General features: G+C 44.4%; 1 protein-coding gene and 2 pseudogenes across 1 annotated transcript; 1 reads left to right on the top strand and 2 right to left on the bottom strand.

Moving 5' to 3' along the window:
* Positions 1-70,924: 70,924 nt before the first annotated feature.
* On the bottom strand, positions 70,925-263,062 carry LOC124760964 (cadherin-89D). Its single transcript, XM_047249109.1, has 26 exons — positions 263,032-263,062; positions 238,164-238,294; positions 234,046-234,201; positions 229,587-229,695; positions 227,121-227,329; positions 217,867-217,995; positions 199,768-200,148; positions 185,861-186,172; positions 179,512-179,782; positions 167,938-168,099; positions 163,500-163,677; positions 160,652-160,910; positions 150,927-151,221; positions 141,906-142,540; positions 128,755-129,144; positions 123,646-123,870; positions 123,460-123,588; positions 118,942-119,275; positions 111,406-111,542; positions 105,420-105,641; positions 99,937-100,025; positions 96,385-96,468; positions 96,203-96,271; positions 84,937-85,167; positions 81,027-81,380; positions 70,925-71,162 (listed from the first exon to the last, which is right to left on the bottom strand). The coding sequence occupies exons 1-26, from the start codon at positions 263,060-263,062 to the stop codon at positions 70,925-70,927; spliced, it is 5,760 nt and encodes a 1,919-aa protein (XP_047105065.1).
* On the top strand, positions 182,757-182,874 carry LOC124719719 (annotated as a pseudogene).
* LOC124723354 lies at positions 224,188-224,305 on the bottom strand (annotated as a pseudogene).
* Positions 263,063-288,358: the final 25,296 nt, after the last annotated feature.

The raw sequence follows: 288,358 nt of genomic DNA, 5'->3' as shown, positions 1-288,358 counted from the left end.
ACGTCCGCTTGTACCTTGTCAATGTGTGTTCTCAATTGATTGTAACCTGTTATTAAGTTTCCTATCACTTCTCGAGATTCTTTTGCCTCGTCTTCAATATGACTTAGGTGTAACTGAATTTTTTTGTTTTGTTCTTTAATCGCACGCATTTCTCTCGTGGTTTCTGCATTTTGTTTCGTCATTTCTGCATTCTGAATTTTAATTTGGTTCGCAATTTCTTTATTTTGTCTTGTCATGGTTTCCGTCATTACTTGTAATAATTCTGCCAGGTTGGTGGGTCCTATTGCGTTTTCTTCCGACGTCCTACGCTCTGTGTTTTCGCCCATTGTTGGTTTGCAACCGATTGCATTGAACTGTGCTGTGACACGTTTCTGCTCGCATTCCTTGTACTCTGTGGTGAGGGAGCTCTGATTACTTGTACTATGGGTTCTACGTATTCAAGACGCAAGTTAGACTCCTCACCGACTGTCTCTCTACTTTCCTGCTCCTCTGTCGTATGCTGACTTACGTTTTCTATGCCTTTACGTACATTATCCTCGTTATGGTGCGTTATATGTCCTATTTCTCGCGATACTGCATCGTCTGTTGTACTGTCCTCTATTCTCTGTCCATCTTCATGCTGGGTCTCTACCTCATTTCGGTCAAGGTCTCGATCTGCCATTGCTAATCTTTCCGAATCCCTTATTATCTATTTTAAAAACAATTCACGCGCCCTACTTCGAGTCAACATGCGCTCATACGATCTCATGCATTTTATAAACTTTTTGTTCACACGACTTGACAAACCATTCACTTACTTGATGGGTCAGAACCAACTTGTCAACGATGTCTCCGCCACAGGGTGGCTTGCATTGAGGAGAAAACTTAATTCTAACAATATTAAAATTCATAACTTAATTATGATATTGTCTCTGCCAGACTCACTTTCTATTGAATACTTTTACTATCTGTCGCTGCAGCTACTGTTTTCCACTATGTATAACTTTTTTTAAAAAAATTTTTACTACGAAAATTTTTCAACAGGATATTTTTCTGACTTAATTACGCATGTGGTCGCCCTTCAATCATGGTATTTTACCATCCTGGCAGGGTCGCCATTTTCTAACATTCTGTGTGGTGTCTGTTTGTTCTATATTGTGTCTCCCTGCCACTTTCGCGCAACGATGCTCTGAGCGTGTTTTTTAGGGAATTGACTAGTTTGAATCTGGGACCTGTTGCTGGTAAGGAGACGCCAGACCACACATGACATGTAGAATTCAGAAGAGTTCAGTGAGACTAGCGATGATATAACCAAATACGTAATGATTTCAGCGTCAGCTCCACTGCACTCCCTGTAAAAGAATCTTAATACTAACTAAATTTAGTGGAAGGGGTTCAAGGCTTTCCTATTTTTAGTTAGCTGGTAAAATAACGTCGAAAAAGCAGTTAAGTTTACCATTGGAAATTTTATTCTACTCACAAAACATCGTTTATAAATTGCACTATTGATAAAAGGAAATGTTTTAATACAGGATGGTAAAAACCAACTGCGTTCAACAAAAATGTGAACGAATATTCCCTGAATGGGTTTCCAAGTTCTACAATGGATCGAAGGGTGACCTATGCCATATCACATCTATAATCTAGGTTTAAATTAAGTTTCACAAAAGAGCAAACTATCAAAATGGTCTACAGTGACCCTCAATTATTTTTAATTACTTATCTGACTTGTCGTAAATTACAGGAGCTGATGTGGCTTCTCAGTAACTATATAACATAAAAATCATCGCGTTTCAGATTTTTACTTCAAGTGGCAAATGTGAACACCATGAGCTTTAATTGACGATCGACACTAGTATTACGCAAAAAGGGGGTGTAACAGATGAGACTTCTGCAGTTCTGAGTGAAGCTTTATGCGCTGTTATGCGGCATCACGTGCGTTCATTACCTTGTCGGTGTTCGTCAGGGGGCGGCGAGCAGCACAGCTCCGTTTAAAAAAAACTATCTCGCTGTGTTTTCATCTGACCAATCAGGGTCTCAATGTTAACCTTAGCTCCGCCTACAAAAATTCTGTCTGTCCAATGAGAAACGTTATACTTTTCGTGGTGGGGCAATGTTTTTAAAGTTTGCAACATAACAGAGCTAAAACTTGCAGCTGGTGTGGTCCTTTTAGCGTTATCGTAAGATCTATACTGTTCTTCTGGAGGGCTCTATCTTTTAACATGGGCTGGAGGGTGGTCCTGACGTAACAGAGACGCCAAAAAGTCTCACGCTAAAACTTGCGGGTGGTGTGGCCCTTTTTGTGTTATCGTAAGATCTATACTGTTCTTCTGGAGGGCTCTAGCATTTAACATGGGCTGGGGGGTGGTCCTGACGTAACAGGGACGCCAAAAACTCTCACGCTAAAACTTGTGGCTGGGGTGTGGTCCTAGCGGTTAGCTGGCGACGTGGGTGTCCGTCCCTTATCGTAGGGCCTTCAGCTTAACACGGTTCTGCTCTCGGATTCCGTTCTCGTTTCTCCCCTCGGAACTGCGTCTGTCTCATGGTGGGAAGGTATGACATGCATTTAGGCATTCTTGTGTTAGTCTGTGGTATACCATTTGCTCACTCATTACTCGTATTACTTTGGTTAATTCAATGTCACGATTTATTCGGAGCTATGTGACATACTACTGGATTTGCTTATCATGTCAGGGTTTTCATGGAAGATGTTGGATTTGCCTGACACCTTACAACCCTACTAGAAATACCCTTCCCCCACTTCCTTTCATTGTGTTTTTGTGGGTTGGCGCACACACGTTAACCCCATATAGTATAATTTCTTCACATTTTAGATGGGGGGGGGGGGGGGGGGGAGAAGGTTACGTATAGTTAGGATGCCAACGCCTGAAGAGGTAAGAGTTCACTTTTGTTTGGCAGGGACAGAAGTTGCGGTGCCCCATCGGAATGGCTATAATATAAAAATATAATATAAACCAGCAAAAAGAAAAGTCCCAGCCGCAGCACAAATGTTAATTGATTTAACGATCAAGCCCCGTAACCGCTGGATCGAGTCCCGTTCGTAAGTCTTTTTTGTTTTATTTCTAACACAGTCATTTTCTTTACTATTTATATTACAATTGATATAATGGAAAAAATACGTGTAATCGGATGAACTTTTATTAAATTTACAATGTTATTTGGCAGTCTACAAATGTTTATTATCGCAAATAATATAATATTCATATCTATCGACTAGTATACGACCAAACGCATGAAGTGATACTGAAAATGTATGCTTGTCCGTGATTTGAGAAATCCCTTGTATCTGGAAGGAGCCCGAAACGACTTCTTACCTGCAAGTTTTGACTGGCACAGACGGCTTTCGAAAGATGTACAATTAGTCGTCGCTTTCGACATTACGAGTACAAGTTGTAGGATGGTATTTTTCGTAGAAACATGGAAAATATGAAGTTAAACGGCACCAGCTGCATTGAATAAATGCTATGTTTCCGCATACGCAAGGTCTTTTGAGGTTTTCCGTGGGAAAACAAAACCTCGTTAACATTTTCAAAAATCTCTCTTTCAGCCGATAATTTGGAAGCAAACCATGCATAACGAAGCATTTCCTTAAATATCGGCGCTGATAATTGGTCATGCAGTATCGAGTGTATTTTAATAGCGTCTTCAGGAGAAGCAATTTCTCGTTCTCTTTCGATTAAATACGAAAAGTTTTGAAGACACGGACAAGCATACATTTTCAGTACCACTTTATGCGTTTGGTCGTTTACTTGTTTTGTGTGTTTATGAGAAGTTCAAGTGGCGTTACCAGGCATTTAATGCCTAGTGTTGGTAGAAATAGTGTGGTATCGGATCTGTCATTAAACCAGTTTGCTTCGACTTATTGCAAATTGTAGACGTATTTTCATTTGTGAAGCGTTTAACCAGCGACAATGCTTGAAATTGAACAGATTAGTGTTTTAGAGGTTATTTTGATGTCACAACTCGCCATACCGTTTCATTCCGAAGACGATGTACTAACTTGGCGAATACCGGTAACAGATTCAGTCCAAATTAATGTTCTCAGTCCAAGTTCATGTTTCCCTTCCCTTTTAATAATTTGGTCACACTGCTTTAATTGAAAAAAATCATGTTTTTATTAGAAATTTTTTACATGAAAACCATTATATCTAGGTAAAAAGACGAGGGCTAGTAGAAATTCTTGGGTTAAAAAGAAATATTGAATTTCAATGATCAAAGGAGAAAATATATAAATGCAGTAAATGAAGCAAGCAAAAAGGAATACAAACGTCTCAAAAATGAGATCGACAGGAAGTGCAAAATGGCTAAGCAGGAATGGCTAGAGGACAAATGTAAGGATATTGAGACTTATCTCATTGGGGGTAAGATAGATACTGCCTACAGGAAAATTAAAGAGACCCTTGGAGAAAAGAGAACCACTTGTATGAATATCAAGAGCTCAGATGGAAACTCAGTTCTAAGCAAAGAAGGGAAAGCAGAAAGGTGGAAGGAGTGTATAGAGGGTCTATACAAGGGCGATTTACTTGAGGACAATATTATGGAAATGGAAGACGATGTAGATGAAGATGAAATGGGAGATATGATACTGCGTGAAGAGTTTGACAGAGCACTGAAAGACCTGAGTCGAAATAAGGCCCCTGGAGTAGACAACATTCCATTTGTACTACTAACAGCCTTGGGAGAGCCAGTTCTGACAAAACTCTACCATCTGATGAGCAAGATGTATCAGACTTCAAGAAGAATATAATAAAGCAGGTGCTGACAGATGTGAAAATCACCGAACTATCAGTTTAATAAGCTGATAAATACTACACGAATTCTATACAGACGAATGGAAAAACTGGTAGTAGCCGAACTCGAGGAAGATCGGTTTGGATTCCGTAGAAATATTGGAACACGTGAGGCAATACTGAACCTACGACTTATCTTAGAAGATAGATTAAGGAAAGGCAAACATAAGTTTTTAGCATTTTTAGACTTACAGAAACGTTTTGACAATGTTGACTGGAATACTCTCTTTCCAAATCTAAAGGTGGCAGGGGTAAAATACAGGGAGCGAAAGGTTATTTGCAATTTGTACAGAAACCAGATGGCAGTTATGAGTCGAGGGACATGAAAGAGAAGCTGTGGTTGGGAAGGGAGTGAGACAGGGGTGTAGCCTTTCCCCGATGTTATTCAATCTGTATATTGAGCAAGCAGTAAAGGAAACAAAATAATAATTCCGAGTAGGTATTAAAATCCATGGAGGAGAAATAAAAACTTTGAGATTCGCCGATGACATTGTAATTCTGTCAGAAGCAGCAAAGGACTTGGAAGAGCAGTTGAAAGGAATGGACAGTGTCTTGAAAGAAGGATATAAGATGAACATCAACAAAAGCAAAACGAGGACAATGGAATGTAGTCGAATTAAGTCGGGTGATGTTGAGGGTATTAGATTAGGAAATGAGACACTTAAAGTAGTAAAGGAGTTTTGCTATCTGGGAAGCAAAATAACTGATGATGGTCGAAGTAGAGAGCATATAAAATGTAGACTGGCAATGGCAAGGAAAGTCTTTCTGAATAAGAGAAATTTGTTAACATCGAGTATAGATTTAAGTATCGGGAAGTCGTTTCTGAAAGTATTTGTATGGAAGTGAAACATGGAGTATAAATAGTTTGGACAAGAAGAGAACAGAAGCTTTCGAAATGTGGTACTACAGAAGAATGCTGAAGATAAGATGGGTAGATCACATAACTAATGAGGAGGTATTGAATAGAATTGGGGAGAAGAGGAGTTTGTGGACAACCTGACTAGAAGAAGGGACCGGTTGGTAGGACATGTTCTGAGGCATCAAGGGATCTCCAATTTAGTATTTGAGGGCAGCGTGGAGGGTAAAAATCGTAGAGGGAGACCAAGGGATGAATACACTAAGCAGATTCAGAAGGATGTAGGTTGCAGTAGGTACTGGGAGTTGAAGAAGCTTGCACACGATAGAGTAGCATCGAGAACTGCATCAAATCAATCACAGGACTGAAGACCACAACAGCAACAACCATCATATCTTGCAAATATACTACAAACCCTCACATAACGCTCCCGCAGGCATCACGAAGACAATATTAGACTAATTATAGTGGGAAGAGAAGTTTTTAAGTGGTTATTCGAGCAAGACTCCATGCATGTGTGAATGGAACGGGGGGAAGACGTGAGAACTGGTACAATCAGAAGTATCCTCCGCCATATACTTCCCAGTGGTGCGAATATAGATGTAGAGAGTAAAATTATGGAGTGTCCTGTTTCGTTACTAGTCGTACGCTAAAACAGATTTATCGGAAATATTTACTAAATCTTAAGGGCGAGAGTGGTGGGAGTTGGTCTCCCTCGGGGTGAAGCAGCCGGGCGGAGACTCGTCCCAGCGCGACGCTGAAACGCGTGTCCGGCGCGCAGACTTCTAGGGACGGCGGCGCAAGCAATCTGGGGAAATGCACGGGCGCCAGGCAACCCGCCCAGCGGCCGCCAATAAAGCGTATCGAGCGCGTCGAGTTCCCAACTCGCGGCAGTCGGACACAAACTTTATTCGTTCTCCGTCACGACCTGAACAGAGCGGGATCGCCCCGATGGAGCGGAATAACATTGGCGGGTCTGGCCGCGACCTCGTTCCGAACCGATTTCCACGCGATCCGGCAAAAAGTTGTCTCGCCGGCGACGGCGGCAGCGCCAGCGGCGGACTGTTTCCCGCGATTAGACTGCGCCCAGGCCCGGCCGGCTTCTGCCACGCGCACTCTGCGTCGACTCCATAAGTAAAGAGGACACGGCCGAACGAATTACTCGCCGACTGCTGCTCGGCAATTGTAAGGCACGTGTTGCTGCAAATTGCACTGGAAGGGAGAGTGCATACGCGAAGGGTCATTTATCTGCTGCGTGCACATCCGGGAGAAAAAGCAGACGCGTTTCTTCTCTTTCATTTTCATTTGTTTGCGTCTACCTTCCCAAATAACCATGTTCCTGGAGATGGCGGTCTTCCCAGGATAATTAATTAATGTTGAAGTAGGTATATACTGGGTGATCATAAAGTAAGTATAAATTTGAAAACTGAATAAATCACGGAATAATGTAGATATAAATGTACAAATTGACACACATGCTTGGAATGACATGGGCGTTTATTGGAACCACAAAAATACAAAAGTTCAAAAAATGTTCGACAGATTGTAACCTCCCCCTCACTTATCGACCTTAATGACAGTGAAAAATTAAACCGCGTGCACCTAATGGAAATTTGGGAAAAGCAATCGTCACCGAAGTCAATTTGTCGGTAAAGAGGGAGGAAAGGGTTACATCTAAACGAAAGGAAAAATGCAAATGAAACTTGTGGAAATTAATTTTGAAAAGTGGTAAAGTTAATAAAGAAAGTAAATGTGCGGCCGTTACGTTAACAATTAACTAGCGGTAATTAGATATTTGAGATTTGGGGGAAATTACGGTCGCCAGTCCTAAGGACAATTACTATAGTAACTGAAAAAGAAAGGTTATTACACATAGAATTAGCACTAGAAGCGTGGCAACTGAAGGTTGACACATGTAGTGTGAAAACTGAAAGTTTGTCAGAAGTAATAAATTTCGCTACACTCTGACTTAATTTAGCAAAAGAATTAATAAAACCGGAAAATCGAAAGTTAATTTAGTGACTGAAGTTAATAGTGAGCTTTCTTTCTGAAGCACATCGAAATTCAGTAAAATACGGTTAGTCTTGGACTACCTCAACAATCATTTCAAAAGCTACTTGAATCTACGCAGTTTAGAAATAAGAGATTTAACTTTGAACTTGAATTAAATGATTCTGAACAATTAACAATAGTAAAATTTAGTATGTACCAAGCTGAGCTGCAGTCACAGGTAAGCTAAAATACGGTAACAAAACTCGCACTCTTAATTTGTGCTTGTGTAATCTAAATATTGTAGCCAGCTATGAATACCTTAACCCTTTGTTTCCTGACATAAGAAAATATTTACTTTTTAACATTTTCTATGCAGAATTTATGCTATTGTGGCCTCAAATGACGGTAGGACTTTTTGTAAAATTTTATTTTATTTTTTGCAACTTTTTTCTCTCCTGGTACTCAGAAGTACCGTCAGACTCCACGGACAGAATCACAACATGCGCAGAAAAATGCTCCAATTTTTATAACTTGTACTTTATTCCACAAAAATATTAAATATTTTTACATTAGAAAATTAATTAACAGAAATACGATATTTCTGACTTTTTTTTAAATTTCGCATAAATTTATTCTAGAGCAACTTCACAATACATAGTATCTTAGCTATACATTTTTGACAGTATATACGTATCACATATTTAGTGATACCTCATGAAATTTTAGGAAACAGTTCTTTTTCTCATTGCAGCACAAATACACTTTACATATACTACATTGTGAATGTGGTCTCGACTGAATTTTATTTTTCGCACACATTTCGCATCGTCCTCTTTTACAACTGAACACTACAAAATGGCTTCCTCGGTTGCCAAGACGTACATCCTTCGGAACAGAAAAGCTATCCTTCTTTCTCTTTGGGAGAGTTATTTCATCTTTACTAGTTTCTCTTTTTGAGATTTGGCACTTGCTGTTCATTCATTAGCCCTAGTGCCACAGCACGCCTGAATTCCAGCAGTCGCAGTGCCCCATGTAGGTCACTGAAAATGACGTAAGCATTGACAAAAGCAATTTCTATTGCTCCCCAGAAGAGACGGTGCCACCATTTCCTTGATCGCTTGTCAAGACCATAAGTGAACGTAATCTGATCCACACCACCTGTGTTTTTATTGTAATCACATACAATAACTGTACATGGTATAGTCATACTAGTTCCATCTTTCTAAGTTTGACGCAAAATACACTACTTTATTTTCCTTCCATTGAAATACTGTTAGGTCTAAAGATGACTCTCTGTGATTTGATTTAGAGATTTTTCTTTAGGTAAATTTCCTGGCAAACTTTTCCTGTTTGTTCTAATTGTTCCACAGGCAGATGTATTTACGGATTTCTGTGTGAGAAAAGTGGACAGAACAACTAGCGAGAGGTAATGCGTTGTTGCTACAGTAAAGTGTTCGCACAACCTCACGGTACTAATAAGTCCGCCTTATATTTTCCACTTTATCTCATTCATTTGTAACGTAATGCTTCAAACTGTTATAAAAAAACAAAGAAGGTAAGTACGTGCAATGGAAAACTCAACGGAAGTTTCAATAAATTGGGCACAAATTCAGGCAACACCATGGAAACAAGCACATACAATCTTCTGTTTTCACAGCAGCGCGCGAAATACAATTTCAAGCTCTGACCGCCAGAGAGGTCTATGTATTGCACAATAACATCTATGAAATAGTAGAGCAGAGTTACTGTTACGTACCGACAGGCTCTCAGATCACGAAACTGCACCACGAGAAAATAGAGTCAAAACTTACTGGTACTTTTAAGTACCGTCAGGCAACAAAGGGTTAACTGAACTTTGAAATTAAAGCAGTGAAATCGAATGATGCTGGCGTTTGAATTTCAACGACACTCGGGCTCATTTCGGAAAAGGAAGGGACCCTGCTTGGCAATGCAATTGGACAATGAGCAACAAAGGTTCATGCTAAGTTGCTGTAATTTTGTGATGCAACAATTTTAAAAGTTTGAAAAGCTGAGGTCTGCCATACAGTTCTGAAACTTTACGTGCTTCCAGTCTTCCTTGTTGGTTGATTGAAGGTTTGAAGCCGTCGATCGAGGAGGTGGCGACAGTCACTCATTGTCGGCCGTCGCTGTTGCAGAAGCTGGATGTTGCCGCGCCTTCTTCTCGACACGGTCACCAGACGAAACGGGCTCTTGATGTGCGCCAGCTAATGCTTCCCACCCGCGACACCGTGTCAGAAACTATCATCGCAAGTTGAGCGCAATTACATGCTGCCAAACCCCGAAAGCGCGGCAACTCGCGGGAGCTTCACACAACACACCTGCTCCACTGCACCACCCCAGCCAGAGCCCCCCCCCCCCCTCTGCCCGCGCTCCACGGGACAGAGTTAACACTACCAAAGATCCTAAACACTTTGGTTCTCCACACGAGCTATCGATGTATTCGTTCGATAGCATAGTTTTCCCTAGGCCAGACCCATCGTATAAATACAAATAATATTCACAAAACAAACCAACATAAATGCATAAATGCATATATATACAAATAGTAAAACAATTACAATATACAAAGACACAGAAATGTTATATCTTCAGGTGACAAAATAAGGAAAAAAATTTGCAGTGCAATAGATGGAAATAGGAGGATATGCATTTCCGGCGTTACACGTGCCCCACATTGTCTGAGGATGTTCGTGTAACCTAAACAGACTCAGAAAATGTCCCAAAAAAGAAACAGCGGAAATGCATATGCTCAAAACATCAACAAAATTTAGCATTCGTCTTATTAACCATGAATCAATTTTTAGACCATAATAATTGAGTGGAGAGACTCCTAACCTTATTCCACTCTGTCATCTTACACAAAAGAAAACAGGTTGACAGTATATTAAAATTCATAGAAAACATAGAAAGGGGTTTAGCTATTCTAAAATGAGAAAAATTCATATTAGTATCAAGAAATGGAATACTTTTTACAAAATTAATCAGTGTACATGGTCACAAAAACAGGTAGATCAAAATACGCAAATTAATAATTAATTACATAGAACACACATTTTATATAACCTTTTCATAATTAATACTCTCGCCATGAGAGTCCACTTAACGCTAAACAAGAAAATAATATACAGCAGATCGACAAAAACATAAATATTGACAGCAGAATTCTTTCACATCAGCTGTCCGGGAAGAAAAACAACTCCGCCTTCCGTACTCGCAAGTACAAAGAATGCCGAGAGCGGCACAAGAACCGACAGCGGCTCCGCCTCGACAGTATTGTTGCGCCCGCCTGTGCGGCACGCTTCATCAAACTCGCCTGTGTAACGGCATTTCCAGAACGTCTGTTTCACTGAATTCTTTCGGAAAAACTCACTCCCGAGTAATCTCAAGGAGTCCATTAACACTGTCACAGTGGATAACTCAACACTATCCATCATCATACGCATGTACTAGCCTGAAACTTAAAACTGCGTGTAAGTACATCGGCAATGACTAGTAAAACGCACATTCATGAAATCTTGCAGCTAGTTACAAAATCATATTTACATTCCTTATCTACAGTGACTCACCTGAAAACTTAAACTAGCAGCTTGGATTTTTCAAATGATTATTAATCAATTCCTCTTAAATCATTCAGTCAAAATCAATTACTTATTAATTACAACTTCTTTAATGTCCTCTTGGTCAGGCAAAAGCATGGCAATCTAGCAAACCTTAAATCTTACACTCTATATTTACATACTGTACAAATCACCCATTCTGTGGTATTAATCAACCCTAGGTTGGTACAATGTCAAGTCTACAATGTTCCGTATACCTAATAGTTTTCCACAGCTTGGATACTATAAGCAATAAGCATTTGTGTGAGGTATACCAATGAATTTATATGGTCCATTATAAACAAACTTAAATTTCGAGATTTCATTGTCTATCTCGCTCGATTTCTCATGAGCTTTTACAAGTACTAAGTCTCCGATTGCAAACTTAGCAAAACGCGCTTTAGCGTCATGACGACGTATGCGAGCATCGGATTTTAGCTTCATTACTTCTCGCTAACGATCTTTTTTCACACCAATACTAATGTCAATCCGTGGAGGGAATTTGATTATCTCTTCCAATTCACTTTCTACACTTTTGTCAATGCCGAGATTCCTCACGTTACGGCGGTTCAAATTCATTCCTACGTCAATGTCATCCGGCCAGTTAACAATGTGTATAGGCTGGTATTGCCTACGCACACCGTCTCCTGCCTCGTCAAAACTAACTACTATTGCTTTATCTTGTGACTTACATGTCAAAGTTTTGCTTTCGGAATTAATCACTGCACGGTACTTTAATAGCCAATCTAACCCGATAATTACTTCCGTAGTTAAGTCTGGCACAACGACAAATTCTTGTTCAAATCGTGCCCCACATATCTCGAAGTTGACAAAAATCTGTTTTGTGACCGGTTTACTGGCCTTCCCAGTAGCACCGATAATTTTCACTCCTGTTACTGGCATAACTACGATGCCAGGTCTGTCTTTCAATAACTCAAATATTTCCCCAGATACAGCACTCAATTCTGCACTGGTGTCAATCAACACGTTTAGTTGTAGGTCGTGCATATTAACAGACACTACTATCTGTCTACACTTGTCCTCGACTGTTTCTTTATTTTCCCACAGTAAATCCTCGTCTACATCCAGGTCATTCTAGAAAAAACCATCCGGCTTTGATCCTAAATCTGGCTTATCTGGCGGCCTTTTCAGCCTCTGTTCACCTACAGTTTGAATTTCAACACGTTTGTCCTGAGGCTTAGTCTGTAGCTTCGCCTCCAATACCGAAACCTTTTCCTGTAACTCGTCAACTAGTGAGTGTCGCTTTGCTATCAGTTCATTAATTGTCACCTTCGTTGATTCCTCTTTGGTTAGACTGATCTCATCTGCCAATCTACCTGGATGAATGCGCCCAGTAGTATCTGCAATTACTTCCTCTAGATCTGCGCAATCCACACTGCTATCGTCTGACCGTATAATGTCAGCTCTAACCCTGTACACGCTGTAATCTATGTGCTTTTCTACCAATCGTGTCTGGCTATCACTAAAATTTTCGTAATCTTTCTCCTTAATACTCTCGCAATGTTTAAACTGGAGGTTTGCGTCGGATGGGTCGGCTACTTCTACCACTATAACTTTCGGTAAAGTCTGCCGGTTAGGGCCAGAACTTTCCGTTACTACTTCAACATCCAACTCCTGCGGGACGAAACACGACAAATCTTGCTCGTGCTCCCCATTAACATCAACTATTTCTAGTAACGTCTGCCGGTTAGGGCCAGAACTTTCTATCACTTCACAAATACTATCTTCCTGTGGGACGAGACGCTGCAAATCCTGCCCGCGCTCCCCATAAACACTTCTCCCGTACAGGCCCCTATAATCTCTTAGTTCGTCGTATAAGCGACCGAACTGCCTTAACCAGACCTCATCCCTCTCTGCATCCCCTCGCCCAATGACGAACGTGTTATCTGTCATCTGATCTTCTCCCAACACTTGCGAATCATTCTTAAACTCAATCTCCAGTTCCGCTGTGGGTATTACAGCTGCCACTTTATAATCGATTTCCGGAACACTACTTAAATTGTTCTCACTGACTGTGAATGTATTTTCTACTGCCGTGTCTACAGCTGATCTACTACTCGTGGGCGCACTCCTTTCTCCTAACACTGGCACACTCTCCCGCCGTTGAATATTCCATACGGAATTTTCATAACGACGACACCTGGGTTTTCTCCTGTTATTGGGCCGCCAAAATTTCTCCACGCCCGGTCGGCCCCTCACCGGCGCGGCTAATGGTTTCCCTGTCTCGTCCCAGCAGATACGCTCCCCAGATACTGCTGAGGCGGCTGGTCACAACCTCTGGCGTTATTACTATTCTGTGAAGCCCGTATCATTTTAGTATGATACTGGTTTCCGTCATTCCTGTTATTATTTGCATTGTACCGATTGTTATTACGGTTCGAACCATTATTGTTATTGCTGCCATGGTTGCGGAATGCATTATTCCCATATTTATCATTGTTGTGGTTGCTGTGGTACCCGTTGTTGTTACCACGGCCTCTACCACTGTCGCGATTATTGCGCCAATTGTCCTCGTCCTCAACTCTTTCCAGGAAATCATTGATTGTCTTGTAATTGCTTCCTACGTAGCGTTTTGTATCATCTGGAAGCTTCTTGTAGAGTTCCCAGACTATTTTGGATTCCGTGCGGCGATCACGCAAATATTCCAACTTGCGGATCCAGCCCTCACAAAACTCCTTCATCGAGCCGCGCGAATTCGCATCGAAAGGCCTCGATACGACAAAATCGCGCCAGACACTTTGCTGCATTTGCTCTGACCAGTATTCAGCCAGAAACAAATTTTTAAACTCGTCAAAAGTCAGGTTCGTAATGTTGAGGTTTAAGCCCCAACGCTTGGCATCAGCAGCCAACACATCAATAACCGCATTAATTTTTCTCTCATTAGTCCATTATCTGGGTAAAACTCTTTCACAATTTTTAGTGAAATCCGTCGCATGTATACCGCCTTTTTTTCAAGGGGTCGAACCGCTCCTCTTTCGTCAACAATTCCGAACTATGTGCACAGATTGGCACATAGCTCTGTTTTTCGTCAAGTTTCTTTTCTAATTCCGACACTCTCGTAATTACTTGGCAAGTGGTTCTCGCAAGCGTTTCTACACTCCTGGAAATTGAAATAAGAACACCGTGAATTCATTGTCCCAGGAAGGGGAAACTTTATTGACACATTCCTGGGGTCAGATACATCACATGATCACACTGACAGAACCACAGGCACAAAGACACAGGCAACAGAGCATGCACAATGTCGGCACTAGTACAGTGTATATCCACCTTTCGCAGCAATGCAGGCTGCTATTCTCCCATGGAGACGATCGTAGAGATGCTGGATGTAGTCCTGTGGAACGGCTTGCCATGCCATTTCCACCTGGCGCCTCAGTTGGACCAGCGTTCGTGCTGGACGTGCAGACCGCGTGAGGCGACGCTTCATCCAGTCCCAAACATGCTCAATGGGGGACGGATCCGGAGATCTTGCTGGCCAGGGTAGTTGACTTACACCTTCTAGAGCACGTTGGGTGGCACGGGATACATGCGGACGTGCATTGTCCTGTTGGAACAGCAAGTTCCCTTGCCGGTCTAGGAATGGTAGAACGATGGGTTCGATGACGGTTTGGATGTACCGTGCACTATTCAGTGTCCCCTCGACGATCACCAGTGGTGTACGGCCAGTGTAGGAGATCGCTCCCCACACCATGATGCCGGGTGTTGGCCCTGTGTGCCTCGGTCGTATGCAGTCCTGATTGTCGCGCTCACCTGCACGGCGCCAAACACGCATACGACCATCATTGGCACCAAGGCAGAAGCGACTCTCATCGCTGAAGACGACACGTCTCCATTCACGCCTGTCGCGACACCACTGGAGGCGGGCTGCACGATGTTGGGGCGTGAGCGGAAGACGGCCTAACGGTGTGCGGGACCGTAGCCCAGCTTCATGGAGACGGTTGCGAATGGTCCTCGCCGATACCCCAGGAGCAACAGTGTCCCTAATTTGCTGGGAAGTGGCGGTGCGGTCCCCTACGGCACTGCGTTGGATCCTACGGTCTTGGCGTGCATCCGTGCGTCGCTGCGGTCCGGTCCCAGGTCGACGGGCACGTGCACCTTCCGCCGACCACTGGCGACAACATCGATGTACTGTGGAGACCTCACGCCCCACGTGTTGAGCAATTCGGCGGTGCGTCCACCCGGCCTCCCGCATGCCCACTATACGCCCTCGCTCAAAGTCCGTCAACTGCACATACGGTTCACGTCCACGCTGTCGCGGCATGCTACCAGTGTTAAAGACTGCGATGGAGCTCCGTATGCCACGGCAAACTGGCTGACACTGACGGCGGCGGTGCACAAATGCTGCGCAGCTAGCGCCATTCGACGGCCAACACCGCGGTTCCTGGTGTGTCCGCTGTGCCGTGCGTGTGATCATTGCTTGTACAGCCCTCTCGCAGTGTCCGGAGCAAGTATGGTAGGTCTGACACACCGGTGTCAATGTGTTCTTTTTTCCATTTCCAGGAGTGTACTTCCCTTTTTTTCTCTTCGCAGGTATTAGCCTGCTTCGTCACTTTATCTACTTCGGATACTAAAGCCTTTAAGGTTTCCACCTTCTTTTGATCCTCTTTTTTCACTAATTGAATTTGTTCCGTCACCTTATTCTCGATGATCGGAGCAACTGCTTCTCCTACACTTTTCTCGATTCTGCTAATTTCGGAATAAAAACGAGTATTTATGCTCGTAATTTCCGCCTGAACGCCTATCATTTCCTGTTTAAGATTACCGATTTCAGTATTAATCACAACAATATCTTCTTTGATTTTATCAACTTTTGTGTTAACAACTCCAACATTGTTGTTAACAACATTAATAGCTTTGTTCTGATTGTCTAGCATCCGTTCAATTTTTTCAGACTGAGCTTCTTGCTTGGCAGCCTGAGCTTCTTGCTTGGCAGCCTGATCTTCTTGCTTGGCAGACAGAGCTTTAATTTCTGCCGATTGACTCTTGATTTCGTTAATCAATACATTCAATAAATCAGTTAAATTCCCGGAAACTACCGGTTTTACTTCCGTAGCGGCTTCCTCTTTAATTGTCCCCCCGTATTCGTCATCAAGGGATTCAGATTTGATTTTCACTTCCGATTCCGAAACATTTTCTAAAGTTTGAAATTCCATTTCTGCTCTTTGTTGCGTTTCGGCGGTCGCGTCTTTCATTCTAGCCGCCCGCCCCTGAACAATGGGTACCGCGGTGCGCGTTTCCCACTGTTCGACCGATTGTTCCGTATCCAAGTCTACCAAATTTTGGCAATTGTTGCCTTCACTCATTTTAATAATTTTCAATATAAATGCCAAATCTCAAATCTAATTAGGATTCCTCACACTAATATTCGCGCTGACGTATCAACCATTTCGTAACCAGTACTTTGTTAAGAGATTTGCACAATGCAAAATTCGTGTCCAGAACAACCTCAAATCCGAAGATAGTCCTGTCACCAGGTCGCCACGTGTAACCTCCCCCTCACTTATCGACCTTAATGAGAGTGAAAAATTAAACCGCATATACCTAATGGAAATTTGGGAAAAGCAATCGTCACCGAAGTCAATTTGTCGGTAAAGAGGGAGGAAAGGGTTACATCTAAACGTAAGGAAAAATGCAAATGAAACTGGTGGAAATTAATTTTGAAAAGGGGTAAAGTTAATAAAGAAAGTAAATGTGCAGCCGTTACGTCAACAATTAACTAGCGGTAATTAGATATTTGAGATTTGGGGGAAATTACGGTCGCCAGTCCTAAGGACAATTACTATAGTAACTGAAAAAGGAAAGTTATTACACATAGAATTAGCACTAGAAGCGTGGCAACTGAAGGTTGACACGTGTAGTGTGAAAACTGAAAGTTTGTCAGAAGTAATAAATTTCGCTACACTCTGACTTAATTTAGCAAAAGAATTAATAAAACCAGAAAACCGAAAGTTAATTTAGTGACTGAATTTAATAGTGAGCTTTCTTTCTGAAGCACATCGAAATTCAGTAAAATACGGTTAGTCTTGGACTACCTCAACAATCATTCCAAAAGCTACTTGAATCTACGCAATTTAGAAATAAGAGATTTAACTTTGAACTTGAATTAAATGATTCTGAACAATTAACAATAGTAAAATTTAGTACGTACCAAGCTGAGCTGCAGTCACAGGTAAGCTAAAATACGGTAACAAAACTCGCACTCTTAATTTGTGCTTGTGTAATCTAAATATTGTAGCCAGCTATGAATACCTTAACAGAACTTTGAAATTAAAGCAGTGAAATCGAATGATGCTGGCGTTTGAATTTCAACGACACGCGGGCTCATTTCGGAAAAGGAAGGGACCCTGCTTGGCAATGCAATTGGGACAATGAGCAACAAAGGTTCATGCTAAGTTGCTGTAATTTTGTGATGCAACAATTTTAAAAGTTTGAAAAGCTGAGGTCTGCCATACAGTTCTGAAACTTTACGTGCTTCCAGTCTTCCTTGTTGGTTGATTGAAGGTTTGAAGCCGTCGATCGAGGAGGTGGCGACAGTCACTCATTGTCGGCCGTCGCTGTTGCAGAAGCTGGATGTTGCCGCGCCTTCTTCTCGACACGGTCACCATACGAAACGGGCTCTTGATGTGCGCCAGCTAATGCTTGCCGTCCGCGACACCGTGTCAGAAACTATCATCGCAAGTCGAGCGCAATTACATGCTGCCAAACCCCGAAAGCGCGGCAACTCGCGGGAGCTTCACACAACACACCTGCTCCACTGCACCACCCCAGCCAGAGCCCCCCCCCCCCCTCTGCCCGCGCTCCACAGGACAGAGTTAACACTACCAAAGATCCTAAACACTTTGGTTCTCCACACGAGCTATCGATGTATTCGTTCGATAGCATAGTTTTCCCTAGGCCAGACCCATCGTATAAATACAAATAATATTCACAAAACAAACCAACATAAATGCATAAATGCATATATATACAAATAGTAAAACAATTACAATATATAAAGACACAGAAATGTTATATCTTCAGGTGACAAAATAAGGAAAAAAATTTGCAGTGCAATAGATGGAAATAGGAGGATATGCATTTCCGGCGTTGCAAGATGGCGCTTCTTATGATCAGAATAGCAATAATTACCATAACAAAGTAAGACAAAGCAAAGATGATGTTCTTTACAGGAAATGCTCAATATGTCCACCATCATTCCTTAACAATAGCTGTAGTCGAGGAATAATGTTGTGAACAGCACTGTAAAGCATGTCCGGAGTTACTGCTGAGGCATTGGCGTCGGATGTTGTCTTTCAGCATCCCTAGAGATGTCGGTCGATCACGATACACTTGCGACTTCAGGTAACCCCCAAAGCCAATAATCGCACGGACTGAGGTCTGGGGACCTGGGAGGCCAAGCATGACGAAAGTGGCGGCTGAGCACACGATCATCACCAAACGACGCGCGCAATAGATCTTTTAAGCGTCTAGCAATATGGGGTGGAGCGCCATCCTGCATAAACATCGTACGTTCCAGCAGGTGTTTATCAGCCAGGCTGGGGATGATGCGATTCTGTAACAAATGGCTCTGAGCACTAAGTGCTTCTGAGGTCATCAGTCTCGTAGAATTTAGAACTACATAAACCTAACTAACCTAAGGACATCACACACATCTATGCCCGAGGCAGGATTCGAACCTGCGACCGTGGCGGTAGCGCGGTTCCAGACCGTAGCGCCTAGAGCCGTTCGGCCACTCCGGCCGGCGATTTTGTAACATATCGGCATACCTCTCACCAGTCACGGTAGCAGTTACAAAACCAGAATCACCCATTTCCTCGAAGAAAAAAGGCCCGATAACGGTAGATGTGGTAAATTCAAACCATACCGTGACTTTCTCGTCGTGCAATGAAGTTTCCACGACAGTTCTAGGATTTTCGGTAGCCCAAATTCTGCAGTTGTGGGCGTTGACAGACCCTCGGAGCGTGAAATGAGCTTCGTCGGTCCACAACATGTTAATCAACCAATCGTCATCTTCCGCCATCTTTTGAAACGCCCACACCGCAAATGCCGCTTCGCTTCACTAAATCGCCAGGTAACAGTTCATGATGCCGATGGATTTTGTACGGATAGCATCGGAGGGTACGCCTAAGTGCCAACGAAACAGTAGTGTATGGAATGCCAGTTCGACGTGTGACTGCACGAGCGCTGACTTCCCCGTGCATAGACGAACCCGCTACAGTCTGCACTTCTTCCTGAACTGTCTCAGCAGCATTACGCCTTGTGCTTGGTCGGCCACTACGGGGTCTCTCGTCTAAACAATCCGTGGCTTCGAACTGCGAAATCATTCTCGCCACAGCTGCATGTGTCAACGGACCTTTACCTGTTCTAATCCCCTTCCTATGGCGATCGGATCGTAACACTGAACTAGCACATTCCCCATTCTGACAATACAGCTTCACTAAATGCGCCTTGAAGGTAACGTCAACGTGCTGCGACTGCTGGCGCATCTGATTCTCTCTCTCTCTCTCGTTAGAGCTCCTTTTATACATGATTGTCATGCGCAGTCACTGACGTTTTGCTGTCCAACACCATCTGTCGGACATTTTGTGAACTTCGTTTTTTTTGTTCTAATAAAACCCCATGTCATTCCAAGCATGTATGTCAATTTTTACCTCTCTATCTACATTATTCCGTGGTTTATTAAGTTTTCAAATTTATACTGACTTTTTGATCACCCGGTATAATGAATACTGTAAATTTTAATGTATTATCCAAGAGAATAAGCGATTTATCGATTACAAAGATGTAAGTGTGAAAGGACGCTGTGAGGTAGCTACCGCTGAGGCGGAGTATGTGAAGCAAAGAGCTTGTATTAGGTCGCGCGGTAGTCGGCAGTTGCTGCTCGGGAATAACAGGGGTAGGACTCCAGAGTCTGCTGTGATACTCTGGAGTGGGCAGTCGCTTAGTATTAAATATTCACTGTAATAATTTCAGTGTTGTGTATTAATGATTTATGGAAGAAATAAGATTTGAAGTAAAATTAATTAAAAATGCTACAAATATTATTATGAAAAAAGGTGATTGAAGAAAAACCTTCCCACATTTACGTCGATCTGCAGTAGGGTACTCAATATTCATGTATTTATGCACTTTTGCTGTAGAACGAACTTGAATGAGACTAGCTTTGTATGTAACCCAAAGTTTTTTATTCCAATTTTCGCAAAGATTATTTGTTTGCGTAAGTGTAATTTTTATGATATGGCTTAACAATTGTTAGTCAGTTTCACATATAGGCCAATTTTCAAGTAAGATATTACAGTCATTCTCACCAGTCATGTTCTGCCTCCCAATTTCAAGTCGTTTTTATTTAAAGAAATTGTATATGTGTCTCAGTCAAGTATCTTGCATTGTGACTTTTGCAGCTGTATTTTGTTTAGTAGTGCTGAGGGCAAAAAAGGTTCAAATGGCTCTCAGCACTATGCGATTTAAAATCTAAAGTCATCAGTCCTCTAGACTTAGAACTGCTGAAACCTAACTAACCTAAGGACATCACACACATCCATGCCCGAGGCAGGATTCGAACCTGCGACCGTAGCAGCCTCGTAGTTCCGGACTGAAGCGCCTAGAACCGCTCGACCACACCGGCTGGATTGCTGAGAGCAGAACAACGTGTTATCCAAGGCGACATCAGGATTTTCGCACAGGGACCACTTCTGTAATTACTAAGATTTTCAGGGCCGTAGTAAGATCGATTAGATCTGAATGTACTTACCTCTAATTTGTCACTGTCGCGCACAGGCTTCAATTATTTTGGGTTTACTGGTATTGCTTTTATGCTAGTAGACAGATTGTTCAAAACAGGGTCAGGTAAATATACAGATACACGTAATCAGATACGCAGTTAGCACACCACTTGGTATAACTGTTCTTTGTTAGACATAAACATCACGCTTTACTTTAGACATATCCGTTACAATGATTAATAGGAAATCAAACTACAGTTAAGATAAAGGGCCAAAGCCAGCGGTACCATATAAAAAGCAAAAGCGCAGACTTACTTTTAAGATCAGAACGTATAGTTACCAATCAAATTCGTATTTCTACAACATGAAGTCGATGCACATGATGACAGAAATGTCGAGACACATATTGTTAGGGGCTAAGAGAAGAACTGGATATTTTGTTTCTCAAAAACACATGCATCCCGTGTGTGCAGCTGCTATCAATCAAATTTTCATCACTATGTCATCTAATTACACTGACGGAAAGGAAAGCAACATCAAAAAAATTAAAGTAGAATAACGAAATTTCGAGAATACATTTCCCTAGGTACCATATTTAAGTGATTAAAATTGCAAGATCATAGGTTAATGTAAGCGCCATATAAGCCATTGCAAATGTGACGTTCTGGTACTTTCATAATCGGTGTAACCGCCAGAATGTTGAATGCATGCATGCAAAGGTACATGCGTTGTGTTGTACAGGTGCAGGATGTCAGTTTGAGGGACGCAGTTCCATGCCTGTTCCACTTGGTCGGCCAATATAGGGACGATAAATGCATGTTATGAATGATGCTGGGGTTGTCGTCCAATGATATCCCATATGTACTCGATCGGAGACGGATCTAGTGATCGAGAAGGCCCAAGGCAACACGTCAACACTCTCCAGAGCTCGTTGTGTTACAAAAGCGGTATGCGGGTGAGCATTATCGTTTTGGAAAACACCAACATGTCGAATCACCAGACTTACATACAAATTTGCAGTCGGTCTGCGTGTTATAACTATGAGAATGGTGCTCCTGCCGTAAAAAGTCGTGCCCCAGACCATAACTCCAGCTGTGGGTGCAGTGTGTCCAGCACGCAGACAGGTTGTTTGCAGGCCCTCAACTTGCCTCCTTCTAACTAACACACGGTCACCTGTGACACCGAGGCAGAACCACCTTTCATCAGAAAACACAGCAAAGCTCCACCATGCCCGCCAATGAACTCTCGCTTGACACCGCTGAAGTCGCAGATGACGGTGGTGTGGGATCAGGGGAGGGCACGCTGCAGGGTTTCTGGGTCAGAGCTGTCCTTAAGTAACCAATTTGTTACAATTCGTTGTGTCACTGGGATGAACGTTCAGCTGGGATCGCTGCGTATGCTGTCGTTAGCTGTGATACCAGCCAACACAAGAGCAATGTTGGAAAACAAGGCTAGTAGTAAGCTACACGCAATAAAATGGTGCAACCAAAACAGATTATCCATAGCAGTACAGGAAACAGCGGACATAGTGCTTAAGGCATCACTACGAAGACACCTAGCAATTAAGATAAACAACACAAACTTAAAACGCGAAGCTGTAACAAGCTACCTTGGGGTACGCATTGACGAACGACGTAGCTTCAACGAACACATACGACTAGTCAGCAACAAAGCGGAATGTATACTTTACAAACTAGCGCCATTAAATTCGATACGACACAGACCACCATAAGAATGTACCACAGTGCACTTTTCGAGTCGGCACTAAGTTTCGCAGGTAGTACATGGGCACATAGATTCGCTTTCGTCATGAACAGGATCACTGTTTGGCGAGGGGCACAGGATTGTGCTATTTGGACATCAGTCGATTCGCTGTATGTGGTGCTTGGAATATACCTGATCAGTATAACCATCAGATATGAGGCTGCAACGTACTGACTGAAGATGTGTAGGCCTGAGAGTGTTGCAGCACATAGAAGATAGGCGCCAACTAAAAAATTGGAGGGGGTCGATACTTGGCAAAAAGAGTGGGACGGGAGTGATAAGGACCGTCGACTGTATTTATTTTTTCCCAATACCAGGAAGCGGTTATTGTTGCGCTATGTCGACCCCAGCCGAGGCATGGTTCTTTTTGTGACTGGACGCGGCCCTTACTCCATGCTCTTGCAGCACATGTCGCTTTCAGGAAGCAATCGCTGCAGATAAGGGGAAATTGGTTTCCCAGAACACTTACTTTTGAAATGCATTAGATACAGCCAATTACGTAATAACATAGAACACACAACGGAAACAACACTATATGATTCACTGAGGAACCCAAATATATCGACACAGTTGAACATAATGGCGAACAACACATCAAAAGCGGAACATGACGTATACAAACAGACTCATCACTACAGAAGCCCAGAAGACGAAGATAGACATAGATAGCTCGGGTAGCTCCAGTACTGATGATGATACAAGTGATAGTGACAACACTGAAATAACATTTACACAAAATAAAAATAGTGTGAAACTCGTGAAACACGCACAATTACTCATGTGAACATTAATCACAGATTGCGATTTTTATCTTATTATGAATAAATCTAATTAAAAGCAGGAGTAATTAGAACAGACCGTGGAAAGATATTGTTCTAGAATCCACGTTAAACCTAGACCGCCGGCCGCTGTGGCCGAGCGGTTCTAGGCATTTCAGTCCGGAACCGCGCTGCTGCTACGCTCGCAGGCTCGAATCCTGCCTCGGGCATGGATTTGTGTGATGTCCTTAGGTTAGTTAGGTTTAAGTAATTCTAAGTCTAGGGGACTGATGACCTCAGATGTTTAGTCCCATTGTGCTTAGAGCCATCTGAACCATTTAAGCCTAGACCCAACATGTTAATTACTTACATTAATGAACAAATCAGGGTAAATGTAATAATTTGAATGTAATATAAATTTAATATAAAGTAAGCAAGCAAAATCAAAGAGTATAAATACACAACAGAAACAGAGCATACATATTACGCAATTATACAAAATTAATGAGTCCATTACTCGAAAAAGTCTAGTTTTATTCTACAAAAATGTATTTACAAGATTAATAATAGGTTAGTTGTGGCTTGTTATACTTCCTACAGCTATGTAGGAATTATATATAACTTAATTAGGTTACACTAAGGCAGGATAGTGTTCCAAAGCCATGCAAAATTTGTTTGCTAACTGATCTAGTGGTAATGGTTAGTATGTAATCTAAAAAACATAACTCACACAGCACTCTAACAAACAACGCCGGCCTAGATTAGACTCTCATGGACTGGACAAATGGAGTTTTCCTGAAGAGGAATGTTCATGTGAATAATGCTAACGCGCGCAGCAGTACATGTGGACGCTGGACGTGAAGTTCAATACAAAGTCCCCTTCCCCAAGTGGTGTTGGTGAAGGGATATCTACATCTACTCTTTCCTGTGTTCTTTTATCCTGTTCTTAAATTATAGCATAAATTTACAATTTCTTACTTCCAAATTTCCGTACTTTTCTTTAAAAAATGAGTGTAATTGCCGTAAGTAAATAAAGGATAACACCAAAGTGCAGACAAAAGAATTCCACGCAGCTCCCCTTCACGTAGTGGTGCACGGGTAGCACTGCCCGACGCCCCAACTGCGCAGCACAATTTTGCTGCACGGTGGTGGCCGTGGGTACTGGGCGAGAAGTCCGGGTGGGGCACTACGGCCTGCATAATGTAATAAAATGGCAAGTCCGAGTAGTCACATAATGCAGATTCAAAAAAATGCAACTTGTCACTGTGGTGCCAATAACTGCTCAAATTGCTGCTGCAGATGCAGTACGATGCGCCAGAGCCATAGGATGGTCTTTCCTCTCGAAACTGCCCCGACCTTATATTCTCATGACTACCATTGCTTGCAATCATGTACAGACACTAAATTTCAGCCAAATTTCTCCGTAGTATCTCAGAAGGAACATGAAGGTGTCGTAGCCGTATTACACGACGTCGTTCAAACTCACTGACGTGTTGAGAATGGCGTATTTGTCGCCTTAAAGGGATTCTTGACTAACATCAATTAACCACTTCCAGTCTCAAAGATAACAAACAATCATGACTGTTACATGGTGTACTCAAAGCAAACCTGTTAGTATCCTCATAGTGGCGCTACTTGCAATACTCTTCTGTGACTGGCACGAAATTTGAACAAGCAATCTTTCAGATGAAGAAACACGCCTTATCAACTTTCGTTTACGTCGCACAACTCTTTCTTGGTGTCACGATTCTGTTTTTCCGTCAGTGTATTTTACTGGTTTTCGTTTCTTGCTATTGAAGTGACCCTTTTCTCTCGTAGCAAACACAGGCGATTTTCTGTGGTCTTGAACAAAGTTCACGCAGCCTCATGTGTAGAACTAAGGAGCTGCTTATATTAACTGACAGCGTCGTTGACATGTTAGTTATAGAAATAATCTTAAATGTATATACGAGAGTAAATATACTCATCGATCACCAAAATCTCTATTAACAACAGACGCATTACTGAACAGACTGTTGTATTTTCCCGAGTCAATTCTAATGTGTAACCAATAAAAGAGAAAGCAGAGATGGATGAAGTGAGTATGTTTTCTGAGTAGAATCAAGCCAATTATCAACCAAAGAATGTTTCGCGTCATTAAATATTGTCGTAATATCAACTATAGTAACCTGACTAAACTAAACACTGCGTTTAATATTTTACCATTTTTCATTTTCTTAAGTCGTAACCATTTTTTAAATTTATTATAAACGTTATTCGAAAGAAAATTTCATTTCGTCTTTGTAGTTCGGAGTGCATGAACATCAATGAAAATTACAGATAACAATTTGCAGCTCCATTGTTCTCAAACACTAGGTCGGCTCAGAGAACGCATTTTAGGTGCATACATAACAGTCACATAGAAAGAAAAGAACATTCATTTAGAGTCGATATGCACAACACTCACTAAGCTCTATGAACTTGCGGAGCTGTACAGTGCTTTTGCAATTGTCGGCACTTTTGATGTGTAAGTTATGGAATTACAGATCTGAAGATCAGGAACTGCTAATGAAATTCCAGAATGAAATTTCCCCTCTGAAGCGGAGTGTGCGCTTCCAGAAAGTTGTTAATGACATTAAATGTTATTGTCATCATGAGGCTACGGAATTTATTTAAATGAAATACAAAATCCAAGGGTACACAAAGCATTAACGCCCCCTCCATCAGTGGAAGATTAATCCTCCAATATGTTGCTACGAAAGTGATGTTAAGGAAATATAGAACACTATACGTTAAGCTAACGTCACTGATTACAAGTAACACTTACATATATCTTTTTTTTTATTTTACTACATTTGCGTTAACCAAGGGAGCAGGAACAGAGGGTTAAGATAGTGGACGCATAGTAAGTTGGAGTGAAGCTTAGATTCCCCTCCGGATTTCTAACTTTCCTTCCAACAGATGGCACTCAAGCAAATGGTACTGTAACTGAACCAACAAGGGGACATCCATCTTTGCCTCATCCTTCACTAGCAACATCAGTAAGTTTCACCCGTGATATCGATGTCACGTTGAATTCTAAGTCATTCCTTTTTTCTATCCGTCTTAGGATGTGATTAAACACATTTCTTTTCATGTCCTTTTAGATCAGTCACCTGACCCTAAATGTTTTCAGAAAACCAGCAGTTTCACATATTTCGAAAATCGAAAGCTTTTGGAAAATCTCAGCTGGTCGTGAATTTCCTTTTCTACGGTCAGTTCTATTGGCAGGTACGGCGGCAAAAGACATGTTTTTCTTGGATGCAAACGAACTAAATGTTTCACAATCCAAAAATAATATTTCGATAGACCAATGAATGAGCTTTATTGCCAGTGGCAGCTGCTGCGTAAGAGCACAAGAGGACGTGAACACCCTAACTTTTGACACCTTGTGGCTTTATTGGTTGTTTTTCTTGGAATGCTGTTAAACGTCACACCGATGCTGCAATCTGAAAGATACAGCACTTAAATCTACCGCGCTACTGCTCCTCTAGACTCCTTGCGGGCACACCTTCAGTCGTGCAAGTTTTAAGGAGCTTTTACGCTTGCGCAGCTCGCGTGACGTAATTTCCTTACCGTCCAAATACACACAGCTCTGATAAACAATGTGGACGGTTCACAATATGCACAGCTAGCCCTTGCCACTCGCTTATAAGTTTGCGTCAGTGCCACCAGGTGGTAGCACACTGCCGTTCGCTCGGCATAAATCCTGTTAGATGACAGCACACTCTTCAGATGTGCTAGTTCACTCATATATTGGATGACAGTATATTAAGTTATGAGGTTTAGCATACAGTAATACAGATGAGGCATCAAGAATCAGAAGGACCTAAAGCACATCACCGTCGAGTGAGACGTTGTAGCATTTACTCATATTTCTGAAATCTGTAGGCACACATTATGACACGAAATTTCACGAAAAGCTATATGACTGGTTTCTCTGATATTCACTTAAATGTGGGATCGACGGCGGTGTGCTTTAGGCCCTTACGCATTTCTGCGCCACCTTTGTCTTCTGCTCAAGTGACCATGTGCGTAGGCATTATTGTTTCAGTTTAATCTTTTCCACAAACGGCGCTTTGTGTTTGGAGTTGGTTGTTTATTGTGCGGGAATCGGCTTTCGTGTGCAGTGTAAACATTAAGTATGTTGAACCTGTTTTATATGCTAACAGAACAGGAAAGCTGTGAGGACAGGTCGTAAGTCGAGCTTGGATAGCTCAGTTAGGAGAGCACTTACCCACGAAAGGCAAAGATCCCGTGTTCGAGTCTCGGTCCGGCACAGATTTAATCTGACAGGAAGTTTCATATCAGCGCACACTCCGCTGCAGAGTGGAAATCTCATTCTGGAAACAGAACGGTAAGTTACCAGGAGAAGTCAGCAGCAAAGGAACTACGTCCCCCAATAAGAGATCATAAAAAAGTGGAAAAGCACGGAAACTCTCACTTACACAAAAATGCGAAATGGAGAGTTGCGAAAGCTTACAAGGTACTTTGTTCTTTCCCTAAACTGTACTTAATTATGTAGATAACAACAAAATTCCACAAAGCAGTTCTCTCTTTCGTCAGACAACTTATGCATCTGATTGATTATTATTATTATTATCACACTGTTGTTATTGTTGCTGGCAGTGGCTGAGGTTGTACAAACGTATTGAATAAGGATAACTGTAATACAGCAGTTGCTATTAATTTCACTCTCTCAAATTTATGTGAATCTAAAAATTTGCTCCTTCAGTTACGATTTATAATGTTGACAATGTTTTTCTATCTATATCATAAAGCGTAAATTAATGTACTTAATAGCTTCCGAATACCTCAAATGATCTTAAAGAACGTAATCAGCAAATAGTTATTAAACAGTAGTCTCGGAAAATAGCTTCAGAATTCCTATTAAAGCAGTACAGAAGAAATAGGGAACCTAATTCAGGAAAGGAATGAACTCATCAAAAAAAAAAAAACAATGTAGATGATTACAAAAGAACAAAAAATCACATCATAATCAAACGCAGAGAATAAAAAGAAGAGATGACCAGAAGCTGTGCTGAAGAGACACTGAAATATCAGAAAAAGGGTAAACAGTATCAGGTTTATAAGAAAGTAAGAGTCCTTCAGCACAAACCTAGAGCAAAAACTGTGGTAATAAGGAATAAAGAGCAAATTTCACTGATAGACAATATTGGGGTATGTGACCGTTGGAACGAACACATAAAAGAGCTGTACGATGGAACAGGACTTCAAGAAATAAAATCATCTAATTGAAAATATTAAGAAATGTGGAAGAGAAATGCAAGATCCCCTAATCACGAGAACTGAATTTAAAAATGATCCTTGGAGTCTCAGCAACAGGTGTTGATGGCATCTCTGCAGAATCGCTGAAAAATTTAGGTAACATCATGACCACCAATTTTTCAGCGTAATAAATGACTGCTACGAAAGAGAAATCATACCAGAAGACTTTGAACAATACAGTACCACTACAATACCTAAGAAGAAAGGCAGCTAACTGCAACAGTTGTAGAAAATTATCAATGACGTGAAGAAAATAGGACTGCATGCATAAAAAAATGACTAATCAACTTTATTAGAAGTAAAACACAAAAATAACGATAAGTAAGGAAGGTGGAAGAAGAGGCCAGTATTAGAAAAAGAGTATCACAATTACGTCCTCTACCACAGTATGTATTCAGCCTATTCATTGCGGACGCTATTCAGATCATGAAGAAGAAGAAGAAAAGAGAGTAAAAGTCAATGTTGAAAGAATACATTGAATCAGATTTGCTGATGACATCGAAAAAGAAATGAACAGAATGCTGCAACCACTATGACACACTATTAAAATAGGGTAATTAAAAGTGAATAGATTGGAAACAAAAGGAATTGCACTACGGAAAAAGTGAAAGAAATTAAAACCAATATAAAATTTATGACTTCAGAAGTGTACAGATGAAACAATTTTTATATGTCTGTAGTATAATCACAGAGATTGGGCATGTGGAAGCACACCTCTCTTCCGGTCGTCGTCGGGATTTTGACGTTGGAGCAACTACTATCGGTCGAGTAGCTCCTCCGTTGACCTCAAGAGGCTGAGTCTATCCCGTCCCGGTTCTCCCATCAAGAAAAAGTTCCTGGCAGTACCGGGAATCAAATCCTGGCCCCCACATTGCAGTCCGCCGCTCTGACTACTCAGCTACGGAGACGGAGAGAAAAAAATTATGACACAAATTATAAAATCAATATTTTATTAAGAGCCAGTCCAAGAACTAACTGGTCATAAGCGCCAATAATGAAGTTTCTACAAGCTGATCCTTGCAAAGAAGCAAACAACAACTTACCACTGTTTTAATGTTGTTTGTTTACGCAAGTAGCACCGTTATCCGTTCCGAACTGACAGATTCGACCCTAGACGGCTGTTCACTTTTAGTACATTTGTTGTTGTTTACATTAGATGTTGACTGTTTTTTTTTTCAGTAACTAATGTAAACAACGACAGATGAAATATGAACGTGTGCAGCCGCCTGAGGACGAATGTGTCGCTTCTAAACCGCATTATCAACAGTGGTTGGATACTGTTTCTTCTTTGCAACAATCAGCTTGTATTTAGTACACAGCCGCTGTCTCAAAAACGTCAGTTACCGAAAAATTAACACGCAGAAACTTCTTGTTCTAACTACTATTATTTCTGGGACACTACGTATTATTTGTGAGAATACATGTGCGGAGATACAGAATTAGGCTTTTAGCAAGTAGAACTGTAGTGAACGAAACCTTATGTCTTTCAAATTTCAGAATTCCAGATGGAAGCACAGCCAGACTAAACGCCGTGAATTGACGCTTGTTTGAAATACTTGTACCATGGTTTGGTACCTGGATCGAGTACAGCAACGTGCAAAAGACTAAAATAGCACAATAGCACTGAACGTGCGTTTTTTTTTTTTTGGAAAAATGGCACTTAGAACATTTTCCGATGGCAAAAAAGTCAGACAACCAGGCTACCTTCTGCAGAACACATCAGCGTATGAGAACTATTCCGAAGATCGCAGTGAAGTTCTCCTATATTTTCAAGTGAAAAGCAATTTATAGTACGGAATTAGTGATCGAAACCGACTCTACAATCGCTCTCTGACGTCTCGCCATCTAGTGGGCACACGATATTTCTGGTTAGAGAACTCGCTGGGTCATGTCTGACTCGTTACTCACGTTCTAATGACGAGTTAGCTCCTTTACTGCCCTTTGAATAGACTTTTGATCTCTGGATGTTGGTCACACAGTTCGCACCTAAGTTACTGCAAGAATCGCTTTGCAGAAGTATTGCGTACGAAAAAAATTAAATCGATTGAATGTTCAAGAAGTTACATATTTTTTGCGTGATTGTAATTATCACGAAGTATCTTTGAAAATTAAACAAAAGGTGAACTGCTCATATCCGCCACAATTGTAATTGTAGGTCTTCTATAAAACTTCTACGACCTTCGTCGCACTATTTTTCAAAATATACTCTCTTAGTAAGTAGTTAAGTCAACGACTATCGGCTGACATATTGTTACTACAGTATTGTATACTTTCTCTTTCAGAATACAGATGCGTCCTTTTCGTGGATATGACCTATTTCTGTCTATGTGTTTTGCACTGAGAATTAATCCCTGCACACACAACTCGATATTAACTTTATATGGAAGGTAACTCGTTAAGACGTTCCAGAAGGTAGCACCTTAGTACCATCATTGTCCTCACAACACATAAATAACTTTAAAGCTGTATGAGGCATGTGCAAAAAATTCTCTTCTCGTATGTAGCCAACACTGTGATTACAGGTAACACACCATACCTCCAGACATAGAAAACAAAGTTTACAGGAGACACAAAAAACCGCTTCATACAAAAATTCTAAAACAAAACTTTCCGATAATTTTTCCTAAAAAATGTGATTGTATGTGGTTGTGGCTGCTACATATTATGGAATTTGTATCCAACTTTGTGTTACCGGTAACTTATTTTTTTCTTTTATTTCATCTGAATATGTTTCCTTTTTGCAGTAAACAATGTGGGATGTAAGGTTCAAACGTTCAAATGTGTGTGAATTCCTAAGGGACACACTACTCAAACTAACTTATGCTGAGAACAACACCCACACCCATGCCCGAAGGAGGACTCGAACCTCCTGCGGGAGGGGCCGCGCGGCCACTCCGCGCTGCGAATATAAATCAAAACCCTTATGTTCTAAGAATAAAAATTTATGTTACTTATTTTTCTCATACTAAATACATTTTAAACATTATTACGTCAAAAGATGTTCATGGACTTCAACATTCTCTTCAGCTTAATCTCTCTTTCTTGTCGGATATGTGAAAATTTCATTCCGGAATTCATCTTTTCTTCCAGAATGTAAGTTCAGCTTTTTTAAATGTCTTCCATTTTTATGATGTTTATGGGTATTTTGGCTTTGTAGACAGGTTTCTTTGGAAGTTCTAGATTCACCTAAGTATTCATTAAATGAAAGCTACACTTTAAATGAAAGATATCAGCCCGCAGGCAATTGCCGTGAGTTACACCTGTTGCTGGAGGCCTTTTATTGACTGTATACAAGTTATCTGCAGTAAACGATGCGCAAAACGATTTCTGAAAAGTGTGGGCACGTTCCCTTTCTACAGTTAACGATTATATCGTTTAGCAAGCAATAACAACATGAATTCAGTTTGACATAAAAAATAATGTCATTTTAAATGTAGATAATTCCGTAGATTGTGTAACAAGCATAAAATTTTTAGGGATAAATATTGACTGTCAGTTGAAGTGGAATGAGCACACAAATATACTAGCAAAAATAATGTTACCTATAAGTTTCGTGCTGCCATCAGTATGTAACAGTAAATGCCTCATAGTTCCACGCTATTCCCATATATATTCAGTCCAACTATGGTGTCAGTTTTTGGAGATAAGTGCAAAAATATAACCAAAATATCGAACTAAAGAAGAAGGTCGTAATAAAAACTCTAGAAAACAATGAGGCTCAATATAAAAATCTGTTTGTGGAATTCCCATTCCAAACGCACCAGGTGAGTTTAGCTACCATTGCATTAAGCAGAGTATGAAAAAATTTATAATTATTACATTGAGGTATCTGTTAATGATCATGGAACTAGGGCCAGGGGCAACACGTTGAGGGCGTAGTCGATTTTAATTGGCTTTCCGTTGATGTGGCAGTCCCTCGTGCCGGCGAGCACCTCACGTGTTCTGAATTGGAGTACAAGCGAACAAGTGACGGTGCGCCTGTTGCGCGGCAACCCTTCCAACGACCGCGTAGAGCTTGTCACATAGCACACAGGGGTCACCGTCGAAGAAATTCGTTCGGCAGCTGCAGCCGAGCTGGGTATGTACACAAAGTTCACCCCTTGACGGTTGTTGAGTTGGAGTACAAACGGAAGTGCTATGGTAGGAAGGCCAGTCAAAGAACTCCACAGTTGTGTAGTGAGGGAATAGTTTCACACTGATTATTTTCAAAAAGTTTTGTAGCCTATAGTGGCAAAAATATCTCGAGAAAAGACAGTGATTCTTAAGTGCTTTATTTGTGCCACTTAAACGTCGCCGTGAAATGCGGTTGCCATCATCCAAAAGTGCTAATTCGTCTAATGGCTCAATAGGTGACTGAAGTACGAGGTTTGATCCTCCAGTGCTGTAGAGCCAAACTAAATGATGAAAATGTGCAAAAATGTGACAAAATATAATATTTTTGTGGACCCGTTGTCACACATGAAGTATTTGAACACGTCAGTGAAAAAAGAAATATTTATGACACACAGACGACAATGGTTTCCAAATGTTTGAATGAATGGACGCCAACAAATAGGATGAAATGAAGAAGTTGTTTGGATTGATTTTGTGGATAGAATCTCTGAAACATCCGTGCATCCATTTTATTAGTCGTAGAATCCATTTTATATTCAAATATTACTGCAAAAGGTAATGAGTAATAATATTTTTGAAATTTTTTCGAGAATGTTGCATTTTGCTGACAATACAAAAGTTTACGCTTTAGACTGTCTGTCAAAAGTGCAGTTCCTCATCGTCGAAATACAATGTATCTACGTGTGTAAATTATAAGGGTCTGAGGACGAATTATATTCAGGCAATATTTGATACGCAAGAGATCCAAGTATGGTATTGAAATGTTTAAAATACGGTGCGATGATGTAAACTTTTACAGTTTGCGAATTTACACCGACAAATTACCTACAAAGGAAATATCACACCAACAAATGTTGTGATGGATTTTGTCATGCTGCATTCAGTAAAGGCCATATATTATGTACCGGTAATTCGTATACCAGTGCAGAGTTGGCAACAAAACTCATAACGAGGAATAAGCATTTGATTGGTACTTTCAAATAAATATCAAAGGATTTTCCAAAAAAACTGTAGCGACCAAACTGGAACGCGGGGTAGCAATTGCAAAAGAGAGGTCAAGGAATTACACTCGTGAAATGGAAAGACAAAAGAAACGTTTTGGTTCTTTCCACCAAATATTCGAGTCAAATGAAAAGAGAATTTATCGCAAATTAAAAATTGTTACTGAGTATATGAAGGGAAAAACTGCTGAGACCTTTCTCATCAGTTGACTGCATATACCAGCGGCAGACAGTAAATTGGTATGCAAAGTTAGCATGCGATCTCTTTTGGAACACCGCTGTTGTGAATGCGTTATATGTATTCCAAGATGTGACGAGACGGGAAATGTCAATTACAATATTTCGGAAATAGTTCACAGATGCTCTCACATGGCATTCACATAAAGGAACTACAGTCGGTTTCTACACATGAAGAAGCAAACACCAGCTGGAAACAAAGGAAGATAAGGGAAATAAAGTGCGTAGATGTTGTCCTGAATGTTACAATACAAACAGAAAAACATTCGCGCACAATTCAGCTAGAAAATTAGCTTTAACAGTTGGCTACCTTTTGCGATTATTCATATCCAGACCCTATCTTTTTACTGAATGTTTTAATAAATTTCATGAAAATTACTTTTTTTTATCCTTGATACTGCCGCTTTCGTACACTGATGTCGTCCAAACGAGACATGCACTGTCAGGCAAAAGGGACTGACGGCTCGCGTAAGGTGAATGGTTGAAATGGCTCTGAGCACTATGGGACTCAACATCTGAGGTCATCAGTCCCCTAGAACTTAGAACTACTTAAACCTAACTAATCTAAGGACATCACACACATCCATGCCCGAGGCAGGATTCGAACCTGCGACCGTAGCGGTCACGCGGTTCCAAACTAAAGCGCATAGAACCGCACGGCCACACCGGCCGGCGCGTAAGGTGAGCTTATGAGAAAATACATGGGTACATACAGGCTAATGTAACCTTTACCGTTTGAGGATAATTGAACCAAATTTGCGCGTGTTCTCATTATGTTACGGGCTATAGTCTCGATTTTTTTCAATTTTTGGTCAAATAATATGATTATTTCATTGCTGGGTACTTTTAGAACACATATTGTGACATGAAGAGCATTTTCTCAAAGGTTATTTTGCCTATCACTTTCAAAATGTGGTAAGTTACCCTTAGTAATTAGATAAAGAAATATTTGCATCAGTGTCTTAATATCAGTCTTAGAGCTCTCGCAATATTTTTTTTAAATTTATGTCACGATACATAGCAATTTTTATTTAGCAAAAATTTAAATAAATTTGACAGTAATGAACTTTGAAGAATTTTGCACCACATGATGTTGTGTTACAGTATGCACAAGGTCTCTAGAATATTTCACCTTTTTATCTGCTGTGGTTCAGCAGAAAACGTTCCTTATAAACTGAAAATGAACGTTGTAGGAAGTGCAGAAAAAAGATTTTATTAGCATTTACGTCAGAAACAAATGTCTTAATGTTGGACACAACCATATATTTCGCCTTTTTGGTCCTCGTGTAGCTCTCTTCTTCTAGTCTTCTTCTTTTGGCTGCCCTTTAGGCAATGTTCTTCACTAACATTCCAGAACTAGCAATACGCACATCAATCTTCTTCAGTAGGTTTTCAGTGAAGCAACCTGCATCAAATCCTAATCTCGTAAGGGCCCTGATTCTTCCGCTATTACCGTCATGAACACCAAATCAGCGTCATATGACGAAATTCTGTCAATAGTACTTGAGCAAATGCTATCTTCGGTTATCTCTTCTAAATGAGGTTCTTAAAGCTTTAGTTCGGGTTTTATATTCCACCATGTATGCATTTCTTTACTAAATCGTAATTAATAGCACCGTGAATTGGTTCACAGCCTTCTCTATCCAAAGAAATAACAAAATATCACAAAAAAGTACAGAATCGTATAGAAAACGAAGCGTAGCACTGCGAATTGGTTGAAACAAGGTGGCTTTTACATCATTTGTAGCACGAATTGACCTCTGAAAATTGGAGACAATACTTCTAACTTACTACAGAACTATCTGATGGCAAAAAAATAAGACAAAAATTTTAAAAAAATTCTGCATTTTTGAACAAGTTTGCATAGCCCCCTCTCCCCCTTAACGTGTTGATTAATAGGTACTCAGAAAAGTTAACCAGGGAAAGCAAAACAGTACTACTTGTAGCGCAAACGGTTCAAAGAAATGGAAAAGATAACTGTAATCAAAATGTTGTATGATACAGGATTACTTAAACAACACAAAATTCGGTTTGGTGAAACTTCTTAAGCTTGATGAAAACTTTTAGGATTGGTAAAATTTACAGTCATGAAACGTCTCTTTTGTTGCACAATACACGTTAATGTACACAACTGGAAAATTTTAAGCTCAAGATCTGTGATGAAAAAGGACAATTTTCTTTCATCTTCTTGAATATAATGCCACTTTGGCGACCCATTTTTTCACACAGACGAAGAGAAAGTGACCCGTAACGAGATGTGATAAAAACAGTGCTGCGAAAGTTCCAGAAATAACTACAACTGTTAGTATTTATATGCCCACCATGTTTGTTAACATTTAGTTGTTTATTCTTGCATTAAGCTAATATGTATAATATAATAAAATTATCTGTGGCTTCACAATTCTGACTGAATGTCCTTCATAGTTTGCATTGTATACATGGCCTGTTTACAAAATCTATAGAGCAAAGCGGTTTGTTTCTTTTCCATTTCGAGTTTCGATGTTCTGCGTTTGGATGGAGTCTAGCAATCTTTCTCTGTCACAGACGACCTGGTTGAATGCGTTGCAGTTATTTAAGGCTATTTTTGTCAGTTTTAAGACCGTAAGATGTCTTTAATCGATGACAAAAGTGAAAATATATAGTGGGCCAACTTCAAAGGACAGGTTTTTGACGTCCAGAGGCGGGAACGAAACGTAGGACCGCAAGCGCTACACATCGGCGGTTGGCTGCACTACTACCGCTTGCCAGAGCAGCAAGTACGAGTTTCCGCCGCTTGGTGCGCTGCCTCGTTGACCATCGAGTCCGGGATATTTGATTACTGCCCCGCCTAGTTCAAATGCCTTACACTAATTCTCTCGTTTGGACAAAGTGCGACGATTGCAGTTTACCAGTCCTCAACCGTGATTCGCCAACAGTCCGTTTGAGTCCATGTTTACTAAAAACAACAGCTCATCGTCTGAGCTTTTCGCTTGCCAGCAGTTTTACTTGAGAAGTCGTAAAGTATTTCTTGCAATAAAAACTGGATGATAACTGAACCTTCTTGTCAACTATCTGTTAAGTTGCTCTCTCAACAGTAGCTTCACTTTATTGCGAACTTTGATCCGATCATTTTTTGACTTTGACAGTATCAGTGTTGCCCAATATGATTTACGTAGACACGACAAAATGCACTTTCGGAAATTTTGTCTGTGCTCAGCGTAATTTATTCCTACCCGCTAACATCACTCCCATGGAAGCGATATACATGCTTCTTTACATCTGGCGGAGATTATTGGCTGACAAATATATGTTTCGCAAATGCACAACTCTATATTCACAGAAATTAGTAAATCGACAATTGCATTAGATTTGAGGAAGGAAAAATTACTTCCTCGAGTACTACAATTGAACCGAATCCACCCTGATTTACGTTACACTAAATGATTCATTGTACGAAACTATAATCCCCCAGAAAATGAAAATGACTCAATTTTTTTCAGGCAGCTGTCAACAGCATCGATATACCTGGAGAAATGCATGCATGATACACACTGAGCTGTCTTACAACACATTTGTTCATTTCCGGTTTCGATGAGGGATGATCTTCACAGTAGAAAAATATCTTCTGTAATAACTTCGCATTGCATACACGCTATTTAACTAGGAAAGTATACCCCATTCTTGACTTGAAAACGTAAGAAAACTGATACTTAGCTGCATAATACAGCACCAATATTGTGCCTATGCAGTGGTGCTGGGCACTTACTGCTCTTGTTTTGATGATTTCAACGTTGTTTTCTGCTTCGTTAATCTGTATTACTGTGCTAAGCAACTATTTTTTTTTTTTTTTTTAAGTTTTCAAGTCGGAAAAGGTGTATACTTCCCTGGTTGAATAGTATGTATGCCATGCGCACTTGCTATAATAGATATTTTTCCACTGCGAAGATGGTCCACGATACCAGTAGTGGATAAATGTACTGTAAGACGGCACAGTGTGTGTCAAGGATTTCTCCAAGTAAAATGACTCAATTACATTGGGAAGAAATCGCATTCAGATGTACCTCTAGTATTACGGTGATGAGTTTCTAACACCTATTTTTGACTTATTCTGTATTTGTTCCAAAATTTCTATGTCATTTTGTAGTATTGCTTACATATAGTGTTGTATCTTTCATGGAAATTCTTTGACTATGTTTCAACTGTTGAAATATGAGCGATATTGTTTAAAATTATGCTCGTGGATTTAAATAACTACTGAAATGATTGTGATGTAATGTTCTATATGTGGTGTCACCGCCAGACACCACACTTGCTAGGTGGTAGCCTTTAAATCGGCCGCGGTCCATTAGTATACGCCGGACCCGCGTGTCGCCACTGTCAGTGATTGCAGACCGAGCGCCACCACACGGCAGGTGTAGAGAGACTTACTGGCACTCGCCCCAGTTGTACAGCCGACTTTGCTAGCGATGCTACACTGACGAAGACTCTCTCATTTGCCGAGAAGATAGTTAGCATAGCCTTCAGCTAAGTCAATTGCTACGACCTAGCAAGGCGCCGTATTCAATTGATATTTATTATATGAAGCATGTATCATCAAGAGCGATGTTATACAATTATGGATTAAAGTTAAGTGTTCCAGAAGCTACGTACTTTTCTTTATAGCATTCATTACGTATCCTGTTTCAGACCTCATGCCAGCCTGCGTGAGTTTAAGCGCGTACCTTTCGGCTTCCTCTCATTGAGTCTAGGCTGTCTTGTCTAGACACAACATTTTTGGCGACGAGGATGGGATATGTAATCAATGCACAAGGCATACATCCGAGTCCAGAGCACCTCCGTGCCATACAGGACTTGCCTTCGCCGCAGAATTTGAAGCAGCTACAGTGTTGGGAAAAATTAATTATTACCATCGTTATGTTCCCCATGCCTCTTCCATTTCAGCTCCGCTTCATCGCTTACGCCGTAAAGGTGATCCGTTCGTCGGGACGACGGAATGCGAACGCGCCTTTCGCCAGTTGAAATCGGCGTTGCTTTCCAATACTTGCCTTACGCCATTCGATCCCCAGAAACCCCTTTTGTTGATGGTCGATGCATCAGATTTCGGGATCGGTGTTGTGCTTGCGCACAAAGATGGATCGCATGATCGCCCTATTGCCTTTGCGTCCAAATTGCTCTCGTCTGCGCAAAGAAATTATTCCCAGATAGAGAAAGAAGCTTTGGCTCTCGTATTTGGTGTTACTAAGTTCCATGATTTCTTGTATGGTCGTCACTTTACCATCATCACAGACCACAAACCTTTGACATCGCTTTTTCATCCGAACAAGCCTGTACCTCCACGTACAGCGCAGAAATTCATTCGCTGGTCTATTTTCCTCTCGCAGTACCGCTACGATATCTTGTATCGGTCCACTGCTACGCACGGAAACGCCGATGCGTTGTCCCGTTTGCCTGTTGCTGAGGATAGAGCATTCGATTCTTCCGAACTTGCTTGCCTGTTCATTGATGCGGAAACCGATGACGTGGTCGAATCGTTTCCGATTGATTTTCGTAGTGTAGCTACAGCCACAGCTGCTGACCCTGTCCTTGCTACCGTTTTGCGTCTTGTTGCTACGCAATGGCCCTTGTCAAAGTCACGGATCGAGGGTCCGTTGGTTCGCCGATTTTTTGCTCACAAGGAGAGACTTTTTGTACGACGTGGTGTTTTGCTGTTGCGTTCTGATAATGATCAGTCCAGGGTCCTGGTCCCACGTTCGTTACAATCCTCTGTCTTACGGCTTCTCCACCAAGGACATTGGGGTATAGTGCGAACGAAACAACTTGCTCGTCAGCACTGTACTTGGTTCGGAATCGATGCTGCGATTACGAAAATGTGCTCTTCTTGCATGGCGTGTGCCGAACAACAATCCGCACCACCGCGGAAATTCTTTGCATGGCCGAAAGCCACTTCCCCTTGGCAACGCTTACACATAGATTTTGCTGGTCCATTCTGGAATCCTCGATGGTTGGTTGTTGTCGATTCATTCAGTAATTTTCCTTTTGTTGTCCGGATGTCTTCCACGACATCATCTGCCACCATCCAAGCGTTATCCGCTATCTTTTGTATTGAAGGTCTTCCACAGACTATTGTTTCCGACAATGGCCCACAATTCATATCCGCAGAACGTCAGTCATTCTGCAAGGCCAATGGTATTCAACATCTGACATCCGCGCCGTTTTCGCCTCAGTCAAACGGTGCCGCTGAACGATTGGTTCGGACTTTCAAGTCACAGATGTTGAAGCTAAAAGAGTCGCATTCTCGGGAGGACGCGTTATTGCTCTTCTTGTCCTAGTATCGCTCTCAGCCCCGCGATGGTCGCTCGCCGGCTGAGCTGCTTCATGGTCGTCCTCATCGAACCTTGATGTCTTTGCTGCATCCGCCGCATCGGGTTCCTCTGCTGCGGCAACCACCTGCTTTTGCTCCAGGCGACGTTGTCTATTATCGCAACTATCGAGGTTCACGACGTTGGCTCGCAGGGCGCATTCTTCGCTGCCTCGGCCGCGCTATGTATCTGGTTTTGAGGGCCTCTGGTGAGGCGCGTCGGCATCTTAATCAGCTGCACCTCTGTCGTCGCACGGGTTCTGCCGCTCCCCGTCTGCTTTCAGCGACGGTGCCGTCCGGTCAGCGCCCTGGGGACCCATCTACTGGCTCGCCTCATCCCCAGGTGTTACCGACGCTGCCTTCCATTTTGCCCCATGGCGACGCGCCGCCGCCGCCGCCGCCGCCGCCGCCGCCGCCTGTTCTCCCGCCGGCGCCGCCTGCAGTGGACGCTTCGCTGCAGCCGCCGGGCGCCTCCCTGGGTCACGCGCCGCCGATCGCTTCCCGTGACCAGCTGTCCTCCGACATGGACCTCTTGCCCGCTCCGGACCAGATGTCGTCTTCGCCCGTCGGGTGCCCCGCCGCAATGGAGGTCGACCCTTCGGCCCCTCCTGACTATCTTAGGGCGCATACACCGTATGTTGACGTGCACCCTGGACTAGGTTTTCAGGCGTTTCCTTGCTCCCCTCGGACCGAATGGCCGGGTGCGGGTGGCACAGCCTCGCCTGTTGTTAGGCTCCCCACCTCGTCACATACGTCAACATGTGGTCCTGCCCACGGCGGGCGAAAGCCTTATAACACAACCGTACGCCGATTTGCGGGGGAGGAATGTGGTGTCACCGCCAGACACCACACTTGCTAGGTGGTAGCCTTTAAATCGGCCGCGGCCCATTAGTATACGCCGGACCCGCGTGTCGCCACTGTCAGTGATTGCAGACCGAGCGCCACCACACGGCAGGTGTAGAGAGACTTACTGGCACTCGCCCCAGTTGTACAGCCGACTTTGCTAGCGATGCTACGCTGACGAAGACTCTCTCATTTGCCGAGAAGACAGTTAGCATAGCCTTCAGCTAAGTCAATTGCTACGACCTAGCAAGGCGCCGTATTCAATTGATATTTATTATATGAAGCATGTATCATCAAGAGCGATGTTATACAATTATGGATTAAAGTTAAGTATTCCAGAAGCTACGTACTTTTCTTTATAGCATTCATTACGTATCCTGTTTCAGACATCACGCCAGCCTGCGTGAGTTTAAGCGCGTGCCTTTCGGCTTCCTCTCATTGTGTCTAGGCTATCTTGTCTAGACACAACACTATAAATGACTTGGTTTATAATTAGGGAACGTAGGGTTAAATGTAAAAGATGTAGAGAAGCCCCGCAGCTACGGAAGTAGCCTGGCGGAGTGGAAAATGTGTGGTTGTCGCGCAAGTGGCAACTCGTCCTTTGTGACGAGTAAGGAGTCTGGGCTGAGCGGTACTGTGGTTAACACCTTCCTAGCAGCAGCGGATCTTAGTGTCTCACATTCCTAGAGTTTTAAGGCCAGAGGAGCTTAAGGGCAGTATTTATGAGCCTCGGATTCTGAATTTGGCGATACCATTATCATGACATTGTTTTTGGCCCTATAAAAATTTTATTTCGACGCCAAGAAGATCAGTAATAGGGCGACGCCAACAGTACTGACATGACAACATCGCCGCCAGTGCCACCAGCCTTCCACTAAATTGTTTTGCATTTGGTGCTCTGTAAATGTACCAGGTGTTTGTGAAAATTTGCTTGATTTAATAATAATCGTTCTATTACTAAAATCTTACACCCGCGATTATCCAAAATCACAAACCTGGACAGGATTCCTATCCTAGTGAATTTAATTCCAAGTGTTCTTATTATAAGAAAGTGGCTGAACTTGAATTTAACGTTGTGTTGTCATTTGCACAGCCAGTTACAATTCTGAGTAGGTCAAAAGACTGCTTATGAAAGCACATTTGTTATTTAAAGAGTTATAGTTTGTTGTGATTTACTTAACTAAAAATTAATGATGAGAATACTTATCTTTTCTTACACATACGGGGGTAGTTTCTTAATTAGCATGGTTCTTCAAGCCATGAAACTTTAAGGGTCCTGATGGACCTATCTAGTTATTTAATGAAGCAATGCAAAGGCTTATTCAGAGCAAGTGTAGTTAGATTTGCATTCTGTTTGGTTGCTTCAATCCGAGTTTAAGAAAGAACTGTTTACTGTACTATCTATTCAAATGCAAGTTGGTTAACGCACAGGCAGAGAGACCCTGTATTAGGCAATGAAGTTGCAGATTAAGATCATTAGTAGACCCCCTGATTTAAATTCAGAATCATTTCAAGATTTTCCCTGTTAAGTATTGCTAGTAGTATCACGTGTGTCGGTATTTGGTTTCATAAACTGTTGCACGTAGTTCATTTAAGATACGTGTTGTTGGTAGGCACATGTTGCTGTTTACTATCCCATTGTCCATTCGCTTATCTGACTTAGTAGCACATTTATCTGCAAGGTTAGGTTACTGTGTTGTAGTGTGAAGATATATAAGGAAAGAGTTAAGTGTGTGCGTCAAGGAAGGTTAGGCTAGCCTTAGCACTTCCTTCTACTTTATCATTTTGCTTGACACAAGAATGCCTAATTAGGCTTGTGACTTGTTTTAGTATGTAATGTTACAACTTGCTTTGTGCTGGGAGAACGTCTGTTCCAGACACACCGTTTACTATTGTTCCTACTCTACTGGAGTATTTCGGGAACCAATCCCAGTTTGATTGCTCTGTTTCCATTAGGTTTTCTCACCGTCACAACTTCCAAAAATTCCTGGGAGAGGTATAACGTTAGCATCGATTGCCGATGATAAAGTTAAAAGTTTCACGCTCTTCAGATAACCCATCCACATCATATGTATACCAATAACTCTATCAAAAGATGGACTAAAATATACATTTCACTTTGACAGTCATTTTTTGAAGACATATGAAGAATATCTAAGTCACTTGGCAACCGTGTTGAAGAAGTACGTTCAGACCGCAGGCCTGCGCCTGAATCAGATAAAATTCCTTTTTGTCCCCCAAGAAATAAAAATCCTGAAGAACCTAGTAAATGAGGATGGAATCCATTCCATTCCAAAGAAAACAAGCGCAGTCACAGACTTTCCAACTACTCATCACATCTGTGATGTGAGAAGCTTTCTCTGAATGTGATTAGATTAGATTAGATTAGTACTTGTTCCATAGATCATGAATACGACACTTCGTAATGATGTGGAATGTGTCAGGTTAATAAAAGGTGTCTATACAAGATATTACATTAGACAAAATATTACATGACACTCAATAATCTTTTTTTTCTTTCTTTTGTGGAGGTTAGGAAATTACCCACTTACTATATCCAAAAATTCATCTAATATGTAGAAGGAGTTGCCATTAAGAAATTCTTTTAATTTCCTTTTGAATGCTATATGGTTATCTGTCAGACTTTTGATGCTATTAGGTAAGTGACCAAAGACTTTTGTGGCAGCATAATTTACCCCCTTCTGAGCCAAAGTTGCATTTAACCTTGAGTAGTGAAGATTTTCTCCTAGTGTTGTAGCCATGTACACTGCTATTACTTTTGAATTCGTTCGGATTGTTAATAAAAAATTTCATAAGTGAATATATATATTGTGAGGCTACAGTGAAGATTTCTAGCACTCTTAATAAGTGTCTGCAGGATGATCCTGGATGAGCTGCAGCAATTATTCTGATTACACGCTTTTGTGCAATGAACACTCTTTTACTCAATGATGAGTTACCCCAGAATATGATGCCATACGAAAGCAGAGAACGAAAATAGGCGTGATAAGCTAATTTACTCAGATGTATATCGCCAAAATTTGCAATGACCCTAATAGCATAAGAAGCTGAACTCAAACATTTCAGCAGATCCTCAGTGTGTTTTTCCAGTTCAACCCCTCATCAATGCATACACCTAGAAATTTTGAATATTCTACCTTAGCTACCGATTTCTGATTGAAGTCTATATTTATTAATTGGGTCATTCCATTTGCCGTGTGGAACTGTATATACTGTGTTTTGTCAAAGTTTAATGAGAGCCAATTTGCAGAGAACCACTTAATGATTTTCTGAAAAACATCGTTTACAATGTAACCAGTTAATTCTTGTCTGTCGGGTGTGATAGCTATACTTGTATCATCGGCAAAAAGTACCAGCTTTGCATCTTCATGAATATAGACTGGCAAGTCATTAATATATATTAAGAACAGCAGAGGACCCAAGGCCGAACCTTGCGGCACCCCATTCTTGATTGTTCCCCAGTTTGAGAAATCACCAGCTTTTTTTTTCATATTGTGTGAACTGTTTATTTCAACTTTCTGCACTCTTCCAGTTAGGTATTATTTAAACCATTTGAGCACTGTCCCATTCATACCACAGTACTTGAGCTTATCTAGAAGTATGTGCTCATGCTACCGACGGTTCATAAAGAAATTCTGGACCAAAGCATGTTCCTTGCAAGGTCTAGTGCAAGGAGACACCAAATTTTCCTGAACGAGGTGTAATAAAGACTTTTCCTTGTCCTTAAGGAGGCGCTAACATCTTCTCCAGTCCTAGCACTGTATGACGAAAATGCCATGTCGGAACGTCACGCCAACAATAACGGTTGGTGAAAATTCAATAAGGTACTAAAAGGGCGATAGCTTATGCTTCCAGTGTACCCCCCAAGAACTACTCTACAACTGAACGAAAGTGCCTTCCAATTGTTTTTTCCATCAACAAGTTCCAGCCTTATTTATTTGGTAAACCATTCACCAAAATTCGTGATGCTGACTGACTAGCTAAATGATCCATCGAATCGACTGGCGAGATGGTCACTGAGGCGTCGGGAGCCCGACGCCACCATGGTATACGGGAGAGGACGCTAACACTAGGACGACGACTGCCTATCAAAGAATTCTTTGGGTGGATACGGCAGACTGGATGAAATCTCAGTCATCGCTGAACTAAACAACATTGCTCCTGAACAGAGGGCAGATACATCACTGATAAAAACCATAGAACCCTCGAAGACGGAGGGACATGGTATAAGAGGGGCTGTGATCCAGTAAGGCGGAAATGGTTGTTCGTCATCCCAGCTCATGTACGACCAGCCATGCTTAAGTTTTCCCACGACGCCCCAACTTCTAATCACAAGGAATTTATGAAAACTCTGGACAGCTACACTGGCCTACCGATCCGTGAGGCACTGTAAGGGATGTCAACAATGGAAACAAGCGGCGCAATTACCTCTGGGGCACCTGGTACCAATCCTGCCTGCAGTAGCGCCACTCGACCGAAATGGGATCGACCTATTGGAGGGGTTCTTAAGATCGGCAATGGGGAATCCATGAATGATACTCTACACTGCCTACCTCCATCGATATGCTGCCGCCAAAGTCGTACCAACTGCCGAAGCCCTGGGAATTGCAAAGTTCCTTGAATAAGACATCATTTTGAAGCACGGAACATCCCACGTGATGATTTCTGATCGTGTAAACGTTTCCCAGTCGAGACTAGTATCAGAGGTGATTTCACGTTACGACGTCACCAACTGGATGACAACTGCCAACCATCCACAGAAGACTGGTATCACAGAACCCTTTAATAAGACGCTGACAGATATTCTCTCCATATACTCGTGCGTTGATGTTGAACAGAGAGACTGGTATGTAATTCTGTCTATCGTGACAGTCGCATACAACACAGCAAAGCAAGACGTTACAAGTTCTTCGCTGTTCTTTCTGCTCGACGGTCGCGAAGTCGAAGTGACAATGGACACACAGTTACCCTTGTCAACCGGATGACTACGTGAAACACCTCACCAAAGGCAGTGAAGAACCAAGGCATCTGCTTCGCATACGGGCTTTTGGCACCCAGAAGAAAGACCGAGAGTGCTACAACTCCTAACACCATCCACTGAGATGCAGCCCGGAAAACCTAGTATGGATTTTTACGTCTATGCAGAAAGTGGGACTATTGGAAAAGTTACTAAATCACTACTTGAAGCTGCATCGTATTCTTCGTTGCTTGTTGGACTTAATATATGAAGTCGAAGATTATGACTCTTTATCAAGAAGACAAAAGTACAGAGGCGTCGTCTATCTCCTTCGTATGAAAACCTACTAAAATACACAGGTGCATATCGACGGTGGGAGGTTCAAGGGAACTGGAGACCCACTCGACGAAGTTTCGATGTTATGGTCTACCTTCGATGCTCATCAGCGCCAGCACCCCCATACGAAGGACCATTGACGATATCTAGATCCTGGGTGCTGTAGTTGGCTCTATTGAGAACTTCTGAAGCAGTTCGTCGCTTTTTCTGCAGGAGAGGGAGCAATGCCGCAAGCTGTGATGCATGCGGTGTAGAGTATTGGTTAGCGTCACTGGCTGGCCAGTTGGAACTTGAGCAACGCCAGTTATTGGGTACTTAGTATTTACCGTTTCTGGAAGGTCCTTCAGAATCTCATTTTTGTAATGTTTCTACATATTCCCATCTCGAGTTGGTTTTATAACCAACTGCTCAAGGTTGTATGTCGAGAGCGCTCCTAGAATTACTTCACACGAGTCTTCGTTTCTGCCCCCCGTGATAAACGTGTAATTTTCCCGGTCAATGGACGCCAGATTCAAGTCTCCACCTATAACTAATGGATAATTTAAATATTTATTTCCTATGTACCCAAGACTGCATCGTTTGTTGCGGACTCTGGTGGTCTATGAAAACATCCTAATGCAATGGTCACTCCTTGTCTGATTGACAGCTTTATCCAGACTCTTTCACAATCCAACCCAGTATCGATCTCAACTGCGTTTAAAAAGCTTTTGACTGCAATTAACACATCACCTCCCATAGCATCAGCCTTATCCTCCCTAAACATTGTGCAATCCGAGTTCAAAATTTCACTGTTATTTACGTCTGGTTTCAACCATCTTTCGGTAACTAATACAATATTGGCATTACTACTGTTTATTTCGGAGAGTAACTCGGGGATATTGCTACAGACACTTCGACAATTTACTAACATGAGATTCAGCATATTTAAATCCTTTGGAATGAAGTGTTTAGGCGAATTAACAATTTTTACAGTTGGAATATACGCATCAGTGACATGAACTGGTAATTTTTCAGGCTAACAGTTTGTTTTGTTTCCCGTGGGGAGGAACCTAATCTAAAAGAACCCCATGCGCACGCCACAAGTACAGTGCTACCTATGTAGCTACTCCTTGTGTGTAGTGCACCCCTGATCCATCGAGGGCCGTCCTACAACCTTCCACCCTATAGCGTAGGTCGAGGAATCTACAACCATTTTCGTCACAGAGTCGACGTCGCCGCTGCTTTAGATTCTCCACTCGACTCCAAACCAGAGGATCCCGGTCTTCCCTGGGTACGATGCTGCAAATCGTCAGCTTGGTTTCCACTCCTTGAGAGCCGTCGAAATGACCCAAGAATTTCCTCGAAACCCCGATGACTGGCATCGTTGGTGCCGACATGTGCAACAATCTGCAGTTAGCTGCACTACGCACACTCGATATTCGCCTGAAGCCTCTTCCACATCCCAGACAAGGTCCGCTGGCAAGCACACCGAGTGAACGTTGGACTTCTTCCCCGCCCTAGCCGCTATGTTCCTGAGGGTCTCCATGACCCGCCTAACATTGGAGTTCCCAATAACTAACAAAAACCTACCCCCATATGCCTGTCCGGACCTTGCTGAAGGAGTAGCCACTATCGTGGGAGAAGGTGCAGTCTGATCCGGCTCAGCCTCCTTCCCCCAGCATCAGATAGTACACTGAACCTATTAGTAAAGTGCGTGGGATATGGTAGGAGCCTGCGTTCCCCATGAAGACTCCGGCTTGAGGCTCGAGACCTCGACACAGTCCGCCACCCACACGGAGGTGAGAGTGGGCTGGCCGGCTCAGTCGCACCTGAGGTCGGCTCAGTGACAGAGAACTGGGACCCCCCCCCCCCCCCTGTACATCTAGTACAGGAGTGGCTGCCCCAGACACACCATCCATCCCCATCGCACCTCCAGGTGGCACTCCAGAGCCTGTTGACTGTGGCCAACGAAGCTTCCAGCTGCGTTGGGACTGTGGCCAACTCCTCCTGCATCCGCACGCAAGAGACACAGTCCCTATCCATCTACCTAATATGTGGTTTACTATAAGAAACTTAATGAAACCTACTGTCGCACAAGGTTAACAGCTACACTCTAGTTGACATATAGGACGCTAAAGAATGAAAAACAATAAAAATGTATGGTAGGAGCTAGATCTGGTGCTTATTTTCCTGCTAGGGGCTATATAGTGAATTAAATAATTAAAAAAACAGTGACCTACAGTAAAGTGCTATGGCTATCTAGTGAATATTATTAAATAATTAAACAATAACCTACGGTAAGCTACACCTACAGATTATCCCGTGTATTTATAATGTAAACAAACGTTTACGTACACGCGAAAATTACCTAATAAAACTATGAAAACTGCTACCTTCAATGTATAGAGTCTAAATGACACTAATAAACGTAAACACTGAGTATTGTACACTGACAGATGCAAAACAAAACCTTTAGCTAACAATAAAATTCCAGAATGTAAAGCACAAATACGAACTTTACTTTATAGGAACCGATGGGCTTACAGTACACGATCACTAAAGCCCACAACAAGCTAAGGAATTTAAGCCAACGGCGAGGTGAGTTTTAGTTTTCTACTAACTAAACCGTATGTAAGAATGTCTCAGAAGTTGTATTATAACACTGACTTACTCAGATATTGTAGTGTAACACTAATTTACCACGTATTTAACGTTTGCTTAGCTGTTAACGCTCGTAGGTTGCGCTAGCCAAAAGTATACAAGTGAGGATAGAATTCCCTGTCAGTATCACTTTTCCTAATAAAACGTGTAAAAACTGCTACCTTCAATGTATCGAGTCTAAATGACACTAATAAACGTGAATACTGAGTATTGTACACTAGCTTAAACTGATGAACCCTCCGATTTATAATGTAAACAAACGTTTACGTACACGCGAAAAATGACCTAATAAAACGTATAAAAACTGCTACCTTCAATGTATAGAGTCTAAATGACACTAATAAACTTAAATACTGAGTATTGTATACGAACGTAATTGTTAATCCCTCATATTTAACGTCAGTCAAGAGTGTAAAGAAATGTTTGCGTACACGCTAAACTGTCCTAAACAGTAACTTCGCTTTTCCTATTCAGACGCAAATAAAAACTGAAACCTTCAATGTATCAAGTCTATCTGAAACTAATGAATGTAAATATTATGGAATACACAGCAAAAACAGTTAATTACCAGCTAAATTACTTATCTCGTAACACAGTAAACGAAAAGCGCTGGTAGCCGGCGTCAGTGCTGCCTGAGCCGTGCGTGGCTCATGTTCCCCCCATTAGGTATTTTACACCCTGTGCGTTAAGTACTTCCACGTCACTCCGTTAATTTAAATTACTACTATCACTGAGTTGCTGCTTTGCCTGACCATGAGCGGCACTAGCAGCGCGTATCGATATATCCCCTTTCGTAGTATCTTTGCTCGACCGCTATTACTTCCCGAAGATCGGTCCTGGGGCCCGTATTGTACAGTTTGTACACTGCGGACACTCCAACGGCCCCCCTGGTGCACACTGCGCAGTACGCGGACGACACAGCCTTCTACACGAGAAATGCAAACAAGGACCTGGTCATTCGTAGGCTACAAAGGGTTTTAGACGACACAGAAACCTGGACCCGTCGCTGGCGCATCACCATCAACTCTAAGAAGACGCAGGCAATGCTGATTACCCGCAGGCTCGGAAGGCGCGAACCTCCTCAACGTCCCCCCTTCCAGCTTCACATAAATGGAACCCAACTCCCCTGGCGCAGAACCGCCAAGTACCTTGGCGTAACCTTGGACTCTCGTCTTACGTGGAAACCCCACATAGACGAGGTCCACAGGAAGGTCTGCGCCAGAATGTCCATCCTATACCCTATCCTGAACACAACCAGCTCCCTTCCCTGCCCAGTAGCAGTAAATGTGTACCAGGCCCTGATCCGGCGAGTAATGGAATATGCGTGCCCTGTCTGGGGATACGCGGCAGAGCAGCACCTGGACAAACTCCAGAAGGTGCAGAACCGCACCCTCAGAAGGGCACTGCATCTACCTCTTGGATTCCCCACAGACGACCTGCACGCCGCAGCCGAAATCCCACTCCTGAGAGAGCGTTCCCAGGATCTGGCAACGGCCTTCTATGAGGGTTCTTCCAGATCCGGAAACGCACTCATCCTCTCCCTAGGTGGGTATGACATGTCCCGCGATAAGCACAAGCGTCCTATGACGATCTACGACGATTAAGTCCAAGAGAAAATCCCAATACCCAATCCCTAATCTTGTTGCTTCCCATGTAACACCAATCATCTCGCCTACCTCAGGCAAGTACCAGACACATTCACAACAATCATCACATATCACAGACACCAAAAAAATATAGGAAAATCATACACACACGTACACAGGGGAGTAAAAGCCGAAGGGCTACAAACTCCCCCACTCACTTCCCCAAAGAGGGGAAAGTAATAGATGAAAGCAGCAGCAGCATTACTTCCCGTTCGTTGTCTGTGGTATGCCAGTTCGGGTCGCGAGTTCAGTTGGAACGCATCTGGAGCGCAGTTCGGACCTGCCCGTCGGGAGTTGCAATGCGCCACTAGTGGAGTCTGGTTGGAGCAGTGAGGTCTGCGTCGACATGGCTCGCCCGACCATTGCAGCCGTGCATCACTTGAGCCGGGCCACGGTGTTGGTGGATCGTCGGTCGATCGTCCTACCGGACGACGCGTTTTGGCTCGCCGATCGTTCAGGAGTCGGCCGTGTGTGTGTGTGTGTGTGTGTGTGTGTGTGTCGCGTCGACTCCCGATTAGTCTTTGTGCATGCTTAGTTACTACAGGGTGTCGTCCAGGTCTTCATGCAAGTGTTTGTCAGGTTGTGTGTGTAGTTGGCGTTGACGACTATTTTAGATGTTGTCGGCATTCTGAGGGAGTCGGTCGGTCGCTGCGGATCAGGGAAGTTATCTCCGCGCGGTACAGTCGGCTGGGTCCGCTGGCAGTCCCTGCACAGTGTCGGAGCGTGTGTGGAGCTGTCCGATCGATACGAGCTTCATGGTTCACCGACCCAGGACGTTGAGTAGTGGTTTCAAGTACCCAAGCCACGTCCATTCATGTTGTGTGGTTCGTTTCGGTGGTTCACTGTTGGGGAGGTTTTCCTGTGAGCAACACAGAGTGGTTGCATTGCTGAAATTTAGCTGAAATGCGGTGGAATTAACTATATTGGTTGGCTAAAATTCAAGTGCCTTGTGGCGGTTGGTGTTCTGGTTACCTGCCCTGGCCACTAACGTTATTTTAGGCAGTGCCCTTTCCTCACCTGTTATCGCTGTCCAGCACGGTGTGTAGTTTTGACAGCTTAATACATATACATATTTGATTGTGGATAATGAAGTCCATAACATTTTGTGTTCGAATTCTCATGACCGATTGGTGGCAAGCAAGTCGTTTGTTGGTCGGTCTGTGACTGTCCCTTGGTTTGGTTCCGACGGATCAAGTGTAGTTGGGCTCACCACCTGTCACACCTAAGTGAACGAGGGCAGATCGACCCCTGGAGGCTTCTGGAGTGCTGTTGTCTTTATTGTCTTTCTCACCTGTGTTTAATTGTCTGTTTATAATCTATCATAGCCAATGATAAAAAAAATTCTGTGTTTCACTGTGATTCATGTAACTGAGATTTGAATTTCGTCAAGTGGATATTTGCTGAAAGGTTATTGTCGTTGTTGTCTTTCCTTTTAGTCCGGTTTCAGCTACTTAAAACTCAGGCCTTATGGTTACGTTTTTTTTTTTAATTTTGTAAAATTAATTGTGGTCCTTCAGCCTTCGAACCTTATTCCTGAAAGGTAATTTTAAGTTTAAACATTGCGGCCTTCTGCCTTTGAAATGTTATGGTAATTTATTTAAAAATCTTGAAAATTTTACTGTGGGTCTTCAGCCGTTTGGATTGCATCTTGTTTATGTTTGTCTATCCACCCTTGCCTTGAGGCTTGCAGCCTAGCTGTGATATATATATATATATATATATATATATATATATATAATATATATATATATATATATATATATATATATATATATATATATTACTTTTATATGTAACTGTGTGTTTTCAGGCACTTGGAATTTACCTTGTTGATTTTTAAGATTTCTTATTAGGAGGCCTTCAGCCGTGAAGGATTTGAAGTTTGAAACTCGTAGTTGTAAAAGTTCGGCTACGTGCCGCTTTGGTTGTAAATGTGTTATTAAATTACATTACATTAAATTACAATTTTAAGGTGAAACTCAACCCAACCTTATTTTTTCCTTTCCACAATCTTAATCACCTGTTCTGTCCAGCGGGTTTAGCGGGCAGTTTCACTGCCAACTCAACTATTGGGACACAAGTGGTCGAATCCGCTCGCAAAGGGAAGAATACAGAACACTTAGGAAACCACTCTAAAACCACGGTAAATTCAATTTCAGTCGTGTGGGAACATTACAAAAAAATCACTGAAGGCAACTGGTTTACTGAATACTCTGAACTTTGCACAACTTTACATGCTTTGAGTCTATGAATCACAGATCACGAATCTCGCTGGGACCCGAATTACGGCAAAATCAATTACTCCGCTAGCTTTACACTTTGCATAATGAGGTACATCAACTATCAAGCTTAGGGGAAACAGTTAAATTTTAAGTAATGGATGTGTTTAAGGCACATGGTCAGATCTGGGGTGGTGGGGTTTCGGTTTACGCTGAATAGGTCAGTTCACTACACTCAGCTGGCGGCTACACGGGTAGCGGAGGCTGTGTGGCGTGGACTGGGCGGTTTTTTAGGTTAGAAGGCCTCTGGAAAGTACGGGGTGGGCTGCAGTCTCAAAGGGTGCATGGCAAATACAGGACGTGCTTGGATCAAGGAACAGTCGGAATTGTAGTTGTAAATTGTTGTAGTTGTGCTGGGAAAGTCCCTGAGCTTCAAACGCTAATAGAAAGCACAGAAGCTGAAATCGTTATAGATACAGAAAGCTCGCTAAAGCCTGAAATAAGTTCTGCAGAAATTTTTACGAAGTCTCGGACGGTGTTCAGGAAAGACAGATTAGGCAGAATTGGTGGTGGAGTGTTTGTGTCTGTCAGTAGTGGTTTATCTTGTAGTGAAGTCGAAGTACAGGGTGTTTCAAAAATGACCGGTATATTTGAAACGGCAATAAAAACTAAACGAGCAGCGATAGAAATACACCGTTTGTTGCAATGTGCTTGGGACAACAGTACATTTTCAAGCAGACAAACTTTCGAAATTACAGTAGTTACAATTGTCAACAACAGATGGCGCTGCGGTCTGGGAAACTCTATAGTACGATATTTTCCACATATCCACCATGCGTAGCAATAATATGGCGTAGTCTTGGAATAAAATTACCCGAAACCTTTGACAACGTGTCTGGCAGAATGGCTTCACATGCAGATGAGATGTACTGCTTCAGCTGTTCAATTGTTTCTGGATTCTGGCGGTACACCTGGTCTTTCAAGTGTCCCCACAGAAAGAAGTCACAGGGGTTCATGTCTGGAGAATAGGGAGGCCAATCCACGCCGCCTCCTGTATGTTTCGGATAGCCCAAAGCAATCACACGATCATCAAAATATTCATTCAGGAAATTAAAGACGTCGGCCGTGCGATGTGGCCGGGCACCATCTTGCATAAACCACGAGGTGTTCGCAGTGTCGTCTAAGGCAGTTTGTACCGCCACAAATTCACGAAGAATGTCCAGATAGCGTGATGCAGTAATCGTTTCGGATCTGAAAAATGGGCCAATGATTCCTTTGGAAGAAATGGCGGCCCAGACCAGTACTTTTTGAGCATGCAGGGACGATGGGACTGCAACATGGGGCTTTTCGGTTCCCCATATGCGCCAGTTCTGTTTATTGACGAAGCCGTCCAGGTAAAAATAAGCTTCGTCAGTAAACCAAATGCTGCCCACATGCATATCGCCGTCATCAATCCTGTGCACTATATCGTTAGCGAATCTCTCTTGTGCAGCAATGGTAGTGGCGCTGAGGGGTTGCCGCGTTTGAATTTTGTATGGATAGAGGTGTAAACTCTGGCGCATGAGACGATACGTGGACGTTGGCGTCATTTGGACCGCAGCTGCAACACGGCGAACGGAAACCCGAGGCCGCTGTTGGATCACCTGCTGCACTAGCTGCGCGTTGCCCTCTGTGGTTGCCGTACGCTGTCGCCCTACCTTTCCAGCACGTTCATCCGTCACGTTCCCAGTCCGTTGAAATTTTTCAAACAGATCCTTTATTGTATCGCTTTTCGGTCCTTTGGTTGCATTAAACCTCCGTTGAAAACTTCGTCTTGTTGCAACAACACTGTGTTCTAGGCGGTGGAATTCCAACACCAGAAAAATCTTCTGTTCTAAGGAATAAACCACGTTGTCTACAGCACACTTGCACGTTGTGAACAGCACACGCTTACAGCAGAAAGACGACGTACAGAATGGCGCACCCACAGACTGCGTTATCTTCTATATCTTTCACATCACTTGCAGCGCCATCTGTTGTTGAAAATTGTAACTACCGTAATTTCGAAAGTTTGTCCGCCTGAAAATGTCTTGTTGTCCCAAGCATATTGCAACAAACGGTGTATTTCTATCGCTGCTCGTTTAGTTTTTATTGCCGTTTCAAATATACCGGTCATTTTTGAAACACCCTGTAGATACTCTGTGCGAATTGGTATGGGTGGAGGTTATACTTAACAGCCGAACTAAGTTAATAATTGGCTCCTTCTACCGACCCCCAGACTCCGATAATATAGTTGCTGAACAGTTCAGAGAAAATCTGAGTCTCGTAACAAATAAATACCCCACTCATACGGTTATAGTTTGTGGAGACTTCAACCTTCCCTCGATATGTTGGCAAAAATACTTGTTCAAAACCGGTGGTAGGCAGAAAACATCTTCCGAGATTGTCCTAAATGCTTTCCCCGAAAATTATTTCGAGCAGTTAGTCCACGAACCCATCCGAATTGTAAATGCTTGCGAAAACACACTTAACCTCTTAGCCACAAACAATCCAGAGCTAATAGAGAGCATCATGACTGATACAGGGATTAGTGATCACAAGGTCGTTGTAGCTAGGCTCAATACCGTTTCTTCCAAATCCACCAGAAACAAACGCAAAATAATTTTATTTAAAAAAGCGGATAAAGTGTCACTAGAAGCCTTCCTAAGAGACAATCTCTATTCCTTCCGAACTGACTATGCAAATGTAGACGAGATGTGGCTCAAATTCAAAGATATAGTAGCAACAGCAATTGAGAGATTCATTCCTCATAAATTGGTAAGAGATGGAACAGATCCCCCCTGGTACACAAAATAGGTCCGAACGCTGTTGCAGAGGCAACGGAAAAAGCATGCGAAGTTCAGAAGAACGCGAAATCCCGAAGATTGGCTAAAATTTACAGACGCGCGAAATTTGGCACGGACTTCAATGCGAGATGCCTTTAATAGGTTCCACAACGAAACATTGTCTCGAAATTTGGTAGAAAATCCGAAGAAATTCTGGTCGTATGTAACGTACACAAGCGGCAAGACGCAGTCAATACCTTCGCTGAGCAGTGCTGATGGTACTGTTACCGACGACTGTGCCGCTAAAGGGGAGTTATTGAACGCAGTCAAGACCACTTAAAACGCGATGTCTGCAACTAATTCCGGATGTTCTAATGTTCGCTCTTGCTTTCCTTTTTCCATTAGAAATTTAACAGTAGTGGGTTTTAAATTGAAAAATCGTTCCGGGCCTGTACTTTGTCTTAACCAATGAACTTTGCAATGAGCACTAATAACGTGTGTCGCTTTGGATCTGAGGAAATTCTCTCTGAATTCGAGCGGCTATCTGATTTGGTGAAGGCTGCCGCTCTTGCTTACGAGATGAAGGCAGAGCTCACAATCTGCAGCAGCGTTGACAGAACCGACTGCGGACCTTTGGTGCAGAGCCGGGTGGAGGGTCTGAATCAGAGGCTCAGACGGTTTTGCGATCGTGTTGGCTGCAGATTCCTTGACTTGCGCCATAGGGTGGTGGGGTTTCGGGTTCCGCTGAATAGGTCAGGAGTTCACTACACTCAGCTGGCGGCTACACGGGTAGAAGGCCTCGGGAAAGTACGGGGTGGGCTGCAATCTCAAAGGGTGAGTGGCAAATACAGCACGTGCTTGGATCAAGGAACAGTCGAAATTGAGTTGTAAATTGTTGTAGTTGTGCTGGGAAAGCCTGAAATTAGTTCTGCAGAAATTTTTACGGAGTCTCGGACGGTGTTCAGGAAAGATAGATTAGGCATAATTGGTGGTGGAGTGTTTGTGTCTGTCAGTAGTGGTTTATCTTGTAGTGAAGTCGAAGTAAATACTCCGTGCGAATTGGTATGGGTGGAGGTTATACTTAACAGCCGAACTAAGTTAATAATTGGCTCCTTCTACCGACCCCCAGACTCCGATAATATAGTTGCTGAACAGTTCAGAGAAAATCTGAGTCTCGTAACAAATAAATACCCCACTCATACGGTTATAGTTTGTGGAGACTTCAACCTTCCCTCGATATGTTGGCAAAAATACTTGTTCAAAACCGGTGGTAGGCAGAAAACATCTTCCGAGATTGTCCTAAATGCTTTCCCCGAAAATTATTTCGAGCAGTTAGTCCACGAACCCATCCGAATTGTAAATGCTTGCGAAAACACACTTAACCTCTTAGCCACAAACAATCCAGAGCTAATAGAGAGCATCATGACTGATACAGGGATTAGTGATCACAAGGTCGTTGTAGCTAGGCTCAATACCGTTTCTTCCAAATCCACCAGAAACAAACGCAAAATAATTTTATTTAAAAAAGCGGATAAAGTGTCACTAGAAGCCTTCCTAAGAGACAATCTCTATTCCTTCCGAACTGACTATGCAAATGTAGACGAGATGTGGCTCAAATTCAAAGATATAGTAGCAACAGCAATTGAGAGATTCATTCCTCATAAATTGGTAAGAGATGGAACAGATCCCCCCTGGTACACAAAATAGGTCCGAACGCTGTTGCAGAGGCAACGGAAAAAGCATGCGAAGTTCAGAAGAACGCGAAATCCCGAAGATTGGCTAAAATTTACAGACGCGCGAAATTTGGCACGGACTTCAATGCGAGATGCCTTTAATAGGTTCCACAACGAAACATTGTCTCGAAATTTGGTAGAAAATCCGAAGAAATTCTGGTCGTATGTAACGTACACAAGCGGCAAGACGCAGTCAATACCTTCGCTGAGCAGTGCTGATGGTACTGTTACCGACGACTGTGCCGCTAAAGGGGAGTTATTGAACGCAGTCAAGACCACTTAAAACGCGATGTCTGCAACTAATTCCGGATGTTCTAATGTTCGCTCTTGCTTTCCTTTTTCCATTAGAAATTTAACAGTAGTGGGTTTTAAATTGAAAAATCGTTCCGGGCCTGTACTTTGTCTTAACCAATGAACTTTGCAATGAGCACTAATAACGTGTGTCGCTTTGGATCTGAGGAAATTCTCTCTGAATTCGAGCGGCTATCTGATTTGGTGAAGGCTGCCGCTCTTGCTTACGAGATGAAGGCAGAGCTCACAATCTGCAGCAGCGTTGACAGAACCGACTGCGGACCTTTGGTGCAGAGCCGGGTGGAGGGTCTGAATCAGAGGCTCAGACGGTTTTGCGATCGTGTTGGCTGCAGATTCCTTGACTTGCGCCATAGGGTGGTGGGGTTTCGGGTTCCGCTGAATAGGTCAGGAGTTCACTACACTCAGCTGGCGGCTACACGGGTAGAAGGCCTCGGGAAAGTACGGGGTGGGCTGCAATCTCAAAGGGTGAGTGGCAAATACAGCACGTGCTTGGATCAAGGAACAGTCGAAATTGAGTTGTAAATTGTTGTAGTTGTGCTGGGAAAGCCTGAAATTAGTTCTGCAGAAATTTTTACGGAGTCTCGGACGGTGTTCAGGAAAGATAGATTAGGCATAATTGGTGGTGGAGTGTTTGTGTCTGTCAGTAGTGGTTTATCTTGTAGTGAAGTCGAAGTAAATACTCCGTGCGAATTGGTATGGGTGGAGGTTATACTTAACAGCCGAACTAAGTTAATAATTGGCTCCTTCTACAGACCCCCAGACTCCGATGATATAGTTGCTGAACAGTTCAGAGAAAATTTGAGTCTCGTAACAAATAAATACCCCACTCATACGGTTATAGTTGGTGGGGACTTCAACCTTCCCTCGATATGTTGGCAAAAATACTTGTTCAAAACCGGTGGTAGGCAGAAAACATCTTCCGAGATTGTCCTAAATGCTTTCTCCGAAAATTATTTCGAGCAGTTAGTCCACGAACCCACCCGAATTGTAAATGCTTGCGAAAACACACTTAACCTCTTAGCCACAAACAATCCAAAGCTGATAGAGAGCATCATACTGATACAGGGATTAGTGATCACAAGGTCGTTGTCTCTAGGCTCAATACCGTTTCTTCCAAATCCACCAGAAACAAACGCAAAATAATTTTATTTAAAAAAGCGGATAAAGTGTCACTAGAAGCCTTCCTAAGAGACAATCTCCATTCCTTCCGAACTGACTATGCAAATGTAGACGAGATGTGGCTCAAATTCAAAGATATAGTAGCAACAGCAATTGAGAGATTCATACCTCATAAATTGGTAAGAGATGCAGCTGATCCTCCGTGGTACACAAAACAGGTCCGAACGCTGTTGCAGAGGCAACGGAAAAAGCATGCGAAGTTCAGAAGAACGCGAAATCCCGAAGATTGGCTAAAATTTACAGACGCGCGAAATTTGGCACGGACTTCAATGCGAGATGCCTTTAATAGGTCCCACAATGAAACATTGTCTCGAAATTTGGTAGAAAATCCGAAGAAATTCTGGTCCTATGTAAAGTTCACAAGCGGCAAGACGCAGTCAATACTTTCGCTGCGCAGTGCCGATGGTACTGTTACCGACGACTGTGCCGCTAAAGCGGAGTTATTGAACGCAGATTTCCGAAATTTCTTCACCAGGGAAGACGAATTGAATATTCCAGAATTTGAAACACAAACAGATGCTAGCATGAGTTTCTTAGAAGTAGATACCTTAGGGGTTGCGAAGCAACTGAAATCGCTTGATACGGGCAAGTCTTCAGGTCCAGATTGTATACCGATTAGGTTCCTTTCAGATTACGCTGATACAATAGCTCCCCACTTAGCGATCATATACAACCGCTCGCTCACCGATAGATCTGTACTTATAGATTGGAAAATTGCGCAGGTCGCACCAGTGTTTAAGAAGGGTAGTAGGAGTAATCCATCTAACTTCAGACCTATATCATTGACGTCGGTTTGCAGTAGGGTTTTGGAGCATATACTGTATTCAAACATTATGAATCACCTCGAAGGGAACGCTCTATTGATACGTGATCAGCATGGTTTCAGAAAACATCGTTCTTGTGCAACGCAGGTAGGTCTTTATTCGCACGAAGTAATGGCCGCTATCGACAGGGGATCTCTAATTGATTCCGTATTTCTAGATTTCCGGAAAGCTTTTGACACCGTTCCTCACAAGCGACTTCTAATCAAGCTGCGGGCCTATGGGGTATCGTCTCAGTTGTGCGACTGGATTCTTGATTTCCTGTCAGGAAGGTCGCAGTTCGTAGTAATGGACGGCAAATCATCGAGTAAAACTGAAGTGATATCAGGTGTTCCCCAGGGAAGCATCCTGGGACCTGGGTGACAATCTGAGGGGTTCTCTTAGGTTGTTCGCAGATGATGCTGTACTTTACCGTCTAGTAAGGTCATCCGAAGACCAATATCAGTTGCAAAGCGATTTAGAAAAGATTGCTGTATGGTGTGGCAGGTGGCAGTTGACGCTAAATAACGAAAAGTGTGAGGTGATTCACATGAGTTCCAAAAGAAATCCGTTGGAATTCGATTACTCGATAAATAGTACAATTCTCAAGGCTGTCAATTCAACTAAGTACCTGGGTGTTAAAATTACGAACAACTTCAGTTGGAAAGGGCACATAGATAACATTGTGGGGAAGGCGACCCAAAGGTTGCGTTTCATTGGCAGGACACTTAGAAGATGCAACAAGTCCACTAAAGAGACAGCTTATACTACACTCGTTCGTCCTCTGCTAGAATATTGCTGCCGGCCGGTGTGGCCAAGCGGTTCTAGGCGCGTCAGTTTGGAACCGTGAGACCGCTACGGTCGCAGGTTCGAATCCTGCCTCGGGCATGGATGTGTGTGATGTCCTTAGGTTAGTTAGGTTTAAGTAGTTCTAAGTTCTAGGGGACTGATGACCTCAGATGTTAAGTCCCATAGTGCTCAGAGCCATTTAGAATATTGCTGCGCGGTGTGGGATCCTTACCAGGTGGGATTGACGGAGGACATCGAAAGGGTACAAAAAAGGGCAGCTCGTTTTGTATTATCACGTAATAGGGGAGAGAGTGTGGCAGATATGATACGCGAATTGGGATGGAAGTCATTACAGCAAAGACGTTTTTCGTCGCGGCGAGATCTATTTACGAAATTTCAGTCACCAACTTTCTTTTCCGAATGCGAAAATATTTTGTTGAGTCCCACCTACATAGGTAGGAATGATCATCAAAATAAAATAAGAGAAATCAGAGCTCGAACAGAAAGGTTTAGGTGTTCGTTTTGCCCGCGCACTGTTCGGGAGTGGAATGGTAGAGAGATAGTATGATTGTGGTTCGATGAACCCTCTGCCAAGCACTTGAATGTGAATTGCAGAGTAGTCATGTAGATGTAGATGTAGATGTAGATGATATATAAATTTCTCCATACTCTTTGCTTAAGTTCCATCAATATTTGTAGCGACTGACAGTGTAATAATGGGTGCGACTTCAGAAAACTTACTGCTCTTACAATCAATTCCATTACATGCCCCATGCCTGCAAAGTTTGCAAAAAATGTTCTTCATGTACTGCAAAATGGTTTCCCTACAAAACGTCTATCGACCGCTGTAATTTTTTGCCATTTTATCAACTAAATCTGTAAATTGTTTCTGCATAGTGTGGTAATATAATTCCATAGTCACTAGAGGTCTCCATCGATTATGCGACTGCATAATAAATATTGACAATTTTCATCCTTCTCTTCTGTGATTTTGGATTCAAATTTAAATGATTGTGACGTAAGATCGCCATACTGCTTCTTTTAGTGCAAACAGCCACTGGACCTGTGAACTGTCTTTATATCATGAACAATTAGCGAAGAATAAAGAGCACTGACACCATGATTCTGCGGAACAGAAGAAAGTCGTGCCGACCGAAAAATGCTGCACCGCACAGCTATAACAAACGTCGTGCTGTACCGAGTAAAGTCGAGACATACCGAGTTTTGCTGGAACAGGTCGAGCCTGAAACCGTATACATGCAGCTCATCGTGCGCGCCCGCAGTTTTGCATATCGTGGCCGACACTGACGCAGCCTATAGTGCTCCCGAAAATAGCGGGAATACTCTGAACGGTCGGTATACTATCTGTCGTAGGGACCCTAGGAAGGTTGGTACAACTTCTAGTATGGAATGACTCTCTCTTACCTCCACCAGTGTATTCAAAATTGTCCACTTACTCATTCACACTTTGCAAAATCACGCAGAATGTGGAAGAGAAAGGAAAGAGGCTGCTGTCTTTATAATAATATGAAATGAGTTGATACAGACCTGTTTCAAAAGCACTCATATGCCATCAGTTATTGTTGCCGTTTTCAGCCACTAGAAGCTTCACACCCATAAAACATAAAAATGGAAAATAAGCAGAAAGACTCGATCTGTCCTCCTCAATTACTAGATTTTTCAGCAACTTAATCTGAAATTATAATTGTCATTTCAGACTAGATTACATTGTTGCCTGTATTTGTAACAAATGTTTATAAGCAACCAATTTTATTTCTTTCAGATTATAGATTTCATTTACTTTTAGTGTGTGTTTTTATTGTTGTCATTTTCACAATAACTTTTCTTTGCACGTAACATGCTGTAATACATTGCAGCCACAACCTTTGGACAATATAATTATATTTACGCCAGACTTGTTATCGTGAGATTTTTCTGAAAGCCACAGGAAATGGATATGTACAGTTGTAAATGTTGTGTGTCTCTCTGAAAAGGGTGTCCCATTAAAAAACTGATTTACAGTCAGGGATGCCGCTGAGGTCTGAGTACCTGAGACACCTAAGTGAGAGCTTGGCGAAACACCTGAAGGAATTCTCAGTCGTTTTCTTGAGAAAATTCGACATGTAACCTACTAGGGAACCAGCCACCAACATTAGCAGGAGCCTCAATAGGAGAAGGGGTAAGAACATAATACGAGTTCTCATATTAAACATTAGCTGCCGTTCAGGGAAAAGGTTGGTATCCCGTACGAAGAATAACAAGGGTGGTTACCCGCCTAAACCATTCATTGGATAAAAGTCCAAATTGAGTCCATAAATGACTAAAAAGGTACAATGGGAATTCCAGCGCCCTAAGGAGCAGAGTAGCGAACTGCTGAGTAAGGGAAACCTGAAGATCATTTGTGGGGGATTCAGGATTTGTCCTTTGGAAATTATTTTGGCTCTTTGAGAGATCATTCAGAGTTCATTCCGTGGGACTCCGATTGGAAGATAATTCAGAGATCTTTGTGAGTTCTCATTAAGAAGTTATTCTGGTTCATTTGGAGATATCTGACTCTAATTCGCAGACGATTTTAAGAGCATGCTGAGACCTTCGGGAGACCATTCTGAGAAGACAGGGAGGGGACATTGGAGATCCTTTCAGGTGATTCTCATGCATTTTACTGAGTGATTCACCTGCTGTTTTGCATAAAGCTTTCTGACTACTTCTTCTGCAGGCAGAACAGCCTATTTTCTACTCAGTTTGTGGAGTAGTCTGATCCCCACCTTCATTGCTATGTCTGTTGTCACTTTGTAGCGTCCTCACATTCTGTTAAATCTCGGATGGTGTTTCTGGAAGTCCGATGCATGAATCTTTAAGTACGCGACTGTGGTACCCTCATCCGACCTCAACTTCCAAAATTACATGGACGCCACCCGTGGTCTAATTACTGCAGACAGTCGAAGCTGGATGTGAGCTGGGAGCCAGCGAATGGCCACTCCGATGATTACAACAGACACTGCTTTGGCCACTGAATTGGTCTCTGGGTAGCAGATTTACTGGAGACTGCCTGCGCAACAAGCGTGGAACGAGCAGATGGTTAAGCTGCACAGAGCTCGCTCCAAAGCCACGATACATGAGGGTGAAAGCTACCAGCTGGAAACCAACGGATACACGGCATTACAAGAGACTCGTAAGGAGAGCAGTATATTGCGCCATCATCTCAGCAACCCAACACGCCTTTAAATGAAACCGATTCTACAAATAAGTGGGATAAACTGATTAATCCCATACAACTATCTGTCTCTTTCCATCCTCAGTCAGATCGAGCCTGGTTTGTGGTATTGATGATTTATGAATGTTTTTAATAAATGCAAACTTTTCCCGGCTCTATTAATTTGAATTTATTCCATTCTTATTCTATTTGCGTCTCATTTCCAATTCGATGAACTTTATTACGTTCCAGCACCCGTTGTGGGTCCATATCATTCCAATATTCGTAATAATGCATCTGAGCCGTGCTGCGGCTCGCGTTGCTGCTGCTTGTAGCTTTCTGTCCTCTGTTGGAGGCCAAACCGTAATGTTTAGTTGACATGGTTGCGGTTGTCTGTCTTCTTCTCGTGTTGACTGGCGCCACTTGGTTTCGCAAGTGTTGTCTGTCCGCTAGTGGCAGCAGCGGCGGTTATCGATATGTAGTAACTGTGGCGCTATCTTTGGGGCGACGTCGTGGTTCTTCCGGGTCGTGACAGTGTGCAGTTCGGCTGGGGACTCTGCAGGAGCCAGGTCCGCGCAGTGCGTGAACACGCCGGGACTTCTGGTGGCGCGCATGGACTGCCGGATAGAAGGCCTGTGGTCACGAGGGAGCACGACCTCGTTGTAAACCGGATCCTGCAATCTTTAAGTTGGGTGCATTTGGATTAAAGTAGAGAAACCTCCACCAATGTGAGATCTTGCGATCCACCAGTGACTTCGATTCGTGTTGCTGCTCGTAGTGTTGGCGAGGCAAAGAGCAGCGAGTGGAGTGCTTGGGGAGGGCGTATCTGATTAGCTTCCCTGGACTTCTAATTACTATTTATTGCGTTCAGTTTGTTACTATTTGTTAAGTTCAACCAGCGGTATTTTTTCTCCCTCGTAGCCGCTAATGCCCCAGTTACCTGCCCTGGGGGTTAGTGTATGTGACGGCAGTGCACATTTCCTCGCCTTGCCACTGCTGTCCGGTGAGGTGGGTAGTTTTGACAGCTTTCTTGATTGTAGGTTGGTTGGCCATTCTTCTACTCTGGTGGTAGTGATTCTTTTCTCGTTCCGGGCACTCTAAGCACAGTATTCTGCGGACAGAGTCCAGACCACCGGTTCTGGTTTTGGCGTATTTTTACATCTTTGCATTTGGTTTATTGCACATCAGGTAGCCTCAGAAAGATCATCATTAGTCATTCGTTGGACTGCCACTAGTCTGAGTTACCATGTTGTGAAGTGAATGCAACTCTTGGCTGCCTTTCTCATCGCTCGCAAAAGTGTTTTTTGCCGGACCTACTCAGAGGACGATCGTCTGTAACTGGTTCTTGTGTTTCATTATTGTATTTGCTGTTTTATTGTATGTTTCTAAAACTTTTTTACATAATTGCCATTCTAGGCGTTACAGCAGGTTTAAATGGCTCAAATGACTCTGAGCACTATGGGACTTAACACCTGAGGTCATCAGTCCCCTAGAACTTAGAACTACTTAAACCCAACTAACCTAAGGACATCACACATATCCATGCCCGAGGCAGGATTCGAACCTGCGACCGTAGCGGTCGCGCGGTTCCAGACTGAAGCTCCTAGAACCGCTCGGGCACACTGGCGGGCCAGGTTTAAATGGTTGTGCTACCAAGTTTACCGTCATTTTGTCTCACCTGTTGGCGATCATTTGCCTGTATTTTTAAATTAACCTTTACTATTGCATAGCTGTTTTACACTGTGCTAAATATTCTTTTTTTTATAAATGCCGTTCTTGGCGTTAAAGGCCTTCAGCCCTGACTGTGGTTACTTGCCTTGAAATTCTAATTGGGATCACATTGGCTTGTTTTTAAAACATTATTTGCTATGTCTGTATTTTATGCTCATTTGGTAAATTGTAACGCACTGAAAGCACTGTTAATGACAGAGTTGTTTATTCCTTCATTAATAACGTGTGACATCTCTATTTTTTGCTGAGTCTGGAATTACCGTTAAAATAAGTGTGTGTAGTTGTAAAAGGGAACCAATAGTAACTGATTACGCCCCGGTCCACAATCGTAACCGAATCCTGCCTTCCTTGACCACCAGGTCTCAGTACTGAATAGCTGTAAATTCCTATGACTCCTCCTTACCACCTTTCCGCTATCTGATTCCACATACAACTTCTTGGTATCACCCCGGACACATTCCGACCATTTTCTTAATGTTATCGCAAACATTCATGGTGACTAACATGCCGGTTTACTTTGTAATCAAGAAAATGCACAATTTCTAGATACAGATTGATCTTAAACAGTGTGAAAAACTTGTATTGGTGTTGCAGAGTAGGTTGAGCTGAGAAATATTTGTTCAGAAAAAAATTCGATACGTTGCGCCGTTTCAATTTAATTATCAATGAAGTTAGCCAAGCAGGTCGCTGCAAGCACAGATTCAAGCAGCCTTCCAGAGACAGTATTGCCAAACGTGATCTTCGTTTGATTTCCTCAAACCGAACAAACATAGCTTCTGATCACCTACCTTAAATTTATGACTCCCGAGAAAGGCACATTTTAACTGGTAATGAGCATTTCCACAAGTGGTAACTGACGGACTTACAGATGTCGGTGGATTACCGCATTTTAAAGCGTGCAAGTTTTCGAAATTGCGCGTCCAACAACCTGACTGGCTAATGTCAATCGGATACGGCGCAACATATCGAATGTTTTTCTTACCAATTATTTCTCATCACAACCTACCCTGCAGCATACTTGGAAGCTTTTCAGACTGTTTCTGACCAAGCTGCATATTTTAAACAGGCCTACATATTTACTGCATAGAAGCACAACTTATCTCTTTCTGTTTATTTTTCTTTTCATGTTTCATAGACCTCAAGACGATCGCTGAAACACTAACGTGGACTGTTACTCGGACATGGCTGGCTCGAATGCTGGTGGTGCAAGAAATAATTGTCAATAGTATGTGGGCGGTAAGGGAAGAAGAGCAGTGTAAAGATGACGATCCCCAGACTTTGCACCAGTGCTCATTATTACATTCCAAACGTCTCTGCATTGTGTCACAGAGTGATACTCTTGATGCGTCCTTAGGATGGGAGTGTTATGTTTATCGGTCCTTCTGGTGCTATTCGAAAGGAATAGTCTATGTTCCGGCACTGGGTCCGACCTCTTCCTTCCATCCATCTGTAATAACATGACACTGCACAAGACTGCCCAACTACTCACACAATCACCCACGAGACACAAACAGATACATAGGCCGCAGAAAGGTGACGGCAAGCCACCTCCCATAGGACATAGCCTAGCATTTCTCTCCAACGTAACTTCCTGAATATGGGACGCAGTTAACTTGTTTAGTTCTTAAGACGTCTCATTCTAGTCATAGTCACCAGCTTCATATACGTCGTATGACTGAAATAAATAATGCACCTATATTTATCTCACTCTTGATAAATCGTAGCTTTACAGTCAGATCAGTTTCATTTCCATTCGTAACTTTGATTTATATGACGGTGCATCATGATAATCTCCGCCAGTTCAAACATTAGGCAATTTACCTACATAACAAAGCTACTGGTAAACGTTATCCATATTGTCCCCAAATCAGTGATTATGATCCATCTGCTTTCACCAGTTAATTTGTGCACTTACAGTTTAAGTAGTCTGTGCATCGCTATGTATTCTGCATCTTTCTACAGAAACGTCCCTGGTTTTTTGAAAACGGGTCCTTCGTTTACGATTGCAGAATACGTGGCATCTATAGCACCGTGCGACAGTGAGACTGTCACCTAGGTGAAAGTTCTGAATGCACGCGCCACACCCTTATTCTTTAACAAAAGAGTGTTTCGATAGAAAAACATGTGAAATTTGTAGCAGACCTCTTGTTTGTTGCAATAGATGGGCAACAATCACATTGCCGTTACAGATTTATGAAGCAATTTAGTTACAAACACAATAATTATTTAGAGAAAAAGTGTTGTCAATATCAACATTGTAATGGCCAAAGCAACACTACAGTAATCTAAAGCTCAAAGATTGGGCCTACTCAGGTCCTTTTAGTCTGAAACATTTAAAATCTCCAGGAGTGCTGTTTGTTTGCACTGATCTATAACCACAAAGCATAATAACTATGATCCAGTTAAATATTCAGCAGAATTATGAAAAATAAGGATCCCGAGTCACTCTTACTACCGTTTATTGCGCTATATCCTGAATTACTGTATTTATTTCCGTCAGATCGTTTACTGTGTTCGTACAATGTATTCACTAATAATATCTGTATTTGTCGGCGTCTTTCAGTTTCACTCCGTGGTTAGATTTAAGAGATTTTACAAGTTAATTGTTTGTTGTTAATGAAAGTGACATAAACAAGTCTTTCGTCCTCCTCCTCTGTCATGTCTGTTCTGTAACAAGGCAACGCAAGGTATTCTTGATGACGAAGATTTTTGGAACGTTCTATATATCACCTGGAGCTAACTGAAACAAAATATTTACTAGAGGCTTGGCGTGAATCAGAACCATTTCAAGCGTAACAGACAACGAATAAAAATAGCAAAAGATTACCAAAAATACTTTTATTTTGAATATTCAAAATAATATATATAAGTAAATACACATATAAAGTAATTAGACATAAATATTGCACTGATTACATCTCGAATGTTCTGGTAACTTATGTTGTACATCGGTTTATAGAGGCTTACCTCAACTGAAAAATCTGTTTGATGATATTTTTAAAAGTTCCATTTGTATTCTGAATTCGTGTCACTTAGGTTTTCATGACATGAAAATACTGAGATGACATTTTTACTTGTGACTCAGATACTAGAGAAATGATATATCGTTTATCTTGAACAATTACGGAAACTAGATTAAGGCTTACAATTGCGTTTCCTTCAGAACCTAACTGCAAATCGCTTCCAAAGCTTCATGCACTCCTGTAAACAAGAAATTATACCTTTACAATAAATAAATGTCTGTGGTACATACTCTTGAGTTAGTTTACAAAGAAATGTGTCCTCCCCAATAACGGGTTGTTCAACCCGAAAAAGATTAACATTGTTATACGGTAAGGAAGATAGTGTGAACATTTTATATCAAAGTGAAGGATAGGAAATGTGCTTTGACAACATAGATTTGGACACTGAATGTTGTGAGGAATCTCGAACAAACTGCAGGTAACTACTCCTATGCAAAGGCTGATTCGTGTGGACCATTAACAAGTTCTCGTCAAAGATAACTCACGGTCTTCTTACAAATAAATATGATATTGTTTATAGTAAATAAAATAAAGCCCTTTTTTCTCAACAGACACATAAAAAGTTCATAAATACAAAATGCTTCACATAAAACACGATTTAGTGATTTAGAAATGTCCTTCAAAAAATTAGTTACATTTGTCGTCATACAGATTGAGATAACAATGCTTGACTCTTTATTTTTAATGGAAAAAAGGAGTCCAAGAAGTAGTGTTACATAGTAAAAGCGAAAAAGAAATCATAGACGAGTAATTATTATTCGGTAACTGTGTTGGGGACCACTATTCACTTCGCAGTAACAGAACTTTTGTTGCACAGTCACTGATCCAGCTTGAAGCATTATGCACATAAAAATACGCTGACGCATGCATGAATTCACACTCACCACGTAGTTTACTGATTATCGTGTCACTTTCACAATTTGATTTTATGTCCTATATCACGCATATTTTCCGTTAGTGCAACTACTCTCGAACACTCTTTTTTTAATTATTAAAGGAGTATCTCCAGTAACCAAGCAATAAATAAAACAAATCAGTCGCACAACAGAAGAAAAACCTGGGAGGAAACATTTGCAGAATCTTTCATAAACTGCATTGGGATAACAAATGAGTTTTATAGCACACGTCAGAGAGAAGGCAATGCGGCATGTTTTTATCTACATGTCACCTTACTTAACGAATGAACTAATATTTAACGAGAGACACTGCTGTCATCGTGGATCAACAGTTTCTAGCGTCGCTTTAGTCTCCCTAACATACGGAGATACATTAAGGTATTAGAGAAAACTGGACGTCATCCGAGAAGAGTGTTGCATTCGTGCAGTACAGTGAGTATAACGAAGGGCAAGGACGAGGCGTTTCCGCCCGTCTCGTGGCTGCTATTGGCTGCACGGCAGAAGAGGTCTGCAGCTATTCGTAACTATTATCAGTCCAAATAAAAGTGTCTGGATAGTGATTCTGTTTTAACACGAACACCGTCTTCTTATTAGATTATTATTACTCTCAAAGGCACATAAAAGTTACAACGGCTTTTAGTGACGAAGGAACAGGGAACGTTCAGAGCTTTTGGTGGGGAATGAATATTCCTCCTTCAACACTCACCGCTTCAATTTCACAGCACAGTGCCTCCTGATAAACATAAACATAAAGAAGTCTTAAGTAGTGAGAACAGGGTGGTGCGGATAACCCTGCGAAACGGCTTTCTTTAGAATGATAAGAATGTTTGAGTAATGCTTACCGTCTAACGTTCCCCACTTGATACTCTGCCTAGTTTACCGGAGGAAAAACAGACCATCGTAGTGTCAAAAAGTAGGCGGTCAGTGCATGAGATGGACTCGGGATGGAAATTCGCCTGAAGTATCAGGTAACTGAGCGCAGACTACAGATAAGTTGCTTAGTACACTCAATTCGACATAAATCTGACAGTACGTAAAACATTTTATACTATCTTGGCACTTCCGTAAGATTCGTACAATAAATAGAATATATATTTGTTCGTAACACCGTGTAGTGCCTACGCATCCAGAACTCATGTGTAACCCTGTCCTCCTCAATCTGAGTTGGCAGTTCTGGCGTCGTTCAACATTCGCCCTGCACTGCAGGCTGCACTCTTGGCTGCGGCACCGGGTCCTGTACAGCGTCGCTCGCTGTGGGTAGTGTACGGTAGAAGCGCGCCGCCGCCGCTAGCGCACGGAGCCCGCGTCGCGGTGGCTGGGCCGGCGGCCTAGCGTGGCGCAAGGCGACGTGCGGCCCGACGCCGGCGGCAGGCCGGGCGGGGGCGGCGCGGGGGCGGCGGGGACGGCGGGGGCGGCGCCCAGGGAGCTGGCCGCCGAGGCGGAGCTGTGCCGCTGGCGCTGGCGCCGCGACGGCGCGTGGCCGCGGCGCAGCTGCGCGCCCTTCAGCGAGTCCTCGTAGCTGCCCCTGCAAAGCCACACGTAGTAGCGTGTCGTGTCACATCGTACGAAAGTGTTTAGCGGTAATGGGGTTGGGGGTTGGGTTGTTTGGGGAAGGAGACCAGACAGCGAGGTCATCGGTCTCATCGGATTAGGGAAGGACGGGGAAGGAAGTCGGCCGTGCCCTTTTAAAGGAACCATCCCGGCATTTGCCTGGAGCGATTTAGGGAAATCACGGAACACCTAAATCAGGATAGCAGGACGCGGTATTGAACCGTCATCCTCCTGAATGCGAGTCCAGTGTCTAACCACTGCGCCACCTCGCTCGGTGTTTAGCGGTAATACTAAGAAGTGATACGAAATGAGATCATTTACAATCAGTAGTAGGGAATGGAAGACTTAGATTTGTTGTAAGGGTCATAGTGAAGTGCAGGTTGTGTGTGCGACTACTTCTAGTCTAGAGTAGTGGTCCAGGAGTTGAAGTTCTTGTCGAGTGAGGACGGCAGCACACATTGGACGAATTCAGAGACGCTCTGCAAGGACCTTACCGGGTCGTACAGCCCATACGAAATAATTTGATAACTCATTTGGAAGTGGTTCATGGTGTGGGTTCCTGTAGTCATGTCCTAGTTCATGAACCACGGGCAACGTATGAGTGGCCAAGTAAGTGGTCCCGACAGTCGGGATACCAGTTACTTTGGAATAAGGCTGGGCATCTCGGACATATTCTGAGTCGTGGTCACCTTTGTGCTCATACGGCAAAGACTACCAAATCCACCGGTTAGTCCCTCAGCCGTTAGGGGTAAAACCCAATGGGACTCGGGGCAAGTAAGGCTAGCAACCTGCTTCCCTGGTACTTTAAATATGATGCTGGCAACAATCAGAGCAAAATGCCTCGGACCTTTGGAGGTGACGGAGTCCCACCTCTAACTGACAAACCAGGGACTCCTAAGATGCGACTTGGCAAACAAATGGTAATGAGATGGGGAGCTATTAATATCAATGGGGGCTACTCTGGGAAGAAGGTAGAGCTGGCAGAGGCTGCAAGTAAGATGGGGCTGGACGTTTTAGCTGTTTGTGACATTCGGGTAAGGGGTGAGAAAGAAGAGGTAGTGGGAGAATACAAGGTCTACCTGTCAGGAGTCAAAGCAGGAATAGCACAATGAGGTGTAGGGCTTTACATCAGGAAAGAAATGGAACCCAGCGTAGTTGCAATAAGATATGTAAACGAACGACTGATGTGGATAGATTTGACAGTGTCTAGCAAGAAAATTAGGATTGTGTCAGTATATTCGCATTGTGAAGGAACAGATCAAGATAAGATGGATAGTTTTTATGAGGCACTCAGTGATGTAGTTGTTAGAGTAAAGGACAAGGACAGTGTTCTGCTCATGGGTGATTTTAACGCCAGGATTGGAAATCGAACAGAAGGGTATGAAAAGGTTATGGGTAAATTTGGAGAGGATATGGAGGCCAACAGGAACGGGAAACAACTCTTGGATTTCTGTGCCAGTATGGGCTTAGTAATCACAAACTCCCTTTTTAAACATAAGAACATTCACCGGTATACTTGGGAAGGCAGGGGAACCAGATCTGTCATTGACTATATAATAACAGATCAGGAATGCAGGAAGGCTGTGAGGGACACACGTGTATTCAGGGGATTCTTTGATGACACTGATCATTATTTAATCTGCAGTGAAATTGGGATTTTGAGGCCGAAAGGAGGTCAGGTCCATATTTCAGGTCCATATGTAGGAGGATAAGAGTAGAGAAACTTCAGGATAAGGAAATCAGGCACAAGTACATAACAGCGATCTCAGAAAGGTACCAGTTAGTTGAGTGTAGTCAATTACAGTCATTGGAAAAGGAATGGACAAGGTACAGGGATACAGTACTAGAAGTGGCTAAAGAATGTCTTGGAACAGTAGTGTGTAAAAGTAGGAGGAAGCAAACAGCTTGGTGGAATGATACAGTCAAGGCAGCCTGTAAAAGGAAAAAGAAGGCGTATCAAAAATGGCTACATACCAGAACCCAGGCAGACAGAGAAAGTTACGTTGAAGAAAGAAACAAAGCCAAACAGATAATTGCAGCATCCAAGAAGAAATCGTGGGAAGACTTTGGAAACAGGTTGGAGACTATGGGTCAAGCTGCTGGAAAACCATTCTGGAGTGTAATTAGCAGTCTTCGAAAGGGAGGTAAGAAGGAAATGACAAGTATTTTAGACAGGTCAGGGAAACTGCTGGTGAATCCTGTGGATGCCTTGGGCAGATGGAGGGAATATTTTGAAGAGTTGCTCAATGTAGGTGAAAATGCGATCAGTAATGTTTCAGATTTCGAGGTAGAGTGGGATAGGAATGATGATGGAAATAGGATCACATTTGAGGAAGTGGAAAAAATGGTCAATAGATTGCAGTGCAATAAAGCGGCTGGGGTGGATGAAATTAAGTTGGAACTCATCAAATACAGTGGAATGTCAGGTCTTAAATGGCTACACAGGATAACTGAAATGGCCTGGGAGTCGGGACAGGTTCCATCAGACTGGACAAAAGCAGTAATCACACCAATCTTTAAACATGGAAACAGAAAAGTTTGTAACAACTACAGAGGTATCTCTTTAATCAGCGTTGTGGGTAAAATCTTTTCAGGTATTGTTGAAAGAAAAGTGCGAGTATTAGTTGAGGACCAATTGGATGAAAATCAGTGTGGGTTTAGGCCTCTTAGAGGCTGTCAGGACCAGATCTTTAGCTTACGGCAAATAATGGAGAAGTGTTATGAGTGGAACAGAGAATTGTATCTATGCTTTATAGATCTAGAAAAGGCATATGACCGGGTTCCTAGGAGGAAGTTATTGTCTGTTCTACAAGATTATGGAATAGGAGGCAAACTTTTGCAAGCAATTAAAGGTCTTTACATGGATAGTCAGGCAGCAGTTAGAGTTGACGGTAAATTGAGTTCATGGTTCAGAGTAGTTTCAGGGGTAAGACAAGGATGCAACCTGTCTCCACTGTTGTTCATATTATTTATGGATCATATGTTGAAAACAATAGACTGGCTGGGTGAGATTAAGATATGTGAACACAAAATAAGCAGTCTTGCATATGCGGATGACTTAGTTGTGATGGCAGATTCGATTGAAAGTTTGCAAAGTAATATTTCAGAGCTAGATCAGAAATGTAAGGACTATGGTATGAAGATTAGCATCTCCAAAACGAAAGTAATGTCAGTGGGAAAGAAATACAAATGGATTGAGTGCCAAATAGGAGGAACAAAGTTAGAACAGGTGGACGGTTTCAAGTACTTAGGATGCATATTCTCACAGGATGGCAACATAGTGAAGGAACTGGAAGCGAGGTGTAGCAAAGCTAATGCAGTGAGCGCTCAGCTACGATCTACTCTCTTCTGCAAGAAGGATGTCAGTATCAAGACTAAGTTATCTGTGCGCCGTTCAATCTTTCGACCAACCTTGTTGTATGGGAGCGAAAGCTGGGTGGATTCGGGTTACCTTATCAACAAGGTTGAGGTTACGGATATGAAAGTAGCTAGGATGATTGCAGGTACTAGTAGATGGGAACAATGGCAGGAGGGTGTCCACAATGAGGAAATCAAAGAAAAACTGGGAATGAACTCTATAGATGTAGCAGTCAGGGCGAACAGGTTTAGATGGTGGGGTCATGTTACACGCATGGGAGAAGCAAGGTTACCCAAGAGACTCATGGATTCAGCAGTAGAGGGTAAGAGGAGTCGGGGCAGACCGAGGAGAAGGTACCTGGATTCGGTTAAGAATGATTTTGAAGTAATAGGTTTAACATCAGAAGAGGCACCAATCCAATATTAGCACTGAATAGGGGATCATGGAGGAACTGTATAAGGGGGGCTATGCTCCAGACTGAACGCTGAAAGGCATAATCAGTCTTAAATGCTGATGATGATGATGATGATGATGACTCATTTGGAAATCTTTGAAACAGAGGCGGCGTTGCTCTTGCGAAACTTTGTTCTGCAAACTTAATAAGAAAATTCTGTACTAGATTTTCAGTAGAACTGCAGTATGGCGGGAGTGGAGGAGTGTCGACTAGGTGCCGTAACTGGAGAAGTTGTCGTGCAAATGAAATTAATTCGCAAGCAATTAATATGATTAAATAATTTATCCGTTACTCAGGCAATGCGGATTTGTTGGCCTACTTGCTGGAGAGGCTCGTGTCCCGCGATTATTTTCCTGACAGTGACCATGTGTTGCAAGGATAAGGTGCTCCTATTACTCAACACAAAGATTAGTTTTTCTTTGGAAAACAAGTATCAGAGTTTATTAAGCAGTTTAGCACAGGGTACATCGTTGGACTACAAGCACCGTGTTCAGTATCTTAAATTAGGACATTATTGTGGCAAATAGGGCTGTGAACTTGACTGAAATAATGTAAAGGAGCGACCGCGCGTGCACACACACACACACACACACACACACACACACACACACACACACAGACACACACACACACGTTGTACAGGGAAAATTGGATGTACAATAATTCCAGCTGCCACGGTACACCCTCAAATTAATTTTATCGAAGACCAAACCGAACTGGAAATGCTGGAGTACGCCGCGCAAGGAAGAGTAAGTGACAGTACGACTCGTTGACGCGCTGGCGGCTGAAGAGACAGACCACGGCGACGTAACTCAAGTTAGCACTGAGAAAAACTGAGACAGAACAGCGGGAAGTTAGTGCTTTTATAGACTCGCGGTTCGTATTTTTCTCTTTAGTTAGAACCTCCTCAACCTGGCTCCAGATACTTTCTTAAGTGGGAGCAACCTGAAGGAACTGCCCCCAGTTCTTCCCTAATGTAATGGCGGACGTTCTGTGCGATTGGCAAATGTGGCTATGTCGCGCCGAAGTCACTGCCCGACTACTGTCGGGGCCCTCGGCGCCAGGCTGTGCCGACTGTAGAGTAGCCCTTTGCCCAACGGCCAAAATTAGCGCCCTTTTTACCAGCCAAGGCTTCCGAGAAAGCCATTCCGTCGTTACTTGCAACATTACGGTTTACTGAAATACATCCACTATCAATGTCGCACTTGACACACTTCATGGAGGACAGTTTAGTAAGGTGACTTGCTGCTCTGGCAAATTTACAGTCAATACATTTTATTTCGATAATTAATTTCGATACTTCAGCCATCATTTTTCAAAGGAGGACGGCAACAGCTCTTTCCCATCAGTGTAATGAACGAAGGGCTACACATTTTAACTATGACAATGTACGTTTCGAAGCCACAGCTTAATCATCATAGCTTAAGTTCTAATATGAGGAGCACGGTTGTGATGCTATCACGCCAGAAATTTGCATCTGCGGGAGCTATAGCCGTTCCTAACTGCAGTTTGTGAAATTGTGGTGGAATGTATACAGAATTGCAGAAGAATACGCGAAAATTTTGTTGAAATTTATGGTATATCTGTAAATGTTCTGATATCTTCACCTTTTTGTTATAAAATATTCAACCAAGAGCTATTGTTTCTTCAGGAAGGCGAGCCCAACGGCTACTGGCTGTCTGGAAAACCACAGTGTTAGAAGATTTCGGTGGGAGAATCTGAGTTCTTGGTACGAGTGAGATCAATCCAAATAGATGCCTTTTTTTGTTTTCTATCTAATTGAAAGACTCGCAAAACAACCTCCATTGCACTGAATTTTGCAGTATGAATCTCATGAGGGTGGAGTACATTTATTTGTTATTGAATTTTAACATTTGTAATGGCTTCAATACAAACTCCACCATGTCAGAGACAATGTGTGTCAAATGCTTACTATTCTTGGCTTAGCTATAACTTGTTAGTGGTGTTATGCAAATTGCTGCAGTTTACGAATTTAGGGCCCTAGTTTTAAAATGAATCCAGCAATAAAACTAATAAATCAATTCGTTGTCCGTGATTTCTGTTATCTTATCAAGCAAGAACAGATTTATGTTGTATTAATATCCTGGAACCGTATGCATGGCGATGTTCGTCACGTGGAAACAAAACGCAACTCGTTTCCGGCACTGCAAGGTGCTACTTCCAAAACGAAATCGTGTGCGAGCCGGCTGGTGAGAAGGTCTTGTAACCTACAGTTTCTTTTTATGAACCGATAATTCCAGCTTTTTGACGTCACTATAGGGTATGTAAGGAGCTTACACTCAACAACTCCTTCGATCACGAAGAGACATTACTTTATATTACCGCCTTCCATCACTGCGCTGTTATCCCGTATGCACCCCTCACACCCATCCCCAAAACGTCATCACTCACATCTTGCGAGCTCCAGGATTCTCAGCCAGAGCAGCTCATGCTGTGATTGCGCAGGCCGTACTTCCTCCATAACAAGGCTATGTGCTCGTGGTGTGAGCAGTCAGTCAGTGTCTCAACCACGCAACTCAGTGCTCTAGGTGCCCCAAGCAGCTCACCTGCGTCGCTCTTCTGGCGTTGTCCCTATAGCAGTTGTAGGCAGCGCAGCTGAAATGTACTACGCGAGGTGGCGCTGTGGCAGCGACCGTCCTGCGTAATCTCGCCGACGGCGCATGTTGAATCTTTAAGTTCCCATTTTTCGCATATCAAATGTTGCTCTTAATTTTTGCCATGTGCCCCTTCCAGTCTTCATTTAATTAGAACTCAAATGCTTGCATCGAAACAATCACCTGACAACCCAACACTCAGAGCTGGCGTCGTACAACAGTCTGTTCACTGAAGACTGATAATTGACTGCCTCTGTTTCACAGCGTAGGAAACATTCGGTTACACCGCTAGTTCACGGAACTAATTTTCATTATTTTGAGCTCGACAGCTGATTGATACCAATATTAATGATAAATGAAACATTAATGTTCCACAATTGTGGATCCGCAAGTTGTTCGTCGTCGAAAATTTCTTCCTTCTCTGTTGTTGGGCTGCCGTCTAAACCCAGAAGCCCACAGCTGATGGACACACAGTTTCATGAATGAATCCACGAATACATTTCAATTCTTTAAGAGGCAACTGGACGCAGAAATGTTTGCTGTGTAGCGTAAAAAGCACAACCTGAATGTGCCTGTAATATTTTTAGTCACGCTATCCACATTCTCCAATCAACGAATTTTTCTGACAGCTTTGGTATGACAGTCATAATTTTCTTGAGCTAACAACCAGTGGTGAGTTGTATATGCTGTTCCTCATTCCACAAACAACATCATTAACAACAGTTGCATAACAGTCCCGGTTTCTTTCAATTTTAATGTTTTGCATAATCAGTTTAGCTCTAACAGTTTAAAAAAAGTATGGTTGTTTATATGCTTATGACCCTTATCCCGTCTGTATTACCAAAGTTACTGTTCCTTGATGCCTCGGGATACATCCTATCGACATATGTCTTCTTTTAATCAGCGTGTGCCTTGAAACTCTTTTCTGCCCAATTCGATGCCGCAGTTCATTATATTCTCGACATACCCTATTGACCCTAAGCATTCTTGTCTAGGTTGAAGTTTCGAATGCTTCTGTTCTCCTCTCCTCTGTGCTGTTTACTGACTATGTTCCATTTCCACATAACCCTAGAGTGAACTGAAAATCTGAAAGCAGAATTCTGGTTTAGCTTGAAGAAAAAAATGTAACAACTCCTCAGCACTCTGCAGTTTAGAGCTGAATCATGAGTTCTATTCAAACAAGGATGAGGGCAAACGAATCAATCGTCGTTTTGCCGATGGAAGCTGTGTGCCTTTCATATGGATTGAGAAGAGGAAACCATAGAGAAATTAACTCAGAATGGATGGTTTTAGCTCACTAGCCTTTAAATGGATGTATTTTCTTATTCTGCAAATCGTTTTGGTGAGTTACAAGTACTTCTAAGCCTCGCAATCGAACTCCTCCGCCACTATATAATGTTACGTTTCACAAATGAAATATATGTCTGGCTAATAACTATGAACAAGTCTTGGTTGTTGGCAGAACCTTTTTTTCTATATTATTAAGTTGCTCGTCCTAATCTGCAGCAATGACGACTGTGTGATCCGTAAACATTTCACCTTTAGAGTTACAAGCTACCTTGAAAGGCAAGTCACTAATGTATGCATCTCACCAGAAAGAACAGTCCGAAATATGAAACCCTAGGGAACACTCGACAGTGCCTTATCCTGACCAAACACTAGTTTATTTTTAGGTAAGTGAGAAATTAAAGTAATGTTCTACTTCTTACTGTTTAGCTAATGCTGCAATTAAATGAATATCCAGCCACTAAGTCTATAATGAACTTTGTCTGTCTTGAATGTATAAAATGAGCAGTAGTCGCCGTAAAATAGCTCCCTGCAGAAAAAGTAAGTTTTATGCCTGTACCGGGTAACGTGATACATTCTACACTCATGCTTATAAATTAAGGATAATGCTGATCGTCGCACGGTGGCACCGGCAGAAGTCCACATACGCAGAGGTGTGTTGGTGCATGTCAGAGTACGGTGCAGCGAGTAAGTGTGCAGACGTATTCAAGCGTGCTAATGGTGACTGTGTGTTGAAAATGGCTCAAAGAACACATATTGATGACGTTATGAGGGGTAGAATACTAGAGCGACTGGAGGCTGGTCAAACACAGCAGGTCGTAGCACGGCCCCTCCATGTGCCACAAAGTGCGATCTCAAGATTATGGCAACGATTCCAGCAGACAGGAAACGTGTCCAGGCGCTACAGTACGGAGCGCCCACAGTGTACAACACCACAATAAGACCGATATCTCACCATCAGTGCTCGCAGACGGCCACGGGGTACTGCAGGTAGCCTTGCGAGCGACCTTACCGCAGCCAGTGGAACAGTTGTCTCCAGACACACAGTCTACAGACGACTGAACAGACATGGTTTATTCAGCCGGAGACCTGCAAGGTGCATTCCATTGACCCCTGGTCACGGGAGAGCCCGTAAAGCTTGGTGTCAAGAACGCAGTACATGGTCATTGGAACAGAGGTCCCAGATTATGTTCGCGGACGAGTCCAGGTATAGTGAACAGTGATTCTCGCCGGGTTTTCATCTGGCGTGAACCAGGAACCAGATACCAACCCCTTAATGTCCTTGAAAGGGATCGGTATGGAGGTCGTTGGTTGATGGTGTGGGGCAGGAGTATGACTGGTGCACGTACACCCATGCATGTCTTCGGAAGAAGAACTGTAACAGGTCAGGTGTATCGGGACGTCATTTTGCACCAGTATGTCCGCCTTTTCGGGGGTGCAGTGGGTCCCACCTTCCTCCTGATCGATGATCACGTACGACCCCACCGAGCTGCAATCGTGGAGGAGTACCTTGGAACAGAAGATATCAGGCGAATGGAGTGGCCTGCCTGTTCTGCAGACATAAACCCATCGAGCACGTCTGGGATGCTCTCGGTCGACGTATCGCTCACTGCACGTTTTCAAACTCCTACGAAACTTCAGGAGCTCCGACAGGCACTGGTGCAGGAATGGGAGGCTACACCCCAGCAGCTACTCGACCACCTGACCAGAGTACGCCAACCCGTTGTGCGGCCTGTGTACGTGTGCATGGTGATCACATCCGATATTGATGTCGGGGTATATGCGCAGGAAACAGTGGCGTTTTGTAGCACATGTGTTTCGGGACGGTTTTCTCAACTTACCACGAATACCATGGACTTACAGATCTGTGTCGTGTGTGTTCCCTATATGCCTATGCTATTAGCGCCAGTTTTGTGTAGTGCCACGTTGTGTGGCACCACATTCTGCAATTATCCTTAATTTATGAGCATAAGTGTAGTTGTTGCGATTTCTCCATCCAGCTGAAAAACTATATACGTAGATTTTCTAGCGTTCATAAACAAATGCTCGACCTCAGTCGTAATCGGAGAGAGACAGCTGGCAGTGGTCGCCACTTGCCGGGTGGCGGCGGTGAGAGCGACTCACCCGCTGCTGTCCGAGGAGTGGCTGGTGGAGTGGCCGCAGATGCAGCGGCCGCCCGCCCCCGCAGGCCTGTGGGAGCCGCCCACGCCGGAGTCCCTGGAGTGCAGCGAGGCGAGGCTGGCCTGCAGCCCCTGGTGCGCCCTGGCGCAGCCCGGCCCGTGCCGGTGGTGGCGGTGGTGCTGGTGGCGGTGGTGCTGGTGCCGCAGCGGCCCGCCCCCGCCGCCCCCGCTTTCGCCGGAGCGGCGCGAGTGCATGTCCACGTACGTGTCCGTCGTGTCGCCGTTGTACGCGGGCCCCGACGGTGCCGCCGACAGCGTGAACGGCGACGTCAGAGCCTTGCCCAGCTCCTCCTGCCGCCTGGACAACAGAAAACAGGGGGCGCTTCTTTCTCTGCACGCGGTCTTGCGACTGTGTTCATTCATTCTATACACTCAACGAGCACAGTAATTTGTGGGACACTGATTTTCCTTCGCCTGTAGTTTCTCATCTCCACTACCCGTGTAACAGTTCGAGAAAACCAAGAGTGAGATTTATGGAAGAGCATGGCACCTAACACAGCGACACAGTGTACACGATGCTTTAAGAAGACCCACGAGAGAGCTGATGCTTGCTCAGTTCAATTTTTTGGATAACTGACAGTGACAAGTGTTGATCTCATCGGCCAGGGACGTAAAATGGGTGTTTCTGTAAAACGAAAGCCGTAAATGTTTATGATAGTCACGGCAAACTACGGAAATAAGCTCTGACTCTACGGAGCAGCAATGTTTGATATCAGCGGAATGATATTGAATAAAACGTGTTTAGACATGTAAGTTAATACTCTCCTCTTCATGGCAATGGAAACTGCTTTGTATAACGATATTATGTAACAGCAAAGAGGCAATCAAAGAGATAATAAGGACGGCTATGTTGCGAAACAATGGGAAACAGAAGAATACCAGAAACATTACAATATAGTAAACTCGTATAGCCTTGCTGACAGAGAGAGGCCTCGAGGTACCTGACAAGCAAAATAACACGATTATTGTAGTGTTAATGTGAAAGCCCATGTTGTGAGGGAACTGAACTTGTTCAAAGTAGTCTTAATATCGTTTGAAATATACTGAACATATACTGTATTTTACGATGGCTCCAGGTTTGGAAAGGAAATTTGCACCTACCTCAGCTATTCAGTGTTACCCTGGAGTGGGACCTGAAATACACTAAGGCGCCAAAGAAACTGCTATAAGCATGCGTATTCAAATACACAGGTATGTAAACAGGCAAAATAAGGCACTGATTCTGCAACGCCTATATAAGACAACAAGTGTCTGGCGAAGTTGTTAGAGTCCGCAGCTCGTGGTCGTGCGATAGCGTTCTCGCTTCCCACGCCCGGGTTCCCGGGTTCGATTCCCGGCAGGGTCAGGGATTTTCTCTGCCTCGTGATGACTTGGTGTTGTGTGATGTCCTTAGGTTAGTTAGGTTTAAGTAGTTCTAAGTTCTAGGGGACTGATGACCATAGATGTTAAGTCCCATAGTGCTCAGAGCCATTTTTTTGAAGTTGTTAGATCGTTTACTGCTGCTACAATGGGGGGTGGGGGTGATCAAGATTTAAGTGAGTTTGAACGTGGTGCTACAGTTGGCGCACGAGGGATGAGACAGAGCATCTCTGAGATAGCGATGAAGTCGGTAATTTCCCGTACGACCATTTCAAGACTGTACCGTGAACATGAGGAATCTGGTGAAACATCAAATCTCCGACATCACTGCGGCCGGAAAAAGACCCTGCAAGAACGGGACCAACGACGACTAAAGAGAATTGCTCAACATGACAAAAGTGCAACCATTCTGCAAATTGCTACAGATTTCATTGCTGGGCCATCAACAAATTTCACCGAGCGAACCATTCAACGAAACATCATCGATATGGGCTTTCGGGGCCGAAGGCACACTCGTGTAAACTTGATGCACGACACAGAGCTTCACGCCTCGTCTGGGCCCGTCAACACCGACATTGGACTGTTGAGAACTGGAAACATGTTGCCTGGTCGGACGAGCCTCGTTTCAAATTTTATCGAGTGGATGGACTTGTAGCGGTGTGGAGGCAACCTCTTGAATCCGTGCACGCTACATGTCAGCACGGGACTGTTCAAGCTGGTGGAGGCTCTGTAATGGTGTGACGCGTGTGCAGTTGGAATGATATGGGACCCCTGATCGTCTAGATACGATTCTGACAGGTAACACGTAAACAACCTGTCTGATCATCTGCATCCATTCATGTCTATTGTGCATTCCGACAGACTTGGGCAATTCCAGAAGGACACGGCGACACGCCACACGTTTAGACTTGCAACAGAGTGGCTCCAGGAACACTTCCTCTGGCCACCAAACTCCCCAGACATGAACATTATTGAGAATATCGGGGATGCCTTGCAACGTGCTCTTCAGAAGAGGTCTCCACTCCCTCGTACTGTTATGGGTTTTGTGGACAGCCCTGCAGGATTCATGTTGTTAGTTCCCTCCAGCACTACTTCAGATATTAGTCGAGTCGTGTTGCGGCACTTCTGCATGCTAGCGGGGGCCCTACACGACATTAGGCAGGTGTACCAGTTTCTTTGGCTCTTCAGTGTATAAGCTGCGCTGTCCCAGCGTAAAAAATGGAAGTGAGTGGCAGATATTATATCCTCCAGAAAACTGTTGGCTCAAATTGGAGTACTAAACCACAAGTGCGAAAAACAGTAGCAGTGGCAGTATTCTACTCCGCCGGTGAATGTGCATCTATCGTCTGGTGCAAACGCGGCCAACCTGGAAAAGTTGAGGTCGACTCAGCAAAAGGTGCAATCTGATGAATGACTATCTTAAACCTACCCCTACAGGTAAGTTCTACTGCCTGGCTGGAATCGCTCGAGCGACAATCCGACACAAGATAACGGTGCTATAAAGAGAGACTGAAGTCCTTCACATCCGTTCAACAAACACTGTATGGTATTCAGTCACCTACCCAAGGGGTGAAATCGGAAAATAGCTTCTACACAGCGACCGAGGACTAGAAACACTGATCTCACTGTGGATAGGAACAACATGATTGAAAGGAAATCTAAAATCTGTGGGATTGTGGTAAGATCCAGACAACCCAATACATGTATTTCTGTCCTAATGCAAATCACGCATGGTTCTGGGCTAAACTAGCATAGCTAATTTGTTCCGTTGTTTAATATATAACTTGTACTGTAACTTGAAACAGTTTTTTGCCCTCGTAGACTAAGGGTTAGTGTTATTAACTAATGGCACGAAGGTCCGGGGTTCGATGTCCAGTGAGCACACCAGATATTTCTATGGTGGAAAAGTCTGAAACGGGTTACATTCATCCTCGTGAGGCCAAATAAAAGCTGCAAGATTTACAGAAAAAAAACAGCGAAACTGACACGCAAGCCGCTGAAGTGGCGTCAATTCGAAAGGCTTCCACCAGGATAGGAAAGACGCGAAATGTATTTATTGTTTGTTACAAGAGCTTTTACTTTTTTAAAAATAATCAAGTTGATGCCTCTGAAACGAATAAAAATTTATATTAACTTTCTGTGGGTACCTGAAGGTATAAGGTATTGTAATTAAATACCGGAAGTTTTACTGTTTTAGTCCTTATTTAAGGATTTCCCGGCGTAATCAGGGTTGCTAAACCTGCTCGCCAATTTCAGATGAAATTCATGGGTGGACGAACACTTCAGTGGGGTGAATTCGGCATCCAAACGACAGTGTTATTCAAGTGCCGCACCTGCGCACTCATGATTTCACACAACAATCATCTGCATTTGTAGATTCAGCATCGACTCTAATTACTAAGTGCAGAGAGGGGAAGCCAAAAGTCACGGACATTTAGCGTAGGAAGCTGGTGAGTATGGAGCGACCGCAGGTACGACGAGCTGCGCCTACGAACCTGAGCCTGTTCTTGCGGCGGGCGCAGCCGATGCAGACGGCGGTGGCGAAGGCGCCGACGAAGACGATGAGCCCGAGGGCGAGCACGACGGCCTCCAGCGACGACAGCCAGCGGCCGGCGGCGGCGGGAGGCGGGGGGCGGGAGGCGGGCGCCGGGGGCGGCGCCGACACGTGCAGCACGCGGAACCGCTCCAGCCGCCGCCGCACGTCCGCCTGGCGCGCCGTCAGCACGCTGCCAACACCGCGACACGTACAAACCTGGCCGCCACTTGGAGAGACTATCAGTACATGGAAATCAATACACACCTGTCCGAGGAATTAGTAAAAGTTAGCACCATTTACCTACGTGGGTACAAAGCTAGTTCACAGTTTCGTCTCTGTCCCACTCAAACAAGCCCACTAAACAGCGGGCTGTAAAACAATCTGTCTGAAAAAAATACATATAGATTGTGTAAGTAGGTGGCAGGAATCCTACGTAATGAACCAGCCAGGGTAGCCGAGAGTGCTAACGCGCTGCTTCCTGGACTCGGGTAAGCGCGCCGGCCCCCGGATGGAATCCGCCCGGTGGATTAACGACGAGGGCCGGTGCTCCGGCCAGCCTTGATGTGGTTTTTAGGCGGTTTTCCACATCCCACTAGGTGAATACCGGGCTGGTCCCCACGTTCCCCCTCAGTTACACGCGTCGCAGACATTTGAAACACGTCCGCACTATTTCACGATTTACACTAGACGCAAACAGTTGGGGTACACTGATTTCGTCCTGGGGGATACAGGATGGTGGCAGGAAGGGCATCCGGCCATCCCTAAAACTAACGTTGCCAAATCCGTTGTAACCACGCCGAACCTGCGATATCTGCGGGACTATGGCGTAAGCGAAAGAAAGAAAGAAAGAAAGGAGATCCCTACGTAGCTCCTAACTTTAGGGTGGTCGTGGCGCCACGTGTCGTGACTCCAGTCTGGGCACTGACAAGGGAACCTCCCCATCGCAACCCCCTCAGATTTAGTTATAAGGTGGCACAGGGATAGGCCATGAAGAACTGAACACAGATCAATCGAGAAAACAGGAAGATGTTGTGTGGAACTATGAAAAAATAAGCAAAATATACAAACTGAGTAGTCCATGCGCAACGTAGGCAACATCAAGGAGAGTGCCAGCCTACGAGCGCCGTGGTCCAGTGGTTAGCGTGAGCAGCTGCGGAACGAGAGGTCCTCAGTTCAAATCTTCTCTCGAGAGAAAAGTTTAATTTCTTATTTTCAGACAATTATCAAAGTTCAGACTCTCACACATAATCAACTTCGCTCTCCAAAATTCCAGGGCATGTTCAGATTTGCTTGGACATATGCACAATTTTACGGTCTACACACGGAAACATTTGAAAAAGTAAAAAACATATCTTTTGACAGAGCACAGGGAAAACTGTGCGACTGTGAAACTGTTGCATTCATTTGTTGCAGTTTATGTGACAAACTCTTGTGTTTTCATCACTATTTTGGGAGTGATTATCACATCCACAAGAAAACCTAAATCGGGCAAGGTAGAAGAATCTTTTTACCCATTCGCCTAGTGTGCAAGTTAGGTGGGTCGACAACATATTCCTGTCATGTGACGCACATGCCGTCACCAGTGTTGTATAGAATATATCAGACGTGTTTTCCTGTGGAGGAATCGGTTGACCTATGAACTTGCGATCAAATGTTTTCGGTTCCCATTGGACAGGCACGTCCTTTCGTCTACTAATCGCACGGTTTTGCGGTGCGGTCGCAAAACACAGACACTAAACTTATTACAGTGAACAGAGACGTCAATGAATGAACGGTCGGATCGTAACTTTGCAAAAATAAAGAAAGTAAAATTTTCGCTTGAGGGAGGACTCGAACCAAAGGCCTCTCGTTCCGCAGTCGCTCACTCTAACCACGGGACTATTTTTTTTTTTTTTGGCGAAGCAACAATCTTTTGGAACAAAAAAAAAATTTTTTTTTCAAAGCCAAACTCAAATTTCTTTTTCCTTTAAGAGCAAATTGTGAGGAATAAATAAGGAAAAGTTTTTTTTTTCAAAAGAAAACAAAGACTCCGATTATACTAGTTTCTCCTTCCAGTAAACAAAAATGAGTCTCCTTCGTCTTGTTGGCGAAGAAGCAATCTTTTGGAACAAAAAAATGTTTCTCAAAGCCAAAATCAAATTTCTTTTTCCTTTAAGAACAAACTATGAGGAAGAAATAAGGAAAAGCTTTTTAAGTCGTTGTGCGACTTGTAGTTAAAGTCCAGTTCTTACAGGAGCTCCTGAAGTGTATCCGCCTACAGCATGCCAGCTCGTCCAAACGTGTCTTCTCATGGCGTAGGCGTGGGTTCTGGGTAGCAGATCTATTCAGTTCGGTTCGTTTTATACAAATTTCAGCTTCTCAGGGCTTGGACGTTCCAGCTACTAGGTGGGTCATCGAAAGTGCTCCGTAAGAAATTGGAAAAATATTGTTTATAGCGGGGGTTGCGTATCAGGACGCAGTGTCGTTCGTTGAGATAAGTCCAATATCCTAGCGTAGACTTGTCGCCAGAAGTAAAAAGGTAGCGGATCGTGTGGCCACAGATCCAATTCACAGAGTTAGTTTTGGCGGAGGGGTAGAAAGTCTTATCGGGGTACAAAAGCATGTGGACGTCGATCTGAGCCGGTGACTGGCGAGTAAGAAACGCCAAAATTCGCCGCACAAGTGTCCAGACGTCTAGCGCTGTGCCACAGTGGAACCGGTGGACATCCGTGTCATCCACGCCACAGTGGGTGCAGAGGGATGAATCGGCGAGATGGATGCGGTGCAGACGATCTCGGTTAAATTGTTTGCCATTCACGGTGATGTACCACGCTGATTGAACGTCTGATTCGAGAAAACGCGCATGGATCGCCTTCCATATGTGTCGCCACACGTACTGTGGATACTTACGTTCGATGGGGTTGGACGGGTGGCACTGTTGTAACAATCTGGAGACTGTTTTCGTGAGGTACAAACGTGTAAGTGGTAAGGACCGGTAGATATAACTGAACTCCAGGAAAAATCGTTGGATGTAATAAAAGGGGGTTGGAATGGTCGATACCAGTACTGGGGCGGACAAGGAGGCCGGTGCAAAGTTGTGAAGCAGGAGGCTAGTAAGGCTCTGCGGGCAACGATGCCAAAGTTTTAGTTGGGAGCTGACGTATAGTGCCTTGACACGAGTCGGCACGTGGATGAGTCCCACCCCGCCACGATCTCGTGGCAGTGCAAGGGATTCATACTGCACTTTGAATAACATCCCCGAGCTGACGAAGGAGCCGAAAGCCATCAACAGTCGTCGCGCCAGGAGATTTGGGACTGGTAGCACTTGAGCCACGTGTGGTATACGGGAAGCATGATACATGTTCACGTAGTGCGCGCGTTGGATAACGTCGAGAGCTCGTAGCCGGTGATCTGCGAGATTTGCTCTGATTGTCTGTAGCAAACGTCTACCATTGATAGTCGCTGAGCGGCGCAGGTCTGCTGTGAAATCAAGTCCAAGACACCGTATGGTGGTGGCGACACTAAGGGGGGCAGCGCATCTCTCCGGCAAGCCCTGACCAATGAGCAGGACCTTGGATTTTGACACGTTGAGGCAGCTCCCCGACGCTTCGCCGTAAGTCGCCACCCATGTCAGTGCTGCTCGTACTTCATCTTCACTGCGCAGATATAGTACCATGTCGTCTGCGTAGGCTGTACAACAAAAAAGGTGGCCTTGCACAGCCATGCCTTCCAAACGTTGGCGCATGCCCTGGAGCAGGGGTTCCAAGGCGAAAGCATACAAAATCGTGGAAAGAGGGCATCCTTGTCGTACAGATCGTGCGATGACCAGGGACGGTGTAAGACGACCATTGTACATGATTTTAGAGGTTGCACTACTCAACAGGCGCATAACCACTGTTACAATACCGCCAAGAAAACCCATATGCTGAAGAACTGTCCGTAAATAGAAGTGGTCAACACGGTCGAAAGCCTGGCTAAAGTCCAGTGAAGCCAAGGCGCCAGGGAGACGCTGATGATGCGCTAATGCTATCATGTCTCTGTAACGGCAAAGGGCCGTACGGATGTTGTTGTCGCCTCCTAGGGAAGTCTGGTCGCAGGAGGTGACGTAACGTGCGACCTTCTTGAGTCGCGATGCCAGTAGCCGTGTGATTATTTTCATGTCGCTGTTGAGCAAAGTAATTGGTCGATAGTCCTGGACCCTCGATAACCCGCGCGGTTTATGTACGGGGATAATAATTGCTTCTAGAAAGGTGCTCGGGACCACTGTCATCGGTGACATCAGCTCTTGTGCGATTGCCGTCCACGTGGAAGCCAACAAATAGTGAAAACTTTTATAAAATTCGATGGGTATACCGTCAGGTCCAGGAGATCTGTTATCGGAACCCGCCTTGATAGCATCTACCACTTCATCTGTGGTTACGTCGTCTTGGAGGTCATGCACTGCATCCTCCGGAAGAATGTTCGTAGTAAGCTGAGCGACTTCTGTGATCAGCGCTGCAGAATGCGGTACGGCTGCGTATAGCCCGGCAAAATGGGCATGGAGAGCACGACCGATGCTTTGTTGGGTGTCGTGCCGGCGCCCTTCCACATCAGTGAGGACTTGGATCAGAGCTCGTCGTCGTCGTTGTCTTTCCTGAAGGAGGTGGTACAACGACGGACGTTCTTGAGGGATTCGATTAGAAGCTCGAGAACGGACTACAGTGCCTTCCAAGTTACGCCGCATGATCAAGGAGAACTGCGCCTTCGTGCGATGGACCATCGACTGCCGGGCTGGCGAGAAAGGCATCGTCGTACAGTCACGTAGAATGGTGTAGTAGAAGTGCAGGGTATTAGTTTTCCACGCCTTTAATTCCTTCCCAAAACTCATCAGAGTCTTCCTGAGGGTCGGCTTTGCACAGGAGAGCCACCATGATAAGGTGGAGTCATAGGCTTCTCGACGATGGTGGCAGCGTGCCCACGCTTCTTCGACCATACGGCGACAGTCTGAGGAGGTCGGGTGAGCGACATTGAGTTTCCACAGACCACGACTATGGCACACTTGCTGTCGGGCGAGAGTGACGTCACAGAGGTACGCATCATGGTCTGAAAAGGCCAAGGGCCAGACTTCCGCATGACGTGTGCCATCAGCAAGGGAGCGGGTAACGTAGATGCGATCTATGCGGCTTGACGAGTGAGAGGTGTAGGATGTATAGCCCGGTTGAATTCCGTGGAGCTTCTTCCATGTGTCAACAAGTCGGAGACGGTCGATGACCACTGAGAGAGATGCACAAGGGGAATGTCGCGGGAGTTGGTCCGCGGGCTCTTGTGTCGAGTTAAAATCCCCACCGAGTACCAAATCGTCCTGCGGACCGGTGAAGAGGGGTGTGACGCTTTCGGCAAAGAAAGTTTGTCGGTCATGACGGCGGCCAGTGCCGGACGGAGCGTAGATATTAATAATACGCACGCCGAACAGTGTGAGGGCCATACCTCGCGCAGTGTGGAGGTAGATGACGTCCTCTGCAGGGAGTCCGTCGCGTAGCAGGATGGCGACGCCGCTACCGGTATCGGATGCGGGGGAAACATGGGCGTTGTATCCGGTGGGAACTAGGAAGTCAGCCACAAACACCTCTTGTAAGAGTGCTATATCCACATCCGCAGAGTAAATAGTGTCTCTGAACATGGCCAGTTTATGGGGGGCACGAATGGTGGCAAGATTCATCGTGGCGATACGATATTGCTGTGTGCGGCCATCCTCAGTATTTGCAGAACGTGCGGTAGAAGTAGCCGGCAGGTGGAGACCCGCCGGTGGTCCCGCAGTGGTGATAATTACTGGCTGGGCGCCAGCCCCAGTGTCGCCGAGGTGGACTCCTGTGCAGACACGCTGGCAGTCTCTTCCGCTTCTTCTTCAACGTCATCGGCCCAGGAAGCTGACGACGTGGACATGTGACGGTCACGTACTTCCGGAACGGGTGTTGTGGATTCCGCAACATGAATGGCAGGGGGACCGCCGTCATCATTCGTTGACAACGGCGAGGACACGTCCCTGGCTGGGAGAGTAGGCGTCACAGGAGGGGCGCCTGTTGCTGCCACATCGCGTGACTGGACGCAATGTGAGAGATCACCGTCAGACATCAGGTCGACATCTCGTGGGGCCGTCTGAGAAAGGGCGTCATCGGAAGGCGTTCGTCGTCGTTTCCTGTGTTTGCGAGGCGACCGCTGTTTTCTGATGTGGCCTTCTGAATCAGAATGTGGTCGCCCATCGTCTGACGCCGAACCCGTCTGGACAAAGGCAGACGTCGGCACGACACCGAGGTCGACGTCCATGGTTCCAACAGGAACATCGGTTTCGGTCTGCAAACCGGACGGTCCTGAAGCGAGCACTGGAGGTGACGCCGTGCTTGTGTCCTCGGCGCGTTGTGCTGCGGCGGGTGGCGTTGACGATGCTGCTGGCGCAATCGAGATTGGTACGACGGGGTCCTGTGCAACCTTGGCGTAGGTGATGGGTAAGGACGTGACCGTCGAAGCCTGGGTCTCTTCACGTAACGGCGTCTGTATTAAACGGCGGTGTAAGCATTCGGAACGTACATGTCCTTCCTGGCCACATCCTGCGCACGTTCGTGGCTGTCCATCATACATGACGATGGCCCTCACACCGCCAATCAGCAGGTACGATGGGACATGTTTCGTCAGCTCAATTTTTATTTGCCGGACGCCATTTAATACGGGGTAGGTCGTAAATGTTTGCCACTTCTCCGCGACGTGACCCAAGACGGTGCCATATGGTTGGAAAGCGGCAATGACCACATCCTGAGGCACCTCGAACGGGAGCTCAAACACCCGCAATGTCCGGAGACCGAATCCAGCATGTGCGACTGTCACAGCACCCATATGTCCATCAGAGTGTTTAGATTTCAGTCCAGTGGCATGACGGTGAATTATGTCATTGCAAATTACCTCCGTCGACGTCTTGATGTAGACAACACTTCCAGTGATGGAAAAATGTATGCCGATTACGACCTGGGGGTTCAAACGTAGATCCTCACGTATGAACTGTTCGACTTCGAAAGCTCTGGGTCGTGGATGTTCGGCCTGAAACGTTACTTTGATCGTTGCACGGCGGTACGAGTGCGCCATGGTGTACGTTAGTACTGGACTCGATAGACTCAAACACCGCGACGCGAAAGTAAACATCGCCGAGAGCGGAGCGTCGGACGGCGCGCGGAGCAGCTCCGCACGCTAGCACGGCTGCGAGCCGACTGTGCCTACGGCGCTCCTCGGCTTACATTGTCCCTAATGTTGCATATCTTGCACATGGACTACTCAGTTTGTATATTTTGCTTATTTTTTCATAGTTCCACACAACTTCTTCCTGTTTTCTCGATTGATCTGTGTTCAGTTTTTCATGGTCTATCCACTGTGTCAATTTATTACTAAATCTGAGGGGGGTGCGATGGGGAGGTTCCCTTGTGAGGAGCAACAGACCTCCCATGCAGCGGCTGGCGTGGCGAGTGGCGTACTGATGTGGCGCGTGGCGAAGGGGAAACTCCAGCCCTCGGTGTGTGTGTGTGTGTGTGTGTGTGTGTGTGTGTGTGTGTGTTCATGCGTGGTACATACGCGCACGCCAGGTGGCTGACAATCACCCTTTGGAGGTTCGCTCAGGTGGGGGATGACGGGTTTAGTACCCTGAACATGTATTGCTTTGTTCTCGCAGGTACACTTCGAAAGCATATAGTGGGATATTTGAGTTGGAAGGCCTACATAGCTGACACATATAGGGAAGCGGTAAGTGATATTCCTATTTCAGACGCTAACCACCTCGACACTCCACAGAAACCTGGCTGACGGCGTAGTTCGGAGAAGAATCTATCTGAAGGAATCAAGATTATGCGAAATTAAAATATTCTAGTGAAGGGAAACAGAGTGATAAATGAACCAGAGCTGTTTACCGCGTGACCGTTACGGTCGCAGGTTCGAATCCTGCCTCGTGCATGGATGTTTGTGATGTCCTTAGGTTAGTTAGGGTTAAGTAGTTCTAAGTCTAGGGGACTGATGACCTCAGATGTTAAGTCCCATACTGCTTAGAGCCATTTGAACCATTTGTTAACCGGGTGAATACTAAGCGCCGTCAACATATAATCATAACGAAATGACGGGTAGCAGGACATATCGGTGGTTCAAATCAGTGTTAGCGGTGTGGAGACACCTAACTGCGAGCGTCTTTTCTCCCACAGTTATTCGGAGTGGGTGCTCACCAAATGACGTGTGTTCCATGTATGTAAGATTTCTGAACTGATTTCCAGCGTATGCCATTGTTTTGCTGGCACAGTCAGTACCGGATATTATCCAGTTAACGGTGCTGGACGGATAACAAATGTGTGTGAATTCCTAAGGGACCAAACAGCTGAGGTCATCGATCCCTAGACTTACACACTACTTAAACTAACTTATACTACGAACAACTCACACATCCATGCCGAGGGAGGACTCGAACCTCCGGCGGGGAGGGGCCGCGCAGTCCGTGACATGGAGCCCTAAAACGCGCGGCAACTCCACGCGGCAACGGCGAACATGAAGGCACGGAATGTTGTTTTGAGAATGTCAATGTTCTCCACTAAAACTTGCGTCCACAAATCTTCAGTCCAACAGTTTGTGACGCTGCATTTCTACAAGTCCGATGTTCCTGTTACGTACGTTGGGTTTCCTAAAACTTTGAGATGCGAGTGTGCAGTTCAAGTTCTAAAATAAGTTTTAGGTCCAAGTTTAATATAATTTTCCAAAATTTATACCCTTTGACATAGTATTTACGCAGCAAAATACATTAATAACCTACTAATGGCAGCCTGTAATATGCAGAGACATTTATGGGAGAAGAAAAATGAAAAGTTGAAATGAACGGAGTTCTGCGTAGAACATCCATGCTAAAAATAGCGGAAACTTGTTTCATAGTGTTAAACTGTTAGTATGCACCACCAGAATTTCTGTAAACAGTTGTTAGTGTCCAATTTATGTTTCTGTCAGCTCAAAATTCTTGATAGCCTTACATTAAATAACTGATACGCAATTATTTCCATTCCTGGACTGATGCCCTCGCTTTAAAGTCTCTTTACATCCAGCCAACCAACTAACCACTTCGATTTCTGCATGTTATACAGGGTGCGGGAAATTGTGTCACGAAATTTTAACCCTGGATAGGTGATGCCAGCAGGAACCAAAATTACTAAAGTTGTGTAGGTCCACAAAGCACCACTTTTAAACTACGGAACCTTGGCGCCACGCGCTCCGATTGGTCGTGGGATTGCCCTGTTGCCGTTCGCCTGTTGACGGGCAGCGCTATGATTGCCGGTTCACACATACAAACGTCCCTCACCCAGTCACTGCCCCAACGTGATATGCACACGTGTCGAATATGTCTTGCTTTTGTCTCCACCTCACGTTAGAGGCATTCCACCTAAGCTGCGATTTAGTCATAAAGTAAGCATGGCGGCACAGTATTCGTTTCAAGAACAACGAGATTTGGACTAGCTGACGGTAATGCGCATGAAGCTCGACGTTTTTATGAGGAACGGTACCCAGCAAGACGCCACCCACACCCGCAAACGTTCACAGCAATTCACCGGTGACTTGGCGAAACAGGCTCGTTAGTGATGCTGGAAGACCTCGAACACGACGGGATGCTGCATTTGAAGAGACTGTTCTCGAGCGCTTCGAGGAAGCACCTACGAAAAGTACTGGAGTGGTTAGACACGACTTGGGGGTCACACAATGGTTATTCTGGGAGGTTTTGCGGGATAATGGCCAGCATCCATTTAGTTTCAACCCTACCCAAGTTTTAAATCCTGGGCGGACTTTGAACACAGGATAGGGTTTTGCCGGTGATTTACGCGAAGTTTTGCACGAGAACCCGGCTTCCCTGCCATTGTGTTGTTTACCGACGAGTGCACCTTCCATCGAAACGGCCTTTACAACACTCGAAACGTTCATTGCTGGGCAAGGGGAAATCCTCACGTCACGTTCGTCCACGGACACCAGGGACGATTTTCGCTCAACATTTGGGCTACCATTGTGACTGACAATCTAATTGGTCCAGTCCGTCTAACTCCTCGACTTAGCGGGGAAAATTACCTTCACTTTTTGCATGAAACTCTACCCGAGCTGCTCGAAGATGTTCCGCTGCACATACGGCTAAGCATGTGGTTGCAGCATGATGTGACGCCCGCACATAACAGTCGTGCTGTGCACGGATGCTTAAATGAACTCTTCGAGAGGTTAGACAGAACGTGGGGGTCACTCAATTGTTAGTCTGGGAGGTTCTGAGGGATGACGGCCAGCATCCATTTAGTTTCCGCCCTATCCAAGTTTTAAATCCTGGGCGGACTATGAACATAGGCTCACCACTAGGCTCACGCCACTAGTTTTCTTCCTGTGGGGATTCTTCAAGGTACTAGTTCACCCACCCGGACGCGAACCATCTTGAAACGAAGAGGAATTAATGGATCGCATACAACATGCCACGAATCACGTCAGGGCAATACCAGGAATATCTGAAAGACTTCGGCAAAACTTTGTTCAACGTTACCAAGCTTGTGTCGCGTCAGAGGTTCGCCAGTTCCGGCACCTGCTTTAAGTAAACAAAGTCCTAGCGACAGAAAAGCTACAGAAAAGGCCCTTTTCAGGGCCGACACAATTTACAAAAGATCTTCTGTACGCTAACTAACAGCTGTTGAAGGTTTTGTTCCCTGTACGTCTTCTCATGAAATACAATGGATGTGTCGGAACCCCTGCGGATTCGCCCCCAGGCCGTCAGAGTGGAAGGCTGGCGCGCTACCATCGAGCGTGCGGGCTGCCTTCGATACATCGAGATCTGCGCCAGGCAAAGCATTCGCGATCATGCGTTGTCCAGAGCATCCGGCAACAGGGCAATCCCGCGGCTAATCGTAGCGCGTGGCACCAAGTTTAAAAAACGTGCGTTGTTGACCTACACAAAATTAGTAATTTGAGTTCCTACTGGCATCAGCTATCCAGGGTTAAAATTTCGTGATACAATTTTTCTCCACTCTGTATATTTTTTTACATCTGTTTGCTTATCCTTCTACGTCTGTGCTAAGTAGCATATGTATTTAAGTTTCATAGAGCTATCTATAGCTGGACTACAGTTTTCTTGCCGTCAGCTACAACGTCACTTACCATTCTTTGCGTTGGAACATATTTCTGTTGCGCATCTAACTTCTGGTTTTTCTTTACGAGACGATTACAAAGAAATTACTTACTTTTGCAATGTGTCCATATCAATGACGGCGTTCATATGGGGGTCGACAGCATACAAGTACAAATCGGTCCTGCTAACAGAAGAAATATTACATGTACATTGCGCGCGCACACTCTAATGTAAGGGAAGAAACACAATTGTGCGCCAGCAGTCGCTACTGGGACACAGCGCTGCGCTACGCACCCTGAGACGATCTCGCTGTCCCGGCCCATGTGCGGCTCCAGCTTGCGCACTCGCACGTCGAGCCCCGTCGCGTTGTACAGCGCCCTGTGCACAACACAACAACAGTAAACCTCCGCACTGCAGCACCGTCATAAAAACAACAACAACACTCATGTCTGTTTCCTGAAATAAACAATTTGAAAGCACTGGAAGGCAATTCGAAAGTCTCTACATGCGAACGGGTACTAACAGGTACTATTGGATGCTAATGCTACGGTTACTCTCGCGTCGTTCTTCGTTACCCCGACGCGGTGTGGGTGGCTCCTTCTTGCTCTCCAGTACCGCTATAGAAGAGAAAGGCTTCGGAGAAACCTGCTTTACAGAAAAGAGATTCTTATCACGTTACCTGAGACTACACTAGATGCGATAATTCCCAATAGCCCTTGTCCCATCTATCTGACCTGGAATACAGCTTTCGCCGTCAGCTGCTCTTACGCTAAATTCAGTTCTTAGAGGCTCCTTTCAATTTCTGTCATACCATTCCAAGTTCTCCCGTGATGTGATCACTCTGCAATGGAAACGCGTGTTTCGTAACACCTCAGAAGTTGGACATTTACCTACATTCATAATAAACGTCGGCAGTCCATTCTTTGAGACCCAGTGAGTCATTTTATTCGACTAACCTATCTTTGTCACAAACAGAAGCGTTAAGCTATAATGTTACCAGTCGTTGTACAATTTAGAGATGCTTTTGGCACATCAAAGGCCTGTATGTCTACTGTGTAAAAAATGGTTCAAATGGCTCTGAGCACTATGGGACTTAACATCTTAGGTCATCAGTCCCCTAGAACTTAGAACTACTTAAACCTAACTAACCTAAGGACATTACACACATCCATGCCGGAGGCAGGATTCGAACCTAAGACCATAGCAGTCCCGCGTTTCCAGACTGAAGCGCCTAGAACCGCACGGCCACCACGGCCGGCTCTACAGTGTAAATGTAGTGGTTTGTGTGATACAATAGCAGGCCTAAATCCCACGATACACAAGTATAAATAAAAGATAAAAATGAGCATATGAGAAATCTGGGTAAACAGAAGTACATAATCTTATACCTCAGTACCATAGTATCTGATTACAAATATGAACTGAGTATGCTTAATAATAAACGTTTGCCACTTCATAGTTAACATTAAAGTAAGCAGTAAAAGCACTGATTATATCTACGACTATCGAAATAATTATGATAACTTAGGTAGACTAATGTTTCCTCTTACAATAGCTCTCGCTCTCTCTCTCTCTCTCTCTCTCTCTCTCTCTCACTCTCTCTCTCTCTCTCTGTCTCTAATTCAGGCCACACTCTGTGTCTTTTCCTTCATCGACTGTCCATTAGACATTCCGCTCAATCTTGCCAAAATCTGTAACTTTATGTGTACGTTATTTTACAGTGTCACCAAACTAAAGGAAAAAAAAACAGTCGTGGTCTGTTGTTGCGCTCTCCATTGCGGTGGTGGTGGTGGTTAGTGTTTAACGTACCGTCGACAACGAGGTCATTAGAGACGGAGCGCAAGCTCGGGTTAGGGAAGGATTGGGAAGGAAATCGGCCGTGCCCTTTCAAAGGAACCATCCCGGCAGTTGCCTGAAACGATTTAGGGAAATCACGGAAAAACTAAATCAGGATGGCCGGAGACGGGATTGAACCGTCGTCCTCCTGAATGCGAGTCCAGTGTGCTAACCACTGCGCCACCTTCTCCATTGCCTTCTCTTGTATTACGATTCAGTAACATTCAGTGGTTAGCACACTGGACTCGCATTCGGGAGGACGACGGTTCAATCCTGCGTCCGGCCATCCTGATTTAGGTTTTCCGTGATTTCCCTAAATCGCTCCAGGCAAATACCGGGATGGTTCCTTTGAAAGGGCACGGCCGAATTCCTTCCCCGTCCTTCGCTAATCCAATGAGACCGATGACCTAGCTGTTTGCTCTCTTCCCCCAACCAACCCCGATCAGTAACCTTCAACTGAGCCGCGCACCGCCTCATATCGACGCCTGATGAGAGTGGCCAGAGACAGCGTTGTTGCACCGCGGTCTTTGCCGGGGCTTGGTTCAAATTGCTCTGAGCACTATGGGACTTAACATCTGAAGTCATCAGTCCCCTAGAACTTAGAACTATAGAAACCTAACCAACCTAAGGACATCACACATATCTATGCCCGAGGCAGGTTTTGAACCTGCGTCCGTATCAGCAGCGCGGTTCCAGAATGAAGCGCCTAGAACCGCTCGGCCACAGCGGTCGGCTGCCAGGGTTACATTGGAAGTGCATAAACAGGAGAAGTGAGGATTTAATGCCGCAAAGCACAGTTGTGGAAGAGGGCACAGACGCAGCATTACGAAAGGTGTTATCGAGCAGTCTCGTCCGGCAGCGTGTTGCGTCGCTTGCATTGAAGATTTCTGCCAGACAAGGCTTAATCTTGGCTACAGGAGGCCAAGGCATATTCACTCTTGATTTTCGATTTATTACGATAAGCCTATTAAGCATCTGATTTTACATAAACTGATAGTATTTGTAACTCACGACTCTTAGTAATCCGTTCTGTACGTTGTAGTCAAGTGGCCCGTTGGCACTAGTAGTATTCGTAGCTCGTAAGGCACTGACACCACCTGTACGGAGCCGAGCTTATTTGGTGTGTTGTTTGGGTGCCCTTGCTACAGAGGAGCTCATAAAGAGTCGTTCTTTCTTTTCAAACCTTTCTGTCTATCGATATCATTAGTAATCAAGTGTTTAACGCTGTGATGAAAGTGAGTTACTTTATTCTTATATTGATTTTAAACTACTTTGATAATTGAAATGGCTTAGTTTAAGTTGTAACCTTAATGGTCAAGATCTTTAATGTACCTTTTTATTTAATTTTATTTGATAGCTGGGTCAGAGTGCTTTGTTTGAATTGTTTCAAATGAAATCCAATATTTTTTTTTAAATATTGTACCAAATTTCCTATGTGGAGACTTCTGGAAAATAAAACCAATTATTGTATTAATATCTTACTCTAATAGAGCCCAATACCTACCGCTCCCTGCTCCGTGCAGTTGCTACCGTGAAAATATGTTCACCATGTCAAAATGAGCATACAGTGATGCGGTATTTCATTTCCAATCAGATCTTATCATTTACTATAATGTTTTATCTTTATAAACGTCAGCTGACCAATCAAAAACACGATTCCGTGCAAAGAAGATGGGATCGTAAAACATTTTTTTTTCCATACCCTTAACGCAACAAGTACTATAATCGTTCACGTATAGCATTGGGTTGCTACAAATATTTTAGGTATGTCTCGAATGAAATCGTCAAGTATCAGCAGTTGTATCGTATTGTCATACGCTACGCTCCATTCCACTTAAGTTCTCGCAGTCTCTCACCTCCTGTTGAAGTGGGGGATTCATAGCATCGTCCTCGACCCCGTCGCGTACCTAACGCGTAAGCTTTCATAGATAACGCCTTTCACACTGTAGCCGATATTTTGTCTGCGTAAATGAAATGGAAAGTTAGTTGTTCACGCTTATTGGAACTTACGTGGTGATGTTCTCAACGTTCTTCTCTACCATTGTGGGCTTCGTAGCGACGACCATGATTACTTGCTTGTCATCTTCCAAGACGTATACCTGAAACAAACCGATAAACGGCTCTAAAACAATAGAATTTGCATATTTTCTTTACTGTCAAACTTTCTCTCACACGACTTGTAATCAGGCATCAACAATCGTTTTATGACTCAGTGATACAAGTAACAATGAAATTGTATGTAATACAAATAATGACATTTAAAATTTAAAAAAAAATAAAAACAGGAGAATACAGTTAAATATCACTGTGAACTGGCATAGGTTACTGTTGATATGTTTCAGGAAGTTACCAAGCGGTTCCTCGCCATGACCCAATCCAGAAAAGTTCCTGCTTTTGACCTGCGAAGGACTGATAGAAATCCTTGGATAACACAAAAGATATTGAGTTTAATGGATGAAAGGAGAAAATATAAAAATGCAGTATATGAAACAGACTACCAACGTTTAAAAAATGAGATTGACAGGAAGTGCAAAATGGCTAAGCAGGAATGTCTAGAGGGAAAATGTAAGGGTTTAAAAACATATTTCGCTGGCGGAAAAACAGATACCGCCTATAGGAAGATTAAAGCAGTCTTTGGAGAAGACAGAAGCGGTTGAATTAACATCAAGAGCTCTAATGGAAAACCATTTCTAAGCAAGGAAGAGAAAGCTGAAAGGTGGAAGGCGTGTATAGAGGGACTATGTAAGGGAGTCAAACTTGAAGGCAGTATTGTAGAAAGAGAAGTTGGAGGTAGATGAAGACTAAATGGAAGATATGATCCTGCGAGTATAATCTGACAGAACTCCGAAAGACCTGAGTCGGAACAAGACCCCGGGAGTGGACGATACTCCGTCAGAACTACTGATGGCCTTGGGAGAGCCACCTGGTGCACAAGATGCCTGAGGCAGGGGAAATACCCTCAGGCTTCAAGATGAATATTATAATTCCAATCGAAAGAAAACAGCTGGTGACAAATGTGAAAATTATCGAACGATCAGTTTAATAAGCCACGATTTCAAAATACTAACACGAACTCTTTACAGAATAATGGGAAAACTGGTATAATCCGACCTCCTGGAAGATTGAATTCCGGGGAATTGTAGGAACATGCAAAACAATACAGATCCTACGGCGTATCTTCGAAGAAAGGTTAAGGAAAGGTAATGATGATGTTATTTGGTTTGTGGGGCACTCAACTGCGCGGTTATAAGGCCCGTACAAATTTCCCTTTCTTTGATAATCACTTTTCCCGAATGATAAGGACAATACAAACACCCAGTCCCCGGGCGGAGAAAATCCCCGGCAGGGAATCGAACTTAGGACACCGTGATCCAGAAGCAGCAAAGATAGACCACGAGCTGCGGACCTAAAGGAAAGGCAAACCTATGATTGCAGCATATGTAGACTTATAGAATGGTTTTGACAATGTTGATTGAAATACTCTCTTTGAAATTATGAAGGTTACAGGGGTAAAAATACAGGACGCGAAAGGTTATTTACAACTTGAACAGAAACCAGACGGCAGTTGTAAGAGGAGAGTGGCATGAAAGGGAAGCAGTGGTTGAGGAGGAAGAGAAACAGACAGGGTTGTAGCCTATCCCCGATGTTATTCAGTCTGTACATTGAACACGCAGTATAGGAAACCAAAGACAAATTTGGAGTAGGAGTTAAAATTCAGGGAAAAGAAATAAAAACTTTGAGATTGGCCAATGACATTGTAATTCTGTCAGAGACATCGAAGGACTTGAAAGAGCAGCTTAATGGAAATGACATTCTCTTTAAAGGAGCGTATAAGATCAAATTCAGGAAAAGTAAAACAAGGAAAATGAAATGTAGTCGAAGTAAATCAGGTGATGCTAAGGGTATCAACGTAGGAAACTAGACGCTTAAGGTGGTAGTAAAGTTTTCATATTTGAGTAGCAAAATAACTCATGATGGCCGAAGTAGAGAGGATGTAAAACGAAAGCTGGCAATGGCAAGAAATGCGTTTCTGAAGAAGAGAAATTTGTTAACTTGAATATAGATTTAAGTGTCAGGAAGTCCTTTCTGAAAGTATTTGTATGGAGTGCAGCCATGTATGAAAGTGAAACATGGACGATAAATAGTTTAGACAAGAATAGAATAGAAGCTTTAGAAATGTTGTGTATCAAAAGAATGTGTCCGCCCCGATAGCTGAGTGGTCAGCGCGAAGGATTGCCGTCCTACAGGCCCGGGTTCGATTCCCGGCTGGGTCGAGGATTTTCTCCGCTCATGGAGTGGGTGTTGTGCTGTCTTCATCATCATTTCATCCCCATCCGGCGTGCATCGCCCAATAAGGTGTGGAATGTAATAAGACCTGCACCAAGGCGTCCAGACCTGCCCCGCAAAGGACCTCCCGGCCAACGGCGCCAAACGCTCCTTTCCATTTTCCACAGAAGAATATTGGAGATTAGAGAGGTAGATCACGTAACTAGTGAGGAGGTACTGAATAGAGCTGGGGAGGCAAGAAATTTACGGCTCAACTTGACCAAAGGAACGGATGGGCTGATAGGACACACTCTGAAACGACAAATTTAGTACTGGAGGGAAGTTTGTGGGTTAAAAATCGTAGAGGGAGACCAAGAGATGAATACAGTAAACAGATTCAGATGAGTGTCGGTTGCAGTAGTTATACGTAAATGAAGAAGGTGGCATAGGATAGAACAGCATGGAGAGCATCAAACAAGTCTCTTGAGTGAAGACCAACACAACAACAACCGTTAATAGTCTACATTTTTCCCGCTGTGACACAAGGCGGTCAATGTTTTAATGGAAGAAAGTCTGCGGTTGCTTACTAAACCATTATTGTAACCAGGCGCGCACCTCTTCGTCCGAAGAAAATCGACGATCACCTGTAGCTTTTTTCAGGGCTCCACAGATATGAAAGTTGTATGGGGAGAGATCAGGACCGAACGGAGGATGTGTAAGGACTTCCAAGCGAAACTTCTGCAATGTAGTGGAAACACTCTGACAACAAAGTGCCCGTCCACATGTTTGCAAGCTTGTATCGATTACACTGCTTAAGTTTCGCTGGAAAGCCCTTACACCTCCTCCGTACAGTCTCGATATCTCCCTATGCGATTTTCAAATTTCTGAAGCCTTGAAAACATTCCTGGCCGTTGATTTGTTTCGGACTAAGAGATGCATCATGGTTCCCTCGGCAACTACACACATTTTACGATGACAGTATTGACCGTGTTATCTAGCGCTAGACTGAATGGATTAACACTTATCGCGATTACTTTTGAGATAATAAACCATTTAGTTATTTCTTTTCACATGTCTCATTTTCATTTGACTGGACTTATAAATCTGTGTTAGACAGTGCGTAACATTGTATCCCTGGTACTTTCCGGCATTCTATAGCCATTATTGACCAGTAACAATTAAGATTTTGTAATAAGTGTTGCGTAACTTGATGGTAGATCTCTGCAGTTGCAGATACGATGGTTACTAGTTGGAACTTCAAGAGTGATGCCGAGCGAGGCAGGGTAGTGGTAATACGATGGACTCGTTTCCAGGAGAAAGGGAGTTCGAATCACCGTCGGGCCGTGCAGATATAGGTTTTGTGAGATTTGTCAAAATCGCTTACAGTAATTGCTGGAATGGTTTCTTTTAAAGGGCACAACCTGTTACCGTCCCCATTCCCTGATGAAGTCGTCGCCTGGGCGTTAAACCCCAATCACGTCAGAGAGTGGAAAATAACCTTGAAAATACCAAGTCCCACTACTGTTCCAAAGAACCCCCAAAAATTGAATTTTTTAAAATTATTTTATGACTGTGGACATCTAACTGGTGAAAAAAAATTGTGTGCTGGTATTGGGAGAAATGTCTCACACTCTAGGTAACTTTCTACCACAATCACAAGATTACGTTGTTTACTTTGCCCTTTACGCCCGTTTCCACATAGGGCGATTCGCCTAATTTGACAAGCTAGGAACTCGTTCAAACACTACTCGCCATTGAAATTGCTACACCACGAAGATGACGTGATACAGACGAGAAATTTAAGCTACTGGAAGAAGATGCTTTGATATGCAAGTGATTAGCTTTTCAGAGCATTCACACAAGGTTGGCGCCGGTGGCGACACCTACAACGTGCTGACATGAGGAAAGTTTCCAACCGATTTCTCATAGACAAACAGCAGTTGAAACATTGTTGTGATACCTCGTGTAAGGAGTAGAAATGCGTACCATCACGTTTCCGTCTATGAAAAAGGTCGGATTGTAGCCTGTAGCGATTGCGGTTTATCGTATCGCGACATTATTGCTCGCGTCGGTCGAGATCCAATGACAGTTAGCAGAATATGGAATCGGTGGGTTCAGGAGGGTAATACGGAACGCCGTACTTGATCCCAACGGTCTCGTATCACTAGCAGTCGATATGACAGGCATCTTATCCGCATGGCTGTAACAGATCGGGCAGACACGTCTCGATCCCTGAGTCAACAGATGGGGACGTTTGCAAGACAACAATCATCTGCACGAACAGTTCGACGACGTTTGCAGCAGCATTGACTATCAGCTCGGAGACCATGGCTGCGGTTACCCTTGACGCTGCATCACAGTCAGGAGCGCCTGAGATGGTGTACCCAACGACGAACAGGGTGCACGAATGGCAAAACGTCATTTTTTGGGATGAATCCAGGTTCTGTTTACAGCATTATGATGGTCGCATCCGAGTTTGTCGACATCGTGGTGAACGCACATTGGAAGCGCGTATTCGTCATCGCCATACTGGCGTATCACCCGGCGTGATGGTATGGGGTGCCATTTGTTACACGTCTCAGTCACCTCTTGTTGCCATTGATGGCACTTTGAACAGTGGACGTTATATTTCAGATGTGTTACGACCCGTGTCCCTACGTTTCATTCGACCTCTACGAAACCCTACATTTCAGCAGAATAATGCTCACCGCATGTTGCAGGTCCTGTGCGGGCGTTTCTGAATACAGAAAATGTTCGACTATTGCTCTGGCCAGCACATTCTCCAGATCTCTCACCAAATGAAAACGTCTGGTCAATGGTGGCCGAGCAACTGCCTCGTCACAATACACGTCACTACTCTTGATGAACTGTGGTATCGTGTTGAAGCTGTATGGGCAGCTGTACCTGTACACGCTATCCAAGCTCTGTTTGATTCAATGCCCAGGCGTATCAAGGCCGTTATTACGGCCAGATGTGGTTGTTCTGGGTACTGATTTCTCAGGATCTATGCACCCAAATTGCGGGAAAAAGTAATTACATGTCAGTTCTAGTATAATATATTTGTCCAACGAATACCCGTTTATCATCTGATTTGTTCTTGGTGTAGCAATTTTAATGACCAGTAGCGTAGTAAAAGAGATCCTGCTAGAGGTATGAGCCGAAATGCTTTCCGCACACGCAGTGAGCAAAGGGAGGTACGGCGGTGGGGCGACGGCAGCGACACTCACGAGCACGTTGGCGATGGTGGAGCGGCCGTCGTCGGCGCCGCGGCGGTCGGTGGCCTTGACGTCGAAGCCGAAGACGCGCCCGGCGTCCCTGCGGAAGGAGGAGAGGGCGCGCACGCGGCCGCTGGCGGCGTCCACCGCGAAGCGCGCCTGCGGGCCCGAGCCGGCGCCGCCCAGCAGCGAGTAGCGCACCTCGCCGTTGGCGCCCTCGTCCGGGTCCTCCGCCTGCACAAGCCGCGCGCATACACCTCACCACCGCGCTCTGCACTACACACTTGTGTAATCGTACAGGAATGCTGGCTGTCACACCCCCGAGGAGAAAATCCTCTATCTCCGTAAAAGGAGAAAATTGTAACAATCAGAAAAAATGACCCCTGTAAGGAAAGTGTAGTACTCTCATAAAAGTATATTATCTCATAAAAGTATATTATCTTTAACAAAATGATGAGTTTATACATGTAAACATATTGAGCACAGTGATCATCACAAAGAACAGTAACAAAATTTTACATAGAAGAGTCTTGATAGCATAATATCACTTTTAGGTCGACTGCTCGACATCAGTGGATGGTATCCACAGTTTCTGCTCTGTGCTATCGCCTCCACAAGCCATTATTGGAGTACGTTCTGAAAATGACTCACATCTGGTGGAAATCTGCGCCCACTTATGAATGGAAGTGTTTTTATACGATGAGGGCTTTTCTACTTATTACACTAAAAAAAAGACGCAACGGCCTTGCCGCAGTGGATACACCAGTTCCCATGAGATCAGCGAAGTTAAGCGCTGTCGGGCGTGGCCGGCACTTGGATGGGTGACCATCCAGCCGCCAAGCGCTGTTGCCATTTTTCGGGGTGCATCAGCCTCGTGATGCCAATTGAGGAGCTACTCGACCGAATAGTAACGGCTCCGGTCAAAGAAAACCATCATAACGACCGAGAGAGTGATGTGCTGACCACACACACTCCTATCCGCATCCTCAAATGAGGATGACACGGCGGTCGGATGGTCCCGATGGGCCCCTTGTGGCCTGAAGACGGAGTGCTTACACTAAAAAAAAAAAAAAAAAAAAAAAAAAAAAAAAAAAAAAAACTACGCACCACGAAGGAATTATCCGAATGGAATGCAAATCGGTAAATGTGGTGCACATGTAAGGAAAAATAAAGACGAGACGACATATTCATGGAAAGAGCTTCACGAACTAAGCAAGCCTATAATGTGTTGACTAAAATCTGGCCTTTATGCAAGCAGTTATTCGGCTTAACTTTGACTGATAGATTTGTTGGTTGGCCTCCTCGGGGACATGGTGCCACATAATGTTGCGGGCTTTCAAAATAATATAATGTGATGGTGTGGCCCTCAACTACGTACCCTCAGAATCAGAGTTGAAATATTAAAAGTTTAGGCTGGTTTCGTTGTCTAGGGGCTGTAATACGTAGTTCCCGCATTACATGCCAAATACAGCTGAGTCTACAGGTTCAAATGGCTCTGAGTACTATGGGACTCAACTGCTGTGGTCATTAGTCCCCTAGAACTTAGAACTACTTAAACCTAAGTAACCTAAGGACGTCACACACACCCATGCCCGAGGCAGGATTCGAACCTGTGACCGTAGCAGCAGCGCGGCTCCGGACTGGAGCGCCTAGAACCGCACGGCCACCGCGGCCGGCTGAGTCTACAGTATACAATATGAATATACACATGAATCGAATGGTCGAAGGTTCTTATCCCTCGGCAATTGCGAATTTTAAATGTAACATTTATAAATGATATATGAAAATTAAATAAAATCTGCAGGTACTATTTTTAACGACTTTAAATGATGAGTATGATAACTACCTTTATGAATGCCGTTTATTACCGCAAACACTTATTGGTGTCGATGGTCCAGCAATTAAATAAAATATAAGTTGAACAACAGGGAAAAAATAGATTCCTACTTCAAGTAATTAGTTATGAACAACAACATAGCTTGCGAGATATTCACTTCTAAATGCATCCTACGTCTTCACTGCAGAAGTCGGCACTACGAAATATTTCAATCTCCCGCGACCACGCGCAAACTGCTCCACTCTCCAGGTCTTTTCTGCGACCGCCCGTCGCGCCTTCGCGTCCTGCACTCTCTGTGTCCCATCCAGTACTGATGCTCCTCCCCCACTTCCATACAGTCTCTCCACGTGTCCTTCTTGGAACGATCGCTGTGATTGGCTAGAGCCCTCCCGCCCTGTCTCCAAGCCAACACACACTCATAAACGTAACGAAAAACATTCGAAATATTGGATTTACATTTAAATAACTTGAAATTAAATAAATATTCCTACGGCTGGAGCATAACCACAATCTAACACACATTACTAAATACATAACCAAATTAAATAAACATATATCAAAGGAATAGAACCGAAGGTAGGCCAGTAGCCTACTGTCTCTGTGCTTTCTAAAACGTAGTAAATATTTAACCAATTTCTTCATGAATAGTATACATCGGATACAGACAAAGACACAAACGAATACATATATTTATAAGCATGCTGCTACCGTTTTCTCCGCAGCTCGTGGTCGAGCGGTAGCGTTCTCGCTTCCCACGCCCGGGTTCCCGGGTTCGATTCCCGGCGGGGTCAGGGATTTTCTCTGCCTCGTGATGACTGGGTGTTGTGTGATGTCCTTAGGTTAGTTAGGTTTAAGTAGTTCTAAGTTCTAGGGGACTGATGACCATAGATGTTAAGTCCCACAGTGCTCAGAGCCATTTGAACCATTTTTTTTTTGCTACCGTTTTTCGTCCACGAGAGTCAGAGGGCCATGGACACGGGTTCCTAGATAGATGCCGTGTTTCTTGTCTTCCGCAATACGTTTGATACAGTTCCTCACAGTCGTTTAATGAACAAAATAAGAGCATATGGACTAACACACCGATTGTGTGATTGGATTGAAGAGTTACTAGATAACAGAACGCAGCATGTCATTCTCAATGGAGAGAAGTCTTCCGAAGTAAGAGTGATTTCAGATGTGCCGAAAGGGAGTGTCGTAGGACCGTTGCTATTCACAATATATATAAATGACCTTGTGGGTAACATTGGAAGTTCACTGAGGCTTTTTTGCGGATGATGCTGTGGTATATCGAGAGGTTATAACAATGGAAAATTGTACTGAAGTGTAGGAGGATCTGCAACGAATTGACTCATGGTGCAGGGAATGGCAATTGAATCTCAATGTAGACAAGTGTAATGTGCTGCGAATACATAGAAAGAAAGATCCTTCATGGTTCAAATGGTTCGAATGGCTCTGAGCACTATGGGACTTAACATCTGTGGTCATCAGTCCCCTAGAACTTAGAACTACTTAAACCTAACTAACCTAAGGACATCACACACATCCATGCCCGAGGCAGGATTCGAACCTGCGACCGTAGCAGTCCCGTGGTTCCGGACTGAGCGCCTAGAACCGCGAGACCACCGCGGCCGGCAAAGATCCTTCATCATTTAGCTACAATATAGCAGGTCAGCAACTGGAAGCAGTTAAATCCAGAAATTATCTGGGAGTACGCGTTAGGAGTGATTTAAAATGGAATGACCATATAAAATTAATCGTCGGTAAGCAGATGCCAGACTGAGATTCATTGGAAGAATCCTAATGAAGTGCAGTCCGAAAACAAAGGAAGTAGGTTACAGTATACTTGTTCGCCCACTGCTTGAATACTGCTCACTGGTGTGGGATCTGTACCACATAGGGTTAATAGAAGAGAGAGAGAAGATCCAACGGAGAGCAGCGCGCTTCGTTACAGGATCATTTAGTAATCGCTAAAGCGTTACGGAGATGACAGATAAACTCCAGTGGAAGACTCTGCAAGAGAGACGCTCAGTAGCTCGGTACGGGCTTTTGTTGGAGTTTCGAGAACATACCTTCACCGAAGAGTCAAGCAGTATATTGCTCCCTCCTACGTATATCTCGCGAAGAGACCATGAGGATAAAATCAGAGAGATTAGAGTACACACAGAGGCATAACGACAATCTTTCTTTCCACGAACAATACGAGACTGGAATAGAAGAGGGAATCGATAGAGGTACACAAGATACCCTCCGCCATACACCGTTAGGTGGCTTGCAGAGTATGGATGTAGATGTAGATGTTGATAGTAATGGGCCACTTTGACCTGCAATAATTCATGTACTATTCAAGTTACATGCCTGTAATTATAGCAATTTTGATTTACACTAATAGCTTTCTAAAGACAAGTCGAGCGACAAAATCTGATGAACCGTTTATATTTTGGAAATTCGTTGCTGGGTGTTACTTGTATACTTTATCGTCAGATACTAAACTTTAAACTAATAAAGATATTGAAAATCTGATTGCACCATCAGAATCGTCGTGCAAATAATGGTAATGTACATGTTTCTTTTTGAGACATCGTGATTCGACTGGCTACTGTTTATTTCTGTACGAACTGTCAAATGTCTGCCATTAAGGTTTTACAAAGTCCACCATCTTTGGCACACCCGGCATACAGATCTCCTTCATCGTTACAAAGCCCATTCCTCGACACAGCGTCAACATGGAATCCCCAGCCACGTGGTCGGTCTGGGCCAAGCGCTGCGGCTACTACCCCTCTTGCTCCGGCTAACGTTCGGCACCAGGCGTTCGCCGACGAGCCCCGGCTTGCCTAGCGGCCCGTGCGGTGGTCGAAAACTCCGGACTTAAAATATTTCCAGGGCACCACAACTCGCCCGTTACCTCACACTGTCCAGTTGACGCATTAGTTCGTCAAAATCCTGAGCTGGTTGGTGGGCCTGCCCGTAATGTTCCACAAGTTCCCAGTTGGGTGAGACCCAGCGACCTTGATGGCCACTGTAGGATTTGGCAAGCACGAAGCCAAGCAGTAGAAACTCTCTCCGTACGCGGGCGGGCTTTATATTGCTGAAATGTAAGCCCAGGATGGCTTGCCATGAAGGGCAATAAAACGGGGCGTAAAATATCGTCGACAAACCATTGTGCTGTAACGATGCCGTGTGTGACAACCAAAGGAGTCCTTCTATGAAGAGAAATGGCACCCCAGACCATCACTCCCAGTTGTCAGGCCGTATGGCGAGCGCCAGTCATATTGATATCCTTCTGCTGTCCAGAGGGTCTCCAGACATGTATTCGTCCTGTAATCTTATTGACTGGAGTAGAATTGTCTTCAGTGATGAGTCCCGCTTCGAATGATTCAAATGGCTCTGAGCACTATGGAACTTAACTTCTGAGATCATCAGTCTCCTAGAACTTAGAACTACTTAAACCTAACTAACCTAAGGCCATCACACACATCCATGCCCGACACAGTCCTCCACACGATAAGGTACTCACAAGGCAGTTTATAAAAGGCCAGAGGATGGCAACAGCAAACCATTGGCATCTGGATCTTGTCCATGAAAGAGCAAGGCGGAATTCCAGCTTTGCCCCAGTGCTTATAGTATGATTCTGAATATGAGTACCCAAACTGGAGAAGGTCTAAGGTAATTCATATGGTTTAAGCGGTAAGCTGACTTCTTAGAAAAGATGCTTAACTAGTTCATTCTGCACGCTGCATTGTGCTATTGGATGTAACATTACCTTTGTTTCCCGACGTTCGTCTACGAAGCTTATACGTGACTAGAGAATCGATATCTCATACTTCCATACATTGAAATTGTACTAACCTCTGTTATTTAACTTTTTCTTCAAAATACAAGTCAAACATCAAGAACTGCCAGTTACAAATTTATATTTGAATTTATTTAACACGACATTTACTTTCTCAGTTTTCGGCTTGAATTATTCTGCAGAGTTTCTATGGATCGTGTAGATTGTAAAGCAAGTAATCTCAGAATTTTGACATCCTATTTCATGTTGCATTGTTGAAGGCTTTCTGAGTGTCAAGAAATGTAATAGAACTTAACGCATGTAAACAATGTGCACCAGACGACAGAATGATATGATCTGTCAGTTGTCGCCCCTCGCCCCGCCCACAGTACCTTGACAGTGAGTATGTGGTGGCCGTAGGTGGTGGAGGTTGGGATGGCCGTCACCAGAGGTCTCCCGCTGCCCAGGAAGCGGGGCGAGTTGTCATTCACGTCGCGAACCAGCACCACCACGCGGGCCTCGTCGTGACCTGCAGCACACAATTAGTCTTCTTCTCAATTAACGCTGACCAGGAGTTGTTACTAGAACATGTTCATCCAAAGATCTTGAACTACGCAGTTTGCTATTGTGATAATTCGTTACACGTTGCATTAAAGTTTTTGTAAAAGATGAAACAGATTTTTATGATTGTATCATAGGATTAATAATTACGAAACATGTAACAGACAACCATTTTTTTATATACTGAAGTTTGATTAGTAGTCTCAGGCACTGTTTATGGATTTGTCTGATCGTTTACGTGAATGGCAGTTTATTTTCTTTTTGATTGTAGCTAGTTCTTAATTTCGGTTATTGGTTTTGTTTGTTTGTGCATTTCAAATAGCCACATTATAGAATAACTAAGTTATGAATAACGTCTTGAATTTTGTATATATGTACACCAAAAGAAAACAAAATCAAAGCCCATTTACACTGCCGCGTGATCGGTCCATGGATCTGCAAGAAATTTATAATAATAACCTGCAATAGTTCAAGGCTTGGAAGGAGGATAGAAGATGAACATCAACAAAACCAAACGAGGATAATGGAATGTAGTCAAATTAAATAGGGTGATGCTGAGGGAATTGGATTAGGAAATGAGACACTTAAAGTAGTAAAGAAGTTTTGCTATTTAGGGAGTAAAATAACTGATGATGGTCGAAATAGAGAGAATATAAAATGTAGTCTGGCAATGGCAAGGAAATCGTTTCTGAAGAAGAGAAATTTGTTAACATCGAGTATAGATTTAAGTGTAAGGAAGTCGTTTCTGAAAGTATTTGTATGGAGTGTAGCCATGTATGGAAGTGAAACATGGACGATAACTAGTTTGGACAAAAAGAGAGTAGAAGCTTTCGAAATGTGGTGCTACAGAAGAATGCTGAAGATAAGGTGGGTAGATCACGTAACTAATGAGGAGGTATTGAATAGGATTGGGGAGAAGAGAAGTTTGTGGCACAACTTGACTAGAAGAAGGGATCGGTTGGTAGGACATGTTCTGAGGCATGAAGGGATCACCAATTTAGTATTGGAGGGCAGCGTGGAGGGTAAAAATCGTAGAGGGAGACCGAGAGATGAATACACTAAACAGATTCAGAAGGATGTAGGTTGCAGTAGGTACTAGGAGATGAAGAAGCTTGCACAGGATAGAGTAGCATGGAGAGCTGCATCAAACCAGTCTCAGGACTGAAGACCACAACAACAACAGTTCAAGGCTTACTATGCTGACGCTCTTTTACCTGCAGTGCGTAAAGGGCAAACTCTTGTACGTGATAAGCCATTACAAACGCCTGAATACCAGTTACAAGTTACATTGCCAGGTCTACGATAACATCATCTCTGGACATAATCAAAGATAGTTGAAAAATGATTACACCATTCATCGATGCTGTTTACATCTAAGATCGAGTGAGGCTATTAAAGCAACTGTTAATGAACCCGACGTATCTGATTTTTCTCCCATTTAGTTTTTCCTTATTTTCGTGTATACCTGCGTCTAGGAATTTTTAAACATATGTCGTGCGAGCTAACTCCTACATTAGGATAATGGAGTCAGAGAACAATTGAGATAAACGTTTTTATGGGAACATCGTACCATGTGGCGAACGTGTCTTCAGGGCCTAAAACAACAGAAACACAAGACTGTAGCAACGATAGCTGATAGTATTTCAAAGGAGATCAACAAGAGTGCGCCAGCTCTCGCCTCTGCTTGGCATCATGGCAGCAAAAGGAGAATGTGCCAGCCTAGAACAGTTGAAAACAGGAGCATCGCCAGGCTAGATGTAAACTAGAAGGCTCCAAGCCCGCGGCCCATCCGCTTAGTCTTCACTCAACTTGGTTGCACGAGAAAGAGGGTGAATAAACTTCGTTAGCTTGATGGAACTTGCCAGACGCGACCTATGCTACCTCGCCCCGTGACAAAGCCACACGCTCAACACGTGTAGCCGCACGGCTGTCACTCGGCTGTATCCACTTGGTCACAGGGTGGGAGGGTGCCGAGTACGCAGGCGTGATGCGGTTCCTTTACTGAGTACTGCGAGCCGCAGCGTAGCGTGGTACGGCCACGTGTTCGTCCGCGCGAAGACGAGAGAGTGAACTGTCGGCCGAGTGAACCCGAGTCGCCTGAAAAGCGAAGTGAGGGGAACGAGAGCCGCTCACGCGCTAGCGCCACGCGGACGCACTGCTCAGTGTGGATCTGCAAACACTTCAGCAGCGGTCGTCAAACTGCGGTGCGGTTCAAAAAAATGGCTCTGAGCACTATGGGACTTGACATCTGTGGTCATCAGTCCCCTAGAACTTAGAACTACTTAAACCTAACCTAAGGACATCACACACATCCATGCCCGAGGCGGGATTCGAACCTGCGACCGTAGCAGTCGCGCGGTTCCGGACTGAGCGCCTAGAACCGCTAGACCACCGCGGCCGGCGGTGCGGTTCTTAACCACACTATGTAACTGTGTGCACGTAGCAGCTGACAGCCGAATACAAAAACGCCAACTAACGTTAAGACTTTGACACTCGAAATATTAAAAATTAGGATTTTTTTTAATTTTTGTCTTGCTTTTTTAATTCGATTACAAGATGTGCATTGTTAAATACATACGGGCTGATCTGAAATGGAGCCACTACGCATGAAACGTCGTTACTTTTTGTGGTAAAGCAAAATGTATTTCCTTTCTGCAGACAGGCATAGGGCTACTTGACAGAGAGCCTATTTCCATCTGATTGTGTGAGGTTCGTTCTCTGCGCTATGGTGTACACAATGCCTTAAGGTGCCATTTGTTGGTAGATGCTTTCCTTTGTTGTATGTTTTTCAGTTTCAACTACAGCTATACATTTTTTGCTAATGGTTCTTATGATGTACTTGGAAGTCCAGATCTTTCTGATTAGTCTGCAAAACATTTTGCTATAGCATACTATCCTCAAATCGAGATCACTGCCTTCAGCTACCTCATCGTCTCCACTTTTACTGCTACTGTCAATCTGTGAGCCGTCATCAGAATAAATCCTTCCAAAAAGGAACACCAGAATGTCCTCTAGCTTTGTTCTCCAAGAGTGCATCGTGTGAAACTGGAAATGCAAAAACCTGTCACAGATAGTCATGTTGCCCATAGAGCCACAGTGGTTTCTAAAGGAACCACAACAATAACCGCGAAAATAAATAAATAAATGTAATTATTATCGCAACACATGGAGTACAAACTGGAACATGGCAGTTTTCTGTACTAATCCATGTGCAAAACAAGCGTCCTTTGAGACAAATTCAATCGTGCACAGCTTACAAAAATAGTTCCTACGTCTGCTCGTCTTGTTCCTTTGTGTGTTTTTTTTTTCATCAATTTTCTGATTTGTTTGACGCGGCCCACCACGAATTCCTCTCCTGTGCTAATCTCTTCACCTCAGAATAGCACTTGCAACCTACGTCCTCAATTATCCGCTGGATGTATTCCAATCTCTGCCTTCATCTACAGTTTTTGCCCTCTACAGCTCCCTCTAGTACCATGGAAGTCATTCCCTCATGTGGTGTCACCGCCAGACACCACACTTGCTGGGTGGTAGCCTTTAAATCGGCCGCGGTCCGTTAGTATACGTCGGACCCGCGTGACGCCACTATCAGTGATTGCAGACCGAGCGCCGACACACGGCAGGTCTAGTCTAGAGAGACTCACTAGCACTCGCCCCAGTTGTGCAGCCGACTTTGCTAGAGATGGTTCCTGACTACAGACGCTCTCATTTGCAGAGACGACAGTTTAGCATAGCCTTCAGCTACGTCATTTGCTATGACCTAGCAAGGTGCCATATTCAGTTACTATGTCTTCTGAACAGATAATATTGTGACTAATGTACCGCCAAGAGCGACGATCATCATTAATGGATTAAAGTTAAGTATCAAACTACTTACGTCCGCTTTCTGAATTCTAATTCCTTGTCATGTTCCAGACCTCACGTCACTATAGTTCTTCACTCCTCACGCCAGCCTGCGTGAGCTAAAATGCGTGCATTTCGGCCTCCTCTAGTAACACGGTTTTGGCTCTTCTGCCAACCCAACACCTCATGTCTTAACAGATGTCCTATCATCCTGTCCCTTCTCCTTATCAGTGTTTTCCACATATACCTTTCCTCCTACGATTCTGCGTAGAACCTCCTCATTCCTTACCTTATCAATCCATCTAATTTTCAATATTCGTCTGTAGCACCACATCTCAAATGCTTCGATTCTCTTCTGTTCCGGTTTTCCCACAGTTCATGTTTCACTACCACACAACGCTGTACTCCAGACGTACATTCTCAGAAATTTCTTCCTAAAATTAAGGCCGATATTTGATATTAGTAGACTTGCCATTGCTAGTCTGCTTTTGATGTCCTCCTTGCTCCGTCCGTCATCGGTTATTTTACTGCCTAGGTAGCAGAATTCCTTAACCTAATCTACTTCGTGACCATCAATCCGATGTTAAGTTTATCGCTGTTCTCATTTCTACTCTCATTACCTTCGTCTTTCTTCGTTTTTCTCTCAGTCCATACTCTATACTCATTACACTGTTCATTCCATTCAGTACATCATGTAATTCTTCTCCGCTTTCACTCAAGACAGCAATGTCATCAGCGAATGGTATGACTGATATCCTTTCACCTCGAATTTTAATTCCACTCCTGAATCTTTCTTTTATTTCCATCACTACTTCCTCGATGTACAGATTGAACAGAAGGGGCGAAAGGCTGCATCCTTGTCTTACACCCCTTTTAATACGAGCACTTCGTTCTTGGTCATCCAGTCTTATTATTCCCTCTTGGCTCTTGTACATATTGTATATTACCCGTCTCCCCCTATAGCTTACCCCTATTTCAGTCAGAATTTCGAACACTTTGCACCATTTTACACTGTCGAACGCTTTTTCCAGGTCGACGAATCATATGAACGTGTCTTGATTTTTCTTTAGTCGTCCTACCATTATCAACCGCAACATCAGAATTGCCTTCCTGTAGCCTTTACCTTTCCTTTCCTAAGGCGAAAGTGATCGTCATTTAACACATCCTCAATTTTCTTTTCCATTCTTCTGTATATAATTGTTGTAAACAACTTGGATGCATGAGCTGTTAAGCTGATTGTGCGATAACTCTCGCACTTGTGAGCTCTTGCCGTCTTCGGAATTGCGTGGATGATGCTTTACCGAAAGTCAGATGGCTTGTCGCCAGACTCATAAATTATACACACTAACGTGAATGGTCGTTTTGTTGCCTCTTCTCCCCATGATTTTAGAAATTCTGATGGAGTGTTATCTATCCCTTCTACGTTATTGCTCGTCTTACTGCTAAGATTTGAAACAAGTGAAGCAGTTCAAGCTGCAGCCGCTATGTGGCAGCATCTGCTGGAGACGTAGCTAGAGATGTAGCAACTGTGCCACGAAATGAAAATAAACCTAGAGCCAAATTGTGTGAAAGGGTTAAGAGGAGCTTCTTAAACGTATTGTCTTACTGCTCAGTAACGAACAAAAAGTGCTTACGCAAACAGTAATGTTTTACGATGTGTTTCATTTTTATTGACGCTTGTGGGTTCGGTGGTGAGTTAAGTAAAGTTGGCCGCTTTACATTGGGGGCAGAAGCATAACTGGCGTGGCCATTGCGGGATGTGAGAACGGGGATGTTTCATTCCTTGTCTTATAGTACTGATAACCAGTGACGTACGCGAGTCAGCTGCTATGGTGAATTTCAAACGGAAGTATGACGGATCCGTGAATGCGCTGAGTGTAGCAGCGAACAGAGCACTCCACACGAAGTATTCCCAGTGATGCTGGCTTTTAACAGTGTGTACTTGGGGACCGGCGGACACCTCACGGCGCCATTACTATAGCTAGTCTGTTGCGGACTCGTAACATACGAATTTGTGTGTTAACAATTAATACACTACTGGCCATTAAAATTGCTACACCACGAAGATGGCGTGCTCCAGAAGCGAAATTTAACCTACAGGAAGAAGATGCTGTGATATGCAAGTGATTAGCTTTTCAGAGCATTCACACAAGGTTGGCGCCTGTGGCGACACCTACAACGTGCTGATATGAGGAAAGTTTCCAACCGATTTCTCATACACAAACAGCAGTTGACCGGCGTTTCCTGGTAAAATGTTGTTGTGATGCCTCGTGTAAGGAGGAGAAATGCGTACCATCACGTTTCCGACTTTGATAAAGGTCGGATTGTAGCCTGTAGCGATTGCGGTTTATCGTACCGCGACATTGCTGCTCGCGTCGGTCGAGATCCAATGACTGTTAGCAGAATATGGAATCGCTGGGTTCAGGAGGGTAATACGGAACGCCGCGCTGGATCCCAACGGCCTCGTATCATTAGCAGTCGAGTTGACAGGCATCTAATCCGCATGGCTGTAACGGATCGTGCAGCCACGTCTCGATGCCTGAGTCAACAGATGTGGACGTTTGCAAGACAACAACCATCTGGACGAACAGTTCGACGACGTTTGCAGCAGCATTGACTATCAGCACGGTGACCGTGGCTGCGGTTACCCTCGACGCTGCATCACAGACAGGAGCGCCTGCGATGGTGTACTCAACGATGAACCTGATTGCACGAATGGCAAAACCTCATTTTTTCGGACGAATCCAGGTTCTGTTTACAGCATCATAATGGTCGCATCCGTGTTTGGCGGTATTGCAGTGAACGCACATTGAAACCGTGTATTCGTCATCGCCATACTGGCGTATCACCCAGCGTGATAGTATGGGGTGCCATTGGTTACACGTCTCGGTCACCTCTTGTTCGCATTGACGGCGCTCTGAACAGTAGACGTTACATTTCAAATGTGTTACGACCCGTGGCCCTACCCTTCATTCGATCCCTGCGAAACCCTACATTTCAGGAGGATAAAGCACGACTGCATGTTGCAGGTCCTGTACGGGCCCTTCTGGATATAGAAAATGTTCGACTGCTGCCCTGGCCAGCACATTCTCCAGATCTCTCACCAACTGAAAACGTCTGGTCAATGGTGGCCGAGCAACTGGCCCGTCACAATACGCCAGTCACTACTCTTGATGAACTGCGGTATCGTGTTGAAGCTGCGTGGGCAGCTGTACTTGTACACGCCATCCAAACTCTGTTTGACTCAATTCCCAGGCGTATCAAGGCCGTTATTACGGCTAGAGGTGGTGGTTCTAGGTACTGATTTCTCAGGATCTATGCACTCAAATTGCGTGAAAATGTAATCACATGGGAGTTCTAGTATAATATATTTGTCCAATGAATACCCGGTTATCTGTATTTCTTCTTGGTGTAGTAATTTTAATGGTTAGTAGTGTAACATGTCAGAGGAAAAACGTCACTATTGGGGCTGCTGAGCAAAGAAGTTGGACGACACGTGTTCTAGAAGGGGGAGGAGGGCTCACCCAGGTCTCCGAGGTCTGGCGGGTAGAGCAGCACGAGGCGGCCGCGGCGGCTGTAGGTGGCGCGGACTGTGGCCTCGAGGCGCGGCGTGGCCTCGCGGTCCGGGCTGGCCACCAGCAGCAGCGAGCTGTTGTCGCGGCCGATGGCGAACCAGGGGGCGTGCCGCGACGGCGCCACGCTCAGGTTGAGCGGCAGGCCGCGGTACGGCGCAGACACGTTCAGCGCCGCTACCACCACCGGCGTCTCGCAGTTCTCCTCCACCGACACCTCCAGGTACCGAGGCGAGAACACCGCCTGCCGCGCCGACGAACCTTCCGGCTCCGGCTGCACCTCCACCTGTCGCACACACCAACTCACACGTCTACAACGTTAACGCTGACGTCCTCACTGAGTCTGTTTCAAGTTCAAAATGAGTCTTTGGGATCTCTTGTTTTCCAGCATGCATTAAAGTTAAAATCTTCTGGGTTGTTAGGCCGCGTCATATTTCCTTCTAAACTAATCCACGATTCGACCCCTCCGCTGCGATCTTCTTCAGATGTTTCGGTGACCACTAATGCTAGAATACTGTTCTAATAGTAGTGGACACCGAAACGTCTGAAGAAGGTCCAAGCGGAGGGGTCGAAACGTCGATTATTTTAGAAGGAAATATGACGTGACCTAGCAACCCACAAGATTTTAAATTTTGCAACAACGGCCACGAAATCCTACGGACTTACATAGGCTTAGAGACACAGTGGACAGACATGGAAGTACACTATGTGATGAAAAGTATCCGGACACCCCCAAAAAACATACGTTTTTCATATTAGGTGCATTGTGCCGCCACCTACTGCCAGGTACTCCATATCGGCGATCTCAGTAGTCATTAGACACCGTGAGTGAGCAAAATGGGGCGCTAAGCGGAACTCACAGCCTTCGAAAATGGTCAGGTGATTGGGTGTCGCTTGTGTCATACGCCTCTACGCGAGATTTCCACACTCCTAAACATCCATAGATCCACTGTTTCCGATGTGATAGTGAAGTGGAAACGTGAAGAGACACGTACAGCACAAAAGCGTACAGGCCTTCCCCGCCTGTTGACTGACAGAGACCGCCGACAGTTGAAGAGGGTCGTAATGTGTAATTGGCAGACATCTATCCAGACCATCACACAGGAATTCCAAACGGCATCACGATCCACTTCAAGTACTATGACAGGCGGGAGGTGAGAAAACTTGGATTTCATGGTCGAGCGGCTGCTCATAAGCCACACATCACGCCGGTAAATGCCAAACGACGCCTCGCTTGGTGTAAGGGGAGTAGACATTGGACGATTGAACAGTGGAAAAAAGTTGCGTGAAGTGACGAATCACGGTACACAATGTGGCGATCCGATGGCAGGGTGTGGGTATGGCGAATTCCCGGTGAACGTCAGCTGCCAGCGTGTGGAGCGCCAACAGTAAAATTCGGAGGCAGTGGTGTTATGGTGTGGCCGTGTTTTTCATGCAGGTGGCTTGCACTATCACAGCACAGACCTACACTGAAGTTTTAAGAACCTTCTTGCTTCCTACTGTTTAAGAGTAGTTCGGGGATGGCGATAGCATCTTTCAACAAGATCGAGCACCTGTTCATAATGCACGTCCTGTGGTAGAGTCGTTACCAACAATAACATCCCTGACCTGAATCCTACAGAACACCTTTGAGATGTTTTGGGACGCCGACTTCGTGCTAGGCCTCACCGAACGACATCAATACCTTTCCTCAGTGCAGCACTCCGTGAAGAATGGACTACCTTTCCCCAAGAAATGTTCCAGTACCTGAATGAACATATGCATGCGAGAGTGGAAGCTGTCGTCAAGCCTAAGGGTGGGCCAACACCATATTGAATTCCAGCATTACCAATGGAGGGCGCCACGACGTTGTAGGTCATTTTCAGCCATGTTTCCGGATACTTCTGACCACATAGTGTAGCTTCACTCACCTATAGCTATGTATTGTGAACCAAATCGAGACCGTCACACCGCGGAAGTGAGGTTAAAGCGTCTGACGGTTCGCTCTGTTGGAATTATCCATTGAGCTATTTAGAGAAGCCACATCACGACAATGGAAAATGCGAGTGGACGCATTAGTGACAACGCAACAAAAGATACAGAGGCTGCAGGTGAAAATATGTAACGATACCGTGATCGATATCCTCGTCAGCGATCTACAACGACTATCCACAAAGTTCGATAACATTTATGTTCCAGCAGTACAGACAATCAGAACTAAATCAGTAATGATGAACCACCAGTGACATACTGAATGGTACCACCTAAAAGAAGGCTTTTTCTCAGAACAGCACTGCATACATCGTTTTATAAAGGGTGACGATATTGCTTTTTAATAGTAATTTGGGAAGATGTTGAGAAGTAGAGTTGAAGAAAATGCAGAAGAGAATAACGTAGATAATTATTATATTAATAGCCGCGCGGGATTAGCCGAGCGGTCTCAGGCGCTACAGTCATGGACTGTGCGGCTGGTCCCGGCGGAGGTTCGAGTCCTACCTCGGGCGTGGGTGTGTGTGTTTGTCCTTAGGATAATTTAGCTTAAGTAGTGTGTAAGCTTAGGGACTGATGACCTTAGCAGTTAAGTCCCATAAGATTTCACACACATTTGAACATTTTTATATTAATAGTTGGGTATTCGGCACTATCCGGGTATGTACTTATTCCAATCTTCTTCTAGTCCGTCTCCTCCTCTCTATGACCATTTCCCCTTCCACTGTCTCTATCCTTATCCTCCTGTTATCTCTGCCTATCTCTTCTTTCCCCCTCGCTACCTCTCCATCTCTTCGTCCTCTTCCACGTTATCAAACTCTCCCCCAACAGGAGGCTGCTACTCCTGCAGTATTTATTTCCAGATTGTAACTAATATATACACCAAATTTGCTTTAAATCATTCCATTGTGTTTAGGGTGAGCTTTCTGGCCATGGCTCTGCCAGAATACGTACATTTCAAACATGCTTTCAAACTTATTTAACGTATTTAACGCGTATTGTACAGATATTTCACCAGCAGGTCTAGTGAATTTCGCCCTGCAGTTTCATTTTCACGCAGCTCAATGTTCACGGAGACGTATGTTCTGTACTATGTGCAGCAGAATGATATAATTTTCTAGTTACATTCAGTGGTACACGTGAATAGTGGCTGCAAAATGCGTCGCGAATACAGATTGTAGCGCCGGCCGGTGGGGCCGAGCGGTTCTAGGCGCTACAGTCTGGAACCACACGACCGCTACGGTCGCAGGTTCGAAACACACAGATCCGTGCCTCGGGCATGGATGTGTGTGATGTCCTTAGGTTAGTTAGGTTTAAGTAGTTCTAAGTTCTAGGGGACTGATGACCTCAGATGTTAAGTCCCATAGTGCTCAGAGCCATTTGAACCATTTGAACAGTTTGTCGCAAAGAAGTATTAAATGAAAACGTTATGCTTCAAGTGGTTTTTTACAGGGTGAACATCGGAAATTTAGTGAGCGAGAAACTTTTTTCCTTTCATTTTGTGGAAGTCGTCATCGAGAAGAAGCTTCGTAAAGATTTGAAATTATGTGTAAAGTTTGTTGTAAGTCTCCAATTCTTCTCATTCTCAAACGCTGGATGACTAAAGTACGTGTTTTCTCGCGTCGTGGACTATACTGTTTCAGACCCGCACTGACACTCCATTGATGGGTCGATGGTTCTTACCCCACAGTGTCCGCTCCGATAGCTGAGCGGTCAGCGTGATGGATTGCCGTCCTACTGGCCCGGGTTCGATTCCCGCTGGGTCGATGATTTTCTCCGCTCAGGGACTGAGTGTTGTGTTGTTTTCATCATCATTTCATCACGATTCGGCGCGCAGGTCGCCCAATGTGGCGTCGAATGTAATAAGACCTTCACCAAGGCGGCCATAATGGGTCTCCCGGCCAATGGCGCCAAATTCTCAATTCCATTTACCCCACTGTGATTCTTTCCAGACAGTAAGTGATATGTGTGCCAAGAGTGGCTGAAATTGGTCCAGTGGCGTAGATGGAGATGTGGAACCCACATACGCACGTTCATGCATATGTACATACATCCATCCATTTTATAACCAGTATGGATTGTGAAGGAAGCAGACGACCAATAAAGACTCACAGACGATTGCCGTCACCTGTATTTGAAGACTGAAACGAATTAGAATGGTTCTGTGAAATGAACCACATATCAAGCAGGGACTGTCCAATTGTTAGATCGATTTTGGTTTGAAGAAGGTCATGATTCACCGCCAAGATTTTACTGGTAAAATTTCTCTGTTGAACAAGTAGGTTCAGTCCAAACACCATCATCCTGTTCATAAAAGCATTTACAACAATATACTAGGCCACATAATATGAATTCTTTTATGAATCTGATGATGGTTTGTGGACCGAAACTGGTTGTTCAGTAAAGAAATTTTGTCAGCAGCCCTTGCTGTAAATCGTGACGTTCTTTATATACGAGCTGAGGGTCACCACCTTCTGAAAATACGACGGCGTTCCGGCCTACCTGTATGAGGGCAGTGGCGCTGAGGCTGGGCGAGCCCAGGTCGGCAGCGACTACCCTGGCGCTGATGAGGGGCGCTCGCTCGGCGTCCAGCGCGGCGCCGCCCCCGGACAGCGTGACGACGCCGGAGCGCGGGTCCACGGCGAGGGGCGGTGGCGGTGGCGGCGGCAGCAGCGGGCGGCGGCGCGCGCCGGGAGGCGGCGTGGGGGCGGCGTCCAGCAGCGAGAAGAGCAGCAGCGCGTTGCGGCCCGCGTCCGGGTCCCTGGCGGCCAGCCGCAGCACCTCCTGCCCCGCGGCCGCCGACTCGGGCACCGAGGCGCGGTACACGGGCACCGGCCGCCCCGACGCGTCCGTCTCGATAGCCGAGAAGCTCTCGAATGCCGGGGCGTTGTCGTTCACGTCCAGCACCACCACCTGCGGCACCGGTACGGAAAAGCTCTGTGACCCTGTTTCCTGAAAATTCTCCCAGCTGTGTGCTGAGCCTTGAAGTAAACAACTCGCCACTATTCCAAGTCTACGTAACAGTGCTAGCGGCCAGATAGATGGGGTCTTTCGCATCATGACGCCAGTATGAATTCAGGTGAGCCGGAACCCTAATGAAAACTTCGCCGATGATGATCTCTATAGTTTGCTGGACGTTTCGATATTCTTCGTGTTCAATTGTATATTGCAGAATAGTTCAATTTGTTTCCCTAGCTAACGCTCTGGCTGTATCGGACGGAGAATAACGGCACAGCAGGGCTAGTAAGTGCAATACAGACTCGCATTATTGGCTATCAGCCTTATAATAAATGCCCTGTAATGTGATTTTCTTTTACAATTTACGGCGAAGTTCTTACTTCAGAAGACTCTATTCGATACAGACATAGACTACGGGTTCATTACCTTGTAACACTTAACATACAACACTCAGGAACCGCTGAATGTTTGCCGCTGGACTTGCGGATACGTTTTGTGTATGTAATCTTGATAAGTTCACTTGCATCAATATGAAGAAACACTTTCTGTTAATATTTCTTTACGTACTACACGAATATGTAATGAAAACGGTGGTTCCCATTTTAAAAAAATGCAGTTGGTATCCGTTTGACCTATGGCAGCGCCATCTAGCGGGCCAACCATAGCGCCATCTGGTTTCCCCCTTCAAGCTAGACAAGTCTCGTTCTTTGTAGTTTTTTCGTTTGACGCTTATTTCGTGAGATATTTGGCCCAGTCGCTATCAATGGACCATCCTGTATATCTGAGAGTAAAAGAAACAAATTTCAGATGCAGGAGACTAGAACAGTCTGTAAATGGAGTCAAAGTACACATTAATGGAAGGGACTGAAACAGAAAATGGGATACAGGGAAGCGATAAGTTTTTTTGTCTGGAAACCTAGTCAAGGAAGGCCATTTCAGTGGGCTTGTATCAGATTAACTATTTAGGTAGTGTACGTGAACAATAAAATACTTGTATCTTGGTTCTATATAGTCTGATTTCTCGTTCTGAGAATGAGTCGTGCTCTTGTGACGAACAGGAAAGGTGGAATAAGTGAATATATGTGTCTGTGATTGTCTATACACACATTCGAAAAACACTGGTATTTAATGTGCTGTGTGACCTAATAATAAAATTCAGGCAAGGTAACATAAGAGGGGATAGTGATAGAGTGTGTACCAGTGTACGTCGTTTTTTTGGGGAACACACTACCAGCAGTAATTCTGGTTGCTGCAAATGTGGCCCATACAGTGAAGATGGCTAGAAGCCATTCAGTGACCAGTGATTCTACAGGGAAGCTACAATGTTAGTGCTGACTCACCAAAGAGTGTTGATCAGGAGCTCTAGTTGCCATGATCATAAGTAGAGCGTGAATGAATGTGATACAATGGCAAATTTAGAAGCTGACACAACAAAGTGGGAGTTCACAAACGGACGATTGAAATCAAACTGAAAGCTATCGTAAGAGAATTGTATTGTTATTATTCGAAGTCTAACAGCATTTTAACAGGTTAATGGTAAGGCCGTGTGTGGAGAATTATTTCATAGGAACCAACTATGTATTTGGTACTAGAATGAAATTTTCACTCTACAGCGGAGTGTGCACTGATACGAAACTTTCTGGCAGATTAAAACTGTGTGCCGGACCGAGCCCCGAACTCGGGACCTTTGCCTTTCGCGGGCAAGTGCTCTACCAACTGAGCTACCCAAGCACGACTCACGCCCCGTCCTCACAGCCTTAATTCCACCATTTTATGTATTTGGTATTCATCATCGAATCGCAGTATCGCAGTGCTTAGTGTTTATTATATGTGTCTGCAGTTCCATTTCGTGCTAACGTTTTTTTTTTTCCTTTTTTGGCATTCCTTATTTTACTTGTGCGAAATTTGGAGAGGAATTGTTTCATGATTCGTTGGTCTCAGCTGAGTAATGTCCGCGCTAAGGTTAGCCAGTTGGCCTTGGCCATAATTTTCCCCACTGTACTGGCCTACTTACCGGTGGAATTAACTTCAAACGATGTTTCTTCCGTGGGCAACATATTTTATAGACAGGCTATCGATGTATACATCTCGTTGTAGGCAGAACTTTTTAGTATGGAACGTACGTTTATGTATTATGGAGAAAAGTTTCTCTTTCACAAAGCCAATACTCTAATTCAGTGGCGGAAATAGAATAATTGACGCCCGGGAAACCATTCCCTCTCGACGTAACCTCTTTTTTTCCTCCTGATTTTTCGGTTATTCTTTTCGTTTGATAGAGTTCAAAGTATACGAGGGTGAGTCAAATGAAAACCTTAAATTTGTAATAACAAATCAAAATTTCGCGCCGTTATCCTGTAAGTTGGTAAGCGTGCTACAAACAGCTTGCAGAATGACCTGTAGGTGGTAACATAGTGCAGATGCACACGTACCGTCGCAGTATCAATATAAAGATGGCCGCCCCACTTGCGACTTGCACCAGGGAAGAACAGCGTTGTGTTATTCGGTTTTTGCGTATTGAAGGTGTTAAACCTATTGAAATTCATCGACGAATGAAGGTTCAGTGTGGTGATGCATGTTTGTCACAGCATCAAGTCTACGAATGGAGTAGGAAGTTTGCAAATGGTGTGACTTCAGTGGAAGATGCTCCCCGTCCAGGCCAGGCACAACGAGTTGTGACTTCACAGAACATGGCAGCAGTTGAAGCCATACTGAAGGAAAACCGCCGAGTGACACTGAATGACATTGCAGCATGTTTACAGATTAGTCATGGGTTAGCACACCACATTGTGATTTGTGTGCTCCAGTTTCACAAAGTGTTTGCAAGATGGGTGCCACGGCAGCTGACTCCTGAAATGAGAGAACGACGTGTTGATGCTTGTTGTGGTGTCCGTACTGTAAGACCTTCGGTACACACACCATCAGATTATTTGACTTGCCGCTCTAATGAAGTAGGCGAGTGTCAGTAATATGTCTCGTGGTCTTAGGTCTTATCGTGGCGTGTTTATCTTCTGCCGTTAGGTCAGACGATAGAAATGCCACATGCACGCTCAGAGTAGCAGATTGATGGTGACCAACTTTAAACAGAACTTGATTAATATTCACACACATTTATTAAAATAATAAAAATCATAGAAATTACTTAACTTGATTCTGCATGCTGTTCAAAATTGACAATTGGTCTTGGTACGTTAATCTTATTCTGAAATATCTCTGATACTTGACGAAGTGTCTATTCATTTATCTTTATGGCTATGTACAGGAATATGATAATCATATTAGGCGCAGACTGAAACTTGACTATAGACTGGTACAGACAACTGCAGACTAATGCAGACTAATGCAGACTGCTACAGACTAATGCAGACTGATGCAGACTGACTAATCGGAGGTCTGTACACTCGTTATAATACCTCGCGCGTTCAGGTATCACTGCGCGAGTGTGATCCGCGAGGAGAAAAGGTTCTACGTTAGCAGCAATCGCATTGGCTGCGTTTCATATCAATACGCGGATCGGCGGAAGCAGAATTTGGTCCGTCTCTGACAGTGCCATCTCGTAGTGCGGAGACGGACGAACGCTGCGCCTGCGCTGTTGTGCTTAGCGGGCCGCGCTCTATTGGGAAAGTTGTGTACGCGCTGACTACGCGGAACTATGTACACAACACTTGTGAAGTATTTCTTCGGCGCTTTGAACGAGAAGGTGGTGGCTTCCTTGCGACAATCGTTACTGGGGACGAAACATGGGTTCACTTCCACCAACCGGAAATGAAGAGAGCGAGCAAGGACTGGTGCCATTCTTCATCACCAAAACCAAAGGAGTTTCGAACAGAACCATCAGCAGGGAGGGTTATGCTGACTCTCTTTTGGGACGAAAAAGGCGTCATTTTGGAGCACTACAAGCCTAGAGGGACCACTGTCACCAGTACATCATACACAGATCTCCTAAAAAATCATCTGCGGCCTGCAATCAAATCAAAGCGACGTGGATTGCTGTCAGCAGGTGTCCTTTTGAAACATGACAATGCAAGGCCTCACACTGCCCGTACAACAGTTGCAACAATCACAGGGCTGCATTTTGAGTGTCTTCCTCATCCACCATACTCACCAGACCTTGCCCCAAGTGATTTCCATATGTTTGGACCACTCAAAGACGCAATGGGAGGAAATAAGTTCCGTTCTGATGAAGCGGTACGCCACGCGGTGCATGAGTGGTTGCGCGGACTACGAAAATAATTTTTTTCTAAAGGAATTTATGCACTTTATAGGCGCTGGAGGATTTGCATTGAGCGTGGGGGAGATTATGTTGAAAAGTGATACAGCTTTGTACCACTTCTGCACAATAAATTATATTTAAAAAAATATTTAAGGTTTTCATTTGACTCACCTTCGTAGAGTGAGATTTGGAAAAGTACCATTTTCAGTGTCGATCAATGTAAAGGCGCAACCAACTAAACAACAAACGCACAAAAGCACTGCTGTTGCTTTGACTCACTTGACATAAGGACAGTGTCGCCATACAGTACTCTAAAAGAAGTGTGTCCTCACCAAGGAGAGATAGTACTTGCGGAACTGTTGCTGGAAACAGTCCAGTTCGAATACCCCCATCAGTTAATCAGCCCTTCCTGTTTTAGTTCTATCCACTTGTTTTGCTATCTTCTTTTCCCCTTCCTCTTTAGCCCTCCCGTTTTCTCTTTCCATTTTCCCTTCCACATTTCTGTCGTCTGTCACAAAATGCGCCACACGGAAATGGCGACCAGGCTACCACACACTGGTTATTGCACTGCTCCAACCCTGACTACGCCTAATTTGTTGCGTAATCTGCTGGCAGCTGGTTGCACTGACCTGGACGTCGACGGTGGCGGATCGGCGGAGCGCCGGCGGCGCCTGGTCGACGGCGCGCACCTTGAAGGCGTACACCTCGCGCTGCTCGCGGTCCAGCGGCCGCGTCGCGGTGAGCACGCCGTCGTCGGCGCCCAGCCGGAAGGGCAGCGCCAGCTCCTGCGCGTCCTGCCCGCCGGCCGGCAGCAGGTGGTAGGCGAGGCGCGCGTTGTCGCCGTGGTCCAGGTCGCGCGCGCGCACCCGCCCCACCTCGCGCTCCGCAGACGAGTTCCACTCGGCCACCTCGAACCGGTACCACGGCCGCTCGAACTCCGGCGCGTGGTCGTTCACGTCCGCCACGCGGATGCGCAGCTCCAGCGTGTCCGACAGCCCAGGCCCGTCCGTAGCCACCACCTGCAGCAGCGCACGCGCACACTCGTCCCACATCATTCGGAAAAGACTGTGGAGTTCCTAACAAGGGAACCTCCCCATTGCACCCCCCTCAGATTTAGTTATAATTTGGCACAGTGGATAGGCCTTGAAAAACTGAACACAGATCAATCGGAAAACAGGAAGAAGTTGTGTGAAACTATGAAAAAACTAAGCAAAATATGCAAACTGAGAAGTCCATGCGCAAGATAGGCAACATCAGGTGTTGTGAGCTCAGCAGCGCTGTAGTCCCCTGGTTAGCGTAAGCAGCTGCGGAACCAGAGGTCCTCGGTTCAAGTCTTCCCTCCAGTGAAAAGTTTAATATTTTCAGACAATTATTATCTGTCCGTCCGATGTGAGGTAACTGACGGTCTACACACGGAAAAATTTGAAAACGTTAAAAACATATGTTTTGACAGAGCACAGGGAAAACTGTGCGACTGTGAAACTGTTGCATTCATTTGTTGCAGTTTATGTGACAAACTCTAATGTTTTCATCACTTTTTTGGGACTGATTATCACATCGACAAGAAAACCTAAATCGGGCAAGGTAGAAGAGTCTTTTTACCCATTCGCCAAGTGTACAAGTTAGGTGGGTCGACAACATATTCCTGTCATGTGACGCACATGCCGTCACCAGTATCGTGTAGAGTATATCAGACGTGTTTTCCTGTGGAGGAATCGTCTGACCTATGACTTTGCAATCAAATGTTTTCGGTTCCTTTCGTCTGCTAATCGCACGGTTTTGCGGTGCGGTCGCAAAACACAGACACTAAACTTATTACAGTGAACAGAGACGTCAATGAACGAACGGACAGATCATAACTTTTCGAAAACAATGAAAGTAAACTTTTCACTCGAGGGAAGACTTGAACCAAGGATCTCTCGTTCCGCAGCTGCTCACGCTGCCACGGGACCACGGCGCTCCTGAGCTCACACTATCCTTGATGTTGCCTATCTTGCGCATGGACTACTCAGTTTGTATATTTTGCTTATTTTTTTCATCGTTCCACGCAACTTCTTCCTGTTTTCTCGATTGATCTGTGTTCAGTTTTTCAAGGCCTATCCACTGTGCCAACTTATAACTAAATCTGAGGGGGGTGCGACGGGGAGGTTCCCTTGTAAGAAGGGAGGGATGTAAAGGGCAAACATTTCTATCTTTCGGAGTTGAGTCTTTCACTATGAAACTGACCGTACACAAAAAAGGAAACTTCCTGACAGACTGTGACGATGAGTTAGACGTACAAAATCTCAATGGACGTGAAAGTGTGGCTTCTTGTAGCAACACACAGGGTGACAGTTATAGAACTATGTGAAATAAAATCTTCGTAATTTCTGAACGGTTTGTGTTAGGACGTTCAAACTGCACGGCTGGCCACGGGACATGACGGCAATTATTATGCGCATGTGCACATGCCTTGTTGTTGACGGCAATTTGCACGTGAAAATGTCACGGTACGGCGAGACTGGGCATATAGTGCTTGTCAAGGCCTACTATGCGAGCAATAACAGCCCGACTGCGGCTCAACGAAAGTTTACGACCGAGTTCAAGGTGAAGACAACCGGTCCAAGTGTGCTAACAATCAAGAATTTGATTCGCAAGTTTGAGAGGACGGGTAGTATTCGTGATGACAGTGTTGCCAGTGTTGGCCGTCCAAAATGCCCCTGGAAATCCATTAGACGAGCTGCACAACAGGTGGGAATCAAGCGGGACACAGTGCGACAAATTGTTGTTGAAGACCTGCATCCCTTCCCACACAAAATTCAAAACCATCAGCCATTAGCCCCAGGCCCATGGAACAGCGGTTGTATTTCGCCAACACTACTATCCACAGAATTGACGAACAACATTTTGAGCCGCGCAGGATTAGCCGAGCGGTCTTAGGCGCTGCAGTCATGGACAGTGCGGCTGATCCCGGCGGCGGTTCGAGTCCTCCCTCGGGCATGGGTATGTGTGTTTGTCCTTAGGTTAATTTAGGTTAAGTAGTGTGTAAGCTTAGGGACTGATGACCTTAGCAGTTAAGTCCCATAAGATTTCACACACAACAACATTTTGAAGTGAGTGTGATTTGACTTAGCGACGAAGCCCACTTTAATTTGGATGGGTTCGTCAGTAAGCAAAATTGACGCATTTGGGGGACTGAGAATCCGCATTTCGCGATAGAGAAGTCTCTTCACCCTCAACAGGTGATAGAGTGATATGCAGTGTCCAGTCACTGAATAATCGGGTCGATATTCCTCGATGGGCGGTGACTACCGAACGATACCTGAAGGTTTCGAAAGATGGTTTCATCTCCATTATCCAAAGTGATCCTGATTTCGACAAGATGTGGTTCTTGCAAGACTGAGCTCGACTCCATCGAAGCGGGAGAGTGTACTTTGGGAACCGCATTCTGGCTCTGGGGTACCCAGAGGCCATTGATATGGGCCTCGATTGACCGCCACAGTCTCCGGATCTGAACCCGTGCGACTGCTTTTTCTGGGGATATATTAAAGACAAGGTGTGCGGCAATAACACCAAAATCGATGCTGAACTGAAAACAGCCATTCAGAAGGTCATCGACAGCATCGATGTTCCTACACTTAACGGTTCAGAACTTCGCTTTCGTCTGCCACATCATCGCCAATGATGGCAGTACATCGAACGTGACATAACCTAAATCCAAATATCTGTAGTGACGTTTACATGTTTTGGCACGCCGTAGTTTGTAACTAATTTAGGTTTTTTTCATATCGCTCAACAACTGGCACATGGATGTTCCTGGGAGACATGCATTACTAGGCAAACGTCGTCAAAGTTGTGATAGTCCACGTTGCGTTTTCTATAGCTGAGACCCTCTCGCAGAAAATCACGATAGTTTGGCCCTATCAATCTGTTATAGCAAAGTGCAGAACTACTTTCGAGTAGCAAGTACGTAATTTCTAAGCGATGCCAGGAATATAATCCACAGCTTCAAACCATGACGCAACACTTCTCACGGTTGCTAATACAATCACAATTACCCTGCTACATACTGGGAACATTCATTCACTACTTTTCCATTCGGCCTTATCGCCTGAACACAACGCAATAGGCTCTACAGTAGTAGGATTTAAGTAATACTGCACAACATTACAGTCTGCACCGCGCCAATTAACCGCAAATATTACAGACAACGATTTGGAAAAACACCTGGCGAAAAGCGGGAAGTACGAGTTCTGTTCTCGACCTGGCATACATTTTAATCTCTGTTGTCAATGTCAATAAAATTCACCAACAACCATTTAACTTACCATATTATTTTATTTTGTTGTGAAGGCTATCAGCTTCAACATTACGTTATGCCATCTTCAGGCCTCATATGCAACTCTCCAAATAAATGAAAATGTCATAGAGCCATAAATCTCTGGATATTGTGAATTTAATCGTTACACTAGGGCTTCATTCGAAGACTTGATAGGAAGGTTGGTGAATGTCATTGACATTGGAAATTACATTTTTAACTGTATAGAGATATTCAATGCACTGCAGGTTCAATACGTTTGACCGGCTTTTTCATCTTTACACGTTCACTGATTTCATTCTCGTCATCCTTAATTTCAAAGGATGTGATGCATGTCTCTTATGACACGGCAAGTGATAATCCCCAGTTACTCTATTCTCCTGTGGTGTTGTTTCTACACATCCTGTGCAAGACTCTCTGACAAAAGTGAACATCAGTGACAATGAAAGTTACAATCAGTTCTGGACGTGGGCTCATATAGTGGTGTAACTTGTCTCTCCTACGAGATAACAAGTTTCACTTCTGATCACTCAGGCAGACGAAAGATGTTCGTCTATACCGGAAACGTTCTTCAACGTGATTGATAGGTTTGGAACATCCCACTATATGCGATCTGCTTTCCTATATGTGCCGATGGCGAGTAAAAGACCTCTCTCTGCTCGGACGTCAACATGGCGCGATGGCGAATAAACCTGTCTACCTGCTGTGGCGGAGCGCTTTTTCTTTGGGCATCTCGACTTGTCGGTGCCTTGGAGGTCACGGAGTCGACAAAAAAGACGCTCAAATAATTGGAGAGGAGATCTGTCTCTGCCTCTGAAATGTCATGTCCATACAGATACAGGTGACATTAACGTTTAACATGATATATACACTCCTGGAAATGGAAAAAAGAACACATTGACACCGGTGTGTCAGACCCACCATACTTGCTCCGGACACTGCGAGAGGGCTGTACAAGCAATGATCACACGCACGGCACAGCGGACACACCAGGAACTGCGGTGTTGGCCGTCGAATGGCGCTAGCTGCGCAGCATTTGTGCACCGCTGCCGTCAGTGTCGGCCAGTTTGCTGTGGCATACGGAGCTCCATCGCAGTCTTTAACACTGGTAGCATGCCGCGACAGCGTGGACGTGAACCGTACGTGCAGTTGACGGACTTTGAGCGAGGGCGTATAGTGGGCATGCGGGAGGCCAGGTGGACGTACCGCCGAATTGCTCAACACGTGGGGCGTGAGGTCTCCACAGTACATCGATGTTGTCGCCAGTGGTCGGCGGAAGGTGCACGTGCCCGTCGACCTGGGACCGGACCGCAGCGACGCACGGATGCACGCCAAGACCGTAGGATCCTACGCAGTGCCGTAGGGGACCGCACCGCCACTTCCCAGCAAATTAGGGACACTGTTGCTCCTGGGGTATCGGCGAGGACCATTCGCAACCGTCTCCATGAAGCTGGGCTACGGTCCCGCACACCGTTAGGCCGTCTTCCGCTCACGCCCCAACATCGTGCAGCCCGCCTCCAGTGGTGTCGCGACAGGCGTGAATGGAAGGACAAATAGAGACGTGTCGTCTTCAGCGATGAGAGTCGCTTCTGCCTTGGTGCCAATGATGGTCGTATGCGTGTTTGGCGCCGTGCAGGTGAGCGCCACAATCAGGACTGCATACGACCGAGGCACACAGGGCCAACACCCGGCATCATGGTGTGGGGAGCGATCTCCTACACTGGCCGTACACCACTGGTGATCGTCGAGGGGACACTGAATAGTGCACGGTACATACAAACCGTCATCGAACCCATCGTTCTACCATTCCTAGACCGGCAAGGGAACTTGCTGTTCCAACAGGACAATGCACGTCCGCATGTATCCCGTGCCACCCAACGTGCTCTAGAAGGTGTAAGTCAACTACCCTGGCCAGCAAGATCTCCGGATCTGTCCCCCATTGAGCATGTTTGGGACTGGATGAAGCGTCGTCTCACGCGGTCTGCACGTCCAGCACGAACGCTGGTCCAACTGAGGCGCCAGGTGGAAATGGCATGGCAAGCAGTTCCATAGGACTACATCCAGCATCACTACGATCGTCTCCATGGGAGAATAGCACCCTGCATTGCTGCGAAAGGTGGATATACACTGTACTAGTGCCGACATTGTGCATGCTCTGTTGCCTGTGTCTATGTGCCTGTGGTTCTGTCAGTGTGATCATGTGATGTATCTGACCCCAGGAATGTGTCAATAAAGTTTCCCCTTCCTGGGACAATGAATTCACGGTGTTCTTATTTCAATTTCCAGGAGTGTATGTTAATATTTTACATGTGACACTAATATTTGATATATATATATATATATATATATATATATATATATATATATATATATCTACATTTATACTCCGCAAGCCACCCAACGGTATGTGGCGGAGGGCACTTTACGTGCCACTGTCATTACCTCAATATTTTAAAACCTTTATTATAATTGTCGTAATGCGCATTACGAAAGGCCTGTTCATGGACAGTTGTAATCAAGGTTGTAAAATATTAATACTCTGTTGTAAATACAGAAGATTTCACACAAAGTGGGTTCGTCATTTAGTAGCTTGAATAGATCAGAGCTCTCTTCTAGCACCCACACCTCGCAACAATGTGAAAAAGTCCAGCGGCACGGTTCAGTAGCACTGAATAGCAGGACCACTACCATAAATAATTTCAAGAACGACGACCGAAGATATTTTGGAAGATAAAAGTTGACAAATGCGTGTAACCGGGTGACATATCATATAGGGAGCGGACATCATCATACTCCAGAAGAACATAAGTTACATCCCAGTGGTTAAGAGAATTGCCCGCGAAGTAGGTAATCCAGGCTGGAGTCATAATCTGGCACAAATTTTTCAATTATCACTACTTACTCACGAATAACTTAAGATTTATTGCAGGTAGGGGGATGTCTCGAATACCATTCTGTATTTATATTACGAGAAGGCGTTCAATAAGTTATGCAACAAAGTTTTTCCTCAGCCGATTTCGGTTGAAAAATGCGGAATTTCTTGTGGGACATCGTGGAATCTTTCCGTTTCAGTCCCTGTAGGTTCATGGTCGTGGCCTTCAAAATGGCGTCTGTAACGGAGGTGCCTTCTAAGCAGAGAGTTGTCATTGAGCTTCTTTTGGTGGAAAACCAGTGCATCGTAGATATTCATAGGCGCTTGTATAATGTCTGCGAAGACCTGGCAGTGAACAAAAGCACTACGAGTGATTGGGCGAGGCCTCTGTAATCATCGCAAGAAGGTCACGCAAACCTGTCCGATCTCCCGCGTGGCTGGCCGCTGTGACCGAGCGGTTCTCGGCGCTTCAGCCCGTAACCGCGATGCTGCTACGGTCGCAGGTTCGAATCCTGCCTCGGGCAAGGATATGTGTGTGATGACCGTAGGTTAGTTAGGTTTATGTAGTTCTAAGTCTAGGGGACTGATGACGTCAGATATTAAGTCCCACAGTGCTTAGAGCCATTTGAACCATTTCTCCCGCGTGCCGGCCGGCCGCACACTGTTATAGCTTCTACACTGTGTTCATCGCCACAAAACTGCAAACGAACTTCTCACTTCTGCGTGTGTGATGGGGAGGTTACTGATGTAGCAAGACTTTGGCTGCGATGTCGACCAGTAGAGTGGTACCCTGAGGGCATACAGGCCCTCCTAGTACGGTGGCGTAAGGCCGTCTCATTGAATGGAGATTATGTTGAAAAATAGGATTTTGTAGCCAAAGGAGTGGGAATGATATAGTTTATTGTTATCGTGAATAAAACCAATCTGGTTGTAGAAAAACGGCGTTGCATTACTTATTGTACGCCCTTGTTCAGGCAGACTGCCTGCTGTCCTCCGCGTGCGCGGGCAGGAGCCGTTTCTGAGAGCCACCGCCTCCATGCTGTGTCCACGACGTGATTCGGCATGCTTCGGCGCGCCCTGTCCTCAGTCGTGTGACCGTCTCTCGCCTGTGTAGGCGTCCTCACGGACTGCCACCCGCTGCTGGACTCAGCATCCTTGCTAAGTCGCTGACAGTATCACTCCACTGGCCAAGTGAGTCACGGACGGCCAGAGACAGCAAGTCGCTCACTGTCCATAGCACCTTCTCGCCGACCGTGTACAGCTTATGTTCTGTGGGTGTTGGCTTCTCCAAGAAACCTCGACCACTGAATGAATGTTTTAACAATTCTATTTTCGTGACGAACCGTTGGACAACAAACAGGCATCCTACAGCCAGTAGACCGCTACCCTGCCGAGGGTGATGAACTCGTGGCTTTCTGGTCTGTAATAACACACTTCAACCACGCACCTAGAGGACAACCATCTCAGCCTCTACACGGATACGTGCACACTCTTTAAACACCACCTCCTCCCACACAGGACCCATATTTTCGTATAGGACTCCAACTGACGCCTTGAGCTCCAAGACGCTCGTTTTCCGTGATTTCCTAAATCGCTGCAGGCAAATGCTGGGATGGTTCCTTTCAAAGGGCTCGGCCAACCTCCTTCCCTAATCCGATGAGACCAATGACCTCGCTGTCTGGTCTCCTCCCCCAAAACAACCCAACCCAACCCAAGACGCTCTACAACATTATTGCAAAATTACAGCTTTTCCGCCAGTGTCAGTATGTAGTAGAAATGCAAGCATTGCAAGGTCTGCTTGATGTTTACTTCCAAAAGACGATCAAAAAACAGCCGCCATAATGGAAAAAATCGTTAATAGGCTCCGATGACAACACATTAAGAAGGATTTACGAAAGACCTACTGATGACAGGGTGTTGTGTGATGTCCTTAGGTTAGTTAGGTCTAAGTAGTTCTGAGTTCTAGGGGACTGATGACCATAGATGTCAAGTCCCATAGTGCTCAGAGCCATTTGAACCATTTTTGAAAGACCTACCTATCATCTTCAGATTGGGCAAATCACGGGCTAGGGCTCCGTTCTGGAGCCACTATGTTGGGACGTTAATGTAGAGCCGTTATTGGACAAACTACAACTCAGCGAGGAAGTGCTAGCCTACGCTGACGACCTCCTCCTGTTGGTTGGCGGCCGTAGCCGAGAAGATCTAGAATCATAAGTAGAAAAAGCAATAACAATACTAACTGAGTGGTGCCAAGAAGCAAAAATGAAGGTTGCACAGCAAAAGTCAACATATCTTCTTCTAAAAGGCAATCTGATCAGGAATCCCACAGTCAGAATAGATGGAACACCAGTTCTCCGGCGTCGCGAAGCATGATACCTCGGAGTAATCATTGATGAAAAATGGAGCTACACACCCCACATAGAAACCACAACACAACGAGCCCTAGAAGCTCTAAATAATCTTATTAACATAGGACATAAAAGATTTCACCTGCCACCCGCACTGATCAAGCTTTATCATAGCAGCATCTTGTAGGTAGGATAGTACGATATGCGTATGGGGTCTGGGCACACAGGCTCACGGGGGTGATGCCAGTCATGGCTGTGAGAAGGGTGCAGCGGAACATGATTCTGCGACAGTTGGGGCGTACAGAAAACTCCTGGGGGGGGGGGGGGAGGGGGGCTCTATTGGAGGTGAAGGGATTATGTTCACTAGATATAAAAACAAGAGAACATGCAGCATGGCACTGAGTTTCCAAAGGAAAGATAGATAGGACTAGGGACATCTACATCTGCATCTATATTCCGCAAGCCACCTGATGGTGTGTGGCGGAGGGTACCTTGACTACCTCTATCGGTTCTCCCTTCTATTCCAGTCTCGTATTGTTCGTGGAAAGAAGGATTGTCGGTATGCCTCTGTGTGGGCTCTAATCTCTCTGATTTTATCCTCATGGTCTCTTCGCGAGATATACGTCTTGGGGTGCAGGTAGGAGACAAGTTTGCTGTTAAAAGAAGGGGGGAGGAGTTGTGGCAACAACCATGGGAAAACAAAGAAACTGGTAGAAGGGTCTTCCAACTGCTGCATAACATTAAGGAACGACTTGGGATGACCTACTTCGAGCCAAGTAGAGAATTACTGCACTTTCTCACAGGACATGGGCCATACCGGACATATCTACGTCAGTTTGAAACAAGAGCAACATCAGCGTGTGACTGTGGCGCTCAAGACGGTACACCTGTGCACATAATCTATGACTGCTTGTTATACGATGATGTGACGCATGACTTAAGAACAGAATTACCGAATAACGACGCCTATGCCCTAATACGGCATGCTGTTACCTTTAATGTCCTTAACATTCTGGCAGACGAGGTATCACAGAAGGTCTTGAGAGAATTTCTAAGGAACCAAAATGGATAACAAAAAACCCGAAATAGACTGAGATGTACCCGCCATATCGTCGGGTGCGGAACTGGCCAGTCGACTCACGACCGGAATCCGCCGCGCTACTGGTCACAGCGGGTGCATCACCTCCCAGGCAAAGACAATTGCACTCTTACTTTAAGTACTAGAAGTTAGTAGTAGTAGTAGTAGTAGTAGTAGGTAGAATAGAACACTAACCACACTGACAAAGTAGCGACTGCAGCGACAAAACCAACTTGGCGAGCCCAGTGCCAGGGGCACGCTCACTGGGTTTAGCTCGGTGGGCAGGCCACAATAGTAGGTTTATACATAAACTGTGTAAGGGGTCCATAGGCCCTTACTATAACTCTGCACTCGGCACAGGTCGATAGGGCGAACAATCGATTGTGACGTGTTGCGAGAGCGAGTGACGAGGTGCGCCAGAGTGGTTGGCGGGAATGGTGTGTGTGTGGAGGCCGTTATTGGAATACAGGGTTTTTAACCGAGAAGGGTGTCACCATCGCCGTGGTTAGACCCCTGATTAATAAATAAATACCGGGAAAGTGATGAAGTATCTTTATAAAGGTGATCGGTGACGTTACTAGTGCCGATATTTAGTTTCGCGTTTACCGCGCCGGCCTAACCATGGATTGCAGTGTTGGATGCAGTGGTGGATTAGCTTGTGACGATAATGACAAATAAAGAAAGCCTGTGCTGAGCTTAGCAGTAATTAGATACGTATGATGAAGGCAGTGGCTGTCTCCTTTTTGTGTTTTCAGAAGAGTATAAGTTCGTAATTAGTAAAACTGTGTTGTGTTCCTTATTACCATACATTCAGTATTATAGTATTGAACCGGATGAACTGGAAAGTAACAACATCCGTAGCAGTCAATTCCGATTACCAGTCCCATTAGGTTCACGGTCATGTTAATAATAAATATTGGGCTGCTAGTCGATCAAATCAGGACGGGATAAAAACGGAGGTGTTACAACTGGCACAACTGTAATCGCTGCAGAGTAGATTAGCTAGAAACAGAATAGATTAATAAAATAGATTAACCTTGCTCATAGATATGTCAGTTGTAGAAAACTTAATGTAATAATGGTGCTGAACTATGTTGTATGATATGTAGACCCACTAATTATTAAGGTGGTGGGTTATTTGTATCTTCATATTGTATTGTATTGTATTGTATTGTGTCAATAAAGAATTTTTGTTAAAAAAAGTCACGCTTCCCTAGACACCGAATAATTTGAGGGTGCGAAGGTATAAAGTTTTTTTTGCCGCGCGGGATTAGCCGAGCGGTCTAGGGCGCTGCAGTCATGGACTATGCGGCTGGTCCCGGCGGAGGTTCGAGTCCTCCCTCGGGCATGGGTGTATGTGTTTGTCCTTCGGATAATTTAGGTTAAGTAGTGTATAAGCTTAGGGACTGATGACCTTAGCAGTTAAGTCCCATAAGATTTCACACACGTTTGAACGTTTTTTTATAAAGTTTTTTTTGTTTTTTTTTTGTTATGGTTTTAGGACGCAAAACTGCTACGGTCATGAGCGCCCGGTCTGTGACTTAGGAAAAGGTAAAAAAAAACGAAACTCGAAACCAGAAGTAATGAGAACGTAACCCAAAAAAATGGAGAAACTAAAAGCAGAAGGAAAGCTTAAAAAACCACAATAGAAGGGGGTTGGCTGTCCCCAAAAAGAGCTTCAAATGACTGACGTCATCTCACTGGCACTAATAAATTCGAGAACGCGATCGGCTGAGCGCGTGTCATCTGCTAAAATGGAAGATATATCAGGCGACAGCTGGAGACGGGCGCGTAACGGAGTAAAATAGGGGCACTCAAGTAAAAGGTAAAAGGTGTCTTACCGTCCACAGCTGAGAGCAGTGGGGACAGAGTGGGGGAGGATCGCCACTTAAAAGATATCGATGGCTAAAAAGACAGTGCCCTATCCGGAGTCTAGTTAAAATTACCTCCTCCCGACGACGCGTTCGGGAGGAAGAGGTCCAAGCACAGGGGAGAGCTTTCACGTCCCGCAATTTATTATTGGGAAGTGTCGACCAATGTGCGTGCCATAAAAGAACAACACGACGACATAAAACACTCCGTAGAACGGCGAAGGGAATCGTGCGAATAGCTGGCCGAAGAAGAGAGACCGCAGCCTTGGCCGCTATATCGGCCGCCTCATTTCCACAGATACCAACGTGTCCTGGGATCCAGAGGAACGCTACAGAGACGCCCCCCAAGTGGAGCAAGCGTAGGCAGTCCTGAATCCGGTGGACCAGAGGGTGGATAGGGTAGAGAGCTTGGAGACTGAGGAGAGAGCTGACAGAATCTGAACAGATAACATACTGTAACCGCTGATGGCGACGGATGTATGGGACAGCCTGGAGAACAGCGTAAAGCTCCGCAGTATAAACCGAACTCTGGTTGGGAAGCCGAAATCGAGTTGGGGTGTAGTCAACAATACAGGCACTTCCTACCCCAAACGATGTTTTTGAGCCATCAGTGTAAATAAATGTGCCTTCCTTCATTTGTGCACATAGAGCAGCAAATGCCCGACGATAAACAAGTGAAGGGGTACCATCCTTGGGAAACTGACAAAGGTCACGAAGCAGGCAGGTCCGAGGACGGAGCCAAGGTGGTGCTGTACCCCAAGTTGTCAAGAAAGTTTTAGGAAAGTGGAAGCAAAGAGAATGGAGCAGTTGACGGTAGCGGACTCCCGGTGGCAGCAGGGAGGACGAGCGGCCTGCATACCCTAAATCCAAGGAGGCGTCGAAAAAAATGTCATGGGCCGGATTTGCAGGCATGGAAGACAGATGGCTAGCATAACGACTCAGAAGGACAGCTCGCCGATTGGACAGCGGAGGTTCAGCAGTCTCAGCATAAAGGCTTTCCACAGGGCTGGTGCAAAAAGCTCCTGACACTAAACGTAATCCACGGTGGCGGATAGAGTCGAGACGCCGAAGAATAGATGGCCGAGCAGAGGAGTAAACTATGCTTCCATAGCCCAATTTAGAGCGCACTAAGGCGCGACAGAGGCGGAGAAGGACCACTCGGTCCGCTCCCCAGGAGGTACCATTCAGGACACGGAGGGTGGAAGGTATAAAGGAACAGATATTTGACAGAAACAAGTAGAGGATTGTATGAAGCGCAAACCAATTCGAATCTCCCGGGACAGGAGCACTCAGTGGTGACTTTGGCGTTCTGACCTGGAGGAGGAACGTGCTCTCGGCTGGCAGGCGACGCAGAGGCCGAATCTCGCCCCTGGTGCGGTGCACGGCGAAGAAGTAGCCGGTGGCGTTGTCCGCCGGCGCCGAGGCGGGCGGCTGCGCCCACTCTGTGCGGCGCCGCGACGCCGTCAGCCAGGCGTCGTCGGCGTCCACGTCCACGTCACCGTCGCCCACGAAGCGCGTGACGGTCCAGCGCGCGCGACTGTCGTCCCTGCTGGTGCGATACTGGGTGCGCGCCCAGCCGCCGCCGTCCACGGACGCGTCCAGCTCCAGGAAGGCGTCGCTGGAGTTGAGGCTCTCGGCGACGGAGCGGTAGTGCGGCACGGACCAGGGCGAGCGCGGCCCGGCGGTGAGCACCTCTGCCGCCAGGCTGTACGACACGCTGGCGTTGTCGCCCGCGTCGCGGTCAGTGGCGACGAGCCGCAGCAGCGGCGCCGACGGCGGCGCCGTCTCCTCCACCGTCACCTCCAGCGGCGTCCGCGCCGACCCGCTCACGTTGCGCACCTCGCTGCGGCGCGGCTCCCCGTGCAGCACCACCAGCTGCACGAAGCGCGGCGCGTTGTCGTTCACGTCCGTCACGCTCACAGTCAGCTTCGCTTCGGAACTCAAGTTGCCTGTGCGACAAAAGGACAGCGCATTAAGAAAAGTGCAACTCGTTCCCGCTACCGAGTAGGGCAGACGGACAAAAGTTGAGATGTTTGCATTCCGCAGACGTCTCGTAACATCTACATTTATACTCCGCAAGCCACCCAAAGGTGTGTGGCGGAGGGCACTTACGTGCCACTGTCATTACCTCCCTTTCCTGTTCCAGTCGCGTATGGTTCGCGGGAAGAACGACTGCCGCAAAGCTTCCGTGCGCGCTCGAATCTCTCTAATTTTACATTCGTGATCTCCTCGGGAGGTATAAGTAGGGGCAAGCAATACATTCGATTCCTCATCCAGAAACGCACCCTCTCGAAACCTGGACAGCAAGCTACACCTCGATGCAGAGCGCCTCTCTTGCAGAGTCTGCCACTTGAGTTTGCTTTAACATCTCCGTAACGCTATCACGCTTACCACATAACCCTGTGACAAAACGTGCTGGTCTTCTTTGGATCTTCTCTATCTCCTCTGTCAACCCGACCTGGTACGGACGCCACACTGATGAGCAATTCTCAAGTATAGGTCGAACGTGTGTTTTGTAAGCCACCTACTTTGTTGATGGACTACATTTTCTAAGGACTCTCCCAATGACTCTCAACCTGGCACCCGCCTTACCAACAATTAATTTTGTATGATCATTCTACTTCAAATCGCTCCGTACGCATACTCCCAGATATTTTACAGAAGTAATTGCTACCAGTGTATGTTCCGCTATCGTACAATCATACAATAAAGCATCCTTCTTTCTATGTATTCGCAATACATTACATTTGTCTATGTTAAGGGTCAGTTGCCACTCCCTGCACCAAGTGCCTATCCGCTGCAGATCTTCCTGCATTTCGCTGCAATTTTCTAATGCTGCAACTTCTCTGTATACTACAGCATCATCCGCGAAAAGCCGCATGGAACTTCCGACATTATCTACTAGGTCATTTATATATATTGTGAAAAGCAATGGTCCAATAACACTCCCCTGTGGCACGCCACAGGTTACTTTAACGTCTGTAGACGTCTCTCCCTTGAGAACAACATGCTGTGTTCTGCCTGCTAAAAACTCTTCAATCCAGCCACACAGCTGGTCTGATATTCCGTACGCTCTTACTTTGTTTATCAGGCGACAGTACGGAACTGTATCGAACGCCTTCCGGAAGTCAAGAAAAATGACATCTACCTGGGAGCCTGTATCCAATATTTTCTGGGTCTCATGAACAAATAAAGCGAGTTGGGTCTCACACGATCGCTGTTTCCGGAATCCATGTTGATTCCTACAGAGTAGATTCTGGGTTTCCAGAAATGACATGATACGCGAGCAAAAAACATGTTCTAAAATTCTACAACAGATCGATGTCAGAGATATAGGCCTACCGTTTTGCGCATCTGCTCGACGACCTTTCTTGAAAACTGGAACCACCTGAGCTCTTTTCCAATCATTTGGAAACTTCCGTTCCTCTAGAGACTTGCGGCAGAAGACTCGTAAAACTCAGCTCGCTCCGCCGGTCGATGAAATCCAGAGTGGTGTAGACGACGGCGACCAGGTCGATTTCAGAAAAGTACTCAATTCCGCATTGTCGATTAGTGAACGAAATACATGTCTACCGAGTGTCTAAACAGTTTACCGACTACATCTACATCTACATCTACGTCCATACTCCGCAAGCCACCTGACGGTGTGTGGCGGAGGGTACCTTCAGTACCTCTATCGGTTCTCCCTTCTATTCCAGTCTCGTATTGTTCGTGGAAAGACTTGCGGCAGAAGACTCGTAAAACTCAGCTCGCTCCGCCGGTCGATGAAATCCAGAGTGGTGTAGACTACGGTCATAGCTTCCCAGCAATTAGAGCTTAACACGTTGTTCTTAATGGAACTATATTGATAGTCATTACTGTTGACGGTATACGTAAATTATCTAGTGGATAACGTCCGAAGCCTCGTGAGGCTTTTAAGACGAGGCTGCGGTTTATAGGAACGTTCCAGCGGCAGAAGACTTTAGCGAAATGCAGGAAGATCTACAGACGTGTGATGTTTGGTGAAGGGACTGACAGTTGACCTTGAAAGTGAGTAAGTGTAATGTATTGCACGTAAATAAACAAAGATATCCATTACTGTCCGATTACGCTCCTGGCGAAAAATCGCTAGAAACAGCAACAGCCGTAAAATACCTAGAAGAAAACTGTCTGGAGCGACGCAATGTGGAAAGATTACATAAAATCAAATGTAGGAAAGATAGGTGCCACGGTGAGAGTCATTGGAAGAGTATTCGGAAAATATACCGAGATCCTCTCCTGACGAGGAAGGTGGTAAAAATCTTGTAAAGCTCGAGTTTTATCTCCGATATGAAGTTGTCTAAACACCGAGAGACTTTACAAGAGAATATGAATTCCTCTGCTTACAATTAAATATGCAGTTCTTTAACACTACACTGCTTGCTGACAGATTGAATAGTACGTGAGATCAATATTAATATTACAGTAATATAAAGAGCATTTAAGTTATTAGCTCTATCATATAAATGTAAATATAACTATTGTCCAGAGTGAAAACCGCATTTTTTGATAAATCTACAGACTAACAAGCCTTTCAAATCCGTCAATGCGTTGCATTGAAGTGTCTGCATGGCGTTATCATTAAAGGTGCCTAGTACGGTACGTTACACTGTAACACATCATTTCCGAATTTCTCAGGATCCTTGTTCGAAGGGGTGATTATCCAATTTTGATTTTGATTGGGGCAATGATTTTGTTCTGTTGATCGGACTTGTTGTATACGCATCTTCATCCCACAGTGGAGCTCCTCAGTTGACTAGGAAAGTCATCCGCTTGAGCACTGCATCTTCTACAGACGCGTGCCCATCTGTACACAAATTGTTTCCGATATTGGAATATGTTTCCATTTTTTACTCTGTCGGAGGTGAAGTATACAGACTGGCGTAATATAGCTTATCTCGGTGTCACAACTTCCTACGCAGAGTGGGGTAAACATCCAGGTGCCGCGCTATTCAAACGCGAAAATCGCCATATTTAACATATTTTTATTCGATAACATCTTGTCGTATCTATAAAACAATTGCTATCATGAATACTGTCTCATACATACCTTCCATTCACGTGCGAAAGAATACCGTAGTTAAGTTAAAAAAATTAGTATGAGTATATTTGTCATTAAAGAATTTGCTCTTTACTTCAAGAACCTCCAGGCACTATTCATCACGGTGGAAAGAGGTTTCGAATCTCTTTAAGGAGTCAAAAGTTGTTTGAAGCGAAAAAACTAATATGCCTCAAGTTATATGTAGCAGTAAGACGTAAGCCTTCCTTATCAGCGATTAGTGCACGTAACTAATAATCGCAAATATATGTTTTTGTAGTAATGATTCTTGATTATTACTGTTATGATTGAAAGTTGTGAGGATTCCCATTACAGCAAGCCGTGCATTTTGTGCATTTTACAGCAAGTAATATTAAATTTAGATATGCGTCATAAAGCGTTATTGACACAGGACGCAAACCGGGATGTATTAAGGAGCAGCAGGTAGTCATACCGGTAGGCACCTACTGTAACACTTGGTCTGGAAGCAGATAATGGGTGGGAAGAGCTGTTGAATTGGTACGAGATGACGAAATGCGCTTGCAGTCTGAGCGTCAGAAACGAATTTGTAATAACTACTGTGAAATAAAATAGGGAATGGCTACAATTATGGAGCAATTCTTATAAATTTCGTACATTAATTATATACTTTATTTACCTTAAGGGGACCACACCATGGTTCACGTAGAAAAAAATCGATTTTCGGTTTTCATCATATTTCGATAGAGTAAGGTTTTATTTAAATACTCTGAAAAGGATTTTGCTGAAAATTTTTTTTCGATTATTTAAAATCTTCCTATCACGTGTGTTTATGTGCCACGCCCACTTTTCTGTCACCCACTTTTCTGCATATATTTTAGATCTTTATATCCCCTACGTTGCACGTTAGGAATTCTTTTTTTTTTTTTTTTACTCCCGAGTGTGTTGGCTATCCTTGGAATGCAACGGTGGGAATTCTTTTGCTTCTGTTCGTTGGAAACAAAGCGCTTTCAAGCACGCGGTTAGTTTTGTTCAAGTGCGATTGAGAGCATTTGTTACACTTACGTTTGCAGTGCTTGTTTACGTGTGTTTTGTTGTGTTTATTGAAGATGACGAAACTTAGTGGCATTTTCAAGAAACGACAATTTAGAGTACACAAGTTTAAAGCTTTCTGGACAAGAGGTTATGTCACCTGGCAACTAGGTTTCTAATTGTAATTCTTCAACAAGTGAATCATCAAAGAAGCTCTCACCATTTCAAGAGAGTTACAACGAATTTACTGTAAATGACAAGAGGTGCAGTAACATTATCATAAATTTGAGAATATTATCAGACGTAATTTCTAAATCTGTACAATGTAGACAGTGTGGTGAGTCACAGGGTGTTTGGATTTAATTTGCACTAAATGCTTAGCTGTGATTTCATTTATGAGTTCTTCAAAACCAGATGCTAGTGGCCCTTATGGAATCAACACTAGTTTATGCCTTACGATCCATTGGCAAGGGCATGGCTGCAGGGAAACATTTTGTTCAGTGATGAACTTACATCAACCACCAAATAAATTTGAAAAACTGACTGCAATATTAGAGAGAGTCTGGAGCCGGGTGACCGCTACGGTCGCAGGTTCGAATCCTGCCTCGGGCATGGATGTGTGTGATGTCCTTAGGTTAGTTAGGTTTAATTAGTTCTAAGTTCTAGGCGACTGATGACCTCAGCAGTTAAGTCGCATAGTGCTCAGAGCCATTTGAACCATTTTTTTTAGAGAGAGCTGTATGTGAGGTCAGTGAGGAAAGCATGAAACTGGGTGATAGGGAAGCAGTGGAAGAAAATGATGGATGGTCGGATATTGCACTTGGACTTGATGGAAGTTGGCAGAAAAGAGGACATACTTCTCTGAATGGAGTAGTAACTCCCATAAGTGTAGATACCGGTAAAGTGTTAGATGTGGAGATAATTTGTAAATATTGAAATGTTGTAAAGTCAATGAACATAAAGAACACAACTGTGTGGCCAATTTTAGAGGAACAAGTGGTGGTATAGAAGTACATGGAGTACAACAAATATTTCATCGCTCCATAGAAACAAGAGGTGTACGGTACACCAAATATTTGGGAGATGGTGACAGTAAGGCATACAACAATGTGGTGAACTCTAAGGCATATCGAGATGCCATTATTAGCAAAACAGAACGTGTAGGATACGTTCAAAAACGTTTGGGAACAAGGCTGAGAAAACTAACTGTTGATATGAGAGGAAAAAAATTAGAAGAGGGAAAATTGTTGACCAGACAGGGTCGGTTAACTAAAACTGAATTAGAAAACTTGCAGGTATACTATGGGTAGGCAATTAGCGGAAATAAAGAAAATCTGGAGGCAATGGAGATAGATGTTTGGGCCATATTCTTCCGTAAGTCCTCTACTGATGATAAGCCATGTCATGATGGATTGTGTCCATCAGGAGAAATTTCGTGGTTCAAATACAATAGGGCTCAGGCAACTGGAGAATCTTATTCTCACCAGTTTTCTCTTCCTGCTGCTGTTATTACAGCAATTAAACCTATTTTCAGAGACTTGGCTCATCCTGACCTTCTAAGGAAATGTCTGCATGGGCAGGCACAGAGCCCAAATGAATGTTTCAACAGCGTAATTTGGAACCGCCTTCCTAAAACTGTGTTTGCAGGCATGCATACAATGAAACTAAGAGTCCATGATGCTGTTACTACATTCAATTGTGGTAATACTGGAAAGTGTCGGGTACTGAAAAAGCTGGGAATTAATCCTGGTGAAAATATGATACGGGGCTGCAACATTGCGATAAAATGAGGATAGCCGATGCACACAGGTCTGCATCTAATATGGGCAAGAAAGCAGGACAAACATCCAGGAAGGTGAAAAAGAAGCTGGAAGACCTGCTAGAGGCAAAAGAAGGGCCGTCATATGCAGCAGGACAGTTTTAATTAACTGTAAGTAACAAATTTCAAAAGTCTGAACATTTCTCGGGTATCCGACCGGGTAGCGCCGTAATTTTGTGGAGAAATTACGACGCTCCCCGGTCGGATGCCCGAGAACTGTTCGAATTGGAAATATGCCGGGAAAACTTCAGATCGCAAATTTCAAAAGTTTTTTCTTTAAAGTTAATTGCCCCATTATATCAGAGACTATCATAGATGAATGACGTTTTCAGACTCTGGATAACATAAAAAGCCACCTCTGGTACTACATTCATTAATATTCCCCCATTCGGAAGTTCACAAAAAATATTTTCTGCTGAAAAACTTAATACTTTTTGCTAATAAATTTAAAAAAGTATTTCTTAAAAACTATAAAATGTATAAAGTAGATTTCAGTACAGTTGACTCTATTAGCATCATGTAACATACAGTAAAAATATTAAGGTCCTGCATCAAATAGTTTTTTCAGAAATTTGTCAAATACTTGCTTAAACTAACATGGGTTAGATAGGCAAGGTGTGGTCCCTTTAAGAACAATAGTTTTATAAAACATTTGCCAGCTTATTGGTAAGCAGGAAGCAGCCTTTTGCATACGACACAAAGGTATCAGTCGTCGAAAATTTGATATTCTAATTTAGCGACCTAAGGAGTCAACCAGCACTCAGATATGGTCTAGGGTACACTACGTGTCATTTTTGATGATCTTATGATACTATTTTTACTTTGTATACCGTTAGGTTGGACGGCACTTGAGATATAGAGTAGGGAGTTTAGAATCTTGAATAATAATAATAATAATAATAATAATAATAATAATAATAATAAAGTGATTCCATTAATTAATTCACGACAGCGAAATGTACTGTCGTCATGAAGTGTAAAGCTTTTCCTTCCTCCGCCTTCCCCTGTTGTCATTTCACCTACATATATCACACAAAAATCTCTCATTACGTGGCATCATAACCCACCAGCTAAAAAGTGACTGACTGAACGTCACGTGTAAAGTCAATCACTTTTTAGCTGGTGGGTTATGATGCAGAAAGAGAATGCTGGTGAGAATAAGATTCTCCAGTTGCCTGAGCCCTATTTTACCTGCACCACGAATTTTCTCCTGATGGACATTCCATGACATGGCTTATCATCAGTAGAGGACTTATAGAAGAATATGGCCCAAACATCTCTCTTCATTGCCTCCAGAATTTCTTTATTTCTGCTAATTGCCTGCCCATAGTATACCTGCCAATTTTCTATTTCAGTTTTAGTTAACCGACCTGTCTGGTCAACAATTTTCCCTCTTCTAATTTTTTTCCTCTCAAATCAACAGTTAGTTTTCTCAGCCTTGTTCCCAAACGTTTTTGAACATGTCCTACACATTCTATTTTGCTAATAATGGCATCTCCATATGGCTTAGAGTTCACCATATTGTTGTATGCCTTACTGTCACCATCGACCAAATATTTGGTGTACCGTACGCCTCTTGTTTCTACCGAGCGATGAAATATTTGTTGTACTCCATGAACGTCTATACCACCACTTGTTCCTCTAAAATTAGCCACACAGTTGTGTTCTTTATGTTCATTGACTTTACAACATTTGCAATATTTAGACATTATCTCCACATCTAACACTTTACCAGTGTCTACACTCGTGGCAGTCACTACTCCATTCAGAGAAGTATGTCCTCTTTTCTGCCAACTTCCATCAAGTCCAAGTGCAATATCCGAACATCCATCATTTTCTTCCACTGCTTCCCTAGCAGCAAGTTTAATGCTTTCCTCACTGACCTCACATACAGCTCTCTCTAATATTGCAGTCAGTTTTTCAAATTTATTTGGTGGTTGATGTAAGTTCATCACTGAACAAAATGTTCTCCCTGCAGTCATGCCCTTGCCAATTGCTCGTAAGGCATAAACTAGTTCTAGTGTTTATTCCATAAGGGCCACTTGCATCTGGTTTTGAAGAACTCATAAATGAAATCGCAGCTGAGCATTTAGTGCAAATTAAATCCAAAGCAATTTCTACGCCTTTTTTAGCACTGGCACTCTCACAAATTTTCACACTCTGTGACTCACCACACTGTCTACATTGTACGAATTACAGTACCAGTTATCCAAACTGCAGCTCTGACCAAATTTACGGTTGCTTCAACAAAGCTTGCGGGCAATGTGGTACGGCAAATTTATGACCGAGCACGGAGGTAGCTCGCAAAGTGTTCGCAAGATGTGTATGGACTAAAAAAGCCAAGAATGCTGATTGTGTCAGCCTTAAACTCGGTAATTTTTTTCCTCACACAAAAATTTTCACTGTTCTACAAACTCTACCCGATCGCTACCCGTGGAGTAGCACTCACCGGTGTCCTTGGCGACGACGCTGAGGTTGTAGTGGTCCGCCTGCTCGCGGTCGAGCGGCGCGCGCAGGTAGAGACGGCCGGTGGCGGCGTCCAGGCGGAACAGGTGGCTGCCGTCGCCGCGCAGGCTCAGCGAGAAGGCGGCGTGGCTGCCGGCGTCGGCGTCGCTGGCGCGCACCGCCCGCGGCTGCAGCCGCACCTCGGCGCCCGGCGCCGCGTCCTCCCGCACTGCGCCCTCGTACCGAGCGTGCTCGAACGCCGGCGCGTTGTCGTTCTCGTCGTCCACGAACACCGTCACCTGCCGCGAGCCAGCCCCTTCACTCGTCCTCTCCCAGTCTACCTCCCTCCAACTCTCAATCACTTCTCTCACTAGGTAAGTGCTTCGCTCGTCTGAAACTTTCCCATTATGACAGAATAACGGACGTTTTATACTGACAGTAACCGTAAGTGCCTTGACCGAAAGATACCGATCTGGCACAAGGGACGCGGGGCAATGTACCAAAAGAGTGCACAAACATATAATTGCAGCGCAATCACTGCAGAACAAGTGGTGACGAGATGGACTCACAGAAACAGTATGGCAAAAAGAGTAGACACTGCTCGTTCCAGTAGGATCTTGGGATTTTTCGACTCGTTCTGACGAATAGACAGAGATAAAGGCAGATTGTCACCACAAACTGTTGGGAACATAACACTGGAAGCTGAGTTGAGATCACAAGTTCCCATGAGACATTTATCGCTGACACCCAGTCAGCAGGGACACTGAGTGACAGTCTCTGGCACTCGGCGATATAAAATTTCCTGGTGAATTAAAACATTGTGGCGAAGTGAGCCTCGAAACCGGTATCTTTGCCTTTCGCAAACAGGTGATCTACCATCTGAGCTATGCAAAATCGACACATAACTCGCCTTGCCAGCTTTTCTTTAGTTAGTACTTCATATTTAATACCCAAGCAAAAGGTCACAGGCTCGAGTCCCTCTCTGGTACACAGTTTTAATGTGCCAGAAAGTTTCAAATCAGCACATAATCCGCTACGGAAGGAAAATTCATTCCAGCCTTTCCTCTGTTTGTGGTGACCAGATCGACGCCATTGTGTTCGTAGACGACCTGGTGAAAAGTCTCAGGAGGCACATGAATTCATGTTGTGGGGAACTATCGAATATGACAACAGGACTGATTTGGTAATTGCTGAAGGGAAGCTCAATGTTCTCGAGTATTTAACAGGAATAGTGAACCATCTTGTCATACCTTTGATGACAAGCATACGAAGTAGCTTATACCAACAAGAAATTGGTACAATTCACACCACAAACGCCTCGAGAAATGTATGGATTCCTGCCTGGCCTGGGTGGTCCCCTGATTTGTCACTCACAGATCGTGTGTGTAATGCAACGGGAAGACATATACATTTTCTTACAGCCATCAGTCTTCGTGCACTGATGCGGAAGAAATTTCTCAGGCTGACATTCAGAGTCTGTATTGTGATACCTCCGTCAGCGGCCACTTTCGCTGACTCACAGCGCCAGCTGCCTGGGACGAGGGGAAAGTCGGATGTCATAGGGCGACCGCCTGAGACGTGTTCTGCAAACACGCAGAGGGTCGGATGGAGGATGCCATAGCCTTGCTTAAGAAAGGACACTTTGCGGAGAGCCTAGCGGACTATGGGAAGCGTGCCGAAAACTGATAGACCCCTGCAGCCGCTGGGATAGACCACGGACACAAAAGCGTCAATAATGCACACGTGGAGGCTTGTGAATCGTTTGGCCCGCAGCAGCCGTTTTTACCTACCTTAAAAAGCGAGAACGTGTCGACAATTATACACGCCACAGACACTGGGACGGAGCGTACACACAAAGTGTCAAGAATTCGCACAGAGAGGCATTTGAAACCAAATAATTGCGGGAGAAATCAGTCTGTTGAAAAAAATTTTTCCCTGGCAGCAATGAGGATGCTTATAAATCACGAACGCCAGCAGTTTCTTAGACGAAGCACAGACGTCAGGCTGTCCAGGCCTCATGCAGAGACAGCCGTTACAAGGAAGTGTTGTGTGGCTGCTTTCACAGCAACTTAAGAACGCAGAAAATCATCGGAGCAATGTGCGACCAACACTGGCAACAGCCTTGACAGTGAAGACGTGATAACGCGCCAATTCCCTATTCACACACTAGCCCATGCAAGGTAGACAATTTCAGTTCTGCACTGTGAGACATGGTCATGAAATGGCGTTCAGTCATTAGGTATCAGGGCAAAATTTAGTCCACCAATAGAAACGCCGAGAGCGGAAAATTTCGAGGAGTCGCTGAGCTTGGTGGAATAGTGATGGAGGGGGAGAATGGAGTTAGTGAGACCGTGCGGAAGCAAGAGGACGCGTGGGCACTTCGATCCATCGCCAACATCCGCCTCTCGACACCGTGATATCGCAGCTTCGGCCACGCAACACACAACATGGAGATCCTTCTGTGCCTCGCCACCAATCTGGGACATGGAGGCCAGCAGCTGACTGGACACCGCGCAGCTACGAGGAAACACGTCGTCGCCACCATGTCACCACGATGCAACAAATGACTATGAAGAATGGTGAGACTGTTCATTCCCCCTCCTTCCCTTTAATAACTGAGTCGTTTCCAAGCTCATTCAAATCTCTTGAGATCTGTAATTTAATTTTAAGTGTAAAAGGTATTGTAACAAACGCAAGCAATTCGAATTTTAATACTGTAACTAACGTGTTCCGTTCGCACATCATCACCATTATTGTAGTATCTGGACAGGTCGTACGGGCATGCATTGTATGTTTTCGCCTCTTGGTCAATGTGTCATTTGTGCAACAATAGCGCTACTCACAATCAGAGGGACGTGACAAATTGACACCTTAACAGAACTTGGAGTTCACGAATATCTGAAGAAACTGAAAAGTAGTCAAATTATGCAGGAATGCTTTTGGAGAGGAATATTCTTGACGAGACCGTGTCTTTTAGAGTGGTAAAGAAGGCATAGCTGAAACGAAATTTGGTACCAGACATGCGGTTGGCGGAACGAATAATGCGAGTTGGGAAGTCAAATGTATGACATGCTCGTAGAAAATTTTTCAGAACGCCAGGGAAGAGATCCTCCTATGTAGGGCAGTACTGCCGCCGCAGCCTCCAACCGGGAAAAGCTCTCACGTGAGTCTCATATCATCAGCTGTGCACCGCCAGCCAGGATTCCATTTCTATCAAGTTAGTTAGAAAGACTCTGCTGATTCTCAGAGTTACAAGACCATATTAGGCATATTGTTTTCTTTCTCCAGTTGTAGTGCGACAGAATAAGTTATGTAAATGATAACTGAAACCAATCTTACTGGGGTCCCGACGGACACGATTGAGAAAACAAAACAATTACAATTCTTCATCTGGAACACATCATACCGCACAACTGAATTTAATTTTTAACTGGTAAATATATTTAAAATAATTTATGCAAAAATGAAGCCTTCAGTAAATCCATAGTCATTACCTTTCTTATGCTCGACATATTTACATGAAACTTATAATTATACATGCTTTATTTTTTATATCTTTTGTAGTTTAAGGTCATGGTTGAATGTCCTCTGTGTAAGTTGTACAAAACAATAATAGCCCTGCTTGCAAAAAAGCTGTCACGAGCAGACACAAAAATGCAAAAAGATAAAAGATTATTTACTAAGATTATAGTTGCTAAGGTTTGTTTTGAAGTCACCGGTATCTTTCGCTTCAGTTTCGCCACTTGCTTATTTAAAGAGTTTCTCATATGGCCCACAAGACAAAGTTGATCGCGTTCCGGAGCTTTCTACCGCTAAGAGATATGATATGGTCACTGATAATCCAATCAAAGACTTCGCTGGCAACGCTGACCATTTGCCCACACTGTGATATTTACCTAAAGTGATTTACACGAAACTACGAAAAATCTAATCGAGTTGGCCGGACGGTGACCTGGGTCTCCTTTTGCCAGATTCAGTCCAGTTTCTCAGCCACAGGGCCACATTGCACAGTTGCAAAGAAGTCCGCTGTCATTTAGGACAGTTCACACCGCTGTTTCATTTGTATGTCTCTCTCTTCATTCGCTTGTTTGAGAAAGGGAGGAAGATTACCGATTCATGTCGATCAACAACGAAGACATTAGAATCGGAGCACTAGCTACGACAGAAGGATAAGGGCAAGAATGTCAACCGTGTCCTTTCCGGAGGAATCATCGCACTATGTGTCTTACGGGATTTGAGGAAACCATTCAGCCTTTTAATATGGATGAACAGAAACGAATTGAAACGACCGCTTTCCAAAAGCGAATTCAGGGACTTAACCACTAAGCCATCTTGCTATGCGTTTATCTCAAACTGTAACATGTGACACTGTAATGTGTATGATTAGTTCACGTTGATACTCCGAAACAAACGAAGACTTTGATTAATTTGCGACATTTGCTATTGTTTCTAATGAATCAAAGCATCAGTTCGACCAAAATTTTTCTACGGCCGGTATCGGTCTTTAGGGCATTTTCAAGTGTTCACAACGGAACAACATGAGCCCCGCAATTACAATCACAGCAAAGAATATTTCAATGTCGTCTACGGAGTAATAGATCGGATATTGTAAAATAAACCGCAGCGTTGAACAGCCAGTGTCGTTTATTTCCAACGAACCAATCTCGACTTCAAGAGAAACAACGTCGTCAATTGAAACCGCAACAATGAAAATATCACTCTCTTAGAGGATTTTGAATTCACGATGTCGGAGGGACCATTGTCTCTGACATTTGTGAGTGTGTCACGGGCGGAAACACTTGTCCCATTTCGATTACCAAAGCTGCTGTTGGTGTAGCTATTTACGTATCGGCTAACTTTACGTGCTGGTGTCTGATGCCACATTCAACAACAGATTATATGGATCCGACAGTATTACTAGAAATTAACAGATTTGGCATTCATGTTCGGACACATGTACGTGCGGGAGAAGGAGACTACAAAATATTAACATACGCTGCGTTACCACGTATTGCCCTCCCCCCCTTCCCCCTCCAATAAATTCCATCGCTACTACTGTAGTATCGTACGGGATGGCGCATGCTCGCCTGCTACCCTTCTTACAGTCTTGTACCGGGAGTAGCCGACATCCTCACTCGCTCGCTACACGGGTTCTGGCGAGCACAAGGAAACAATCTGACGTTTACATAACCAGACGGGTTTTTCTTCCTTTCAGTCTCCAGCGGTCGCCACGCGTCCTATTAGCGCGAATCTCACACCAGTGCTGGCACCACATTGCTACCGCCAAACGCATACTCCTTGCGTTGGTCACCGTATCTTTCCGCTATCCGACTATAAAGGTCGCGACTGAACCGATTTACAGCAGTTACACATCGAGTGTCATCCCGTGGCACAGTGCCGACTGTCCAGCGTCCCTGGCGGAGCTGCCGTCGCCGATCGCACAGTCTCTGCGGACTGACGTTCTTCCGAATCCGAAGATCGAATAGCACATCGTTGGCACGTGTCAAACCGCAGTGTCCTCACCGAATGCCTCCTTTGCACCACTTCGTGGGTTTTCATCTCCGAACTAGCGCCTCACGGGGCATCACCTGCTAGCGACTTCGTCCACAACTGAGGACTGAACAGCAGGTAGCAGACCGCTGATCAAATCGTCGGACAATTGCCGTGTGCCTTCTCCGCATCTCTTCGTGGAACGGAGCTGTCACCGTGCTGGCCATCATCCAACCACTGCTCACGGTCACCTATAACCAGTCAAAGTAAATTTCACTGTGCAGCGATGCACTTTTAGTGCAGTCCTAAGGGATTGGCTGCACACCGAACAGCGCAGCGGTGCATCAAGAAGGCTCTAATATGCGCGCCAGTGGAAAGACCGGACAGCGCCACACATCCAGGAAGACAGGGTTCAGCATCCCCTGTCAACGCTGACTTAAACAGCGGCGCATCGCTGATCGGTCGAGGACTACGAGAGCTTCACCACTGAGTAATAGGAAGACGATACTTAGCGTGCGTTCAGCGAGTAATAGTAATGTGTAAAAGCATCTGCATGTAGGAGGCACAGGAAGCACATCAAGCCACCTCATAAAGAGAATTTAAGTTGTATTTCTTTCCTTTTCAGACAGAAAGTACTATATTAATCTGCAAGTGTCATGTACAGATCATTTGGATTCCTGCCACCGGCCATCGCAAACTTCTCTTCGTCCTTCTTTGTGTCGGCGCCGACTCCCATAGTAGCCGACACAACACTTCAATACTGCGCGAAGTTGTGAATCTAGAGGCTACTGACCTAGATATTCCGATACTGCTACGGGAAATTTTTAATGGCAACCATTTCAATTTTCATTGCGTTCATGAAAAAAAATTAATTTTAGATCGTGTATCTATATGTCGGTAAACAAAATCGCACTAATATGCCATTCGTTATAAAATTGAATGTTCTCTCCTTTGCTTACTTTTCTTCTCTTTCTTAGGCTTCACTCTCTTTGCAATGTTAGGAGCACAAGCTCAGTTCTGGATGTCGGACTGGGATGTTGACCCCGTTTCACTAGAAGCGACTGTGGCTCGAACACATTCGTTTCTAGTTAGCAGACACAACAATAAACTGCCGAGTAAGTCAATACTCAACTGTCTCGGCGGTTGATGTTTACACAGTATCTGACTGCATTCCGCTAAAACTGCACTCTTTGCGGTAGTTTAAACAATATATCAGTGCGGGATATCGGTCTTCTATGCTTCAAGGTGTAGGTGTACACACGATTTGCTGCAAGATCTTATTATCACAGCTTGTGATATTCAACGATTAGTTTTATTTAATCACATGCCCAGAAATTGAGGCTGCTGACGCATAAACGGAGTTTACAAGTTTCGCCGCTACGTCTCAGACAGGAGATGTATGCTTTCCGCTGTTGGAACAGCAAGGTAGGGAAGTGCTGCGGGCTGCCGCACAGAGATGTCACAGGCGGTTTAATAAATCGTCGTGATGGGGTATGGGTGTAGATTACGGCAGCGGCCGTATCTCAGGCTTTGAAGAGCGATATTCCAGTCCATGATCGCACAGTGCAGTGTGATAGCAGAAGATCCTCGTATCGTATCAGCAAAGGACGTAGCAATAGTACAAGATCGAAAACAATTACATTTCCGTAATTTTTAGAACATTTCTCTTAGAGCACAGCTGTTTTTTATTACTTACAATGAAAATGTACAACCGCAAGAAAAAAAAGAAGGTTCTTGCGGTTGTGACTGTTCATTTTTTTTTATTACGTTTCCGCCTATGAATGACATTTTTATATAGGTCCTGCAGTTGCAAGCGAAGAGTTATTTCAGATTATAGCACTCTCGATCGCGTAATCTCTTCATCAGAAAGTCCAAAATAAGTTTAGAATAGAGTTTCGCCACTGAAAGAGTCTAAACTATGCCCCTAGCATGAGGTCGCATTCATACGCGAAAGTCCACAACATAGCCGGCCGCTGTGGCCGAGCGGTTATAGGCGCTTCAGTCCGGAACAGCGCTGCTGCTACGGTCGCAGGTTCGAGTCCTGTCTTGGGCATGGATGTGTGTGACGTCCTTTGGTTAGCTAGGTTTAAGTAGTTCTAAGTCTACGGGACTGATGACCTCAGATGTTGAGTCCTATAGTGCTTAGAGGCATTTGAACCATTTTTGCTACCAGTCGATAAGTGCACAGCATACGTGACATCCCGTATACGATGATGATGATGATGATGATGATGATGTTTGGTTTGCGGGGCGCTCAACTACGCGGTTATCAGCGCCCGTACAATGTCCCAACCTTTGCTCAGTCCAATCTCGCCACTTTCATGAATGATGATGAAATGAAGAGGACAACACAAACACTCAGTCATCTCGAGGCAGGTGAAAATCTCTAACCCCGCCGGGTATCGAACCCGGGACCCCGTGCTTGGGAAAGAAGAACGCGACTGCGAGACCACGAGCTGCGGACGTCCTATCGTAAACGTCTCTGTCAAAATTACTGGTGTTCTGGTACTTAATCAGTGCTGTGAAAGATACATTCATTGGCTTGATCGACTTTTCAGTAAATTACAACAGTCCAGCCCAGCCTAGACCTCGGGCTATGCTACAGATTAGGTTCTGTCGCCAAAATTCATTTCAGAAGTCAGTAAATATAATATTATATAAATACTGAAATAAAAATTCGCAGTGTTATGAGTGATAGTGAATAAGAAAACTGTTATATGGGCAATAACGTCAGCTGCCTGCACATGTCTGCCTACTCCAGTAAGCATAGCTAGTGACGTGCACCCCTCCCCCCATCCACCACGCCCACCAGAGATCCACAGTCCCAGTGCACATCTACAGTGTCACTACCGAGCGGTGCTTTCAGAGGAGAATGGGCAGGATTGCACAACTATGATTTATTCTGTTGAAGTATGGTATGGACACTATGCATACAATTTAGTAATTTTATAACATAACTTATCTTCTCTGTTGTCAAAAACAGATGTTCCATCCCTACTTCATACTCTTAGGTTCAAATGGTTCAAATGGCTCTGAGCACTATGCGACTTAACTCCTGAGGTCATCAGACGCCTAGAACTTAGAACTAATTAAACCTAACTAACCTAAGGACATCACACACATCCATGCCCGAGGCAGGATTCGAACCTGCGACCGTAGCGGTCGCTCAGCTCCAGACTGTAGCACCTAGAACCGCACGGCCACTCCGGCCGGCTACTCTTAGGTGCTTATGTTCTAAGGTAGCCTGTGTTCAAGCTATGTCCTTACGAAATTTAATCGAGACCGGTTCAGCAGTTTAGTCGTGTAAACGTGACAGATAGAGCTACTTTCGCGATTTAATAATATTAGTATGAGGTATGGATTGAACACATTAAGGATAGTATAAGCATTGTATTCATTACTTTTAATCGTATTACGCAGCAATAGTAATCAATAAAAGCATTTAAACATATATGATACAGCTCTAACGTGAAAGAGTAAACAGCTTTTCCAAGGATTTCAAACAGACATCGGCGACTGTTTTAGGTAGAATTTTAAATCAATGTATCTTTTTTTCTCAGTGATCGGATTTTGATGAAATAAAGACCGTACGTTCACCCAAGCTACGCTCAAGCTACCTGTGTTAACACCGTCTAGCAATCTTGGAGATTAGTGTGTTCGAACAGAGATAGATACAGACACGATAGTTTTAGTTAAAACTTTAAATTGCGACATCTTCTTTTCTGGGATCCGATTTTGATTAAATGTAGGCGTTATGTTGCCCCAAGCTACATTAAAATTACTTTTGAAAACCCATTAAAAATTCATCCAGTAATTTTAGAGATTAGCGTGTTCAGACAAACAGAAAGACACGACGGTTTCACAGTTTTATTGTTAGTGTAGGAAACATCCGTATTTGACAGTTTTCTTATTTAGACTACGAAAATATGTTTTATTATTATTAATATTAATGGTTGAAATGGATCTAAGCACTATGGCACTTAACATCTGAGGTCATCAGTCCCCTAGACTTAGAACTACTTAAACCTAACTAACCTAAGGACATCACACACATCCATGGCCGAGGCAGGGTTCGAACCTGCGGCCGTAGCAGCAGCGCGGTTCCAGACTGAAGAGCCTAGAGCCGCTCGGCCACAGCGGCTGGCGTTTTTTATTAGACCAGTCCTTTTGTTACTATTTGTAGTGCAACTGTCTCGGCGCACGGGACGTCGGTCCACGTGATTGTGGCAGTGTGGGTACCTGGTAGACGGCGGCGATGCCCCTGGAGGTCTCGGCGAGCGCGGTCAGGTGGAAAACGTCCTGTCGTTCGCGGTCTAGCGGCCTCTGCGCCAGCAGCGAGCCGTCGGCCCCCACGGCCAGGCTTCGCGCCGCCTCCTCGTGCCCGTTGGCCAGCGTGTAGCGCACCTCCGCCCCCAATACTGCCTCCTGCGCCGGGGGCGGCAGCCGCCCCACCACGGACGCCGGCTGGTTCTCCAGTACGTGCAGCTCCACTTCCCGCCTACAGAACAACGCAGAAACAAAAGTTATCACTACTTTACTCATAATTCACTTTGCACTGAGGTGACAAAAGTCATGGGATACAGCCTCGGACCTCCTTTCTCCCGGCATAGCGCAGCAACTTTACGTGGCATGCACTCAATAAGTCGGTGGCTGTCCCCTTCAGAACCACTGGACCGTGCTGTCTCTATAGCCGTCCATAACTGCGAAAGTGCTGCCGGTGCAGGATTTTGTGCGCAAACTGACCTCTCGATTCTGTCCCAGCAATATTTGATGGAAGCCATGTCGGACGACGTTGGTGGCTAAATCATTGGCTAAAACTGTCCGGAACACTTCAAATACCGGGTGATCAAAAAGTCTGTATAAATTTGAAAACTTAATAAACCACGGAATATTGTAGATACAGAGGTAAAAATTGACACACATGCTTGGAATGACATGGGGTTTTATTAGAACCAAAAAAACACCCCATATTGCTAGACGCGTGAAAGATCTATGACGGTGGTCCTTTGGTGATGATCGTGTGCTCATCCGCCACTTTCGTCATGCTTGGCCTCCCAGGTCCCCAAACCTGAGTCCGTGCGATTATTGGCTTTGGGGTTACCTGAAGTCGCAAGTATATCGTGATCGACCGACATCTCTAGGGATGCTGAAAGACAACATCCGACGCCAATGCCTCACCATAACTCCGGACATGCTTTACAGTGCTGTTCGCAACATTATTCCTCGACTACAGCTATTGTTGAGGAATGAGGGTGGACATATTGAGCATTTCCTGTAAAGAACATCATCTTTGCTTTGTCTTACTTTGTTATGCTAATTATTGCTATTCTGATCAGATGAAGCGCCATCTGTCGGACATTTTTTGAACGTTTGTAATTTTTTTGTTCTAATAAAACCCCATGTCATTCCAAGCATGTGTGTTAATTTGTACCTCTCTATCTACATTATTCCGTGATTTATTCAGTTTTCAAATTTATACTGACTTTTTGATCACCCGGTACATTCCTACTAACTTGCAGAATATTTAATTCTGAATTTTCTGGTGGCTCGTAACCGCACATACGCAAGTACCCCGCAAGCGGATCTACATCTACATAACTGCTCTGCAGTTCGAGCTTTAAGTGCATGGCAGAGGGTTCATCCAACCAATATCAGGCTACTGTTCCACTCCCGAACGCGCTTGAAAAGGGGACAGTTTTTTCTTTCCGTGCGAGATCCTACTTCTATTATTTTACTCCAGTGATCATTTCTCTCTATATAGGTGGGCGATAGCAAAATATTTTCACATTCCGAGAAGGAAGTCGGTGATTGTAGCTTCGTGAAAAGATCTTGTCTCAACGCAAAACACCTTTGTTTTAATGATGGCCACACCAACCCGCGTATGATATTAGCGACACCCTGTCCCCTATTTCGAAACAGTAGCAAATGAGCTGCTCCTCTTCCAAATTTTTTGACATCATCCGTCATTTCTGTCTGGCAAGAATCCCATACCGTCCAGCAATTCTAAAAGAAAGAAGACGGAGGACGGTAAATCACAGTGGGAGCAATCTCTATACTCCATTTGTTGCATCTTCTAAGTGTTCTGCCAATGAAATGCAGTCTTTAGTTCGATCCCCCACAACATTTTATGCGTGATCGTTCAAATTTCAGTTATTCGTAATTGAAGTTCCTTGTTGCTTCATCGAATTAACACCCTTTAAATTTGCGCTATTTGTCGTTTGATTGTGCAATTGCTACATTTCGCACCATTCGGATATTCTGTCCAAATCTTTTTGCAGATCTTTTTGATAATCAGATGATTTTACTAGACGGTAAATGACAGCTTCATCTGCAGTCTTAGAGTGCTGATCAGATGGTTTCCTAAATAGTTTATACAGATCAGGAAATTATGTAGATCAGGAACAACAGAAGGACTATAACACCTCGCAACTATTCGTCAATTACGACGAACTGTGACACTGATGACGGCAAATCGCAGTCGTACAGCTGCGTCGATACTGCGTAGACACGCAATTTTATTTAAAACCTGCGCGTGAGTGACGGTATCAAAAGCACTCGGGAAATATAGAAATATGGACTCAATTGGAGATCCGCTGTCGATACAGTCTTTGCTTCATGTGAATAAAGAGCCAGTTCTGTTTTACAAGAACGATATTTTCTGCATCGGTACTATGTGTCACAACACCGTTTTCTTCGAGCTGATTCGTAATGTCCTAAAACTCTATGAAAAATTGATGTTAGTGACATGGATCTGTAATTCAACTGATTAATTACAAATGTTCAAATGTGTGTGAATTTCTAAGGGACCAAACTACTGAGGTCATCGGTCCCTAGTCTTACACACCACTTAAAGTAATTTAAACTAACTTATGCTAAGAACAACACCGACACCCATGCCCGAGGGAGGACTCGAACCTCCGGCGGGAGGGGCCACGCTGTCCGTGACATGGCGTCCCAGACCACTCAGCCACTCCTTGCGGCGATTAATTACAAATCCTTTCTTGTGTCTGTTGTGTGACCTGTGCAACCTTCGACTCCTTAGCTTGACACGTGAGGAAATAGGTGCCGGGCGAACGCTGTCACTCACTTGATGTCCTGCGGCTGCGCCCCGTCCAGCTTGACGACGTGTATGGTGACGTTGGTGACGAGCGCCACGTCCGGGTCGGCCGCCACCACCGCCTCGAAGTCGTACAGCGTGGGCGCGTACTTGCCGATCTCGTCCACCACGCTGATCACGCCCGACCGCTCCTCCACCGCGAAGGGCACTGCGGCAGCCAAGGCAAGCCCTGATACTTCACCACAGGGTCACTGGCATATTACTGCTCCACACAAAAATTAAGCTGATATACATAAACACACAAAACATAAGTCATCTGTAGGAGACGCTATGCTAATACCATGTCACACCAGCCTTCATAATGCCATGAACTCTGCCAGGAGAGGAGTCCCCAAGTTTCTTGAAGTGAGCCACATCCAGTTAAAGCCATTTATTTATTATTAGACCTCGCAGAGCTACCGTCTGCCCCCGGTGGCTGAGTGGCGAGCGTGACAGAATGTCAATCCTAAGGGGCCGGGTTCGATTCCCGGCTGGGTCGGAGATTTTCTCCGCTCAGCGACTGTGTGTTGTGTTGTCCTAATCATCATCATTTCATCCCCATCGACGCGCAAGTCGCCGAAGTGACGTCAAATCGAAAGACTTGCACCAGGCGAACGGTCTACCCGACGGGAGGCCCTCGTCACACGACATTTGCATTTGCAGAGCTACCAAACTGCGAGGACCTTGATGGTCACGTTACTCCCAAATTGTCCCAGATTAAGATATTGGTAGTTTAAGGGACCAGTCGAATTGCGGTAGGGTGCCTGTGGGTTCGCCAAACCAGAAACATATGCGTGCAGCCTGACAAACACGGCTTTTGTCGTACTGGAAGACCACTGTCTCTAAAGCGTATTCATCGTGAACAAGTAGAAGAACGAGCAACACTTCGTCAACGAGAATGTTCGAATAAACCTCCTTCTTCATGTTCAAAATGTTCAAATGTGTGTGAAATGTTACGGGGACTCAACTGCTAAGGTCATCTGTCCCTACGCTTACACACTACTTAACCTAAATTATCCTAAGGACAGACACACACACCCATGCCCCAGGGAGGACTCGAACCTCCGCCGGGACCAGCCGCACAGTCCATGACTGCAGCGCATCAGACTGCTCGGTTAATCCAGCGCAGCTCTTCATGTTCACAGTAACATCAGTTAATGGGGTCCAGTTCATGGTACGAAAAACAGTCCAAAATATTATACAACCACATGTGATAAAAATTATACTCTCTACAAACTTCAGGTAAACGACTCACTGGGCCATCCGTGCATTCGCCGTCCTGCATCATTAAGAAAGAGATGAAATACAGACTTGTCGGACCACACTAGCGACACCAGTCATTTACTGTGCAGATTCTATGTTGTTTGGCCCACTGAACACATACAGCTTTGGTAAATAAGAATATATGGCAGCCATGACAGCGTGTTGTAAGATATTTATTTTACAACACGTGATCTTGGCTGCCACATATTCTTATTTACCAAATATCATGTGCAACATACAGTTTTATGTTCGACTTTGAGCAACGTCTTTCGCGAGCTTCCACACTACAATTTTCACAGCATCCAATTTTCTTCGCAGTGTTCCCCAGTAAACTGGCTGACATGTACCTGCAATGACTGACAGCAAAGCCGGCCGGAGTGGCCGAGCGGTTCTAGGCGCTACAGTCTGGAACCGCGTGACCGCTACGGTCGCAGGCTCGAATTCTGCCTCGGGCATGGATGTGTGTGATGTCCTTAGGTTAGTTAGGTTTATGTAGTTCTAAGTTCTAGGGGAATGATGACCTCAGAAGTTAAGTCCCATAGTGCTCAGAGCCATTTGAACCATTTTTGAACTGAAAGTAGAATTTACCGTCTGTTTTAAAACAGTCAGTCGGGCTAACTTTGTAGCCCTTCTTATCATTTCCTGAAAATACTGGACACTAAGCAAATTACACAGTGCGACAGACATCGCCACATTTTCCATTTTTACTTACTGAGTGCTTGAAAACGTGTTCTAGCTATGCCCTATGAGAGTAAAATTTCAGTTTTAATGTTGGTGCAAAGTTACATTGTCAATCAGCGCAACTTAAGACCAGTCTTTAAAAAAAAGAGAATTTTTCCGGTATCTAATGCTCTGGGTATATTCAGATAGTGCCAGGAGGCAATCAGGTGTTAATAAGACATAAAAACAAAAAGTGTTAATTCCCTACAGCAGGTTTACTTTCAAATACTAAAATATTTGTATCGACCTGGCACTGTTCAACTCAAATCACTGTCGCCAGGAGATTTCTTCACAACCAAAGCAATCAATATACTTATATGGATATGGTGTCTGTTCTTTCGGAGATGTCCGAAAGGTTGTGGAAAGAACAGACACCATATCCATATAAGTATATAGTTCTGGAAATATCTGCCATGACTTTCCTCTTCTGTGCGGATGCACACATATTTACCCGAACTCTTACGAGACTTGGTAAGAATGTCTTCCACGAATAATGAGTGTGTTGGGTAGGGACACTACGAATGTAGTGTGTGGACGTATGAGAATGTGGGTCTCGCGGGAGACGTGCGCGAGATAGTCCCTGCAGTCGCACTATCCTCTGTGCCCTCGGTGGCTCAGCTGGATAGAGCGTCTGGCATGTAAGCAGGAGATCCCCAGTTCGAGTCCCGGGCGGGCTCACATTTTCTCTTGTCCCCGTTGATATACATCAACGCCCGTCAGCAGCTGAAGGTATTCATATATAATTCTAATAACGCAATTAATAGATAATCACAAGTCCAAGAGCTCGTAGGAAAGTTGGAAAAACAACTGAAATACTAACTACGAATCACACAAGTAATAAAACTGTTACTTCTAGTACAAAAGAATCCTAGTAAGTGCAACAGCAGCCATTTGAAACAAGTGGTACAAAGATACTGTGACTGGTAAAAAGTTACCCTGACGGAATGAACCGGTTGTCATAGACAAGAGATACATTCGCCTCTTGTCACCATTGGTTTCGATTTTATTACAACACTGTTACTATAATTTTAAACATAATTGTTTTTCAGCAACTGTATACTAGTTCCAACATACGATTATACAACCAATAGGTTGCAAATAACTGTTCGGTACATTGATCTAGGTTTAGACATCTACAAGGGTGTCTACATAAGTTAGATGTTCTTCCTAGATAGGCACACGTAGCAAAGGCTGGAACGTGTTTTATTTTATTTTTGACTTGAGAATATCTGCTGTAAATTCTGACCATTGTTTTCTCGCAATGTAATTTCACGTTTTCTCAAAATTTCATTCTGATGAAAACACCCTTCGTAGGTGTCGAAAACTAGGTCAGTGTACCGAACAGCTATTTCCAACTGGTTGAGTGTATAATCCAGTGTTGCCAGTTGTAAGTAGGCTGTTTAGGTTTTCATGTTGGTAACGACACGTAGCACTCTGTATGAAAATCACTGACTGTGCTGTGTGCAGTCTGTGGCTGGTTTGCATTGTTGGAATATTTGCTATTGTAGTGTTAGGCAGTTGGATGTGAACAGCGCGTAGCGTTGCGCAGTTGAACATGATGGATTCTTTTGTAGGGATTATTGAAAGTCAGATTGCGTTGCCCTAAAAATATTGTGTTTCAGTTTAGTGATGATCAGAATAAGTAAAGAGAGAAATGTCTGAGTACGTTCAGTATTGCTCAGCTGTTTGAAAATCAAATAGCGAAGAGGTTTTCCAGCAATGTCATTTATAAAAATTTTCTGAGGGAATGTTTCACACTGTTATTACGTCATTTGACGTATCAGCGACTGCTACACCATTCCTTCGAGACACGTTCGAAACTCCTAGTTTACACACCGACGAAGCGGATAATTTTATTCACAGCTTGTTCCTGCAATTCTGTCTAGTCACCACGTTGATCCACCTTGCGCTGATTGCATACAGACCACTGGCAAAAACACATCACTTCACTGCCGTATGAAGTGACGAAAGGTCACATTACTGCCTGGTAGTTTCCCTACCTGAGGTCTCAAACAGCATAAAACAGGTACCTCTGTTTTCACCCCTATCCGATGGAGGAGTCGCTATCAATAGTAAAACGCTGGTGCAAGAGACCCTATGAAGTTCCTAAATTAAACTGCGACGATGGCACAGAATCTGGTGATTAGGTACTTTACGGCACTGCTTATGCTTCAGTTTCTACTCAAATTCTGCTAATTCCAGCGGCTGGAATCGAACCTTGTCCTTCATATTATTTAGTCACATCCGTGACGGGAAAGGAAAATTTGAAAATAATGGACTCGATTCACAAATTTTTGTAATCGGCAAATCAAACACGTCTCAGAAACCACACCTGTTCATGTCGGGCAGCGACATCGAGTAAAACGACGGGATTGCCGCTAAGTTAAGAGAGTTAGAACTGTTAAACAGAGGGTAAAGTAGCCGTGGACCGGCCTAGAGAACTCACCGCCCTGGTGGAAGCTGTGCAGCAGGTCGAAGACTGCGGAGCGGGCGTCGACGGCGGCATTGGTGCGCAGCTGCCCCACGCTGGTGCCCACGGGCACCGTGCTGCCCACCCAGAACTCGTACGGCGCGCCCACGAAGTCCGGCTCCGTGCTGCTCTCCGTCCCTGCACAGCAGTAAGCCACACTCAGCGTCCAATGGGGCCCGCCCGCTACAGCATAACAGTACGCCTGCCACCTCCTTGTTGTAAAACTGTCCCATTGGCCGTGGCACCTCCTCAAGCTACGTAGTAAGAGGACTCACTTGTTCCACAGCCAAAGACGCTCCCATGGAAAGAGCTGGCTCGCTGTCAGCGTTGGTCATCAGTCAACATTCCCCAGCGCAGGTCAAATTAGCGGCAGAACACGGCAAGTGCCATAACCCGATTTCCCAGAAATTTCGTCCGTTGGAAGAGGGTCAAAATAAGCGTGCATATTCTGAAATTGGAGTCTTCGAGCAACAGATGGTTGAGAATAAATTTGTTTCTAGCTAAGGACAAGATTTCGACTAAATTACTTCCGTTTTTTCCTTGACAACAGCAACTGAAAGCCGGAGAGGTAACACTTCTTACAAAACTCAATTAACTACTGCTTTTATGGTGCTCTCATTATGATATAACTACATTCAGACAACCAAACAGCGTCGTTACAAACTTTTTTCTCTTCGTTATTGTGATTTCATGTCAGCGGCACAACCCGCTGCTCTTCAGCTGAGTGACATGACAGCTAATAAAAGAAGAAATTTATACATATAAAGGCGATAAAAAGGGGGACATAAAAACAGAGTAAGGGAAGATAATGGACGTAAAAATACACTGACATGCAAACGTTCATGGGAGGACAATTAAAAAAGTCGACATAAGGTTAAAAACACACACACAGTTGGCGATTGGTAGAGCACAAAAGGGCACTGAAGTCACACGCACAGGTTAAAAGTTAGCCACAGTATTAAAAACACTCCAGAATAAGACACTTTAAAATCACTTTAAGAGATGAAGCACACACGACGAAGAATAAAACTGCCAGCAGGGACCTGCCGAGGTCCTGGTCATGATGGCGTCACCTACCGCCACCTCAAGGGTTCCCCCCCTTCCTTCCTCGCTGTCCTTGCTGCCCTGTACAATGTCCTCCTCTCCTCTGGCTTTTACCCCGATTTGTGGAAGACTTCCCGTGTCCTGCCTGGCCTGAGAGGATGGAAAAGGAGGGAAGAGCAAGGTGAGCAGGGGAGGGGGCGGGATGCAAAGAATAGGGGCGTCAGGGAGTGGACCAAGAGGCAGGAGACAGGTGGGGCGCGAGATGAAGAGTTACGACAAGGCAGGAGGCGGCAGACAATATACAGGGTGCAGATGTGTTCAAGGAAAAGGAGAGGGCAGTGAAAGGGGGTGAGGTCTTAGAGGATGCGCATGGGGGACAGAAGGCGGCTGCAGAAGGCAAGGTGGAGTGCAGGGCATTTGAGGATTTGGAGGGCTTTATAGAACCTGGGAGGGGCGGAAATCCAAGCAATGCTGGCAGAACAAAGTATGGGGCGGATCAAGGTTTTTTAGGTGTGAAGGCTGGTGGAAGGATCCAGTCCCCGTGTCTGGCCATACAGGAGTTTCAGGGGGCAGAGTCTGTTGTGGACTTTGTGTTGGATTGTAAGGAGATGGTAGGTCCAGGTGAGGTGGCGGTCGAGTGTGAGCCCAAGGTATTTGAGGATAGGAGTGAGGTGGATAGGACCGCCATACATGGTGAGGTACAAATCATAGAGTTGGAAGGGGCGGGTGGTGCGGCCTATGATGATCGCCTGGGTCTTGGAGGGGTTTATGCGGAGGAATCACTGTTTGCACGTTGGGACCGTTGAAGGGTAGGATAAAGGGCTAGGAAGGCGGTATCATCAGCACACTGGAGGAGATGAACAGGTTGGGGAGGTTTGGGCATATCAGCAGTGTACAGGAAATAGAGGAGAGGGGAAAGGACACAGCCTTGGGGCACGCCAGCGGAGGGATAGAAGATACGAGAATTGGAATTGTGGATAGTGACATAGGAGGGATGACGGGAGAGGAAGGAAGCAATGAGATGGACTAAACTGATAGGGAGAGCATAGGTCTGGAGTTTGAAGACGAGCCCGGGATGCCAGACACGGTCGTAGGTGTTCTGGAGGTCAAGGGAAACAAAGATATCGGAGCGACGGGAGTTAAGTTGGAGGGAAAGAAGACTGGTAAGGTTAAGGAGCTGGTCGTCGGCTGAGAAGGAAGGTCGGAAGCCTCACTGGGTAAGAGGAAGGAGGTGGTGCTGGTTAAGGTGGCGGTGTATACGGCAGGAGACGATAGTTTCGAAGACCTTACTGAACATGGAGGTGAGGCAGATGAGAAGTTAAGAAGAGGTATCGGGGGGGGATAGGGGTTGTTAGGTTTAGGGAACAGCAGGACACGGGAAGTCTTCCACAGGTCGGGGTGGAGAGGAAGACATTGTACAGGGTAATGGCAAATGGCTCTGAACACTATGGGACTCAACTGCTGAGGTCATTAGTCCCCTAGAACTTAGAACTAGTTAAACCTAACTAACCTAAGAACATCACAAACATCCATGCCCGAGACAGGATTCGAACCTGCGACCGTAGCGGTCTTACGGTTCCAGACTGCAGCGCCTTTAACCGCACGGCCACTTCGGCCGGCTGTATAGGGTAGCAAGGACAGTTAGGAAGGGTGAGGGGGATTCCTTGAGGTGGCGGTAGGTGACGCCATCATGACCTGGGGCGGTGTTGCATTTGGAGCGCAGGACGAGTGTGATGTCGTATGCGGTAATGGGTCGTTACACACTAGCTGGTTTTACTCTCCACGGCTTTAGTAGACATAAATAAGACGTTATTCACCTCGGCCAGCTATAAAATACATAACACTGAACGGCATTATGTCTCAGTTATGAATCATTAAAATACGAGAGGAGCTCAATAAGTAGTGCAACATGTTTGTTTTCTCGGCCAATTTTGGTTGACAAAGTGCTAAATTTGGTGTGGAACATCAAGGAAAATTGTCACTTCAGTTCCTAAGGTTTCATGAAGTTCCGATAGGTGGCGGCACTATACATAACGTCTGTAACGGAGGTGCGAGCAGAGAATTGGCAGAGAACAAAAGCACGGTGAGTCGTTGGACGAGGCATCTGTCATAACCGCAAAAAGGTCGCGCAAACTTGGTCGATCTCCCACGTGCCGGCTTGCCGCGCACATCTGTCACTCCTGCAAAGATGGAACGCGCAGCCAACGTCAGACACTCTCATTCGAGGTGATCGACAGATCACAATCAAATAGGTCGCTGCTCAGCCAGACGTCTCTGTTGGTTGTGCTGACGCACTCGCTCACCAGTTGGGGCACTCAAAGATGTGCACTCCCGGAATTTCTCGCCGCCTAACAGAAGACCATACAAAGCAACGTGGCACAATCTGTGCGGAATTGCTTGCGTGCTGCGAGGCTAATCGAGATAGTTTTTTGTCGGACATTGTCACAGTCGATGAAATATGGGTTCATCACTTCGAGCTGGAAACAAAACGTTAATTCATGGAGTGACGTCCCACCACAACTCCTCCGAAGAAAAAGTTGAAAACCGCACCCTCCACCGGTAAAGTCATGGCGACGGTCTTCTGGGACACTGAATGCGTTATTCTGTTTGATGTCCTCCACCTTGACCCAACGATCAACTCTGAACTGTGTTGTGCTACCCTCAGGAAATTGAAGAAATGGTTTCGGCGTATTCGTCGCCATGAAAATGCCAACGAACTTATTCTCCATGACAACACAATGTCTTAGAGAAGTCTACTCACGCGAGGAGCTCACAAAGCTTCATTGACTGTTCTTCCTCGTCCACTCTGCAACCTGGTTGTATCACCTTCCGACTTGGATCTGCTTGGCCCAATGAAAGATGCACTCTGCGGGAAGCACTACATGAATGATGGAGAGGTTATTCATGCAGTAGCACTTGGCTGCCACGTTGACCAGTAGAGTGGCACCAAGTGAGCATACAGGCCCTCCCTGTAAGATGGAGTAAGGGCGTCGCATTGAACGGAGATGATGTTGAAAAATGTCCGCCCTCGGTATCTGAGTGGTCAGCGTGACGGAATGCCAATCCTAAGGGCCCGGGTTGGATTCCCGGCCGGGTCGGAGATTTTCTCCGCTCAGCGACTGGGTGCTGTGTTGTCCTAATTATCATTATGTCATCCCCATCGACGCGCAAGTCGCCGAAGTGACGTCAAATCGAAAGACTTGCACCAGGCGAACGGTCTACCCGACGGGAGGCCCTCGTCACACGACATTTTTATGTTGAAAAATAGGGGTTTGTAGCCAAAGAGTGGAGAATAAAAGGTGCATTGGAATCCTGAATAAAACCAAACTGCTTCAGAAAAAAAATGTTTTGCATTACATATTGAACGTGTCTCTTATATTAATGAGCTTGTCCCTCCCACCAAAAGAAGAAGATAATAAAACGTGATGTTAACGTAGAAGCTTGGTTGAAAGCTCTCGTTTTGCGGGAATCTCTCATCACACTAACAAGCAAGTGAAAATACTTGACCGTGTCATCCGAAAGTCGTATACCGACACTAAAATGGCGTATTTCTGCTTGGTGCAGAGCTGATTCAAAGACATGTCTCCCGTCTACTATACGACAGTCATGGCTGACGCTACATTTTAGAAATTCCCTTTTATCTTCGGATTTTACTTAGAATTATGACTTTTATTTGCTTGTGTTTCTTGCGACATACGGCCTGACATGTAACGCTCCGGTGCTGCTACATACAAGTGCCGCCTTGCTTACTCTTATGATTATAAGTGACCTTTGATAAAAGTAGAACTGGAAGTTAACTGTCCAGCCAACGAGCAAAACGGAATTTCAGTCTCTTTATAAGCTACTAACGAACTCTAATTTTAGCAGTTTTTCCCAAAAGTATCACAGGCAGAATATAATACGCAATTAATATTAATGCTTCTCGACAGGCTTAGGGATTCGGCAAGAATGAGGACCAGTTTTCAATTCTCCTCGGTCACGATATTGCTTAAAGGCTCATTACGTTAGGCCACGGTTGATTAGACGGGGTGCCTAGAAACCCGCTACCGGTTCTTGAGCTAATGGAGCAGAAAGCCGAGAGGCCAGATCAACAGCACAGATAAAGACGCTTTTCACGTTTAAGTAACAGGCGACGAAACAGCGAGCCGCTATAAAAGAAACAGGAACGTGAAAGAGAACAACATTTCTGTTCGCTTAAAAAATAGTTTCTTATGTTGCCGACGTTATTAGTAATTTACCTATCTGTATTTTTTAATTTTACTTCCGCGAGATTATGTGACACTTTAAATTACAAAATTCCTTGTATCTCTCACCTTTTTAAATCGCTGCGGTTTCGTCAACTACATTCGGGCGATGGATGACCCGGTCGCTTGGCCTTGCGTGCGACACTCTGACATGCTGAGGAGGGTGGTCCGCCAGTCACAGATAGAATTCAAGCGACCGACGGGTTGACGACTGACGCACCAGGCGGTCTGAGTGTGGTTTTTACGCTGTCGTCTGGGTTAAAACGGGACTGGTTCCCCAAGTCAGGCTCGAAAGCACAGCACACTAACAGTTAAAACTCGGATACAAGCGTAACAATGTTTACAGAAACTTTCCAACATTAAAACTGTGTGCCAGTCTGGTACACGAACCCAGAACTTTGTATTTCGAGGGCAATGCTCTTACGATTCAGCTATCCACACATGACTAAGGAGCTTCATACACAGCTTCACTGTTCCCAACATCGCTTTCCTATTCTCCAAACTTCACATAAGAACGCCAGGGCCGTGGGTAAACTATTATTCTGCAATATCTGTTTTTGAAGAAATCGAAAAAGAAAACATTGTTGGAAACACTGACTCAGCATACAGAAAATTCAAAACAGTCTTTGGTGAAATTAAGAGCAAGGACGGTAACATTAAGAATGTAATGAGAGTTCCATTATTAAATTCAGAGGAGAGAGTGAGTAGATGGCGTTTATGAGGGAAGGATTTGTCTGATGGCGCGACGGAAGTAGAAACAGGAGTTGACAGGGAAGAGATGGAGAATTTAGTATTTGAATCAGAATTTAAAAGAGCTTTGGACGACTTAATACAAAAAAAGGAAGAAGGGATAAATAATATTCGATTGGGATTTCCAAAATCACTGGGGAAAGTGGCAACGAAACGGCTATTCCCGTTGGCGAAAACCCTCAGACCTTCGGAAAAGCTTCATCGACACAATTCCTAATACAGCAAGAGTCGACAAGTGCGAGAACACTGGATTTCGAAGAAAGGAGCGGCGGAGTAACTGTCTCTGAGGAAGCGGGAGTCCCAAGAGACGGGAAGGCCTTGGTGCTGAAAGGCCAGCGTTTCAGCAAACTGAGGATGTGTTAAGTGACCATCAGTTTGGCTTTAGGAAAGGTAACGGCATTGGAGAGGCACTTCTGATGTTTCGGTTGATAATGGAAAGAAGAATGGAGAAAAGTCGTGACACGTTCATTGGATATGTCGACCTGCAAATAGCGTTCTACAATTTAAAATGATGCAAGATGTTTGTAATTCTGAGAAAAATTGGGGTAAATTATAGGGAGATTCAAAAATGGTTCAAATGGCTCTGAGAACTATGGGACTTAACATCTGTGGTCATCAGTCCCCCAGAACTTAGAACTACTTAAACCTAACTAACCTAAGGACATCACACACATCCATGCCCGAGGCAGGATTCGAACCTGAGACAGTAGCAGTCGCGCGGTTCCGGACTGAGCGCCTAGAACCGCGAGACCACCGCGGCCGGCTTATAGGGAGAGACGAGTAATATACAACACGTTCAAGAAACAAGTGGGAATAATAAGAGTGGAAGACCAAGCACGAAGCTTTCGGATTAAAAAGGGTGTAAGACAGGAATGTAGTCTTTCGTGCCTACTGTTCAGTCTACACAGGTACGTTGAAGAAGCAATGACGGAAATAAAAGGACACAAGAATGGGATTAAAACTCTAGGTGAAAGGATATCAGTGACAAGATTTGTTGCTATCATTCCTATCCTCGGTGAAAGAGAAGAAGAATTTCAGGATCTGCTGCGTGGAATTTACAGTCTAATGAGTAAAGTATATGGATTGAGAGTAAATCGAAGAAAGCCGAAATTATGAGAAGTGGCAGAAATTAGAACAGCGAAAAACTTAACATGAGAATTGGGGATCACGATGTAGGCGAGGTCTAGGAATTCTGTTACCTAAGCAGTAAATTAACCCACGATGGACGGAGCAAGAAGAACATAAAAAGCTGGCTAACACTGACAAAGGGAATTCCTGGAGAAGAGAAGTCTACTAGTATTAACCATAGGCCTTCATCTGACGCAGAAGTTTCTGAGAATATTATTTGGGGCACAACATCGTATGGTAGTGAAACATGGACTATGGGAAAACGGGAGCAGGAGGGTATCGAAGCATTTCACATGTAGTGCTACAGACGAATGTTGGAAATTATGCGGACTGATTAGATAAGGAATGAGAAGGTTTTCCACAGAATAGGCGAGGACAGGAACACATGGAAAACACTGACAAGAAGAAGTGAGTGGATGATAGCACCTGCTAAAACATGAGGGGAAAAGCTTCCATGGTACTAGAGGAGGAGGAGGAGGAGATTAGTGTTTAACGTCCCGTCGACAACGAGGTCATTAGAGACGGAGCGCAAGCTCGGGTTAGGGAAGGATGGGGAAGGAAATCGGCCGTGCCCTTTTAAAGGAACCATCCCGGCATTTGCCTGAATTGATTTAGGGAAATCACGGAAAACCTAAATCAGGATGGCCGGAGACGGGATTGAACCGTCGTCCTCCCGAATGCGATTCCAGTGTGCTAACCACTGCGCCACCTCGCTCGTTCCATGGTACTAGAGGGCGCAGCTGAGGGTAAAAACTGTAGAGGAAGACAGAGACTGGAATACTTGCTTTAAATAATTGGGGAAGAAGGTTGCAATTGCTATTCTGAGATGAAGAGGATGGCATACGAGAGGAAGTCATGGCGGGCTGCATCAAACCAATGAGAATACTGATGACACCAAAGAAGTCCATTCCTCCAGGGGTATTAGTGCAGCAATAATGTAGACGCCGTAGAAATGGCTTGTAACCTCCCCACAAAATTATTAAAATGTACTATGAACCAAGTGTAACCTCCCCACAGAAATAATAATTAAATGAATTTTAAATATTGTAACCTCTGAACAAAATTGGCTCCCATTTATTATCTTCGTGCAGAAATGCATTCACATTCAATGTACCCACAAAACTCTTTTCTCATTTAATGTTAAGTTCGAAACAGAAAAATTCCGAAACCACAAAATAATAAAAAAAATTCAGTAACCTGGTAAATTTTATGACGACAGCAGCGCTGCGCCATGACCCTGTACTCTGAATAAAAAAGCAAAAATTCTTATCTCAATAAAAACTGCGAATATATCTGCTCCTACCTAAAAAATTTTCGGCACAGCTCCGTGCAATGCTGCCCTATGCTTTGTGATTTATGAAAGGAATAATTATCCATTAGATATATTCTTTAAATTGAAATGAATGCTTTTTTTAAAAAAAATACTTTATATTATAAAAACTATTATTGGTGCATTTTTTTAAAAGAAATTGGATGACAGTTAACATACATTACTAGATATGCACAATGCTGCTTCTTTACCTTCTACAATAATAATCATCCTCCAGAGTCCCGACCAGAGCAGACTGCAGACAAGCGCAGACACGCGCCGACTACCGACTCACAGAGACTACTCAAGACTACTGCAGACTAGCGACAAGCAACAACTAACTACATACTGCTCTCTGGTCAGAGACTCTCCTAAGCCTTGCCTGTTTCAGGCAGCGCATATAGCGCATACCTCTTACAGGCTTAGTCACAGCGTAGTCAGAACGAAGGCAATATTCCCCGTACCAGTGTACGAGTTCCCGGTATGGCACAGTTTCAGTCTGCCAGGAAGATACTCCACTGTCGAGTAAAAGAAACGTTCCGCCAAAAACTTCCCAAATTGTGGCTAAGCAGGTCCTCCTCACGGTGGTTAGATAGCACAGACACTGAATGACGAAGAACCAAGCGGCGGAGTAACTTTTTCTGAGGAACGGGGAGTCCCAAGAGAAGGGGGGCCTTGGTGCTGAAAGACCGGCATAGTGGAGAAAGTAAAAATCAGTGGTGGATCAGTTTTGAAGATCTTGCTCGCTGAATACAGGGACTGCTCATACCCTTTCAAAAAATCCGCCATCAGAAAGCAACAGCGGAAACGTTGCAGCATTGTCTGAGGGCAGTGTGTAACAGTACGACCCGGAGACAAAGGAGCAAAGCATGCAGCGGTTACACGTGGTATCACCACCGCCAAAAAGCCGATGACGTAAGCGTCATAGGGTACAATTAAGTTGTGATTTGTGGAACTGGTCGTGGTGGACGCTTTCAGCCGCGCGGGATTAGCCGAGCGGTCTCAGGCGCTGCAGTCATGGACTATGCGGCTGGTCCCGGCGAAGGTTAGAGTCCCCCTCGGGCATGGGTGTGTGTGTTTGTCCTTAGGATAATTTAGGTTAAGTAGTGTGTAAGCTTAGGGACTGATGACCTTATCAGTTAAGTCCCATAAGATTTCACACACATTTGAACATTTTCGGACGCTTTAAGAATATGCTCGTACGGGGAAAACCGCTGCAGGAGCATATTACCGATTCTACACAAGTCAGAGGTATAAATAAGAACCTCGTTATCTGACCCTCATTAATCCGGATTTCGTGTTTTTCCAGATTCATTTCTTATTTCCTTTTCTTTTATTCTTTAAAATGGAAATTTGCAGTACACAGTTGGTATGACGCGGTATATACAGCTGCTGATCGGCACCGCAGGCAGCATATAGATGGCCGCTCCAACGCTTCTAGCTGCCGTTACAATGGTCAGCGTAGCTCTGTTCCTTACACAGTTAAGAAGTTGTACAGGTATTGTTCTTTTGTTTCCGAGTTTTGAGTGTGAGTGAGTGATATGGCTTCGAAGCGAAAGAAAGTTGGTGTTTCGAAGGGGAAAAAGCTGGAAATACTAAACAGAATAGACAAAGGTGAACTGCTGAAGACCATAGCCGCAGAATATGGTGGTAGGGGCATCGACTATGCCAGTCTGGAATAGGAAACGAAAATTGAAGACTTCTGTTTCGGAATTACGACTAAAGACAGAATGCAGAACAGCGATATAGTAAAAAAAAAGCTGAAAATAAAACGCTGGTTGATGCATCATTCGTTTGGTTCAGTGAGAAAAAAGTGGATGGTGTTCCGATATCCGCTACAACCCGCCGGAAAACGTGCTACATCTGGACGCAAAGTGGCTTCTCATGGCGCACACTTTCAGTGACATGTAAAAGAGTCAATGAAATTTTCTAATACAATTGCGTGTCTCTTATACTGGTGACTAATTTAGAACTTAGCCTTCCGGACATATGTTCCTGTTCAAGTCTTGGAAGTTTGGAAAATTCCGATCAGCCTGTATACAAACGTGTACAGCTTAACGTGCTGAATTATCAGGCTGTAACATGATTACAACGGTTTCTGTTGTAATACTGTTATGTTATGGCCACCCCAATCACCGGATTTAACTGCTATGGACTACTTTTTGTGGGGTCGGAGGCAAAGTTTAATTTACGAGACTCCTGTAGAAACAGAAGAAGGTCTGCTGGTACGAGTTCTGGCCGCTGCACTAGAAATTGACGAGACACCAGATGGAATGGAGAGTGTGCACCAGAATACGCTTCGTAGATACGTCTGTAACAACTCTGGTAACTGCCACATCGAACCGCTGTTGAAATGCATCAGTACTGTTCTGTACTTAACAGTACGCTGGGTTCCTTTTTGTTCTGGGATAACGTAAACACGTAATGTTTAAGTGTTAATGGAATCAAAAGTGGTAAATGGATGTTTCTTTATGTTTCCTGTCGAACTGTTGCCTAAAATTGTACTGTGACACGCCTGATTAAATTCCTCAAGCAGAAATGGATGAGTTAAACATCCAAATTGAAACGGAACGTTTCCGGACACGGGTTCCTCCCTTCACGACTCCTAGAAGTTAGTAATGGGAATTTCCGAACACCCTGTATTGTAGCACATAACGGAGTTTTTGCATTTAGTATCATATTTCCGGATTATTCGGACTTCCGGCAATCCAGACTGCATCCGGTCCCACCTGGTCCGGATAAACGAAATTCTTGTGTGCATGCTGTTTCTCTGAGCTATCAAATTGTGACTCAACACCGTATTCTTCTGACTGGGCACAGACTTCGTCCTGTTTCCTGAGATGAGGAAACAATTGCGTTGCAGAATGACGATGTGACGAATTTCGAGCTGTAACGTTTCCTCAGCTGCCAAAATGCTGACTTCGGTGTCTCCACCAAGTCTGACTATCGTTGGTAAAATGTGTGGTATCGAAGGGTGTATGTGTGTAGAAGGGCTAACAGCATCACCACCTTGTCTTTTTATTATGACGGCCCCCTCATAATGACGGCTACTGGAGAGAAGCGAGCGTGGCTGACCTGCGCGGCCGACAGGCAGCACGTCCACAGAGACGACGGCGATGCTGAAGCGCCGCTCGCTGGGGTTCTCAGGCTGGTCGGAGGCCTCCACGAAGAGCGCGTGCCGGCCCACGGAGAGGCGCGCCCCCGCGGCCACGGCCACCTCGCCGCTCTGCGCGTCCACCGTGAAGGCGGGCGCCGCGACGCCGCCGCTGCCGTTGCCGCCGCCGGCCGCCTGCACGGCGTACACCACCTGCCCGTTGCGGCCCAGGTCCACGTCCGTCGCCCACACCTGCAACCCGCCACCGCTGTCACACTCTGCGCGAGGCACACCAAGACAAAAATTTGAGTACCACTGTCACCAGCAGGTATTGGAGGTCTCTGGACGCTACAACGTTTAAACAGTCGTTTGGATCCACGGGGCGAAATATAAACACAAAGAGATAACCTCCTCACACAAAATACACTGAAGCGCCAAAGAAACTAGTTTAGGCATGCGTATTCAAATACAGAAATATGTAAACAGTCAGAAGGTGGCACTGAGGTCAGAAACGCCTATATAAGACAGCATGTGTCCGGTGCAGTTGTCAGATCGGTTACTGCTGTTACAATGGCACGTTATCAAGATTTAAGTGAGTTTGAACGTGGCGTTATAGTCGGTTCACGAGCGAGGTAGCGATGAAGTGGGGTTTCGGGTAAAACATAAAATGTCCTACATCGCTGCGGCAGGAAAAAGATCCTGCGAGGAGGGGACCAACGACGACTGAAGAGAATCGTTCAACGTGATAGAAGTGCAACCCTTCCACAAGCTGCTGCAGATTTCAGTGCTGGGCCAACAAGTGTCAGGGTGAGAACCATTCAACGAAACATCTTGGATATGGGCTTTCGGAGCCGAAGGCCCACTCGTGTACCCCTGATGACTGCCCGAAACGAAGTTTAACCTCTCGCCTGGGCCCGTCAACAGCGATACTGATGACTGGAAACATGTTGCCTGGTCGGAAAAGTTTCGTTTCAAATTGCATCGAGCGGATGGACGTGTGCGGGTATGGAGACAACCTCATGAATCCATGGACTACGCGTGCCAACAGCGGGATGTTCAACCTGGTGCAGGCTCTGTAATGGTGTGGGGCGTGTGCAGTTGGAGTGATAGGGGACCGCTGATACCTCTAGATACGATTGTGAGAGCAACACGTAGGTAAGCATCGTGTCTGATAACCTGCATCTCTCCATGTCCAACGGACTTGGGCAATTCCAGCAGGACAATGCGACAACCCATACGTCCATAATTGCTACAGAGTAGCTCCAGAAACACTCTTCTGAGTTTAAAAACTTCCGTTGGCCACAAAACTCTCGAGACATGAAAATTACTGAGCATATGTGGCATTCCTTGCAACGTGCTGTTCAGAAGAGATCTCGATCCCCTCGTACTCTTACGGATCTGTGGACAGCCCTGTAGAATTCAGGTGTCAATTCCCTCCAGCAGTACTTCAGACATTAGTCAAGTCCATGCCATATCGTGTTGTGGCACTTCACCGTGCTTGCGGAGGCCCTACACGATATTAGGAAGGTGTAGAAATTCTTTAGATATTCAGTGAATTAGCGACTCCTTAAAGAAGCAGACTGTTCGCTATGGAATACTCTAAATAGTTTAGAATTGGTGCCAGGAGGTCATATGATACTCTACCGTTGACACAACATATGGCAGTGAAATGAAATAGGCGCAGTGAGACGAGTCGGTGTGGAGCCATCACACAGTGGCATTAAGGAGCCATGATTATATATCCACGACCATCTATCAATGGGGACGTCCAGTATGTCTACAAAGTATCGCATACCACTAGCAGTCATGTAGCATGGCGTAAGGACAATGGTCATAAAAAAATACTACCTGACAAAGACAGGAAACGAGTGAAATGATATTCAATATTCATTCAGGCCTGTCACAAAGAGAAATAGTAAATATAACAAATAAATTTGAAAAATGGAGCCCAACGTTTATCAGCGTTATTGTGATTCATCCGCTAACCTCAATGCATTTAAAGAAAGAAATACTTGAATGAACATTGCATAAATGTTTGTCATCGATATGCCACAACTATAGGAATCATGCTACACGCTTGAGGTATCATTAGATGCGTGTGTGCACCGTGATACCCTGTATAACACTGAGCTGGCTACTATCTAGGTTATGGAAGTCGCCCTGCAATGTGTTGACTATCGCATCGTAGACTGCTTGCTACACATTTGCGAATATTTCCTGCACGAATACTGCTAAAATTAGACGCTTCTACGATGTCCGGATCAGCTGGCGGTCACCTCCGCGGATACGAATGCCCGTTCATGTAGTCGAGGTCGCAAACGTACGACTGTGCCGTGGCTCTCGACTCGGAGGTACGCCTATGCGAATTCTGGTGGCGGTAGAAATTTTCACCACCAGTTTTTGGCCGGTTAGTGGAGTAGATGTGGTTACACAAAATTCCTGATATCCAGACTTTATGTGAATATTCTGGATTCATTGCAAACCTGTGAGCGATGTCTTATAAAGTGAGGGGATATGGCCCTGTCGATAGTGGTTCGTCCGTCGGATGGGAACTTCGAGTCCGGCGGTCCCCACGGTGTGTATTCGAGAGGAGTGGGTTACGCGTCGGCACCGGGTCTCAGCCCTTCTCTATAATCACTGCGCTACATTAACATGACACTATACTACACGCACAGCCATTACCGTCACCTACACTCAACAGATACACAATTGTTCACGGAGGAAGAGAATTCTCTCTAATTATGCGACTGAACATCCCCTAGGAGTTTCCAAGCGCCATATCACTCTTCTCTGATGTCGTGTATATCCGGCACCTCTACCTGATTTTCTGCAATTCTTCGATTACAGTGGTTTCGTCAGTATTTCTGCAGCCATAAATACGGTAGTGATGTCGTAGACGGGAAGAGTTGAAGAAAGTAAGAATTCCATCACGGGAATGACACACAGCGGCACTACTACGTTAAGGAAGGATACAGGTAAGTGAGGAAAGCATGACGTGGAAATCTATGGATATGATTTTAAGTGGTTGTGATATCGGTATACACATCATATGGGAAATTCCGGGAGCTCTTAAGTTTTTAGCTCGGAGCATGCGATGAGAACAAATATCTTATACGATCTTCATTATTACAACTACTTCCTTAATGAAATGGTAATAGAGTTTAACTAACGAGAGATTCAATAGAACTGCAAATGATCAATTAATTTTCTCCAATGAGCGCTGAGAGGCAACGGCCTTGCCGCAGTGGATACACCGATTCCCGTGAGATCACCGAAGTTAAGCGCTGTCGGGCGTGGTCGGCACTAGGATGGGTGACCATCCAGGCCGCCATGCGCTGTTGTCATTTTTCGGGGTGCACTCATTCTCTTGATGCCAATTGAGGAGCTACTCGACCGAATAGTAGCGGCCTCGGTCAAGCATACCATCATAACGACTGGGAGAGCTGTGTGCTGACCCCACGCCCCTCCTGTCCGCATCCTCAGCTGAGGATGACACGGCGGTCGAATGGTCCCGGTAGGCCACTCGGGCCTGAAGACGGCGTGCAATGAGTAATGATTTGTTCACTTGCAAATGACTTTTACTTTGATGAAAAAAGCCATTTCTAGAGCTTATCAGCGTGTGGGCGTCGACAGATTTTCTGGTAATGAAACTGTTCGCCTGCAATCGCTTTATCCCTCTAGTGCACGACTGGTTTTTTTTTTCATTTTTTTTTTTTTTTTTTTTTTTTTTTTTTTTTTTTAAGGAAACCAGTTGCAGTACGGAAATGTTTCTGGGAGTAGCGCCTGATACACGAAGTCCAATGTAACAAGCTGAATATCGAAATATTGATTTATTCAGTATTTTAGGTTTGTTGCCATACAGCATCAAATCGAAAGTATTGATTCGTTATTTATCGTTGAGTTAGAGAGACATGGAAACACAGTCTACACTATCGTTAAGCATCATTTAACACAAATTAAAAATCTAACTAGATGTATTCTAAATAACAGAAATAATTTACTCTTACAGTTTCTAACGTGTGTGTCTACGTACACTCGACCTTCAACAAATATTATCGATTATAAACTCTTTTTGCCAACACAATTATACCAAACACAGTCTAGCACGATGCAGCCAGACTGTGTGTATTGCCGATCGGCGTCATCGTATATGTGCGAGTGGTGTCCTTAACATTAACGTAAATTTAGGGTTTGTGAACAATTGGCAGCACAATGGGATTGAGGGTTAAAGGGAGGGTAGGTGCATGTTTTGGCACCGGTTGGGTAGCATTAGGAACAGCTAACCCCGAGCATGCGCCGCCGTTACTCAGACTAAAGGAGAAGACATGTACGCCATTTTCAGATCACTGCTGCCGACGTGTGCTTTGAAGGGCTTCTTTATTATGTCAGCCGTAATTGAAAATTCCACCGCGTGTGAAATCAGATCTCTGATTCGTTTTCTAAATGCAACGAAAGTTAAACAAAAGGAAATTCATCGGCAAATCTGCGAGGTTTGCGGACAAAATGCTATGAGTGATTCAATGGTTAGAAGATGGGTCAGACTGTTCAGTGAAGGACGTGATCCAGTGCACGATGAAGAACGAAGTGGACGCCCGTCTGTGGTTACTGATGAACTAGTTCACAGAACTGAAGAGAAGATTAAGCACAACCGTAAGTTTACACTTAGTGCTCTTGCTATGGAAGTTCCGCAAATCTCACGATCACTAATTCATGAAATTGTTACTGAAAAACTGAAATTTCGAAAACTTTGCTCAAGTTGGGTACCCAAAATTCTTACTGAACAACACAAAAAAAGACAACGGATGGGTACTGCACTTCAGTTTTTGACACACTACAACGAAGAAGGCGATGGTTTACTTTCTCGAATATTAACGGGGCATGAAACTTGGGTATCGTACGACACCCCTGAAACAAAACGGCAATCAATGGAGTGGAGGCACACTACATCCCCAACGAAGGTTAAGCCTAAGCAAATCTTGACACCTCGAAAAGTCCTGTGCATCGTTTTTTGGGACAGAAAAGGCTTACCACGAGGCCAAACAGTCAATGCACATGCTTACTGCGAGACCATTAAGAAACTGAGAAGCGCAATACAGAACAAGCGCTGAGGATTGCAGTCAAAAGGTGGTGTTTTTTTTTCACAACAATGCCCGACCTCACATGGCGAATGTGACCAAACAACTCTTACGGGAAATTCACTGGGATGCGTTTGATCATCATCCGTAGAGCCCGGACCTCGCTCCTAGCGACTTTCATCTCTTCTTACACCTAAAATCTGTCCTTGGTGGTCAACATTTCAACGACAATGACGAGCTGATAGAACATGTTACACATGGTTGAATACACAGGCGGCAACCTTCTATGAAGAATGCATACAAAAACTTGTGCCACGCTATGACAAGTGCCTACAAAATTTCGGAAGCTATGTAGAAAAGTAGTTTAACAGCTGTAGATTTTTGTACAGTAAACATTTTTTCTGTATCTGTACATGTTTGTTTTATATAACCAAACGGAACTTACTTTGTGGACATACATTGTACCTGATGCTAAATGTGTCAGCGAGAGAAAGTTCAGAAATTAAGTTGAAAGTGTTAATGAAGTTGCTAAGTGCTCTCAACCTCAAGTACTGGAAAAATATAGTCTGCCGTGACTTACACTGCCCCAAGACCTATTCACAGTTTCTTACTGTGATACTTGTCGGACATAATGGTCTAGAGGTACACGCACATTGCATTCCGCTACGGAAGATCATTATGTTCGGTCAGAGGGTTGGCTACCCTATGCAAAATAACTTAGTGATTTATTCAATGATGAAGTTGAAGGGGTGTCATGTGACGTCCACCCAGATAAAATGACGAGAACAGTGACGAACAAAATGAAAAAAAAGGCGTTAAAGCGCTTGACAGGAAACGAAGAGGATACGGGATCGAAACCCTGCCGGATCTTCAATTTTTCAGTCTGCTTTTAACTCAGGCTTCACTTCTCAAGGACGTGAAGATTCGTCAGAAACGACAGGTGGTTCGGATTCCATTTTAAACTGCAGGCCCCCTTCCCCCTGTCGGGTAACTGCTGTAGACATGCAGGTCGCCGAAGTGCTGTCCAATGTGATGACTTGCACCAGACCAGTGAGCCACACTATATTCAAGCACTTGTCTTACTGTGTTAATCTTTTAACATAAGATTATGGCTCTTAATGAGTAGATTATGACAGCATTAAAAATCAAATATTAGTTGTCCCTGGAAAACGTTAGATAGGCAACCTGCAATGAAGAAGCCCGGAGCGCGCCGTAGGGGGGATGTAAGCGACATGCAGTGCCTGGTAGACCTTACCTTTCCGATGACGGTCCCTGGTGCGGCGTCCTCGCGCACGGAGAAGGAGTAGAGGTTGTCTGGCTGGAAGGCTGGGTTGTTGTCGTTGGCGTCGAGCAGCGTTACCTCGACGGCGACGCGGCTGGCGGCGGCGGCGTCGGGGGCGGCCACGCTGGGGGTCTTCTCGCGCGCCACCACCGACATGTGCAGTGACGGCCGCGCCTCGCGGTCCAGCTTGCTCTGGTCGCGCACCGTCAGCCAGCCAGAGTCCGCCTCCACCGAGAACGCCTGCTCATGGTCCTCCAGCTCGAACCAGAACTCTGCGTTCTCGCCCTGACAACGTAACAACCGCTGACGTCGCTCCAGCACAAAACATTTGCAGAAGCTACGCTGCCATTACACAAACAGCTATTCAGCTTGTAATGATATTAAAAACTGAAAGTACCTGCAGTATACCACACGTAGCGAACGCTACAGGCAGTTACTACTTCCGTAAAAGATAAACGTGTGCTTTAACACACTGTTTGTGTATGCCAATAGATATCATCACCTTTGTTACCTGAGCGGCAACTACACTACTGGCCATTAAAATTGCTACACCAAGAAGAAATGCAGATGATAAAAGGGTATTCATTGAATAAAAATATTATACTGGAACTGACGTGTGTTTACATTTTCACGCAATTTGAGTGCATAGAGCCTGAGAAATCAGTACCCAGAACAACCAATTCTGGCCGAAATAACGGCCTTGATACGCCTGGGCATTGACTCAAACAGACCTTGTATGGCGTGTACAGGTACAGCTGCCCATGCAGCTTCAACACGATACCACATTTCATCAAGAGTAGTGACTGCCGTATTGTGACGAGCCAGTTGCTCGGCCACCATTGACCAGACGTTTTCTGTTGGTGAGAGATCTAGAGAATGTGCTGGCCAGGGCAGCAGTCGAACATTTTCTGTATCCAGAAAGGCCCGTACAGGACCTGCAACATGCGGTCGTGCATTATCCTGCTGAAATGTAGGGTTTCGCAGAAATCGAATGAAGAGTAGAGTGACGGGTCGTAACACATCTCAAATGTAACGACCACTGTTCAAAGTGCCGTCAACGCGAACAAGAGGTGACCGAGACGTGTAACCAATGGCACCCCATACCATCACGCCAGGTGATACGCCAGTTTGGCGATGACGAATACACGCTTCCAATGTGCGTTCACCGAGATGTCGCCAAACACGGATGCGACCATCATGATGCTGTAAACAGAACCTGGATTCGTCCGATAAAATGACGTTTTACCATTCGTGCACCCAGGTTCGTCGTTGAGTACACCGTCACAGGCGCTCCTGTCTGTGATGCAGCGTCAAGGGTAACCGCAGCCATGGTCTCCGAACTGATAGTCCATGCTGCTGCAAACGGCGTCAAACTGTTCGTGCAGATGGTTGTTGTCTTGCAAAAGTCCCCATCTGTTGACTCAGGGATCGAGACGTCGCTGCATGATCCGTTACAGCCATGCGGATAGGATGCCTGTTATCTCGACTGCTAGTGATACGAGGCCGTTGGGATCCAGCACGGCGTTCCGTATTACCCTCCTGAACCCATCGATTCCATATTCTGCTAACAGTCATTGGATCTCGACCAACGTGAACAGCATTGTCGCGATACGGTAAACCGCAATCGCTATAGGCTAATATCCGACCTTTATCAAAGTCGGAAACGTGATGGTACGCATTTCTCCTCCTTACACGAGGCATTACAACAACGTTTCACCAGGCAACTCCGGTCAACTGCTGTTTGTGTATGAGAAATCGGTTGGAAGCTTTCCTCATGTCAGCACGTTGTAGGTGTCGTCATCGGCGCCTACCTTGTGTGAATGCTCTCAAAAGCTAATCAGTTGCATATCACAGCATCTTCTTCCTGTCTGTTTAATTTCGCATCTGTAGCACGTTATCTTCGTGGTGTCGCAATTTTAATTGCCAGTAGTGTATACTGATGACAACGCCATCAGCTGTGTTTTCCGTAGAGTACAAACTGAAAAATGTGAGCGCGGGACACCAAATGTTGACACATTCATGTAACAGTACTGGAAATGTATAGCTGTAGTTCTATCAGCTTAAGTGACGTGGATAGATGCACTTAAAATTAGGCCTACGTCTGTCATTGCTCATCTGCTCTCCGGTTGTCCCAGCACGGTATGATGCTGTGTGGCTTTCCGACGTTGTAATTCGCAGGACTGTTGGGTTTATTACAAGTAACGGTCAGCAGAAATTCGAACCCACTCCTATCGTTGATACGGAAGTTCTCAAATAATTTAAAGTTTATTCATCTTGAGTGACTAGGATAATCAATCCCAAACATGAGACGAGGTCTGTTCGCATACAATTATGGAAATACTGTTTTGCTTTGAGCAAACACTAATCTCTCTTTTGAAGTTACACCATCGTCACTTGATTCATTTATTTTCTGTCAAATAACACGTAAAGAAATTTTGCATCTTTAGAAATATACTTTTTTACGTGATATTTGGCAGAAAATAAATGGGTATTACGAAAAACCACCCTTTGCTGCAAATTTCACTTTTTTTATTCACACGATGACCGGTTTCGGACTGGGAACCATTTTCAAATTATCGTAACTCAGTCAAAAACGCTATTTCAGAAAATCCAAAATCCATGTCAAAAATATGCAAGCTAACAGTTACAGCACTGTTAACTGTTCGTTTGATACCGTTTTTGCATTTTCGGGAGTACTATTTTTGACTATATTACGATTTGAAAATGGGTTCCGGTCCGAAACTAGTCATCAAGTAAATAAGAAAAGTGAAATTTGCAACTTTGGATGGTTTTACGTTGTACTGATTAACAGTAGTTGATGACCTACAGCTATTCCAGCATGCTGGAAGGTCGTAGAAAATAAATGAATCCAATAGCGTTCGTACATTTTTGGGTATTTCACAAACAGAGTTTCTGTTTGCAAAATATAGAACCGTATTTCTATAGCCATATATCAGAAAGTAAATACGGAAAACAGGGAGCTTCAATCACAAGACAGATGTCTGCTCATGCTGAAGGAGATGCTTTCCTGGAATATGTTGTCTCAGGGGACGAAATGAGTGTCACAGAAAACAAAGGCAGTGATCAGAATGGTGGACTACGATTTCTCCGATCTAGAAGTCGTTCAGGCCTATAGTATATGGTCCTTTTCACTTACTTTAGGAATCTGAATGGGCCGGTTTCGGAACGCTACTATGAGAGTGATGAAACGCAAAATGGAGACTGGCACAGTGCAGTGACTGAAAAGGTAGCGAAACAACGACAAAGACCGTAACAGATGACTTATGTCTAGAGACAATCTTCTCCTTCATGACAACGGTCACCGGCATATCCTAACTACAGATCGATGTGATTCTCAAATTCCATCTTCAACAACATGTTTTCTAAAACTCTGGTCACGCTCCTTCGCATCAGCTTGCGCCTGTATTCTCCACAGATGCTTTGAACGTCCAGTGATTACGAGTTTAAAAATGCGATGGAGCCCTATCATACATTATTTCCTGAGCAAAAATGTTGATGCAATGATCTATGAAATGTTATCAAATGTGAGTGATGGCATCAAAAAGTGATTTCATTATAAATTGCCAATGGAGATGTATGTTTCACAATTAAATTAGTTTTCTGTTGATGCAACGATATAGGAAATGTTATCTAGTGTGAGCGATGGTATCAAAAAGTGATTTCATTATGCATTACCAAAGGAGGTGTGTATTTCACAATTAAATTAGTTTTCAGTTGCGTTATGAAATACAGTTGTAGCGTGCAAACAAGAAAGTATTAATAACACCATCTTACAAAGAAAAACCATCAGTTTCTTAAATCTCTTGAAATAAATTGAATAAAATAGTAAACTGCTTTTGGTGTTAATACTACACGGGAGATACTGAAATTAGTAGACGAAAGGAAAAAATGCCATAAATTCAGCAGACGAAAGAGTATACAATTTACAAAATGACGTGAATAACGGTAAGTGCAAAATGGCTAAGCAGGAATGGTTAGATTACAAATGCAAGGCTGTAGAAGCATGCATAACTAGGAAAAATAGATGCTCTCGATAGGAAAACTAAAGGAACCTTCGCACAAAAAAGAAGCAGGTGTATGAATCACAATAGCTCAGATAGGATCCCAATAGGGGAAAGGTCGTTTAAGTTAACGAGGAGTCCCAGATGACGAACGTTGAATTTCTCCGATAACTTTACTGATGCTGCTAAGTGCACTATGGTATTTCTTCCTTAGCGAGCTCTGCAGGCATGTCTGTTGAACCACATTCGCTTGGTCAATTTTTTTTAATTGAAAACAGAAGCTTGGAAGTGGACGCTGTTTTTGTAACAATTTTTTCTACGGATTAAATAAATTTTATGTAAGTAATAGGTTTACAGTAATGAATATAAGTTAATTCATCTCAAGCCTTATAGATTTACTGATGGTTTAACAACGATTTAATTAAATTATCCTGTAAGATCGGGGGCATGTTTAAGTATGTATCCAAAATGTCGACTGCGGTTAAGATAGCGAAGTATGCAGAGGCTAAGACGGCGAATTCGTCATCATACCTCTTCTCTCTGTTTCCATGCTTCTCATACCTTTGTTATCATATAGTCGTGTCATTATGATTACAGGCTATGAATAATCTTTCTTCCTAATATACATTCTCCTCATGAACAAACATGAGGGGAGTGTTTATAAGGTTATAAGGAAGACAGATCGACTGAAATGGAGCAACAGATCAGTGAAAGAAGCGGTGCAGCACGTAACAAATGGAAATCTTGTTAAACCATCAGAAAGAAATTCAATATTTATATATACTGGGGGTTTTAATGGGTTCCAGGATAAAAATTAACTGGAGATGGAAACTAATGCTTGAAACTGTCATCCACCAGGGCAACACAGCATGGCATTCATACGAGATAAGGCATTTCTACGCAGAAGCTAGCTCTATCTTATCCACTGGCGATCGTGGTCATCAGTCGCGATCAATGAGTAGCAAAAAACATTGCAATACGTTCTGCCTACGGTCCGTCAGTGTACAAGGTCACGTTTGCTGCCGAAGGGGTGGCCTACTAACAGGCGCCGGCGAACACAATTTCGATGCTGTGTACCGTCGTTGGATGACGCTTCCAGACACATATTCCTATCCTCGATTCTTTCCTAAAGACACCCTCTACAATCCCTCCAAGTGCATCGCAGCATTTCTTGGTCGTTCTATAGATAGTACAAAGAAGCGCCTAGAAAAATCAGTTTCAGGTTCCTTCTTTTACTTGAGGCTTGGTAACAACGCAGACCAAATTAAAGTTTCAACGCACTGATCAGCCACTCACGTGCCTTTATAAAAGTAATGTATTTTGTAAAATTGTCGCAAATAAGGCTGCAACTGTGTTGGACCTCGTGACATTTCCCAGATTAGAGAAGAACGAGCGTTGCCGCGGGTACATTACAGAGCGGCTGGGCGGCCGGGTGACGGCTGCGAGTCACGACTCGGCACGCCTTGCCAGCCTCCCAGCACGACCCGCGCCTCATTTCGCCTGCCAGCAGCAACCCCGCCACTTGTGTAACTGCTATGCAGGGGGCACGACTGAAGTGATTGCGGTCGCGAACAGCACGTGCTTAGTGGTTCGTCGCCTGCGAGTCCAAAGACGCAATTACGAAACTTAATCTGCCTCTCTTACCGCCGCGAGCCTCTGTTAAAGCGCCACATTGCAACGAACCAGCCCTGCTGTCATAAGCTTGCACAACTCTAGTGTTTCTTCTGACAAAGGCAAAAATTTCAAATAGAGTGTACTTGCTCATATGCGCTAGCAATAATGCACTGCAGGCTTTCTCAGCAGCTGTTCACTTCTATCAATATTTCCGCCCTGAGAGGCTATTGGTAAGGTATAGACTTATTTATTAACGTTTTGTCCCCTTTTGCGGAAAGATTTCCAAGACTAATCAAGGGTAAAGCCATCAAAGAGAAATGTTTTTCTGTGCGATGATCGCATTGGAAAAATTCTGGTAACATTCGCAGGGGATAATGGATAACTTCCTAGTATCTTTACTAGACGTACGTCTTTGCTTGATGAAAGCTGGTGTGCAAAAGATTGAGCGAAGTTGTGGCCAAGAACGAAGAGAACTACTAAGATCTATTTATCCGAACACAAGGGGAACTGTCTCTTTGGGCAAATTATTAAGTTGACCGTAGCCGGAATTGCTTTAGAGTAAAGACCATGAAACAATATTTCATGAGGTTAGCGTTTAAACAAGGACAACACATTACCATGGCAGCTTGCACAGAGAAGCATTATTAAGTTATAAATATGATAATAATTTTAATAGAAAGGAAAACAGAATACGAACAAATAAAATATGGAAGACTATTTTCCACAAAGGAATTAATTCTAATTATCGATCATGGGCTTCATGTCATTCGCCAAGAAACATCATAAGCATTCAGCATCAGATGACGAATTATGCTCTCTTGTAAACAGCTTGTACGTCACTACAAATTTGCGATTCCTTGAGTTTTCTCCGCAGTTGCTAGTTTCTCCTCTCTGAATACTAATATAAAGCAGACGGGGCGAAACGTTAGTGAATAGTACCACGGCGTCTAATCCGGAAGTCTTAGCAGAATTACTGATGTCTAATTTTTACAATTCTAGCTCTGCAGAGAAGTGAAAGATATTCGTGCACTAATGCTGAAAACCAGTTCATATAGTTTTGTACTTAGACTTCCGTGAGATACTGACGCTTCTTCAAGCCTCTTCCAGTTCCCTTTACACACCATATCTGAAACATCCTTCTGAGAGTGAAAGAAGCCTGCAGCCACCCGTGCTGCACCTTACTTTATCACTTTCGATGTCGCAGTTTGTAAAATCTAACAACATTCCTTCATCCTCCATAAGCATTCTAGTACAAGCTGCACTATTTTTTAAAAACAGTTTATATAGTATACTAATGAGTAGGAGCCACTCATTTATTTCACCCATATATGACGTATGTCATCCTTCCACTTCGTGTACCCATGCAGTCTGACATTTAAATGACATGACTCATCACAATTGTGATTTTAATCACTTTGTCACGGACTAAAGATGTTTTTCGTATTTGGTGAAGTGCTGAAATTTACACTATTTTCATATCATATGTTATTACATACATTTAATTGTTTAATGTACGGCATCGTATATTTATTGACTATTCCAAAACCACTCCTTGGCACTGGGGCAACGTAAACAGCTCGCTTTGATTTGTTGTTGGGCAGCGACACAGTGAAACTACGTGTGGTAGTTTGCTTATCATACCACTTGAGCAGATCCGTCTCCGCAAGTATATCGGCAATGTGTCTGATGGTAATACAAAAGACCCGACGTTTGACCCTCTGGACGATGATGACGATGATATTTGGTTAGTGGGGCGCTCAACTGCACGGTTATCAGCGACCTTATACAGTCCAAATCTTTTCAATGACCACTCTCACCACTTTCCCGAATGATGGTAGTGGAGGACAAGACCAACAACCAGTTCCCGGCCGGTGAAAATCGCCGACCCCGCCGGGAACCAAATCCGGGACTCCGAGATCAAGAGGCAGCAATGCTAGCCACTATACCACGAGCTGCGGATGTACATGAACGAGAGCACTGGAACAGACCGGTGCAGACATGTGAATAGTTATTTGAGGGAGATGTAGTGGGCCTGATTTCAAAAGCAGAGTTTAATGGCCGGTCAATTGGTCTGCCTGCAACATACCGTCCAATACTGCCGTCCAATGAATTTTCAGGACATAAAATGAAATAACAGCCCCTTGAAAGATTTATTCGAATCAGAAACAGCTGCCAACGTGAGTAACTTGTAAGCACATATTCTCAGAGTAGTGAAGCAACTTAAATCACTTAATAAAAAAAAGTCTTCCGATCCAGAATGTCCACCAATAAGGTTCTTTTCAGAGTATGCTGATGCAATAGCGCATACTTAAAAATCATATGAAACCTCTCTTTCGACGATAGATCCGTACTCAAAGACTGGAAAGTTGCACAAGTCACACCAATATTCAAGAAGGGTAGTAGTAGTAATCGTTTCAAAAATTTGAGCCTAACGTAGTTAAAATTTGTTGAATGTCAGAGCAAACATTTATTCTCATGAGATAGTAGGTTTTATGAGTGAAAGCTTCCAATAGCTAATCGCAGTAAGTCTGATACGAAAGTACTGTTCCCCTTATTTAAAAAAAAACAGCCTTTTTATGCAACATCTTTCTCAGTCGAATCAGGACGTCAAAATAAATCAGTTCAGACAGATAATTTCTCCTAATAAACGATATTTTAATTAATATTAAATAATTAAAATATCAATAAAAATACATCAGTTTTCCAAATGCATTCCCTGTCACTAACCTAATTCCACATGTGTACTCCCCAAATCAATGTCACGTAATATACCTAATAATAACATTCAATTTAATATTTATTTTGGCAATTTTTGTGTAAATTTTGGTCTTTAAGTTCTTTAGGAATTCTACCCTCCTTTCAACCCACTTCAAACAACATATCAGAAACGTGGCTTCTTTTCATGCGAAACATACAGACTATGATGATCTCCCATTTATTTAACGGTGCAATGAACCACACAGAAAACTGTCTTTGGCTTAAATTAACAAAATGGAAAATATAAATTGGGCTAAGAGATTTTTTGCAACGTATACCTTAGTTGAAGCAGTAACAAAGACGACTAGACCCACCGCTTCAATATAGGCTGCTTCTGATAAAAGAGGGCAGAGTGTGGCAGTTCAAATCGTTCAAATAGCTCTGAGCACTATGGGACTTAGCATCTGAGGTCATCAGTCCCCTAGAACTTAGAACTACTTAAACCTAACTAACCTAAGGACATCACACACATTCATGCCCGAGGCTGGTTTCGAACCTGCGACCGTAGAGGTCACGCGGTTGCAGACTGAAGCGCCTAGAATCGCTCGACCACACAGTGTGTGGCAGTCAGTGGACATGTGATTAACCGTCATTCTTGAATTTGTAGCCAATTTCTAAGTCGTAGCATATTTATTTTAGTTGCAAGCCGACAATAAACAATCAATACGCAAAGTTTCTTTCTCAGTCACCGATAAATAACATCAAAATACCCTCAGAAGGGGAAGAGGATGAGCGGGTTAGTTGAGAGCTATCAGGCCCTGTCTTACATTTAACCGCCTGGTTACATTATTTGCATTAAATTTGTTACGTCGAGTGTGTTACAAAAGGCCTTGCAGCTAATGTAAAATTCGACACTTGAAAATAACAGGGACATAAAAACTGTAAACAACAACAGAAATATCAGAAATAAACACAGTTAATGTTCGAATATGAAACGTAAAACAGCGAGGACGAACTGTAGGTAGGTACGCTTAAACTGTGAACGCTGGTAGCAGTGGACATGAGAGAAAGCGTGCAAGAAATAGAGAGAGAGGTCGAGAAGTAGAGAAAGAGGAATTAATAGAAAAGTAGCCCGCCCGGTTGGCCGTGCGGTCTAACGCACGGCTTTCCGGCCGGGAGGGAGCCCCGGTCCCCGGCACGAATCCGCCAGGCGGATTTATGTCGAGGTCCTGTGAGTCCGCCAGTCTGTGGACGGTTTTTAGGCGGTTTTCCATCTGCCTCTGCAAATACGGCCTGGTTCCCCTCATTCCGCCTCAGCTACACCATGTCGGCGATTGCTGCGCAAACAAGTTCTCTACGTACGCGTGCATCACCATTTACTCTACCACGCAAACATAGGGTTACTTCGTCTGCTGTGAGACGTTCCCTGGTGGGTGCACCATGGGCCGAACCACACAGTAACCCTGGGTTCGGTGTGGGGCGGCGGAGGTGAAGTGAGGTTGCGGACCACTGCGGCTGCGGCGGAGACGGAGCCTCTCCGTCGTTTCTAGGTCCCCGGTTAACGTAACATAACATAACATAACATAATAGAAAAGTAATGAAGACGGGGGAAAATACGAGGGCATGACTGGCAGAAGGTGCGACCATTTCCTGCACTTTTTGATAGAGCAAAACTGGCCGTGCCGGTTAATTTACCTGGCGAAAAGTTACAAGGTTTACAAAAGCGTCTGCTGCAGTTTTTTCTTAAATGTGACGTGGCAGTGGAAAGTGTGTGGAGTGCGGGGTAGCTTATTCCCAAAACGGGTATCATCAACAGAGAAGGAGTTTGTGAATGCTTTTGTGTTTCGAATGGGCATAGTTAGGACACTAAGAGCAGATAAGCGAGGTCTTGTGTTTCGATTATGATGAGATGGCACGTAGTGGGGTGCTCGTACACTGAGGAGTCGATGGAATACGCATAGGGTACGGTAGTGATGTAAAGTGTCTGACAGCCCCAGTCGAAACAGGAGTATGAGGCAGTGACACGGCAATGCAGACGAATGTTGCAGATCTAATATACTCAATCATTCATTTTCTACTTCTCACTGTTCGTGCTGTGCTGGATTACACCTCAAGAATTAGGGATCACCAGGACGAGTGATTGCACTAGTTTAAGTTTCTTTTCCTGTGGGAGCATGTTCTGAAACTTGTGGAGGGCGTTGTTTAGTGTTATTGGACGGTGCGCGCCCTAAGAGATAAGTATATCCTCGAAACTTGTGGATCTGGTTAAGTGTGTGTGTGTCCCTGGGCCTCGTATATTTGCCAAACAACCATTATATAAGTTGCGCAAAAAAATTAAAGGGTCAATTCGTTTTTTTTAAATTGCGTCCTACTGAAATTTGGCTCAGAGGTACCTACAGCTTTCCTCTAGCAGGAAAACACTCCTTAGATTCCACACGCCTGCAAGCAGATACTAGAGCAGTAGTGGAGCGCCACTCAGCTGAATGGGTGTCGAAGTCTCTGTACAGGTACATCTTTAAAGTGCTCAACAAAGGTGCGCCTTTGGCATCAGGATTTCGCCATAGCGGGAGTCCTTAGAGGGATCCTTTTCCGTTTCATTCATCCATCCATCAACGTTGCTCCTTCCTTCCCAGGTGGTCATACCACAGGAGACTGCAAAAACGTATACGCCCTTTGCTGCCTCGGATCAAGTTCAGATTTCGTCGAATGGTTTTGGACATTCCCTAGTGGTTGCTCATTGCATACCAGATGAAACATTTCGCTTGCGCTAAACTCCAAAGCGGTTAGATCACGTTAAACGTGACTGCAACCCCATGATGTTTTCGGATTGAGTGTCAGCAGTGTCGAAAATCGTCCTGTTCCTCATCACACTACAAACTGTCGTTTTCGACTGCGAAATGTGAGGAAAACAACGCCGCAAGGGAAGGGGTGGTTTCGTTGACGCCTTTTGTGCCACCTCTAGACGCCTTTCCGCGTCGATTATGAGCGGCAGTGTGCCTGAAATGCTTTTCTCGTCCACCCATTAGATTGATTTCAACACTGGGAACCGCTGTTGTGACCTCCATCGCACAGACGAAAAAGGAAGGGGTGAAACTTGAGTAAGAGAAGGTGTGACGATTCAGTCTTGTGACACGTCTTCGGCGTCATTGGGCATAATTATGGTCCCTGAGGTTGTGAAGCAGCTGAATTGGTTGAAAATGAATAAATCGCCAGCTCCTGATGGGATTCAAATTCGGTTTTACAGAGAGTACTCTACTGCATTGGCTCCTTACTTAGCTTGCATTTATCGCGAATCTCTTGCCCAACGTAAAGCCCCGAGCGACTGTGAAAAAGCTCAGGTGACGCCTGTATATAAGAAGGGTAGAAGGACGGATCCTCAAAATTAAGGATCAATATCTTTAACATCGGTTTGTTGCAGGATTCTCGAACATATTCTCAGTTCGAATATAATGAATTTCCTTGAGACAGAGAAGTTGCTGTCCATGCATCAGTACGCCTTTAGAAAGCATCGCTCCTGCGAAACGCAACTCGCCCTTTTTTCGCATGATATTTTGCGAACCATGGATGAAGGGTATCAGACGGATGCCATATTCCTTGACTTCCGGAAAGCGTTTGACTCGGTGCCCCACTGCAGACTCCTAACTAAGGTACGAGCATATGGGATTGGTTCCCAAATATGTGAGTGGCTCGAAGACTTCTTAACTAATAGAACCCAGAACGTTGTCCTCGATGGTGAGTGTTCATCGGAGGTGAGGGTATCATCTGGAGTGCCCCAGGCAACTGTGGTAGGTCCGCTGTTGTTTTCTATCTACATAAATGATCTTTTGGATAGGGTGGATAGCAATGTGCGGCTGTTTGCTGATGATGCTGTGGTGTACGGGGAGGTGTCGTCGTTGAGTGACTGTAGGAGGATACAAGATGACTTGGACAGGAGTTGTGATTGGTGTAAAGAATGGCAGATAACTCTAAATATAGGTAAATGTAAATTAATGCAGATGAATAGGAAAAAGAATCCCCTAATGTTTGAGTACTCCGTTAGTAGTGTAGCGCTTGACACAGTCACGTCGAGTAAATATTTGGGCGTAACATTGCAGAGCGATATGAAGTGGGACAAGCATGTAATGGCAGTTGTGGGGAAGGCGGATAGTCGTCTTCGGTTCATTGGTAGAATTTTGGGAAGATGTGGTTCATCTGTAAAGGAGACCGCTTATAAAACACTAATACGCCCTATTTTTGGGTACTGCTCGAGCGTCTGGGATCCATATCAGGTCGGATTGAGGGAGGACATAGAAGCAATTCAGAGCGGGCTGCTAGATTTGTTAGTGGTAGGTTTGATCATCAAGCGAGTGTTACGGAAATGCTTCAGGAACTCGGGTGGGAGTCTCTGGAGGAAAGGAGGCGTTCTTTTCGTGAATCGCTACTGAGGAAATTTAGAGAACCAGCATTTGAGGCTGACTGCAGTACAGTTTTACTGCCGCCAACTTATATTTCGCGGAAAGACCACAAAGATAAGAGAGATTAGGGCTCGTACAGAGGCGTATAGGCAGTCATTTTTCCCTCGTTCTGTTTGGGAGTGGAACAGGGAGATAAGATGCTAGTTGTGGTATGAGGTACCCTCCACCACGCACCGTATGCTGGATTACGGAGTATGTATGTAAATGTAGATGTAGATTTGGTGCCAATGTGACGTCATTAACCCACCTTCGCCCTCACAGGAACATCTGAGGTCTGGCCGTTTTCTAGCATGTGTCTACGCCTTCCTGTTTGAAGTGTTGCCGATGATGACAGTGACGTCGCCGGACGCCACGCTTTCGCACCATTACAAAGGAAGATTATGGGCACCTTTGACAGGTATTTCGAACTTTTGTGTCACAATGGTAGATATACAATGACGGCTTTCACGACCGGATGGTACTGTTGTTGATAATTCTTCCGGGTTATATGGCCGTGGTCCATGGAATTTTTCTATTCCTAACGTTTCGTCCAATACTACGTTGGACATCATCAGAGGTATGGCTGGTCCTGCTTGAGTCCTGCAGACTGACTGATAATTCTTCCGGGTTATATGGCCGTGGTCCATGGAATTCCTCTATTCCTAACGTTTCGTCCAATACTACGTTGGACATCCTCAGAGGTATGGCTGGTCCTGCTGAGTCCTGCCGACTGACTGATAATTCTTCCGGGTTATATGGCCGTGGTCCATGGAATTCTTCTATTCCTAACGTTTCGTCCAATACTACGTTGGACATCCTCAGAGGTATGGCTGGTCCTGCTAAGTCCTGCCGAGTCAGTTCGCAGGACTCAGCAGGACTAGCCATGCCTCTGAGGATGTCCAACGTAGTATTGGACGAAATGTTAGGAATAGAAGAATTCCATGGACCACGGCCATATAACCCGGAAGAATTATCAACAACTGTACAATGGTGGATAATTACTGAGTTTCAAAAAGGTGTGGATCTCATCGGGCAGATTTCTAGAGACACGTGCGTCACCACGTGTCCGAACTGGCGAATGTAACCAGGTGGCTGGTTTCGGGAGGTGACTGACCTGGTCCCTGTCGGTGGCGGCGACCTGCAGCACGCTGAAGCCGTTTGGCAGGTTCTCGACGATGCTGATATTGTAGGCGTCGACCTCGAACTCGGGCAGGTTGTCGTTGAGGTCGAGCAGGGAGACCTCGGCGCGCGCGTGCGCGACGCGCAGCGGCCGGTCGGCCTGCGAGGCCTGCAGCTGCAGCACGAGCACGCCGCTGTGGCGCTCGCGGTCCAGCTCGCGCTCCAGGAACAGCGAGCCGTTCTGCGCGTCCAGCAGGAACAGCCGCTGCTCGTTGCCCGACACGATGTCGTAGCGCAGCGGCGCGTTCAGCGACGCGTCCTGATCGTACGCCTGGATCGGCGGCGAGAAGCGCAGCTCCTGGTGGATGCGCGCGCCCTGCAATCACGCGCCGGCACGACCCACTCAGTACTGTCTCCCCAGCCGCAACTCCTCACGAGCACCAATCACCTTATCGTAAACAGACCCTCGCAGCAATGTTAGTAGAATTTTTGTATGACGGACGAGGTCATAAACTGAACCATTTTGAGAAACTTACAGCTTTATAATGTGGCCAGCCACAGCTGTTAAAATTCGCGATAAACTGAACTTGATTAAAATCGCAAACAGATGTTAAGTGATGATTTACTCACGACTGGTTTGGCTACATTCTGTGTCTCCGTTTGCTAATCTATGTGACACTGCTAACCACCGGCAATGCTGCATTAACACTGCGAAACTGGTCGTCAATAAATCATCGCCGTAACAGCTATCTGCGGTTTTATTCGTGTTAACTTTACCATAACTGTGAGAAGGAATCCTCGTACCTTGCAACTTTCATCAACTCGAAACTTGGTTGAACAACACAGTACGTTACTAAGTGTGATCCTATTGGACGTGGTATTCCCTTGCTTTTCTCCAATCTTAGAACTGACTTACTCAAGCCACTGTGCAAACCAGAATATTTCAAATTATCAAATATTTCCAGAGGCAAAAGAAGTGGTAAGTGACGGATAAAGATTCTAGGTTCGAACGACGAGCTTTACATCCATAGTATGGGAGTTAACGGAGCCACCCTTCTTTTATGTGGCTAAACTGACTAGAAATAACTGGCGCTGTATTCCAGAAATTTTCCTCCATTTCACACGTTAGTGCTGCCTCAGTACAGATGCATTAAAAGAGTTTCTAGTTTGGGAACTGAAAGTAGAAACAATGACCAAATTGCGAACGCAAAGTACGTACCCCAGAGAACACAGAACCACCTTCGTAACATCAATCAGCTGTACAATTATCCATCTTCGAGTATTTATTGTTAATGACCGTGGCTGTCTGGGTAAGAAGTCATAAAATTCTCGATATTTCCCAGTAGACTGATTTATTTGTGCTACTACTCGTTTGGGAAAACATCTTCAGGTACGATTAGATGAAATGTGCAAATAATCTAAGCATTTCGCTTAACCCACATGTAGATGGAAAGCAGTTTCCGGAAAAAGGAATTTGAGGGATAAATCCATGCAGTGGCGTGGGCCAAACATTTTACTGCTCCATCCAACAGTTACTATTTACGACATAAGCAGTGAAAATCGATGGTTTATGATGATACACTGGCGCGTAGCTGGTTCCCTGCTTTTACTACCAAGGCACTTCACAAAGCAAGTTACACGTGCCGTCCGACGCTAAGACCATTGCGCAACAAGAGTGACACATCGTCAGAAGAGAGTACATCTTCGGAGTTCTGCTGAGGTACGAGCGTGTGAGTGCGGTGGCGTGGTGACTCCAAACGTCCTCCAAAGTTAAAGTACGAGGGACAGTATGATTCCTATGGGAGAAACGTTTAAATTGCACACAGACCCGCCGTGAAATTCTGGCGATATATACACCAAATGCAGTGTCACGCCCAGCTATAGTGAGATGCTGCAAACAATTTGACCAAAGCGTCACATATTTGAGTGATGCTGATCCACAGTACATCTCACATCTTCCACAATGAAATTTCCATCTTTTCGGCAAGTTGGAAAACATTTGAGGGAGGCGAAGGAACAGATTTTCCAATAATGAGGACGTTCACACAGTGGTTCTCCAATGGCTCCGTGACCAAGGAACGGATTTTTTCGTCGAGAAACTAAACGAGTAATAGAAGGTTCATACCGTTATTTACAGAGACGAGATATCTGTGTTGAAAAATTGTGCAATGTATTTCTGTCACCTTGAAGTTCAGCGCAGCATGCAACAAGGGTTACTTTCCCAACCATAATCACGTGTAACTTACTTTTAAGGTCCCATCGTAGATAAATCGTTATGTCTGGTGAATGTAGGATGTCCTCTATTTTGCTATAAAGCAGTACTGTCAGATGATTGTAGGGGCATAGGGTCGAGTGCCCTGATGCAGTACGCTTGCAGTTGGACATGCATCGTGTGGCATCAAACGATAAAATCATCGAACGAGTTCCAGCTATTTAAGTAAATTATTTCTTTCCAGTAAAAAACGTGCAAAGCACAAAATGTCAACCTGTGGCATGAAGTACATTGCCGACAGTGGCAATTCTTAGTAGAATTCTCTAGTCTGTGAGAACATTCCTATTTAAAGTACGCTGTTGTTATGAACTCATCAGTAACTTCTTATAAATTTGAACATTGTAAATTAGTCTTCTACAGCTACTTTCTACATCAGATATTTCGTCATAATTACGTCCTTCACCAGTAAAATACGCTCGATTTTGATTTTACATCTCTGGAATTCGATAACTTTCTGGAATTATGGGAACAGTACATTTGTGCCGAAGGAACTGTGCACAATATTTTCTACCCAGAAGACTACTAAATAGTGAAAAACTTTCTGCATTTCGCTGACAACTAAGAGAGATGTAAACTTCGAAGATTACATATTGAAAGCAATAGTTTGACTAATAAACAGCAAACCACATTTCGTTACCAACATCTGGAGCTTATAAAATGTCCTATTAAAATATAAACACCCTATTAAAATATAAACATTCATTTTCAGGAGGTGAAAACGCTGTATTTTGTGGAAGTACCGTAAACATAAATGGCTTGTTTGTTCTTTTTGTTTTATTAATAATTAGTAAACATCTGTACTGTCTGTATTACCTAATTTCATGAACAGTTCTGGGCGAATCTCATATAAAGCTGAGCTTGCATAAGAGACTTGGTACGTCTAGCAAGCTAGAACTCAAGAACTGTGATGAATCAGAAAGTCAGATGTCTTATAGTTACCACCTTTCGCACGATTCACGTGCAAATGTTAGTCGCCCTCCTTAACTTTACTCTATTACTTTTTGTTTTAGTTGTAATATTTATGTTGGTAATGTTTTTGGGAGAAATACAAAGACGTGTGCTGTTGCATCTTCACCGAATCCGCAACTTATTCGGCTTTTCGGCTGCCGTGTCTGCCGTGTGTACGAAAGTTGGGCGTCTTTCCGATTAACTTCATAACGGAAAGAAAACCGCTGTTCATGTGTGTTTTACTATCACCCAGCTTTCAGAACGAAAACACCTGTTCCAGCCTGAAGAAACTGCCTCACTGTCTTAGGAGACATGCGTCGATCTGCAGACTTTGTAGTTCTCGAAAGCTAAGACAACGCAATATCCCTGTTATACGTGTTCTTTAAGTCCTTGACAAAACCAGTCTCGCTTCAGTTTTCCTCAACCCTGGATTCTAAAATATAATCTTTATGCTGTGTCTCGTGGTCCTTGACACAAACGAAATTTCAGAGACCAGTTTGGCTCATAAGGTCCCACTCCATAAACATCGTCATAACAGCACGCGGATGTGTCAAATAACTGTGAACGACGGAACGTGTGATGTTGACGCACCACTAAAGTGAGACTATGATGCAAATATGGGACACGGCAATAACTCTGCCGACCGCAGGTCCCTTACTTCCGTGACTAAAAAGAAACTTAGTAGCTGGCAAGTCAAGCGACCATTAAACATTTAAGTGTAGCTTCTACTACATTCAGTTATTCAGTAGCAAAAATCCTTTCCTATTCTATTGAAACAGACAGGCGTGATGCTTTTCTTTCTTTCTCAAAAGTGTAGCGTATATACGAGTTTCGCTAATTACTTTGCGAACGAAGTTCTGTAAAATCAAAGGTTCATATTCGGCTCGACTGGAAATGTGGTGCCTTCCCAAGGATTATCTTTCGCATTTATGTTCTCATTGCCGCAAGTTAAATGTTTTGCATTTGCTGTCATAAGCTCAACGCTGAAGCCTATGTACTCGAATCTTTATTTATTCATTTTTAAATAATTTATTTTTCACAACCATAAATTCTTGTACTACTGACCTTCGGGGCAGAATTTCTCTCCTTCTTTAGAAACAGACAAGCAGCGTTTTGTTGGTGCCACTGTACTGTACTGTTTGAATTTGATGGAGATAAACACAACGATAGTAGGAACTTACTAGAAGAAGCTTTAAAATAAATTATAATCAGACCAAAGTAATATACACTCCTGGAAATGGAAAAAAGAACACATTGACACCGGTGTGTCAGACCCACCATACTTGCTCCGGACACTGCGAGAGGGCTGTACAAGCAATGATCACACGCACGGCACAGCGGACACACCAGGAACCGCGGTGTTGGCCGTCGAATGGCGCTAGCTGCGCAGCATTTGTGCACCGCCGCCGTCAGTGTCAGCCAGTTTGCCGTGGCATACGGAGCTCCATCGCAGTCTTTAACACTGGTAGCATGCCGCGACAGCGTGGACGTGAACCGTATGTGCAGTTGACGGACTTTGAGCGAGGGCGTATAGTGGGCATGCGGGAGGCCGGGTGGACGTACCGCCGAATTGTTCAACACGTGGGGCGTGAGGTCTCCACAGTACATCGATGTTGTCGCCAGTGGTCGGCGGAAGGTGCACGTGCCCGTCGACCTAGGACCGGACCGCAGCGACGCACGGATGCACGCCAAGACCGTAGGATCCTACGCAGTGCCGTAGGGGACCGCACCGCCACTTCCCAGCAAATTAGAGACACTGTTGCTCCTGGGGTATCGGCGAGGACCATTCGCAACCGTCTCCATGAAGCTGGGCTACGGTCCCGCACACCGTTAGACCGTCTTCCGCTCACGCCCCAACATCGTGCAGCCCGCCTCCAGTGGTGTCGCGACAGGCGTGAATGGAGGGACGAATGGAGACGTGTCGTCTTCAGCGATGAGAGTCGCTTCTGCCTTGGTGCCAATGATGGTCGTATGCGTGTTTGGCGCCGTGCAGGTGAGCGCCACAATCAGGACTGCATACGACCGAGGCACACAGGGCCAACACCCGGCATCATGGTGTGGGGAGCGATCTCCTACACTGGCCGTACACCACTGGTGATCGACGAGGGGACACTGAATAGTGCACGGTACATCCAAACCGTCATCGAACCCATCGTTCTACCATTCCTAGACCGGCAAGGGAACTTGCTGTTCCAACAGGACAATGCACGTCCGCATGTATCCCGTGCCACCCAACGTGCTCTAGAAGGTGTAAGTCAACTACCCTGGCCAGCAAGATCTCCGGATCTGTCCCCCATTGAGCATGTTTGGGACTGGATGAAGCGTCGTCTCACGCGGTCTGCACGTCCAGCACGAACGCTGGTCCAACTGAGGCGCCAGGTGGAAATGGCATGGCAAGCCGTTCCACAGGACTACATCCAGCATCTCTACGATCGTCTCCATGGGAGAATAGCAGCCTGCATTGCTGCGAAAGGTGGATATACACTGTACTAGTGCCGACATTGTGCATGCTCTGTTGCCTGTGTCTATGTGCCTGTGGTTCTGTCAGTGTGATCATGTGATGTATCTGACCCCAGGAATGTGTCAATAAAGTTTCCCCTTCCTGGGACAATGAATTCACGGTGTTCTTATTTCAATTTCCAGGAGTGTAAAATGTTCGTATTAGAAAACTATTTCTTCTGGGCTGGTGTTTCCAATCACATAAAACGTTTTTAAAACGTCACTGCTTTAACAGCCAAAGATAACTACGTCTTCCAAAAAATTATTGAGAAAATATAGTAGAACTTACCAATGAAGCTGAGTTTTTGTATTTGGGACAACTGAAAATAAAAATCGCTTGGAGTGCTTTTGGTAAATTAATCGACGTTTTTAAAACTAATATCACAAACTGTCTGGAAACGGAAGTTTATCAGATTTTGACTTTAGGCAGAAACATACAGACTTTTAGTACAGAAACTTTTGAGTTTACAGTTATCAATTTCGATTTGTAGCACAGATGTATAGACTTTTGAGTAACGCGTGTCACTCAGCGAGGTAATAGAGACATACACGTTGGAATCACCGTGAGAGACGGGAATACAATCCACTGCATCAGGGTATGGACTGGAGTGGGAGATGTACCTATGGTCTGGAATGAAAGTTAAAATGAGGATGGTGAATTATTTAACAGGCAGATGGACTAATAAAGGTCTTTAATGGATCGTGGCAGATGATAAGGCGGCGAATAGTGTATGGCATGAAACTTCCTGGCCAGATTAAAACATGTGCCGAACCGAGACTTGAACTCGAGACCTTTGCCTTTCGCGGGCAAGTGCTCTACCAACTGAGCTACCCAAGCACGACTCACGCCCCGTCCTCACAGCTTTAATTCCGCCAGTACCTCGTCTCCTACCTTCCAAACTTTACAGAAGCTCTCCTGCGCAGGAGTGCTGTGAGGACGGGGCGTGAGTCTTGCTTGGGTAGCTCAGTTGGTAGAGCACTTTCCCGCGAAAGGCAAAGATCTCGAGTTCGAGTCTCGGTCCGGCACACAGTTTAAATCTGTCACGAAGTTTCATATCAGCGCACACACCGCTGCAGACTGAAAATCTCATTCCAGTGTATGGCATGTTGAACCCATGGGATAAGGGTGGTATCTTTCACTAGTAATTAAAACGTCCTTGGTTCCGGGTTCGAACCTAGCAACAGCTAGTAAAAATCATCACGAATGGTGACTGAAGACTTCCAGCATTAGAAGCTCTGTCATAGGGGTTCAGGTATCGCTCTTGCCCATGGGTTGAGAAATTGCCCCTAAAAGACGGAAGAATCACCAGTGATCAATGGCATGAGGATGCAGAATGCAATGCACACCACTGCATTAAATACAAATAAGGTGTATCCACAGGACATGTGGCCTGTAACTGAAAAAAGGGTTATGATGACTTCTCCGTTGGCAAAAGATTTTGGATTAGTTCCACATTCGGATCTATTGGAGAAAACTGCCAAGGGGCAGGTGATAATGAGAAAAAGATGGAATAACCAATGAAGGAGTAAAGTTATTTGAGTTGGAGCACGGAATTGCAGGAGTTTGGACGTAGTAAGAACACTAGAAAATCTGCAAAGGGAAATGCTGAGGCTCAGTCTAGACCAGGGGTGGTCAAGAATTTGGTTAGCGTGCCGTGCCCAGGACCGAGAGTCGTAGCACTCAGCCTGGCTAACACATTTGCCCCACCGCCACGCCACGCTGTCTGAGCGTGAGGAGGGGGAGGGGGGGAAAACTGCGAACGTGCCGCATTTAAATAGCATGCTGCTGCGCAGTATCGACTTGATAGTATAGATCAAAAGCGAACAAATTTTCGGTGCTGTTTATTTTTGCCACGCTGAAGACATAATATAATTTTTATCTGGTACAAATTGTCGCATACGGACAGACACAAGCAATTCCAAAAATTTTCGTAGTGAGGTTGCCTCATAATTGTGACTTATTTTGTTTCATAATCGAAAAATGGTCTACCACGCACATAAGATGGTCGAGATATTCAGCACTTTTGCAACCTCATTATGGAGACCTGAAGATTCTATTTGAGAAAAGCAAAGTAGATGTCCTGGAAATTTTACCGTTAAAGAGATTTGTCTTTGAAATGAGATTTTCTTTCAGTTAATTACATCTGCACATGTACAGTGACGCTTTCAACTGAAACAGCGAACTGTCTCGAAAACAGATGTAAGATTGGCAGAATGCCAATGAAAAGACCTTTCAGTCATCTAAATTTCCAAATTCTTATTCATTGATCAATCAGTTTGACCATATATTATGCCATCTGCAGATCCCTGTGTACAGGCAACAATTGTGACTGTATGAAATACGTAAAAAAGGTGGGCAGTGCAAGTCTGATTAGCAGTAATATGTAGTTACATATAACAATTCCAAACTAAACGGGGAGTAACATGAAAGTTAAAGATAAATTAAGGATTTAAGAGAACAGTTGCACACTGTATTAGTATAAACTAGGGAACAAACTACATGTGCCATGTAATCGTAGTAGAGAACCTACTAAACGGAAGTCAATATTGCATGTTATGCGTAGATAATCAGAGTTTAATGCTGATGTCAATGTCCGTGAATCACTTGGAGTAAAACAATTATAGTCATATACTGATGAGTACAAACTGAAGGTAAAATATGTAATTCTGTGTTGTGATATACTAGTAAAAAATAAACCACTTACTGGAAGTCAACCTCACAACTGTCTGTATCATCATGTCCATAAAACAAGGATATAAAGTTATGTCAATGCAATCTATCAATCACATAGTCAGTAGGAGCCACTTATTTAATAAAATATTTTTAATGAACCAAACTATGAATCTGATGTAATATACCGTAACGAATTCCTACTAAACAGTAAGTATTAAAATATATCGGAAAGGGCATAACCAATCTTGTCATGAAAGCGATAAGTCTGCTGGTATCAGGCGTGTGACTGGATGATATACCAAACCATAAACTATGAAGCAAGTCTAAGGAAGAGTACTGCAATACACACTCAGTACATCCGAAAGACACTCATTTCAAGCAGAACAACACCTCAATACGTCACGTAGTCCTTAAACACGGGAAGACGAAGGATAGTATGACCTACGACAGAGAAACAACTAGAAAACATTTGTCAGAGTATTGCATACAGTGGGTGATGTGTCAGTTGGTACCTCGACGAGCAAGTGGTTAATTGAGAATTTCGATGCCAAGGAATATACCAGAACACTGTGTGGGGTATTATCAAGACATTACAGGTACAGATGTGCAATCTGAATTAATAACATCTGTACTCACATGGAAACGAATACCCGCCACGCACTGTCAAAACAATGCAAAGAGCAAAAAGCTCGCAACACTATCACATGTCCACATGTGCAAAAAAGGTTGGGCTGTGAATGCTGTGAAGCACAAGTACGTAATTTATTGATGATAGTGAGTCTCCCACTGGCTCGGCGATTAGACACAGCAATGCCTATCATAGTTGGTCTGAAGATGGCTACTCGGTTGCTTGGTTGATTTGGGAGAGGGGACCAAACAGCGAGCTCATCGGTCCCATCGGATCACAGAAGGATGGGGAAGGAAGTCGACAGTGCCCATTCAAAGGAACCATGCCGACGCTACTTGTTTTGGCCGAAACTAATTATTGAGCTCGAATAATTAAGGATTATTTTTAAGAATCCATAACCTTTAACATTTATAGGTGGCTTATTTCTAATCTGAATATGTCACAAAATAATAGAACGTACTTTACACACCGTATTCACAGTTCATCCCTCCGTAGTACTCAAAGTTTCTCCAAGCTCTTTTGTTTACATATGAAAATGACTTGCACCACATGTCAACAAGCACCTACTGATTACTTTGACTAACGTCACTTAGTGCGATATTTGACCTATGCTACTATTTACATGTTGCTGTTCTGTGTCACGTATGTCTTCCTATGGATTCTGCTTGATTTATCGTCTTCGCAGTTGTGAGAGTTGTCGAGTTAAGTACTGCAATACATATTTCAGTACAACCGTGTGCCTCAAGCCGTATTTTATTTGTATATTTCTCATATAAATGAGAAAAGTGAAGGACGAGTAAGGAAATGTCAGTAAGGCTATACCACGGTTACATATGATGATAACAGGAAGTTATCACAATAACCTTATAATGAATCTTAATAACTGATAGTGAATCTAATTACTGAATGTTCAACTGATGTTTCTTTGTAACGTTGTGACCAGTGGTGAGAAGACAGGTGGCTGTATGTCAGTTAAAGATACAGCTCAAGATAATCTGGCCGTCCCCTGCACAAACTGCCGTCTTTCGTCATAGCGGAACATGGGAGTATGGGGACAGGTTGCAGCTCCACTGAGTTAATTGAGGTCTTGTGAAACAGACACTTATCCTGCTGTCGTGGAAGGCAACAGGCTTGAGGGGATGTAGCTGGCCCTTAAAAAATTCTCACGTACTCCACTCCGTCATGGTGTCTTGGATAACAGCCACAGATCAAATTAAAGTCCAGGTGAATATTCCCAAGAGCACACTTCTGCCCCCGCCGGATTCCATCCAGGGAGCGGTGTATGTTCCGAGCAGTCGCTCACCACCATTCGGACACAACCATCGGCATGATGTAACAAAAAGCGGGACACGTTTCCATTGATGCACGGTCCAACCTCGATGATACCAAGCGCACTGCTGTCGAAATTGACAATGTCATTGGGTGCACATCGGGGAAAACAGAGGTGATCACTAATGTCATGTTTACTGGTGCTCTGTCATCAGATCTGCCACATATTGTCACCTATCCTGCTTTACAGAGCAGTCAAACTTTCTATCGCATCCAGCATCACCCAGAAGTTATTTTAAAAAGAGCATAATAGCAATATTACGGGTAGTCCATCAGCTATTGTCCAGTATCTGCGTTTTTTATCCACTGAAGACGCGCAGCTTTATGTGCCGTTGTGAGCAATGGTATTTTGCGATTTGCCTGACTCGAAATGTCCATTCGCTGTAGTTCCGCTCGCAACAGTCATTCGGGAACTGGTTGAAAATAAGCTGCATTCACTGACAACAGCACTTTCTGGGGGGTTTGAAACCGTCACCGGAAATGGGCACACTAGTCTGCAATTCCTGTAGGTTAGGACCATTTTTTTCACGACCACTGTTCTTACCCCGCGTCACATGCCTTTTAATGGTAATTACATTGGAAAATTCACATTGATACACCAACAAATCGTGCAACCTCATTCATGGCGTGGTCTTGGGTAACGTTCAGGTAAGATAGCTCATTTCTGCCGTCACGTCACGTCTTCACTTCAAACCGCACAGCCAGCTGGCACTTCACTTACATGACTTAAGTCAGCGGTGCAGCTTAATACTAGTCCTCCATCAACTACAGCGTTCCAAAGCGACCGGTATGCTCTTTTAAACTTACCAGCTGAACAGGCGAAATATTGTTACGCGTCTCCTGCTAGATGCACAGAAGTAAGAACACATTTTTTTGGAGTTTACTTCGATATTCCTCGAATGACAAGGGTTCATTGTCTGCAGTTCCTAATCTGCACCAGAAATGTTACGATAATCTCGAGGTACGGGAATAATAGCGACAAATGCTTGTACTGGTGTAGCCATCGTAAGATATAGAAGATATATGGGGTGGAACTAACATTCATCACACTTTACGGTGTTTGTTGGAAGAAACTGACGGAGGAGAATATTTGGGGAGTGAGCGCTCCCGTTGTCCCTCGCCCGCCTCCGCCTGTGCTAACATCAGAGTGCGTGACACTGAGGCGGGTTGGAGAGGTTTCTAGACGAAGAGGGGAGACGAGAGCACAGGAGAAAGCAATTAGTGGGTCCTGGCCGCGGCCATCTGGCATCAAGACCACACGTCTTGTCGACACGGAGCGGCTGTCTCTTGTCAAGAGAAGCCAAGGACTTAAGCTGTGCGCTTGCGTGTCGTACTGAATACACAATTGATTACGCAATCGCGCGTTCCCAACCAGACCATTTCCTTCTGTCGCGCAGTTCGCTCAACGCAAACTTGTTTAACGTGTGCTTCTGCAGATTAAATATTCAGTCGAACCTGCTATGACGGTTTCGGTGAGGTAGACTGGTATTGTTTGTGAACCTGATGTCTCTGCACAAATACTGCTGGCGACGGGGAAATGAAAGACCAATTTCGATTTGATAGATTTCATTATGGTGCGTAACTTAAACAAGAAAGCGGTCGTTCGTCGGAGGCCAAGAACGTCGATACCCAAGACTGCGAAACGTTGGAGGATTTTTGTCTTTGAATACAAAGACATAACATGAAACTAGGAAACACTACAAATAAAAAGTAAAGAAAGTAAGTTAATGATAAACTTTTAACCCGCAGAAGAGACAGCGTAGTTGGACATTCGCAAAAGGTCCGTTTATCATGCTTGTAATGCACGACTAAATTACCTACACCAGCAGTTAAGTAATTTTCTTTTCAGTTTTCTCTTCAAGAAGGTTTTCTCTCACATTCAGGTTTACATTGCTTGTAGTCCTTATCTGATATAAGCACGGACGAGTTCCTGTGTTGTATATTTAGCAAGGCATCGTCGCGTTTTCAATTTATTTGTAATTTAAATTACTTGTGATTCACTGTCCGCCTTTCTTTGTAAACACATCATCTGATGATGACTTGATAAGCAGGCGAAAGCGATCGTGATACCAATTGTGTGACCTCGACCTGAAATATATAACCAAAAAATTTGAACCCAAGAATAGTTATCAGGAATTAGCAGCAGAAAAGTAAAGGCAAGCTGTGAGAGAAAGATTAGACTACGTAAAATACACACATCAAAAAATGTTTTCTATCACCCCGGTTCCCAGAAATCCTGAAGATAGACGTTAACTGTGGATATTGTATCACAGACACAGTCCTTTTGACTGTTCAGATATGTCATTAAACCCGCGTAAAGATATAAACAACCATGCATGAGAAGTGTCTATTAGATGGACGGGGTCTCACAGCCGATCAGTTCCAGTCATTCCACCAGGAAGGAGGTACACGGCTCGTGTTGTCTGTAGTTCAACCATGCCTACACGGTAAATGCCGCGGTTCGATCGCGACCGCATTGTTACTTTGTGCCAGGAAGGGCTCTCAACAAGGGTAGTGTCCAGACGTCTCAAAGTGAACCAAAGCGATGTTGTTCGGACATAGAGGAGATACAGAGAGACAGGAACTGTCGATGACATGCCTCGCTCAGGCCTCCCAAGGGCTATTACTGCAGTTGATGACCGCTACCTACGGATTATGGCTCGGAGGAACCGTGATAGCAACGCCACCATGTTGAATAATGCTTTTGGTGCAGCCACAGGACGTCGTGCTACGACTCAAACTGTGCGCAATAGGCTGCATGATGCGCAACTTCACACCCGACGTCCATCTTTGCAACCACGACACCACACAGCACGGTATAGATGGGCCCAACAACATGCCGAATGGATCGCTCAGGATTGGCATCATTCTCTTCACCGATGAGTGTCGCATATGCCTTCAACTACACAATCGTCGGAGACGTATTTGGAGGCAACCCGGTCAGGCTGAACGCCTTAGACAAACTGTCCAGCGAATGCAGCAAGGTGGAGGTTCCCGATGTTTGGGGGTGGCATTACGTGGGGCCGACGTAAGCCGCTGGTAGTCATGGAAGGCACCGTACGGCTTTACGATACGTGAATGCCATCCTCCGACCGATAGTGCAACCATATCAGCAGCATATTGGCGAGGCATTCTTCTTCATGGACGACAATTCGCGCCCCCATCGAGCACATCTTGTGAATGACTTCCTTCCGGATAACGACATCGCTCGACTAGAATGGCGAGCATGTTCTCCAGACATGGACCTTATCGAACATGCCTCGGATAGATTCAAAAGGGCTGTTTATGGACCAACCATTCTGAGGGATCTACGCCGATTCGCCGTTGAGAAGTGGGACAATTTGCACCAACAGTGCGTTGCTCAACTAGTGGATAGTATGCCACGACGAATACAGGGAAACATCAATGCAAGAGGACGTGCTACGTACTGGGCACTAGAGGTACCGGTGCGTACAGCAATCTGGACCACCACCTCTGAAGGTCTCGCTGTATGGCGGTACAACAGGCATTGTGTGGTTTCATGAGCAATAAAAGGGCGGAAATGATTTTTATGTTGATCTCTATTGCAGTTTTCTGTACAGGTTCCGGAACTCTCGGAACCGAGGTGATTAAAAACTTTTTTTGATGGGTGTATAAAACAAAAATATCAGTCATTTAGTTCATCAAAAAGTAAAGCATTTCTGATAAGCGAAATACCAACAGAATAATTTATTTACGTGATAATGCGTCTTTCGTCAAAAAAGAAATGAAAAACAGTGCTACCTGTGAAACAAACAGCTTTATCCATCTACATGATTCTGTTATGCGCCTCTACTTCGTTACCTCTCGTTGCTTGAATATCGTAATGCATCTTTCACTGCTTTTTAGAGAATCCTGCCAAGAGGATAAGGCGTTATATCGAGGTGGAAGTTAATTCTTGCATTTGAGTGGCATGACCATTTCGCTCTTAGTCGTCCATTACAATCTGGGAAACTTGTCGGATGAATATTTTGTGGCTGTTATTTTTGTTATGTTCTTGAAGGACCTATATAAGATGACACTGAAACCTGAATCAAAGGTGAAGGACCACTTTTTGTCACTGTTCCCTTCGTCATCCATTAAACGCATGAATACCCACGGTCAAAGGAGCTTGAATTAGCATTTCTCCATTGGAAAGTTTCTTTAGTAGCTAGCGAATCACTGACGACTACCATTACATAAATATAACGAGGGGAACAACATTTCTCGCGAAGAAGAGTCTAAACACCATATAAATCATCGACAGTGTCCTCCAAAAGTCGTTGAACAACATTATAGCTGGCACAGTCGGTATATTAAGTCTCCATCGCACACATTATGCGTTAAAGGTTACTTGTATCTCACCCACCCTGTCGTTAGCGGCTTCTTCGACGAAAACTACTTTGTAAAAAAAAAAGTGTGAGGCATATTGAATGTTAAAAGTAAAGGGCAAACGATGAACAAGTTTTCAGCAGCGGGTCTGGGACGTATGATATAAGTCCCGCGCCGAAGATGTTTCCGTGAGCAGGAACTGGTAGCAGTTAGCAGGTAGCGCAGACACTCACCTCACGCTGGTAGGACTTTCGCCCGGGGCGCCCACCCGCACCCTCAAATGTCAGCGCCGTTTGTCCTTCCCTTTCACTCAGCTCTTCTCCTTGCTTTCTACGCTGGCCATCATATTTTCTCTCGGCCCAGCATTGTCTACCACTTCTTAATAGCCGCTAGCTAGCAGTAAAACCGCAGTTACTAGCTGCTAAGGCGAAGCAGTAGGCATGAATGAATTACTTCCTTGAACACCTTCATTAGATTCAGTTTGGAATGTAAAAAGGCGGAGTGAAAGCGTTTTCAAAGACAAAGTAATTATGCTGTTTATTCTATCGTATATGAAAGAGTGTTTATGAGCTCTATTGCCGGCCCGTCTGGCCGAGCGGTTCTAGGCGCTACAGTCTGAAACCGCGCGACTGCTACGGTCGCAGGTTCGAATCCTGCCTCGGGCATGGATGTGTGTGATGTCCTTAGGTTAGTTAGGTTTAAGTAGTTCTAAGTTCTAGGGGACTGATGACCTCAGAAGTTAAGTCCCATAGTGCTCAGAGCCATATGAGCTCTATTCACTGTTATTGTTCTTTTCTTCTCTCTTAAATATTCTCGCTGAAGTTCCTCTGTTTTCCCCCGATGAGGCTTTTTGCACTTATAGTACCAGTTATTTCTTCATATTGATGATGGTCGATAAGGCTCTTTAGTTGTGTCCCATAGAATAGCCTCTATAGAGCTCATTTCCTGGAGGTCTCTTTCAGGATGGAACTAGCAGTTGTTCTTAAGTTTCATTCAGAAGGAAAGCTTGAGAACACGTTTAGTCAGTAACCACAGAGACCAAAGCTAGTCGAAAAATTAAATCCATCAGTCACTCTAGAACCGTTCTTTCAAACAGCGCGGCTTTAAAATTTCAGATAGCTCTTCCTGGAAGTCTTGCAGATTTTCTCAGACTGCTGGTAGAATTCATGGGATTTTTAAACATCTAGATTTTACTTTGGAATACATTATGAGAGTGAACAGTGATCAAAGTGTTACAAATATTAACTATCAAAAACAGTCTTAATCACAATTTATTTATTACGGTGACCGGTTTCGACCACTACTGTAGTCATCTCAGACCTACAAGTCGAACACAATTAATTAAAGTTTTGCATACGACATGTAGGTCTGAAGATGACCACAGTAGTGGTCGAAACCGGTGACCGTAATAAATAAATTGTGATCAAGACTATTTTTATAGTAAATCTAAATTTTGTTTTTCATCTACATATTTTCAATGCAGTCTGGGCTAAAAAATTTTATTAGGCTTTTTTATAGGTTCTTTATATCTTAAATTAACGATTAGGTACAATGATTAACTTTTCTAGTGCGCATGATTATTAAACCTCAATTACTATGTTGTCTCAGTTTTGCATTCCAGGATATTGAATTTTTGTTGCACTTATTCTGGGCGGTCCTGCAGCCTTTTTTGTAATTTATGAACTGCCTCATTAATAGATTAGACTATTAATTCCGCAATATGGATATGTAACAGATATTTGAATGTAACATTTTTAACTATGTTGCCGATCCGTACTGCCAATGTTTAACCATTGGTGTATCGTAGATGTTTTTCCATGTGTTTTGATTTTGGGTCTAAGATTTGAAATGTGTTTAGGCTGTAATGGAGCTTTTGAATAGAGTGGCATCTTGTACCTTGTTTAGATCTTCTGTGGATCAGTTTGTTTAGATAGATCTTGTAGGGATTTATTGAACTATTCGTTGAGAATTGAACTACTTAATGTAGTTAAATGCACTTTCATATATAGATAATATGGTCTTACGAATTGTTGCCTTGGGTGTCAGGTAACGTGCCCACGAGATTTTCTTTAAAACTAACAAACTAAAGGCGAGAGCTGAAATTCTAGGTTACAGAAGAATAGAGAGGTGTTATTCGTCCTACCAAGAATTGAAATCTGATATGTACTTCATGTTATTACATGCCTGCTGGCGGTAGGTATGTACGATACCGTTTACACAACCACAACACACAAAACGTTGTAAGTTCATCCAAAATACCAGATTTTGGCGGTCATATCTAAGTGCTCTTGGTAATTCAGACTGTAAATAATTCTAACGATCACTAACAATGCAGTCATAAGGCACAATATCCATTAATTGCTTCATGGCGACACATTTATTCAGTAAGTAATTGTTTTTTACTCAGCAAGTTTCCATCTGCTGAAATGTAGCTTAGAACAATGTCCCTTACTTGCCGTACGTATTTCTGCTTTGCTAATTCTGTTTCCACGCGTTTTTGCTGTCGTACTCCGGCGACTGTTTCCATGACGTGACAACTGTTTTTATTTTGTTTCCACTTCTGTGCGCCATCTGTCTATGATTATTGTAAACCTTATCATATTACAAGTCTTTGTTTTCGTATTTTCTGGGGCGTATATTGGGTACAGACCAGAATTTGTCTAAAACAGCGTGGGACACCGCCTAAACAACACAGTCAGGCTAGCCGATATACCAGACCAACGTTCGCTAACAGCTGAAAGCTACGACATTTCATTTTATGTTTTCCCGACGGATCTGTAACAAATACGCTTCTCTGGTTTGCCACCAGATCGTAGTGCATAGCTCGCACAATATTTCTTCGATGCAGTTGTTCGACATCATCAGGTGGTGGTAGATGCTGCTGTCACTGCTGCAAGGAGCGACTGATCAGTCGCGCCTTGCAGCAGTGATAGCAGCAGCTACCACTACCTGATGATGTCGAGCAGTTGCATCGATGAAATATTGTGCGAGTTACACAATACGATCCGGTGGCAAACCTGAGAAGCGTATTTGCAGATGAAAGTTAAACTATACAAGCAGGACTTCGTGGCTTCACAACTGAAAAAAAAGGTTGTCCACTTTTGTTTCCTCTTTCGGTCTATGTTCATATAAATACCTTCGGGCATTATAAGGAACGATTTAGCTTTTTATCTATCTGCTGGAAAACAAAATATTTTGTCCTTGTTTTGGTTACTTGTGTGTCGCCGGGTGAGCTAGTTCGTTGGTCTTTCCAGGTGTTTTTTTTTTTTTTTTGTAAGAACTTATATCGATACTTTCAATATGACTCAAATATTTGATAAACATTACTTCTAGCCCTTAAGTGCTAAGCAGTCATCCGCAAGTCAGTAGTGAACCATACGTAGTTTTCCTCCAGACATTTTGTTGGTGTACTTACGGTGATGGGGTAAAACTCGCTGATCTGCGTGCGGTAGACGTCTCGGGTGAACTTGGGCGGCAGATCATCGTTGTCAACAACGGACACCACCAGCTGTGTGGTTGAGTTTCGCGCTGGCGTGCCGCGGTCCTGCGAAAGATACATGCACACGGTCAGGGCATGAGAATTCTCTCGTACACAGCTATCGGATTACGCAGTCTTCCCAGTTCCCGTTCAAATGATCAAATGGCTCTAAGTACTATGGGACTTCCTGCATTACAAGGAAAGATTTAGCTTTTTATCTATCTACTGGAAAACAAAATATTTTCTCCTTGGTTTGGTTACTCGTTAGTGTTTCGGCGGGTGATCTAGTTCGTTGGTCTCTTCCATTCTTTTGTCGTAAGAACTTATATTGATATGACTCACATATTTCATAAACATTACTTCTAGCCTTTAAGTTTCAAATGGCTCTAAGCACTATGAGTTTTAACATCTGAGGTCATCAGTCCCCTAGACTTAGAACTACTTAAAAGAAATTAGCCTAAGGACGTCACACTTAGCCATGCCCGAGGCAGGATTCGAACCTGCGACCGTAGCAGCAGCGCGGTTCCGGACTGAAGCGCCTAGAAACGCTCTGTCACAGCGGCCGGCCAGTTTTCGTTCGTCTCCGCCAGGTTCAGTTTACAGAGCTCTCAGGTCTTCTGAACTAGCTTCAGTGTTACTGTCTTCGATGTACAATATGTACCAAAATACCAGTGACGAATTTCAAGGGTTTGTAGCTGCTTTGAGGAAGCCTTGTCCGGATAAATCATCCGACGACGCCACAGGGCGCCGAATTTACAGCGACCGACGTGTGTCGTTACGCGTCCCCTTGGCAGCAAAAACGATAATCCATGGCCTCTTACCCACTTGCGAAGTCATTGGAAGCCATTGTCCCCAGCAACAAAAGTAGAAGCGACCAGACAGAGGACACCACAAGATGACTAATCTCGGCCCTTTGTTTTCAGTGTGCAGTGAGATGGGCGCAGAGGACGCAGCGCAGTTTTAGGAGCTCTTGAGACTGCTCATAAGGAAAAGCCAATCAAATGAAAACAATATTTGTTGCACCCTTCGGTGTGAGAAGAAAGCAGTAAAGCTATTTTCAATGTTTTCCGTTATGATAAAAAAAAAACATACGGCAGTAGGTTTTTCAATTACACGAGAATGTCAGGGAGTGTAGTTTACACCGGTATTTTTTTTTTCGCAGAATTTTTCATGAATGAGGGTGGATTAGAAAGGCAGCAGGCTGCTACGTAGAGTAATTTCATTAAATTTTTCTGAATGATTACATAATGTTGTGTGTCTTGTTATAAACTTTCAAAACTGTACTGTTCAGTAGTTGTTGCTAATTGTAATACTATTTTACGCTACATCTAGGAAGACAGACTAACAAACAATATCTACGCATTGTTCTAAAACAGGAAAACAGTCAAAGAAAATGGGTGGGGAGTAAAAACAAAAAAGGGACTAAGAAGAAATGCAGACTGAACAGGAGACCTTACTCAACAGAGACAAATTCAGACCAGAAGTCAAGAAATTCAAAGGTTTTCAAGGAGATAAAACAAACAGACAAACAAGAGGAGTCAAATGATCTGACAGACGAAAAGAGTTTATTCTGAGAAAATGAACGAGTTTTGGAGAATGATGAACGAAAAGACAAATGAATAATTATCTCGACCTGATCCTTAGTTGGCCTGTAAAAGAGTAAGAAAAGGAAATAATTCTTAATTAATATTTCACCTAAAATAATTACGTATATATTTCAAGCTGAGATATGGGGAAAATATTGATATGGCTGCTGAATCAAAGTGGCTTCTGAATTAAAATCGTTGCTCACCTTGTTCCATTTTTCATTTGTCATCCATTTCCTCACCCGGGAAAACTTCAACTTTTTCCTTCCACAGGCATTTTCCCCCTAACGGTTTTAATATTTAGTGGAACAGACGACTCATATCACAATACAATCTTCAGTTTTCGTGGTGAAACAATCTATACCCATACGTCATGTTCCAATACATTCCTGTCTTTGTCTGGCTGCTACATGTCGCTTGCTTCAGGCCACTTCTCTGTTTGTCCCCTCCTTGTACTCTGGGACTGCTCGCCGCTGCATTCTCGGTCTCCGGCAACTAGCTGACTGTGGCAACCAAGGACGCAATCATACACCTTTTTAACGTCTCCTAGTTGCTGTCGACTTTGCTGTCTCGAATGTAAACAAAGACAAATGCTGATAGTGAAGCTATGCACGTCATATGAAGGGCCCCAAATGTTCTGAAGAGAGAGCACATGAAACCAAAGATAAGAATACCACACTCCATGATATAGGAGAGAGATTCATCTGTACTTGTGACACATTAACAAATTTCTTGAGTTATATGTGAGGTGAAGTGTCAGGATTGTTCAGAAACGTCACAAAATGTCGTCTGAAGCTGATGAGGAGTGCGCAGCGTTAAGGAAGCAGGAGGCACACGACGGAAATTGCAGGACAGGGTCCCGGGGTAGCTGCCAGGCTGTATGACGTTTGTTGCGGTGTCACGTTCGAAGGCAGCGAAAGGAGAACCGCAACTTTCCTTGGCTTCGTTAATAGCTGCGTTGATCCTCGCGGCCGCTAGTGAATTACGTCACCGTGCAGGGCGACGAATGAGGCTCTGGGAGGATGGCAAGGACGGCGGGAACTGCGGGTGGCAGAAAATACAGCGTGGATCTCAAATTATCCTCACTCACTACAGTAAACTACTATTCTCGGCTTTTCTTTCGGAAGGAAGAGTGTACCTGACGCCTAAAACCAACGAGGAAAGCTATTTTATGAATCTACTGATTTATTTTCCACACTGGGAGCATGCGAACATTTATAGAGTTTTTTCATATCGTGAAACTTTCATTTTTTTATTTTTTTATTCAAAGCGATGGTATTAGAGGAATTAGTAAGTAACAAATGCTCCATCACAATCTTCGAATTTCTCACAAAGAATAGTTGCTTTCCAGATTACACGTCTGAAGAAATACGCTGGCTTGGAATTCAAGTCACTGCAATAGACATTCAAGAGTGGAAACGGGATTCGTCGACCTGCACACACGCACACACTTTGTGTAACAAATGGAATCGGTATTGTTTGACACGAAAGTTTTGCATACAAAGTGCCATATGTTTGGCTGTAGTACTAACAGTTCGCGGTTCGTGCGTTCGTCATTATTGGAAACGAAGTTTCTGTACCTTGCATGAAGTGAGGGAAATTTGTCTGGTGTCTGGTACAAAACACCGTTGAATTTAATAACGATTAATGTATAGTACATTTAACGATGCAAAATACACCCCCTGTTCACCAAATTTGTCTTGTCTTGCCGTAGTGGAGCTCTATGTAGATAGTATGTGAAAATGGGCCCTTTTGGTCACACTTGCATCAAAACAGCTTTGATAAAAAGCAGCGGCCATCGGCGAACCGTCGAACCTGTAGCAGCTTTGCCGAATCTCATAAGGGCATCTTTTACGAGAGCACAATCGTTATAGCATGAAGGTTTGTGCACAATTAGATCTGAGACAGAGCAAGGGACCTCAGCAATGAAAACATTTAGTATCACCATATGATAAATGATCAGGGAAGATCGTGTTGAGTGGATTGCTTCTCCAACGTTTTGACATATTACCGGAGAAATCGCCAGAGAATTGCTGACAATGTTGCCTTGACCTAACAAGATTGCTGGAGACTATCAAAGAAGCACGCTGCGCCCTTCTGACGACGGGAGGTGATTTTGAAGCATGGTAAGCGACATTGCATTCCTCACAGCAGATGGTAATGAGTTTCACCCAGCATTCATCTTTTCTAATTTGAAGAACCAACAGTGTATCATGCGTTCCTTGGCCGACATCAAGGTTACAGGAGAGATAAAGAAAATCCCTTCTAATCGAAGTTGGAATTTTCTCTGTGTGAACTTTAAACAAGTCATCAAGTTACTGTAATGTTCCTTCCTCTAGCTCTCAGGTTGCATTCTGAACCCACGCACGCTTGGCTTGCGAGGCAAATCACTCGACGTATTGCTTCGAAGAGTCCGCATCCGTAGCTAACTGGTCAACGCGGTTGGCTGTCATGCCGAGGTCCCAGTTCGATTCCCGGTACTGCCAGCAATTTGTGCTAGGTGGGAAGAATGGGATGGGGTGCATTCAGGCTTGTGAAGCCAACTGACGAGTTATGTGACCGACTAGTAGCGGCTCTGGGTCACGAAAACGGGCAACCGCTGGGAGAGAGCTGTGCTGACGAAACTCGACTGCTTACCGTATCGAGTGACGTCACTGACAGAGGAAGGATTTAGTAGGTCCCGGCTTAAATTTCTCCACTGATGAATTATTAAAACGAATTTAACAAAGTGTGGACAGACTCCTACGAGTAATCATCTTGGGTATTAATAAACCGCTTCAGCAGTATTTAGACCTTCATTTTAAATCACTTCCGGTTTCGTGCCACTAAAAGCCAATTTTTCAGGTGAACACATAACTAAAATATCAGAGCGAAACAGCTCGGAATTTTTTGTAGCCAACATTGGCTGTCTGTTAGAACAAAAAACCGCTGAAAGGAGGTATACCCATTCAATAAAATAGCTGGATTCCAATTCAGTATGGTTAATGGGTTCGCTTCTCTGGTATATACGCAGTCGCAAACGGGAGAAGCAGCCGCGTCCCGTGTCATACTGTATGACACAATTCACGATCGAGTCCCCTTTTCGCGACGGCGTGTAGACCGGAGAAGCGGAAGCTTTTACCAAACTCGATTGAAATCCGGCTGTTTTATTCAATGACATATCGTCTATTAGAGGTGTTTTTTTCTAACGGACAGTCAATGTTGGGTACAAAATTCGGAGCTGTTTAGCTGTAATATATTATTTATGTGCTCACTTTAAGAACTGGCTTTTAGAGCCAAGTTATAAACAAATAAAAATAGCTGAAGCGGTTTATGAAATTCCGACAGCCTCGTTTTGATCGAGAGTCACTGCTTATCCGTAGCACCACACATCAGAAACGTAAAATATTTTAAAATGTCACTTCTGGCACAAAGGACGCACGGCTTGCCTTGTAGTGTCTGGCGGACTGACTCTCCGATTTCGAGAGTTCCTCACAACTCCCTAAAACCACCGAGCGAGGTGGCGCAGTGGTTAGCACACTGAACTCGCATTCGGGAGGACGACGGTTCAATCCCGCGTCCGGCCATCCTGATTTAGGTTTTCCGTGATTTCCCTAAATCAGTCCAGGCAAATGCCGGAACGGTTCCTTTGAAAGGGCACGGCCGACTTCCTTCCCCATCCTTCCCTAATCCGATGAGACCGATGACCACGCTGTTTCGTCTCTTCCCCCAAGCAATCCAATCCCTAAAACCGTTTGAACATTCCGACCTGTCAGTCAGTCACCTTAAGGAGCAGACCGGAAAAATTGTTGCTCCTCAGGAAGGTACTGATTCCTATCAGACCTTTTCCCAACTTTATTTCCAACAGGTGCTGTTGGATACTTACTCTTTAAGCGAGCTTAGTAGTTTCCGATTACGAACCGCTTTAGATGGCGACTGGACAACGCCCCCTCCCGCTGGACTATCGGGAAACGATTATGTACCTCCTTACCGTCAAGAGTAGGGGCCCAGCGCGCGTACAGGAATGATCGTTTTGAGTGGAAGGTTTGCTGAATGCCTAGTGATGGATTAGTTGTAGGATCGAGACTCTTGGCCGTAGGTACGTTATTTCGTGATAGTACTAAGGCTTTGTAATGTTGTGTGTGCCTCATTGCCTTTTTTAAAACTAATTTGTGCCTAATTTTGTTCTGAGAAGCTCAGCAATGTATTTAAATACCGTAAATTTAAATGTGATTCAAAAAGTACTTGAAGTGAAGTGAAGCGCAGCTGGACACCAAGAAACTCTTTAGCGCGCAATCCCCGCAACGATAGTAGTTGTGAATCTTTGAGGATGGACTCTAAAAAAAAAGACAATTAATTTATAAAAAAAAAGGAGTGTTGATATGTATCTTGCTAGGCCATCGCTCTGAACATATTGTTACATTTCATGAAAAGTGATACTTTAGGGATAAAACCGAGTAAATTATGTGCAATAGTTGCCAGACATCTAAAGCACACCGTCTTCAGGCCACGAGTGGCCTACCGGCACCATCCGACCGCCGTGTCATCCTCAGAGGAGGCTGCGGATAGGAGGGGCGTGGGGGTCAGCACACCGCTCTCCCGGTCGTTATGATGGTAGTCTTGACCGAAGCCGCTACTATTCGGACGAGTAGCTCCTCAATTGGCATCACGAGGCTAAGTGCACCCCGAAAAATGGCAACAGCGCATGGCGGCCTGGATGGTCACCCATCCAAGTGCCGACCACGCCCGACAGCGCTTAACTTCGGTGATCTCACGGGAATCGGTGTACCCACTGTGGCAAGGCCGTTGCCTACCAAACTTTTATGTATACAAATTTTCTGGAAGTGAAGAATAGAGATATCTTGATTTTGGAATAGGAGGTGAACTTCATTGCCGGCCGGTGTGGCCGTGCGGTTCTAGGCGCTTCAGTCTGGAACCGCGTGCCCGCTACGGTCGCAGGTTCGAATCCTGCCTCGGGTACGGATGTGTGTGACGTCCTTAGGTTAGTTAGGTTTAAGTAGTTCTAAGTTCTAGGGGACTGATGACCTCAGAAATTAAGTCCCATAGCGCTCAGAGCCATTTGAACCATTTTTGTGAACTTCATTGTCGTCGCCATCTATCAATCGACAGAATTGTAAGTGTACGAAGTTCACAAAAATACAGAAAAAGAAATGCATTCTCTAAAGTTTTCATTCAATACGTAACAATCTCTCATAATTTCTTAATTACAGTAATTGGATTATGTTCTTGTACAATAGTATGGTGCTGAACACCACTGACCAATTTTGATGTAGCAGGATGTGTAGTTTGAAGGAAGTTTGTGTGCCAAGCAATCTCCTTTTCTCACGAATAGCAGATCGCTGTTTGATCTTATTTACTTACAACAGTGGTCCCTTAGGTATGAAAAGCTACGAAAACTTAGGCTCAAAGCAATCCACATGTGGTGTGCGTGCTGTAAGACCTTCAGTACACACACCATCAGATTATTTGACTTGTCGCTCTAACGAAGTAGGCGAGTGTCAGCAATATGTATCGTGGTCTTATCGTGGCGTGTTTATCTTCTGCCGTTAGGTCAGACGATAGAAATGCCACTTGCATGCTTAGAGTAGCAGATTGACGGTGACCAACTTTAAACAGAACTTGATTAATTTTCATACACATTTATTAAAATAATAACAATCATAAACCTTACTTAACTTGATTCTGGATACTATTTACAATTGGCAATCTGAAGTTCCTTTGGTCTTGGTACGTCAGCCTTATTCTCACATATCTCTGATACTTGACAACGTGTCTATTCATTTATCTTCATGGCTATGTACAGGAATATGATAATCTTATGAGGCGCAGGCTGAAACCTGATTGCAGACTAATGCAGACTGATGCAACTGACTAATCGGAGGTCTGTACACTTGTTATAATACCTCGCGCGTTCAGGTATCACTGCGCAAGTGTGATCCGCGAGGAGGAAAGGTTCTACGTTAGCAGCAATCTCACTGGCTGCGTTACATATTAATACGCGGATCGGCGGAAGCAGAATTTGGTCCGTCTCTAAGACAGCGCCATCTCGTAGTGCGGGGACGGACGAGCGCTGCGCCTGCGCTGTTGTGCTTAGCGGGGCGCGCTCTAGTGGGAAAGTTGTGTACGCTCTGAGTACGCGGAACTATGTACACAACACCGCAATACGGCCAAGTAACTAATAGAGTCGTATTTTAAACCTTAAACAACGATAACTTCCCCCAAATTGTAATACATCACCAAACGGTGCAGAAGCTGCTCATTCAAGGAGGCAGCAACCTAAATTCAGATACCAGTTACGACTTAAAGTACAAATCTCAATCAAAAATCAATCTCCCTCTCTCTCTCTCTCTCCAAACACATATACAAATATTCATATTATTAAGATTAAAGTCTCCTCTGCTATGCCAGCATTGCCTGGATCTCCGCCCCCACCCGCTTTTACAAGGCCCTCCAAATCCTTGAATGCGATGTGCTCCGCCTTGCCTTCCGTATCTGCCTTCCTTCCCCCACACGGCTCCTGTATGATCTGATCCCCTTCCCCCACCTCCTCCTGTTCCTCCAACATCTCCGCATCCTTTACATTGTCCGCAGGCTTGATCCCCCCCCACCCTCCGGTTTCCTCCTTCCTCTCCACCCCCCGCCCGTTGCCGCGCCTCTATCGCTGTATCCCTCCCTCTCTCCACCTCCACACCCTCCATCTCCTTCATCAGGGCAATTTCCAACGCCTCCCCCTCCCGGATGACGAACTTCACTGTGACATCTACCCTTCCTTCCAACTATAACCTGGCCTTGTTCTCCCCCCCCCCCCTACCCAGAGCCCCTTTTTCCTCTTCCCTCCCTCTCCCAGAGCGGATTTTCCTCTTCCCCCCCCCCCCCTCCCCTGAGACCCTGCAACTCACACTTGCCTCTTTCCTTCCCACATCCCTCCCTACCTGGCCCTCTTCAGCACACCCCTCGCTCATCTCCCCCATCTCTTCCCCTCCCTCCTTTCTTCCGGCCTCCCTCATCTCCTTGCGCCTGGCAGATCCTCCGTTTTGATCATCGTCAGTGTGCCACATCAGTTTTGTGTTTAGTGCTATTTCTCCTGTGCGTCAAGAGGTGTGATTTTAATTGTGTACTGCCTTGCGGTTCGCCGTCGGTGTTTGTTCTGTGCTACGCCATCCGTCGATACCTTTTATGCTCCAGTCATACTGTGCCTTGTGTTCTTTTAATTGTCGCAGTGTGTGGCTTTTTGTGTGTGCTACTTTTAAACAGTTTTTTTATCTCCATTTTACAGTCACCCCGTTTTTTGTCTATTGCCTTCAATGATGTTCCCCCTTTTTTATATCTATGTTCACCATATTCTCTCCTTTGTTATTTTTAAATGTCTTCTATTGTTTGTTCTATGTCTTTCGGCTGAAGAGCAGCGCATATGCTGCTGCCAGCCCGCCCCCCTGGGGAATTGAAATACAATAAAGAAAAAAAAAGAAAAAGAAAAAAAAAGATAAAAGTCATTTTATAGCTTCTATCGCTACCCCTAGTACTCATTTTTTTCCTACGTAGCTCAGCGTCAGCGACGCTGTTGAGCGTGTTGCCAGACGCCGTTAGCTGCAGGGAGGCACTCACCGTGGCGAGCAGCGTCAGGTCGAACTCGACGTCGCCGGCGTCGTAGTCGAGCGGCCGGCGCAGCACGAGCGCCGCCCGGGGCCCCGGGCCGGCCTCCAGCGAGAAGCGGCCGCGCTCGTCGCCCGCCGCGATGCTCAGCGCCACCTCCGAGTTGGCCGTGTTGGGCTTGTCGCCGTCCGTCGCGCGCACGTCGCGGAACAGCGTCGCGCCTGCGCAGCCGCCACACACACACACACAGCGTCACCTCCAGCCGCAAAGTGTTGTTAGGCACCTCCACTACAGTGGTACCATTAGCGATACACAGTACGCTACGTTTCTGTGTCTGCAGATAGACTACTTTTCCGTAAAATTCTTCGGAAGTCATTTTGCAAAATGACCTGTCAGCGTTTCGGCTATAGTTGAAAGAGGGCTTTCATCGTGTATGTAGTCGAGCAGCTGAGTCAGTACACGTCTGGAGTTGTGAAACTTTACACAAAACGTACAAGGGATAGTTGTGAAGTTTTAACCATCACCTCGAAACAATTAAGTTGCGTAACTCATTTTTAACGTTTCGTGTATGTAGGAGCAAACATCTCAGGTACGCGGACAGTGAAGAAAACGGTGTACGTGATAGCCCACGCTTTTATCTACATCTCCATGTCTACTCCGCAATTTATACTTAACTGCCTAGCCGCGCGGGATTAGCCGAGCGGTCTGGCCACTGCAGTAATGGACTGTGCGGCTGGCTCCGGCGGAGCTTCGAGTCCTCCCTCGGGCATGGGTTGTGTCTGTTTGTCCTTAGGATAATTTAGGTTAAGTAGTGTGTAAGCTTAGGGACTGATGACCTTAGCAGCTAAGTCCCATAAGATTTCACACACATTTTTGAACTTAACTGCTTGGCAAATGGTTCATCGCCGGCCGAGGTGGCCGAGCGGTTCTAGGTGCTACAGTCTGGAACCGCGCGACCGCTACGCTCGCAGGTTCGAATCCTGCCTCGGGCATGGATGTGAGTGATGTCCTTAGGTTAGTTAGGTTTAAGTAGTTCTAAGTTCTAGGGGACTGATGACCTCAGATGTTAAGTCCCATGGCGCTCAGAGCCATTTGAACCAAATGGTTCATCGAACACTTTCGCACTATCTCTCAGCTGTTTCACACTCAAACAGGACGTGGGAAAGGCGAACACTTAATTTTTTCCGTGCGAGCTCTGATTTCTCTTATTTTATTACGATGGTCATTTTTGCTAATGTAGGTGGGAGTCAACAACATATTCTCGCATTTGGCGGTGAAAGTTGGTGACAGAAATTTTTATGAAAACATCTCGCCACAATGAGAAATGTTTTTTATCCTTTATCCTTTTTTAAATACCTGTCATCCCAATTCGCATACCATATCTGCCGTATCGATATCTACGATGCCACGGCGTAGGTGCAAGCTCGTAGGTTGGCACTAGGACACAGACACCGACGACAGCGCCCTCTGGCCGGCGCTGTGCAGCTCTTGATTCCGCGTAGACGACTTTGCAACATTGTTTCTGTTTCATAGTGGGCGAGCCACTACAGATTTTGCCTGTGTAACTTTTGCTAGCGTTGATGCCTGTACGGCTTCGCACCTACGTGCACATCTCAGGCAAAGTTAAGTAAAACCACTTTTAATTGCAGTACCGAAGCATTTCACCTTTTCCTGCTCCTACTCACTTCCTACATTCGGCCCACCCTTCACTTTACAGGAGCAGACCCACGCGCCGCCTATCCAGGCGGGATACAAAAATATCCATGACACTGTCTTTCGGTTTTCGCTACAATACAGAAGACGCTGCCCTTCATTGACCTTTTTCGATGTCCTTCGTCAATCCTACTCCTGACAGAGCAGCAATACTCCATAAAAGAAAGGACAAGCTTAATGTTGGCGGCAGTGTAGCGTAGATATGTTGTCACTTGTATGTGTTCTCCCAATTAAGTGCATGCAGTCTTTGGTTCACCTTCTCCATCATATTTTCTGTAGGATTGTTCCCATTTAATTTTTCGTAATTCTAATCACCAGATATTTATTCAACTCACAGTCTTGAAGTTGGTGTAGTTTATAGTGTAACCAAAATGTAAACGGTTCTTTTTAACGTTTACGTCTATCATCTCACACTTTTTATTGTTTAGGTTCGAGTACCATTTCTCGCATATTCCGTAATATTGTTTGTATTTTTCATCTGTTATGGTTAACAGAAATAAATTGCCGCATCAGAACATTTCATAGGGCTGTTTTAAAAAAGGACGATTTCCCGATGCAAAAAAAGGACAATCGAAATGTCTGTTCGCTTCGGTACGAAAAACAGAAACATACATAGTACTAACCTTTAAAAGCATGTTGATTTCATATGAAAATTTAGATTACCACGTTATCCTAAAGTTTGAACGGCTGTCTTAGATAAATTGTATGATACAAACAACAGGAAATTATGAAATACATTACCATTCATGTGAATTTCAAACTCACCTACAGGCGTAAGTTCATCGACGGTGACATGGTACGGCGCATTCACGAACACAGGACTGTGGTCGTTCACATCCTCCACGTATACCGTCACGGACAGGAATGAAGAAATCTGCACAAGTTTCCCAAACCGAAAAAATAAGTCACTCAGACAACCAAATGCGCTGCCTCAGTGCCGTACAAATACAAACCGGTCGGCAATACACAATGACTTACGCACGCACACACACACATACACACACACAGTCACATACACACACACACACACACACACACACACACACACACACAGTCACATACACACACACACACACACACATATATATATATATATATATATATATATATATATATAAACTTCACATCATATTTACTGAATTAAATAACACTCTCTCCCTTTCATCGTGTGTATCCCGTGTATGGGGTAGCTGTTTTCATGATCTGGCAGATTAATTTTTATTTAACATTCTGCCTGCATGCCCTTACTGCTGGCACGGCCGTCAGTTAAGGCAATGAAGAGAAGTCTTGCGTGCCATCTGCCTGTAAATCGTCCTAAACTTCGGTCTGTATGTTATCGTATGCAAACAGTTTGTGGATCTATTTGCTGAGGCGGAGGTTAGGGACCAGGTCAACATTTGCTAAAACGAGCGAGGAAAACCGCCTAAAAACGATGGTCAGGCTGGCCTGCGTACCATCCCTACGGCCGTTAATCTGCCGCGTGGATGTATCCATGTCTCGCTCGCCTATCACGCAAGCCAACGGGTGCGCGTTATGCTGTTAAACTAACAACACTGTGAAAACCGATATAAGGCTTAGTGTGCTGAGCGCTTCTGGGCTGTACGGTAACCAGACAGCATCATCTAGTGAGGTAGTCTTCGAACAGAGCAAGTAAAATTCCATAGCCGTAATTTGGTGCACGAGGGAAAGCACGATGTTATCTCTCGGATGTTGATCTTCACAATACGAGCAGTGTTAGCATTAAATATTTAAACTACCATAATACCTGGTGGTGATGTGACAAGCGGAGTAGACCTTTTTTTTAGCGATTACACTGCTTCTGCGCAAATATTACGAGCTGAGAATGGGTTTCAGGCCGACGCCGTGAATAGAACTTCTCTGTAAGTGTGCTGCGTTTATCTGTTGATCCAGTGGTAACACAACACGGTGCCCAATAAATTTTTCGCCTATAACTAATTTTGTAACCATAATATAATTATATGTATAAATGCGTGGCGTCTGTTCTTTCTCCCGGGTGGCGCAGTGTTCGACACAACTGCCGAGTAAACAGAAGATTCCGGGTTCGAGTCCCAGTCCGATACACATTTTCACTCGTCGCCAATGATTCCGTGTAATGTTCCGATGCAACTGACATCATTAATCCCTTACCTTTCCTTTCCTTTCTCCCCCTCCACCTCAGTTTACATAATATAATTTTGACTTATGTACCTTTTAATATTTTATTGATGTTGTAATATAATTAAATGCCAAAGAATTAATTAAAACAGACTAATTAATAAAGAATATTGAAATAAGGCGTAGTAAAAACGCTGGCTCAATCAGGGAAGTTTGCTATTGTATAGAGCCAAAGAATGCGTTTGAAGTAAGGAATATTGTCGTTCGGCTCCTATGAGCAGAGCTGGGCAGAAGTAGTTAGCGTTGGGGAGTTGCTAGCGACAATTGATCAAGTGCAGACACGATGCGAGGGAATGTAAGGAGTAAACTGCAAAATTTTTAAAATATTGCCAGGCAGGCATATTATGTCGTTGTAAATGGGCACAGTACAATACCATCAACAGGAATAAATATTCAAGAAGAGCACTGTAGGTCCAGACTTGCTATACGGAGCGACGATAAAGAAGAGCCTGCTGCCACACACTGTCGACTAATGATGCCTTACATCGCACCAGCAGCAACTTATCAATGTAAGATACAATAAGTTTCATCTTCAGATTGTACATAGCAGTTTTCTTATTTGAGTAACAAAGTGTTTAGTGGAGCAACTGTTACTGCAAACGAACTTTACTTCAATCATTTACCTAACAGGGTCCTATCCTTTCAAGTTTCAACATTATTGATTTCAAGAATACAGCCAGTGAAAGAATAGGCAAATGTCGATGGTGATGAGCTTATTTACTTCCGATAACTAAGATAAAGAACTACCCAAAACTGCCATTTAACAGCAGTGAACTTTGCTGCTTGGTAGAACGACTAGTTAAAGAGTAATGTCTAACAGTAAAAGAGAGACAGAATAATTTAAAAGAATATTGACTATGTATTACTTCAGAAGAATATACACTCCTGGAAATTGAAATAAGAACACCGTGAATTCATTGTCCCAGGAAGGGGAAACTTTATTGACACATTCCTGGGGTCAGATACATGATCACACTGACAGAACCACAGGCACATAGACACAGGCAACAGAGCATGCACAATGTCGGCACTAGTACAGTGTATATCCACCTTTCGCAGCAATGCCGGCTGCTATTCTCCCATGGAGACGATCGTAGAGATGCTGGATGTAGTCCTGTGGAACGGCTTGCCATGCCATTTCCACCTGGCGCCTCAGTTGGACCAGCGTTCGTGCTGGACGTGCAGACCGCGTGAGACGACGCTTCATCCAGTCCCAAACGTGCTCAATGGGGGACAGATCTGGAGATCTTGCTGGCCAGGGTAGTTGACTTACACCTTCTAGAGCACGTTGGGTGGCACGGGATACATGCGGACGTGCATTGTCCTGTTGGAACAGCAAGTTCCCTTGCCGGTCTAGGAATGGCAGAACGATGGGTTCGATGACGGTTTGGATGTACCGTGCACTATTCAGTGTCCCCTCGACGATCACCAGTGGTGTACGGCCAGTGTAGGAGATCGCTCCCCACACCATGATGCCGGGTGTTGGCCCTGTGTGCCTCGGTCGTATGCAGTCCTGATTGTGGCGCTCACCTGCACGGCGCCAAACACGCATACGACCATCATTGGCACCAAGGCAGAAGCGACTCTCATCGCTGAAGACGACACGTCTCCATTCGTCCCTCCATTCACGCCTGTCGCGACACCAATGGAGGCGGGCTGCACGATGTTGGGGCGTGAGTGGAAGACGGCCTAACGGTGTGCGGGACCGTAGCCCAGCTTCATGGAGACGGTTGCGAATGGTCCTCACCTATACCCCAGGAGCAACAGTGTCCATAATTTGCTGGGAAGTGGCGGTGCGGTCCCCTACGGCACTGCGTAGGATCCTACGGTCTTGGCGTGCATCCGTGCGTCGCTGCGGTCCGGTCCCAGGTCGACGGGCACGTGCACCTTCCGCCGACCACTGGCGACAACATCGATGTACTGTGGAGACCTCACGCCCCACGTGTTGAGCAATTCGGCGGTACGTCCACCCGGCCTCCCGCATGCCCACTATACGCCCTCGCTCAAAGTCCGTCAACTGCACATACGGTTCACGTCCACGCTGTCGCGGCATGCTATCAGTGTTAAAGACTGCGATGGAGCTCCGTATGCCACGGCAAACTGGCTGAAACTGACGGCGGCGGTGCACAAATGCTGCGAAGCTAGCGCCATTCGACGGCCAACATCGCGGTTCCTGGTGTGTCCGCTGTGCCGTGCGTGTGATCATTGCTTGTACAGCCCTCTCGCAGTGTCCGGAGCAAGTATGGTGGGTCTGACACACCGGTGTCAATGTGTTCTTTTTTCCATTTCCAGTAGTGTATTTAACTTTTTTTTGTGTGTGCTGCAAATTCTGCTCACATTTGCAAATTACATAACAGTGTAGTGTAAAATAACTTTTTCTTCACTAAATGAAGTATTATGTACTTTCCAGAAATAGCTCACTATAATAGAAAAGGAATATTTATGAACATTTGCATTTGTGAAATCAGTAAGAGTTTGCATTGCAGTGAGTAGCGTAAAGCTATTTTGCAAACAGTTAACTTTCATATACATGTGTTCAGCACAAATTATTCTGCTGGCTTTCTGATTGACTTTAATTTATGGTGGTATTGACTGTGTTTTTATATCTGAACTGCAGTCAGTGCCTTCGGTTCCTTTCTCGCCCGATCTGAATTCGATGATTAGTTCGTAATAACAGTTTGTACACAGTTAACAATCACACAGTAATTTTTGTTCGTACACTGAACTGACGACCGTTCGTAAGTGATTTGCAAACTAAAATTACAGCAAATTCAGTTTATTTATTCCAAATTTCGCGAACTGCTTCTTATGTTTACCTTCTATTTCAAAATTTCTTTCGATCGTTATCGTGCGAAAGCAGACGAGCAATAACAATTCGGTTATTACTGATCTGCACTTTCCGGATTTTCATTCTTCATTGAAACAGATGTCTTTCCCCTTTTCAAAACAACAGGGAATATTAAGAGCACGTGTCGTTTAAGACCCCTGATTAGCTGGCAGTCTAGGCCCGTCGTACGTCGAGCAGGGCTTGGCGCTGCAGCGAACGCACCGTGTCGTCGCCGTCCTGGTAGTCGCAGACGAGGCGGAACTTGAGCACGTTCTGCGGGCTGTCGCCGTCCACCAGGTCCTCCAGCGAGCGCGCCAGCGCCACCGACACCAGCTGGCTGCTGAGCTCGCGCACCTCGAAGAACGTCGCGTCCTCCGCCTGCAACACCGCACGGGCCCAACAACACTTGCATACAACAAATACATACGACCGATTGGCTATATGAACATTACAGCTACCCAAATACACTACTGCCTATTAAAATTGCTACACCAAGAAGAAATGCAGATGATAAACGGGTATTCATTGGACAAATATATTATACTAGAACTGACATGTGATTACATTTTCACGCAATTTGGCTGCATAGATCCTGAAAAATCAGTACCCAGAACAACCACCTCTGGCCGTAATAACGGCCATGATACACCTGGGCATTCAGTCAAACAGACCTTGGATGGCGTGTACAGGTACAGCTGCCCATGCAGCTTCAACACGATACCACTGTTCATCAAGAGTAGTGACTGGCGTATTGTGACGAGCCAGTTGCTCGGTCACCATTGACCAGACGTATTCAATTGGTGGGAGATCTGGGAATGTGCTGGCCAGGGCAGCAGTTGAACATTTTCTGTGTCCATAAAGGCCCGCACAGGACCTGCAACATGCGGTCGTGCATTATCCTGCTGAAATGTAGGGTTTCGCAGGGATCGAATGAAGGGTAGAGCAACGGGTCGTAACACATCTGAAATGTAACGCCCACTGTTCAACGTGCCGTCAATGCGAACAAGAGGTGACCGAGACGTGTAACCACTGGCATCCCATACCATCACGCCGGGTGATACGCCAGTATGGCGATGACGAGTACACGCTTCCAATGTGCGTTCACCGCGATGTCGCTAAACACGGATGCGACCATCATGATGCTGTAAACAGAACCTGGATTCATCCGAGAAAATGATGTTTTGCCATTCGTGCACCCATGTTCGTCGTTGAGTACACCATCGCAGGCACTCCTGTCTGTGATGCAGCGTCAAGGGTAGCCGCAGCCATGGTCTCCTAGCTGATAGTCCATGCTGCTGCAAACGTCGTCGAACTGTTCGTGCAGACGGTTGTTGTCTTGCAAACGTCCCCATATGTTGACTCAGGGATCGAGACGTGGCTGCACGATCTGTTACTACCATGCGGTAAGATGCCTGTCATCTCGACTGCTAGTGATACGAGGCCGTTGGGATCCAGCACGGCGTTCCGTATTACCCTCCTGAATCTGCCATTCCATTGGATCTCGACCAACGCGAGCAGCAATGTCGCGATATGATAAACCGCAATCGCGATAGGCTACAACCCGACCTTTATCAAAGTCGGAAACGTGATGGTACGCATTTCTCCTCCTTACACGAGGCATCACAACAACGTTTCACCAGGCAACGCCGGTCAACTGCTGTTGGTGTATGAGAAATCGGTAGGAAACTTTCCTCATGTCAGCACGTTGAAGGTGTCGCCACCGGCGCCAACCTTGTGTGAATGCTCTGAAAAGCTAATCATTTGCATATCACAGCATGTTCTTCCTGTCGGTTAAATTTCGCGTCTGTAGCGCGTCATTTTCGTGGTGTAGCAATTTTAATGGCCAGTAGTGTATTTGATTTAATTTCGTCGTGTACTCCACAACCGATACTCTGCAGTAATTCTTCTACTCGAACGAACTGGAACTCCGACTTATTGCAATAGCATAGAATTTTAAATCATTACTGAACAACCTGCCATAAATCCTACACAGTGAGGTGTCAAAAGTCTTGTGATACGTTTAGGATCGTGTAGGGCCTCTTTTTGCCCGGCATAGTTCAGCAACTCGACCTGTCATGGACTTAACAAGTCGCTGGAAGTTCCCTGTAGAACTATTGAGCCATGCTGCCTCTATAGCCACCCTTAATTGCTGAAGTGTTGGCGGTGCAGGGTTTTGTGCAAGAACTGACCCCTCGATTCTAACCCATACATGCTAGATGGGATTCATGTCCGGCGATCGTTCGCTTAAATTGTCCACAACGTTCTTCAAATCAATCGTGAACGACTGTGGCCTAGTGACAAATTTGGGAACATGAGATCCATGAATGGCTGCAGATGGTCTCCAGGTGGCCTAATACAGCGATTTCCAGTCAATTATCAGTTCAGACTGACCAGAGGACCGAGCCCATTCCACGAAAACGCAAAGCACACCATTATGAATCCACCTCCAGCTTCCACAGTACCTTGAGTCCATGGCTTCGTGGGGTGAGCGCCACACTCGAACCCTACCAACAGCTATTACCAACTGAAATCTGGACAGGACATGCTTTTCCAGTCGTATAGGGTCCAAACTGTATGGTCACGAGCCGTGGAGAAGTGCTGCAGGCGATGAAGTGTTGCTAGCAAAGGCACTCGCGTCGGTCATTTGCTGCCATAGCCCATCAACGCCAAATTTGATCGCACTCTCCTAACGGATGCGTTGGTCGTAAGTCCCACATTAGTTTCTGCAGCTATTTCACGTCGTATTCCTTGTCTATTAGCACTGACAACTCTACACAACGAGCGGTTCTAGGCGCTTCAGTCTGGAACCGAGCGACCGCTACGGTTGCAGGTTCGAATCCTGCCTCGGGCATGGATGTGTGTGATTTCCTTAGTTTGGTTAGGTTTAAGTAGTTCTAGGTCTAGGGGACTGATGACCTCAGATGTTAAGTCCCATAGTTCTCAGAGCCAACTCTACACAAACACTGCTACTCTCGGTCGTTAAGTGAAGCTGTCGGCCAGTGTGTTGTCTGTGGTGAGAGGTAATGCCTGAAATGTGATATTCTCGGCACACTCGTGGTACTTTGTCTCTCGGAATACTGAATTCCGTAACGATTTCCGAAATTGAATGTTCCATGTGTCTAGCTGCAATTACCATTCCGCTGTCGTGCGACCATAGCCACGTCGGAAACCTTTTCACATGAATCAATGACAAATGAACGCTCTGTCAATGCACTGCACTTTTATACTTCGAGTACGCCATTTGTGTATGTGCATATCGCAGTACCATAACTGTCGTCAGCTCACTGTATACTCACGGACTGCTGGAGAATACCTTGGGTACCACTATTATTTTCGCCCTTTCCTTTCCGTTCAATAATAGTTTACAGAAAAAACGGATTCTTTAGCTTCCCGTTGATTTCTTAAATTCGTTTCGTTAAAAATGGTTCAAATGGCTCTGAGCACTATGGGACTTAACTTCTGAGGTCATCAGTCCCCTAGAACTTAGAACTACTTAAACCTACCAACCTAAGGACATCACACACATCCATGCCCGAAGCAGGATTCGAACCTGCGACCGTAGTGGTCGCGCGGCTCCAGACTTTAAAGGGTAGAGCCGCTCGACCACCACGGCCGGCAAATCCGTTTCGTGTTTGTTGCTTTGAAACTGATTTCATTAATAATACGTAGCTTTCTTGTGAAAAAACAGTATATCAGTAGTTTGTGTTTCTTTCTCATTGCCCTATAGAATAACTTCTTGTTTTTCCTTGGCTCGAGTTCACGGTCAAACGAAGCTTTTTAAAATATCGTCGCTGCTTTCCTTTAAATTTCTTTCCCATAAAAACACTAATAGGTATGGCGATTTACTCGAAAATTATACAAAGAATTCAGTGATGTTAAACAAACTGTCGTCGGAAGTGCATCATGTGACCAACACATGTAAAAGCACGATATGCATCCACTTGGAAATGACCAAAGACTGCAACTGCAACTTTCAAGTTTATAAATAAAACAATTACGTGCACAATGATGTCTTTTTAAACAAAATAATGCTTGGTGGTCAAATACATCTTTTTTCCTTAGTATCGAAGCCAGGAGGCGTAAACAATATTTCAGTATTTGAGAGGACCAAAATAAAGAAAACATTCTCTAAGAGACCAAAATTTATTTATGGCAACTATATAAACTTAAATCAAGATTCATCACGAGTTGTTTTATTCTTGTTTCACTGATTCACTAAAAATCAAATCATTAAATTATTGTTCCCCATCTTACGCCTCTCAGACCGACTTACAGCCGCAACATACGCTTACCTCCAGACTGCACAAAGACTTGGATACATAGTGAAGAGGCTCGCTCACCTTGTCTATGGGCTGCAGCGAGAGGCCGTGCCGCGGGTGCACCTCGACCTGCAGCACCTCGCCGCCCACCGGCACGTTCTCCGGCAGCCGCACGAAGCGCAGGTACTCGCCCGCCGGCGAGAACTGGCACCCTGCAACAACAGCACCAATATCACCTCACCTCACTTCACTGGAATGTAAGCCTTGAGCATGCTTAGTGATTTACTGCTATACTGTTGTCCTGTAGTAATTCCGAATATCATTATCGTTGTACCTCTATCAAAGAAAAAACATTGAGTACAGTCTGTCCCTTTCAGCCCATATATTTCTGGTGTGAGTAGAGGACACCTAGCGCCGTCGTTATTACACGAGGCGGAAGCGTGAGCTCGTCGAAGACGGTCAGTTTCAGTATCGACTTAGGTATGTGACACGCGAAAACTACCACGCTACGGGAAAAACAGGAGAAAATTACGGTAGCGGAAAGCGGTCTAACGCACGGCTTTCCGGACTGGAAGGAGCGCCGGTCCCCGGCACGAATCCGCCCGGCGGTTTTGTCTCAAGGTCCGGTGAGCCGGCCAGTCTGTGGATGGTTTTTAGGCGGTTTTCCATCTGCCTCGGCAAATGCGGGCTGGTTCCCCTTATTCTCCCTCAGCTATACAATGTCGGCGATTGCTGCGCGAAGAAGTTCTCCACGTACGCGTACACCATCATTACCACGCAAACATAGGGGTTACACTCGTCTGGTGTGAGACGTTCCCTGGGGGGGTCCACCGGGAGCCGAACCGCACAATAACCCTGGGCTCGGTGTGGGGCGGCGGGGGGGTGAAGTTGACTACATTAGTTCAAATGGTTGAAATGGCTCTGAGCACTATGGGACTTAACATCTGAGATCATCATTCCTCTAAAACTTAAAACTACTCAAACCGAACCAACCTTAGGACATCACACACATCCATGCCCGAGGCAGGATTCGAACCTACGACCGTTGTGGTGGCGCGTTTCCAGACTGAAGGGCCTAGAATAGCTCGGCCACACCTGCTGGCCGGACTACGGTAGTCGTCGTGGGGTTGCGGACCACTGCGGCTGCGGCGGGAACGGAACCTCACCGTCGTTTCTAGGTCCCCAGTTAACATACCAGAACATAACATAACGATAGCGGAATGTATTCTTTTCTTTAATTTTATTCTTAGTCGTCATGCTTGATGTGACCCGCCACGAATTACACTCTTATGCTAATATCTTCACTTCAGAATAGCATATCAATCTAACGACCTCCTGTCTTAGACTCCTAATTCTTTCCTGACCTTCCATTATTGTTCCCTCATGGTTCTTCTACGTATTGTATGTTACCCATCTTTTCCTACAGCTTACACTTATTTTTCCATTCTTCCATCATTTTATTTTGTCCAGCGCTTTTTTTCAGATCGACAAATCCAATTGCCGGCCGTTTTGACCGTGTGGTTCTAGGCGCTTCAGTCCGGAAACGCGCGGCTGCTACGGTCGCAGGTTCGAATCCTGTCTCGGGCATGGATGTGTTTGATGTCCTTAGGTTAGTTAGGTTTAAGTAGCTGTAAGTCTAGGGGACTGATGACCTCAGATGTTAAGTCCCATAGTGTTTAGAGCCATTTGAACCACTTGAAATCCCATGAACGAGACCTCATTTTCCTAAAGTCTGGCTTCCATATGTAGTCACAGCCGTACATCTGCTTCTAAGATGATTTTACCGTTCCTAAAACCAGACTGACGGTCATCAAACAGATTCTCAATTTTCTTTTCCATTCTTCTGTATATTATTCTTGCCTGTATCTCAGATGTATAAGCCTTTATGCTGATCCTGCGATAGTTCTCGCATTTACCTGTCCTTGCTATCGTCATTATTGTGCAGATGATGTTTCCCCGAAAGCCCTATAGCATCTCTCCACACTCTCAAGATCTACACACCAGTTCCTTACCTCTTTCCCAAGATTTCAAAAATTCCGAATGGAGGATCTACTCCTTCTGCCTTACTTGATCGCACGTTTTCCACACCTCTGTTAAGCTCTGACTCTACAACTGGGCCGCCTACGTCTTCGTATCGACTCCCTTTTCCTCCTCAACCACGTAATCAGACCATCCTCCCGTTCGTAAGCTTTCTACCTGTTGGCTCTCTGCTCTACGATTAAAAATGGAATTCCCATTGCAATCTTAACGTCGATACCCTTCCCTATAATTTCGCCGAAGAGTGTTCTCACTTTTCTGTGTGCTGAATCAGTCCTCATAGAGACTATTTTCTTTTTTTTTTTTTTCCTGAGATTTTTCCTGCAGCCATTTCGCCTTGGCGTCTTTGCACTTTCTATTTATTTCATTCCGAAGTGATTTATATTTCCGTATTCCTGAAATTCCGTGAACATTTTTTTACTTCATCCTTCGTCGATCAAGTGACCTTTTACCCAAGGTTTCGTCACAGTTACGTTTCTTGTACCTACGTCTGTCCAAGTTCTGTGATTGCTTTCCGACATAAATTATCGCAGTATCACTGCCCAGTAATTCAACATATCATTTTATTCCACACTGATTCTCCCGTGTAATTCTCTTGAACGGCAGTCTGCTCTCCATGATTATTAAGTTGTGATCAGAGTGCATATATGTTCCCGATATCCTCTACATCTACCAAGACCAAGTTGTGATCGACCTGGAATCTTCATGGATCTGCAGACCTTTTCCAAATGCCCATGTACTCCAGTAAAATCTTTCTTCTCTTCTTTCCCCTATTACCACGTTCCAGCCCTCACAATTGTTAGATATTCATCACCTTCTACATTCTGAATTATCCAATCATCATCCTCATATCTACATCCACATCCATACTCCGCAAGCCACCTGACGGTGTGTGGCGGAGGGTACCCTGAGTACCTCTATAGGTTCTCCCTTCTGTTCCAGTCTCGTATTGTTCAGGGAAAGAAGGATTGTCGGTATAACCCTGTGTGGGCTCTAATCTCTCTTATTTTATCCTCATGCTCTCTTCGCGAGAAATACGTAGGTGGGAGCAATATACTGCTGGACTCCTCAGTGAAGGTATGTTCTCGAAACTTCAACAAAAGCCCGTACCGAGCTACTGAGCGTCTCTCCTGCAAAGTCTTCCACTGGAGTTTATCTATCATCTCCGTAACGCTTTCGCGATTAATAAATGATCCTGTAACGAAGCGAGCTGCTCTCCGTTGGATCTTCTCTATCTCCTCTATCAACCCTATCTGGTACGGATCCCACACTGGTGAGCAGTATTCAAGAAGTGGGCGAACAAGTGTACTGTAACCTACTTCCTTTGTTTTCGGATTGCATTTCCTTAGGATTCTTCCAATGAATCTCAGTCTGGCATCTGCTTTACCGACGATCAATTTTATATATGATCATTCCATTTTAAATCACTCCTAATGCGTACTCCCAGACAATTTATGGAATTAACTGCTTCCAGTTGCTGACCTGGTATACCGTAGCTAAATGATAAAGGATCTTTCTTTCTATGTATTCGCAGCACATTACACTTGTCTACATTGAGATTCAATTGCCATTCCCTGCACCATACGTCAATCCGCTGCAGATCCTCCTGCATTTCAGTACAATTTTCCATTGTTACAACCTCTCGATATACCACAGCATCATCCGCAAAAAGCCTCAGTGAACTTCCGATACGATCCACAAGGTCATTTTTTGTACATTTTGAATAGCAACGGCCCTACGACACTCCCCTGCGGCACACCTGAAATCACTCTTACTTAGGAAGACTTCTCTCCATTGAGAATGACATGCTGCGTTCTGTTATCTAGGAAGTCTTCAATCCAATCACACAATTGGTCTGATAGTCCATATGCTCTTGCTTTGTTCATTAAACGACTGTGGGGAACTGTATCGAACGCCTTACGGAAGTCATGAAACACGGCATCTACCTGGGAACCCGTGTCTTAGGCCCTCTGAGTCTCGTGGACGAATAGCGCGAGCATGGTTTCACACGATCGTCTTTTTCGAAACCCATGCTGATTCCTACAGAGTAGATTTCTAGTCTCCAGAAAAATCATTATGCTCTAACATAACACGTGTTCAAAAATTCTGCAACAGATCGACGTTAGTGATATAGGTCTATAGTTCTGTTCAGCTGTTCGATGTCACTTCTTGAAAACGGGGATGACCTGTGCCCTTTTCCAATCCTTTGGAACGCTACGCTCTTCTAGAGACCTACCGCTGCAAGAAGGGGGGCAAGTTCCTTAGCGTACTCTCTGTAAAATCGAACTGGTATCCCATCAGGTCCAGCGGCCTTTCCTCTTTTGAGCGATTTTAACTATTTCTCTATTCCTATGTCGTCTATTTCGATATCTACCATTTTTGTCATCTGTGCGACAATCTAGAGAAGGAGCTACAGTGCACCATTCCTCTGTGAAACAGCTTTGGAAAAAGACATTTAGTATTTCGGCCTTTAGTCTGTCATCCTCTGTTTCAGTACCATTTTGGTCACAGAGTGTCTGGACATTTTGTTTTGATCCACCTACCGCTTTGACATAAGACCAAAATTTGTTAAGATTTTCTGCCAAGTCAGTACGTAGAACTTTACTTTCGAATTCATCGAACGCCTCTCGCATAGCCCTCCTCACACTACATTTCGCTTCGCGTAATTTTTGTTTGTCTGTAAGGCTTTGGCTATATTTATGTTTGCTGTGAAGTTCCCTTTGCTTCCGCAGCAGTTTTCTAACTCGGTTGTTGTACCACAGTGGCTCTTTTCCATCTCTTACGATCTCGCTTGGCACATACTCATCTAATGCATATTGCACGATGGTTTTGAACTTTGTCCACTGATCCTCAACACTATCTGTACTTAGGACAAAACTTATGTGTTGAGCCGTCAAGTACTCTGAAATCTGCTTTTTGTCACTTTTGCTAAACAGAAAAATCTTCCTACCTTTTTTATATTTCTATTTACGCCTGAAATCATCGATGCAGTAACCGCTTTATGATCGCTGATTCCTTGTTCTGCGTTAACTGTTTCAAATAATTCGGGTGTGTTTGTCACCAGAAGGTCTAATATGGTATCGCCACGAGTCGGTTCTCTGTTTAACTGCTCAAGATAGTTTTCAGATAAAGCACTTTACAAAAATGTCACTGGATTCTTTGTCCCTGCCACCCGTTGCAAACGTTTGAATCTCCCAGTCTATATCCGGCAAATTAAAATCTCCACCCAGAACTATAACATGGTGGGGAAATCTACTCGAAATATTTTCCAAATTTTTCTTCAGGTACTCTGCCACAACAGCTGCTGTGCCAGGGGGCCTATAGAGACATCCAATTACCATGTTTGAGCCTGCATTAACCGTGACGCCGCGCGGGATTAGCCGAGCGGTCTAGGGGAGCTGCAGTCATGGACTGTGCGGCTGGTCCCGGCGGAGGTTCGAGTCCTCCCTCGGGCATGGGTGTGTGTGTTTGTCCTTAAGATAATTTAGGTCAAGTAGTATGTAAGCTTAGGGACTGATAACCTTAGCAGTTAAGTCCGATAAGATTTCATACACATTTGAACTTTTTTTTTTAACCGTGACCTTCACCCAAATTATTTCACATTTCGGATCTCCGTCAATTTCCTTCGATACTATTGCACTTTTTGTCGCTATAAACACGCCTCCTCCTTCACCGTCCAGCGTGTCTCTGCGGTATACATTCCAATCTGAGTTTAGAATTTCATTACTGTTTACATCTGGTTTCACCCAACTTTCTGTCCCTAGTACTATGTGGACATTGTGACCGTTTATTAATGAGAGCAGTCCTGAGACCTTTCTGTAGACGCTCCTGCAGTTTACTATCACCACATTAATATTGTTATTCCCTGTTGCGTTTTGCCTACTCCTACCTTGCCGCCTCTCAGGAGGCGTCTTGTCGGGCCTAGGGAGGGAATTTTCTAACCTAAAAAACCCACATGTGCACTCCACACGTACTCTGCTACCTTTGTAGCCGTTTCCCGCGTGTAGTGCACACCTGACTTATTCAGGGGGACCCTGCACTTCCCCATCCGATAGCGGAGGTCGAGAAATTTGCACCCCAGATCTCCGCAGAATCACCTGAGCCTCTGGTTTAAGCCTTCCACTCGGCTCCAAACCAGAGGACCGCGATCGGTTCTGGGAAAAATACTACAAATAGTTAGCTCAGATTCCACCCCGCGAGCGAGGCTTACGGCCTTCATCAACTCCGCCAACCGCCTGTATGAACTGTGGATGACCTCTGAACCCAGACGGCAGGAGTCATTGGTGCCGACATGAGCAACAATTTGCAGTCGGGTGCACCCAATGCCCTCTATCGCCGCCGTCAGGGCCTCGTCCACATCTCGGATGAGACCCCCCGGCAAGCAGACAGAGTGAACACTGGCCTTCTTCCCCGACCTTTCCGCTATTTCCCTAAGGGGGCTCCATCACCCGCCTATCGTTGAAGCTCCCAATCACTAATAAACCCCTCCCCTCGTGTGCCTGCTCGGACCTTGCTAAAGGAGCGGCCACATGTCCACTCACAGGCAGAGCGGGCGATGCCACAAGGCCAGCCTCCACATTGACCCTCCGCCTCATGCGGCGCGAACGCCGCTGAACCCGCCACTTCCCTTGGGGAGAGGTTGGCCCAACCGCGCCCGGTACCCGCGAAGATATCTCGACAGCAGGGACCGTGGGAGAAGCATGTAACACCTGGGGATGTACCATGCGACACACCAAACTCCCCACTGCCGCTACACTCCGAGGCAGCACCCTGAAGACGGCTGACCGCGGCCATCAACACGTTCAGCTGTTCGCGAACAGTGGCCAGCTCCTCCTGCTTCCGTACACAGCAGTCAGACATCTTATCCATCCTAAGAAATCAATTTACTGTAGAAAGTTAATCAACTTTTAACTAGACTGCTAATTCACTAAAGGCGGCTGATAGCTGACTAAACTGTGGTTACTAGACACTTTTTGTTGAAAACAATGAAAATAGCACTACCTGTCTCTGGACTGTATTCAAAACAAACACTAGAACTACTGGCACTACAGCTGACTAAAGGAACTCACTCTGAATGTATTCAAAACAAACACGAAATCTATGGAACACTATTACTAGCACTCGAAAATTAAAGTTTCCTAAAAGCAAAAACACACGGAAGAAGAAGTGACAAGTAAGAAAAATACAGTTAATACTTAAATTAACGTAGCTCGCTGCACAGCAGACGTGACGCAGACGGCAGTTACGACGACACTTTTTCTATCTCTTCGCCTTGTGCTTGTGACTTCGACATATTTGCCTGAAGGATGACAAGAGACGACCCATAAAAAGGAGAGGGGTAGGGCAGACGCAAGAAGGAGTGGCGATTCAAACAACTTTCTTTTTTCCTTTATTGCGTTTCGACCCCCCCCCACCCCCCCCCCACCCCCCGAGGGGAGGGGGCGGGCTGGCAGCAGCGTAATATGCTGCTCTACATCCTACATAAAAGTTAAGAAACATAATGAGAATAGAAACAAATAAGAAAAACAGGCGATAAAACGGTGACATTGTAAAAAACTGTAAAATGGCGGTAAGGTGTGGAATTTAAAATATAAAAACACTGTGGTGACGATGCGGATGAAGAAGTAGACAGGCACAATCAAAAAACACGGCGACAGTGTGGTTTCTGCTCGCACGAGAATAAAAACACGACGAGCGACAGCATGGTGGCTGTTCGCAACACTGACAGGGGACGCACAACACTGAACACTCACTTATAACAGCACTATAAAGGTGACACGGCGGCAGAATGGGGGCGGGGGGTGTACCTGGACCTATGAGGGGGGAAAAAGGGGGGAGCTGAGGGAGGGATCAAATGAGTGTCCATTTCCCTAAATGTAAATGTAATGTCTGTCAATACCAGGTTCAAATGGTTCAAATGGCTCTGAGCACTATGGGACTTAACATCGATGGTCATCAGTCCCCTAGAACTTAGAACTACTTAAACCTAACTAACCTAAGGACAGCACACAACACCCAGCCATCACGAGGCAGAGAAAATCCCTGACCCCGCCGGGAATCGAACCCGGGAACCCGGGCGTGGGAAGCGAGAACGCTACCGCACGACCACGAGATGCGGGCTCAATACCAGGCAAGTGTAAGCATCTTAGGAGGACTGTAAAGAAATTTAGGAGCTACGTATTTATGCAGTTGGTGCCACGTGAAGCACAGTATTCACACTAGTCCCGCAAATTTACACGACGTGATCAAAAGTATCCGGACACCCCCAAATATACGTTTTTCATATTAGGTGTATTGTGCTGCCACCTACTGCCAGGTACTCCACATTAGCGGCCTCAGTAGTCATTATACATAGAGAGAGAGCAGAATGAGCCTCTCTGCGGAGCTCACGGACTTCGATCGTGGTCAGGTGATTGGGTGCCACTTGGGTCATACGGCTGTACGCGAGATTTACACACTCCTAAACATCCCTAGGTCCACTGTTCCGATGTGATAGTAAAGTGGAAACGTGAAGGGACACGTACAGCATAAAATACGGGACTTATTCGACGACATTTCTTTTCAATATTATGCATGTTTAAGAAGTATTCACCATCGCTGCGTGTACATTTGCTTCCTACAAGTAAGACCGGTCTGTCTGTTCTCGCCATAAAATGCTAATAGGAAATCTATCGGGTTTCCATCTCAACGATCTCGCGCATCAACTGCAGTTAATGAATATTGCTTCTCAAATATCCTGAAGCTTGATAACTCTGACGCGACCAAAGTAATACAGGAATATTGTACGGGCTATTAGCCGCGTTGCTGCACCTTTTAGGTGATTCGCCGTGACCAACCGGGTCGCGTCCTGAACCTCCTCGCACAAACCGGCTAGCGTTTCCCACGTCCCAGCTGCAGAGAAACGGTACTGAACGAAGTCCATATCCGGGTGAAATTAGTTTCTTATCTCTCTACCTACGGAATAACAGCATCGGCATTTTATTTCGTTCCATTTATGAAACTGATAATCCGTATACGTCTTATGTTATGCACTGTGGAAACAATAATCCCTGACGAATGAGATAAGATGAAATGTAAAGAAATTTTGTTGTGAAAATAGGTTTTTAAATTAGAATTGAGACTCTATTTGTGGGTTGCATCTGAGTAGCCACCACGAAAATCTTGTCTTCCCGTTACTTCTAGTCATACAGTGATACAAGGCTAGTGTGAAAAGAACTACGCTTGTATTTTTATGACAACAATTAACCATTTTCGATGTAGTTTCCGTTTAAGTCATTGCTTCTATTCTAATGTTTCTACGGTGAGTAGATTCCATTCTTAAAATGGACTATGTGGGGTCTGCAAAATATCCATCTCTTCAGCATTTACTGGCTATTAATTTCTTTACATGGGGTGGGAGGTCTACAAAATATCCGTCTCTTCAGCATTTACTGTCTATTAATTTCTTTATATGCGGAAATAATCGGAAGGTTCCATGCATACTGAACCTTTGTAATTTCAACTAATTCAAGTATCCCTCTTACCAACCAGATCTTTCTCTTTTCATCAGATGGTGCAGTGTACTCAAATTTTTGTCTTCCTCAGAACTCTGTGTGTCTCAAAATACCACTTTTTTGCACATATAAATCCACTTTGAACCTGCCACTGTCGTTATTACTACTATTGTTAGCAAAAGCAGTAGTAGTCGCGCCTCTGCTAGAATTAAGGCTATTTTCTAGTTCTTAGTCGTTACCCTTAATCACTATGTTCTTACAGACATTGAAATCATTTTATTTCTATTAATAACATTTTATTTTCTTTATTATATTAAGTGACTATAATGTCAAAATATAATGGATGTTTGTAACTCTGGTGCTATGTAAGCGAGAACGACAAGATCGTAGTACGGTCAGGTTAAATAAATAAATAAATGTGATTACAAAACAAATGTATCCTTCTTGGTGTTGCCATATCGACAATCGTCCAGCTCGAGCAGTGCTGTTACATGTGTAATGTGAATGCTTGCCCCTCTACCCTAATTCTTTCCTACTGACTTTCCACGAGGGTTTGAGTACCATTACGCAACTGGACGGGCAACTAACTCTTTACCGAGTACAGCCAAACGTCATGTCAGTTTTTAATGGCAAAGCCATATTGACAACTTTGCGTACCAGTTCTGAAATTTAATTGTTCCTTTAGACTATAAGGATAACATGTAGCTTCTTATACCAAAATACATTACTGGCCATTAAAATTGCTACACCACGAAGATGACGTGCTACAGACGTGAAATTTAACCGACACGAAGAACATGCTGTGATATGCAAATGATTAGGTTCTCAGAGCATTCACACAAGGTTGGCGCCGGTGGCGACACCTTCAACGTGCTGACGTAAGGAAAGTTTTCAATCGATTGCTCAAACACAAACAGCAGTTGACAGGCGTTGCCTGGTGAAACGTTGTTGTGATGCCTCGTGTAAGGAGGGGAAATGCGTACCATCACGTTTCCGACTTTGATAAAGATCGCGTACCATCACGTTTCCGACTTTGATAAAGATCGGATTGTAGCCTATCGCGATTGCGGTTTATCGTATCGCGACATTGCCGCTCGCGTTGGTCGAAATCCAATGGCTGTTAGCGGGATATGGAATCGGTGGATTCAGGAGGGTAATACGGAATGCCGTGCTGGATCCCAACGGCCTCGTATCACTAGCAGTCGAGATGACAGGCATCTTATCCGCATGGTAGTAACAGATCGTGCAGCCACGTGTCGATCCCTGAGTCAACAGATGGGGACGTTTGCAAGACAACAACCATCTGCACGAACAATTCGACGACGTTTGCAGCAGCATGGACTATCAGCTCGGAGACCATAAGGCTGCGGTTATCCTTGACGCTGCATCACAGACTGGAGCACCTGCGATGGTCTACTCAACGACGAACCTGGGTGCACGAATGGCAAAACGTCTTTTTTTCGGACGAATCCAGGTTCTGTTTACAGCATCATGATGGTCGCATCCGTGTTTGGCGACATCGCGGTGAACGCACATTGGAAGCGTATATTCGTCATCGCCATACTGGCGTATCACCCGGCGTGATGGTATGGGATGCCAGTTGTTACACGTCTCGGTCACCTCTTGTTCGCATTGACGGCACTTTGAACAGTGGACGTTACATTTCAGATGTGTTACGACCCGTTGCTCTACCCTTCATTCGATCCCTGCGAAAACCTACATTTCAGCAGGATAATGCACGACCGCATGCTGCAGGTCCTTTACGGGCCGTTCTGGATACAGAAAATATTCGACTACTGCCCTGGCCAGCACATTCTCCAGATCTATTAACAATTGAAAACGTCTGGTCAATGGCGGCCGAGCAACTGGCTCGTCACAATACGCCAGTCACTACTCTTGATGAACCCTAGTATCGTGTTATCGTGTTGAAGCTGCATGGGCAGCTGTACCTGTACACGGCATCCAAGCTCTGTTTGACTCAATGCCAAGGCGTATCAAGGCTGTTATTACGGCCAGAGGTGGTTGTTCTGGGTGCTGATTTCTTAGGATCTATGCAGCCAAATTGCGTGAAAATGTAATCACATGTCAGTTCTAGTGTAATGTATTTGTCCAATGAATACCCGTTTATAATCTGCATTTCTTCTTTGTGTAGCAATTTTAATGGCGAGTAGTGTTATTAGCTGATAAATCAGTGAACATGTGACATGTAGGAAAAATTCCAGTAATTTCCACACTGCGCAACGGGAAAAACAAATCGTGCTGTAGTCAAGTATAATACAAGAACCTAAATGTTTCATCAGAATGGATATGCTTTCTTGTTTACGGTTTCGTAACTCAGTCGGTACAAACGGAACTCTTAGAGAACTACTCGCTGTCCGTTTGTCTGTGTGACTGACTGTTAAAAACCCTTATTCTAAGGAAAGTGTGGCTGTATTAAGTTGAAATTAATATCACATACTGAGCTCTGTGGTCCCTTTGCGGTGTAATACATAGAATCTTGTAAGCCAATTCAATCAAAAACTACGGCCATTATAACACATATTTTGCTGGTCGCAAACAAACTCATCGAAACCTATAGGGTACTCCCCCGTTGACCTATAATCAAGAAACTTGACAAAAAGGAATATTTCACAGTACAGCCAAGGAGCAAAATCGGAAAACTTTAAATTTTTAATTATGTAATATGTTTCTTGTCTGACTCTCTGTCTCTTCGTCCATCTGTTTAGCCCCTTTTTCTCAGGAACTGGTAGACTTATCACGTTGAAATTTGTGTCGCATACTACGATCTGTATGCCTTTGGTGGTGTAATAAATGTAAGCTTCTAAGTCAATGCAACCATAAGACACGACCATTTACATAACATATTTCGATAGTTGCAAACTCACTCATTAATACCTGCAGATCACTTACCGTTGACCTAGAATCATGAAACATGACAAGAAAAAAATCCTAAAATTGTTAATCCGTTCTTATATCTCACACGAAAAAATACTTCTTTAGTCAGTTGTCATCCGATGTCAAACTGTAAATTAAAACAATCAGTATTCCTGCATTTAGGCTAGGTCGCACGGTCGCACTGGTAAGAGCCAAACGTCAGGCAAGAAATGTCTTCGTTGCAGTATGAAGAGTTTCGGCATTTATCCATCATCATATCCCCAGGATCGATTACTGCACGTAGCTATGGCGTTTTACATACAAATGGGTGTCTGGTGATGGATGAATTCTGAAAAGCTTCATATAGCAATAAAGACATTTCCTGCCTGATATTCGAGTTTCACCCTTGCGACCAGACAGCCTGAATTGGGAACTACTGGTTATTATAATATTGGGCGTCTTCCACCTGCATGACTTGATGCTGCATTTATACAGGACAAGTCAAAAGTCCTTGGACACCTTCATAAGTTGGAAGATTAAAGGGAAAATTGAAATGTGATGATGGGAACATGGGATTGACGTGGGGCTGCAACTTTTGGAGTAAATGTCATTCATGGCCGCCATCTTGAAATCCGCCATTTTGTATTCAAGTTATTTTTTTTTTATATATAAATGGGAAGGGAGGGGGGGTGTATGACACAGAAAATAACACTCGATTGAGCTCTGGAATTGAGTGGTGCAACTTGTTTCTGTCTATCTTGTACAGTTTAGAAGTTATTAATATTCAAAGTTACCTTGATACTGGGATGGACAACATGTAGAACATGTGTTGTAGCAGTCGGTATGAAGGTAATTTCCCACCTTTGAACATTAATAACCTCTAAACTGTACAAGATACACAAAAACAAATTAGACCACTCAATTCCAGAGCTCAAGCGAGTGTTAATTGATGTGTCATACACCCCCCTTCCCATTAAAAAAAAATTACTTGAATCCAAAATGTCGGATTTCAAGATGGCGGCCTTGAATGACATTCACTCCAAAAGTTGCGGCCCCACGTCAAATCTATGTTCCCATCATCGCATTTCAATTTTCCCTTTAATCTTCCAACTTACGAAAGTGTCCAAGGACTTTTGACTCGCCCTGTATTATTGAAATCAAATATTCTCGAAAATCCGTGGGAGCAATATCTTGCGTCTCAATGTCAATAACAGGCGAAAATAGTAAAAATTCTCGATTCCTGGAACGGATGAACTGCCTGTGTACATAATGAAGCTCGTGCGGAACCCTCGGATCGCGAGTCCCGCTCGCACCTGCCCAATTTTTCCAGCACACGACGTGGATGCGACACAGCCATGACAATGAACGCGTACGTAGTTCCAGGAGCGTCTCTTTAAAGACCTGTTCTCATCAAATCACGTAATGACAAAATAGCTTCTACATTTGTTTACTCGGTAATTAATTCGAACGGGAATTTTTTGCTGTGCGAAGACAGTGAAAGCAAAAGCTATTTTTTGTGAACAGAGAAGCGAGGTGAAGCGGTAAAAGGTATCATTTACGACAGAGGGAAAAGCCTCTGCGAAACCGAATGCTGCGCCAAGGCCAGACGACAGACGGCTGCGTTTAACGCGGCGAATCGAAGACGATTCGCTACAGCCGGGCTCAGGGCGGAGTTGCAGATGACCCGTGTGAATGGCGCTTTTAGAGTTGCGCAACAGGAGAGCGGCGGAATTTACCAGCAATAGTAGAGTCAGGTCACGAAAGCGAAATCCGTGTCAAAACACACTTACTCTAAGAATTGGGTATCGCATTCAGCGTGCCTTAAAATCTCATTCGTTACTGTCACATTTTTCGAGCACTGGTGAGTGTTTTTATTTTACTGAAAACAGTAGATTCGCAAAAACGTAACGAATCCTGATACTCATTCGCTTTGCGCCCCAAACAACCACTTCCCGGAAAGATATAATTTGTCTAACAAGTTACAACTACAGTTCTAATACATACGCTTTATGACGGGTGGTACACAACGTACCTGTATCGTTCTATTCAGTACTTGTGTCACTCATAAGCAAGAATTATGACCACCAGTCTGCAATACTTTCAAATTCTCTAATTTTGCCATCACACTGAGCTATGTTTCGGGGAAGAACATTTTTTTCGTATTGTGACACCCTGGAATTTTAAGCATAAGCATTTTAAGCATAAGTATGACGTCTTCTGCGTAGAGATTCTCACAGAAGTCTAACTTAGTTTTTATGCTACACATCATTTCGATTGACTCTGTAGTAGACACTTTGCGTCCAGTAAGGCTTGCATCTGCCTCCGGATTAAATGACTTTTGAAGTAAGTTCAGTGCTATGCGGTTTTATCGCACGCCCCTCCCCTTCTTTTCCCTTGGGTGATACGTCGCAGGTCCCCTTCAGAGCTGGGCGGTTTAATATACCCGCTCGCTTTCTTTTTACGTCACGTTCCTTCGTTAATTAAAGATATAGATTACTTTTTAAAATTTTTGATTGTTACTGTTGTTTTCTTACCATCAATAAGCTCACATTATGTGATTGCAACAGGTTTTATATGGTGCATAAGCCCACAGTAATTTTAGATGTATGGTCAGGTGGCATTTCTAATGGATATCGGGCACCACGAAAAGTCCACCTTTATTTGTGGTGCACCGCTATTCACAGCTTGAAACCACAGCATATGATCATATAGCTTGTACTACATACGCCATCCAGCGGCGAGATATGTAACTTTGTAACGGGTCTGCCGCCTCTGTGTCAACACTCCGCCGGCAGCGTTGTGCCGTGCGGCAAACTTACGAGAGTTATGTTCACCACCCGCATGCATGAACGACACGAGAATTTTATCAAATGTGTGCATATTATCAACTGTGTGTGCATTTTATCAGGTGTGTGCATTTTATCAACTTTATGAATTTTTTAATTGATTTTCCTCTAGGTATGTATATGTGGGGATTGCTAAAATGGTTCAGATTACTCTAAGCATTATGGGACTTAACAAAATGGCTCTGAGCACTATGGGACTCAACTGCTGAGGTCATTAGTCCCCTAGAACTTAGAACTAGTTAAACCTAACTAACCTAAGGACATCACTAACATCCATGCCCGAGGCAGGATTCGAACCTGCGACCGTAGCGGTCTTGCGCTTCCAGACTGCAGCGCCTTTAACCGCACGGCCACTTCGGCCGGCGGGACTTAACACCTGAGGTCATCAGTCCCCTAGTCTTAGAACTACTTAAACCTAACTAACCTAAGGACATCACATACATCCATGCCCCAGGCAGGATTCGACCTGCGACCGTAGCAGCAGCGCGGTTCCGGACTGAAGCGCCTAGAACTACTCGGCAACAACGGCCGGCATGGGGAGTACCTTTTATGCTTTGATTTAACGAAACCTAATATGGAAATTTTATAACACGTTCCATGACGTACGTGGACTTTTGTATATTTTATGTAATCTATGATATGAATTGTAGTCACCGCCCCCCGCCCCCCTCTGATGTTTCCCCCTCAGATCAGACCATGGCAGCATTAAAACTGTCGAAATCGACCATCTTGGAACAATAAAAGGGTCTACACTGCTATTGCAGCGTACGAGGTGTGTTCATTTCTCACACAGATAACAGTTGAACACGTCTGTGGCGCTCGTGCACGGAGTAAAATCGAGATGAGTAGAGCAAAAACTTCTGCTGTGTTATGCGACTATGCAGAATGTCGAACAGCACTGAAGAATTTTGTCGTAGAAGCGTACTACAAGTGAGCCTTTCAATTAATGAAGTACAGTTCAGGTTATTCCAATGAAATTCAGTTTAGCCTCTGCCATTACCGCAAATAACTTCGCACAAATAGTTGTACATCACTTGCATGTCTTCTATCGTGTGCGAACTTATTAGTTTCGGAGGGAGCAGGGAGTGATATAAAAGTATCTTTTTGAGTTGATTGGGAGTGGGGGGGTCATGAGTCTTCTAACTGGTATCATGATTTTCTTTCTTGCGTCAGCCTCATCTCACAGAAGCACTCACACCCAAGTGGTCAGCTCTTCATTTGATGTATTCTAATCTCCGTAAAAAAAAAAAAAAAAAAAAAAAAAAAAAAAAAAAAAAAAAAAAAAAAAAAAAAAAAAAGGTTCCTCGGACAGAGCCGCGCGGGGTAGCCCCGCGCTCTAAGGCGTCTTGTTGTCATGGTCCGCGAGGCTCCCCCCGTCGGAGGTTCGAGTCCTCCCTGGGGCATGGGTGTGTGTGTTGTCCTTACCGTAAGTTAGTTTAAGTTAGATTAAGTAGTGCGTACGCTTAGAGACCGATGACCTTATATCCATAGTCTTTGTCATGTCAAAACTGCCGCTGTGGTGGCCTTACGTAGCCCTTAGAAGGTTTCTGGTTAGTCGGAAATTATGTAATACGTCTGCTTATGGTGTCATTGTCCACATTAGTGGCAGCACCACTCCCGTGCTAACCTAAACATTGCGACGAATACCTCTGCCTGGCCGGCCGCGGTGGTCTAGCGGTTCAGGCGCTCAGTCCGGAACCGCGGGACTGCTACGGTCGCAGGTTCGAATCCTGCCTCGGGCATGGATGTGTGTGATGTCCTTAGGTTAGTTAGGTTTAAGTAGTTCTAAGTTCTAGGGGACTGATGACCACAGATGTTAAGTCCCATAGTGCTCAGAGCCATTTGAACCATTTGAACCAATACCTCTGCCTCTTCTCTGTATCGAGAGCTCGCTTCCATGCACCACTAAGATTGTATCCGCTGTCACGGTAGAAGTTCTTCCCACTCATTCTTATTACCGAGCGAGGTGACGCTGTGGTTATCACACTGGACTCGTATTTGGGAGGACGACGGTTCAAACCCGCGTCCGGCTTTCCTGTTTTAGGTTTTCCGTGATTCCCCTAAATCGCTTCAGGTAAATGCCGGGATGGTTCCTTTGAAACGGCACGGCCGGCTTCCTTCCCCGTCCTTCCCTAATCTGATGGGACCGATGACCTTGCTGTTTGGTCCCCTCCCCCAAATCAATCAACCAGCCATTCTTATTTCTACAACCGCTTTAATTGCAGAATCCCTGCATGTTAGGGACTGGGACAAAATATGGACTGGGACAAAACTTTTATTTCATCAAACATAATTTTGTGTTTGTTTGTGAGGCTGTGCTCGGCAACTGCAGATTTCTCCAGTTCTCGATTTTTAATACGCCGTTGATGTTCTGCAGGTCATCGTGCCCTTGACTGCTAGCACAGGTCCCATGGGAGCCCAGGTGGATGTCCTTTATAGTATAATACTGCCGCCATCAGCATTCGTTTGTTATTGAAATAGCTGAAGGATAGAAGGAAACTTCCACTCTGCAGTCGTTACAAGGGAAGTTATTGGAGGACCATAGTTGTTGGCTGCGACAGGACTCACTCCTGATCTTTGCCTTGAACACCCCAGTAGCTCAGTGCCTCTCTCCCACTCTTCCAACACTGCTGAAACCGCTGCGTTTTTCGCTGGAAGATGCTGGCGGAGAAAAGCTGTAAATGAGATTTTTAAAATGTCCTCTGTCCTAAACAACTCACAAATTCTCTATTACGCCTTTCCTCTCAGAGCAGCAGTGCAGTAAGGTGTGAAGTAGAGCAGGAAAGTAAGGGAGAGCTATGTACTGTGGATTCGAGTCACAACATCTCATAGGAAGTTTTCGCTTGTTAACATCAGGAAAAAAAAACAGTGATGTTCGTTCAGAAAGCAAGTGTAGTGCACTTTTCCGGCGTCGCAGTCATCCAACGTTCACGCAGAGAACGGTGGCACGTTGTTAGACAGGCCGTGCACCCCGCGAATCGCACGTAGATCTCAGGCCCACTAACGAACGCTGCGTTGCCCGGACCGCTATCTGTGGCCACCTCTCGCCTGTTATTTTTTATGACCATTCCTCCCGACAATCTCCAAAGCGACCCGCCGCCCAGTTAAGAACGTTCATAGAGCGCTGTTACTAGCGGTATCGCCCCCTCAGTGGATTTGCCATTGCAGCCGCTCACTCCGTAGCGGTTCCACACAGTCTCAGGTTTTACGTCCGAGCATTACTGTCGTACGAATGAGTTGCGAGTTAAATCAGCTCGCTGCAACAGTGAGATAAAGCTGACTTTGTTGTGAAACTACTTCGTTAGGAGAGTGAACTGCGCTCACGATATTCTTGCTCCAGATATGGAAAGCAACAAGCCACTATATTACTTTCTCTGAACACTTTCATTCCTCTACGAGGGTGTAACGCAGCTACTGTGTTATGGGACCAAACTGTAAAAATGTGAATAAAAAAGGTTTAGTTGAGATAATGTTGCCTTATACTATAAAACTATGCCACTAATCATCTTGTCATGAAGATGACTGAAACATACCTGAAGCATTGGTATATTATGCAATATAATGCAGAGTCATACATTAATGGCACCAATTCCTTGGCGTAAAAATTATTTCAAATGTGTCTTGTTATCACAAAAGAACTTCCTTTCGCTCATCAATGCTATAAGGCACGTGTGTTTCCTTGAGGTACTCGGGATTAGCCGAGCGGTCTTAGGCGCTGCAGTCACGGACTGTGCGGCTGGTCCCGGCGGAGGTTCGAGTCCTCCCTCGGGCATGGGTGTGTGTGTTTGTCCTTAGGATAATTTAGGTTATGTACTGTATAAGCCTAGGGACTGATGACCTTAGCAGTTAAGTCCCATAGGATTTCACACACATTTGAACTTTTTTTTTCCTTGCGGTAGACGAGTCAGTGGTGCAAATAAATACAGATACGACGGGGACAAGAATGTGTTTCGTAAGAGGTCTTCGTCATTCTACTCGAGGTTTTGCACTTCACTGTATAGAAATAAAACGTCGAAAACGTGACCTATATTTCAATATAAGCACCAGTGCTCAAGTGGCACTAAGGATATGGGTGTAACGCCTGTTCAATCTAGAAGTCGAAACAAAATCCTGAAATGTCGCCTTTGGAAACAAAAGACAATTACGTACTTTGTTACAGGCGATTTTTTTTACGTGAAATAGTTGATGGGCCATTTCCTTCAAAATAGTTTTTTTGTGGAATAAGTACAGCATTCAAAGCAATATTACAAAATTACTTATTTATTGGTTACATGATACATGCGCAAATTGTAGGTTTTACGGGTCATGTAAAAACCATTAGCTGCCCATTGTAATGAAATTATGAAAAAACATTGCATTATTCTTTGCTAATTATACGACATACACTTCGGCAACCAGTTTCGACCAGAGAAGCGAAAACATTTCGTACTCGATTTGGTTTTTTCTTTGTCCCGGCCATACAAAACATTTCACGTTTTTCTTTGAAATAAATAATTTCAGCCACATTTTTATCTGTGTAACTGGCCAGTGCAGTTTCTTTGTCAGTCTCCTGACTGGTTTGATGCGGCCCCTCCGTAACGTCGTCTCCTGCGTTAACCTCTTCATCTCAGACTAGCACTTGCAGCTCACGTCCTCGACCATTTTTTGCGATGTTACTGTGGCGTAAAAACTACATTTCGCATTATCTAATGGTACTTTGTGCAAAACAGGGATCTCACCGAGTACGACTTTGGCCGTTTCATACAAACAGTGAATTTTTTTACTGAACGGGACTTTGGCCTTTAGAACTTAGGGTATTAAATGAATACGTTCCAGGTCAATTAAAAAAGTTTGGACGTTAATGAATTGCAGGAAAATACAATTCATTAAAACGGGTGCGAAACACCGTAAATAGGATGCGCAGAAGACCCCGCTCAGTCGATCGTCAGCATCGGAACTGTTGCCAACGAGTCAGGTGGAGGGCTCCACTAGCAACGACATTCCAAGTTAAGGGGGCCAGTAGTACAAAGCAAGTTAAAGGGGAAAGTTCTTCATAGACAAAGACGCGAAATGGTTATAAACGCCTATGAAGAAAGAAGCTATGTTAGGTGCTCCACTGAAACTAAAATCCACATTGCAACGAGTGGGCGAAGCGACTGGTGCATCGTTGAATTCCGTTCGGAAAATTAAGAGAGAACTTGAAAGAGTCATGGCAAGTGACTCCTCAACATTTTAAACACCTAATTAGGAAATCCCCAGGAGATCTTAGAAGGCCAGTTACGACCAATTTAATGAACATCTCGTTTGCCACGTGGTGAATAATCTACACATTACTGATAAAAAAAGACCAACTTTGAAGGAAACTCATAAAAAGGTATAGTTTAATAAATCTGCAAGGAAGTATAAATACACTTCATAAAATTCTTCGCATTCTAGAATTTAGATGGAACAAGACGGCGAATAACCGAAAAGTGCTCAAGAAACAGAGTAGTTCATGGGCGTAACGAAGTATCCAAGAGCTTAGACGTGAGTATAATATGCTCACAATTTTCACACGGGGTCGTACTGATGAAGTGAGACTACACAACAGAGTCCGTTGAAACCTGCCATGAAAGGTATCAGACTCATCATCATTCATGCTGGCGGGGTGGACGGTTTTGTAGCGAATGCCTATGTAACGATTTATTCTTGTCTGACAACAGGGGATTATCAGAGCGACGTGGATTTCTCACATCATGAAAAGTGGCTCAGGAAGAGATTAATACCTTAACTACCAATAAGCAACTGACTCATCCTCAAATATGGAATTTCACGAAGAGAGAAAAGATGTCCTGGTTATCAGAAAAAAGGAATACCTTCCACAAAGCATGCTGAGACCATAGGTGTATTCATTGATCAAAATGAAAAATCCAGGGCACATAGATTAAAAAATACATGTTTTAATCGAACATGGTCGACACTTTACTACACCTTAGAGATGAATAAATTTCTCGACTGGTAGATTAGTAGAAATACCGTGAGCACGTAAAGAAAACTGAAGAGCTGTGCTTTTCAAGTGAACCAAGCGCTTGGGACAACCATGAATGTGGGAAGTGGTACAGACTCGAATAGTGGTAGTCACAGTGATGGAAGCAATACTGATTCCGCGAGTGAAGAGAACAGTGAATCAACTGACAGTACCATCGGAAGTGAAAAGAACACGGCTACTGAAAATGAAGAACTAAAAATGTTCAAATGTGTGTGAAATCTTATGGGACTTAACTGCTAAGGTCATAAGTCCCTAAGCTTACACACTACTTAGCCTAAATTATCCTAAGGACAAACACACACACCCATGCCCGAGGGAGGACTCGAACCTCCGCCGGGACCAGCCGCACAGTCCATGACTGAAAATGAAGAACTACACTCCTGGAAATTGAAATAAGAACACCGTGAATTCATTGTCCCAGGAAGGAAAAACTTTATTGACACATTCCTGGGGTCAGATACATCACATGATCACACTGACAGAACCACAGGCACATAGACACAGGCAACAGAGCATGCACAATGTCGGCACTAGTACAGTGTATATCCACCTTTCGCAGCAATGCAGGCTGCTATTCTCCCATGGAGACGATCGTAGAGATGCTGGATGTAGTCCTGTGGAACGGCTTGCCATGCCATTTCCACCTGGCGCCTCAGTTGGACCAGCGTTCCTGCTGGACGTGCAGACCGCGTGAGACGACGCTTCATCCTGTCCCAAACATGCTCAATGGGGGACAGATCCGGAGAACTTGCTGGCCAGGGTAGTTGACTTACACCTTCTAGAGCACGTTGGGTGGCACGGGATACATGCGGACGTGCATTGTCCTTTTGGAACAGCAAGTTCCCTTGCCGGTCTAGGAATGGTAGAACGATGGGTTCGATGACGGTTTGGATGTACCGTGCACTATTCAGTGTCCCCTCGACGATCACCAGTGGTGTACGGCCAGTGTAGGAGATCGCTCCCCACACCATGATGCCGGGTGTTGGCCCTGTGTGCCTCGGTCGTATGCAGTCCTGATTGTGGCGCTCACCTGCACGGCGCCAAACACGCATACGACCATCATTGGCACCACGGCAGAAGCGACTCTCATCGCTGAAGACGACACGTCTCCATTCGTCCCTCCATTCACGCCTGTCGCGACACCACTGGAGGCGGGCTGCACGATGTTGGGGCGTGAGCGGAAGACAGCCTAACGGTGTGCGGGACCGTAGCCCAGCTTCATGGAGACGGTTGCGAATGGTCCTCGCCGATACCCCAGGAGCAACAGTGTCCCTAATTTGCTGGGAAGTGGCGGTGCGGTCCCCTACGGCACTGCGTAGGATCCTACGGACTTGGCGTGCATCCGTGCGTCGCTGCGGTCCGGTCCAAGGTCGACGGGCACGTGCACCTTCCGCCGACCACTGGCGACAACATCGATGTTCTGTGGAGACCTCACGCCCCACGTGTTGAGCAATTCGGCGGTACGTCCACCCGGCCTCCCGCATGCACACTATACGCCCTCGCTCAAAGTCCGTCAACTGCACATACGGTTCACGTCCACACTGTCGCGGCATGCTATCAGTGTTAAAGACTGCGATGGAGCTCCGTATGCCACGGCAAACTGGCTGACACTGACGGCGGCGGTGCACAAATGCTGCGCAGCTAGCGCCATTCGACGGCCAACACCGCGGTTCCTGGTGTGTCCGCTGTGCCGTGCGTGTGATCATTGCTTGTACAGCCCTCTCGCAGTGTCCGAAGCAAGTATGGTGGGTCTGACACACCGGTGTCAATGTGTTCTTTTTTCCATTTCCAGGAGTGTATTTTCTAAATGTGTTTTGTATGTTGAAGTCTCTAAAGATCTGTGAACGTCTTCTTAACAGTGAAGCCCCTTTTATGATCAAGTTGTACTTTTCACACGGCTACGCTCGTAAAATAAATCCGGACGTTTTCTTATGTATACTCCTGCCGCCTCTAACCTCTTTGCTCCTCGGCCACACTGCAATGCTTCTTCCCCTCTCTTAGATTTCACCTCCTACGCATACGAGTATCCTCCTCCGTTTGCGTGAAATGTACCTTATAAATTAACGCCATTAGTCACTGGAACCGCGAGTTAGATAGCAGAGAATGTGTTGTTGGTGGAGGACATTGGTCAGCTAACAGCGGGGGTACAGTATGTTTCAATGCAAGACAATTGGTGCCACGACACTCCTACCCAATTCTTTGAGATACTCTTCGGTGAGTTAAGACAGATAGTCTCCCCCATATTAACCTGATTATAGCTTCTGCTGACAGGCTTAAGACTGCTAAAATCGACTCTAAGCAAAGTAAATTACTTACTGCTCAGCCATATGTATACGTTTAAACATAGAAAAATTTCTTCATGTCGCTGGTATTCACTATACCCAATCCGAATGACACCATTTGGCAGAGGATGACATGGCGTCCGGACACCATCGCGTGATCCTCTAGGCCTGATCGCGCAGTTGCTTTGTTTTTCTATCAGTTTCCCAAATGAAAAGAAAGTCTCAGTAAAGCGACGCACTCCCTCTTTTACGTCTCAAAGTCCACACTTACCAACTGTGTCATTAAGTTAACTACATAACTGTCATTTCTGTTTATTCTCTGGATTTATTATGCTCGACTGTTTTGCTGCTTATAAATCTACTAAGGCTGCAAAATTCCTACGAAACTCACGTCTCCAGTAATAAGGTGCCAATTTTCCTCTTTCGGAGGCATTAATCGGAATTGATAAATGGAAAATTGTTCTGAAATGCAGGAGGATCTGCAACGAATTGACGCATGGTGCAGGGAATGGCAATCGAATCTCAATGTAGACAAGTGTAATGTGTTGCGAATACATAGAAAGAAAGATCCTTTATCATTTAGCTAAAATATAACAGGTCAGCAGCTATAAGCAGTTAATTCCATAAATTATCTGGGAATAGGCATTAGGAGTGATTTAAAATGGAACGACCATATAAAATGTATCGCCGGTAAAGCAGATGTCAGACTGAGATTCACTGGAAGAATCCTAAGGAAATGCAATCCAAAAACAAAGGAAGTAAGTTACAGTACACTTGTTCGTCCACTGCTTCAATACTGCTCACCGGTGTGGGATCCGTACTAGATAGGGTTGATAGAAGAGATAGAGAAGATCCAACGGAGAGCAGCTCGCTTCGTTACAGGATTATTTAGTTATCGCGAAAGCGTTACTTTGCAGGAGAGACGCTCAGTAGCTCGGTACGGGCTTTTGTCGAAGTTTCGAGAACATACTTTCACCGAGGAGTCAAGCAGTACATTGCTCCCTCCTATGCATATCTCGCGAAGAGAGCGTGAGGATAAAATCAGAGAGATTAGAGCCCACACAGAGGCATACCGACAATCTTTCTTTCCACGAACAATACGAGACTGGAATAGAAAGGAGAACCGATAGAGGTACTCAGGGTACCCTCCGCTACACACCGTCAGGTGGCTTGCGGAGTATGGATGTAGATGCAGATTGTTGGTCGTTACCCTTTGTCACAAATGGTATATGGGATTAAGGGCACCGGTTCATGACTTGGCTCCTAGGTAAGAATGTCAAGACGATCACCGTGTTCCTAGCCTGGAACACTGACTCACTGCCTGAGTGGACGCCTGGCCTGCTGCTCCCCCCCCCCCCCCCTCCCGCCGCCGACCTGTGGAGTCGATCGCGTGGCCGCAGGCACACTCACCGCCTGTCGTTTCGTTCCGAAGTTCCCCCATCCCCCAGACGCTTACAGCCGCGGCATTCCGGACAAGGTCCGCACGACATCTGCATAACAATAGCGGCGATAGTTACGAGCGGCCCGCCGGAATAATGGCCAATAAAAACGCCCTTCACTGCCCGGCCTAGTTTACATGCCGTTTTATGTGTACACAGTCGGAATGAAAGTCACGGAAACACTCTTACCTGCTTTCAGTAAAAGTGACGGGCCCTTCACTCCGGCCGCTCACAACTTTTGTAATTTTTGTCCCACAGACACGAAAACGACTGCATGAACACTTCCTGTAACACACGGCAAACATCCGAACGAAAGGGGATACGAGAGGGAACAGTCTGACATCCTCGAAAGTGAGATCGTTAGGACGGAGAACAAGCTCTGGCATGGGAGGAAGAGGAAGGATCTGCAACTCCTCGTAAAACTCAGTTCGCTCTCTTCGTTCATGACATCTAGAGCGCCGTAGACAATGGAGCCCATATTGGTGACTGTTCCAAAAAAAAAAGTACTTATTAAGGATCAGATTTCAGGTTGGATTCAGAACTATCTTAAATTGTGAACTCAACACTACGACACTACGATCTTTACGGAACAAGATCGTCAGATATGAAGGTAACGTCGGGAAGACTCCGAGTGAATGTTATAGTGCCGTCAATGTTTAAATTATCCACTGCTGTGCAAAACTAAAGGACGAAAATAACTTTCGCGTCATGTGCGACACCCAAGTTAACATAGCTAGATGAAACTTGGACGATACATAGAAAGAAATCCCACTGAACAGTACAGTATAGTAAAGTAGAATATAGAAGGTATCTGAAAGCAATAAGCAATGAGGCGAACAGAAATGAGACTTTTACTCAAGCACAAAAATCATACCAAAGTCGCCGCGATTTATATCGGTCCACTGGAGATTACAAAAGGCACTACACGGCTCTTAGTAGCGTGTGTGATCACCACGGGCAGCAATTCGTGTTGTTCACCGTGTTGTCATTCTGAGAGCAACTTTGGTAAGGAGTTCTTGTGATGGGGCGCTCCATTCCTCCTCCTTCAACACGGTTTACCACTGCTGGATCGACGGTCTCCTCAACGCATTCCACATATGCTCGATGGGATTTAAGTCGAGCGAACGGGCTGGCCAATCCTTTCGCTCAATATCCTCTCGTTCCAAGAGCCCCACAACTGTGCTGTAAGTTGCGGTCATACACTGTCATCCATAAAAGTGAAACCAGAGCCTAATTCAACCCCGAAAGGATGCTTATGGGGAAGGCAAACAGTGTCATAATAACGTTGAACGGCGAGTGCCCGTTTTCAAAGATTTGGAGGTCAGTACAACCATGCAACGTTATGTCTTCCCACACGATAATACCTGCACCAACAAAACGATCATGTCCGACAATGTTCGTGGGTCCCCTGCCTTATGACGGAACGTCCAACATCACGGAGACGTTTACTGCTGAAAAACGGAGAGCGTACATTTAAAAGAGAGTCGAGCAGCGTATTACTCGTATTTCCTTCATAAACGTCTCTTGAAATGACCACGAAGAGAAAGTCATAGAAATTACGGGTCTTATGGAGGTTTACCGACAGTCATTATTCCACAGCACAAGTTGCGAATGGAACAGGGAAGAGGAAAAATAGTGATCTCAGAAGTAACCTCTGCCACACGCCGTAAGGTGGTTTTCGGAGAATAAATAGAGATGTAGATGTAGATGGAGGATGCAAATCAGCAGTACTTTTTCCCTCCTGTTTTTGTTACCCTGACATTTCTCGACGCCTGTGTGTACTCTTGTACAAAAGTACTAAAAAATATCAGAGGTAAATGAAGATCATTAATACCTAAACAGAGACTCTCAGGTTTGTCATTAGATAATAAAAGAGAGAAAAATAGATTGTCTTACGCAAAAGACGGAATTATAAAAATCGAAAACTGATATTTGATTTATCTAAGCAGCCAAGTTACGTTTCGCTAGAACCAAGCTAATCGTAAACTATCTGTAGCCTCAGTCTGCCAAGACACCCAAGGCAGAAGTGACGTAAGTTCCACTAAAATGTAAGTACACATATTTATATTCCTGTTATGGTTGCAACACTCGTAGCCTGTATGTTCAACACATTTGAATACTTCACAAAAAAAACTATAAATGGAAACGATTTAAAAAACATTAATGCAAAATTTTAGAAAAATATAACCAAGGAATGAAAATTTATAAAAATCTTTATTTTCAGGCACATTTTACTGCGACTAAGGAGTCCGTAACGGGAAAGGAATAAAACTTGGTTAAATCATAAAAAGCAAACAAGTATTCTGAAATACTGAAGAATATGAATCTATATTTTTGTTTTAAGGAAGAGTGTGTAACATAGTGTGGGTATATTGAATATCCCAACATGCTCCGCAACAGACGGCAAAAAATTATGAAATGTAACTACTGAAGAATATCACACATGCAGTAAACGGTCATATACACCGTCATCAGATCATGAAGTATTATGAAATCTATTCAAACACAGAGGGATTTCCGTCATCCTTAACCACTACGGCAACTCATTATATCTTCTGACGAAATATCGCAAACACGGCAGCAGAATATAAGTTAATAACTTACTAAAAACTCAATGCTTTTACTTTAATTGTAATGAATATTTCAAAAGCAGTAATTATTTCAGGAAACAGTGATGAGAACAGAGTGATCTAAATTGTTGGAAATAAGTGTCATAGTTTGTATATTTTTCAGTGTTTCATCCACTTCAATATTACCTACGGGAAAAAATCTACCAAAAATGATCTGAGCCACAACAATGTATCTTCCTCTGACTCACGAAACAATATAATAATTTGTAACGACGTACTTAAGCATTCAGAGCTCCCACAACCGACTTTACTGTACTTTGCAGCTTCCTTTTCCATATTAAGTTTTACATTGTGGAGTCGTTAATGATCGTATGAATTAGTTAATGCCTTGCTTTTAGTATTTGCTATAATTAACTTTTTTTATTCCATTACTATTAAGTAATAACAGTTTGTTATTCAACAATATCTCGAAATTTTGCTGGGCAAAAACAGACTGTTCCGAAGCTCCGTCATCGTGAAAGAGGATTCTCTGTTTTGTAACTAATGACTGGTATTCCACATCCTGGGGACCAGTTTTGTTCGAAATGTCCGAACGTGACTTCTCTCAGAAATACTGGTACAGTTAAATGATGTCTATCAAGTTTCACAAAGAGAAGAAGGTGAAAACAACAGATAATAGTAGAATGAAATTTTCTTTAGACTACCATCTCCGTTACTGATGTCGGTATCATCAGAAGTAAATACATGACTATCACTTAACATAATTCATGGAACTAAATTCAATTGGCAGCCAACCATCGACGAAATCGCAGTTGTTTTGCAGGTACACTCAACTGTAACGTCTTCAACAACCGAAAATTTGCTCCATCATTATGTGAATTTTTCTGCTTAAAATCTGTTGCCATGTGCTAACACTGCACTGCATTATGACGATTTATAGATCACTTTGTGAAATTTAGACCTCTGACTGTAGGAAGCTTTCGCCTTCTGGCATGAAATGCAATTCAGTTCACTGAGATACACGTGCATTTGAAAGTACAAGGAATGAAAACAGTGAAATGAAATTCCAAAAGCAAAACGTTCATGATGGAGTTAACATTTCCTAACTGCTGATAAATCGGAGGAGCATACAAAATGTGCCTCCTTGGTACAAATCGTGCCCTATCGCCCAATAGATATTTGTACTGCGGTCTGCCGCGTTCACTGTCTTTCTTCTCCTTCTGTTTGTCTATTGGAGAATGCTAGCTGTAACCTAAGTCCAGACTGTCTTCTACTCACTGTGAAGATTAGTGGGAGTTCTGTAATGCTCTAGTGGGTATCGTCATCTACATCCACACTCCGCAAGGACGTGTTGTGTACGTGAAGAACATACGTCTGTATGTTTCCATATAAACAATAAATTCTCTGGTTTTACCATCATAGACATTACGCGAGATCTGTGTGAGAGGACTCAATGTGTTGGCTGACTCTTCTCAGAACGTACGCTCTCGGAATTTCAGCAGTAAACGCCTCTCTAGTATCTGCCACAGAACTTTGATGACCGCAGTTTATCATTCTTACTAATCAACCCCATGAAGTAACGTGCTGCCCCTCCGTGGTCTGTCTCCTTTATCAGGCCTTCGTGGTGAGGGTCCCAGATGGAAGGTTAATTCTCACGAATTGGTAGAAGGAAGGTTTTTGTAAGCTGTCTTTCATAGATGTTGTTGATCGTTCCAATATATATCGCTCAGGAAATAGACATTTGAAAGTTGTGAATTTTAGGTGATTTATAGCCACCCATGTAGTCAAACAATAATTGTTTATTGTACTTTTTCATTGCAGTGTGTCACACTTACTTATTGGGTAGGTAAACTACCTGTCCCTGCATCTGTCATCTATCTTCTATAGGTCTTCCAGCTCACTGATCTCTCGATATTGTGGGGCATAACGAACAGCCTCATAGAGTGCAACTTCCTGGTTGATTAAAACCGTACGCCCGACCGAGACTTGAATTCGGGACATTTGCCTTTCGTGGGCATGTGCTCTACCGAATGAGCTACCCAAATACGACAAACGCCCCGTCTTCACAGTTTCACTTTCGCCAGTACCACATCTCCTACATTCCACGCTTCACAGAAGTTCTCCTGTGAAACTTGCGAGACTGGCACCACTGGAAGAAAGTGATCGTGCTTGGGTAGCTCACTTGGTAGAATACTTACCTCAAGAGGCAAAGGTCCCGAGTTCGAATCTCGGTCCAACACACAGTTTTAATCTGGCAGGAAGTTTCTTCCCTGCGCACACGCCGCTGCAGAGTGAAAATCTCGTTCTGTCTCATAGAATTTGCGAAATTTGCTTCGCTGCAAATCTCGATGATTTTATGTGCTGTGTCGTCTGAACAAGACACAGTCAGAGCAAACGCACCAGAGCCGCAAGATGAGAGCTGGTGCCGGTGCCATAGAGACACCCCACTTGCGCGAGTTCCACCAGCGCCACGGACGGCGCTGAGGACGAAGATATCGACTTCGCCTCGACCAATTGCCGGCCGAGTACAATCCGCCAATGTCCGGGCACCAAGGGAGAGAAGTCTACTCGGAAGATAGAAGAGCAGCTCTCGCCCACTTGGTTATAGATCATTGTCCAGGCTTGACTTAGGGAACGTCCTTTAGTGTACTCTTTGAAGTGAACACACAGATATAATTCCATTTGTTATCTACTATGAAGTCTGCCTACAATTATTTGCACTTAGCCACTGAGGGCCTTTCCTGTGTTATATTACGTGTCCGCCCCCGGGAGCTGAGTGGTCAGCGCGACAGAATGTCAATCCTAAAGGCCCGGGTTCGATTCCTGGCTGGGTTGGAGATTTTCTCCGCCCAGGGACTGGGTTTGTGTTGTCCTACTCATCATCATCTCATCCCCATCGACGCGCAAGTCGCCGAAGTGGCGTCAAACCGAAAGACTTGCACCCGGCGAACGGTCTACCCTACGGGAGGCCCTAGTCACACGACATTTGCATTATTACAACTAGTGTTGCAGACTTCTTATTCGTCAAGACACGAAGATAACTCATTTGTGTGACTTTGTTACTAATTTGTTGGAGTATTGTAAAGCCTTCGTTCTTCTATCCCGTTACCTGACCCTGCGGCATTTCTGTGCAATAGTGACAAGGAGAAATTGTCTCAGCGACGTACTGCAGCAGAAGCCGTTTCACGAACTTACAAACTTGGACAGCCGTTACAACAATGGCAGCTCGGCCTCCACAGAAGCAATGACGAGGCCCTTACAAAACTGGCGACAATGGTATGAAGACAAGAGGTACGATATAAAATGGTATTGACCATCACTCAAAGTTTATCTGCACCGTTGTCCTAAAGAATGCAGGCTGTTTTGGACAGCTTGGTAGCGTTACGCCGTATTAGTTAGCAGTTTACATTATTTCTTTTAGCTCCTGTAACGGTTCATATTATATGATTTAAGATAATGTTGAAAGTTTTTTTTTCAGTCCATCTTGTCATTAATTAAAACCAATTGAAAATTACCCATTATCCTGCATTTAAAACAAAGCTCTTTGTTGTGTAATGCGCTGGATATCACTGTGACTTAAAATATCTGTAATTGTATACTGTTGCATTCTGCGGAGCAAAACCATTTTAAAAGTCAGTTACTCTTCAGCGATTATTCGCTAAATGAATCCTATACAAACCTCACAGTGGAAGACCCTTTCTCGTGAGTGGGAACCGATAAGGAAATATACACAAAGCATTGATTTCGCCGTTACTAAATAACGAAAATTTATCTTTAGGCTGTCATTACTATCTGGCAGCGCTTTCGACACAGATTCGCCAGAGATAGTAATGGAGCTGGGGCCGTTCTCTTGACAGGGGGCGCCACGCCGCCCTACGAAGCGACGCCGTCATATTCAACGGTCTGTCACATGGCTGTGTCTGTAGTCTGATCCACGAACGATGACGGATCGTGCACGTTGAGACAAGGACGGGGACTGCATTACTGCCGGTTCCGAGCGACAGTTGCGGTATGTGCTTTCCGCTTGATGAAAGCGTGTGTTCCGCAATTTGTATCTCTCGATTGGTTGTGTAGAATTTGTCGTTCACCAGCACCATCACCATGAAAAGTTGCAACAAATGGAATAAAAATTCATTAAATAACTAACTGCAGCAGCGTATAATGCTCGCTTTGCATACAAAATTCACAGCAGAGCGTTCGGAACACTACTGAACGCTCATTGGATGCCGGAGAACGCGTGACGTAGGTGAGCATAACAAGGCTAAACTCGACCGCCATCGTTCGTGACTCCAACTGTAGTCTCGCAACTAAAATAAAGGCGGTCAACATGTCAGCATCAGCACTGCCACGCTATTAAGCCTATACTATTTACCGTCGAGATCTACATCTACATTTATACTCCGGAAGCCACCCAACGGTGAGTGGCGGAGGGCACTTTAGGAGCCACTGTCATCTCCCTTTCCTGTTCGAGTTGCTTATGGTTCGCGGGAAGAACGACTGCCGGAAAGCCTCTGTGCGCGCTCGAATCTCTCTGATTTTACAGTCGTGATCTCCTCGGCAGGTATAAGTTGTTGTTGTTGTTGTGGTCTTCAGTCCTGAGACTGGATTGATGCAGCTTTCCATGCTACTCTATCCTGTGCAAGCTTCTTCATCTCCCAGAACCTACTGCAACCTACATCCTTCTGAATCTGCTTAGTGTATTCATCTCTTGGTCTCCCTCTACGATTTTTACCCTCCACGCTGCCCTCCAATACTAAATTGGTGATCCCTTGAGGCCTCATAACTTGTCCTACCAACAGATCCCTTCTTCTGATCAAGTTGTGCCACAAACTTCTCTTCTCCCCAATCCTATTCAATACTTCCTCATTAGTTACGTGATCTACCCATCTAATCTTCAGCATTCTTCTGTAGCACCACATTTCGAAAGCTTCTATTCTCTTCTTGTCCAAACTATTTATCATCCATGTTTCACTTCCATGCATGGCTACACTCCATACAAATACTTTCAGAAACGACTTCCTGACACTTAAATCTATATTCGATGTTAACAAATTTCTCTTCTTCAGAAACGCTTTCCTTGCCATTGCCAGTCTACATTTTATATCCTCTCTACTTCGACCATCATCAGTTATTTTGCTCCCCAAATAGCAAAACTCCTTTACTACTTTGTCTCATTTCCTAATCTAATTCCCTCAGCGTCACCCAACTTAATCCGACTACATTCCATTATCCTCGTTTTGCTTTTGTTGATGTTCATCTTATATCCTCCTTTCAAGACACTGTCCATTCCATTCAACTGCTCTTCCAAGTCCTTTGCTGTCTCTGACAGAATTACAATGTCATCGGCGAACCTCGAAGTTTTTTTCTCCATGGATTTTAATACCTACTCAGAATTTTTCTTTTGTTTCCTTTACTGCTTGCTCAATATACAGATTGAATAGCATCGGGGAGAGGCTACAACCCTGTCTCACTCCCTTCCCAACCACTGCTTCCCTTTCATGTCCCTCGACTCTTATAACCGCCATCTGGTTTCTGTACAAATTGTAAATAGCCTTTCGCTCCCTGTATTTTACCCCTCCCACCTCTAGAATTTGAAAGAGAGTATTCCAGTCAACATTGTCAAAAGCTTTCTCTTAGTCTACAAATGTTAGAAACGTAGGTTTGCCTTTCCTTAATCTTTCTTCTAAGATAAGTCATAAGGTCAGTATTGCCTCACGTGTTCCAGTATTTCTACGGAATCCAAACTGATCTTCCCCGAGGTCGGCGTCTACTAGTTTTTTCCATTCGTCTGTAAAGAATTCGTGTTAGTATTTTGCAGCTGTGGCTTATTAAACTGATTGTTCGGTAATTTTCACATCTGTCAACACCTGCTTTCTTTGGGATTGGAATTATTATATTCTTCTTGAAGTCTGAGGGTATTTCGCCTGTTTCATACATCTTGCTCACCAGATGGTAGAGTTTTGTCAGGACTGGCTCTCCCAAGGCCGTCAGTAGTTCCAATGGAATGTTGTCTATTCCGGGGGTCTTGTTTCGATTCAGGTCTTTCAGTGCTCTGTCAAACTCTTCACGCAGTATCGTATCTCCCATTTCATCTTCATCTACATCCTCTTCCATTTCCATAATATTGTCCTCAAGTACATCGCCCTTTTATAGACCCTCTATATACTCCTTCCACCTTTCTGCTTTCCCTTCTCTGCTTAGAACTGGGTTTCCATCTGAGTTCTTGATGTTCATGCAAGTGGTTCTCTTATCTCCAAAGGTCTCTTTAATTTTCCTGTAGGCAGTATCTATCTTACCTCTCGTGAGAAAAGCCTCTACATCCTTACAGGTATAAGTAGGGGAAGCAATATATTCGGTACCTCATCCAGAAACGCACCCTCTCGAAACCTGGACAGTAAGCTACACCGCGATGCAGAGCGCCTCTCTTGCAGAGTCTGCCACTTGAGTTTGCTAAACATCTCCGTAACGCTATCACGCTTACCAAATAACCCTGTGACGAAAGGCGCCGCTCTTCTTTGGATCTTCTCCTCCGTCAACCCGACCTGGTACGGATCCCACACTGATGAGCAATACTCAAGTATAGGTCGAACGAGTGTTTTGTAAGCCACCTCCTTTGTTGATGGACTACATTTTGTAAGGACTCTCCCAATGAATCTCAACCTGGCACCCGCCTTACCAACAATTGATTTTATATGATCATTTCACTTCAAATCGTTCCGTACGCATACCCCCAGATATTTTACAGAAGTAACTGCTACTAGTGTTTGTTCTGCTCTCATATAATCATACAATAAACGATCCTTCTTTCTATGTATTCGCAATACATTACATTTGTCTATGTTAAGGGTCAGTTGCCACTCCCTGCACCAAGTGCCTATCCGCTGCAGATCTTCCTGCATTTTTCTGGAATTTTCTAATGCTGCAACTACTCTGTATACTACAGATCTCCTGGACGGACTCAACGACGGTGAACGCTGCTTCGATGCTCAGTTTTACGTCGCGGATCCTGCTTGGTTTATTGGTGCTTGTTCTGTCGACGACTCTTGGCTGCGAACTGGTCTCCAAAATGTGTAGACTAGCGTCACAAGTCGAGTGAATTCCTACCATTTATTGCAAAAAATATGGTTCAAATGGCTCTGAGCACTATGGGACTTAACTTCTGTGGTCATCAGTCCCCTAGAACTCAGAACTACTTAAACCTAACTAACCTAGGGACATCACACACATCCATGCCCGAGGCAGGATTCGAACCTGCGACCGCAGCGGTCGCGCGGTTCCACACTGCAGCACCTAGAACCTCTCGGCCACACCGGCCGGCATTTATTGCATCTTCTGTTCATGCAGGAAAGTGGCGCCGAGTAGTACTTAAACCCAGCCTTCAAACCCAAGAGCGAAATTGTCAATTGTAAAGTGTTCGAAAAAAACTCTTGCGTACAACGTATCGCTCAACCACAACCCACTACTCTTATAAGAAGTACTCGCTGTAACTGCCACAATGTTTCTTCGTCTCCGGAGATGATTTTAGGTGCAAGGTTGAGCGCGCAGTTCCACGTGCCTAGAAAACGGAGAGCGTTCTACTCATCGGCAGATTTATTGTTAACGGTTTAGCCACAAAGACGTTCAACTGTCACGATGACTGTCGTTCAGACACGAATATGCCGACACTTTCTCCCTTCAGATCAGAGGCAATAGCGTAACCATGCAGCAGGTCCGGTTTTTCAGCCGGGCGCACATTAGCGGCAGTTAACCGCGAGAAAGAGGAGCAGACCTGCTAGCCGTGACATTGACTCCGTTCAGCCAACCCGGAGCACTTTCACTGGCCGCGGCCATCACTACGGTAGCCCGGCCAGGCCGCAGTGGCACAGCCCCGTAGCGAGAGTCAGCGCTGCTGCTTTCGTAACAGCCTCTATCTTTCTTCCCATCGGCAGCACCATGGCGGTACTCATGTCAGATCCACTGCGTAGCTTTGATGTATTTTAGGTGGAGCAAAAAATAAGTTGTGGAGGCAGTATAACGCATGAGCCGCAAACGCTCGTCATACACGAAGAGCTTAAACAGTAATATTAAGTTATAATGGGGTCCACATTCAGATCGAAAATCAAAAGTCCAGAACTTTATTTTTAGTCTGGCGTCCAGATCGAATATGACAAGTTCAGAACTTATTTTTAGTTTGTCAACTTACACGCAAACTCCGTTTTATACCAAATACAACATCGACAAGCAATTTCCCGCCTATGATTAAATTCGCAATGAAATAACTGTTAAAAGTAGCCTTATCTGCATGTACACACATCAAAATAAGTTTTTCATCACCTCGGTTCCGGAACCTGTACAGAAAATTGGAATAGAGATCATCATAAACATCATTTCCGCCCTTTTTATTGCTCATGAAAACCACACATTGCATGTTGCATCACCATACAGCGACACCTTCAGAGGTGGTGGTCCAGACTGTCGTACACATCAGTACCTCTAATACCCAGTAGCACGTCCTCTTGCATTGATGCATGCCTGTATTCGTCGTGGCATACTAACCACAAGTTCATCAAGGCACTCTTCGTCCAGATTGTCCCACTCCTCAATGGCGATTCGGCGTAGATCCCTCAGAGTGGTTGGTGGGTCACGTCGTCCATAAACAGCCCTTTTCAAATTGTCCCAGGCATGTTCGATAGGGTTCATGTCTGGGGAACATGCTGGCCATTCTAGTCGAGCGATATCGTTATCCTGAAGGAAGTCATTCACAAGATGTGCTCGATGGAGTCGCGAATTGTCGTCCATGAAGACGAATGTCTCGCCAATATGCTGCCGATATGGTTGCATTATCGGTCGGAGGATGGCATTCACGTATCGTATAGACGTTACGGCGCCTTCCATGACTACCAACGGTGTACGTCGACCCCACATAATGCCACCTCAAAGCAGCAGGAAACCTCCACCATGCTGCACTCGCTGGACAGTGTGTCTAAGGCGGTCAGCCTGACTGGGTAGTCTTCAAACACGTCTCCGACGATTGTCTGGTTGAAGGCATATCCGACCCTCATCGGTGAAGAGAACGTGATGCCAATCCTGAGCGGACTATTCGGCATGTTGTTGGGCCTATCTGTACCGCGATGCATGGTGTCGTGATTGCAAAGATGGGCCTCACCACGGGCGTCGGGAGTGAAGTTGCGCATCATGCAGCGTATTGCGCACAGTTTGAGTCGTAACACGACGTCCTGTGGCGTCCTGTGGCTGCACCAAAAGCATTATTCAACGTCGTGGCCTTGCTGTCAGGTTTCCTCCGAGCCATAATACGTAGGTAGCGGTCACCCACTGCAGTAGTAGCCCTTGGGCGGCCTGAGCGAGGCATGTCATTGACGGTTCCTGTCTCTCTGTATCTCCTCCGTGCCCGGACAACATCGCTTTGGTTTACACCGAGACGCCTGGACACTTCCCTTGTTGAGAGCCCTTCTTCACACAAAGTAACAATGTGGACGCGATCGAACCGCGGTATTGACCGTTTAGGTATGGCTGAACTAGAGACAACACGAGCCGTGTACCTCCTTCCTGGTGGAATGAGTGGAACTGATCGGCTGTCGGACCCTCTCCGTCGAATAGGCGCTGCTCATACATGTTTGTTTACATCGTTGGGCGGGTTTAGTGACATCTCTGAACAGTCAAAGGGACAGTGTCTGTGATACAATATCCACAGTTAACGTCTATCTTCAGGATTTCTGGGAACCGGGGTGATACAAAACTTTTTTTGATGTATGTACATCTACGTACATACTCCTTAAGCTACTGTATGGTGCATCGCGGACGGTACCTTGTTCCACTACTAGTCATTCCCTTTCCTCTTCCACTCGCAAATGGAGGTATGGTAAAACAACTGTCTATACGTCTCAGTAAGAGCCGTGATTTCTTTTCTCATGTCTTCGCGCTCCTTAAAACAAATTTATCTTGGTGGCAGAAGGATAGTTCTGCAGTCAGCCACAAAATTGCCGGTTCTCCAAGTTCTCTCAGTAGTGTTTCGCGAAAAGAACGACGTCTACCCTCCACGGATTCCCGTTTGAGTTAGTTATGCTTACTCGATTACTCGGATTCATCGGACTTACCAGTAACAAATCTATCATTACGCTTCTTAATTGCTTTAATGTCTGCCGTTAATCCGACCTAGATGCTCAAACAGTACCCAAGAATGCGTCGCACTAGTGTTCTACAAGTGGTGTCTTTTACACATGAACCACACTTTTCTACATTTCTCCCAATAAACCGAAGTCTGCCATTCGCCTTCCCAGCTACCGACCTAGCGTGCTCGTTCCATTCCATATCGCTTTGCAACGTTACGTTTAGATATTTAATCACCTCTACTGTGTTAAGCAGCACACCACCCATATTGTATGAGAACATTACACGATTGTTTCTAGTACTCATCCACATTAACTGCACTTTTCTGTATGTGGAGCGAGCTGCCATTCGTCGCACCAAATACAAATTCTGTCTAAGTCACCCTTTGTCGTCCTACAGTCAGACGAGGAAGACACATTCCCGTATACTGCAGAATCTTCGGCAAACAGTCCCAGATTGCCAATCACCCTATCCGTCAGGTTATTTATGCATATAGAGGCCAAGAGCGGTCCCATGACACTTTCGTGGGACACTCCTGACAATACCCTTATCCCTGACAAACATTCCCCGTCGGGGACAACGTACTGGGTTCTGATATTGTGAGACACATATCGGTAGAAACTATTAATAGTAATTGAAACAGGAACACTGGCTAAGAAAATGAGGGACGGTAACTGAATGTATTTAAAGGACACAATATTCTAGAATTTCTTCTTTCTTGGGCTCATTTTATGAACTTTCCTTCATCCGAGTTGACAAAAGTATCCACGGAAGAAACAAATTAATAAAAAAAAGTTAATTTTTTGTGCTATCCATGTGTAAATAGACAATTAATTTGTCACGTATTATAACCATTACTACAATAAACCGAATGTAGTTCTAAAACATTCATAACGTATTCACAAAATGTCAGTTGAGGTACTACACTTACAGAAGCCGTCTTTCTTCCCACGTTACACCATGTGTCTTTTGTGTCACTGCTCATTCACTACTTCAAGACGTAGAGCGGGCAGTTGTAGAAGTATCTTTGGTTACCAGAACGTACAAACCAAACCAATAGACTGCATTCGACAGTGAGACCTGCGTAAGATAATGTGTTTACACAGTTCGTTTTCCTGCAAAATGATACTGATAATCCAAGTCAGTTTTCCGCAACATATAAGAAATGCTTTCGTCATTTTGCTGCAGTGATATTTTTACTCGTTACTATTGTTCCACGAGGCTCGGCATAAAAGCACAAGCTATGTAAACAGTTTTCGTTCGTACCAAATACTACACAAATACCTAGGTACGTGTTATTAAGATAAAAATTCGACTGTTCCTATAACGACAAATATGTTTAATAATGTACTGTACGTCTCTGTTACCTTATACAGCATGTCATCTGATGATATTCGGTGAAAGTGACGGGTAGTGGAAATTAAAGAATTGCTTTAAGAAAGGGGGGGGGGGGATGATGTTATACATATAACTTAAAACATTACAGCTGTGGCAGCACAGTGCGCAACACGCAGAAAACTATTTTTTTATAGTCGGTTTTGGTAATAAGTAGTTCTATTTTCTCCAGGAAAATTTGCTTTTAACTTGGCATTTTCAAAAGATCAGTGCCTTTACTTCAAAGATACATGTTTACAGAAAACTCTAAAAAGGCTACTTTGAATTATTCTTGCTCTCCGACATTATTTTTTTCTGTGGAGTACATAATAAACTAGACATGACATAAGGGGTTTGACAAAAGTAAGGAAACATAAAACAAAAACAACATTACAATGCCTAATACGATGTAGTTGTTATTCGAAACAGCTTCCAGTCGTTACCTGTATGGTTTACAGGGGAATCTTACACCAGTCTTCCTACAAAATAGTTGCACCGAAGATAGAGGTGGATAGCGATCACACACCCTTCCCTCCACAGAAGATCACGAAGTCTCAATAATATTGAGATCTGGTGACTGTGATGGCAAGGGGAGAGACGACAATTCATCCTCCTGCTCACAAAATCAGTCCTGGACGATGCGAGCCGTGTGAACCGCGGCCCTGTCTTCATGAAACTGAGCATCATCACTGGGGAACAAACATTGTACCATGGGATGAACTTGAACGGCCAAAATGACCATACAACCCTTGGCAGAAATGGTTCAAGTGGCTCTGAGCACTGTGAGACTTAACATCTGAGGTCATCAGTCCCCTAGAACTTAGAACTACTTAAAGCTAACTAACCTAAAGACATCACAAACATCCATGCCCGAGGCAGGATTCGAACCTGCGACCGTAGCGGTCACTCGGTTCCAGACTGTAGCGCCTAGAACCGCTCGGCCACTCCGGCAGGCTTGGCAGAACTGCGACATTGCAGGGTAACCATGGGGCCGACGCAATATCACGATACGGCTGCCAAAATCATCACCGAACCCAAGCCATGTTTGAGAGTGCAAACTAAGCCAGAAGTTGTAAACAGTGTGAAACGACTCTCATCCGACAAAGTGCCATTATTCCATTACTGCACGGTCCAGGTTTTATGGCCTCGGCAACACGTTTTCCTGTTACGGGCATTTGCAATACTGATGAGTGGCTTTAGATTTCTTCTTCACTCTGCAATTCCCTGCTTATACAGTTTGTTTTGGTGCCAACAAATTTCGCAAATGGACCTTCAGTTCTACAGTGAATTTTGCGGTTGTCATCCTCTTATTTGACGTCACACTTTCGTCTGCGTTGTCACTTAGCGGATGATGCTTTCCGCTTTCCCTGTACGCGGTATAAGTCTTCGATATAGTGCCTTTTGAAACGCCAAACACTTTGGCACCCACAATACGAGCACCAACAGTTTGAACACGTTTGAATTCAGTCAGCTCCGACGTAATGCACTGCAACCACACAGAACACTGCTCTGACCGTGACTGACATTTGCATCATATTGAGGGCGTCGCACAGCTGACGTCCGTGTCCGTGGTCAAAAACAACAGCACAACCTGCAGGATTGGCTAGCATCTGGATTTATGTTCAAGCTTGCTTTTCCCGTGGTGTTCCCATATTTTTGTCCAACACCTGTATTTACACTGTAACATATTCACGCTTGAACAGAACACAATATTCTCGTATAAAAGTACCCTAAAGGAAAAGTGGAGAATCGAAAACATCGAAAGGAAAACGTATCAGTAACACGTAAGTGGCTATTGACATGTATGTTGTAGCAGTTTACCACTAAACGTGTCATTACAACTTTTAGAGCCCATAAAAACGCCAAGCATTTTACGCATCATTAGCTGTGCACCGTTAAAGTCGTAAAGAACTTGCCTTTATAACGACAGCATGAACTTTCTCCAGCTATGTCTCTCCTGCCTGTTGTCTTGTGTACTTTCCTTTTAAATGACTTTGCAGATAAATATTCAAAGGTGCGGCACCGACAAGTTACGAAACATACTGAAACTGGTCTTTTAAGTTACTAGAGTTTATAAAAACATTCACATTTGATAATAAGGGTGACAATTGAAGTCGTTTTACAATATCCTTCTAAATACTTTGTCATATAAAGCAAACTTGCACCAGCTGTATGTGCACCGTGGTATAACATTAGTCCCGCTCTATACAGAGTGAATCACTTAAAACTTGCACCACAAATATTGCAGTAATGGAAAGGGCTATTGATGTGCGGTTTTCACAGAATGGACTGTCAGTCAGGGGCTCGTACTGTTAGCCAATAAACAGATTGTAATAATACTTAGAAAGTGTATTTTTTGTACAAACATGCACATTTTTAATGGAACAATGACTATTGACATTAATGAACTAAAAGAAGGGTAAATTAGAATGTCAGTGTTGTTTGTTGCTGGATTCTAGCACGGATCGCTTACGAGGTATCGTATTTCGAAAAGTTTCTACACCAGCACTTGTACAATACGTGTGGTAGCACACAGCAAAGAATAACACAGGTACATACACTAGTTATTTCGATTCTGATAAGTAATGAGGTCGGCCGGTGTGGCCGAGCGGTTGTAGGCGCTTCAGCCCGGAACCGCGCGAGCTCTACGGTGGCTGGTTCGAATCCTGCCTGGGGCATGGATGTGTGTGATGTCCTTAGATTACTTAGGTTTAAGTAGTTGCTACGTCTAGGGGACTGATGACCTCAGATGTTAAGTCCCATAGTACTTAGAGCCATCTGAACCATTTGAATCAGTAACGAGATTACTGACCATTACAGGTTGCATTCAACATGACAACGGCGGCAGAAGTACACGCTTCGAGTCTGGTACGGAACGGAAACTGCACATGTGCCAGCATTTCAGTGGCGATGTCCGAGCAGGTTGCAGTAATACGTCGTTGCATGTCATTGGGTGTAATTGGTATGTCCCTGTAGACAGCTCCTTTCAACTTTCCTCGCAGAAAAATGTCTACAGGTTCCAAATTCGGGGAACGGCCCGGCAGAGGTACAGGTCCTCTGCGTCCAACCGAACCATCAGGAAACAATTCGTCAAGACATGTTGTAGTACTTCGTGCACTATATGCTGGACAGCCAGTATGTTGGTACCACAGGTTTTTCCTAGAGCACAAAGGAACGTCTTCTAGTATCCATGGAATATAGTCTGCTAGGAGGCTTCGTTACTTGTGCGCGTTCGGTGTTCCGTTTATGAAATACGGGCCAATGAGCTCGTGGTTCACTATCTCACCCCAAACGTTTACACTCTATGGACGTTGATGTTTCACCTGACGAAGACAATGGGGATTGTCAGCAGACCAATAGTGGATGTTCCGGCGATTTCCTGGTTCAAAATGGTTCAAATGGCTCTGAGCACTATGGGACTTAACATCTGAGGTCATCAGTCCCCTAGAACTTAGAACTAATTAAACCTAACTAACCTAAGGACATCACACACATCCATGCCCGAGGCAGGATTCGAACCTGCGACCGTAGCGGTCGCGCGGTTCCAGACTCAAGCGCCTAGAACCGCATGGCCACTGCGGCCGGCCGATTTCCTGGCCACGACTGGTACATGTGGCTTCAACACTAAACAAGGTAACTGACGCATATGGAGTATCCCATCTTAATATCCATGTACAGAAGTTAGCACGATTCTCAGAACCGTTTCCATACAGCTCTTTGTGGAGGGAGATGTGACAGGGATGAAAACTAACTCGATGGACAGTGCTTGGGACACTTGCCTGACTCATGCCACCTCATCGTGCGACTGCATGGGAGCTAACGTGAGGATCAACTGCAACAGCAGCAATAACGTTGATTTCCCGCTCTTCTGTCATCACTTGTCCTGTCACGTAACTGCTTGAAGAGGTTGATAAATAACTGCCGAGATGATTGATGTCTATTTTTGGGATGTCTTGTCGCATACCTATACAAGAAAGAACTGCATTCTTCCTACACTCTCCATACACCATGAGCACGTTGGCTTTTTCTGGATTGGTAAATCCTATCGTCCATTCAGGACCTACTGCTTGGACTGTCACACACTAACTTACTACCATATTTCAGTCGACTCAAGGAATACACAAGTACATTGTAAGCAAACACAACAATATCGTACCTAGCAATTACGCAGGTTGAATGGCAGAAACAGGCGTCGCTGTGGACACTTTTCAAAATACGATATTTCATAAGCGACTCGCATCATTATCCTGCAATAAAGACCATTGACTTTCTAATTGACCATACTTGTAGTTTTTTGATGTCAATAGATGTTGTTCCGTTTAAAAAAGTGTATGTTTGCACAAAATATATTTTAAAAGTATTATTACCATTCATTTACTGGTAAACTATACGAACCAATGACTATCAACCCATACTGTGAAAAACGTAGATCAATAAAACTTTTCTTTTCCTCAATATATGCGGTGCAAGTTTCACACACACACACACACACACACACACACACACACACACACACACACACATGCAATTACAACACAATAAAGAGAAAACTGTAAGTAATCATGTGGGAACGGAATATTTTTATGCCCTTTGTTGTTATGAGATGTGGAAATGGGCATACTTTCTTCATTCGAGCAAATTGGCACTACGATTGAGTATGGTGTCCTAGCCCGCCCGGCTAGCCGTGCCATCTAACGCACTGTTTCCCGAGCGGGAAGACGTGCCGGTCCGCAGCACGAATCCGCTCGCAGGATTAGTGTCGAGGTCCGGTGGGCCGGCCAGCCTGTGGATGGTTTTTAAGGTGGTTTTCCATCTCCCTTGGTGAATGCGGGCTGGTGCCCCTTATTCTGCTTCAGTTACACTATGTCGGCGATTGCTGCGCAAACACTGTCTCCATGTACGCGTACACCATAATTACTCTACCACGCAAACATCGTGGGTTACAATCGTTTGGAATGACCGGGGGAGGGGGCCGGGGCGTGCCCACCGCACTATAACCCTGGGTTCGGTGTGTGGCGGTGCTGTGATGGTGAGTAAACTGCTGTAGCCTGTTGTGGGGTTGTGAATCACTGAGGGCTATGGCGGGGAGAAAGCCTCTCCGTCGTTTCTAGGTCTCCAGTTACATACATACATATATGGTGTCCTAAGTACATTAGTTTAGTGTAAAATACTAGTTGTTAGTAAAATGCAGTGTTCATGTAGAATAAAGTACTAGAATACAGTTTCCTTTCAAGTAGCACTAATTGGTCGTCCAGTCTAACGCATTCATCCGACGGACGTTAACTGAGTAGGATATAGCTTCTGATCTGTCTGTAAAGGAAAGTGTAAAGTCAATGTGTGTTACCAGTTTTGACTTACGGCGATAAGGCAGGAACTTTTACTGCGGAAACCGTTCAAAATATGTGGGTAACTCGGAGACGAGTGTCTGGGGCAACTACGGAGTGTATAACAATCAACAGTGAAAATTGACACGGGTGAAAGTACACGATAATAGAACCAAAACTATCAAGTAAAATTCGGTCCGCAAACGAGCTGTTTGCAAGCTATAAATTATCATTGGTTTTTCATCCTAAAGTTTATTGAAGTTGAGAGTGTTATTCACGAGACAAGTTTCGCTTTTATTTATAACTGTATTTTGCCTTTTGTTTATATGTTCTAAAGTCCATTTCATTTTCCTTCACCGTTAGCGGAGATCGAAGTCGAATAAAACCAGTTGCACATTTAGTTTTTCGCAGTTTTCCGACTTTTAAGAACCCTTTTCTTCTAACGCTGTTTCTGTGTTTTTCTTTTTTCACTTCACTAGTATAAATCTCATAAGAGAATCAGTAATTCAGTTTCACGTGTTCCACTCTTAGTACTGCATTTTCAAGGCAAAACAAAATGTTGGCTCAATGGGTCTGAGCACTATGGGACTTAACAACTGAGGTCATCAGTCCGCTAGAACTTAGAACTACTTAAACCTCACTAACCTAAGGACATCACACACATCCATGCCCGAAGCAGGATTCGAACCTGCGACCGCAGTGGTCGCGCGGTTACAGACTGTAGCGCTTAGAACCGCTCGGTCACCCCGGCCGGCAACAAAATGTTTTGAAGGTACAAAAAAACTTTCTTTGTCCTAATTAATGAAAATGTATTTTAAATGTATGTTTTTTACCAAGTCCCTTTCTAATGCGACTCGAATTTCAGCCATGTTCTTTGTTAAACGTTGCGGAAGGTGGTACGTTCATTATGGGATAACGGCACATTTTTCTGCAGATTTAATGCGACATATAACAAGCAAATTTGATCGCAGCAAGATGAGTAGGTCTTGTGAGGCTCGTGCCTTCTCTTCCAAGATTACCTGACTTCAATTCTCTGGATATTTTCTGTCTGGGCTCATCTCAAAGGTGAAGTGTACACCTCTGTCGTTGATACGGCTGAAGAACTGCTGCAGCGAATAACACATACTCGTCAGACTTTACGAAATAATTCTGGGGTGTTTGAAAGCATCTGTAACCTATTTCAGAGACAAGAAAAGTACTGCACTGAAATGAGAGGACGGCACGTTGAAGACATGCCGTAACCGGTACAAGGACACACGAAACTGTCACATATAATGCGCTGAAGTAGAATTGCATTTCTTGTGTTAAGGGTACTCTGAGGAGTGTCATCATCCGTAGTGAACCATTCTTAATACTGATTATAACAGCCACATAGAGACAAGAATTGTATCGCTATGCGTTTTCAGCGACAATTACTTTTGTGGACGAGAGATAAACTAGACATACAAAAGCTCGGAAGTTAAAATTTGGTCCAAAACAAAGATTACAGACACTTCACTAGAAAAGGCAACCTCGGCATTTATTTAAAGTTGATTCGAAAAACAATTCCATTTTACACCCTTTCTGATATACCATCAACGTCATTTATACCACGATCAGATGATTTCGGGGGTTTGTCATCTTCAGGTGCGTATTCCTATACTTGTAAATTTACACAACTGATCCTAGTAAAAATGACACTGATTTAATAACATTCGCCGTGGAAAATGGAACTGTCTTTCAATAAATTTGCACCCGAAATGAAAATAAATAAGATGTATTCAAAGTTCGTCTTTATCTGTTGTTATTTCGGTTCAAATATGTGTGAAATCTTATGGGACTTAACTGCTAAGGTCATCAGTCCCTACGCTTACACACTACTTAACCTAAATTATCCTAAGGACAAACACACACACCCATGCCCGAGGGAGGACTCGAACCTCTGCCGGGACCTCTTATTTCGGTGTGCGCATTAGTTTCTTTTCCAACTTCGTACTTCATGCGCAACTTCTTAAAAATTTTTCTGTGTATACAATGACAATGCACACGTTTTGAAAAATAATAATGTTTCAGTACTGTAGGTGAACGTCTTAGGCCGGATGTGATCTCTGAACAGATGAGGAGCCGAACGGTTTACAATAGTGGCTGCACTGTCCCGGCGCTGACGTTGCTTCACGCATGCATGTCTAAATAGTCTTACGTGAGTGATTTTTGAATGTGTCTCGGCCTGGCGAATCGCAAGTTTTTCGGCAAAAATAAATTATTAATAGTAATTGTATTGTTTTTAAGTAGTAGACATTTTCACACGAAGTAACACACACAAACGTATTTGCTATTAGGCACGTTATAAAAGTGTCAGGTTCTTTTACCACCGTTTTTCTTTCTTTTATTCACTAAATCAACAGCATTATCACCACCAGGTGTTTTGATAGTTCTCTTTATCTTGTTGTCCTTCTTCTTCCATTTATGGCGTGGTCTTATTTTTAGGATGTTGCCAAAGATTACAGTATATTACCAGTGTTCGTTTTCAATGTGATAAACAGCCATAGTATGTTGCCGCGTGATGATGTATGATGTGTGTGTGAATTTGTAAGGGACCAAACTGCTGAGGTCATCGGTCCCTAGACTTACACACTACTTAAACTATGTTATGGTAAGAACAACACAGACACCCATGCCCGAGGGAGGAGTCGAACCTCCGACGGGAGTGGCTGCGCAGCCAGTGACATGGAGCCTCTAACCGCGCGGCATGTATGATGTATGTTGCAGTACACGCAAACATCTAAAATGAAACTTTGTTCTTTGTTTTCAGGAATAGAGTCTTTCTGGTCGAATCAATGCACTTGTACCAACGTTTGCAGGAGTTGTCCTGTTGATTAATGACACAGGAGATTCCACACATATCCTGTGTGTCCATAAGTAAATCTATGGATTAACATATCATCATTTCTATATGTATGCAGTCGCTAGTCTGATAAAACATGTAATGTGTATATTGCGAAGATTTACATTTTTCGGGAATTTGTCGTTGACGATGATGTACCATTTTGATGTCACCCAATTCAAGGACCGTAGCTCACCGTGAGACACCTGCTCTCCTGGAAGAGCGTCATGTAAAGGAAACAGGTCTTAGAGGGTACCCATCCGAAGCACAGAAAGATAAAGAACAGAACTGGAAAAATGGTTCAAATGGATCTAAACACTGTGGGACTTAACATCTGAGGTAATCAGTCCCCATAACGTAGAACTACTTAAACCTAACTAACCTAAGGACATCACACACATTCATGCCCGAGGCAGCATTCGAACCTGCGACAGGAGCGGTCGCGCGGTTCGAGACTGAAGCGCCTAGAACCGCTCGGCCACTCCGGCCGGCCAAGCAGATTTTGTGTGCGAATATAGCGAGGTGCAAGATCCGAGATCCGGTCACCTCCTCAGTACCATCTGTTGGAGGAACCCCGCACAGTACAAAATATTTCTAAAGACCATTTTGCTCGCATTTTTTTTTTTTTTTGAAAAAATCTTGTTTATATTGACACGGTAATAACTAAATAAAATGTGTAAGCATTCGGTGAAATATGTATTTAGCGACTCGTTTCATGAAGAGCGTAAAAATCTAAAAACATTTTGAAATTAAATATGTAATGCCTTTAGTAAAACGTTTCCTACAACTTCATAGGGAGCTGCTCGGTTGACGAATAATTTTCACTTGATGACGTCAGTCAGAAATTCGAAAACTAGATCATAAATACGCGCTGTTATAAAACAAGTCGGTTGAACGCAATTAACCTTTCCGTTTCCCACATCACTACGACGCCAGTGAGGAGTCCTGCGACTTTCCCTATCAGAATTGCTCATATATAACTAGGAGACTAATCTTCACATACGAAACTTCGACTGAGTAGAGAAACGAGTTTCAGTTAAAATGTCACGGGTTTGGGTCTCCCGTAATACGCGTCGGGCGCCCGGCGGTGATGTAAGCAGCCGGGGCGGACTGTGGCCGCAGCGCAGCCGCCGGAGAAAGGCTCTACACATGAACCTCTGCCGCTCTCGTTCTCACGCTGACACCTGAGTCAGCGGCAGGGCGTGAAGTTCAGTGTGTGAGATAGGGGAACACTCATACTCTCCTCTGTTTTGCAGCTCTTTGCTCTACACTGATCAAACATTACGCGTTCAATGTATTACACGCGAGCGTTAGCACTCTCTTCTTATTATTTGTATTAAATTTCATCCTCCAGTTGCATAAGCAAAGAAACTTTACCTAAGTTTCAGCTATAATAATCTAGCCATTTTCAGCAATGTCGCAATTTAAAATTAAATTAAAACATGCCAGATATTGGCCTTATTAAGCTTAAAATGTTAGTACTACAGTATATAGTCATAAGACTGCGCGCACTTCTACTGATGTTTTGCCGATAGGTCATACCAACGGGCCAGACAGGTAGGTGGTGACTGGGGGCCGCGGGCAGCGATGCAGCGAGCTCAGCTGGTGGTCGCGCGCATGCGCGTGCGGAGTAATGCAGACTTAAAACTGGTAAATGTTAACTGAGATTATTATGGAAAATACTTTATTACAATAGTTCGGATTAATAATGGCATTAAAACCGTAAGTCACTGAAGTTCTCAATGTGATTCAATGAACTCCTTGTTGAAAGTGAAGTACTTCTGTTCTATTACAAGTTACAGAATGTCTCAGTTTGTTCTGTGTGTGCTTCTGCTGTGTTTCCTTGGTCTGCAGTTGTTCTTTGATATTACTGATTGTTTCTACTATTAGTTCACTCGTATACATAGATGTGATGTCAAAAGATATAAGGTTTGCTGTTGGTGATACATTAATGTCTTTCTCCTTCTCTATATGTTAGCTGGTGTTCTGTACATTACTGCTGTTTGTGGATGTGTAAAATTTCTGCAGTAATGTATGTCTAATCTCGTGGTAAGATAGCGTATTTTCAAATTGATTACTAGTCTGATTGGAGTGTTAGGTTTGTGAAGTTGTAGACAGTTTACGTTAGGTGCTTTGATGTTCTTCTGTGTCATGCATTTTCCTCGAATTTTCGTTACGGTAACTTTAAGGCTTTTTTGGAAGTCTCTTATAAATCTTCGCTACCTCAGGGTGTAATCACTCATTCATGTAGTAATATAGGTCTCATCTATGAATTCTTCTGTTTTGCTGAAGTATTCTGTTTCACTCATAAACACTAGCAAGTTTCCCTCAGCTGTTTTGGTCATAACTGCTTTATGTTATTGTGGTTTCTTATTCAGTCTTTTCAAAAATGTTTTTTCTACTGTTTTTTATTTTTGAATTGATGTGAGTCTTGTTCTTTTTGATTATGTGTTTTACCTTTTCTGCTGCTAGATCCCTTTCAAGTTGGCCTTTAAATTTGGGTTTTTCCAACATTTTCTCCTGTTTTGTGTGTTATGTTTTTGTGCTCAGGTTGTCTCTTGCTTTGTGTGAAATGTTTCTGCTTATGTTATGTTTAATGCCCTTTTTGAGTAATACTCATTCTATTTTTTTTATTTAATGATATGTCAGTTAATCTGTTATAGGACTTCTGTTGGACACCCAGCCTGACTTCTTTACACTGCTTTTACATTGACTTTCATAAAGCGATAAATAGTATTATTTAACAGAATGTGTTAAACTTAAAGGTAAAGATCGTTTTATGCAACTCTAGTTTTGTATTTGTAAATTTATTGTAGATCTTCCTGGAAATGCTTGCCATTGTGTTGGAAACATAATGTTTATTCATGTGTAAGGTACACATTACCCCGAACTGTTCATCTTGCAGACGCCATTGTGATGTAAATTATTGAATTTCGTGCCTCTAGAATTGTTATTCGCTCACTTCGTTCATTTTTGTAGTGATACTACGTAGATGTTGGCTTACTGGGTCCTGAAAATAACCATTTTTTAGGCCTCACCATGTCAGAATGCTTAGATTTT

The sequence above is a fragment of the Schistocerca piceifrons genome, chromosome 1, assembly GCF_021461385.2.
Source record: "Schistocerca piceifrons isolate TAMUIC-IGC-003096 chromosome 1, iqSchPice1.1, whole genome shotgun sequence".
NCBI classification, from domain to species: domain Eukaryota; kingdom Metazoa; phylum Arthropoda; class Insecta; order Orthoptera; family Acrididae; genus Schistocerca; species Schistocerca piceifrons.
This window is presented reverse-complemented; position numbering and strand designations above follow the sequence as displayed.

Bases quoted from the DNA above. Each gene is read 5' to 3' on its own strand.
- LOC124760964 (XM_047249109.1), bottom strand. From the start codon at position 263,062: ATGGGGGAACTTCGGAACGAAACGACAGGCG. The intron at 200,149-217,866 runs GTAAGTACACCA...GCGTGATTGCAG, and splicing joins GCGAGTTTTACCCCATCACC to GGCGCGCGCATCCACCAGGA. The intron at 186,173-199,767 runs GTCAGTCACCTC...TTACGTTGTCAG, and splicing joins CCGCCACCGACAGGGACCAG to GGCGAGAACGCAGAGTTCTG.